This window comes from Bos taurus, chromosome 26, assembly GCF_002263795.3.
Source record: "Bos taurus isolate L1 Dominette 01449 registration number 42190680 breed Hereford chromosome 26, ARS-UCD2.0, whole genome shotgun sequence".
Lineage (NCBI taxonomy): Eukaryota > Metazoa > Chordata > Mammalia > Artiodactyla > Bovidae > Bos > Bos taurus.
The window spans coordinates 24,654,019-24,911,329 of record NC_037353.1 but is presented as its reverse complement, the minus strand read 5'-3'; the positions used below and the strand labels follow the sequence as shown (position 1 = coordinate 24,911,329).

The 257,311-nt window shown below is 41.8% G+C and overlaps 6 protein-coding genes and 1 long non-coding RNA gene across 26 annotated transcripts; 3 read left to right on the top strand and 4 right to left on the bottom strand.

Annotated features, from left to right (window-relative positions):
- Positions 1 to 17,350: 17,350 nt before the first annotated feature.
- ITPRIP (inositol 1,4,5-trisphosphate receptor interacting protein) lies at positions 17,351 to 41,925 on the top strand. Of its 4 annotated transcripts, none has more exons than XM_005225590.5 (2): positions 17,351 to 17,576; positions 38,120 to 41,925. In XM_005225590.5, the coding sequence occupies exon 2, from the start codon at positions 38,133 to 38,135 to the stop codon at positions 39,801 to 39,803; it is 1,671 nt and encodes a 556-aa protein (XP_005225647.1). In that variant the 5' UTR covers positions 17,351 to 17,576; positions 38,120 to 38,132; the 3' UTR covers positions 39,804 to 41,925.
- Positions 41,926 to 53,095: 11,170 nt separating this feature from the next.
- Positions 53,096 to 75,051, bottom strand: GSTO2 (glutathione S-transferase omega 2). Of its 8 annotated transcripts, none has more exons than XM_059881937.1 (8): positions 73,956 to 75,051; positions 73,055 to 73,145; positions 69,314 to 69,535; positions 68,925 to 69,033; positions 66,876 to 67,098; positions 65,833 to 65,934; positions 54,786 to 54,892; positions 53,096 to 53,382 (listed from the first exon to the last, which is right to left on the bottom strand). In XM_059881937.1, the coding sequence occupies exons 3-8, from the start codon at positions 69,345 to 69,347 to the stop codon at positions 53,223 to 53,225; spliced, it is 735 nt and encodes a 244-aa protein (XP_059737920.1). In that variant the 5' UTR covers positions 69,348 to 69,535; positions 73,055 to 73,145; positions 73,956 to 75,051; the 3' UTR covers positions 53,096 to 53,222. The 8 variants fall into 8 exon arrangements, with proteins under 8 accessions (XP_059737920.1, XP_059737916.1, XP_059737918.1 ...); XM_059881933.1 differs by lacking the exon at positions 73,055 to 73,145 and adding an exon at positions 69,627 to 69,661; XM_059881935.1 differs by lacking the exons at positions 73,055 to 73,145; positions 73,956 to 75,051 and adding exons at positions 69,627 to 69,661; positions 73,699 to 73,786.
- On the top strand, positions 73,893 to 111,239 carry LOC112444463 (uncharacterized). The gene is made up of 8 exons (XR_003032743.2): positions 73,893 to 73,976; positions 85,234 to 85,328; positions 87,726 to 87,979; positions 95,344 to 95,435; positions 102,095 to 102,190; positions 107,879 to 108,089; positions 108,176 to 108,229; positions 110,880 to 111,239. It is a non-coding gene; the product is annotated as an uncharacterized lncRNA (long non-coding RNA).
- GSTO1 (glutathione S-transferase omega 1) lies at positions 75,148 to 83,366 on the bottom strand. The gene is given in 6 exon segments (NM_001075214.2): positions 75,148 to 75,376; positions 76,158 to 76,264; positions 78,814 to 78,912; positions 79,518 to 79,740; positions 82,953 to 83,061; positions 83,252 to 83,366. Coding segments are annotated over 6 exon segments (726 nt in total). The 5' UTR covers positions 83,286 to 83,366; the 3' UTR covers positions 75,148 to 75,222.
- On the bottom strand, positions 98,340 to 111,628 carry LOC785216 (glutathione S-transferase omega-1). Of its 2 annotated transcripts, none has more exons than XM_005225691.5 (6): positions 111,559 to 111,628; positions 111,237 to 111,345; positions 107,435 to 107,657; positions 104,644 to 104,742; positions 99,342 to 99,448; positions 98,340 to 98,570 (listed from the first exon to the last, which is right to left on the bottom strand). In XM_005225691.5, exons 1-6 carry the CDS (start codon positions 111,590 to 111,592, stop codon positions 98,417 to 98,419), a joined length of 726 nt encoding a protein of 241 aa, XP_005225748.2. In that variant the 5' UTR covers positions 111,593 to 111,628; the 3' UTR covers positions 98,340 to 98,416. The 2 variants fall into 2 exon arrangements, with proteins under 2 accessions (XP_005225748.2, XP_003587925.1); XM_003587877.6 differs by having other exon boundaries at positions 111,578 to 111,628.
- Positions 111,629 to 116,004: 4,376 nt separating this feature from the next.
- On the top strand, positions 116,005 to 216,339 carry CFAP43 (cilia and flagella associated protein 43). 8 transcript variants are annotated; one of them, XM_010819894.4, is made up of 38 exons: positions 116,005 to 116,202; positions 118,088 to 118,341; positions 127,514 to 127,610; positions 133,844 to 134,011; positions 136,560 to 136,710; positions 141,987 to 142,146; positions 146,595 to 146,662; positions 148,312 to 148,443; positions 153,055 to 153,171; positions 156,276 to 156,356; positions 160,794 to 160,942; positions 162,494 to 162,597; positions 166,099 to 166,239; positions 169,222 to 169,394; positions 170,546 to 170,695; positions 172,501 to 172,631; positions 174,280 to 174,427; positions 176,479 to 176,580; positions 177,319 to 177,396; positions 186,416 to 186,541; positions 188,858 to 188,962; positions 190,015 to 190,131; positions 191,038 to 191,265; positions 193,082 to 193,288; positions 194,214 to 194,303; positions 194,596 to 194,676; positions 195,544 to 195,669; positions 197,804 to 197,923; positions 201,220 to 201,327; positions 202,744 to 202,830; positions 203,749 to 203,837; positions 205,387 to 205,600; positions 206,736 to 206,848; positions 208,106 to 208,265; positions 211,451 to 211,615; positions 213,417 to 213,497; positions 215,186 to 215,339; positions 215,524 to 216,339. In XM_010819894.4, the coding sequence occupies exons 1-38, from the start codon at positions 116,138 to 116,140 to the stop codon at positions 215,688 to 215,690; spliced, it is 5,007 nt and encodes a 1,668-aa protein (XP_010818196.2). In that variant the 5' UTR covers positions 116,005 to 116,137; the 3' UTR covers positions 215,691 to 216,339. The 8 variants fall into 8 exon arrangements, with proteins under 8 accessions (XP_010818196.2, XP_015316152.2, XP_059737843.1 ...); NM_001205849.3 differs by having other exon boundaries at positions 116,138 to 116,202; positions 176,488 to 176,580; positions 215,524 to 215,870; XM_015460666.3 differs by lacking the exon at positions 170,546 to 170,695.
- Positions 216,340 to 219,646: 3,307 nt separating this feature from the next.
- Positions 219,647 to 223,888, bottom strand: SFR1 (SWI5 dependent homologous recombination repair protein 1). Of its 2 annotated transcripts, none has more exons than XM_024985886.2 (4): positions 223,791 to 223,888; positions 222,579 to 222,694; positions 221,304 to 221,714; positions 219,647 to 220,340 (listed from the first exon to the last, which is right to left on the bottom strand). In XM_024985886.2, exons 2-4 carry the CDS (start codon positions 222,672 to 222,674, stop codon positions 220,149 to 220,151), a joined length of 699 nt encoding a protein of 232 aa, XP_024841654.1. In that variant the 5' UTR covers positions 222,675 to 222,694; positions 223,791 to 223,888; the 3' UTR covers positions 219,647 to 220,148. The 2 variants fall into 2 exon arrangements, with proteins under 2 accessions (XP_024841654.1, XP_003587924.2); XM_003587876.6 differs by having other exon boundaries at positions 223,810 to 223,888.
- Between the last annotated feature and the right edge of the window lie 33,423 nt (positions 223,889 to 257,311).

The window sequence follows — 257,311 nt, the reverse complement described above, 5'->3', positions numbered from 1 at the left end:
ACTTCAGGTGCAGGGTTGGAGTAATTAAACTCTTTAATTAAAGACCTTCCTTTTTTTTTTTTTTTTTTTTTCCATTTTCCCCACACCTCAACTTTAGCCTCCATAGGAATTCATGCTACTGTGCTTGGGTATATGGGCTTCCCCGGTGGCTCCCACCTGCAATTCAGGAGACCTAGGAAATGCTGGTTGGATCCCTGGGTGGGAAGGATCTCCTGGGTAAGACCATGGCAACCCACTCCAGTATTTTTGCCTGGAGAATCCCATGGACAGAGGAGCCCAGCAGGCTACAAAGAGTTGGGACACGACTGAAGCGACAGCCCGCATGCACGTGCCTGGGTATATATTTTTGAAAAAATGTATAGCATTTTCATTAGTGCATGTTTTTCATTGTAACAGTGGTATTGGACTTTAAGGATCATCCTGTTTCCTAGTTTTCACTCAGCAATCTTTTTAAGGTTCTGTCCCTGTTTTGTAGGTGTTGTAATCCCAGGTCATTGCTTCTCACTGTGGCACTGCTTTCTGTGTTGGACGTCCTTACCTTTTATGTTCAGCCCCCCAGTGCTGGATACCAAGGCTGGCTCCACCTCTCCAATATCATAAACAGTGCAGCTATGGTCCTTGTCAGTGGTCTTTTATGGACCTATGAACAAACTCCTCTGAAATATATGCCTAGGAGTGCAATTGTTCAAACCAAAGGCGATGCACGAGGCCACCATATTCAACTTGTCCTGCACAGACGCATCCAGCCAGCCAGCCAGTGGGGGCTGAAAAACAGACCCCACCCTCTTGCCCATGTCATGTGCTCTGCTGGAGGAAGACATGTCCTTTCCTTCCCACCAAAGTTTTGTTCCTTAGTCAAGCCATGAACCTATAGGCTGTGATTATCCAGAGGGTATACCCTCTTCAAATTCATACTGTGGTGGACAGTATTTTCCAATGGCACAAAGGTGCCTAGTAGCCTGGTGGAAGCCCTGGGTACTTGACTTCACCAGTACTGCTAGATGGCATACCAGAACTGCTGCCCTACACCACATTCCAGGGTGTCCCCTACTCCATCCTTACCAGCATGCAGTGGTTTACTTATTCATAAACAGTCATATAGTGTTTACTAAGTGTCAGATACTATTCTCAGGGCCTTACCAATACTGATTCATCTAATTAGCCAGGTTCCTAATTTGTGTCAGTATCATGGAATTCATGTCAGCACATTGTTTTAATTTGCATTTCTCTCTGAGTGAAATTGAGCAGTTCTTCGTACATTTATAAGCCACTTGGGGTCCCCTTCTGTGAATTGTCTATTTATAGCCTTTGCCTATTTTTCTATTGCTCTTTTTGATTTGCAAGAGGTCTTTGTAACATCTAGACATTAATCTACTTTCAAAGACTGGCCATGTTGCTTGTGATATCCTTTGTAGAAGAATAATCTTTAATCTTATAGCCCTTCATCCTCTTTATGCTTTTTAGTATAATTTAATAAGTCTCTCTCAATCCCAAGGTTATAAACATATTCTCTATCATCCTCTTCTATTAGCTTACTAATTTTACTTTAACATGTCTAGTTCAATCCATCTGGACCCATTCCCTTCTCCAGGGGATTTTCCCAAGCCAGGGATTGAACCCAGGTCTCCTACATTGCTGGCGGATTCTTTACCAGCTGAGTCACAAGGAAAACCCAAGAATACTGGAGTGGGTAGCCTACCCCTTCTCCAGTGGACCTTCCCGATCCAGGGATCAAACCAGGGTCTCCTGCATTGCAGGTGAATTCTTTACCAGCTGAGCCATCAGGGAAGCCCAATTAGCTTAATAATTTTCCTTTTACACATTTAGTTCTTTAATCCATATGTATATGGTGTGAGATAAGGTTCCAGTTTTATTTTTCTCAATGGAGTGAGTCCTTTTTCCAACATCTTCCCAAATATAGATGGGTCTGTTCTGAACTCTCTGGTTTATTCCCGTGTCAGCACCACAAGGTTTTATTACTATAATTTTGTAGCCAGTCATCATAGTTAAAGGACAGAACATGCCTCCCTGCTCTGTCAAAATTGCATTGGCTATTCATGAATCTTTATTGCCCCATATAAGTTTTCAGGATATTTTTCAAATTCCTCATGACAAGTGTTAATTGGAACTTCATTGAATGTATGAATTAATTTGAGGGAAATTAACATTTGCACAATGATATCTCATTCATGAACAGAGACTGTGTATCTGGTGGACAAATAGAACAAAATATGACTGAGCCATAATGCGCAGGGAAATAGTGAAAGAGGTGGCACATGAAGCTGGAGAAGCAGGTTGAACCAAACTTTAAGCCAAGTTAATAGAAATGAGGTGGAGATGGAGCAGGAAACATGACTCAGGCTGCTCTGTGTTAACAGAAAACTTGATTACAACACTGGGACCAGCTCGTGGGACCACCATAGTCCAGAGAAACTCCATAATAACATTGTTAAAGGTACGCAGCCATAAAGGAAGACCTAGAGGGCCCTGGCCACCCGTATCTCGTACTGGTGTCTCTTGCAGAGCCATGTGTCTTCCCACTGCCTGGGAACTGCCTATGGGACAGTTTCACAAGCAGATGGCCTGCCAAGGTTGCAGCAGTTCAGTGCAGAAAACACTTTGTTTAAGCAACTACTACAGAACAACAGCTCCCAAGGCTGGCCATAGGAGCCACAGCAGTGAGTAAGACAAAGTCACTGCCCTTTGGCTTTAGGGGGAAGAAAGAAAGAAAAACCTACAATTAATTCTAACATGATGTGATGGTGTCATTTACAACAGACTCTGTCAACAGAAAGCACTGTGAGTGCTCGGGGAATCTAGACACTGATACCTGAGCATAGTATTTACCATGTGGGGACAGAAAGGCAGAACACAGACACTCAGGGAACCACTGGAGGTGGACAGGAACATGACATCTTTAATTCGCAGGAAAGAGATGCAGGAGGACATCAAAAAGGATGTATGAGTGAATGAGAGGATGGGTGGCTTGATAAATTAATTTATGCTGATGAAAAAAAAAATGCTTTGTGTTCCAATTTTCCAGATTACAGTCGAAGACTACTCACTACCAGGCTCCCCCTTTGTTGCTGTAATTAAAAGGAGCACTAGGTGGCATCGTACTACCAAAAGTCCTCACCTTCTAGAGCCTTTGGGAGAAACTCTCCAGACTGGGTCAGCCCCTAATTTAGACAAGAGTGCTTCCGTCAATCTCAGGTCTCATTACACCCACTTAATTTGTTTACTGAGCACCTGCTATATCCCTTCACACCATGGAGACTATGAAGGAATAAAGTCTCCCCTCCCTAAAGGAGCAGAAGGGGACGTTAAACATGCAGTGCCCCCCTCCTCCACGCATAAAAATCAGTCCAAGACACGATGCAGTAAGCATTGTCAGGACAGAACATCCTGTGTAATCTGGTCCCGTCAGCTATCTGCTGCCTTCTCCCACCACTCACTTCTTGCTGCAATATCTTCTTTTGATTCCTTGTATATGTCATGTTCTTCCATGCTACCAGTATGGAATAACCGACCTTCCCTCTTCAAACTGGCTGACCGCCACCCATCCTTCCTTCAGCTCTAACTAACTTAGATGACATTCCTGACCTGCCCCCAACACCACACTACCTCTTCAAGTACCTCTTTCTCTGCTTCTTGGACCATCCCATAATGTTAATTAACTATGGATTCAAGGAAATAGTTGTTTCATATCTGTCCTTGTTGTTGAACCCAAGTTCATGTCCCCAATGCACAGTGAGGCCAAACTGAAATATCAGAGTCTCTTTATTTAATGGGCAGACCATGCTCAGAAAGCCAGAACTCCCTGATGATTTGGGGGTCAGGGGCAGGCTACAAAGTGTGTGACCTTTTTTTGATTGGTTGGTGATGAGGTAACAAAGGTGGTATTCCAGGAATCTCAATCATCAACCTTCAGGTTCCAAACAGTCCGGGTTCCTCCTGATTGTGTTTAGAAAGAAGTTACCATCCCCCACAGGTGGATGCCCTAGAAGAGATCAGTTCAGTTCAGTTCAGTCACTCAGTCATGTCCGACTCTTTGCAACCCCATGAATCGCAGCATGCCAGGCCTCCCTGTCCATCACCAACTCCCAGAGTCTACTCAAACTCATGTCCATCGAGTCAGTGATGCCATCCAGCCATCTCATCCTCTGTCATCCCCTTCTCCTCCCGCCCCCAATCCCTCCCAGCATCAGAGTCTTTTCCAATGAGTCAACTCTTCGCATGAGGTGGCCAAAGTACTGGAGTTTTAGCTTTAGCATCATTCCTTCCAAAGAATATCCAGGACTGATCTCCTTTAGAATGGACTGGTTGGATCTCCTTGCAGTCCAAGGGACTCTCAAGAGGAGATACATTATATTATTATGTATACCATCTGAGGAAGAACTAGGACCCTGCTTTATGGCCGTGAAATTGTTTCTCTTTTGTTTCTGCATTCCCTCTGCTCCCCAATTAGTAACTGTTTGAATCTGCCCTTTGGTACTCAGGGAGGATCTAGGAGTTGGAAGCCTTTTTCCTACAATTAAGAAAGGAGAGATAGGCTTTTGTACCCAGGAGGGTACTGCTCAGTTTCATCTTTTCTACCAGGCTGTCAAACAAGAGAACAAGTATCTCTTTCTTTCTTGTTCAGCCTGTCTCTATTGGTGTTATGGGCTAAACTGGATCTCCCTAAAATTCATATGTGGAATCCCTAACCCCCAGTACCTTGGAATGTGACTGTATTTGAGAAATACGGTCTTGGAAGAGGTGAATAAGTTAAAATGAGGCCATTAGGGTGGGCCCTAATGGCCAAATCTGACTCCTGCTCTTATAAGAAAAGGAAATCTGGGCACACAAAGAGACACACAGACGAAAGATACAGCAAGAAAGCGACCATCTGCAAGCCAAGCGGAGAGGTCATAGGAGAAACCAAACCCTCAGACACCTTGATCTGGGATATCCAGCCTCTAGAACTGTGAGCAAATGCCTATTGTCTATTGTAAGCCACCCAGTCTGTGGTTCTTTATTATGGCAGCCCCAATAAACTAATACAAACGGCCATCACGCCTCTCAGTACGTAACTATTAAGTGAATGACTATTGAATGAGTTCTGAAATAAGGAGGACCTGTGAAGGATGGATGGTATTAGTAAGGAAAGGTACATGGTAGATGTGGTTCTTAAACTTGACTGTAAGTGATACATGGAGACGTGGAAAAGAGAAATAATCCCAAGTGTGGAAAATAGCACCCAGCAGATACCAAGGTAAAAAGGCAAAAATCCTCTCAGTTGTTCAAGAAGACTTGAGGTAGGAGAATGGTGGGCTCTGTTCAGCCTGTTATCAGCTAAAAAAAAAAAAAAAAGGCAAAAATCCTGCTCCAGGAAGGGTGGGGTCCATATCAGGGACTCGTGGACATTAACGTTGATATGAGGGTCTGGGTGAATGTGGAGCCTTTGGAAGACTAGCAGAGACATAGCTATAAACTCAAGGACCGGGGACAGCAAAGGACGTACCCATTTGCTCTGCTAAATAATTTAAATGTATGATCATGATCTGTAATACATATGCAAAGCTCCTTGTTTAAACCTGGATATCGTTGTTGAGTCACTCAGTTGTGTCCAACTCTTTGTGACCCCATGGACTGCAGCCCTCCAGGCTCTTCTGTCCTCCATCGTCTCCTAGAGTTTGCTCAAATTCATGTCCATTGAGTTGGTGATACTATCTAACCATCTCATCCTCTGCTGCCCCCTTCTCCTTTTGCCTTCAATCTTTCCCAGCATCAGGGTCTTTTCCAGTGAGTCAGCTCTTCTCATCAAGTGGCCAAAGTATTGGAGCTTCAGCATCAGACCTTCCAATGTGTATTTAGGGTTGATTTCCTTTAGGATTGACAGGTTTGATCTCCTTACAGTCCAAGGGATTCTCAAGAGTCTTCTCTAGCACTATAATTTGAAAGCATCAGTTCTTTGGCACTCAGCCTTCTTTATGGTCCAATTCTCACATCTGTACATGACTACGGGAAACCATAGCTTTGAGACCTGGATATAGCGCCTCTTGTTTAGCTTCCTTGGGACTTGCTATGTGCTATGACTCAGTAATAAAAGCAGCATTTTCTGTACACAGTGCTCACCTCTTCAACAGCATTCCATGAGGCTATGAAGTGAAACTCCAGAAAAGCAGAAAGAAACATGGATATGCGCCTCCACATGGAAATTCCAGCTTGCAATACAAAATGACTGTGTCCTAAAAGAAACCTACTCCTCCAATGGATCAGAGAGCTCCTAGAAGCAATTTGCGGGAAAGGCAATGGCACCCCACTCCAGTACCCTTGCCTGGAAAATCCCATGGATGGAGGAGCCTGGAAGGCTGCAGTCCATGGGGTCGCTGAGGGTCGGACACGACTAAGCAACTTCACTTTCACTTTTCACCTTCATGCATTGGAGAAGGAAATGTCAACCCACTCCAGTATTCTTGCCTAGAGAATCCCAGGGACGGGGGAGCCTGGTGGGCTGCCGTCTATGGGGTCCCACAGAGTCGGACACGACTGAAGTGATTTAGCAGTAGCAGAAGCAATTTGGGGGGAGTCTGTGGAGCCTAGAATCCCCATCCAGAAATATGTTCCTCCCACCTCCCCGCTCCACCTCTGGCCATAGCTGAAAGGGTCAGGAGTGGAGACTTAACCCACGTGACCCATTATCTTTCCTGGGAATTTATAATTAGGACCAAAAGTTGCAAGTCGCTCATTATGGAGCCTGGAACTGAGTACGTGCCACCCAAAAGAGGCAGAGAAGGCAGGCTGCATAGAGGGAAGAATAAATGAACAAGAAGGGGATTCCACAGGCTCAAGAGAGGGAGGAAGAATTGGGGGAGGGGCTCCCTTGGTTGTTGATGCCGTTTCAGATGCTGGGTGCAGTCTCTGAGGGGGCCCAGCACACCTGCTCTCTTGGCTTCTGCCAGATATTTTGCATCCTCCTAACAAATTCACCTTATTTGTTTAAGCACCAAGTTTCCACTATTTATCTGCCCACCCAACCCCACCAAAAGAAAAAGACAAAATAGGACCCACACAGGTCCTGTTTGCACAGGCATGTGATGTCGCTGGATTTAATGTCCATGAAATCTAAACACTGCTTTTGGGGCTGCAAACAACACGGGAAAAACTCCAGTCATCAGAGCTAACACTTTTCCTCCAGGCTTTTGGGAAGATTAAAAGCCCACGTGTGACAGAAAATTATCATTTATCAGATGACCCCATGCTCACCTTAAATGACAAAACAGAGTCCCAGCTGGCTAGTACTCTCCAAAACTGTTTGGGCCATATTTTATTCCTTTAATCTGCTTCTTTTCCACACTGCTGCAGACCTAACTTAACAGAACATTTGCTGAGCATTTGACATCGATTCCCAAAGGGTCTTCATACAAATGCCTCTCTTGATACCCTAGGAGGCAGCAAAGCTCAGGCAGATTTATTAGGAAGATTGAAAGTCGGGCACAAGGTGGAGGCAGCGTGCAATCTCCACTGTCTGGGATCATTTTTACAAGGAGACTGTCACAACCCAGTCATCTTAACTGCCCCGCTCCCACTGGGTCAAGTTCCTTCTGGATGTGACTGGATAGATAAGCTAGCTCACTCAGGGGGTGCTTCTTGCCCAAGAGGCCAGGCCAAGGTTGCAGTTTGACGTCCTACCTAAAACTAGTGAAGATTTACACAGACCAACCAGCTAACCGAACCAGCTTGCTGAAAAAGACTGAATCGATCCACACAACCTGTTCCCACTACAAATAACCAAATACACTAAATGAATGAAGAAGTAAATAAGTAAATAAACAGAATTTTTTAAATCACCTTAAGAGAGAAAACTGTAAGCGAAAAAAAAAAAAAATCAAGGCACAAATCCCTTGATGATGGGCCACTGCTCTTGTTTTCTACTATCCCCTGAAAACATCGTATTTTCAACATACATCTAGTCTTAACGTGTGCTGGTGCCTTGTCTAGAATATCCTATGTCTCCTTTGTCCAGTGAGTTTTTTCAAGAGTCAGCTCTGTGCCACCTCCCCGAGGAAGTCTTCCCCTGTTTGGCACACCTTCTCTGTATTACTAGAAAATCTGAGCATCCCTCCATCAATGTACTGTATTGTAATCATGTGTTTATATCTATGTCTGGAAAGACCAGTCTTTTCTTTAATACATCTATGGTGCTGACCCAAAAGAGACATTCAAAACAGAAAGTTTGTTAAAGGAAGGAAAAATGGAAAGAAGGATGGAATGGAGAGAGGGAGAGAGGAAGGAAGAAAGGAGAAATAGAAGCAGCTTATGCACTCAGGCACACAGCAATCACTTTGGGAGTGATTAGTGACTAGCTAAAAGCTATTGGAACATAAACATTTAAGATTCTAAGGTAATTAAATAAAATCATCTCCAAGTACGCACTAGGCCCTCAAATAGAGATATTAAGTATCTCATTTCTCTTCCCATCTTTGATGCAAGTGTCAAAGAACCAAGGCTTTTCTTTTTATCCACAGGGTTCGATGCACAGTAGGCACTCAACAAAAGTTACAATTTGCTTCTCTTAGCAAAGATAAGCATCTGTAAAGTGAAACTCTTTGCTGTCTTAAAGGAATAAATTCTTTCCACCCTGTAGATAGGTTGCTTTATTTCCAATATCGGCTGCCAAATCTACCTAACAGTTTCACTACCGAAAAATGCCTGCTGAGTTAATCTACTGCGGGCAGGTGTTCTCTGAGGCAGTGCAAGGGAGGCAAAGAACCTCCACACTCCCTCTCCAATGCTGCCAAAGGAACTGGAAACACAGCATAAGCTAAATAGGACAATGCAAACATCCAGGATGGTAGAGACCAGCCTAGAATACCACTGTGTTCTAGAATCTAGCACCATAATCTGCAAACTAGGTCTATAAAGAACCAGATTAAGAAATATTTTGGCCTTCACCAGGCCACACATTTTCTGTAGCAGCTATTTTCACTCTGCCGTAAGCACAGAAGTGGCCCAATATATAAATGAATGGGCTTGGTTGTGATCCAAGAAAACCTTATTTACAGAAACAGTGGTACTCTGGAGTTGGCCTGCCAGCCAGAGTTTGCCAACTCCTGATTTAGCACAATGCCTGGCATATAGTAGGTGCCCACATATTGAATGAACGAATGGATGAGGGAATGAAGATTTTTCTAAGGTAATGGCACGGTGATTTGTCTTAAAGCATTCATGTACCATCATTAGACATTAACTACGAGGAGAGCAATGAATACCTCCTGACCAGAAATACACTTGATAGAAATTATCTGACAGTCTTTCCCACTCCAAGTGGTGTGTATGAATGGAAACTTAACAAGTAAAACCACTAACAGCTTTAGAGATGTGAACCAGAAGATCAGTTTAAAGAGGTATTTTTCCCAAACCATGGATCATGACTCTTGAGTAAGTTGTAGCCTGCGTTTTTTTTTTTTTTTTTTTTCAAAAAAGGATAAGAGATGCAAGGAGAAACAGAACAGGGAATACACCACAGTCTATTACATGTAGTAAGCATAAGGATTGTTTCTAAGGTGACTGTCTTTCATCTGTAAAGTACTTGTATGTGAGAGTATTCACATTCTGGGGTAGAATGTATTTTCAAAAAAGGTTGGGAAAATGTTCTATTATAATCTCATTCTACTATAATCCCATTCTTGAGGAAATTCAGTGTATTTGTACATTTGAAGGGGATTTACTTCTTCATAGCAAAGTAGTTGAAGGCAAAATTCTGGAGCAAATTTCTTGACTCTCACTTGTTAGCTGTGTGATCTTGGATAAGTTAATTAGCTCCTCTGGGCCTCAGTTTCTTTACCTGTGAAATGGGAATGCAAATGATACCTATTATTGTTGTTTAGTTGCTAAGCCATATCTTAATCTTTTGTGATACCTAGAGCCCACCAGGCTTCTCTGTCCTTGGGATTTCCCAGGCAAGGATACTGGAGTAGATTGCCATTTCCCTCTCCACGGGATCTTCTCAACCCAGGAATCAAACCTGAGTCTCCTGTGTTGCAGGTGGATTCTTTATCGCTGAACCACCAAGGCTTTCCAACAATACCTATTACGGTTATTATGAGAATTAAACAAGTTATCAATTGCCAACATCCGCTGGATCATAGAAAAAGCAAGAAAGTTCCAGAAAAACATCTATTTCTGCTTTAGTGACTATGCCAAAGCCTTTGACTGTGTGGATCACAATCAACTGTGGGAAATTCTGAAAGAGATGGGAATACCAGACCACCTGACCTGCCTCTTGAGAAATCTGTATGCAGGTCAGGAAGCAACAGTTAGAACTGGACATGGAACAACAGACTGGTTCCAAATAGGAAAAGGAGTACGTCAAGGCTGTATATTGTCACCCTGCTTATTTAACTTATATGCAGAGTACATCATGAGAAACGCTGGACTGGAAGAAACACAAACTGGAATCAAGATTGCCGGGAGAAATATCAATAACCTCAGATATGCAGATGACACCACCCTTATGGCAGAAAGTGAAGAGGAACTCAAAAGCCTCTTGATGAAAGTGAAAGAGGAGAGTGAAAAAGTTGGCTTAAAGCTCAACATTCAGAAAACGAAGATCATGGCATCTGGTTCCATCACTTCATGGGAAATAGATGGGGAAACAGTGGAAACAGTGTCAGATTTTATTTTTCTGGGCTCCAGGAACACTACAGATGGTGACTGCAGCCATGAAATTAAAAGACGCTTACTCCTTGGAAGGAAAGTTATGACCAACCTAGATAGCATATTCAAAAGCAGAGACATTACTTTGCCAACAAAGCTCCATCTAGTCAAGGCTATGGTTTTTCCTGTGGTCATGTATGGATGTGAGATTTGGACTTTGAAGAAGGCTGAGCGCCAAAGAATTGACGCTTTTGAACTGTGGTGCTGGAGAAGACTCTTGAGAGTCCCTTGGACTGCAAGGAGATCCAACCAGTCCATTCTGAAGGAGATCAGCCCTGGGATTTCTTTGGAAGGAATGAGGCTGAGGCTGAAACTCCAGTACTTTGGCCACCTCATGCGAAGAGTTGACTCATTGGAAAAGACTCTGATGCTGGGAGGGATTGGGGGCAGGAGGAGAAGGGGACGACAGAGGATGAGATGGCTGATGGCATCACTGACTCGATGGACGTGAGTCTCAGTGAACTCCGGGAGTTGGTGATGGACAGGGAGGCCTGGCGTGCTGCGATTCATGGGGTCGCGAAGAGTGGGACACGACTGAGTGACTGATCTGATCTGATCATATGTGAAGTGTTTAGAGCAACATCTAACACAGAGTATAAATTTTAGCTATTATTATGCGGCCTTCCCAGGTGGCCCTAGTGGTAAAGAACCTTCCTGCCAATGCAGGAGACATAAGAGACGCGGGTTCGATCCCTGGGTTGGGAAGATCCCCTGGAGGAGGAAAATGGCAACCTACTCCAGTATTCTTGCCTGGAGAATCCCATGGACTGAAGAGCCTGGAGGGCTACAGTGCGTAGCATCGCAAAGAGTCGGACACAACTGGGGCGACTTAATACGTACACGTGCATGCTGTCACTAACCAATAATGTGACCTTGAGTACGTGACCTAAATTCTCTTGGTTTCATTTTTGTTGGTAAAAAGATCTCCAAAGGCCTTGCTGGCAGCAACATTCCAAGAAGGGATGGGAAGTGGTTTCCCAACACAAACCTTGAGGAAAGCAAATGCAAATCATCTTTCCTGTTCAACGACACTTTTGAGGTCTCAGCAAAGCAGCCTGTTTCAGAGAAAAAACCAATGTAAGCCAATTTGTTATTATCTCTCAAAACTGCATGCACAGGTGAATCAGGATGGTAAGAGACTGACCAAATCAAGGGAAAAGCTCTTCTTTCCGTCCATCCAACCCTGCAGGACCAGCATTGGCCTCCTGTCTCTTCCACTGTCGTGTATTATTCCATACACTGGGATAACCACAGCTGGGGGTGAACAGGAAACCTGTCCCCGTTTGTTTCCAACATTCCTGACTGTGAAGTATAGTGTGAGGCTGCCCTGCAGTTGTTCTGGGGTTGATCACAAGTCACCTTTCACTGTGGAATTTGAAGCCCTGTTTAGCACCAAAGACCATTTAAAAAAAAAAATCCATTTACTTTCACACACACAAAAGAAGTCGACAGAAAAACAGGTGAAGTTATTACTGATTACTCACAAACAAAATGGTCAGTAATAATGTTCTGTTTAGCCCCATTTGTAATTAAAGAAATGCACAGCAAGACACTGAGATATTTTTTACCTATAAAAGAGGCAAACTAATTAAAGTCAAAAAATAGTCAATGCAGAAAAAGATGCAGAGACACAAACATTCTCATGCTTTTATGAGAGTCTAAATTGGTGAAACTTCTTTGGAGGACAACTTTGCGATAAAGAGCAAAACAGTAAATATGCATAACCTTCAACCAGCCCCAAAACTAGGAAGGTATTGAACAAAAGCAGCCTATATACAGACTTCTCCTTTGAGAAAAATAAAGCCCTATTTGTTTAATTTCTTGTCTTAGACACACATAAAATTATAGTCAGGTAATCTATCAGAGATCAAATTGCCAACACCCGATGGATCATGGAAAAAGCAAGAGAGTTCCAGAAAAACATCTATTTCTGCTTTATTGACTATGCCAAAGCCTTTGACTGTGTGGATCACAATAAACTGTGGGAAATTCTGAAAGAGATGGGAATACCAGACCACCTGACCTGCCTCTTGAGAAATCTGTATGCAGGTCAGGAAGCAACAGTTAGAACTGGACATGGAACAGACTGGTTCCAAATAGGAAAAGGAGTACGTCAAAGGCTGTATATTGTCACCCTGCTTATTTAACTTATATGCAGAGTACATCATGAGAAACGCCTGGACTGGAATGAAGCACAAGCTGGAATCAAGATTGCCGGGAGAAATATCAATAACCTCAGATATGCAGATGACACCACCCTTATGGCAGAAAGTGAAGAGGAACTCAAAAGCCTCTTGATGAAAGTGAAAGAGGAGAGTGAAAAAGTTGGCTTAAAGCTCAACATTCAGAAAACGAAGATCATGGCATCCGGTCCCATCACTTCATGGGAAATAGATGGGGAAACAGTGGAAACAGTGTCAGACTTTATTTTTTGGGCTCCAGGATCACTGCAGATGGTGACTGCAGCCATGAAATTAAAAGATGCTTACTCCTTGGAAGGAAAGTTATGACCAACCTAGATAGCATATTCAAAAGCAGAGACATTACTTTGCCAACAAAGCTCCATCTAGTCAAGGCTATGGTTTTTCCTGTGGTCATGTATGGATGTGAGAGTTGGAGTATAAAGAAAGCTGAGTGCTGGAGAGTGGATGCTTTTGAACTGTGGTGTTGGAGAAGACTCTTGAGAGTCCCTTGGACTGCAAGGAGATCCAACCAGTCCATTCTGAAGGAGATCAGCCCTGGGATTTCTTTGGAAGGAATGAGGCTGAGGCTGAAACTCCAGTACTTTGGCCACCTCATGCGAAGAGTTGACTCATTGGAAAAGACTCTGATGCTGGGAGGGATTGGGGGCAGGAGGAGAAGGGGACGACAGAGGATGAGATGGCTGGATGGCATCACTGACTCGATGGACATGAGTTTGAGTAGACTCTGGGAGTTGGTGATGGACAGGGAGGCCTGGCGTGCTGCGATTCATGGGGTCGCAAAGAGTGGGACATGACTGAGCGACTGAACTGAACTGAACTGAATCTAGTCCTTGTAACCTAACACATCCCTAATTGACAAATCTAAAAAAAGTGGAGGGGGGTGGTGAGAGGACATTCTCATCTTGCACTAATTTTAACATTTCCCATTAAGCATAATATTGGCTTTGGAGAAGAATTTCACTCTCTACTTTTTTCATACTACAGAAATGTTTAACTGTGTTTGGATGATGAATTTTTTCAAATGGCTCTTCAGATCTTAGTGATGGTCTTTCAGTTTTTTGTTTTTGATCTATTTGTGATGTAATATTCTTTTGATGTGCTATGGAATTCTGTGTTAATATTCTATTTAGAATTTATAAAACAGTATTCACAAGTGAAATTTGTATGTTACTTTTATTTTCCTCTTTTTAATGAGTTATTTTCATTGGATTTTTGCTGGATATATTACCATTGACTTAAGAAAAAAAAAGAATTCTACCCTTGAGGGTTTTTATGTAAATGACTAAAATTTTATTTCTAAATATTATATTTGTACTTTTCCAAATCTGCCCTGTTTTTTTCATAGTGGTATGTTCTATCCTTCTGTCTCTGTAATTATGTTGAACATAACTATTTTAGTCTTTTTCAAGTTGTTCTACTGCCTCAAGTTCTTAAGGAGCTAATTCTCCTGTTTATCACCGATCCAGGCCCTCATGTGGTTCATTTCCTAGTTGAGTTTATAATTTCTTATTATAAACTCATCTCGAATGGGAGTTTTTTATCTGTCAGAGATCAAGAAAAAAAAATTGTGTTTTGCATTCGCTTCTGACAGGATTGGGGGGATTCATCACTTTGGAATCAGCTTCTATGTTCTTTCTGGACTCCAGGGTTCTCTCAACACATGGGTAATATTGGGACCTCACAACTAATCATGGCAAAGGCAGGCTAGTGGTTTCAGTCTCTATAGCACACATTTTAAAATTCATCCAGAGGCCCCACACAAATCACAAACTTCTTTGGTGTGGTCCTGGATAGTGGGAGACTTTTTTCTCCTAAGATCCTTCCCAGGGTGTCAGCTTTAGGCAGGAGTCTCAAGTCCAGATCTCTGCTTTTCTAGAACCCAAGGTTTGTGTGGGTACCAACCCCAGTCCTTAGCCATTTGTGCTTATATTCATGTCAAATAACCCTATTTGCCTTTGAGTTCCTTCTTCCTGTCTCACACCTAGTGATCCCCCTTTCTTTTTTTCAATTGTTGATTTTTGACCCAGCATTTCTGTATTCAGCAGAGGTTCCCCGAATTCTTGGCCCCTCACATTCCCAAAAGATGAATCTTTGCACATTCCTATCTTTTTAAAACTTTACTTACTTGGCTGTGCCAGGTCTTAGTTGCAGCACACAGGAATCTTCATTGCGACATGCAGGATCTTTTTTTTTTTTTAACCTGTAGGATCTTTTTTTTTTTAACTTGGGCTTTCCCGGTCACTCAGTGGTAAAGAATCTGCCAGCCAATGCAGGAGACACGGGTTTGATCCCTGGGGTTGGGAAGATCCACTGGAGAAGGAAATGGCAACCCACCCCATTCTTGCCTGGGAAATCCCATGGACTGAGGGGCCTAGCAGCAGTCCATGGGGGTAGCAAAAGAGTTGGACCAATTTAGCAACTAAACAACAACTCAGGATCTTTAGTTGTGGCATGCAAACTATTAGCTGTGGCATGTGGGATCTAGTTCCCTGAGGAGGGATCCAACCAGGGCCCCCTGCACCGGGAGCTTGGAGTCTTAGCCACTGGACCACCAGAGAAATCCCTGTACTTTCCTGTCTTTTAAAAACCTTTCTTAGAATAAGCACAACGTGCTATGGAAACTACATGGGGGAGGGGAGTGTCTAACCCAGGCGTGGGGGTTCAAAGAAGACTTCCTAGAGAAGAAATCACCTATTCGGAGACCTTAAGACTAAGCACACATTAGCCATGCAAAAAAAAAAAAATGTGTGTGTGTACATGGGGGATGATAGGTTAGAGGAAAAGGTGGCGTGAAGGTTGCAGACAGAAGATAGAGCCCATGTGAACATCCAAGGGGGGGAAACAAACCTCAGATCACATTCGGAGAAGCACAAGTTCCAAGAACTACAAGAATTTTAGTGTGGAAAATGGAATGAGATATGTGCTTGGTAAGATAAGTATTAAGAGAGGCCAGTTCATGAACGACTCAGGTGCCTAGATAGGAAAGTGGACTTAAGGCTGAGAACAGAGTGGTGCTGAAGGTGACCATGCGGTCGCGGAGAGTGAAATCAACAGGTCTGAAAGGAAAACAAATGTAATAGATTTGTTGCCCCATCAGTAAATAGAAACCACCGTTAGAAAACGCTGAAACAACTTTGCTTATAGGACAATCCCAGAGGGCATTCAAGCACTGTTCTCGGCATTCTACCGTACATAATATAACCCTGAGTTCTACCCCAAGGACTACAAGGCAGGGTAGTGGTGCTCAATCCAGGGTCCCCACCTCCCAGGAATTTCTCCCCCTACTTGGGGGATGGGTGGTGGGTGAATACCTCACCCATCCAACTGGCAGACATTTTCAAAATCACCACCCTTTCAGGAAGGTTTCCACAGATCACCCCATTCCTCACCTCTCCCCGACAGCCCTCCAAAACTCTACTATAACCGTCTCTGATATAAGGAAAGAACTGTGAGCAGCAGCAGAAGCTTGAAAACAAGAGTAACCTGGGCCAAGGGCCAGGGGGTCTATTTTTAGAACTTGTTCTCATTGCCTGTTTATCTTTCAGACTAAGCCTAATGTCTTCCAGGCGACTGTGAAAGCTATTTGGCTGGCTTGCGGAGGAGAGGAAGGTGATCTAAAACCAAACAGCAGTGGCAATGGTGATAATCATTTAGCCAGTGTGTTCTCATAATTTCCCCCAATGTACCCTCAGTGGCCTTTAATTCCTGCAAAGCCACTTACCTAGGATTTATTCAAGCCCTTCCCAGCCACTTCTAATGGCTGTGGAATTTGGGCAAGTCACAAAGTGAAGACAATAGGCTGTGGATTTCATAACCCATCAAGTCTGACCAGGGTACTACAGTCCGTCCTGGCCTCAGCTCCTCCTTCTAAAATAGTGGTCTAACATCCCTACCGTAAACACGCTTTGGACACTAAAGCGCCCTCTACAGATGAAAGTATTTAGTAATAATGTTCCTTTGTGCCTAGTTACTCAGGAAAAGGCAAAGATGCGTTCAATTGATCATAGAATTTGGTGAGCTATTTTAATCCACTTAGAAGTCGAAAAAAAGAACCGGCGTTGTGTCTCGACTTATATTTCCCTCCAAAGGACAAAATAAGTGGCCCCTGGAATTCCACCGCTTGTAAAACGCGCCGCTGAAAACCCAGTGTAGGCGTGCAGGGACTTAACTCCTTCCTTTCCGCCTGCCCAAACACACTTTTAAGGGCGTCCTCTCCTGATTCCCTGTCCATTCGCTCCAGTTTAAATCCAGCAGCCAGATTCCGTCTTGCCCGATCACCCTCCAGTTCTGCTGGCCCCTGTGGAGTTTCTGGGGTGGTCGATGCGCAGATTTCCGCGCCGGACCCTGGGTCAGCCGCCCCCTAACCCTCACGGTCCACCTTAAGGAGCCTCCGCGGCGGGGAGGAGAGGCGGGTGTTTGTTCTTATTTGGAGGAAAAGTTTCTTTGACATCTAGGAAATGAGTAACTCTGAAGTCCTCTAGAGCCCGGCGGATGGGGGCCAGAAGGCGGGAGCCAGCCGAGGTATCGCCGCCCCCGTCCCTCTAATTGTCGGGCGGGAAGCTCAGCCTCAGCGGCGGCCAGACAGCGGATTCCGGGGCCCCCGGGACCCGCGAACGCAGCCGGGACTCGTGCGATCCCTCCCGCCTCGGGGAGCGGAAACCGAAGCCGAAGGTAAGTACCGGGCCCGCGGCCGCGAGGCTCTGCGTCCTCCCGGAGCATTTCGTGGATTGGAAGGAAGAAGAGGGACCAGGGGAGCTGCGCCGGAGATGGAGGCGGATTGGAGGGGCGCGCCCGCTCGGCCCCCCCCCCCCCGGGTTGGGACTGACTTGGGGGACTGGGATACGGCGCCCGAGCACAGCGCGGGTCGGGGAGAGGCTGCCCTCTTCCTCTTCGCGCCGTGCGGGGTCCTGCATCCCAGCCTCGCCTCTGTGGCTTCTTCCCGGCCGCGGAGACCCCAGTGAGCGATGTCCGTTGCAGCCCCGCGCGGCGGCAGCCCCTCCTCCCGGCTCACCGAACCGCGATGCCGGAAGCGGGACCACGTTGTTGTTTCTACCGCCCCGAAGATCCGTTACTTTGGACCGTGTGAGCAGAGCTCTGGAGCTGAAAGAGTAGTCGAGTCGCCCTGCTTCTTAGCCAGCTCCCTTCCATCCTTCCTTCCCCCTCCTGGAAGGAGAGAGTAGGTATGAAGTCTTTGTTTTCTAGGTTTAACGTAGTGAAGCCATGAGGTTGCTGGAGGCGGGATAAAGCCCCCGCCGCTTCCTCTTTCTGGGCTATTAGTGGAGGAGACCCCACGCCGTGCAGAACTTTCTCTTGGGGCTGCTGCTAGTCTCCACCTGACCTCTAGTAGCATCCTAGACCCCTTCCCAGTTTCCAACTTCCTGGCTGCGATTTGGAGGAACTCGGATGCCCCAGGACTGGGCTTCCCATCCAGAACGCTCCTTTTCTTTAAAAACAGAAGTGCTGTGTCCCAGGAAGGGCAAGTATTTTACTGAACCCCTAAGGGACCACATTTTGCCTTTTGCTCCTCTGAAAGCTGTGAGAACCATCCCTCCTTATACTCCCCCCACCCAGCTCCCCAAAACTAGAAGAGTACCAAGTACTGGTGGATCCTGGACCCTGTCCTTTTGAATCTAAATCAGTTCAGAGTCCTATTTTTGGTGGGGAGGAGGGAGTGGGGAGGTTTTTCTTTTGGATTTGACCCAAGGTTCTTCCCTTTCATAAACTAGTTCTACTGCTGAGTGGCTGCCAGGTAAAGCAAACCTGTGCAGGGTGCAGTCCCAGGTCCAAGCCAGCCTTGCAAAAAGGCCTGGTGGGCAGGTAGAATTGCTGCCATTCACCTCTCCTTTATAGCATAATGGGCTGTGCTTTTGAGTCCTCCCTCCAGCCTACGTGCCTGAAGTGGCTTTCACTGTTTGCTAATTCCCTGTGTGCTGCTGCTGCCGCTCCAGGCCGTCCTGCCCTCACATTTTCCACTTGTGGGTAACCGTAAAGTGGTTAGGCTGACTCTCCAATGGAAAGAGTTTTGTGCAAGTGCCATCCTCCAGCTCGGTAATTTTCAAAGACGCAGCAGTTTCAAGCTCCAACTTTCGGGTGGCAAGGATCTGAACTTTTAACCTCGTGCCATCAGCCCAGAAGTTGTCAGCAAGAACACCTCCCAGCTCCTGCAGCACTCATGAGAGGGACAAAGATGAGGGTTTGTGGGTGAACTTTTTATCTGAGGACAAAAAGTGGAGGAACTTCTGGTAGAGGCTTCTAGCAAAATTGCCCACCTGAGAAGGTATTGTCTGGGAGGAACCTGGTCTTGTGTTTTTTTCCTTCTTGGACCCCCTTGGGATCAATAAAGGGAAAAAGATGGAGGATTCTGTCTGGAGGAGACGTATCTCTGGGTGGAGGGCTGGAGTGCACAGCCCTGTTCTCACTTGTCTGCAGGGGAGAGGTGGAATGCCATGGGAGTTGGGAAAGTGTTTCTTGTCAGGGAGAAGGGAATGACTGGCAGTATTTCCTCCAGAGACGAGAAACCTAGGGGAAGGTGGCTCTGGCCTTCAGGAATTTCCCATTTTGTCACTCGAGAGAAGGAGACTTGCTCTGTCTGGCCTTAGAGATTCACAGGGTGGGAGAAGCAGGAGATGGATTTCACTTACTCAGAAATAAGGAGGAACTTGCTGACAACTGGAGCACCTCAGTAGTTAAGGCATTGCCATCACTGGCAGGAGACAGGTGGCCATCAACAATTATGAAGGAGAGGGTCCCTCCAGAGTCCAAGACTCTGTGGCTCCATGTTTGGGGTGCAGAGTCCCTCAATTGGAGGGCAGCCCTGGGGGGCCCTTGGGGAAAGCTTCATCCCACGAGCCTGCTAAGGGAGGGGTAAGTGCTCCAGATGTGCTGGACACCTGAGGAGCAGGACCTTACTTGTGGCTGGGACTAATCTTGTCTTGCTGGGAAAGGGATGTACCCGAGAGAGTGCCAAGAGCTGACAATAATAACCTCCAAGACTGCTGCTAGCCTGTTCCGTCATCTGCATGAATTAGAATAAGGTACTTCCTCTTAACAAGAAGATGGCACCTTGGTATCATTTAGAAAACAGGGGCCTCATCTGGGTGGACAGAGCCAAGGCACATAGCTGTGCAAGCTGGCATCTGAGCTTGATTCATCCTTTCCACTCTCCTAGCCAGGTGTTCTTGAGCAGTATACCACCCATACAACCGTACACAGCAGCCTGATAACCAATTACCGAGGGCTTAACATTTGCCAGGCTTTTTTTTCCCCAAAATCACTTTGCCTGTATTAACTCATTTAATCTTCTCAGTAGCCCGGTGACATAGGTATTGGTATCCCCATTCTATAGTTGAGGAAACTCAATCACAGAGAGGTATAGTGTTCAGAAGCCTGAAAGTCGCTGAGCATTCACAGAGCAAGAAGCAGGTAAAGTTTCAAAAGGTAGTTTAGTTGGGGCCCCTCGTGAGAAAGAGATAAGAGCGATTGGTCTTTTCTTTGTCAGAGGAAGGAAACCCACTGTCAGCTCCGATGGAGGAAGATGGAAAACTTACCTGGCAGCTGAAGGAAAGGAAAGAGAGGCAGGGCTGGCCCAAGCCTCAGATGTCCTTCCTTTTTAATCACTGGGCAGTGTGACATCGCACATCCAGTCTGGGGCCTGTCCTGAGGGTGGTGAGTAAGTGCTGCCTGGGTGTGGTGCAGAGGAAAGGGGCCATGCAGGGTCCCTGACCTGGGCAGAGAATGCCTGAGGGAATGGAGGATGGAAAAAGTATCTGAACACGCTGTCCTGACACTTGCAAGCTCTATAGCCCCATCCCTGTCCAGTGCTGCTCATCTGCAAACGCCCTTCCCAACTCATCCAGAAAGACTTCCAAAACTGCATCTCACAGCTCTGTATATATGGTCACTTTTTTTTCACCCTATACATTACAGCACTTAATTAGCTGGAACGGAGCATTTTACTATCTACTATCTGTAGACAGTATTTTAAACAAAATAGACTTCTCAGCTAATGGGAAATTCATCATCGCCTTGGAAAGGGACGACTGGTGCCTCGCCGATTTCCCAGGCATGTGACCCGCCCCAGAATCTGGCTCTTAGCTGCACGCGTTCAGAAGCCCTGTCTCCACAATTTTCAGAACAGTTTGGACTTGAGCTACTGAGTCATCTACAGAGAGCTCTTGTACACTACAAAGTGTACAAATAAAATTGCTAGCATATTAATTTGCAAGAAGACTTCGTAACCATTGTAGAGCCAGTGATACTGGCTTCTTGAGTTCTGGGCAAGCCACATGGGAAACTAGAAATCAGAAGGCAGCTTGTGGTTGGCAGAGCTGGATTCAGGTCAGGGGAGGCAGAGGGCAGGGGCAGCAGTGGTCCAATAGCATGGACTCCGTTCGCTTCTGTGGCCCCGTCACCAGTGGAGAGATGCCTGCCAGGTAGATCAGCAGTCCTGTATGTTACGTATATCTCCTTAGCCAGTCCCTCAAGGGCAGTGTTTGCCAGTAGGATGTCTCCCTGTCCTCTTTCATAATTTAGCATTTTTTATTTTATTTACTTATTTCATTTAGTGCTTTCTAAATAGTAGCTCCCAGCTACATTAAGTTGTATTTGCATAAGTTAAATAACTACTATAAAATTTCAGGGTTGTAGGTTCAGGCCACAGGGGTAAATGCAAACCAAGGAGATGGTCAGGTGGCCTGGATGGGTCAACAAGAAGTCAAGTACAGAGCAAAGAAACATGGTCCTTAGTCAACACAGAAACTCAACGAACTGGAAGGGCCAGGACTGACCACTTACTGCAGCCCCAGTGTGAACATGAGGGTGATACAGTCCTAAGTCCTTGCTTTGGCTGTCTGAACCACCTGGCCTGCCCAGCTGGCCTCTTTGGATTTAAAAGGTTCTCCCTGGCCTCTGTCCAGGCCCCCTCATGGCTCTTCTTTAAAGCCACAAGCCTCCAGGTGTCCCAGAGCCAAGGAGGTATGACTCACATCGACCTTGACTTAGGGCAGGCTTGGGTTGAGTCCTGGCTCCAGAGCTCAGGAGTTGGGCAACTGCTTTGACTGTTCCAAGCCTTGGCTCTGTCATTAGTAAAATGTGGACAACCCTCACAGGGTCTGCTTATAAGCCACTGTGATGGTGCCTGGTGCAGACCAGTGTCTGGCTGGTATGAGCACTTAAAGATGGGAGGTCAATGGAGGATCATCATTCTCTGCCAGATTGGGACCTCGCTTCCCCACTGCTTCCTCCTCTTAGCTCTGGGCAAAGGGCAAGGCCACAAGGACCCAGACTCTCCCAGATGGTGAAAAGGAGATTGGTGCCCTGGTGTGGGGTTCATTCAGAGTTGAGGGTAAAGCTACCCATCCAGACGTTTCCACCAACACTAGGAGAGGGGAATGAGGCATGGCCTGAACAGGCACCCAGAGGGGAGAGAGGGTGAGGTTTTTCTGGGACAGGAAGAGGATCATTTGGTTGTGCCCACGAGGTATACAGGGTCCACCTGGGCAGTTTGGAACCTGGGATGTCTTCCTGTAGGAAGCTCAAACCCCTTCATCCTCGTGGCCCACCCCGTGACATCAGCAGAATGGAAGCACCTCACCAGTGACATCACTGTTGCCCAAGGCAACAGACACCTCCACCTTAAGTTATACTGGGAGGAACGAGAACCACCCAACTGTAAGACACATGTTGAAAGGAAGGAGCGCTGCAAGTGCTACATCCACAGGTGTGTTCCTCGGGATGGGCTAGGGGAAGAGGGCAAGGCTGCAAGTCCGAGGTCTGGGCTATGAGCCTTTTGGTGAAGGGTCTTTGGGCTTTGGGTTTGCTCCAGGCCTGAAGTACTGACAGCTGCCTTCTTGTTTGGGTCTCTGAGCTGCAACTCACAACAAGAAGGATGCCTCCTGAGGGGCTTCTTGTGGCTTCCATGGCTCTGAGCCTCCCTTCTACAACCTGAATCAGTCCACAAAGGGAGTAGGGCGAGAGCAGCCAGGAGTAGTGAAGGGGAGGTCAGAAAAGGGGCTTTCCCTTCTTCTTCACCTCTTCCCCCTAAAGGAAAGTAAGAAACATGGCCTCCTTCCTGGGGAGGCTGACCTAAGAGAGAACCTTCATTCATTGATGGAACAAGTATGCTCTTACTGTGCACCTACAAAGTGCCCGACACTGTGCTGGGGCTTCAGTAGCCTCACGGGGCCTTGTGATCAGATGCACACAGAGGAAGATTGTGCAGAATCCACTGCCCCATGGGTGGCTACCAACTGGAAGTAGAAACAAGGTCTCTGAGTCTGCCTCTCACCCAGCTCTGGCATGCCCCGGGGAATTCTAAGTGGGTTACATGAGACCTGTGGAATGCTTTCCTCCCCAGCAGTTTATGTAGGAATCTGAGGGTGTCTGAGATATACTGGAGATTTGGTGAGTGGTGTTAGCGAGCACAGCCGTGGGTGTCCATGGTGTCCTGCCTAAGGACAGAATCTGACAAAGTCTGAGTGTCAATGGTGAGGGGACAACAGGCAGACTGCCAACCCCAGGTCCTCTCTTGCTCTATGATATTGACGCACAGGACTCAGTTTCTCTGTCTGTTTAATGGGGACAGTAACAATCAGAAGCAGATAATACTCAGTACACTTGAGATCCTCTGATGGAACTCCTAAGGAAAAAATTGAAAACCCACAGTGTTTAACAGACTCACTTCCAGGTGAATAGCACAGCAGGACCCTTGCTGTGCCCAGGAGGAGGGGCTCCCCTTTGTAGCTCTCCTGGGCTTCCTCCCTCCAGGTCACTTCCCTGCAGCGCGGATGCAGGAGCGTCTCCTACCCCTGCCTCAAACCACAGGGAAGGCGTTGTCCTCATAATTGCCCAGCTGGTTGATGCAAAACCACGTGCTCATAACAAAAAGTTCTCCTGGGAGCTTGTTTCAATAGCCTTCTTAGTAGCAGTCTGGGAACCCGCCTGGAGTTCCTGAAAAGGTCCTTTGTTTGCTGACTTTGTTTCAGAGTCACTGAGGAGGTAGGCATGCCTGGGCCGGAGGGGAAGACAGCGGGGATGCCTGGGCCCCACCCTTGTGTGCCTCCTCTGAATGCCCCCATGCATCCATGCCTTTTCCTCCTACTGCCTCACCCCTAAACGCACTGCCCAGGGTCTCAAGAGACCTCAGTCCTCTTTCCCCATGCACTGCGGAGGAGGCTTCCCCATCCTTTGAACTGAAAAGCCATCTCAGATATCCAGGGTCACACACCCAGAATCTCTGGATGGAAGGAGCATCATAGCTTCATTAAGTCTGACTCCTTGCACCATGCCCACATTTCACCTAAATTGTCACCTGTTTTTCCAACGGACAGAAGAGCCTGGTGGGCTACAGTCCATGGGGTCGCAAAGAGTCAGACACGACTGAGCACATTGAGCAAGAGAGTTTCCCTAAATGGTACAGGGAAGGAAAGCCCATAGGTGCGTGTCTGATGTTTCATAGCTCACTGAGCAGCACGGTATCACGGAAGGACCAGGGGCTTGAACGTTGGACAGTCCTGGGTTCAAATCCCCGCTCCGTGATGCTGGTGTGGGTGGCCGCCCCTCTCTGTGCCTCCTTTAGAGGTTTATTGTGAGGATGATATAGCAAAGTAAAGTGTTTTGCATCATGCTTGAATCTCAATAAATGGAGTGCATCAGTTGCTGTTTACTAAGCCCTGCCCTGGGTATCAGGGCCCTGCAGCTTGTCTGGTGTCCTCCAGAGAGACCAAGCTGCTTGTCACTCTACCAAGGATTGCTCTTCTGCTTCTTCCCTTGCCTGATTTGCATCTCACCCTGTCATCCTTCATTTGTCTTCCTTTTCTCCAAGGCCCTCAAGCGAGGAGGTGGGTGTCAAGGGGAGAGGTAGCTGAGGGTCAGATAACTTGTGTCGGAGTTCATTCTTGGGACGTCATCGTGGTCGGTGGTGGTGGTTAGCCAGCCTGCAGTTAGCAGAAGGCTGTACAGACCTAAAGTGGCTGTGGTCTGTCCCAAGGGGTGTGCTCACATTTCCCAAGGCACTGACCACTGTTAGGGCTTTACTTTGCTTTTCAGATGGCAGGGTGCCTCCCAGGGGGAAAAAAAAACTTAGAATTTACTTTATCCAGGATGCCCCACTCCACTCCCATTTCAAATTCCTCCTCCAGGGAATGCAGTGAGGTTCTTTTCCTAGTCCTGACTTCATTCATTCATTCAGCAAGCATCCATGCAGCACCTTTAATGCCAGGTATCGGAGACCAGCACTGGTTTCTCCTTCTAGGTGCTCAGAAATGGTGGAGGAGCTCTCATTGTTGCTGCCAGATGGGCAGGGCAGGGAGCTGTGAACTTCCCAGGTGCCAGACTTCCTGCTCTCCCTTGGTGGCAGCCCCTGGGGCCTTTAGAAGAAAACAGGAGGTAGAGGTGACAACTTTCCCTGTCCCCAGGCTTCTGGGGTTGCTGCAGGAATGTAGGCCATCTCACCTCTGCCCAGAGGAGTCTCTAAGATGCACCCAGCAGGATTTTACAAATCAAAACGGAGACCTGGCCTCCTCACCAATACCAATGCCAGTAACAATGTCCTTTACGGAGCACGACCATGTGACTGCCATGCCATGAAGTAGGTGCTATTGTTATAGCAAGTGGGAGAGCCAGGATTCAAACCAGGCCTCTGATTCCAGAGTCTGGCCCTTCTCTAGGAAGCCTCTACGAAGTGTTAAGCCCTTCTGAGCTGAACAGCTTTGGGCTATTTCTTTCTGGGTAGCCTTGGGGTTGTAGGATGTCCGGTAAGCTTGGCAGTATCAGTGGCAGTTTGCAGCGTATCCCAGCCAGACCCGTGTGTACCTGAATTGGTTCTGGGACACCTACTGTGTGCCAGGTGTAGCCTGGGGTAGAAGCTCGGACAGAGCGTGGGCATCCTCACAACAATGTCATCCCTCCAACCCTGTGGCTGGAAAACCGTGTGGTTGTAGATTGTGGTTTTGTGTAATTCACAGGGAGGGTGACTGTGTTCCTGGGTAATTCTGGGGGCTGTTTTTCTCACAGTTCCTAGGTCCCCGTGGAGGAGGAGGACTGGTTTGCTCTGACTGGTTTGGCCCTAGTGAGGGAGGTCCCTGCAGCGGAGAGCCCAGCCAAGAGGGCCAACCGCAGCTCTTATGTTTTTTACAGCTGGGTTGGCCTCCTTCTTGCCTTTGAGTCTCTTACTGTTCCCCTTTATTAAGATGAAAGGGGTCTTTAGATCTTTGTAGTCACGGAGCAGCGTGTGTGTGTGGGTGTGTGTGTGTGGGTGTGTGTGTGTGTGTGGTGTGTGTGTGTAGGAGGCCCAGAGCGCTTCCTTTCCTCCCCACCTCTCTCCCCCTCTCCCAGCCCAGCTGGGGCCCGGACCTTGTGTCAGGTACGCCCAAGCCTCAGGGGACCAGGGTGGGAACACCGCCTGAGATTTCACTGTGGTGGGGGCCAGTACCCCTCGAAGCCTGAAGTCAGAGGCAGTGGGGAGGGTGGGGAGAGGGAAGAGGCGGGGAGTGGGGGAACTGGCTGTTCTGTGGCCACAGAAAAGCCCCTGGAGCCCATCACTGTGGGTCCTGCGCTGGGCTCTTTGTTCCAACCCAGGGAAGGTGGGGCACAATCAGCTTAATCCCTCCATCCCCTGCTCAGCTCTGAGAGGGGCCAGTGGGTGGGTGGGAGGGCCTTCCCTTCCCTTCCCTTTGTTGTCCTTTGTATTTACTCTTAGCTTCCTGCTCCACCCCCTTGAGTCCCTCCCCTAAGCCTGTGTGTTTGCTGTGGTCTGGAGCCTGCTTCCCACCCCCTGCTGCAGACTGCCCTCTGTGTCCCAAAAGCGGGGTCTGCCCTGAGCATTTGCTGTTGTGCTTGGAGGCCTGGGGTGTAGAAAACACAGGATGCAGAGAGAGACAGCGGACAGTCTGGGGAGCCCTGGTGTGGCCACCCTAAAGTAAGTGTTCATGTTCCCTCCGGGCAGCTGCTCTTGGGAGTGAGATGGGGCCCAGGGGCAGAGGAGACCCCAGAAACTGCAGTTTAAGCCAAGCCAATGTCTGACAGTCAGAAGGACTGCTTCGCTGTGGAACACGGTTAGTACTGCACTTCTGTTGTTAAAATGCACCCTGTAACTTCAAGTCTAGAAACCTGGTGTGGGAACTGGGTTTCAAGGGAAGCCCCTGGGTACATACCTGCTGTAGGAAATACATGGAGAGTGTTTATAGACGCCTTTAGAAAGCAGTGTCTCCATATGTAGGGTGTAAGCCAGTGGGTCCCCAGGGTCGCCATGTCCTTGGCACAGTGAGCAGGCGGCCCTGCATATAGTCTCTGCCAGGTGCTCTGCAGAATGTCAAGGCATACAGGCCCGCCTTGACCCCAGAGGAGCCCAACCACAGAAGGCAGTGAGATACGACCAGAGCTCAGGCCAACAGCTCCTTGTGATGAAGCAGCAGCCTGGGTCCACTGGGGAGACAGCAGGGTCCAGAACCGCAGGCCTGGCACAGGCCTCTGGCTCCTCTGCTCTCTTCCTACTTGTGTGACCTTGAGCAATGGCTCAACCTCTCGTTGCCTTGGGCTCCTGCCTGGGAAATGGAGCTGCTGCACAGGCAGATGAGCCAAGAACAAAGCCTTGAGGAGCAGGTCTCTATTGGGTCCCTACTTGGGTCACATTTCTGGAGATACCATCTACACTGGTACCAGATGCCCGCCTACACTTGAGAGGTTTAGTAAATAGGCTGTCTCTTCCCCTTGTTCATCCGTCCCCTTCAAGAAAAGGATTTGTCTCGAGTTGGGGGAAGAGATGATCCCGAAGACTTTGCCAAGTGGTTTCTGAAATGGGCTGACTGTGAGCACTGTACGATGGGGTTAGGTGTGGGCGTTGTACGGAATGGTGGGGGAGTAAGTCTAGGAGGTGTTCAGAGGACAGTAGATAATTTGAAGTGGCCCTCGCAGGAGAGAAGGGAACAAAGGGGGTCCCCTGACTGAACTAGAGCTCAGACCTGTGTCTCATGGACACAGGATCTCCCTGAAGTGGGGCAGGGAGACCTCCAGGGCCTGGGCTACCTGAGGTGGCTGGGAATTAGGGGAGAGCTCAGAGGAGCTGATTCCAAAGGATGATACCCGGCCAGGAGGGAGAGTGTGGCATGCCCAGTAGTGTGGCATCCTACACTTGGAATCCCGGGTGATGGCTGGTTTGCTGCTGGTGACCAGCAGAAACGGGAAGCTGGGTGGCCAAGCTGGGATGCGCTGTGAGATTGCATCGGCCACCTAAGGGCTGTTGTAACTAAAGATCACAAACGTGGTGGCTTGAAACAACAGGATTCTGCTCTCTCATAGCTGTGGAGGCCAAAAGTCAAATCAAGGTACTCCAAGGACCACGCGCCCTCCAAATGCCCTATGGAAGAATCCTCTCTTGCCTCTTCCAGCTTCCCATGGCTCCAGACGTTTGTGGGCTATGGAGCATCACTCCAACCTCTGTCTCCATCCTCCACCTTCTCCTCTTTGTCTGTTTTCTCCTTTTCTGTCTCTTTAGAAGGACAGTTGTCTTTGCATTCAGGGTGATCGAGAAGTGTCTCATCTCAAGATGCTTAATTAAATTACATGTGTAAAGACCCTTTGTGCAAATACAGCCCCGTTCACAGGGTCTGGGTATGAGCACATGCACTTGTCCTGTTGAGGTGTGCCATTCAACAGCAGTAACTTGTATTCCAGGAGCCTTGGGAAGGATGAATGAAAGAGGAGGGTGTGGGCCCCAACTCAGGGCTGCCAGGAGAGCCCTTCCTTGTCTCTGTGACTGCAGCCTCCTTGTTATCCCTTAGCCTCTGAGACCCCAGGCCTTAGTCTGTCTGTCTCTCCATCCCAGAAATTTTACTGTGATTTCCCATGATGCCCTGTGGTTCAGGGCCTCGGTGGTGGGGAATCAGGCAGCATGCCTGGACAGGAGGAGGCCCTGTCCTTCTTGGGAGACTGCTGGCTTCCCTGCCTTGTCCATCCCTTGCTGGCCGAGGGACGTGCATGTGGTGCGGTGGAGGAGCAGGAACAGGAGGGATGTGGGCTGTCCCATCCATCTGGGCAGAGTCCAGGCCATTGCACCTGGACTTGCTGCACCCGGGCTGGCCGGCTGCTTGACCCCAGTCCAGAGGATGGGGTTGGCATCCTGGTGGCATTGTGGAAGCGCCTCCCTTTTCTGAGAGTGGGCCTGGTGGAAACTCCACACTCTGGCAGAGTGAGTAGCCTCCCTCAAGGAGTCTGGCCAGTGTAGCCGCGTGCGGCCACAGCAGAGCTCCCATCAGTGGAAAGGCTGCTCCCCCCGCGTGTCCAGTTCCCACGGGCCCATCGGTAGGTAGTCCACCTCCCCGGGCGTGGGGGTGGGGGCTCTGCTCTCTCCCTTGTTCTGCCCTGCTCCCCCACCCCCACCAGGGCCAGGGCCAGTCTTGACCCCTGGCGTTTCCCTGGGTTAGGAAGGGGTGGTGAGGGTGCAGCTCTCGGTCCTGAGAGAACCACAGGCCTTGGACTGAAATCTGAGTGCTGCTCAGTGCCTGCCTATTAGACCGCATGGTCACTCTCTTTCCTTCTCGTCCCTAGAGAGGCCATGGGGAAGGCGCATGCAAGCCCCAGGCACCGGCTGGTTAGGATTAACTGAGGGTGGTTGCTGGGGCCGACGGGAAGACACTGGAATGGGGTCAGCACTGGACTAGGAGTGAGAAGTTGAGGGGGGGTGAGCGGTGGGGGGAGGTATTTCAGGGAGTCCCGGATGCAAAGGCTCTAGCTAGCAGGTGGCGGTGTGGCTGAGGGGGAAAAGTGAGGAGAATCCCGGGGTCACAGGCAGCCTTGAGTGGAATGCTGGGTGGGGAGTGGGGGGCGGCAGTGGGCAGGGAGAGGAGGCATGTGAGGGGCAGCAGACTGGGTGGCCCGCTGATACAGTTTTTTTGGCTCACGTGGATTTCAAAGAATTTTTGAAAGAGTGGACAGCAGAGTAAAATTGAGATGCTGGTCAAATGCAGATTTCTGGCTTCTCTTGGAGGAAACAGGAAAGATCATGCCATTTTGGGTGCAGTGTGGTGGCTTCCCCAGAGAAGGCCTGAGTGGCCCAGCTGTCCAGCACCTGCACTGAGCCATTTACAGTGGGGAAGTGTCCCCTCCCCACTCCATCCCCACATCACCACCACTCCTGCCCCCAGGAAGGCGAAAAAGAGATAAAGGAAGGAGCCCAATGGCCACAAAAGTGGCAGGTCTGAGAAGTGGCAGGCTGAGGCCAAGAAGGAGGTCCTGCCCACCATTGGGAGGAGTTAAAGGTGATGCCGTGGAAGGTAGGGGTGTTGCAAAGACACTGAAAAGAGGAAGCCCTGGGGGCCCAAAACTGCACCCTTTCTACCCACTTTCTCAACTGATTTTGGTCCTCTTCCTTCCCCTTTCCTTGCCCGCCCCTCCCTCTCTGCCCAGGCCTCAGGCCAGCCAGCACCCAGTTCCCACCCCCAGAGCTGTTTACCCTCTCCCTGAAATTCCCCTCCCCCATCCACTTGCGGGGTGCAGGTGAAGAGACCCCAGCCTGAAATGCACTGGTGGAGGCTGTCTGCCTTGCCTAGGGGGATCTCTCCTCTCCAGCAGGGGTCGCGTCCTGAAAGGCGGCAGCCAGCGCCTGCAGCGCTGCCCTTATGGCACCGTCTGTGCTGAGTCTGTCTGTCCCCTGGCCCAGAGTCAGGCGGCGAGGAAGGAATGTGTGGAGACCTATCACTCAACATGGCGGGCCATTCCTCCCAAGTAGGTGATAAGCCAACTCCCCCTAACACATTCACCGCCTGCAGGTGTCCAGCCCCGTGTGTGGTGCCTGGAGGAGGTAGGGGTGGGGATGCAGATGATGTTCAGCTTCGAGCCCTTGCTGGCACTGCAGGTAGAAAGGCAGGGACACAGCGTAAACCCACACAGTAAAGAGCAGGGATGTGGCCTGACCCACGGGGTTTGGAAAAGGGCAGGCTTCCCGGAGGAGGGACCCCTGAGCCGGCCCTGAATGGTGGGTGCTATTGAACAGCAGGGAAGCTGATCAGACACCAGCATGAGACATGGCCTCTGCCAAGAGAGAAGAGTGGAATCGGGCATGAGACAGACAGACCGTACGTCACCAGGGCTCAGACAGCCTGCCCCAGGGGCCCAAACTGCAAACCAAGACTCGGGGTCAAACTCGCACTCTGCATTCCACCTCTCTTTGCTTATAGTCCTGTTTCTCCAAGGCCTAGGAAGCTTGGGGTCAGCCAACCTGATGATTTTGGTGATCACCACTGGCAGGGAACCCAGGGAGGTGTCACCAGGCGGGGGAGGTTTCCTATCAGCCCCTGCGGGGATGGAAGGAGTAAAGCACAGAGAGGAAGGCAGGCTTCATCACAGACTGCAGTCCAGGAAATATTGGAGGCCACCCAGTGAAAGTCCCTGACCACCAGTCTCTTCACAAAATAGGGATGCCGCAACCACCTATCTGGTGTTCTGAAAATTAAATGACAAAACACACGCAGAGTAATTAGCTTCCTGTTAGCTGTTAATGAAAACATCACCTTTCACTAATCCTCTTCTGCCTGCGAGGGTCCACAGTCCACCTGGACCACTTCCACCTTTACCCACTCTCCCAGTCAAGTGTGTTGCCGCATGATGCCTCAGTTTCCCCACCTGTAAAATGGGGCTTAGATGAGTACCGCTCTAAATTCTGACTTTCTTAAATTTGTGGGTTTATTTCCCCCTAACAACATGTATCTCATTGGCCAGGACTGTGAAACTCCAGCACAAGGCCAGGGACACAGGAGGGGTTCAGCCTAAACTTTGGACAGTTTGGGTCTCCTTTAGCCACTTCTTTCTTGGGAGGCCCAGAACCTAAGCAACAGGAAAGGGACTCCAGTAACCCCATAGGACCTGGGCTGTCAGTGCGTTCCCCTGCCATCAGCCCACCTCCCTATTCCATTTTGTAAAGACACATAGGTTCTCCTTTCAGCTCTGAAGATGACGCCAGGGCCTGAGCTACATCTGCCGTGGTAATTAGCAAAGCTAATTGCATCTGAGAGGCTAGGTGTGAGGTAAACCCTTGGCGAGTGCCAGGATCTGGGCTGCAGGGACACTGTGGAGTCCCACCCTCCTCCTCCCTAGAAGCCTGCCTGGCTTGGGAAGGGGTGGGTCTCAGACTGGAGTGGGCATTAGAACCACCTAGAGGTGCTGGCCCCACCCCTGGAATTTCTGATCAGTAGGTCTGGAGCTGCACCTGAAATCTGCTTTTCTAGCACATCTCCAAGTGATGTTAGGGATGCTGAGCCACAACCACATTGGAACCACTGTCCCGGGGAGGCGGAGGCCCTGGCTGCTGGGCTGCTAAGAAAGGCACCCCCACTGCTGAGGCCACAGTCAGCCAGCCCCAGGTGAGGGCAGGTGGGTGACAGAGCCAGGCCGGTGTTGATGAACACGTTTATAGGGCTGGACACAGGCTCCTGCTGTTCTCGATTTGTAGTTGGAATTCTGCCTGGAAGGAAAGGGGCGTGGTGGATATGGAACCAGGTCAATGGGCGCAGAGATTTACAGATAAAGAAGTTCCTACAAAGAACAGCAATGAAACTCCCTCTGAAATGCTGTAGCCTACTGTTCATTCTGTCTGCCTCTTGCATGGATTGTAGTGTTTTCACTACTGAGGATCATGCCATCCTCATCTTTGTGGGCCCTGTAGCACCCAACCTTGCACACTATTAAGTGTGGGAAGATCCCCTGGAGGAGGGCATGGCACCATACTCCAGTATTCCTGCTGGGAGAATTCCAGCACTTTTACTTCACTAGGATGTGCTGGGCACTGCTCACAGCAACCCCTGGAACCTTCTAAGTGGTGGGTTGTTACCCCTGTTTCACGGGTGGGTTAACCAAAGCCCAAGATGAGAAGTAATTTTCCAGCCACACAACTAGAAAAGGCACAGCTAGGCTGAGAAAGCTGCTCTGACTGCCTCCACCAAAGCCCAAGCTGCTTCCACTGTGTTAGGTTTGTGCGTGAGGGCTAAGTTGCTTCAGTCATGTCCGACTCTTTGCGACCCTATGGACTGCAGCCCTCCAGGCTCCTCTGTCCATTGAATTCTCCAGGCAAGAATACTGGAGAGGGTTACCATGCCCTCCTCCAAGGGATCTTTGTGACCCAGGGATTGAACCCAGGTCTTCTGCATTTCAGGCAGATTCTTTACCATCTGAGCCACCAGGGAAGCCCCACATCCTAGTGAGGGCTGGATAAAATGAAGTGTATCACTATTTTGGGGGGGCCATGTGGCATGCAGAACCTTAGTTCCCTGACCAGGGATGGAACCTATGCCCCTGCATTGAGAGTGCAGAGTCTGAACCACTAGATCGCTAGGGAAGTCCCACTATTAACCAACTCGTAGTGGCATTTATTGGATTAAGCTGTGGTGAGGGTGCCTCGGGGGCCTGGGGGATGTGGAAGTGAGGGATCCACAGAAGGAAGGGGAGGTCTTAGATTTCTCCCCCAGGGTCTGGGGCTTGCAGCCAGGCTCAGAGTAAGGGTTTGAGTAGACCATTGGTCCGGGCTAACCACACACAGCGCTCCGCCCCAGCCCCAGTGACCTTGGACATTTGCCAGGCTAAGTTTAGCCGTGACCTGCATGGGCTGCCACGCTCTGTGGGCAGGGGCGGGGGTGGAGAGGAACTCAGCAGGTTTCCTCCCTGCTTCCTGGCAAGCAGACCCACAAAAGCCCTCCAAGTGACCCAGGTTTATATTCAAAACTGAACCCAGCTGGATGTCTCAGACTACTTGTATGGGGCAGCCTTGCAGAGGTAAGAGATTTGGGCCAAGGCAGAGGTGGAATACTTAAGTCTGGGGAAAGGGACCCTTTGGTGAGGAGTGTGTGTGTGTGCGCGTGTGTGTGCATGCATGTATCCACGGTTTTGTGAGAGGTTCTAGCTGCTGTCCTGCCCCTGTGGTCTCCAAAAGTCCCAACATCCAGATTCTCTCCCTTATTCTTCTGACCCCCGAGGACCCTGGGGCAGAGTTCTTGCGACTTGGCTTGGGGAGGGGAAGTAATGGAGGCTTCTAGCCCAGCCCCACCTAGTGCGCACTCAGCAGCTCCGTCCTGTTCCCCATCACCTAGGCGCCACAGGCAAAGCCAGCCTGCACAAAGGGTATCAGGAGCAAGACAACAGCTGGGAGCCCATCCCATCCCCAGAGGGTGGAGGTGGTTTAAACTAGAAGTGAGTCAGAGGGAACTCCACCTCCAGGAGGATCCAAGGCTCGGAAGGCTTTGCCGCCCCACTGCCCCCACCCCCACCCCCTGTTACTGGGGGGCAGGGTGGATGGAGTGGTTTACCGAGGAACAGCAGGCTTAGGGAAGCATTTTGTGCTTTCAGAGCACTTTTGAGCGTGTGTTCCTCCATACCCCTGGGACTTGGGTAGGGTTGGTGTGCTTAACAGGTGAGATAATAAGCCCCTAGAGGCCAAGGGGGAAGGAGCTGGTGTTGTAATGTGCTTACTGTATGCTGGGCACTGCTCAGCACCTGAATTGGATGGTCTTGCTTAACCTGAAGGAGGGCCTGCTGTTAGCTCCATTTCACAGGTAAAGCAGTGGAGCCCTAGAGAAGCTAAGTGACTCACCCACGACCCCTCGGCAAAGGACAGAGTCACGGTTCAAACCTGGGCCTCTCTCTGCAGCCCAGGGTCCTTTGTGATTCCTGCTCCTTTTGAGTCTTGCTGTTAACCTTACTATTGCTAGTGTTCTCTGGCTGCCTACATCTCCTGTAGGGGCATTTGTTTGTCCCACTGCATCTGCAGACCCCTGCAGGCAGGTTCATCTATTACTCCCATCCCATTACAGCTAACCTTTTATATGAAAATTTGCTCAGGGGCAAACATTTTGGACTTCCCTAGTAGCTCAGATGTTAAGCATCCGCCTGCAATGCAGGAGACCTGGATTCGATCCCTGGGTTGGGAAGATCCCCTGGAGAAGGAAATGGCAACCCACTCCTATATCCTTGCCTGGAAAATTCCGTGGACAGAGGAGCCTGGCCGGCTGTAGTCCATGAGGTTGCAAAGAGTTGGACACAACTGAGTGACTAACACACAAGCATTTTGCTGAGTGCTTTTTATGCATTATTTCCTTTACAACAGCAGGTATTATTCCAATTTTACAGATGAAAAGACTGAGATTCTGAAAAGTTGAATGGTTTGTCAAGGTCACATATCTAGTAGTGCACATGCTGGTGCTAACCCAGTCTGTCCCCTCTAGAGTCCATCCTCTCATCACAGTGCCGATTGCTCTAGCTGATTTGGAGTTTTGAAACTTGGCTGCCCTAGTTTAGCACATCATCTTATAGCAGGCATGAGGACATACACAGGGAGCCCTGTGGAAGCTGTTGGATAGAGAAGAGGAGGACTTCCCAGTTATGGGACTTAGTGATAGCACCCCACTCCCCAGCTGGTGGCATCCTACCCTGGAAACTGACCTCAAAAATCAGGTGTTGCCAAAGACTTTGGCTGTGACTTATCAGGGCCTGCCTGTGCCCAAATGTGGCCGTCTGTAGTACAGGCCCTTTAGGGCCTCAAAATGCCCAAATTATCTCCTGACTGACTGCTGCCTGTATGTATGTTGTATGTGTTAATCGCCTGGTCGTGTCTCACTCTTTGCAACCCCATGGACTGTAGCCGGCCAAGCTCCTCTGTCCGTGGGATTTCCCAGACAAGAATACTGGAGTGGGTTGTCATTTCTATTACTAGTACTCCACACCTTTATCCTAAAGTTCTGATCCATGTTTATCAGCCAGCCTTACAATCTCATCCTGGACCACCCTGGTCAAATTTTCCACTGATGTTTCTCTAATGTAGAAACCAGAGCTGGCCTGTTCATGCAATTATCCTGCACGCTGCTCCTTGTCTTGGGGCAGAGAAACTGGCTGGCTGCCCCCTGCCCTTTTTCCTCACCCTACCTCTCTCCCAGCCCAACTTCCTCCACTGTCTCCTGTCCTCCATTGACTTCTCAAGTGGAAATGCATAAGTGTCTCAGAGTTCACCTCTTAGGCCTGAACGTAACTACACTGAATTCTGCTGCTGCTGGACCTCCCCAACCCCAACACTTTTGGTTCCTGCTAATGAGGAGGGGTCACCTCTGAGCAGCAGGTTTTACCCAAGTGTGAAAACTCAGGCTACCTACATCCTGGCACTGCCAGGTAGAACCTGCAGAGGTGTTGTTGTTCAGTCACCCAGTCGTGTCCAACTCTTTGCAACCCCATGGACTGTAGTATGCCAGGCCTCCCTGTCCCTCACCATCTCCTGGAGTTTGCCCAAGTTCAAATTCATTGCACCGGTGATGCCATCCAGAGGTGTTCTTAACCTACTGATAGATACCTGCTTCTTGGTACCATTAGGGTAATAACCAGAACATGTGACTTTCAGGGTGCAAATTCAAGGTCAGAGAATGGGGTTCCTATCAGGTCTGTTGGCATGCACTGGGGCAGAGATGGGGGCTCTTGGTTCTCCAGCAATGACCTCCTTTTTCCATTTGCTTTCCTAGCTGAGGTCCCCAACGGGAAGTGGGTGGGGCAAAAGCCAAAAAGGCCAATTGTTACTTCCCAAGGTTCCAGCCAGGGGAAAGAGAGGGTATAATATAAGGGTTACGATGTGAGATAGTCCTTCGAAGACTTTAATGTAGATGGTATTAAAATGCAGATTCTGGTTCAGTGGGTCTGGGGTGGGGCCAAGATTCTACATTTCTAACGGACTCCCAGGGGATGTTGCAGCTGCTCAGTCTGAATAGCAAGTATTATAAGAGGTTAGTCCTTACCCCAAAGTCACTTGAGACCTAAAAATCCTGGAGGAATGGCACGTCTCCTTTCACAATTAAGAAGTCAGGTTAGAAGTTCAGATGACTAGTGAGAGGAAAGTCAATGACTCAGTCACTCTGGTTGTTCCCTAGATTGGCCAGGGAAAGATCCAGGATCAGCCAGGAGAACAGTGTCTGAATTTAGGGTGGGGTCTTCCGATTGGAGTGAGAGGTTTTCACTGGGGGTATATATAAGGGCTCAAGACTGTTTCAGCTGCTGCTGAGTAAACATGCTGTTCACCATGCTGTGTAGGCTTTGGAACCCAGCCCTTCTGTTCTTAAGCACTAGGCTATACTATACCGAGGAATCAGCCATTGACTGAGGGGGAAGAAAGGATGTCTTATACAGGATTATTTTGGTTTCAAGTGTTAGAAAAGAAACTTGACTTAAACAAAAAGAGAATATATTGAGAATTCCCTGGTTGCCTAGTGGTTAGGATTCTGGGCTTTCACTGCCAGGCCCAGTTTCAATTCCTATTGATCTCAGGGAACTGAGATCCTGCAAGCCATGCGGTGCAGCCAAAATAAAAAAGGAATGTATTGATTTATATGACTACAAAGTCCAGAGGTACTGGCTTCAGGCACTGCTGGGTCCATGTTGGCACCTCTCTCTGGCAGATCTCCCTTTGAGGTAGCTAGAGAGCCAATCGGAGAAGGAAATGGCACCCCACTCCAGTACTTTTGCCTGGAAAATCCCATGGACGGAGGAGCCTGGTGGGCTGCAGTCCCTGGAGTCGCTAGAGTCGGACATGACTGAGCAACTTCACTTTCACCTTTCACTTTGATGCATTGGAGAAGGAAATGGCAACCCACTCCAGGATTCTTGCCTGGAGAATCCTAGGGACGGGGGAGCCTGGTGGGCTGCCGTCTATGGTGCGCACAGAGTCGGACACGACTCAAGCGACTTAGCAGCAGCAGCAGAGAGCCAATAGCAGGTGTAACCCCTCAGGGTTCCCTGAGCTACCCTAGGCAACAGGGTGAGCCTTTCTCCCCATTGGTCCCAATATATCCTACCTCTGTCTCCCACTGGCCAGAGCAGGTCATAAACTCATCCAGAAACAACCACTGCCAGGGTGAGGAGTATGAAGTAGTCAGGCCGGGGTTATATCCTCACCCCTTGACTGGGGGTGGGTTCATCCCCTCATCCCCTCCCAAATCATGAGGACTAGGAGTAGAAAAGATTCGGTTCCCAGGGGAAGTGGGTGCTGCTCCCACAAAGAGGACTGTTTGGACAGACAGAAACAGGTCCACCAGTGTGGTGGTTTAGCCAGGATGCTGGTGTGGGACTTCAGGGTTCCTGTTCCCAACAAGGCTGGGCTGTGGCTTGGGTGGGGCGGAGGTCCGCGGGAGGGAACGACAAGGGAGTGAGCAGTGTTGAGGAAAGCTAGGTGTGACCATCCGTGTCTCTCTCTCTGTTCCCAGGAAAGCTGCCGCCATGGCCCTGGGGCTTTTCCGGGTGTGCCTAGTGGTGGTGACGGCCATCATCAACCACCCACTGCTGTTCCCGCGAGAGAACACCACAGTCCCCGAGAACGAGGAGGAGATCATCCGTCAGATGCAGGCGCACCAGGAGAAGCTGCAGCTGGAGCAGCTGCGCCTGGAGGAGGAGATGGCGCGGCTGGCAGCCGACAAGGAGGCTGAGAAGGAGGCATTGGAGCGGGTGGCGGAGGAGGGCCAGCAGCAGAATGAGAGCCGCACCGCCTGGGACCTATGGAGCACTCTCTGCATGATCCTCTTCCTGGTGATCGAGGTGTGGCGGCAAGACCACCAGGACGCGCCCTCACCCGAGTGCCTGGGCTCGGACGAGGACGAGCTGCCCGACCTGGAGGGCGCCCCGCTCCGGGGCCTCACCCTGCCCAACAGGGCCACGCTCGACCACTTCTACGAGCGCTGCATCCGGGGGGCCACAGCAGATGCCGCCCGCACCCGGGAGTTTGTGGAAGGCTTCGTGGATGACTTACTGGAAGCCCTGAGGAGCCTGTGCAGCCGGGACTCGGACATGGAGGTGGAGGACTTCATCGGCGTGGACAGCATGTACGAGAACTGGCAGGTGAACAAGCCTCTGCTGTGCGATCTCTTCGTACCCTTCATGCCCCCGGAGCCCTACCACTTCCACCCAGAGCTCTGGTGCTCCAGCCGCTCCGTGCCTTTGGATCGCCAGGGCTATGGCCAGATCAAGGTGGTCCGGGCCGATGAGGACACGCTGGGCTGTATCTGCGGCAAGACCAAGCTTGGAGAAGACATGCTGTGTCTCCTCCACGGCAGGAACAACGTGGTGCACCACGGCAGCAAGGCAGCAGACCCGCTGTGCGCCCCCAACTCCCCGTACCTGGACACCATGCGCGTCATGAAGTGGTTCCAGACCGCCCTCACCAGAGCCTGGCACCGCATCGAGCACAAGTACGAGTTCGACCTGGCCTTTGGTCAGCTGGACACCCCAGGGTCCCTCAAGATCAGGTTCCGCTCGGGGAAGTTCATGCCCTTCAACCTGATTCCCGTGATCCAGTGTGACGACTCCGACCTGTACTTCGTCTCCCACCTTGCCCGGGAGCCCGGCGGGGGAACCCGGGCATCCAGCACCGATTGGCTTCTGTCCTTCGCTGTCTATGAGCGCCACTTCCTCAGGGTAACCTCGAAGGCGCTGCCCGAGGGCGCCTGCCACCTCAGCTGCTTGCAGATCGCCTCCTTCCTGCTCTCCAAGCAGAGCCGCCTGACCGGCCCCAGCGGCTTGGGCAGCTACCACCTGAAGACCGCCCTTCTGCACCTCTTGCTCGCCCGGCGGCCTGCCGACTGGAAAGCCGAGCAGCTCGACGCTCGTCTCCACGAACTGCTCTGCTTCCTGGAGAAGAGCCTGCTGGAGAAGAAGCTCCAGCACTTTTTCATCGGCAACCGGAAGGTGCCACAGGCCATGGGGCTCCCTGAGGCCGTGCGCAGGGCGGAGCCTCTCAACCTCTTCCGGCCCTTCGTCCTACAGCGAAGTCTCTACCGGAAGACAGTGGACTCCTTCTATGAGATGCTCAAGAATGCCCCAGCGCTCATTAGCGAGTACTCCCTCCATATCCCCTCAGACCATGCCAGCCTGCCCCCCAAAACTGTCATCTTGTAGAGCATCCATGACCCAGAGGGCCAGGACACAGGGCATCCTGTGCGTTCACACCCCTGGGGGCACCTGCAGGCCCTGTCCTGGGAAGATGGCAGGCTTTATAGGGTGCCATGGCTTAGCCTGCCGGGGAAGCCAGACCCTATAGCACAGAGCAAATGCAATTCCAAGCCAAAGCTGGTTTGCGTTCATGCCCTTGGGATTTGCCAGTTGAAGCTATTGTCTGGGTTTAGGGACTGATCCTTTGCAGCTGACTTGTGGATCACTACCAATGACAAAGATGATGATAGAACTCAATGGATTCTGAGTTGCGGGACAATGCAAACAGCGATTTGGGTGTGATTCTTTTTATATCCCAGGTCCAGTCTTTACTTGAATATCAACAAAGGATCTACAGGAATGCTAACAGGAACCCAAGTTAAGACCCTGCACCCTGATTTTCCAGTAGCAGCCAAACAGTGGACGTCAATATGGGTATTTGCAGCATTCAATCCATAGCCTGCACTATAGGGATCCCCACTGTGGCTGCCATTTTTATACTGTTTGGAGAAAAGACAGATTCGCAGCCCAAGTGGCTAACGGCTCTGTTGTACGGAAGTGGGTACCTGGCAGAGAGAAGTTGAAGTTGGCCGTTGCTTCAGCTCCACATCTCACTCAGGGTGCACCCATTTCTCTCTGCCCCTTCCCCTTGGATGCTGCGTTTTGGACCCAGTAGGGGCCACATACCATGTGGGTACAAGCTCAGTGGCTCCTCACCCTCATTTGTCTCCACAGCTGGTCTCTCCAGCCACCAGTATGTTGGGAGGTGGAGGCACTGAAGGCGGAAGATGAGAGAGAAAGAGGGCACTCACAGGGTGACTGGGGTGAAGGACAGAGCCTGGTACCTGGGGTGCTGGGGTCTGGCCTGAAGTCTGGCCTTCAGAAAAGATGCCCAGTTCAGAGAAGATCATAGAGATGAGGGATGCCATCGCCCTGGGTTTCCCTCAGGGTTCCATCCTTAGGGCAAAGGGTGCCTGCAAGCAACATCTGTTGTGGAATCCCAGCTCCACATGCAGACCCCCACATTCCCTTGGTTGTTCATTCCAGTGGGGTTCCCTCACTGCACAGAACCCCCCTTTCTGGATGGGCTTTGCTGGCCACACAGATGACCAACACCCGAAGAGCGTGACAGAGCCTTGGCTGACTGGGACACATGAAGACAGACTATAGGCACAGCCCACAAGCCTCAGAGAGGGCGCCTTGGCACTACTGGGCCACGGCCCCGGGGCAGGCACAGAGCCTGTGGTCAGCATTGGCCTCCGCCTCCAGGCCTGGCTCAGGGGGCTTGAAGCTGCTCCCTCCTCCGTTTGTGGCTTCACTAGCCCTCTGGGAGCTCCTCTCTTGGCATCGCTTCAGTCACCCTGCAGAGGGCCAAGCAGAAAGCAAGGATGAGTGCTCCTTCTGCAGCACTCTCCCTCCAGGGCTGAAGCTGCCCATACCGCCCAGACTCATGCCTGATTCCTTGGGGGTGTCGGGCTTACCATGAACGAAGAAAAGATCCTGTCTCTGCCCCAGGAGTGCTCTCACCTAGCCTTGGAAATTTCCAGAAGATGGACAGTTTGCCTGACAGGGTTAATTCGCAGTGGTTGGCTCAGCTGTGATGAGGCATTACAGACTGTAGGAAGCTGCAGGAAGCTTTCCATGTGAGCTGGGGTTAGACTGAGCAGCACCTGGGCTTGCCCCTCTCCAGGCCCACGTGGTCTCCAGCAATAACCCTAAGCACCCATTCTGTGGGGATTCATTTCCAGAGTTGGGGTGAATTTCCTTATTTATTGTCACCCATGCCTTTACTTTCTGATCTTCATCCTCATCTGATGTACTTTGAAGAGACCCCAGTGACCAAGAACCAGTCTCCTTAAGCCAAGATCAAGCCTCAGTCTCCCCCAGCTTCCCCTTTGCTTCCAGAAGAAAATTCACCGAAAAATTACCTTCTGGCCTCTTGTTTATACAGAGACAACAACTCAGCGGGGAAATGGGGATCTTGTATGCACCAAAGCTGCTTCTGAAGCAGGAAGCAGCGGGACTCTTGGTGTTTCATGCTGCCTTATTTATATTAAAGGAAGAATTAAATTCTTGCAAGGAGTAGAAACTGGTCACAGTATTTGTTTTTAACTTCAGGAAATCTGTGAGCTTCCCAGGGCAGAGCTGGGGAGAGGGTGGATTTCCTATTAACAAGAGGAAGCTTTCACTCCCTTTTTTATTCTTATGCTTTTGGAAAACTTTTTAAAATTGCAAAATCGAGTATTTCTGGCCCATCTCTGAGGCAGCCTGCAGAGTTTCAGAAAGGGCCTTTGAAAGCCAGCTATAGGCTGGATTTCAACACAAAACCATGTTTCACACAGCTGATTGTGTGCAGACTGTGGGGGCCTGGGAGTAACAAGAAGCTTTTGGCTTGAAGAAAACAGATTGCCTTCTAAACAGAAGAGATCTAGGCCTGTAGGGCCTTTTCACTAAGGACAACTTTCTCCAAGGAATCTCTTTTCTTCCCAAGGATGCTAGACTTTACCCAGCGTCTGCTCACTTGCTATGCCAAATGCCCAGGACTTTTTCTGTGCATCTTGGCAAGTGAAATGAGTAGGGCTGGCCTGAAGCCACAAGGTTGGTTAGGTTGAAGGAGGACCCCTCGTCCCTCCTCAAAACCCCAGCCCCTCTCTCTACCTTGTCAAAGCACAGCTTAAGTTCAGAACCTGCTTTGTAATCAAACCAGCACTGGTTTGTAATCAAGGCTGACATCAGAATAACATGAAGAGCTAGGTCAAATGCCCAGACACCAACTTGAACCTACAGGGCACCCAGGTAAGGCTCCTAAAGCGCCCTCAAGTGACCGATGATACCCCCTAGTTGGCTGAGCATGGCTTTTCACTTCCTTTCCAAAGCTGTTAGAACACAGACCTGGTAGAAGCCAAGGAGCTTGCTTGGGATCTGTGGTCCAAGGGGAATCTGGCATGCCACAGGCTTCTGAGACTACACTAGTATGAGAAGCAGAGAGGATGCGGAAGGCAAAGCTGGTGAGCACTCCTTTCTGGCAGGTCAGGTCTGGGTATCACTGGCAGGCGACTTCCTGGGCCACACAGCAGACTTCAGTGGAGTCTCTTAAGAGTTCAGTGCAGGAATCTGCCTTCTGCCAAGTTCCCCAGGTGATGCTGGAAGTCCAAGAACTCCTGATAACGAGGATTAGGGAAGGCCTCACGGTCAGGCACTGCCGGAGACTGTTTCTCAAAGCTGGGCAGGACTGACCAGGAAAAGCATTTCAGCCAGAACCATGGAGTGAGAGCAGGAAAGCACCTTGTGTGTGTGTGTGTGTGTGTGTGTGTGTGTGTGTGAGAGAGAGAGAGAGAGAGAGAGAGAGTTGCTCAGTCATATCCAACTGTGCCTGCCAGGCTCGTCTGTCCATGGAATTCACCAAGCAAGAATACTGGAGTGGGTTGTCATTTCCTCCTCTCGGGGATCTTGCTGACCCAGGGATCGAACCTGGGTCTCCTGCATTGCAGGCAGTTTCTTTACTTTGTGAGCCCCCAGGAAAGCACCATGGACATAGGCAACATTTAAGCCACCCCTGCTATGCAGCAAGCACCCTTCCAGAGTGGGTTTGGTGGCAGCAGTCAGCAAATGTCCCGGAAGTTCTAACTGAAGTCATTCTGCAGACTGTGATTCAGAGCGTTCTCATGCCCTGTCTGGTCTCTGCCCTATGGGATAGAGCCGGAAGATTGTTTGGTTTGGCCAGTGGATGACAAGCAGAGAAAGCCAAGAACCAGTGACAGAGTGTGGGCCTTCAGTTCACCTCCCCCATCCCCTCCCCTGCCTCACTGCCTCACCCTCTCTCACTACCCTGGAGGGACATCTTTCAGAGTTAACATTTTTCCTTGCCATCCAAAGATAGCTTGTTTTTCTAACTCATGGTTTGTTTTTTTAAACAAAAACAATGTAGTCATTATTAAAAAATCCAGCCACTGACCAAAAAATTAAATAACAGATAAAAGCCCCCACTCTTAACTTCTCAACCCGTTTCCCCCAGTGTTAATGAATAGGAAGTGACTTGTGTATCCTTCCAACATCTTTCCGTGTGGGTGCGTGTTAAGTCACTTCAGATGTGTCTGACTCTTTGCGACTCTTTGGACTATAGCCGTCCCCAGACTCCTCTGTCCGTGGGATTCTCCAGGCAAGAATACTGGAGTGGGTTGCCATGCCCTCCTCCAGGGGAGCGTCCCCACCCAGGGATCTAACTTCTCTTACGTCTCCTGCATTGGCAGGCAGATTCTTTACCACTAGCGCCACTTGGGAAGCACGTTTTTCTGTGTATGTGTCACATGTGTCGATGCATCCCTTTTCTTTTTTTTTTTTGGCCACACTCTTCTGCATACAGCGCCCAGCTCCCCCAAAGCAGGGATCACATCCATGCCCCCTGCATTCAGAGTATGAAATCTTAACCACTGGACCACAGGGGAAGTCTGCCTTTTGTTCTTTTTCACTTAAATTGCACCACAGCATCTTAACTTTTCTTGGACATCTTTTTTGACTGTTTGATCTACCTTAGTCTTTAAAATAGCTGTTGGCTATCACCCTGTGTGATAGATGTACCCTAATTTACCCACCCTCCCCTGAGGAACACTTAAGTATCCTCACTTTTTTTTTTTTTTTTTTTTTGCTGTTTAAACAACACTGCAGTGAACATCTCTGTATTAAACCTGCTTTGAGGTGAACCTCTGCTAATAATTGCTATAATCTGTACTCACCAACTTGTTGCATATGGATTTACCACCAAGCATCTTAAGAATAACCCCTTTATTCTGGGATTGATTTAATCACCATGACTCTGGAGTGAGGAAAGAGCATTTTTTTTTTTTTTTTTTTTTAACCAAGGACTGAGTAACAGCTTGTGTTCCACCCTGGGTCAGATGATCTGTAGGGAACAGAAATATAAAACAAGGGGAGGGCTCTTTCCCCAAGGAACTGGGTCTTTTAGGAAGGTAAGAACAACGTCCACAAAGTAAGCCAGAGAAAAATGAAGTCTGGTAAGTAATTGAAAGTGAAACAATTCGGCTCTGAGGCCTGTGCAGGGAGACAGGAATATGAGCAGCTGGATCAGCTTAGGGTTTGAGCTGTTAAGACAAACACACATCTCTTCATCATTCATCCAGTCATGTGTTCATATATTTGGCTCTTCACAAAACATCGAGTGGCTATCACTGGTATATGCCAGGCCCTGTGCCAGCTGCTAGGAAAACGAAGTGCAAGTGAGACCCTTTGTCCTTTTAAACAGGAAAATGTGAAGAGCCTCCCCAAAGAAAATCAAATCTGTGCGATTGTTGTTCCAGCACCAAATGCCTGTGCTAAATTCATCTAAGCCCCAGGACTGGTTTATTTTCTGCACAATGAGGAACCCTGCTTTAGAGATGACAGTGGTGTTTTCTATCCCTTTGGTGTTTCTCTACAGCCCTACAAAGAGACCAGAAGATAAAACTCAACAACAAATTCTCTCCCACCAAGATGGAACCACATAAATCTCAGTGATGTTCAAAGATACTTCTTTTTTCCTAGATCAGAACAGGTAGGTCTTAGAAGTTGCAAGGTGAGATTTTTCAGGCCGGGGGTGGGGTGGGGATAGGGAGTCAGGAAGAATTCAGTCTCATCTGTCTCTTTAAAACCCACCGATCAGTAATATTTAAGATTTCTCTTAGGGTCAGTTTATTTGAAATAGAAATAGAAAGCAGAGACCCACTTCCTGCCACTTCTTACAAGCTTCCCTTGGGCCTGTCTTCCCGGAGATGACTCACACAGCCCCCAAGCCTCATTTCTCACCTATTTCTGGAGACGACTGAGCTATGGTAGACCAAAGGTCTCTTGGGACATTGGTTGGACCTCCAAAAGCTGAAAATGGCCTTGGATCTCTCCCAAAAGGCATGGCTGGTGCTGACTCATCCCCCAGGAGTTGAACCTCAGGTCCAAGAGGCCCCTGTCAGAGACCAGGAGTTAACCCATACATGCCCCCAATTCCTGATACCCCCAGAATCAGGGCCAGCAGAGGCGACAGCAAAAACTTCAGTGGAGCCAGATTCAAGGCCAGAGAGGTGGGTGGCGTCCAGCCCCCTTGACGACACAGCTCCCACCAGAAGAATTCCTGAGATGCTCTCTCCACACATCTGTCTCCTCACAGTATTTTGTAATCCTTCAGACAGGGAAGCTACTGAAGCCACACCCCTCCAGGACAGGACAAGACCTCAAGCAGTAAGATTGCTTAGCTGAGTGTTCAAGGAACCAGAGAGACAGGAAGGGAGGTCCCCCGGCCCCTTTCCATGTGTCTGCTCAAACTGGAGGACCGCTGTGAGGTTCTGCCCCTGGGAGACCCAGATTTCTGTGACAAAGCCATGCAAGAACCAATAGGACTGAGATTCCAGACAGTGCAGATGGCACAGGGGCTAAGAGCTTGGGCTCTGTGGTCAAGTCCCAGCAGTGCCACGTCCTGCTCAGCAAGTCAACTAATTTCTATGAGCCATGGTTTTGCCTCCATCTCTTCTGCAAATTGGGAATAATGCTGCCCATCTCGTGGAGTCATTGAGAAGGCTGAGTGAACAGGCCACACGGGAAGCACTTAGCTTAGGGCTTGATGAGTAATAAACAACAAAAACAGCAGCGGTTATTACCCTTGCCCTTAGGAGGGCTCCTTACAGCCAAATTCCTACTTCGTGTTTCCCCCACTGATGATGAGGCTGTCCCTAAGTACCCACTCTCCCCACGTGAGTCTGTCTTCCCTGGGTTCCCTCAGCACACAGCACGGGACCTGCAGGACCTGTTTCCTTCACACCTACCTTAGGGCCAGGCGCATGCTCAGAAATTACACTTGCCCGTAGTGTCAGGGCACTGTGCTTGGCTTCTCTGCCTCCTCTGCTTTCTTGGTCCCTTTGCAGAACAACCACAGCTTAGACCAGCAGTTGCAAAGAAACAGTAGAGCCAGAGAGAGGGTACCAGGCAGAGCATCCCTGTTTCTCGGGAGATCAGGTGCTCTTCTGGGCAGCAAAGAGGGGAATCAGCTATGACAGCTGCCTGGAAGCAGCCCCTGGAGGCGGATGCAGGTTTCTATGTCGTCCGTACACCCCTTCATTCTGTCATCCATGCAATCACATCTGCCCTTTTACAAAACACTGAATGGCTATCACTACTATATGCTGGGCACTGTGCTAGCTGCTAGGAAGTCAAAATTTAAGTGAGACACTATTCTTACCTTCAGAGAGCTCCCAGTCTAGAGAGGTAAGCAGAAGGAGAAGTCAAAGGAGGGCAGGAGGCAAGTGGGTATGGGTGAAGGGGGAGCAGAGGCGTGCAGAGGTTAAGAGCATGGCATCTGGAGTCCACTTCTTGCATTCAAACCTGGACTTCGCCTGTTATTGGCCATGTGACATCTGGACATGTTACTTCATCTCAAAGCCTCGGTTTACCCATCTGTAAAATGGGGGTAATTAGCAGTTACCTGAAAGACTGTGAGGTATCACTAGGATATGTAAAGTGCCTGACATATGGCAGGCAAGCACTCAGTAAATGGAAGATTTTCTGTTGTCTGACTCTACCCTGAGCTCCCTCCTCCATACACCCAAAGCCAGTCTTAGATGAGAGCTTCCTCCGCAGAGCCTCAGCTCTCCTCCCCTGGCTTCAGGCTCAGCAGTGCCCCTGTCGCTGCACCTGGGAAGACTGTGTGTACCCACCCCTGCTGCCAGCAGATTACCAGGACAGTGTCCCGGATAAAGACCCCAAGGGCACCTTTCTGTTTAGCACATGAATGGCCAGTACTTATTTCAGGATAGAATTTCTTAACTATCTATCTCCTGCTCTGATCATTTATAAGTTTCCTCAGTATTCATCCTGGTACTTTGCTCCTTTGACAGAGATACCCAGAAACACACACACACACACACACACACACACTTTGAGAGGTTTTCCTAAACCCGTGAAGTATAAATGAAATATTCCACAGCTTTGGAAGTATAAACCCAGATTTAGCAAAGTCTGGGGGCTTCCTGGTGGCACTAGTGGTAAAGAATTCACCTGCCAATGCAAGAGATTCAGGAGACATGGGTTTGATCCGCAGGTTGAGAAGATCCCCTTGGGCAGGACATAGCAATGCACTCCAAGGGGAGCCTTGCAGATCGGGGTCAAAAAAGAGTTGTACCCAACCAAGTGACTTAGCACACACACCCCTGCTAGCAGACATCTACCCTCCTTGCTTCCCAGCCCTCAGTCCTGCGCTGCTGGCGGAGGGGTGCCGCACTCAGTCTCCCCAGGGCAGGCAGCACAGAGCCTGCCTCAGTTGCTTGTCCTGCGTGGCTGACGGATGGGCCTGTGAATGGCTCTTTCCCACTGGCTCCAAGCCAGTGAGCTGACTGCTGCTCTCCCTTTGAGGAGGCTGTCTGCTACTAACAAAGTGGGCTGGGGGACTCTTGCTGCCCGTGAAGGCATTCTTGGTTGTGGTGGATCCTTGGGAGGAAATGATATGGCAGAGTAGCCCACAGTTGTTGCCTGGAGCACGTGATAATCATCCTTTCCATTAACAACACGGTCCCAGCTGCTTTTGTGTTCCATGCAACATCCAAGCTGTCTGGTAGCTGGGCAGGCCTTGCAAACCCCTAACCCTCTCACCCGTGTAAGGTGGTAACATGCTCTAAGAGGGTAGAGAAGCAAGATTCTGAGTACTCCTCCATAACATGGGAGAGAGTATTTATTTTACCATCTTCAGCAACATGGAAAGATTCCAAGAGGCACGATATTAAAACTAGACTTTGGATGCACTGAATGGGAATGGGGGAAGGGAGCATTTGAGATTAAACCTACACACCCAAGTGAAAGTCGCTCAGTTGTGTCGGACTCTTTTCAACCCCATGTACTGTATAGTCCATGGAATTCTCCAGGCCAGAATACTGGAGTGGGTAGTCTTTCCCTTCTCCAGAGATATTCTCAACCCAGGGATTGAACCTAGGTCTCCCACATTGCAGGTGGATTCTTTACCAGCTGAGCCACATGGGAAGCCCAAGGATACTTGAGTGGGTAGCCTATCCCTTCTCCAGGGGATCTTCTCAACCCAGGAATCAAACCATGGTCTCCTGCATTGCAGGCGGATTCTTTACCAACTGAGCCATGAGGTAAGCCCCAAAGCCACCCGAAAACAACTCTAAACCATGGATCAAGCTGTGTGCAATCCTGTTCGGCGAAGTGTTGGGAGAATGAACTCAGAGTTCATGATTGACCATCCGCAGAAGCCTCACTCACCATGGTGTTAGGGTTGTTGTCCATTCACTGAGCATTTCCCTGGCAGATGCTAAGTCCTGACATGGATGATCCCATCATTCTTCAACAACCCTATGGAACAGGTCCTTAGTGGTCCCGTGTTACAGATAAGAAACTAAAGCTCAGAAAGCTGGAGCAACTTGCCCATGGAATTTAATGAGTGGCAGAGTGAGAATTGGAACCCATTCACACAGGCCCCTTCTTATCCTCTATGGTATACCACCTCTTTGCCCAAAGAAGAATTCTTATCTGAACTTTGCAAGAGAAAATCTAGTTGCAGAAAAGCACCAGGAGGCTGCTCTGAGGAAGATTCAAGAATGGAGGAAGCAGCATTTGCAAAGGCTCTAGAGGTCTGACAAGGCGGAGGCAAGCAAAATGTTGGTAAAGACCAGATGCTCAGCCTTCCGGGGACTCACAGATGTGAATGAAAGGGAAATGGGCGGGTGGGGGCTCCCGGGTGGGCCCAGTGCTCACTATGTGTGTGAGGGGAAGAAGGGGCTGAAGGCTAATCGGTGAGAAGACCCTCGGGCTGGATGGTTGACTGTTTGTATAACTTTTGATAACAAACAGAACCAAGCTGACATAAACCACAGAGGAGCCTAAGGCAGAGCGGTGATGTCCCCTTCCATCAGGACCATTGACTCGGACAGAGGAGATGTGGACCAGGTGGTACACGAGGTGAGAACTTAAGGGAGAGAAACACCCCATCCCCACCCCGACCACCAAAGCTCCAACGTGGAGAAATGTGGAGGTACCTGAGGGGAGTCCCTGTGACAGTGAAGATGCTCCACCTTGGACTTGACTGTTTAGATTTAATCCACTCTAACCCAGCCACTCTGCTTGCTGTCCGCCATCAGAAAGGTTTAGAGCTAGAAGGAATCTCAAGTAACCCTTACTCAACATCCCCACCACCCACCCACCACCATAACCACGGCCAGCTATCCTGATCACTCCCCCTACACTGTGTCAGGATGTAACTGGACTCAGCCCAGATGGGCTTCTGTCCAGAACCGCGAAGAAAAGAAGTCCACATGACTCCTCTGATCATCAGCTCTGATATTAACATCATCTATGACAATGAGGCTCTTTCAGTGTGGTGGTTTAAACTACTTTTTTCTAATTTGCTGGACATAGAGAACAGATTTCACCCTAAATCCACAGTTCAACATGCTTTTATAAGATATTCTTCAATTGTCAAAAGTGGTTCTCTCTGGGACATGGGATGATGCACAACCTCCTGTTTCTTTTTCACTGAAGTTTTTTTAACCCTGATGTATTATTTCTACCTCCCCTACCGCACCAATAAAATAAGTGGTTATTTTGAAAGCTCCTCATGGAGCCTTATTTTAATTGTCTCTTTTATCCAGGCTAAATGTGCCTAGTTTCATCCAGAGGTCGATAATTCGGATCCCTCTGTGGTCAGACAGATGACATAAAGGATTGAGAAGGAAGTCATGGAAGGCCCAACCTGCACACTTCCCATGGGCACTCTCCTCCATCCTTTATTTCCTGGTTCTCTAAGCTTTCTAAATTAGCACGTGGAGCCTCAGAAGAGAATATCTTTGGTTTTAGCCATCCAGCGACAGGCCTTTATTTGTTGTCTCAACAGCAGTCTTGGTCCCGTGCCAAATGCTGGCCAGCACACAGGATTTACACCTGCAAAGATGATCAGTCCCTGAGTCCCAGGAGAGCCACGGAAGCCGAGCAAGCATCCCAAGGAAATGTGACTCGAAGACCTCACTCTGCGTTGGCTCAGGTGCCATGGCAACAGAGCACCCCATCCTGAGCAGATGGCACAGCAGACTGCCTGGTCACGTGGTGCCTGCTCTGGCAGACTGGCTACCTCCCCGAGCTGGCTCACTCTGTCCAGCTGGCACGGAGTCACACTGGTAACTATTTACATGAGTCAAAATCCACCAGGCGGCAGCAGATGGCCAGGTCAGGATGAGACATGGGGAGTAATGGGCGGGTTTGGGCTGAGTCAGAGGCAGAAGTAGCACACAGCTCCTCCGTGGGCACTAACAAGTCTGAACATTGCTCCACATCGCTCCTGCCACTGCCTGGTCTCAGCGTGGCTAGAGGCTGGGAAAAGATCCCACGTGAACAAAGCAAATGATCACCGGCTGATCTTGAGACCCTGAGATAAAATGGTGTTGGCCAGGCCTGTCCCACTCCTAAGGCACCTGTCGTCACACCTGGCCATCCTCTGGGGCTCCTTATCATCTTTGGAGGAGGGCACATCTGGACAGAGCCCGCCAAGGTGCCATGCCTGCCCAATGGAAGCATTCCAATACATTGGTGTGGCTTCCCTGGAGAACAAATGAAAATTCCTTTAAAAACTAAAAATAAGAGTTACCATATGATCCTGCAATCCCACTCCTGGGCATATATCTGGGAAACATGAAAACTCTAATTCGAAAAGACACATGCACCCCAATATTCATAGCAGCACTATTTACAATAGCCAAGACATAGAAGAAACTTAAATGTGGACATTTAGAATAAAGAAGATGTGAGATATATATATATATATATATATATATATATATATATATCACATGTTGTTTAGTTGCTAAGTGCTGTCTGACTCTTTGCAGTGCCATGATTGTAGCCTGTCATGTTATTTTGTTATGTTAGATCTGTCCATGGGATTTCCAAGGTAAGAATACAGGAATGGGTTGCCATTTCCTTCTCCACGGGATCTTCCTGACCCAGGGATCGAACTCACGTCTCCAGCATTGGTAGATGGATTTTTTTACCACTGAGCCACCAAGGGAGAGTAATGAGTAATATTACTCAGCCATAAAAAGAATAAAATACTGCCATTTGCAGCACCATGAATGGACCTAGAGATTATCATACTAAGTGAAGTAAGTCAGACAGAGAAAGACAAATACTATATATCACTTATGTATAGAATTAAAAATGCAATACAAATGAACTTAGTTGCAAAAGAAAAAAAGACTCAGAGACATAGAAAACAAGCATGGTTACCAAAGGGGAAATGCGGGAGGGATAAATGAGGAGTATGGGCTTAGCAGATACACACTGCTAAACATAAAATAGATAAACCATAAGGACCCTCCTATATAATACAGGGAACTGTGTTCATTATCTTGTAATAATCTATAATGGAAAAGAATCTGAAAGAGAATCTGTATATGTAACTGAATCACGTTGGTGCATACCTGAAATGAACACAACATTGCAAATCAACTATACTTCGGTTTAAACAACCTTTTTTAAAAAGAGAAACCTTCCCACTACAAGGCAAGCAGCTCCAAAGCTCTAGGTGTAAAATCTCAACCAGGATCAGTGAAGAGATCAGGAGCTCTGGTGTCTTTGTCATCTTGGTCACTCACGTGGCCCAGGCTTGGTACACAACAGGCAGTCAGGGGCATGTGTTGGGGTGAATTGAAAGCATCTGTGACGCAAATCCAACAGAATGACCTTTGCCTGGGACCAGGTTTAGGGTATGTGTAATTTTTTAAGGCAGGATGTCGACTCTAGAACATTTTGTGAGCCATTCTGAGCGCCGAGAGCACCAGTGATATTCTGACGTCGTTAGTCCAGGGTGATCTGGGTGTTTCGTTTCCTGCTTTGGAATTCTTTCTGTCACAAGACCTCGGTGTCTCCCAGGCCCACAGCCAAAAAGCTGGAGCCAGAGAGAGACTCATGCACGCCCACAAGGACTGCAGCTCTCATCTGCCAAATGGAGAGTATGTGGACTTGAAGCGCTTTCTTCCTTCTCATCTCTCTCACCAGGAGGATATGCAGGGTACCAATCTGTAGTGACAGCATCAGCGATGGGGCGGCCTTGAACCTCAGCATCAGCATCGGCACCAATAACCTGGAGGTCAAACTGGGGCAAAGGTCATCAAGCTGGGAGGCACACGGTCTCCCTAAACATCTCTGGATGTTAACACTGAGATTTCTAGAGAATGATTAGATGCTACGGGCTACAGGAGTCATAAAATGATTATCAGAAATGATTCTGTCTCCATGTTTATTTGGAACCTTAAAGAAAATGAAGAGAGACTGACTGCCCCACCAAAAGAAGTGCAGAATCACGACAGGCTTGGGAATTCTGGGTGGTGAAGGGGTGGACTGCAAGGCTCAGCAACTTAGCCCGTAGTCAAAGGCACCGGGGTTGTTCTGAAAATAGAGATTCAAGAAGCCCAAGAAGGTGTTCTTATCTGTGAGAAGAGAACAGACTGTGGGATCCTGCTTCATGGCTGCAATCCAGAGCCGGAGCGCAGGGGTGTGGTTCACACAGCTGCAGGACAGGAGAGAAGCGTTAGCCGGTCTGAAGGTGAAGGGGGACGCAAGTCACTTTTTAGACTACAAGCTACAACGGACGAGTTTATTGGGGCAACAGAGCTATCTTAGTTACCTTCCTATCAACTGAGCACAGTCACTTACTGGAGGAAAATCTGACTTGAAATGGCTATGTGTCTTTAGAATCACCAAAGTTGTTGTTTTTAACCCTGCAGTTAAAACACTTGTGGACTGAGTGCTCTGGGGAAATAAGGTATCTGTTTTTTACTGTTTACCAACAAAAAGATGCATTCTTCAGTCATTCTCAGATTTTACTTTTGGGGGATTGAAAAAAAAAGTTTTCAAAAACACATTTTTAAAGAAATGAGTAAAACAATCATGAAACCTTGAAATAATGGAGCTGACTGGGCCCTTTCAGGGACTGATCAGGACGTGTAGGTCTCGGATCTGTAGTGACTTGCCCAGACAGTAAACTTGTTAATGGAAAATCCAGGAGGAGAAGGTTCCTAATGTGTGGTTCAGCTCTGTCCCCAGAGGAGACAGGTTTTGGCAAGGTTTATGTTCTGACATGGTTTAAAATATCCAAGTCTGTGACATCTGACCTGCCCTAAGTGAGGAGCTTATAAGATGAATCCTGGATAAACGCAAGCATGTGCATTATAAAAGTCTAGATGCAGTTCCACCTCGGCAGGACGGCATTCCCCAACACCAGAATAGTCCGGCACCCGCCATGTGACTGGCTGGTGTGAGAGCAGAGCCAGCTCAAGTTCAGGTTCTCCTGTGAGTGTCGTGGGAACAAAGCACATGTCTGTCCGGGGCCCCTGTGTGGTCTCCCTGAGTCTACAGGAAATTTCTTCTACTTTATCCCTATACTCGTGTGGTGTATATGGCTGGCCTTTTTGTTTCTCTGATATCAAGCATATATTACTTTAAAATCATTTGTTTTTTAAGGGTATGCCTATCTGGAGAAAGATTCCCCCAGTAACTAAGGTGCCCTGTAAGGGATGTGAGGTCCACAGGGTGACACGGCAGGACCAGGCAGAGGGCCACCGACGGAGCTGCAGACAAGCCACCAAAACCCTGTGACTGAGACCGTCCACCTGCTTCTACACTCACCCCCAGCTATGCTGGATGCATGGTGAGGACAGCCAGCGGCTCTGAAACACTGGGGAGGCTCTGGGATGCAGTCTTAGCAGCAGCAACATGGATAAAGTGTGTGTCCGCAGTTAGTGGCACAAGAGCACAGGTGCATTTTGAACAAAGAAGCACACAGTTTAAAGCTCTACGTTCCACATTCACGTGAAACATGTCCAGAGGAGGACAGATGGCACAAAGATCATTTGAAGCACTGCTACCCAGTGCGACCCTCGGAATCTATGACCATACAGCTTAATGTCTTACTCGGCTATTCCATATACTTCCAGCCGCTCAAACCAGGGCCAAAAGAGGTAATCAATCATGGATATACAATCTCCGCCAAAGAAGACGGTGTTCTGATAGCCAAGAATCTGGAAGTTTAAACAGAGCAAAAGCAAGTTAATTAACCCATCTGCTAATGTATTTATAGGCACTAAATACAAATATCAAATTAAGTCCCAAAGAAGGAGACCCAAGGCTTGGCGTCGTCTTCCATTTGGTTAGGTGAATGCTTCTACCCTTTTTCTGAGGTTTCTTCCATTTCCTTTAGGGTCTGTTGTCCAGGCCACACTTAGCCCCGCCCTCCTTTCAACCCTGGAGTATCCCAGCGGCTCATCTGATTGGAGGATTTGGAAGAACAACCCGCCTCTCTCAGCCTAGAACAGGCTACCCCCTGTTCTAAGCTTTCTAGGGCTCAGCCCCTGGAGAGGGGCCCTGCCTCTGACCAGCACTGCCCATTACTGGGAGGGAGGGGCCACATAAGGAACCTCACTTGTTGTGGTCGTGCCCCCCCCCATTCTCCAGGATCCAGTTTATCTGTAATAAAGGGGATACCATAGCCTCCACATGTCTTCCTCTTTAGCCTTATTTTTCAGCCAATTCAAAACTAAGGCAAGGAAGAGCAGGGCTATCTGATGGGCTCTCTCAAATCCCAATACTGTCTTTCTACCATATTTTCCTTTTTTATTTGAGCTTTTTGAACTTCATATGTGTTGGCCACTCAACATTATCAAATTTTTGCATTAAAACAAAAGTTCTCATTCCCAAATGGGACAAATCAACACAGATAGACGAACCATCAAGAAAACAAACTCTTGACAGAGAGCTAGCCAAAGACATTGGTGGCGGGGGAGTGGGGGACGGGGAGGTACTTGAAAATTTAAAAGGCAATAGTATTTAGCAGAGGTTATTGTTGGGCCAGTTCTTCCCATTGAGAAAAGTATGATGCCAATTATCTAGTTAAGTCAAACAAAAGACTCTTTGGACTGACATAATCCAAATGTCATAACTGGACTCTCATAATGGACTGACATAATCATAATCAATTATATACTTCCCTGTAGCAAAATATCTAGATCCCTATATCCTTTATCTAGATTCCTATATCCTTTATCTGGACTTCCCAGGTGGTGCTAGTGGTAAAGAATCCACCTGCCAATGCAGAAGATGAAAGAGACGTGATTTCGATCCCTGAGTCAGGAATATCCCCTGGAGTAGGGAATGGCACGAAGAAGGCAATGGCAATCCACTCCAGTACTCTTGCCTGGAAAATCCCATAGATGGAGGAGCCTGGTGGGCTGCAGTCCATGGGGTCGCTAGGAGTCGGACACGACTGAGTGACTTCACTTTCACTTTTCACTTTCATGCATTGGAGAAGGAAATGGCAACCCACTCCAGCATTCTTGCCTGGAAAATCCCAGGGATGGGGGAGCCTGGTGGGCTGCCGTCTATGGGGTCGCACAGAGTTGGACACGACTGAAGCGACTTAGCAGCAGCAGCAGCAGCAGCAGGGAATGGCAACCCACTTCAGTATTCCTGCCTGGACAGAGGAGCCTAGAGTGCTGAAGTCCATGGGCCACAAAGAGTTAGACACGACTGAGCAACTGAGCACGTCCTTTACCTAGATTTCAAACTTCCTATCTCTCAGGCTTGATTCTTCATCCTTCAGGCCAGCTTGTTGCTTCTATGAGGTAGTCTAGGGGTGGAGTTAAGAATGAACTCTAGGGCTGGCAGATCTGGTCCTCTCCTGGGTTCCGCCTCTCATTCAACATGAAACCCAGACAATTTACTCACCTTCTCCTCCAAGCCTCAGTGCTCTCATTTGTATAATGGTGGTAATGTTATTGCCCACCTTAGAGGTTACGGTAAGGAATGATGGAATCATGCCCAATAAGTGTGAGCTCTCTTGATGAAAAATCACAGAAACCTCTAGAGGTTACATCTACAGAAAGTAAATCCTTCGCCACCACCCTTTTCAGAAGAGAAAGCAAATATTGGTACCCTAATGTCTATGTCTTCATTATCTCCTGGCATGGCATAGAGGAGTTCCCCTGGCTAAGCTGAAATAATGCTGCTGCTGCTGCTGCTGCTGCTAAGTCACTTCAGTCATGTCCGACTCTGTGCGACCCCAGAGATGGCAGCCCACCAGGCTCCCCGTCCCTGGGATTCTCCAAGCAAGAACACTGGAGTGGGTTGCCATTGCCTTCTCTTTGGATCGCTGCTGCTGCTAAGTCACTTCAGTCCTGTCCGACTCTGTGCGACCCCGTAGATGGCAGCCCACCAGGCTCCCCGTCCCTGGGATTCTCCAAGCAAGAACACTGGAGTGGGTTGCCACTTCCTTCTCCAATGCATGAAAGTGAAAAGGGAAAGTGAAGTCATGTCTGACTCTTAGCGACCCCATGGATTGCAGCCCGCTGTTTGAAGAAGACGGTACTGAAACGGCAGAGCCTGGCCAATGAAAATTTAAAAGAGGCTATTTTCAATCATATGTAGTAAGACCTGATTTACAAGGAAGAGGAACCATCCAGTTTTCATGAATTCCAGAAAGCCCTAACCCTTCTTTATATTCAGGATCAGATAATAATTACCCAAACATTTATCACTGGCTTTGAAACGTATATGTCCAGCTTATTATTGGCCTTCATGGCACAAATCAGAACTGAATCTGAACTGACTGACTCTGGAACTTTTATATAACTCTTCTGCTTTACAGAGCAGAGATGCTCTTGAGAAAGTCCTTATCAAAACAGACCATATATGGGTATTTATTAGAACCCATGATAAGTCTTTTGTTAAGGTGATGAAAATATTTTGAAAATGAATAATTGCTTAGTAATTGATGTTTATTTAGTATATTTTAAAACCTTTCATTTACTCAAAGTTAGAGTATGTCTTTGAATACATATCATCATTTGGATGCAATGAATTTTTAACAGAATGGTACACTTATTCATTCAGACATTAGGAACCATCGAAACTGTTTTACTTCTATTTATCAAGGAAGTCTGTCCTCTGTTTTTTAGGAATATCTTTGTAAAACTACCCTCAGCCGTGTAAACACTCATAGGGACTTCCCTGGCTGTCCAGTGATTAGATTCTGCACTTCCACTGTAAGGGGCATGGGTTCAATCCCTGGTCAGGGAACTTAAGATCCTGCATGCCAATGCAGTGTAGTCAAAAAAAAAAAAAAGCCATTCATAATGTAATTCAACCTTTATCAAGGTATTCATTACAATAAAAAGTCAAGACAAGTATATGGATGAGACTGATGTCTTCTGCCAGCCTCTCCCCTGCCCCTGTGATACATTTACACATTCCCTCAGACTTTCTTAAATCCAAGTGTGACATCAAAATTCCTTGGAGTTCTTGATACAGGTGCAGATTCTTGAGCCCTGCCTCAAACAGGCATTTCTCCACCAGATTTCATACAAAGCAAGTCTAAACGTCCCAGTAGAAAAGCAGTCTTCCTATAAACCAAAGTGCCAGCTTCTCTATAGACACATCACAGTGACCCAGGGGCACATTCTGGCTAGGCCTCTTTGGAAGCTCATTACCATCTTTAGGACCTTCAATAGGAGAGCTCCCTTCTCCGCAAACCTGAGACATTCCAGACATGTACAAAGACTTGTTCCCTGAGAATCACAAAACTTCAGTACTGGAAGGGCCCCTGGATTCATCTAGCATAACTCCCCTTCCATTTTTCCATTTATTTATACCATGCTCACTAGACAAAGGATTGGAGGTGCATTGTATAAAAATGTGTACACTAAAATATTAAATATGAAAAATCATGCTAAGAAAGGCAAAAATAAAAGAACATAAGGTCAAAATAAGGAAGGAAAATGGTCTCGAGATATCAAGCCAAGGCTCCTGCAGAGTTCCTTAATAAATAAAGCTTTGAATTTGACTTGAGTTTCCTGGCAATTCAGAGAGGAAAGCATGCTAGTGAGCTGATTCTTGTCTCCTGTGTGGAAGACACTCTTGCTTAGAAAGAAGGAAACTCTGTCCCAGGGAAGTAAGAGGGCTCTCTGGTTCGTGCCAGAGCCAAGACAAAGACACCATTCTCCTAAGTCCCAGCCTAGTGTCAACCCTGTGTCAACGTCAAATATGTATGTATGAGGACTGTAATCACAGAGGCTTTCCCAAGTCTCTTGTGAATTCTTTGTCTGTTCCTTAAATTTAAGTATCAGCAACAAGCTCAGAATCAGCAAACCCCGAAACCCTCTTTCCTTCTGCCAAGGACCGGCCCAGCTTTGAGAGTCCCTGTGAGGACTCCCCCCACCCCCGCCTCACAATCTTCCTCTTTCTCCTTCTCTCTCAGTCAGGCAACTAACTGATGGAGAGGTGAGATACAATCATGGCAAAAGAGCTTTTCAAAATTCTCTCCTTCCTGTCTCATTCCATGGATAAGACGGTCTTCAGGAAACTTGACTTAAAATAGTTCTTCCGTATTCTCAGTTTAAACTAAGTCCCTTTTGTGGTTGTTCTTCAGTCCCTCAGTCGTGTCCAATTGCTTGCGACCCCGTGGACTACAGCATGCCAGGCTTCCCTGTACTTCACTATCTCCTGGAGTTTGTTCAAACTAATGTCCACTGAGTCGATGATGCCACCTAACCATCTCATCCTCTCGCCACCTTCTCCTCTTGCCCTCAATCTTTCCCAGCATCAGAGTCTTTTCCAATGAGTCGGCCCTTTGCATCAGGTAGCCGAAGTATTGGAGCTTCAGCATCAGTCCTTCCGATGGATATTCAGGGCTGATTTCCTTTAGAATTAACTGGTTTTATGTCTTGGGACTCTCAAGAGTCTTCAGCACCACAGTTCTAAAGCATCAATTCTTTGGCACTCAGTCTTCTTTATGGTCCAACTCCCACATCTTGACAAATTTAGGACAGTCAGAAGTAAAATAATATGACAGTGTTAATTTCCTATGTCTTATCTTTCCTAAATGATCTGTCATCAGAACAGGAAGCTGCAGCTTTGCCTCCACCCACTGAGCAGTGGCTATGCTAATAGCCAATGTGTTTAAAAAAAAAAACAACTCTGTTTTGTGGTATTTCTGTCACCTGCCTGTCACATATAGTGATATTGGTCATTCTTAATGTTGAATAACTTTTCTCACAATGGACTCTCTCATTCTCAGAAATACTGCCCTTCAAGATGGCCTTCTTAGAAAAGATACTTTCCACCAAGGCCCTAGGCCACACATGGCCTGGGGAAGAAACTGAGCCTCTAGCTTCAAGCCCTAGGATTTCCTTAATGTATTAACACATCTTCCATTCAGATTAAGATGTGAGCTATTTCAGGAAAAAGCCATTTGACGTTCTGGAATAGTAGAAAACGTTATTTTTTAAATTTCTCTGTTCTCCAGTTCACTGAAAAATGACTACAGATCCTTCTCTTGGTTCTGGATGTGACTCGGAAAAAGGAATGAGCATGCAAATGAAGAGGGAGAGACTGGTTGGTGACACCTGAGTACGCTGTTTTCACCCCTGAACTTGAACCCTGAAGGGCCGCTTATCTGCCTCGAAGGCCTCTCGGGCTCCCCCAGGCGGACAAAAAGAGGTTCCCGCTAGAGCGCACGTAGAAGGAAGAAGCGCGCTGGGCTCCCCCGCGTGGCCATCGTGGTGAGGCGCACTGGCCAAGGCTCCCCAGCTAGGACGTTCACCAAGGAGGAAAAGGAAATCTGCAAAATTTTTTGTGAGGGACAAGATTATAAAGAGAAGCCCAGACTTCCTCAAACCAGACATCCTAAGAATCATCAGTCTACAGTCTTGGGCGCTCAAGTGCAGCGTCAATAACTGCACTTGTGGTCTTAATGCACCACCTGCCCTGCACACAAGAGAAGTCTCCTGGCTCTAACCAGGACAGCATGCTGGCTCTGGCCTGGCTGGAGGAGGAAGGAAGCGGTTTTTCTTGATGGAAACAGTTCTTATGAAGCAGAACCAGTCCCCTCCTATAAAATACACAAAGCCACCTGCTGTTACATCAGCAATGCAGACCCTAACCAGAAGCAGAAATACTCAATCCACTCCAGGGCAGATATCTTTTGAGTTCGTACAAGATAAGGGAAGATTCTCAAGATTTCAAATTTCAGGTGTCTGCTCCACTGACATACTATAGCTGAGGCTGAGCTAATGAAGATTAACGGATTCTCCTTAAAACAAACCAAGGATACAGAACAAACTTAGAGTATACATAAAACCCACTTCTCTGGAAAGAAGCCTGAGAAGCAGGGTCTGTGCCAAACACACCCCTCCTGCTGGTCACCACTTACAACCAGGAGTTTCCTGTGAAGATTCAGAATGCAACCTGTCAACATTTGGCCACCCTGAAAATTCTATCCTGGAATCCCTTTCATAGGTTTAATTCTTTTTGTTGCAATATATTTGTAAGATAATAGTGGAGGGAAGCTAGTGGGACAAGGCTTGACAAGTCAAATATCTTTAAAGTGATGGGTGGTAGATGAAAATATAAAAGCATTTTATCAAATTTCTGAAGGGGGAAAGGATTTCCTATGTACAAAAGCAGTGGAAGAAATCACAACAGGAAAGATCACACAATATTTTTAATGTTAAATTTCTATATGTACAAAGACGACAAAAACTTAAAACAATGTATCTTAAAAGCAGGCCAATGTCCTTTACATATAAAGAACTCTTAAAAAAATTAACAAGGAAAATCAGGAAGATCTTGACAAACAGATGGGTAGCAGACCATCTGCACAAATAAAACACAAAGAAATGGAATACTTTGGGGAAAACATACCATCTCACTATCAAAGAAATATACATTAAAGCAACTATGAGAAACTACTGTTTCTCAAGACAGGCAAGTATCTTTTTAAATGAAATCTCCCAACAGTGAAAAGGGATTGGTTCAAAGGGCATTTTTGACACTCAGAGGGTAGGGGGTATACAGCACAAGTCTTGGGGGAAGCAATTTAGCAACATCCAGCTCTAGCTTCTAAAATGGTCATACCCTTTGATCTGGTAATTCTGTTCCTGGAAGTCTGGCCTAAGGACATATTTTAAAACAGAGAAAGGGCTTTTTATGCAAAGGAGCTGCTGTTTCTGGGAGGCATCATTAATAATGATAAGCAACTGAAACAATCTAAATAACCCTAATGAGTGTGCTGGATACATAATTCTGGCTTATGCATATGGCAAATTATGCAGAATGAAAAGTTATTTTTTTCCATCTTTAATAATTACACATATAATAGAGAAAAATATTCTCATTATTAAAAAAAAGATTCAAACACAGAAAGCAGTATAGAAGGCAAAGGCTCTCCTTTCCTATCCTTGCTCTGAACCACTCTTCTTTCCCACCCCCAGGCTAATCCCCTTCCAGTAGTAGGCACCAGCCAAGTCTGATTTGAGTCTCTCCAGACATTTTTCTAGGAGTTTATTTACATTTGTGCATATAATCTCAGATATGCAGATGATAACACCATCCTAATGGCAGAAAGTGAAGATGAACTAAAGAGCCTCTTGATGAAGGTGAAAAAAGAGAGTGGAAAAGCTGGTTTAAAATTCAACATTAAAAAACTAAGATCATGGCATCCAGTCCCATGACTTCATGGCAAATAGATGGGGGGAAAATGGAAACGGTGACAGACTTTATTTTCTTGGGCCCCGAAATTACTGTGGATGGTGACTGCAGCCATGAACTTAAAAGATGTTTGCTCCTTGGAGGAAACGTTATGACAAACCTAGATAGCATATTAAAAAGCAGAGACATCACTTTGGTGACAAAGGTCCGTCTAGTCAAAGCTATGGTTTTTCCAGTATTCATGTACGGATGTGAGTTGGAACATAAAGAAGGCTGAGCACTGAAGAATTGATGCTTTAGAAATGTGGTGCTGGAGAAGACTCTTGAGAGTCCCTTGGACAGCAAGGAAATAAAACCAGTCAATCTTAAAAGAACTCAACCCTGAATATTCACTGGAAGGATGGTGCCAAAGCTCCAAAACTTTGGTCACCTGATGCGAAGTGCCGACTCATTGGAAAAGACCCTGATGCTGGGAAAGACTGAAGGCAGGAGGAGAAGAGGGTGACAGAGAATGAGATGGTTGGATGGCATCACTGACTTAATGGACATGAGTTTGAGCAAACTCAGGGAGATAGTGAAGGACAGCCTCTGCAGTCCATGGGGTCGCAAAGAGTCGGACACAACTAAGCAATTGAACAACAGAAAAATGTATCTCAAAGACCTATAAAAATAACATGGAAAAATGAGGTTATATAACAAGCACAAATAAACCTTCAATTTTGATGATACTTGTTTGAAAGAAAAATGTAAAAGTCAAACGGCATTTATTTAAAAAGAAGAAAACGTTAGAGTATAAGGCTGCCAACTTAAACTGACCTGTTTGCTTGTGGGTAACATGGACCATTATACACTGGTCTCTTGAGTTGCTTATCACTCAAGACAGTCCATAGATATTTAAAATATTTTCAACTCACAGAAAATCCTGATTGTACAAAACCATGGAGAAAAAATTGTACACATCATCTCTATAATAGAGAGAAAACATCTCTATTAGAATTATTCTGACAAGTTTCAATTTCACTAGAATCTCCTAGAGTCAATATACTGGTATTGAGAGGAATGTATCAAATAATTCAAGCTCAGTGGGCATCTTTCAGATTCTGATATTACCTATGTTGTACTTACAATTCCTACTAACATTCTATGGGACAAAACCCAATTCAAATCTGGAACAATATTGCATATTCAGTGGTCCTTAATTAGCCCTGGCTAGCACCCCACTCCAGTACTTAGCAGCAGCAGCAGCCCTTAACTAGCCAGAATTTCACTGATGCTACTTATTACATCTGAGAGGGTCATTGGCAAGATTAAATAAGAGGAGTATGCAAAGCAACTTTAGCATCATGCCCAGCACGAAAATACAGGCTCACTTCCCTGGAAGAACCCAAACTAAGAAGCTGTGCCTCCATTGTAATATTATACATGTACTTAGCAATCTGTAATTTTCAAAGTTCATCCATCATTCAAATGCAGAGTAGGAAAGAGATGGGTCAACCTATGTTTTCAACTATCTTTGAATTTAAAAGATTTTGTTTCAAGGTTCCTTTCCCTGGCCAAGCATTTAACTTGTAAGAAGGTAACCAGACATGATAAAATCAGTTCAGCTAATCTTTGAAAATAAAGACCATAAAAATTCTCCATGGGCAACAGCTATCAAACTTCTTTTTCAAAGCAAGGTCCCCCTCCCTCTTCAAATTCAAGCTTATTAGATGTCTTGTTAAACACAGTGTCGAAACCAGGGCTGGTCTGGCTGAAGCAGGCTCTAAAACCACCAGCAGACCTCCTCTCACTGGGCCGTCCCTCTGCAAAACTTGTGAACACACCTTTTAAAAGACCCTTTCTTTCTATGAATGTGGAAACGAAGGCACAGAGAGGTCCAGAACTTTGATGAAGGTTCTGGAATCCCATAAAGCCAAGCCCAGGAGCCAAGACTCTTTCTACCTCACCCTACTTGCCTCCTCAGAGTTAAGACCGCAGTCTGAGTTCTCAGGACCAAAGGCTGACACTTCTTACACATGATGCTGAATCCATAAATGCTGAAACTATATAAATCTAAGACAGGCAGCTGTAACTGTAAATAAATTTAACAGCTTCCACTTCACAAAGGTCATATGGAAGAATATTAGTAATCAGCCTTCTTCTAAGGGGATAAAAATAGCATTCCCTGGCTGCCAAAGAATCACAACCCACCCATAGGGGAATTTATCAGTTTCTAGAACAAAGATAATGGAGAAGGCAATGGCACCCCACTCTAGTACTCTTGCCTGGAAAATCCCATGGACGGAGGAGCCTGGTGGGCTGCCGTCCATGGGGTCGCACAGAGTCAGACAGGACTGAAGTGACTTAGCAGCAGCAGTAAAACAAAGATAAAGGAAGTCAAAGGACCACCTTCCAGACTATAAGAGAGTTACAGGGTAAATAGCCCTATTACTGCTAGACACATGGAGGATCTGGTAACAAAGATTACCCATAGACACTCCCCCCTTCTTCCTCTTCTTCTTCTTTTTTTTTTAACATTTATTTATTTGGCTGCTCAGGTCTTGGTTGTGGCATGTGAGATATTTTTAGCTGTGGCATGTGGGACCTAGTTCTCTGACCAGGGATAGAACCTGAGCCCTCTGTATTGGGAGCATGGAGTTTTAGCCCCTGGACCACCAGGGAAGTTTTCCCCCTTCTTTCTTAATTACAGAACTCTGATATATGCAAGGTGGTCCCAGCTAAGAGATTAAATTTCCCAACTTCCCCTGCAGATACTTATAACTCAATGACTACGTTCTGGCCAATGAAACTTAAGTAATCATTGGACAGAACTTCTAGGCTTGTGTGTGTGTGTGTGAAAGAATAAATCCTTATAAGTTTTTAAATCAATGCTATGCTATGCTAAGTCACTTCAGTCGTGTCCGACTCTGTGCGACCCCATAGACGGCAGCCCACCAGGCTCCCCCATCCCTGGGATTCTCCAGGCAAGAACACTGGAGTGGGTTGCCATTTCCTTCTCCAGTGCATGAAAGTGAAAAGTGAAAGTGAAGTCGCTCAGCCGTGTCGGACTTCTAGCGACCCCATGGACTGCAGCCCACCAGGCTCCTCCGTCCATGGGATTTTCCAGGCAAGAGTACTGGAGTGGGGTGCCATTGCCTTCAATACTAGAAGCCAAACACAATCCCTAACCAATATTGACCCTGGACTCCTAAGCAGAAGCTACAGAATCCGTGCAGAGATAGGTCAGGAATGTGGTGATTCTGGGACAGGAACAAGTTCATCACATGCCCTCCCCTACCCCTAGGCATATTTTCAAGAAAAATTCCAGAGGAGGTCAGTGGAGCGCAAGTACCTACAAGTTAGATGACCAGTAGTTGAACTTATCAAAGTCTGACAGGAGAAGTATATAAGTCTGTGAAAGCGGAGGGTGTCAGGGTGACCAGGGTGTGGACCTGCATCACTTTATCCACCACATCTGGCCAGGAGAGGGCCCCGTTTTTACCTCTTCCAGGTTGCAGAACTCCTGACGCAGGGCCAGCTTCAGATCACCGCAGTCTCTCCCGCATCTCAATGCTACCAGACACTCCTTGGTCAAATGTGGGACCTGATCGGAGGACACAGGTTCTGAGCAGAGAAGTCCGAGGGCACTCCGTGCTCCTGCTCTGCCTGACAGTGCAGCCAGAGCTCTGTCACTCTGTCAACAGTGCCACCTGATGGCCATCTCAATGGTTTCAGGAATCCACTTGTCACAGCACTCTGGTAAACAAGGTGCTTTAAAGGGGGCTCTCTGGTACGCCTTACTTGTTCAGCTATTTCCATACTGTACAATCTTAGGTGGGGCATTTTCCTTCTTTAAGCCTCGGTGTTCTCATCTGAAGAATGGACACAAGAATAGTACCCACCTTAAAGGGTGGGACCTGATGAGGGCAGTGATGGGGATCAAACAGATTAACGTTTATAAAATAGTTAGAACCGTGCTTGGCACATGGCTAGGGCTCAGTAGACATCAGTCACTAATATCATTGAGTCATTTTTGTTTCTTTAAAAAAAAAAGCTATCATAAAATTTCTCCATCACATTCTCTCCCAATATCAACAGCTGTCTCCTTTTCTCTCTTCTTCACATTTCCTGGGCAGTCGGCACTCCTGTTCCCCATAAAGGGCAATCTCCTTCTGTGCATTACCTTTTTCACACCCCGATATTTTTTTCACCTGAGACCTTGGAAATAGCTCCTTCAAAGTATCACTAGTTTTCTACTCTTTCAATATTCCTTGTCTCAAGTTACACAGTCATAACTATGCCATAATCATAACTCTTGAGACTGTTCGTTCCACTGGAAAAGTAGTTATTGGCAAAGACTTTAACCTTTAATATCAGAGGTCACAGCTTTACTATAATTCCACACGAGTTATCCTCCTAAGACACACACAGGTATTAAATCAATTTCACCAATGATTTGACTTTTAAAATGGACTGGAGTTTGAGAAAGACATACAAAGTAAAATAGAGTGTTAAGTGTTTTTGTTTTTCTTTAAATGGATATACCTTATAGAATAGCTCCAATAACATCTTTTGGCGAGCTCGCTCGTAAGGGTCATACGGGTACAGCTTCCTTCCAGGGTAAGCGTCATCCAGGTACTCACAAGCGATGACAGACTCATAGATCAGTTGACATTTGCTGTTCTCCAGGACAGGAATTTGGCCAAAAGGATGCTTTGTAAAGTACCACTCAGGCTTGTTTCTCAGGTTAATGTTGATAACTTCATGTCTTATAAAGCAAAGGGAAAACAGGACAGAACAAAAATGAGAGGATTAGGCAGACACTCATCTTTTTTTTTTTTTTCCCCTGAAGTGCACAAAGACCCTCTGTAAGATCTTCGTGTCTAGACCAGGGATCAAACCTGTGCCCCATGCAGCGCAAGTACAGAGTCTTAACCACTGGATTGCCAGGGAAATCCCCAGACACTCATCTTGAAAGCAGAAACAATCAATCTATAAAATTAAAATTTGCAACAAGGTTTTTAAATTGAGGTTTGTACAAAGAAAAATACATAACAACATCATTCTTCAACAGTAGGATGTGTTCAATGTTTTTTATGCCTTATTGCATTCACTCTCCATGATTCCCATGAGATAAACTAGGGAATCATGATGAGGTGCAAACAAAGGAAGGCAAAGAAATCATTTAACACATCCCTTCTGAGAGATAAGGCTCCTTGTGGTTCAATCCCTTGCCCAATATTACCCACCAGGAAGTAGCAGAGCCAAGATGGAAGGCCAGGCAGTCTGACTCAGAGCTCACAAGCTTAACCACGGCACCACAGATTTTAGTACATTTTAAAGTTTGAAAGTACAAATCTGATATCTGGAGACATTTTTTGTTTGCCACAACTGGAGGGAGGGGGATTCTACTGGCACCTAATGGGCAGAGGCCAGGGACGCTGCAAGATATCCAACAACACACAGAACAGCTCCTCCCCCCTCACCAAACACACAAAGCCAGGAATCATCTGCCCCAAATGTCAGCAGTGCCAAGGGTGAGAAACTCTGCCCTAAAGAAGGACTTCCATCAATTCTCAAGCTGCCACTTCATCACTGTGGGTAAAACATCAATCTGTTGTTATTTTTCTTTTTTATTTAAAAAAGTAAACTTTGGGCCAACTAGAATTGAGCAAGAGGGAATAACCTGGAAAAAGCCATAGACACTCCACAGAGCAGAATTATATAATTTTTTTTTAAAGTCTCTGTAACAGTCTCTGCGTCTCTATAACACAAAACTCCAAAGTCATCCCCTAATGATACACACTGGAGGCTGAAGTAACACTTTAGCTTTGAGCTGGCTCCCTGCAGCCTCCCCCGTTCCAGTAAAGTTGCTCTGCCTTCAAAATCCAGACCTGCTTTGCAGGAGCTCGTCTTGCAAAATTACTTCTATGACCAGTGTGCCCCCATTTTTCAGGTGTGTGGGAAACCTCTTGATAGCAGTCCTTTCTATTTCTTTGTTTGAAACTATTTGTTCATTCATTCAAAACGTAGTTTTAAGTGCCTATTATTGGCCAGGTTCTCTTCTAGCCCATGAATAAGAAAAAGTCCCTGCCTTCAAGAACATACATTTGTGTGTGTGTGTGTGTGAGAGAGAGAGACAGTGTGTGTGAGTGTGTGTGTGAGTACAGGTGTGTGGGTGTTGGGGGAGGGGCAATGGAAGTGAGTCTGGGGAGTGTGGAGGAAAAACAGATAAGTAAGGAAACGTTGTTAGTGCAATAAAGGGAACAGAACTAACCTGAATATAGCTGGGGTGGGGTCTGGGCTGCATTTCATAGAGCTGTCAGAGAAGGCCTCAGTAGCCTCCGCGGTCCGCTCTTTCACAAACTTTAGGGAAGAAACCCAGCTCACCAGAGCATCATTCAGTTTACTCCGAGTGGTCCTAACAGTTTCCTGCAGAGACCTGATTCTGCATTTCAGGATGGCCCACTCAAGAACCCACCTGCCCTCTGCTAACCGTTTATTGACTTCGTCTCAGAAGAAAGTGACAGACAGCCTGTGACACCTAAGCGGGGACCCCCGGATGGTGAACCTATGGGGCCTCCCACCGCTCACCTGATGCCTTTGGCCCGGAGGACCAGGCGCGTCCTGTGCGCGTAGGGACAGAACCTCATGCTGTAGAGGCGGATTACGCCTTCAGGGACCGGCCCTGGGGGGATGCTCCCTGCGGGTGGAGGGGGGACGGGGACGCGGATTAGCTCTGTGTGGAGAGGGGCTCACTCGCCTTCCCAGGACCCCACGAGGGCCGCGGTCCTCCGCCTCCCGGGCCCCAGAGAGGACACCTTTTTTTTTTTTTTCCCTGCACGTGTCTTTTTTGCGGAGGAACCGCGATCCTCCTCGCCGCTGCGCTGATCGGCGAGCCAAGGACCGGCAACCGCCTCTCCAGAGCCAACATCCAGCCAGCCGGCACCCCCAGCCCGCGGACAACTGTCAAGAGGACTCACCTTTCCCCAAGGTCCTGGTCGCGTCGTCAGTCATGCTCTCCCGGCGTCTGCGCAACGACCAACGCTCACAGTCTTTGCCGTGAGGCTTGCTGCCGCCGGCGCAGGGTCCAAGGACGGCAACGTTCCGGCGCGCCCCGCTGGCTCCAAATGCAACTTTGGAGCAACAGGGCCGTGTCGGGGTGGTAGGGAAGTGATCCAGGACGGCAGCTAAGATAATTCAACCTGAGGAGACAGAGCCCCAGATTCAGAAGCCAGTGTAGCAGGAGTGGGAAAAACAAACAAACCTGAAAAGTACCCCTTGCTTTGAACTCACAACATCCTGCGCGGTCTTTTCTCTGCATCAAGAATCTGTGAAGAACAGGCATGTGAATTTCACTTACTCCAAGGGAGTTTAATACAAACTGACCAGGGTGACACTAACGTTTTCTTTCTCATTCTAAGCCCTCCCTCCTGTCCATACTCTGTACATGAGTGTACTTTATCTTAAAATAAGGCCAAGGATTTCCCTGGTGGCTCAGTGGGACAGGACTTGGATCTCTGATCAGGGAAGATCCCATATACCCAGAAGCAACTGAGCTCATGTGCCACAACTATTAAGCCTGTGCCATAGAGCCTGGGAACCACAACTACTGAGTCCATGTGCCCTAGAGCCTGTGCTTGGCAAGGAGAGGCCGCATCGATGAGAAGCCCAGGTACAGCAAATAAAGAGTAACCCCCTGCTTGCCATCTATGCAGCAATGAAGACCCAGCCTAAATAAATTATAAAATAAGGCCAAACTTTTTCATTATCTAGCAGATAAGAAGAAAAACTTAGTGTTAAGATCTTGCATGACCCTAAAGTGTCCCCTTTAATTTTATGTCCTCACTACTCTAGTTCCAGCCTTATTTATGAGATTTTACTCAAGTTGTGAAAAACTGGTAATGAATAGGAAACCAGATATCTAGAGGCAGAGACAAATCTGTGCACTCTCTTCAACTCCCAGTATACATTTCAGAGCAGACCCTTTTTAATTACTAAGGACATACTGCCAACAGCCCAGCAATACAGAGGTCACTTGGATAGCTCCTTCATCTACATGAGATAAAGGGGTTAACTAGCCTTTGCTCTGACCCTGAATCACTGCAGATGGTGATTGGAGCCATGACATTAAAAGACGCTTACTCCTTGGAAGGAAAGTTATGACCAACCTAGACAGCATATTAAAAAGCAGAGACATTACTTTGTCAACAAAGGTCTGTCTAATCAAGGCTATGGATTTTCCAGTAGTCATGTATGCACGTGAAAGTTGGACTATAAAGAGACCTGAGCACCGAATAATTGATGCTTTTGAATTGTGGTGTTGCAGAAGACTCTTGAGAGCACCTTGGATTGCAAGGAGATCAAAATAGTCAATCCTAAAGGAAGTCAGTCCTGAATATTCATTGGAAGGACTGATGCTAAACTGCAACTCCAACACTTTGGCCACCTGATGTGAAGAGCTGACTCATTTGAAAAGACCCTGATGCTGGCAAAGATTGAGGGCAGGAGGAGAAGGAGACAACAGAGGATGAGATGGTTGGATGGCATCACCGACTTAATGGACATAAATTTGAGTAAACTCTGGGAGTTGGTGATGGACAGGGAGGCCTGGCATGCTGCAGTTCATGGAGTCGTAAAGAGTTGAGCGACTGAACTAAAATGAACTGACCGGTACATAAAAAAGAAACAGTCAACATACCCATGTCATGTGAGAGCTTCTGGTAGACAAGGAAATTAGTCCTGATCAGGTAAATGTGACACTCACATAAAGGAAGTATAGTATTTCAAATAGTTGACTTTCATATAAACAGATTCTAAAGGGAAAAGCCATATGAGGAATGTGAAACTCTCTAAATTCAAAGTAAATTATACTAACATGTATTTAATGCTTTATGTGTATTAACTCACTAAATCCTTAAAATAATCCTACAAGGATTCTCTTCTTACCTCATTTTAAAAGATAAGTAAACTGAGACTAGCAAGGTTAAGTCACTTGACCAAAGCCTGATAACTAGTAAGAGGTGGAAGGAGGTTTATGAAGCCTGGGAAGTTTGATTTCCAGGGCAAGTCACTCCATCTAGAATCTTAATCTATATCAGAGATGGGCAAACTTTTTCTGTTAAGGTCAAGACAGTAAACATTTTAGGCTTCTCAAGCCATCTTGTCTCAGCTACTAAACTCTACCCTCGTAAGGTGAAAATAGCCGTAGATAATATGTAAATAAATGGGCATGGCTGTGTTCCAATAAACCACTATTTATGAATAGTAAGTTTGAATTTCATATACAGGTATATTTTAACAGACTACTTTTTAGAGCAGGTTCACAGAAAATTTAGCAGAATATAGAGACGTTTCCTACCAACCTATCCCCACACATGCATAGCCTCCCCATCAACATCCTGGATCAGGGTGGTACACTTCTTACAATCAATGGATCTATATTGAAACATCATTATCACCCAAAGTGTAGTTTGCATTAGGACTCACTGTTGGTGAATTTCACGTAGTTTTCACATGTTATAAATTATACTTCTTCACTGAAATGTTTTCCCCTAACTATTCTTAGCTCTTGAACTGCAAAGAAATGAGCAGTGGGCTTGGCTTGACCCTCTGGCTTTAGTTTGCCCATCCCTGGTATACACTGATGATGACTGGATTAGCAACCAAGCTGAGGATTCCATTGGAAAAGTAAAAGGTTCCTGGGTCCATCTTTCTACTATACTAGAAGAGAATGTATTTTCATGTTGTGTCCCCTTATTCCCACCTTTTCAATAAAACCAACTCTGAGAGCTGGTAAATATTGTTTATTAAAAATACAGCTGACCCTTGAACAACTAGAGACTTCAGGGCACTGGTCCTCCACTGTCAGCCCTTCACATCTGTGCTTCTACACCTGCAGATTCAACCAACTGCAGACCATGTAGTACTGTAGCATATATTCAGTGAAAAAAATCCAGGTATCCATGGACCCTTGCAAATCAAACCCATGTTGTGCAAGGGTCAACTGTATACTTGTATTAATATATGGGAAGTCATGGGGTGAAGGTCTATTTGATGTAGTCAGGGGAGAATGGACAAAGAAGTGGAATGTTTTTCCTCTGAAGGGAAGGAATATTGTCAAGGTTCTCACTTGGCACTATATTCAAACCCTGACCTTGGCACTTAGGCAAGCTATCTAACCTCTATGATCTTCATCTTCCTCACCTGTTAAATGAGAACACGAAGTACCTACTCGATGGGTTTTGAGTATCAAATGCAATTGTTCAGGTGGCTATCCTCAGTATAGTAAGAGTTTAGTCTACTTCAAAATTAATGATTAATCCTAGTGAATAAGGACACATTTTTGATAGTATAGTACATTCTGATTTTATATCCAAAAAGATAAAATGCACTGCGATTGAGCTTTGCCTTGCACATCAGAATTAAAGTTCAACTCAGAACGCTTATTTCACCAGTTACCTATTTAACAACAATTGAATGGGCTGAATGCTGCAGGTTACATTTCAGTTTTTAATCTTACCACTGAACAATATGGTTACCCTAGAAAGGTTTTAATTGTGACATTTAAGTTTAACCCTATTTTCTCATTGAGACTCAGTAAGTACCGCTTGGAAATCCTCTTTGTAAATTTCCCTTGTTTGTTATTATATCATGTTTACACCTCTATTATACTGAGTCACTCAAGCAAGGAATAAATGGTAATTGGGCTACATTAAACCTACTCCAAATTGGTTTCCAGAGACTTGAAGTATGATGGAATCTGTTTTGAAAATGTGGAGATCTTCAGTCCTGGGTGAAGATGTCTTAAGCTTTCTAAGAAAAAAAAGTGCCACCACAGAAATAATCTTTTCACTCTATTTACATGAGTCTCTGTTTTGAGGAGAGGAAATGGGGTTTGCATTTTGCAATTTTTCAAAGTTATTTTGTCATACTAATCTCGGATAGTGGAAGAACTTGGAAGACATTCCTCTTAATGTTTCAGAAGCTTGATTTACATGACAGATTATGTTACTGAGAGTTCCACTATTGTTCACCAAGTTCAAAGAGTTAGACAAGTGAGGAAAAAGGCTCTTGTGCAAATGGGCCTAGATTTAGGACTTTTCCCCCCTTTAAGTTAAAGGTATTCGCTTTAAAGACCTGTTTCTTATTCTCAGAGTAGCTTTTTTTTTTTTATGTTAAAATCTTTGATGAAACTTTCGTGAAGACAGTTGGGCTTCCGTAGTTGGGCTTTCGTCTAAAAGTGTTAGGCAAAATTAAAAATCGGCAATCCCATTCTGGGTCCCCAAATTCATGAAAAAATCTCAAGTTTCAGAATTGACCTCAAACCCCTCTCCCCTTCAATGCTACGCAGGGCCAAGCAACCCACCCGGTGCATGCAAAATGATAAGACGCCCCCGAGGCACCTCCCGGCGCGCGGCAAACGGGACCGGATATGGAGCTGGGGGAGGGGGGGGGGGCGGGTCGGAGAGAGAGGCGGGGCACAGGCGGAACCCGCCCCTTAGAACGCGACTCTATCCGCCAATTGGCTGCGGCGCCCGGAGCTTCACCAATCCGCCAAGCCTTTGGAAGCGCTCCGGTGGAAAGCTGAGCTAATGGGCGGCCGCGTTACAGGCTCCTGGGTACCGGAATCTTGGATCCCAACGGGTATGTGGCTGGCCAAAGTGGAAGCCGAATAGTGGCTGGTCGTGGCACCTCAGCGCCCGGGTCTACATCCGACTGAAGTCCGCCCGCAGCGGACCCGGGCTTGTTGGGTGGGGCAGGCGGACGGCAGCAGAGATGAGTCAGCTCGGAGCGTGGGCATTGGTGGCGGCTGAGGTGGGCGGCTGGAGACCTTTTGTGAAGTCAGTCAGTTCGCTGCTGCCTCCTAGGGTGCGGCCCCCAGGTCGCCTGCATCACCATAGGACGAAAGACCCATTTCATATATGTACTCCTGGGCCCACCCGGACCTACCGAATCGGAAATCCAGGGGTGAGCCTTAGGGGATTGCTAGGCGCTCTTTTAAGAGTATGAGGGCAGGTCGAAACCGCTCCCTAGTTCTGATATAAGAGCCCTGTACTGCGTATGTTCTCCAGCACTTTCCTCCAGCATCTTAAGACTTCAGTTAACCTCAGGACTTTAATTGAATCATCTGTAGAATGAAATGATGCTCTCCGGACCTACTTTCTCATGGAGGTGATGTGATGATAGAAAGTGAATAGTAAGAAGCCCAATGAGCTATGGAAGTGTATAAAGACATTAGTATTTCTGAATTACTCATCCAGCTTTAGAATGGATGTGGCCTTCTCAGCATTTAGTTATATACATGGAACACCTTTTGTGCTGGGCAGCATAGGATTTGGTAGGAAGGATTTTGAAAGGGTTAGTGACTGAAGCCTGAGAGAGCCAATAGGAGACCACCTAGTCACTTGGCTTTGAAGTTAATGTGGGTCTGGACTTCAGTGGCAACAGCAGTTATTACTGTTGTATAAAAGGCATGAAACTGAGTCAGACATGGAAATGAAAGAATGAGGAATTGAGAAGTTCTTAACTCAGAACCTAGAAGACAAACTTGAAAGGGCATCTCTTGCAATGACAACACAGTATCTATTTGGAAATGTCCTATGGGCAGTTAAAAATCCAGATTGACTTCCAGCTCTCACTAGAGGTGACTTAGAAATTTTCAGCATGGAGTGTGATAGAACCCTTAGAGTCATATGAACACCCTGAGACAGGAAATGTGTTTATATTGCTGCAGGGGGGCCTTGAGGAAAGCCCACAGTGTGGCCAAATTTGGTGTCAAATCAGAGGTGATTCAGTAAGACATGAGAGCACGTGGTAAAATAAAACCATGGTATTATTCATATTAGTGAAGGAAAGTATCAGCTATGTCTTCATTGCTGACTCGTCCCCATCAGAGTCCATAGTCATAAGCCTCAGGGCTGTTCTGCAAGTAGAGGTTGAAGAAACCTTGAAAGGTCTTCACGTCAGTGAGGAGAGATGATACTGTGGGATCCTTCTTCATGGCTGCCATCCACAGCTTAAGAGTTGGAGCGTGGTCTACACACCTGTGGGAGATGGAAATAATGAAGGGATGAACTAGGCTAAGTAGGAAGGCATTGCAAAGGCTCCTATAACTCTACAGTTTCATATCATTTTCCTCTAATCTTTTCAAAGCATTCTTTAGAAATACTTCTTTAAGATGTGCATAATCATAAAATATGAGATTTGGAAGATATTGTAGAGGTCCTTGTTTTGTGGAAGAGGAATCTAAGACTAGAGTGAAGTGACTTGCTCAGTTAACCTGAGAACTTGTCCAAACTAAGAGACTGATTTTTTTTAAAATGAGAATGTGAAAGACAATCAAGAACATGACATATTTATTACTCTGTGGTCAGACCATGACTAATAGCAACTGAGCAGTTCTAAGCTCTAGGAAATGGGAGTAAGCCAAGGTGGCTGCTAAACTTCAAAACATGGAGTTTGGGAAACAGTGTGGGACTCTTGCTGGTAAATGGAAGGTGGCATTGGTCACACAATCCTGCCTGATGTCCTTACGAAAATGTGCATCCTTATGGGTTTTTAACCAGGAGGGGAGAAGTAAATCACTTTTCAAACATTTTACTACCTGTTACAGAATTCCCCACCCCTGCCCAGCCCAGAGATGGGAGAAAATGGAGGGTGTAGGTATAGGACATGCTCTGGAAAGTCCAAGTCTCCTCCTGTCTGCTTGTTCCCATTCATGTCAGTTGAATGAGATACATTAATTTTTGTCTATTTGAAAGGTTAGTATATATTATTCTGGTTATCACTGTCCTAAATTATGCAAAAAATATTCAAGTGTCTTACTCATTCAACTCCAGAGCTTCCAGACGTTCAAACCAGGGCCAGATGAGGTAATCAATCATAGAAAGAGAATTGCCACCAAAGAAGGTTGTCTTCTTATCAGTCAGAACCTGAATATTAAACAGCATAAGAATACTGTCCATCAGGACTAAAATGGATAAACTGTGCAGTAGTCATATGCTGGAACACTACAAAGAATAGGAATGAACTATACACAACACACACAACCTCAGAAACTTGACCTTGTATGAAAGAAGTCAGACCCCAAAATGTATATTATATGATTCCATTTGTACAAAGTACAGAAATCATCCAAAACTAATATTTACTAACGTTCACTTTGTAAATTCAAGCTGTACTCTTACGCTTTGGGTAAGTCTCTGCATACGATACGTCAATAAAAACTTTACTGAAAATAAACTGGACACAACTAGATTAACTATTAAACAATGCCATGTAAAATTCTTTGAAAACCAAGTACAAAGTATATATCTGAAATTTAAGGAGGTGAATTAATATTATGGTTTTGCAAACAGAAGATTGAGAATATTATCTGGCTAATAAACACCAAAGCATTTTATAAAACATCCATGATTTTTCTCAGGGCCCTTATAACATCCTACATTGTAGATAGATTATATCTACCTGAGTATTTATTTTTGGTCTACTATCAAACCAATTATCTAAACAGTATGGACTGCCTCTCACTTTCTACCTCCCATACTGTTGAGCAGAGTGCCTTGTAGTTACTAGGCACTCAGAATTGTACAATGAACCAATATTGTCTAGGTCTGTCCTTAAATTGTAGGGCCTGGTAATTATATTATGCATAAGTTAAATTAAGTATGATAGTTTCAGTCAGAAGGAAATACTCTCTCAGCAGCCTGAAACATGGAAATAGTACCACTTACTTTTACCGCATGAGTCCTTAACCTGGAGTCTGAAATTAGATGGGAAGAAAATTATATGTCCCCCAACTAACCCCAAATTTAGTAGGTAGTATGTGGATTTTCTACTGCTTGGGGACTTGGCACCTTAAACCTCTACCTTGTTCAAGAGTGAGTTGTAGTTGTACATAGAGATTTTTTTAAATCAGGAAACATGATTCTCTTTCTGTATATATGAGAATATGAAATATGTAACTTTAAAGAAAAATATAAATTACAAAACTGATTCATTACAAATGAATTACAATTCATTACAATCCAATTACAAAACTGGAATACAAAAATCCTAAAAATCAATTAACATTAAGGAAACTGAACTACTGATAAAAACTCTACCCCTATAAAATACACCGGACTCAAATGTTTTACACAAATTGCCAAACCCTATCAAATGGTTTCAGAACTTAGAAAACCAAAGAAAGTAATGGGACTCATTTTATGAGTTGAGAAAATCCCTGATACGAAAAACCAACTAGTGAATTCCCTGGGGGTCCAGTGGTTAGGACTCTGTGCTTTCATTGCCCGGGGCCTCCTGGCATGGCCAAAATAACAAACAACCACAACAACAACAAAAAAAACACAAAGATATGATAAGAACAAAGTAGTCTCTTTTATGAACAAATGTGCAATAATCAAATATCAACTAGTTTTAAAATATATATGAAAATCCATTGAAAGCAAGTGGGTTTTACACAGTAATACTGGCATGGTTCAACACCAGAAAAATCTGTCAGTGCTACCATAACTATTCACCAGATTAAAGGGAACATATTCAGTGAACATTTCAGCAGATGTAATAGATGAAGACAAAACACTCAATAAAATCCAACACTTTCATGACTTTTTAAAAAATATTCGCAAACTAGTAATAGAACTTTCTTAATGGGAAAAAAAGCTTTGAAAAAATCTACAGTAAATGGCAACCCACTCCAGTATTCTTGCCTGGAAAATCCCATGGACAGAGGAGTTTGGTGGTTTATAGTCCATGGGGTCACAAAGAGTTGGACACAACTGAGTGACTTCACTCACTTTACAGTAAACTTCAAACTTACTGATAAAAGGTTAGGATGCATTTCCATATGAGACAAGAACTGTGTCTTCCCTCAGTAAAAACCTAAGGCTGACTGTGAATGGAAGAGAATTCCATATAAAGGTCCAAATAGCATCTCTCCCACAAAGGAGGAAAAAACACACCTGGGTTTCCCCAAGCGTGTCTAATGGCAGACTCTTGTGGGAAATGTTCATTATATAATAAACATTTTTATATAATTTTAAGTTTTAATGTATAAAATAATTTTATTTCCATAAAGTTTATTATATAACATAAGTGGAAAAAACCACAATGACTTATGTTCTGATTATAGTTAACGTTTTAAATATATGTTCAAGGATTGAAAACAAGCATGGAAAAACATAAACAGGTGTAAAGCTGTGGAAATTTGGTTGAAATTTTTCCTTAATATTTTGTGTCAGTGCAATAAAAAGTTTTAAAAGCAGGCCCATGACAAAACATTTTTAGGTATTTTGGTTTGTATCTTAAATACAGCAGCTTACAGCTGCTATCTGTTGTAAATGAAAATTTCCTATTTGATGCTATTTCTAAGTACCTTAAACTCATTTTGGAGATGGGAGTATGAAGAAAAGAGGAGAAATGAGTGTGGGTATAATATATCACTTAATCCAATAAGAATCAAGGAGAAGGGATTGATTACCTCCTCTAGCTTGGTGATTTCTTTATGCAATTCTTCTTTTAGGCCAGAGCAGTCTTCCTTATTTTGTGTTCTAAGAATCTTCAATATCAAAGGTGGTACCTAGACAGAGAATAATGTCTTAGTTTATCAGTGTGAGGCTAACCATACTGACCCTGTCACATAAAGGCAGGATAGAACCCTCACAGTCCGTGTCAGGGTATTCTATACACTTGATATGTGCACGAGTTCCTCTTCACAGAGGTTATATACTGATCCTAGAAACAGTTTTGTTACCAAAGATGCTATACTGTTCAGGATTTTATAAGCTGCAAATAAGCCATTTTGGTGAGTCTGAATCAAATATATCTTAAAAGGACACTGAATGGCATGTACTGTACATGAAAGAGACTTGAAGACAATTTGGCAAAGTGAGAAGGAGAAAGAGTCTTTTAGCAAGAATAGAGAAGAAGGTGGCAAGTTTGGGAAAAATAAAAATATTCAGCATGACATGAATATAAAGTATTAGGAGAACAGTGAAGAGATGTAACTTTGAAAAGTAAACAGGGTCCAGATTATGAAAGAGCTCATTGGACATGTCAGAGCTGGCAAGAGCATAATCCTGTTTGTCTTTCCCTCCCAAATCACTGAACCTAGAGTGACAGCACTGATTCAGCTTTAAAAACAAAGATATTTTCAATAGGAGCTGAAATTTCTTAAACACGCACCTTAGAAAAGGACTCCAAGACCATCTTTTGGCAAGCTTTCTCATAGGGGTCGCCTGGCAACAGCTTCTTCCCTGGATATGCTTCATCCAGGTACTCACAAGTGATGGCAGATTCACAGATCAATTGACCCTGACTGGTTTCCAGAACCGGCACCAGGCCTGAGGGATTCTTCTTGAAGAACCACTCAGGCTTATTTTTCAGGTTGATGTTGATGACTTCATGCCTGAAAAACACAGAAGACAGTGAAGACAGTAACATTTTTCTTGTATTCCTGAATAAAATGTCATTGGTCCCATCACCCACTGAGCTGATCAGACCCCAATTTGGGAGTCAGCGTGGCCTTTATTCCTTCCCCCTGCCCCCTCTTCCTCAAATCACCTGGATCAGCAAGACCTGTCAGCTAGACCGTCAATTCAGTCTGACTTCATCTGCTTCTCAGCTTTAACACTTGCCACCTCGTTCAAGACATCACCTGCCTCCTGAATCTCTATAGCAGTCCCACTGGCCCCTGTGCTTCCCCTGTGACCTCCCTATAGTTCATTCTCCACATCCATTTACAAAAGTAAATTGGAGGAGGCCACCTCCTGCTTGCTTACAGCCCTCAAGTGCTCCTCACTGCAGTGAGGATAAACTCTAAACCTCTTCCCATGCCATGTGATCTGGCCCCTGCTTACCTGTCACATGTTTCCTATGACTTCCGGTTTGGTCATTATGATCTGGCCACAATTACCTTTTTCAATATTTCTTGAATTACTTTCTCCATTGTACTGATGATACATAACAAATTACTTTGCTCACTTAATTACATGTTTGTTATGTCACCTCCCTACAATATAAGCTCCAGTAAAGCAGTGATCTTGTGTGTCTTGGTCATATTCATAAACAAACATGTAAGTCAGCAAAGTTTTAAACAGATTTATATGCTATGAAAAAATATATAAACATTTTCAGATTGGTACTCAGTACACACTGGTTGAATAAATAAGTGGAAATGCTTCAAGACTGTCAATTAGATATTCCATTTGGGACTAAGATGTATCTTAATTGCAAAAATAAATCAGCCTACTAATTGAGTTTGTCCACACCCGCTATATAGAATCAATATGATAAATTCCTTTTGCTAATTTGAATAGAAAGCTAGTCATTTTTTATAAGAATATTAGAGAATCCAAAAAATTCAACCACAAAATAAGCTCCCAGATTAAATCTCCATGCATTGATATTTTTTAAAACTGCCACATGGGTAAACACACTAAGTAAACCCATAAAGAAGAAACAGGTGAAGTCCAGACTATACTAAGATTGTTTTTAGATCTAACTTCTCTCTTGTCTGAGAGATTTTAGGGGAAATAAGCGGAAGGGAAGTTTCATATAATTGCTACAGCCAGATCCATATCATTTCAAAGCTGGATGAGTGTTCAATAGAACAGATTAGTTACTCAGAAATAATATACCCTAACATCTTTTGTTTCCTTTCTCCCCATCCACCTCAGAAGCTACAATAGTATTTAGCTTGAGGTACCATTAAATACACAACCCCACCCTCTCCACCATGGAAACAAAGGAATAGCCAGATTGAATACTGGCATCTGTGTGTATGTATTACAGGGTTCGTCTGCTGACAGATTACTGTATACTCAGACACAAGCCACTGTAAGAACAATGAGGCTCCCTGCCAATCAAGATTTCTGCAATTTCATACTGTGAAAAGAAAGGGTAAATCCTGGGCTTTTGTAATAAGGCTCTCAGAACACATATGCATTTTGGTATCTTGGTAATGATGAGCCAACAGGGCGACATACCTGCTGCAACAAGTTGGAAGATGAGAGAAAACCGTGCTTTAGTAGATTCTGTCATATGGTAAAGTCTACCACCTCTCTAATCAAAGTCTCCTGGGACTTAAAACTAACCCATGAACATAGTATGTCAGTTGCTCAGTCATGTCCGACTCTTTGCAAGCCCATGGACTGTGGTCCACCAGGCTCCTCTGTTGTTTGCACTGTTCGGCAACAGTTACCACCCTTCACTCTCCATACGTGCACTTTTATGATAAGATCACTTTAATTTTCCTTTGGAAAACTGTCCCAGAAAGATAAAGTTTTCAATCTAGAGTTCCAGAGGGGCACTAACCCAGAACTCTGTGCCTCCAAATTCAGCTGTCTTGATCCTGAACTTTTCAGTTGTATGAGCACAAGATATGTCATTTTTCAATCCAATTGAATTGGATATCTGCTATGTATTGATAAATGTTACTAAACGTTAAATATTTTGCTATGTATTTAGAATCAGTTTCATCTAAAGACACAAGAGTTACTGAAGTGATTAATCCAAAAATAATTTGTTTTTTTTTCTTTAGAATATATAGCTTACTTTTTTTAGGGAAAAGTATTGCCTGCTTAATTCTCCCTCTAGCAGGCTAAAGTTAATTTTAAAACTCTAAGCATATAGATGAAAAGTTTCTTTGGAATGGGGGCTATGTTTTAAACTCCCACATCACAGGTATTTGATGTCTGTTCAACAGATCCCAAAGGTCACTGGAAGAGAGGCAGTTCCAATGGCTGTTCAAGTCAGAGAAAAGTCAATGACTTGGATATTTCCTGTAGATAACTAGTTTCTGTGGGGCTTCCCCAAAATCTGAATCTTAAGACAGAGACACTTTATTTTATTCAAAAACTCAAGCTATAAGAAAATGCACCATATAGTTAATTCAGCACTCTACCAGTAGGATAGTCAAGGTCTGGACTCTGTAGTAGGGTAAATTACCCACTGTTCAGGAAAGGGCTATATCCTCAGAATAAATGCAAACAATATATAGATAAATAGGATGTGAATGAAATGGGATGAAGGAGAAGGCAGTACAGAAGGATTTAGGGATGTGCCAGAGCTAAAAGAGCCGTTGCCTGTGATTCCCATTCCAGTGATCTCTGCATACCACCAACTTTACTGGAGCCCCAGCTTTGCTGACCCATAAAACGGTTAGGTTAATCTAAACGAGATGTCCTCAACTGGTGCAGTGGTCTATGGCATTCCTTCCACTCCCCACCAGGGGAACAGAGTTCATAGCTTTCTACGCATGCAATAAGTCGCTTCAGTCCTGTATGACTCTTTGCAACCCCATGGACTGTAGCCCGCCAGGCTCCTCTGTCCATGGGATTCTCCAGGCAAGAATACTGGAGTGGGTTGTCATGCCCGCCTCCAGGGGATCCTCCCAACCCAGGGATCCAACTCGAGTCTCATTGTCTCCTGCACTGGCAGGCGAGTTCTTTACCACTAGGCCTTTATCACCCCGCAGAAGGCTGAGAATAGTGTATTTGGCAGTAAAGAAAGCTGTGGGGACCCTATCAGAGATTCTCATACCCCGCCCACGGGCTGCCCAAGCCTCCCCAAGCCCCTGGTTCCGGGCAGGCTGGGAGTGGCCCCTGCCTCGGTCCTCACCGGATACCCTTGGCCGTCAGGACCAGGCGAGTCCTCTGGGCATACGGGCAGAACCTCATGCTGTAGACACGGATCAGGCCCTCGGGGACGGGCCCCGGGGGGGCGCTTCCTGCGGAGAGAAGCGGACGCGGTTACAGCCTGGACCGCAGTGGGGACATCCAGCATCCGGCTGGTTTCCCGCGAATGTGAAGTCTCCTAGGCCGCTCGGCTCCGGAGCAGAACCACCCCACCGCCCCCACCCTCCCCCACCCCCCCACCCTCCCCCCAGCACGCGTCGGATCACGGTCGGCAGGTCTCACCCTTGCCCAGGCTCCTAGCTGATCCTCCGGACATCTCGCCGCCGCACAGATAAAGCTGGCACCGGGGTTCGTAAGGGTTTGCAGGCCAATTAAAAAGTCGATCGCCCCGCCTTCCCTCTTTCCCTCCCTCCCTTCCTATCAGAAGTAAACCAAACCCGCGCGCAGAAGCCCTCCGGGGCGGCCCTGCCCCGCACTCTGCCGCATTCCCCACCCTCTGCAAGAAGGAACACGCCGCAGCCCGCTCGCCTGGTGGGTGATCACGGCCGGACGCCACCCCGTAAGCCCTGAGGCAGCGCCGGCCTTCCGGGTTTGGTGGGGGTTAAGTCTTAATTAAAACATCTCAGGTGGCGACTGTGCCAGAGTTCATCGTGCTGGCCAAGAGGTGCTGACATATCGAGATGCACAAATGACGCTCAAAATCCTCAGAGCCTTTTCCTGACCCCGAAGGATGGTGGCCTTCACTTTGTAAGTGAGTGGATCCACGCTCCACCCAGACCCTGACCTCCCACGCCAGGCGCCCTGGCGGCGGAAGGCGAGCTCTGGCCGCAGTCACGTGGCTCTGACTTAGTTGCAGCTCTTCCTACCCCAAGGTTTCCAATACTTAAGGGCCTGTGGCCTGGGCTCCAGTGCTTGCTCAAGATTCCAGAACATGCTCTCCCAAGGTTCCTTTCCATAGCCCAGGGCCAGTCGTGGAGCCACCTGGAGAGCCTTTTCCCTTTTTCTGTCTGGACTAACTTAATATGACTACTGGGAGGGTTGCTGTCCCTACTGTTACTCTTAGGACACATCCTTTTAATTTTAACCCAAAGGAAACAGTACAAATTTGGATATTACTAGTATCTGAAGGATAATGCTGCTTTCAAAAATCTACTAACTATGGGGATTTTGAAGCTCTAGAAGGCGTACATGCTCAAAGTCAAGTAGGTTAGTGGATTTAGTCTATAGGTCTATGAAAATTGTCTGGCCAGGTCATCCACTCATTCAGCCCCTCTTAATTAGGAAAGAGGGGCTTCCAGAGCACATAATACAGATACTGGAAAAGAGTACATGCTCAATCGCTCAGTCGTGTCTGACTCTTTGTGACCCCATGGACTGTAGCCTGCCAAGCTCCTCTGTTCATGGAATTTTTCAGGCAAGAATGCTGGAGTGGATTGCTATTTCCTACTCTCTTTGGAAAAGAGTAGTCAGTGTTTTATTTGACTACTGTGCCATTTATTTATTATTATAAAAAAAGCTGAGCGCCGAAGAATTGATGCTTTTAAACTGTGGTATTAGAGAAGACTCTTAAGAGTCCCTTGGACGCCAGGAGATCCAACCAGTCAATCCTAAAAGAAATCAGTCCTGAATATTCATTGGAAGGACTGATGCTGAAGTTGAAACTCCGATACTTTGGCCACCTGATGCAAAAAACAGACTCATTGGAAAAGACCCTGATGCTGGGAAAGATTGAAGGCAGGAGGAGAAGGGGACGACAGAGGATGAGATGGTTGGATGGCATCACCAACTTGATGGACCGAGTTTGAGCAAACTTAGGGATTTGGGGATGGACAGGGAGGCCTGGCGTGCTGTAGTCCATGGGGTCGCAAAGAGTCGGACCCAACTAAGCGACTGAAATGAACTGAACTGTTCCATTTATTTGGGAAGGGAGAGGCATGGTGTGTTTTTATTTTTTATTAGCTCTATTACTGGAGCAGCAGACTGTGGTAATTAATAAACACATCCATCTTGGAGCCTTCCTGCCTGAGTTTGATTATGATTCCATGCCTGTCTTAGTTTGCTGGGGCTGCCATTATCAAAATACCCCAAACTGAGTGACTTAAACACCAGAAATTTATTCTCATAATTCTGGAGGCTAGATGTCCCAGATCAAGGTGTGAGCAGGGTTGGTTGTCTGGTGGAACACAATTCAACTGCTTCTTGAGTCTGTCTCCCAGCCTTTCATCCTCAGTATGGCTTTTTAAAAACCTCTTTTCTATTCCTAGAATAGATTGGTTTATTGAGTACTTCCCTCTACAGTTCCAACTGACTAGCAGAATGCACAGGAGAAACTCAATCAACATTTCTCAACGGAATGAAGGTAAGAATTTGGCAAGACAGGAAGGAGAGCCCTAAAGAAGGGAAGAGGGGAGGATTGGAGGAGAGGGAAGAAAGAAGGGAAGAGAGGGCAAGTAACGGTCTGAGAGGGAAGGTCAGAAGTAAGGCAAATTGCTAACCTGTCTTATCAGTTACTTCCAGAAGCTGTCCTTGAAATAGCCGAGGGTACACCACAAAGTGTACATTAATTGAAAGTTTTGCATATCAGACTTGGCTTTAAAGTCTTTTAAATTAGCTTTGTAATTTGTAAATTACTCAGCTTTGTAATCTTGGGGAAATTGTCTTATCCTCCCTTTCTTTTTCTGTAAAACGGGGCTAATTGGGGATTTGAATAGTGAATGAAATTATGCCTGCACCGGCGCTTGGACGGTCAGCACTCAACGTTAAAGTCGACTGTCGTTATCTACTAACGTAACTATTTGCCCTAGCCTGGGCCACTGCACAACCCACTGGAGGCCCGCCCCCCTCCTTCACTCGCCGCTCTCCCGTTGGTTGAGACAGCTCAGCGCTGCCACCAATCGGCTTGGTTCGAGGGGGAGCAGCCGAGAGGGCGGAACCAATGGGCGCAGGGGGCATGGGAACCTAAACAGTGAAGGCTTCCCGTCTGCAAGCTGGGGGCAGTCCCGGGCCTCAGAGTAACAGTTAGACTCACGGCCCCTGGCCGGGGTGAGAGACACCGGGCCCTTGGGGCAAGGCTTGGAGAGAGGCCTACAGCGTTACGTCTTTGAAGTGCGGCATCCCCGGCCTCGCTGCTCACAGTTTGGTCTTGAGAAAATTCTTCTCTCAGACTACATCCTCTCCCTTCCCTCCACCTCTTCCCGGTCAACCCCCAATGCCTTCCTGCACACTTCCTTTCTCTGTAACTTTTCTCCCGCCCCTCCCCGCTCCCATCCCCAGCGCGTCCAGTTATTCAGTGTTATTCACTTTAATAACAGCTCTTTCCCGCCTTTGGTGATTTTCCCCGTACTTAGGGCCATCAGTCCCTTCTGTCTCCTATCCACTGACTCTGGATTTGTTTGCACTTACAGTGCATGTGAAAAACATAAAACGCTGCACAGGTGTAAGTTGGCATTGCTTTCCTTCCACATTCTAGAGTGTTACTTGTATTCCAAACAGCATCCACCACGGGTCCTGATTGTACTATTCCCTTGAAGTTTATCTCCAAACCAGTGTCCTTCTCTTGTCCTCTCCACCATCTTTAAGCTTATCTTTAACATTTAAATAGAGGTAGACTCCCCCCTCCTCTCAGACTCTCATTTCTCTAGCTTACACTCATCACGAACTCCTTACTTTAAAATATATTCCCTTTGTGTTCTCACCTTTTTCATCCATGTCCTATGATTATTCCTTTTACTTTCTGCATTTATCTCTAAGTTTTAAATCTAAAATATGGCTACACACGCTCCTTTTTTGTAAAGAAGCAAAATTTCCTACTGGGCTTACAACCATAAAGCAGGCTGTCGTATTCGAAGTTGCTTTTTAAAGTTTATTTTTAAAATTAAAACTAATTTTAAAGGTAAGACCCAGAATGCACCCTGTTTTCTTTGAGAATTAAGCTCTTTTCTCTGTCGTTTTCACATTTTCTTTTCCATGTATACAGGACTTCAGAAATCCTTCCAAAATTTTCTTAGGTTTGAACAGAGATTGTGCTTCACTGGAAAAGCTCTCTGAAGAAGGCTTTTGAGACCTAGAGAATTTTCAGTCTGCATTTAAGTTTCTATAGTGCCTGGACTGTAACTGTCCAGTTCAGAACACACAGCAACCTCGTGTGTTCTTTTATCTGAGAGATTGTTTTGGGCAGAAATGGGGTGAAAAGGGAATAGATGAGTTTCAAAGATGTTAATGATCTATTGCTTGTGTTAGGTAGTTAGACTAGGGGAAAGGAGTTCAAAATGGCAGTGGCTAAAATACGAGGAAGGGAAAAACCTGTGAAAATAGAACAAAGGAAGGTCGGAGGACCGGAGTGAAGACCTCAGGTAGAACAAACAGCACTCCTGGCTAAGCCCAATTTGCGTAAGGCAGGCCCAGGGGGAGGAAAAAACATATCAAAGGAGGAGCCAAAGCACTTTCTCTGTCTCTCCCCAGCGTGGGTGTGCTGTTTATCTTGGTATGCCCTCACGTTTTGAGGATGGATTCTCCTGCTAACTTCTAAATAAAACAGAGCTGTAACACTGATTTGTCTAAGAGCTATAACACGGTCTGTGCAAGACCCGAGAGCTGTGACGCACCAAGGGCTTTAATGTCCATCACTCCAAATCTTTGTGACGAGACAGAACCGAGGAGCATACACTCGCCTGACACTTGCATTATTTAAAAAAAAAAAAAAAAATGAAAAGTATTTAAAATGTATTTTATTGATGGCGATTGTATCTTTTCCTAGGGAGGTGCAAGTATTCCCCAAGAAGAATGTTCATTTTGTCAAGAACAGCACCATTTGCCACCCTTGTGGGAATTTCATAGTACTTATTAGTATTGAAATCAAGAAAAAGACTGTACTCCAGTGTATGAATGGAACTGTGGGCATCCTGGCAACTAGTGTTCCTTATGAAGTTGTGGTTTTTCTGACCAGCAGCTCTGTTCCCTCATCTACATATACAACTTCCTCTGAAATGACCAGAAAGATCAAATTAAAAGGTATCTTGCAAAACTCTTTCCTTTACCATGACCAAAGGATTGTATTAAAGATGTGACCAAATCTAGTTCTTATAAATGTAGGGTTTGGGGGTTTTTTTGACTGGTTGGGTTTTTTTTTTTTTTTTGTAATAAGCATTTTTAAGGACCAAATCAGGCTGATCACATAGGATTTAATTAAGTAGGCTAGAGCCTTGCTACTCAAAGTGTGGTCTGCTTACAGTCAACATTGCATCACCTAGGATGGCTGAAACTCTGCTCCCATCACAGACCTATGCATCAGAATCTGCATTTTAACAATATTTCCCCGGTTAATTCATATGCACTTTAAACTTGAGAAGCACTGGACTAGAACACTACTAGAGCACTAACTGCTGTTTAAAACCCTTTTTTAGAACAGTTTTTTTTTTTTCCCTTTTGTTAGGTAGGTAGAATAGGGAAAAGGAGTCCAAAATGGCAGTGGCTAAAAGACAAGGAAGGTCCGAGGACCAGAGAGAAGACTTCAGGCAGAACAAACAGAACAAACAGCACTCCTGGCTAAGCCCAATTTGCATAGGGCAGGCCCAGGTGGAGGAAAAAAAACATATAAAAGGAGGAGCCAAAGCGCTTTCTCTCGGACTCTCTCTCTCTCTCTCTCTCTCTCTCTCTCTCTCTCTCTCTCTCGCGTGCGCGCACTCTCTCTCTTTCTCTCTCTCTCTTTCTCCTTCCCCATGCACTCCTCCACTCTCTTCTCTTCGAGTCTTGGATTCTCCTGCTATCTTATAAATAAAATGGAGCTGTAACACTGATTTGCCTAAGAGCTGTAACACGGTTTGTCCAAGACCCGAGAGCTGTGATGTGCCGAGGGCTTTAATGTCCGTTGCTCCAAATCTTTGTTGTGATGAGACAAAGAACCGAGGAACATACACTTGCGTGACACTTTCCTGATGATTTATTGAAAATCTGGCTGAAGAGATGTGTATAACTTCTAAAGATAAGTCTCTGAGCCTCAATTTCCTTTTCTATGATAAAGATAATGGTATCTACTGTCAAGACTGTGCTGAAAAAATTGAAATTATATATAACATATAACCTTATATGTTATGTATAATTAACATATATGTTAACACATAAATTACATGTATAATATGTCACTTATGTAATACGTCAATCACTGTTGTTGTTGTTCAGTCACTCAGTTGTGCAGAGGGAAGGAAGAGACTTTGATCAGAAAGCCAACTGACAGAGAAGATGGCAGGCTAGAGCCTCACAATAACCATCTTATTGGGGTCTGGATGCCAGACTCTTTTATAGATCAGAGAGAAAGAAGCAATGAGGAACTAAAGTCAAAAGGCAGAATAGAGAGGGTGATGCAGTGGGGAAGTAAAGTTGAAAGGGTGTTCAGTCTTGCAAAACATCTCCAAGGGAATGGCCTGCCTTTGGAAGGGGTGTGTTAATCTCTCCTTTCACAGGTGGGTAGGGACAAAGTTTCTCTCCATGTGCTGAACAAAGGCACTTTAGTTTACAGTCAAGCAGAGGAGCAGGGTCCTCCAGGCACACCACTAAGTATGATAATAATAATAAAAGCAATGAAAAAGCAAGTCAGAGAGACAGTTTCCAACATGGAGTCAGAATTGGCTTCCTCCCTGTAGCAATACAAGGTATGTCTACAGGCATACCTTGTTTTATTGTTTGCAAATATTGCATTTTTTATTTTTTTGTGGCAACCCTGCACTGAGCAAATCTGTTGGCATCGTTTGCTCAATTCGTGATTCTGTCCCATTTGGTAATTCTTATAATATTTCAAACTTTTTATTATTATATTTGTTATGGTGATGAGTGATATTTGATGTTACCATTGTATTCATTTTTGGAGGCAATGAACTATACTCATATAAGAGGGAAAACTTAATCTCTAAATTTTTTGTATGTTCTGACTGTTCCATCAAACAACCATTATCCTGTCTCTCTTTCTTCATGTCTCCCTATTCCTTGGGACCCAACAATGTTGAAATTAGGCCCATTAATAACATGACAGTGGCCTCTAAGTGTTCAAGTCAAAGGAAGAGTTGCATATCTCTCACTTTAAATCAAAAGCTAGAAGTAATTAAGCTTAGTGAGGAAGGCATGTCAAAAGCTGAGACAGACTGGAAGCTAGGCCTCTTATACCAAATAGTTAGGCAGGAATCAACGCAAAAGAAAAATTCTTGAAAGAAATTCAAAGTGTTACTCCAGTGAACACACAAATGATACGAAAGTGAAAAGGTCTGGTTGCTGATATAAGTAAGTAAGTGCAGTCGCTCAGTCGTGTCCAACTCTTTGCGACCCCAGGAGTCTGCCAGGCTCCTCCATCCATGGGATTCTCCAGGCAAGAATACTTGAGTGGGTTGCCATTTCCTTCTCCAGCGGAACTTCCTGACCCAAGGATCAAACCAGGATCTCCCACTTTGCAGGCAGACTCTTTACCATCTGAGCCACCAGGGAAGCCTACATTGCTAATATAGAGAAACTTTATATTTCTTCTGGATAGAAGATCAGACCAGCCTTAACATTCCCTTAAGCCAAAACCCGATACAGAGCAAGTCCCTAACTGTCTTTAATTCTATGAAGGCTGAGAGAGGTGAAGAAGTTGCAAAAGAGAAGTTTGAAGCTACCAGAGGTTGGCTCAAGAGGTTCAAAGAAAGATGCTATCTCCCTACCATAAAAGTACAAGGTGAAGCAAGAAGTGCTGATGTAGAAGCTTCAGCAAGTTATCCATAAGATCTAACTAAGTGGCTACACTAAAAAGATTTTCAGTGTAAACAAAACAGCCTTATATTGGAAGAAGACATCATCTAGGACTTTCCTAGCTAGATAGGAAAAGTCAATTCCTGGCTTCAAAGCTTCAAAGGACAGACTGACTCTCTTGTTAGAGGCTAATGCAGCTCGTGACTTGAAGTTGAAGCCAGTGCTCATTTAACATTCTGAAAGTTCAGGGGCCTTTATAATTATAATAAATCTCCACCTGTGCTCTATACATGTAACGACGTAGCCTGGATGACAACACATCTGTTGACAGCATAGTTTACTATTTTAAGCTCACTATTGAAACCTACTGCTCAGAAAAGAAGATTCCTTTCAAAATACTGCTCATTGACAATGCACCTGGTCACCCAAGAGCTCTGATGGAGATGTACAATGGGATTGATGCTGTTTTCATGTCCTAACACAACATCCTTTCTGCAGCCCATAGATCAAAGAGTAATTTCAACTTTAAAGTCTTATAATTTAGGACGTGTATGTTGTGAGACAATAGCTGCCATAAGTAGTGACTCTTCTACTGCTGCTGCTGCTGCTGCTAAGTTGCTTCAGTCGTGTCCGACTCTGTGCGACCCCATAGACAGCAGCCCACCAGGCTCCCCCGTCCCTGGGATTCTCCAGGCAAGAACACTGGAGTGGGTTGCCGTTTCCTTCTCCAACGCATAAAAGTGAAAAGTGAAAGTGAAGTCTCTCAGTCATGTCCGACTCTAAGCGACCCCATGGACTGCAGCCTACCAGGCTCTTCCGTCCATGAGATTTTCCAGGCAAGAGTACTGGAGTGGGGTGCCATTGCCTTCTCCGGAGACTCTTCTACTAGATCTGGGTAAAGTAGATTGGAAATCTCTGGAAAGGGTTCACTGCTGTAGATGCCATTAAGAACATTCATGACTCACTGGAAGAGGTCAAAATATCAGTATTAACAGGGGTTTGGGAGAAGTTGGTTCTAACTTTGATGGATGACTTTGAGGGGTTCCAGATTTAGTGGAGAAAGTTACAGTACACGTAGTGGAAATAGCAAGAGAACTAAAACTAGAAGTTTAGCCTGAAGATGTGACTGAATTGCTGCAATCTCATGATAAAACTTGAATGGATGCAGAGTTGTTTTTTTATTGCTAAGCATAGGAAGTGCTTTCTTGAGAAGGAAACTACTCCTGGCAAGAACGCTATGACGATTGTTGAAATGGTAACAAAAGGTTTAGAACGTTATATGAGCTTAGTTGACAAAGCAGTGACAGGGTTTAAAAGGATTGACTCCAGTTTTGAAAGAGGTTTTATTGTTGCTAAATGCTGACAAACAGAATTGCATGCTATAGAGAAATCATTCATGAATGGGTGAGTAAATCAAGCAGACTTCATTGTGGTCCTATTTTAATAAATTGCCACAGCCACCCCAAGCGTTAGCAGTCACCAACCCCAGTCAACAGCCATGAACAAGAAGGCAAGACCCTCCATCAGCAAAAAGCTTATGACTCTAAAGGCTCAGCTGATGGTTATTATTTTTAGAGATAAAGTATTTTTTTAATTACGTTGTATAAATGATTTCTTTAAACATATTATTACACATTTAATAAACTATATTATAGTGTAGACATAACTTTTATATGTATTGGGAAACCAAAAAATTTGTGTGATTTACTTTATAGGAATATTTACTTTATTCCTGTGGTCTGGAGCCAAACCTATAATATCTCTGAGATATGCTTCTATATGGACTGTATCTACTCTTCATCTTTAAAATACTCCCAGTTTGGTTACTTGGTATAGTCTTATCAAAGGAATTGATAGTTAATTCAAACTAGTAGCCAACATTCATGTTGAATCATTAAACTCTAAAGGAATCCATAATAAAATTAGGATTAAATCATCAAGGATATACAGTGTTACTACTGTTATTTAATATCAACTTGGAAGTTCTAGTCAATGCAACAAAATATGAACATATAAAACTTATAGCTAGGAGAAAAGAGATAATGGATAATACAATAATCTTCTAGGACTGATAAAAGAATGCTCAGTAAGATGCTGGTTTCAAAATAAATATCCTTGCAATTAGAAGATTTAAATATTTAGGAGTGACTCTAATGAAGAAAATTACAAGAATCACTGACATAATATTTAGACATATAGAGACATACTCCTGCATGGCAAGTCTGGTTATCATACATGTAGTTCTGATATTCTTTACAGAAAGAAATTCATAGTTTTATCAAATGTTTTAGAGACCAGGAGTACATAAATGAATGATTTCAAGGTTCATCTAGAAGAACAGAAAGTAGAGAATGGGGATAATTTGAAAGAGAATATGACAAGGTAGAGGGCCCTCCTTAGCATTATGGTGCTGTCATCATATAGGGTGTGGGATTGGTTCAGGAGTCAATCAGTGAAAGAATTGAAGAGTGAGGACAGGCTCTGGAATACATGAAGCTAAGTATATGAAGAAGACACTCCCAGAATGATACCCATACACAGTAGATGATATGAATTATTAAACAATGGTGTTAAGAAAAATATTAGAACAAAAGTATCAAGTTAAGTCTTTATGTTAGACTGTGTATCAAAACATAAATCAAACAAAAGCAAGAGAGAATATAAACAACAAACCTATTGAAAAATAGATGAAACTGTGGTAGAAAATTGAAATAATTTAAGGTTGAAGAAGGACTTTTTGCACAAAGGAAAAAAGTGGAAATAGAAAGATTGAGATATTTCATTATATACAAATTTTACTCCTATGAATATTGAAAATACCATGAAAAGTTAAAAGGCAAATAATACACTGAAGAAAGTATTTGGGACAAATATGGCAAAATATTTTCAGACCATTTATGAAATAAGAAAAAAGATATCTCATTAGAACAATGGATAAGGAACTCACCTAAACCACAAAACTACTAATGACCAAAAACATAAAAAATGTTTCATTTGAATATTCATTTTATAAAGTGTCATTTAAACAAAGGTGAGGTTTTTCTACTTATCAAAGTCACAATTCTTTTAAAGCTCATATTTGCTAGCACAGACTGCAGTGAAACTGGGAGCGCTCTTTTCCTAATGGTGGGTATATGAATTCATACAAGCTTCCCGATAAGTAAATATCTACTCTATATCCACTTCAAGAACTATTCAGTTTAAAGGAAATAATCAGAAATAGGGCCACACATTTGTGTGCAAACGAATTAAAAGCACTGTCATAATAGCAGAAGATTGGAAGCAACCTAAATTTCCAGTAATCTGTGAATGGTTAAATAAGTTAAAGATCCCATAAAGAGGTACTATGCGAATGTTAAAATTCGTATTTTTGAAAAATTATTAATGATAAAATGCTCAAAGTAAACAAGCAAAAAAAAAACCTCAATAGAAGTCATGGAATATATGATCCAAGTTCCATTTCTAAAATGAATTATTATGTAGGTTATTTATTTAATCCATGATTATTATAGCTATAAAAAGCAAAGTTATATTAACAAAAAAATGTATTTTTATAAGTAAAAACACAAGAAAACACCAAAAACAAATTTATCAAATTTTGTAGTATAATTAAGGAGTGTTTGTTTTTCTTCTCTGGATGGCTAGTGTGTGTGTGTGTTTTCTTCAAAAGTCTTGTGTTTTGTAAAATAAATGTAAAGAAAATATAAAATTAATAATCTTCAATTATGGGAGGAAGTGTCTGTCTAGCAAGGATAGAAAATTATTCCATTAAAGCCCCTGTCCAACAAGAAATTATATTTATTTTTGCACTGGATCCTCAGAAAATATAAGCTGTTTTTATTGATCAGACTATGCTAAATAAACCCAATAAATGATAAAGTTTAGTGGAATAGTAAGTTCAGTTAAAGTGAAAAGTGTAAAAATGCAGAGAACAGGGCCATTAAAAATATGCAGAATGAGCAATAGAGAATTGAATGTAAAGAAGACAGACATAGGAGAAGGCAAAAGTTGTGTCTATGGAACCACAGTGAAGAACAGCAGCTAAAGGAGGGGAAACTAAAGCCTCACACACAAGGAAGCGGAAGCAGACACCTCCCTGCATTAGCATCCTCACTGTGTAGATTTTAAACACATTGTTGCTAAGACTTTAAAGTCAAGTTTCATTTGTTCAACTGTAGGTACAAATGAGAAAATAACTTTTTATAGTTGTTCTAAGGACTGGAAGATATTAAGCTAAGGGCCAGATATGGCCTAAGGGACAGAGACATGCAATTAAGCTAGAATTATTGCAACTGCCCAGTGTATTTCAAGTTGTTTGAATAACTTCTCTAATTACCATGTTTCATATATTTATGGAATATTTTATGGTTCTTGGGCCATTTCAAGGCACACAGGGACATACATAGTGCAGTGTGCTTAATTCAGCACTGAAGTCATGAGACAGTGACCTCATGGCCTTAGTTCACTCAAAAATCTTTTAAACAGAGATCTTAACTTTGCTCATAGCTTTCTGTTAATAGTGTAAGAAACCAGCCTAGACATTGCACGAGGCAAATATATTTGAATTATGTGAAAATTATTAAATAAAAGAAATTAAACTATAAGGCTATAGTTAACCTGAACATAATGATTAAATCCTTGCACTGTATTTTATATTATAGGCAATGTTCTCCTGGACTCTACTTTCCTTCAGTTACTGTGGCACCTACCTGCCTAGTTACTCCTCCCTTCCAGAATTTGAACTGGCCCTCTGGTAAGTTGCAGCCTCCTGCAGAATTCCTTTCATTGGGTCACATTTTAATTTATCTTTCTGGATTTTATCAAAGCACGTCTACATAAGAAATTGGAACAAGGAAAAATGGAAGGAATAAAAGTCCTAATCATAAGGCTTAATATAATCAGTACTTTCAGGCAGCAAATTGGCAGGGCAAAAGCTAACAGATTAATTACTGTCTTTCTCATCAGTGTGTTATAATATTTCCTTTGTCAAGTAAAGAATACATGAATAAGTACATAAAGTTTCATCTTTTCCTAAAAGGGTACCTATGAATTATTTTCATTATTTCTACTAATGCTGAAATTAAGATGGTCTTCATATTAGAGCCCAGTTTGAAGTAACTGTTTTTAGGGACATTAAAACAATTAAATGTTCAGAGACTGGAACATTATACTGCATTTCCCAGCTGTATAGGAAATACTTGTGAATAAGACACACGTCTGGTCTTTGCTGGATCACTTCATGTGGTCACCTTCAAAGATGCATTCACTGTTCTATCCATAATATAAACTCCTTTGGGGGGAAATTTGTCTTATTGAGGGGAAATACTTAATATTCTCAATCCAAGAATGATTGTGAATACTTACATACCAGCATTTTTCATGGAAATATGTAACAATCTTGATTCATAGAATAACATTTAGTTTATGCAGAATTTCTTTACTGTTTGTGCAGAAAAATTTTACTATTTACTGGTGGTCTAGTTGTTAAGGCTCCATGTTCCCACTGTAGTGGACACAGGTTTGATTCCTGTTTCGCAACTATGATCCCTCAATCGGCCAAAAAAAAACCCACAACAACTTTCAGTTCAGTTCAGTTCAGTTGCTCAGTCATGTCCGACTCTTTGCGACCTGGTGAATCGCAGCATGCCAGGCCTCCCTGTCCATCACCAACTCCTGGAGTTTACTCAAACTCATGTCCATCGAGTCGGTGATGCCATCCAACCATCTCATCCTCTGTCATCCCCTTCTCCTTCTGCCCCCAATCCCTCCCAGCATCAGAGTCTTTTCCAATGAGTCAACTCTTCACATGAGGTGGCCAAAGTACTGGAGTTTCAGCTTTAGCATCATTCCTTCCAAAGAACACCCAGGACTGATCTCCTTTAGAATGGACTGGTTGGATCTCCTTGCAGTCCAAGGGACTCTCAAGAGTCTTCTCCAACACCACAGTTCAAAAGCATCAATTCTTCGGTGCTCAGCTTTCTTCACAGTCCAGCTCTCACATCCATACATTACCACTGGAAAAATCATAGCCTTGACTAGATGGACCTTTGTTGGCAAAGTAATGTCCCTGCTTTTGAATATGCTATCTAGGTTGGTCATATCTTTCCTTCCAAGGAGTAAGTGTCTTTTAATTTCATGGCTGCAATCACCATCTACAGTGATTTTGGAGCCCCCAAAAATAAAGTCTGACACTGTTTCCACTGTTTCCCCATCTATTTGCCATGAAGTGATGGGACAAGATGCCATGATCTTTGTTTTCTGAATGTTGAGCTTTAAGCCAACTTTTTCACTCTCCTCTTTCACTTTCATCAAGAGGTTCTTCAGTTCCTCTTCATTTTCTGCCATAAGGGTAGTGTCATCTGCATATCTGAGGTTATTGGTATTTCTCCCGGCAATCTTGATTCCAGCTTGTGCTTCTTCCAGCCCTTTACTGAGATATAATTGATGTATAATTCACTGTATGTATGTATATATATATGTGTGTGTATATATATATATATAAACAACTTTATATGTATATAAACAACTTGATAACTTTTGACTTACCCATAAAAGCATCACTATAATTGGGATAATGAATATATCCATCATCTCCAGAAGTTTTTCTGTGCTCCTTCAGGTCCTTCCTTATTGGCTCTCACCACACATACCCGTACACCACTGAAGCCCTGCCCCTCACTCCCAGGGAATCACTGATGTGCTTATTCACATTCTGGGTTAGTTTGCATTTTCAAGAATTACACATACATTATATACTCTTTCTTTGGGGTCTGGCTTCTTCCATGCAGCACAATTATTTTCTAATTCTCCCATGCTGCTGTGTTTTAGTTGTTGATTCCTTTCTATTCCATGGTATGGATATATATCACAGTTTATTTACCCACTCACCTTTTGATGGCTGTATTAGTTTGCTAGGGTTGCCATTAACAAAGTACCACAAACTGAGTGGCTTAAACACAGAAATTTATTGTCTCAGTTCTGGAGGCCAGAAGTCTGAGATCAAGTGTCAGCAGGATTGATTCCTGCTGAGCTACGATGGAGAATCTGTTCCTGATTGTGAATAACTGTCCTTGTGTTCACATGGTGTTCTCCTTCTGTGTGTATCTGTCTCTTAATTTCCCTTTTTATAAGGATACTAATCATACTGGAGTAGGTCCACATTAAATTACTTCATTTCATTTCATAAAGACCCTACTTCCAAATACAGTCACATTCTGAGATACTGAGAGTGAGGACATCAACCTACAAATTTTGAGGGACAAAATTCAATTCCTAGCAATACTTAAAGGATGAGCTTTGTGATGAGGCAAAGGAAGAGGATTCCAAGCAGAGGAAAGGCATATGCAGAAGCCATGAGGTCAGAAAAATTTGAAGATCTAATTAAGCAATCATAATGATGTGAACAAGAGATCAGCTATGAGAGGCAAGCACAGGAACAGTCTGAGGCCAGCTCATGATCAGCCCTAAGAATAAGTGCACTGCAGTTTATCCTCCAGTCTATCAGCATGGACTGTGATAGCCCTTAGAGTCATTTGAGCATTCTGAGACAGGAAATATGTTTATATTTCTGCAGGAGGGTCTTAAGGAAAGCCCACAGTATAGCCAAATTTGATGTCAAATCAGAGAAGGTGATCCAATAAGACATGAGAACACTTGGTAAAATAAAAGCATGGTATTATTCATGTTAGTGAAGCAAAGTATCAGCTATGTCTTCATTGCTGACTCTTGTCTCCATCAGAGACCATAGTCACAGGCCTCGGGGCTGTTCTGTAAGTAGAGGTTGAAGAAATCTTGAAGGGTCTTCACATCGGTGGGGAGGGATGATACTATGGGATCATTCTTCATGGATGCCATCCAGAGCTTTAGATTTGGAGTGTGGTCTACACACCTGCAGGATTTGGAAAGAATGGAGGGATGAATAAGGCTAAGTAGGAAGGCATTGCAAATGCTCCTGTAACTTGCCAGTTTCATATTGTTTTCCTCTAATCTTTTCAAGTAGTCCTTTAGAAATATTTCTTTAAGATATGCATAACCATAAAATAAGAGATTTGGAAGATATTGTAGAGGTCCTTGTTTTGTGGAAGAGGAATCTAAAACTAGAGTGAAGTGAATTGCTCAGTTAACCTAAGAACTTGTCCAAACTGAGAGACTGATATTTTTTTTAAATGAGAAAGTGAAAGACGACCAAGAACATTACATATTTATTACTCTCTGGTCAGATTGTGACTAATGGTAACTGTAAGCTCTAGGAAGTAGGAGTAAGCTAAGGTGGCTGCTAAACTTCAAAACATGGAGTTTGGATAACAGTGAGGGACTCTTGCTGGTAAATGGGAGGTGGCATTAGTCACACAATCCTGCCTGACGTCATTATGAAAATGTATATCCTTATGGATTTTTAACCAAGAGGGAAGGAGTAAATCATTTTTCAAATATTTTACTACCTGTCACAGAACTCCCCACCCTTGCCCACCCCCAGAGATGGGAGAAAATTGTGAGTATAGGTATAGGACATGCCCTGGAAAGTCAAAGTATCCTTCTGTTGGCTGCTCCCATTAATCTACTTGATGAGATACATTAATTTTGTCCATAAAAAGGTTAGTGTATACAATTCCAGTTATCATTATCTTAAATTATGCAAAAAAATATTCAAATGTCTTACTCATTTAACTCCAAGGCTTCTAGCCATTCAAACCAGGGCCAGATGAGGTAATCAATCATAGAAAGAGAACTGCCACCAAAGAAGGTTGTCTTCTTATTAGTCAGAACCTGAACATTAAACAGCATAAGAATACTTCTTATTTCTGCATCTGGTAAGGCAAGTCAAGTAAGTGACAGTAGCAACTTTTGCCCTGACATAGTCAAGTTGGGGTTTGTCTGATTAGTTTAAGCTTTAGAATCTCTTGGTTTGGGATAACGCAAAACAGTCTATTTTACTGGAAAGGGGAAAAAAGTAAAACAAGCCACAGAATACAAGATCTTTGCAATACACATACCCAACAAAGGACTGGTATTCAGAATATAGAAAGAACTCCTGGGAATCAATAAGAAAGAGGCAAACAATTCATCAGAAAATTGGGCAAGACTTGAATTTCACAAATGAGAAGTTCCAAATGGCCAATAATCATTTGAAAAAGTGCTCAGCTACATGAGTCATTCAGGAAATGCAAATTAAAATGAAAATGTCATACCACTTCACATCCATCAGAATGGCTAAAAGGAATAAGATGAAGTTAGTAACTCTGTAGACCCACTGCTGACAGGAGTATAAATTGGTTTAGCCTTTTTTTTTTTTAACATTGTCTCCTAAAGCGGAGTGCATGCATACTCTATAACCCAGTAATTCTACTTTTTGAAAATGTGAACATATAGTCACTAAACCATAGGTATAAGAATGTTCATCACAGCACTATTTTATAACCCCAAATTGGAAATGTTTACTGTCCATTAGGACTAAAATGAATAAATTGTGCAGTAGTCATACATTGCCTGGAGAATCCCAGGGACAGAGGAGGCCGTCTATGGGGTTGCACAGAGTCGGACACGACTGAAGCGACTTAGCAGCAGCAGCAGCAGCAGCAGCATACATTGGAACACTATACAAAGTATAGGAATGAACTAACTACACGCAATATAGATGAACTTCAGAAACTTGATATTATATGAAAGACGTCAGACCCCAAAGAGTGAATATTATGATTCCATTTGTATGAAGTACAAAAATCATTCAAAACTAATATTCTCTTTCTTGATACGGGTGCCAGTTTCATGGTTGTGTTTACTTTGTAAATTCATCAAGCTATACTCTTACGCTTTGGGTAAATCTCTGCATATAATACTTCAGTAGAAAAGTTTACTTAAAATATATTGGAAATAACTAGATTAATTATTAAACAGATGCCAAGTAAAATTCTTTGAAAACAAAGCACAAAAGTGTATGCCTGAAATTTAAGAAGGTGAATTGGTATTATGGTTTTACAAAGAAAAGAACTGAGATTATTGTCTAGCTAATTAACACCAAACCATTTTGCCATTTACAAGATATCCATAGTTTTTTTTCAGGGCCCTTATAATATTCTGCATTGTAAACAGGTTGTTTATACCTACCTGAGTATGTTTTTGGTCTACCACCAAATTAACCGTCTGCATAGTATGAACTGCCTCTCACTTTCTACCTCCCATACTGTTCAGCAGAGTACCTTGAATTATTAGGTACTTAGAATGCTACAATGAATCAATATTGTTTGGGACTGTCCTTAAAACTGTAGTGACTGGTAATTGTATTGTGCATAATAAAGTAAGTATAGTTTCAGTCAGAAGGAAATAACCTCTCAGCAGCCTGAAACATGGAAATGTATTAGTCCTTAACTGGGAGTCTATAAGCACAGATGGGAAGAAACTTATATGCCTCCCAACTAACCCCAAATTTAGCAGGAAGTGTATGGATTTTCTACTGCTCAAAGGGTCAGCACCCTCAGCCTCCACACTGTTCAGGGCCAACTATAGTTGTACACAGAGATTTTTTGAAATCAGGAAACATGATCATCTTCATGTCCATATATACGAAAACTTAGATGAAATGGACAATTTTCAGTAAAAATAGAAATTACCAAAATTGATTTAAGAAAAAATACAACACCCCCCCAAATTAATCACCATTAAAAATTGAACTCTACCCACATAAAAGACACCAGACTCAAATATTTTACAGAAATAGCCAAAAGATATCAAATGGTTTCAGAGCTTAGACATCCAGAGAAAGTAACAACTCATTTTATGAGGTGAGAATATCCTTGATATATAAAAGCAAATAAAGATACTATTAGAACAAAGTAATCTATTATATAAACAAATACGCAAATATTCTTTAAATATTAACTAATTTTAGAATATATATGAAAACCATTTAAAACAATTAGGTTTTATCCCAGTAATACTAGCATAGTTCAACACCAGAAAAATCTGTTAGTTATACTATACTCTTCAGTTTAAAGGGAAAAATTTTTTATGAACATTTGAAAAAATGTAATAGGAACAGACAAAGCATTCAATAAAATCGAACACTCATTCATGGCTTAAAAAAAAAAAAAAAAACAGCAAACTTCAAGACTCAGTTGGTAAAGAATCTGCCTGCAGTGCAGGAGACCCAGGTTTGATCCCTGGGTTGGGAAGATTCCCTGGAGAAGGAAATGGCAACCCACTCGAGTAGTCTTGCCTGGAGAATCCCATGGACAGAGGAGCCTGGCAGGCTACAGTCCATGGGGTCGCAAGAGTTGGACACAACTTAGTGACTAAAGAGAGAGAGAGTAATAGAACTTTCTTAATGGAAAAAAAAAAAAAAAAAACCGGTTTCTGAAATAATCTACAGCAAAATTCATACTTACTGATAAAAGCCTGCATTTCCATATGAAACAGGAACTGTGTCTTCCCTCAGTAAAAACCTAACGCTCAGTGTGAATGGAAGAGGAATTCTCGTGTAAAGGTCCAAATGGCAGTTCTTCTGCAAAGCAGGTAAACCATATCTGGGTTTCCCCAAGTGTCTGTCTAATTCATGGCATCTCTTTGTGGTGGGGAATGTTTATTATATAATAATAAGTAGAAAAAAGAACATGAATGATTTATGCTCTGATTATGGTTAGGATCTGATAGAGTGCCTGATGAACTATGGAATGAGGTTCGTGACATTGTACAGGAGACAGGGATCAAGACCATCCCCATGAAAAAGAAATGCAAAAAAGCAAAATGGCTGTCTGGGGAGGCCTTACAAATAGCTGTGAAAAGAAAAGAGGCGAAAAGCAAAGGAGAAAAGGAAAGATATAAGCATCTGAATGCAGAGTTCCAAAGAATAGCAAGAAGAGATAAGAAAGCCTTCTTCAGCAATCAATGTAAAGAAATAGAGGAAAACAACAGAACGGGAAAGACTAGAGATCTCTTCAAGAAAACTAGAGATACCAGGGAACATTTCATGCAAAGATGGGCTCGATGAAGGACAGAAATGGTATGGACCTAACAGAAGCAGAAGATATTAAGAAGAGATGGCAAGAATACACAGAAGAACTATACAAAAAAGATCTTCATGACCCAGATAATCACGATGCTGTGATCACTGACCTAGAGCCAGACATCCTGGAATGTGAAGTCAAGTTGGCCTTAGAAAGCATCACTACGAACAAAGCTAGTGGAGGTGATGGAATTCCAGTTGAGCTATTCCAAATCCTGAAAGATGATGCTGTGAAAGTGCTGCACTCAATATGCCAGCAAATTTGGAAAACTCAGCAGTGGCCACGGACTGGAAAAGGTCAGTTTTCATTCCAATCCCAAAGAAAGGCAATGCCAAAGAATGCTCAAACTACCGCACAATTGCACTCATCTCACACGCTAGTAAAGTAATGCTCAAAATTCTCCAAGCCAGGCTTCAGCAATATGTGAACCGTGAACTTCCTGATGTTCAAGCTGGTTTTAGAAAAGGCAGAGGAACCAGAGATCAAATTGCCAACATCCGCTGGATCATGGAAAAGGCAAGAAAGTTCCAGAAAAACATCTATTTCTGCTTTATTGACTATGCCAAAGCCTTTGACTGTGTGGATCACAATAAACTGTGGAAATTCTGAAAGAGATAGGAATACCAGACCACCTGACCTGCCTCTTGAGAAATTTGTATGCAGGTCAGGAAGCAACAGTTAGAATTGGACATGGAACAACAGACTGGTTCCAAATAGGAAAAGGAGTACGTCAAGGCTGTATATTGTCACCCTGTTTATTTAACTTATATGTAGAGTACATCATGAGAAACGCTGGACTGGAAGAAACACAAGCTGGAATCAAGATTGCCGGGAGAAGTATCAATAACCTCAGATATGCAGATGACACCACCCTTATGGCAGAAAGTGAAGAGGAACTAAAAAGCCTCTTGATGAAAGTGAAAGTGGAGAGTGAAAAAGTTGGCTTAAAGCTCAACATTCAGAAAACGAAGATCATGGCAACCGGTCCCATCACTTCATGGGAAATAGATGGGGAAACAGTGGAAACAGTGTCAGACTTTATTTTTCTGGGCTCCAAAATCACTGCAGATGGCGATTGTAGCCATGAAATTAAAAGACACTTACTCCTTGGAAGGAAAGTTATGACCAAACTAGACAGCATATTAAAAAGCAGAGACATTACTTTGCCAAGAAAGGTCCATCTAGTCAAGGCTATGGTTTTTCCAGTGGTCATGTATGGATATGAGAGTTGGACTACAAAGAAAGCTGAGCACTGAAGAATTGATGCTTTTGAACTGTGGTGTTGGAGAAGACTCTTGAGAGTCCCTTGGACTGCAGGGAGATCCAACCAGTCCATTCTGAAGGAGATCAGCCCTGGGATTTCTTTGGAAGGAATGATGCTAAAGCTGAAACTCCAGTACTTCGGCCACCTCATGTGAAGAGCTGACTCATTGGAAAAGACCTGATGCTGGGAGGGATTGGGGGCAGGAGGAGAAGGGGATGACAGAGGACGAGATGGCTGGATGGCATCACTGACTTGATGGACACGAGTCTCAGTGAACTCCGGGAGTTGGTGATGGACAGGGAAGCCTGGCGTGCTGCAATTCATGGGGTTGCAAAGAGTCAGACACAACTGAGCGACTGATCTGATCTGAATGTTTAAAAATATACATAGAACAAGCATAGAAAAATTAAAACAGGTGACAAATTGTGGAAATGTGGGTGACATTTTTCCTTGATATTTTAATGTCAGTGCAATAAAATGTTCTAAAAGCAAGTCCATGACAAAACATTTTTAGGTGTTGTCATTTATATCCTAAACACAGCAGCTTATAGCTATCTGTTGTAAACTAAAATTTCCTTTTTGGTGTTATTGCTAATTACCTTAAAGTGATTTTGGAGATGGGAATATTAAAAAAAAAGAATAGAAGAAAAAATGGATACCATGTATTACTCCCATAAAATCAAGAAGGGGTTGATTACCTCCTCCAGCTTGCTGAATTCTTTATGCAGTTCTTCTTTTAGGCCAGAGCAATCTTCCTTATTTTGCTTTCTAAGAAAGCTTACCATCAAAGATGGTACCTAGACAGAGAAAAATTTCTTAGTTTATCAGTGTGAAGCTAACGATATCAGCCCCTTCATATAAAAGCACCACAGAACCCTTATAGTCCCAGAGTCAGGGTGTTCTGGAAACTTTAGTTTCTGTACTCACAGAGGTCAGGTACTGATCTTAAAAACAGTTTTGTGGCCTAAGATGCTGTAAGAGTCAAGATTTTATAAGGAACTATTAGGAGAAGCCATCTTGTTGAGTTTGAGTCAAACATATCTTGAAAGGACACTGATAGAATTGTTGCTCATTGAATTGTTGAGAGGCGGAACAAACAGGTCTGGAACTGAACTGGACCATTCCAAAATCATGGTGGAAACGGACCTGATGGGAAGCATTCTTTGCCACCAGTGAATTGAGCACTCAGTGCTACAGTTTGTGCCCCTGCCAGATGCTGGACTATAAGGTTAGTGATGCCAGGCTGGAATTGAATCTTGCAATCACCCCAGCTCCTGAAAGCCAGGAGCTCTGCTACCAGCCACTCTCATCAGCAGAACCGGTGCCCCAGCCCATGCCTACTTCTCCACATGTCTCATTTCTGAACTGAACCCTAGCATGTGTGCATGTGAGAGGAAGAGCGTAGATCCCAGGCCTTGGCACGAGCTGCAAAGAGAGCTGGGAAGGAGATTTTCCTGATCTCTACCTTGGGACAAGCATGAGAAGACAGCTCAAAGTGGCTGACAACCTGAAGACTTGACAGGTGTAGCAGCAGATGCTTTAATGCTTGTGGTGGAGGTGTTTGTGTTTTAATGCTCAGTCTTTGGTATTGTCTCACTGCAAGAGACAGAAATCCACTTGTCCCAGTGTAAGTAAACAGGCCCTTGTAAAAGTACAGGAGAATGTCCAGAAAGCCTATCCATGTTGGTACAGCTTGCCTTCATTGGAACTGAAGGTTTGCAGGCAGCCTTTCCTTCCACATTTCCATCTGGGTCTGGATGGTCTTTCATCTCTGCTTCTCCTTGAATGTCTGCTTCATATTATTTGCCAAATGTCAGTTCCCTTTGCAATGTTCTTAACCTCTGCTTTGCTAAAAATTCTTTTTGTGTGTGTCTTTGGTTTGTTAGGTCTCCAGTGATATAAACGTACAGCTCCAAAATCTCAACACCTTTATTGTCTTAGTTTGTGTCTCATTCCCAAGTTCTCAGGAAAATAATTATTGGTCTGGGGTACGGCTGGGGGCGTTTCTGGCTTCCTGAGCTGTGGTCAGGAGGATGGGGTCATGCGGTACTTAAGCCCACCTCTTCTCTGAGTGTGAGCAGGGAAGAAACGGTGGGCGTCTCCAGCTGTTAGCGCCTTTTCTTTCTAGACAGTACAAGGAATCTCAGTATTATGATTCTTTAATTCTCCAATATCTTTCTTGTAAACACCATATCCCCTGTCTATCATCTTCGACAGTGGAAATCTCTAGCATTCTTTCACTGTCATTCTGCTAAGCCAGCCAACTCCCTCTTCCTTCCCCACTGGTTTTTCCCTTTTCAGTGTTTCCTTAGACAATATGTTCTCCCTACAAGTCTCACTTTGTAGATTTTTTTTTCACCATTTCTTTCCCTAGAGACAAGATGTTTCCTATTATGCTGACATATATCCTGATGAACTAACAGAATTATACAGACATTATATAGATATAACCTGATGCGGCTATTCACATTGTCTGCTCTTGGTCATTTCTTTTTTGATACTAACTGTTTGAACTAATCTAACTGTTTGAATTAATACTGATGCTAGTTCAAACACAGGAAGTTCTCTACAGGAATGCCATTACTCAGCCCATAAGGAGCTGTTGCCAACACGCAGGAGATGCCCACAGATAAACACTGAGGCTAGAAGAACAAGAGCCAACACTGAGTATTCACCATGTATTGGACTTCAGGTGTTTTATATTAACCGATTTTTTTCAGTGGCACAGGAACCCTTATTATACTCATTTTATACATGAGCTGAGGTACAGAGGTAAATAATAAATAACTTGCTTAGAGTCACACAGCTAAGGAGTGGCAGGGCTGGTGACAAGCCTAGGCAGTGAGCCAGCAGTAATGGAAACACGGCTCTCATCCTCAGAAGCTCACAGCCCTGGTACAACACACAGGCATACAACTTACGTACAAGTCAGCAGTCCCCACAGACGGAAGTTAGCACATGTGGGAACACAGAGCTGGGTACTAACAAGCTTCTGGAAGACAGCAGTCTCCAGACAGGTACAGTGGTTCCTTAGTGTTTGCTGGGGGTGGCACGGTTGGGGTGGAAGTGGGGGTTGGGTTCCAGGACACCCTGCCCCCAGATAGGAAAATCTGAATGCTCAACCCCCTTATATAAATCGGCATAGTATAGTCAGCCCTCAGCCTCTATGATTCCACTCATACAGGAGTGCAGACTGCACAAAAGAGAACCTGAGACAACCAGGCAAAGTGAGAAGGGGGAAGAGTCTTCTAGAAAGACTAGAGCAGAAGGTAGCAAGTCTGGGAAAAACTTCAGCATGACAAGAATATAAAGTGTTAGGAAAGTAAAAAGGATTCAGATCATGAAAGGGTGCGCGGGACATGTCAGAGCCGGCAAGACCATAATCCTGTTTCTTTCCCTTCCAAATCACTGAACCTAGAGTGATAGCACTGATTCAGCTTTAAAAACAAAGACATTTTCAATAGGAGCTGAAATTGCTTAAACACGCACCTTAGAAAAGGACTCAAAGACCATCTTTTGGCAAGCTTTCTCATAGGGGTCGCCTGGCAACAGCTTCTTCCCTGGATATGCTTCATCCAGGTACTCACAAGTGATGGCAGATTCATAGATCAACTGACCCAGACTGGTTTCCAGAACCGGCACTAGGCCTAAGGGATTCTTCTTGAAAAACCACTCAGGCTTATTTTTCAGGTTGATGTTGATGACTTCATGCCTGAAAAACACATAAAAGACAGTGAAGACAGTAACATTTTTCTTGTATTCCTGAATAAAATGTCAACGGTCTCATCACCCACTTAGCTGATCAGACCCCAAAATTTGGAGTCAGTGTGGCCTTGATTCCTTCCCCCTGCCCCCTCTTCCTCAAATCGCATGGATCAGCAAGACCTGTCAGCTAGACCTTCAAATCACAGTCTGGCTTCATCTGCTTCTCAGCTTTAACACTGCCACCTCGTCCAAGACATCATCTGCCACCTGGACCTCTACGGTAGTCCCACTGGCCCGTCTGCTTCCACTATGGCCTCCCTACAGTCAGTCACTCTACTCGAGTGCCTGTGTACTCAGCTGCTAAGTCGTGTCAAATCTTTGCAACCCCATGGCCATGGACTGTAGCCCACCAGGCTCCACTGTCTATGGGATTTCCCAGGTAAGAATACTGGAGTGGGTTACCTTTTCCTTCTCCAGGGGATCTTCCAGACACAGGGACTGAACCGGTATCTCCTACATTGGCAGGTGAATTCTTTACCACTGAGCCACCTGAGAAGTCCCCACTCTCCATATACAAAGGTAAGTTGAATGAGGCCACCCTCCTGCTTATTTACAATTGCTCCTCACTGCAATGCGGATAAACTCTGAACCCCTTTTTATGCCATGTGATCTGGCCCTAGGTTACCTGTCACATCTGTTTCCTATGACTTTTGCTTTGGTCATTATGATCTGACCACACTGGCCTTTTTTATATCTCTTGAATTACTTTCTTCATTGAACTTAAGATATGCATCTGAAATTACTTTGCTAACTTAATTACATATTTGTTATGTCACCTCCTTAGAATGTAAGCTCCATGAAAGCAGTGATCTGCTTGTGTGTCTTGGTCATATTCATAAACAAACATGTAAATGAGCAAAGTTTTAAATAGATTCAAATGGTATGAAGATATATAAACATTTTTAGATAGGTACTCAACACACATTGGTTGAATAAATAAGTGGAAATTCTTCAAGATTGTCAATTAGATATTCCATTTGGGACTAAAAATATCTGAGCTAACTAATTGAGTTTGTTCAGGTCTCACTACATGAGAATCAACATGGTATTAATAAAATTCAGTTTCTTTTGCTAATCCAAATAGAAAGTTCATCAATTTTTACAAGAATATTAAGGAATCCAAAAAATTCATCCACAAAATAAGCTTTCAGATTAAATTTCCATGCATTGATTTTTTTTTAAATGGCATATGAGTAAATTACACTAAATAAACCCATAAAGAAGAAACAGGTGAAGTCCGAACTATATTGATTGTTTTTAGATCTGATTTCTGTCCTGCCTGAAAGATTTAGGGGAAACAAGAGGAAGGGAAGGTTCATATAATTGTTAAAGTCAGGTCTCAGGTCCATATCATTGTCAAAGCTGGAAAAGTGTTAATAGAACCAATTAGTTACTCAGAAATAATACACCCCAACGTCTTTTGTTCCTTTATCCCCATCCACCTGAGTAGCTACAAAATCATTTAGCTTGAGGATTAAATACACAATCCTACCCTCTCTCCCACAGAAAGAAAGGAATAGCCAGAACGAACAGTGGCGTTTGTGTGTATGTATTAAAGGGTTTGTCTGCTGACAGATTACTGTACACTCATATACAAGCCACTGCAAGAATAATGAGGCTCTCTGCCAAGGAATTATCAAGATTTCTGAAATTTCATACTATGAAAAGAAAAGGTAAATTCTGGGTTTTTGTAATAAACAAGGTTCTCAGAACACATGCATTTTGGTAATCTGGCACGATGAGCCAACAGGGTAACATACCTGCTGCAGCAAGTTGGAAGATGTGCCTTTCAGAGAAAACCAGGCTTTAGTAGATTCTATAATGATCCAACCAGTCAATCCTAAAGGAAATCAGTCCTAAATATTCATTGGAAGGATTGATGGTGAAGCTGAAGCTCCAGTACTTTGGCCACCTGATGTGAAGAACTGACTCATTGGAAAAGACCCTGATACTGGGAAAGATTGAAGGCAGGAGAAGGGGACGACAGTGGATGAGATGGTTGGATGGCATCACTGATGCCACGGACATGAGTTTGAGTAGGCTCTGGGCGTTGGTGATGGATAGGGAAGCCTAGCACGCTGCAGTCCATGGGGTCGCAAAGTTGGACACAACCGAGCGACTGGACTGAACTGCTAATGCTGTACAGTCAGCGTGCATGCATGCTAAGTCGCTTCAGTCATGTCTGACTCTTTGCAAGCCTAAGGACTGTAGCCCGCCAGGCTTCTCTGTCCATAGGGATTCTCCAGGCAAGAATATGGAGTGGGTTGCCGTGCCCTCCTCCAGAGGATCTTCCTGACTAAGGGATCGAATCCGTATCTCTTAAGTTTCCTACATTGGCAGGCAGTTTCTTTATCACTAATGCCACCTGAGAAGCCCCATAGTAAAGTCAGCTACCTCTCTAATCAAAGTCCCCTGGGACTAAAAACTAATCCATGAACATAGTAGACCTCTGTTGTCTGCACTGCCCAGCAGCTGTTACCACCCTTCACCCCCTATCACACATTTTTATAGTAAATCAATCCCGTTTCCCTTTGGAAAACTGTGCCAGTAAGATAGGGTTGTTTTCAACTTAGAAGTCCAGAGGGGCACTCACCCAGGACTTGGTGCCCTCAAATCCAGCTGTGTCTTAATGCTGAATTTTTCTTTTTAAAAAAATTAATTTAATTTTTGGTTGCACTGAGTCTTTGTTGCTGTGCAAAGGCTTTCTCTAGTTGTGGAGAGTGGGAGTTACACTCTAGTTTTGGAGTTACACTCTAGATTCTTCAATTGTATGAGCACAAGATATGTCTTTTTTCAATCCAACTGAATTGGATATCTGTTAATTGCAATAAGAGATTCTAATACAGTAAATATTATGATATTTAGATAAGACAATGTTTTGATAAGTGTTACTAAATGTTGAATATTTTGCTATGTGTTCAGAATCAGTTTCACCCAGAATATGATGGAAATCTTACTGCAGTGATGACTAATTGATAAATAATGTGTTTTTTTTACCCTTTGGAATATATCTTACTTTTTTTAGGGAAAAGGAATTGCCTGCTTAATTCTCCCCCTAGAAGACTAAAAGTAGTTTATACATTCTAAGCATATAGATAGAAAATTTCTTTGGAATGGAAACTATCTCTTAAAACTTCCACACCACATATATCTAATGTTTGTTCAACAGATTCCAAAGGTCACTCTAAGGGAGAAGGTTCCAGTGGCTCTTCAGTGTCAGAGAAAAGCCAATGACTTGCAGATTTCTTGTGGAAAACGCCTATGTCAATAACCTTGCTGTGTGGCTTCCCCAAAGCATGAATTTTTAGGCATAGACACTTTATTTGCTTCAACCAATAACCCAAACTATAGAAATATGCACAGTACAATTAACTCAGTACTCTACCCAGAGTCAAGGCCGGGACTCTGGACTGGGATATAGGGCAATATAGCAAGACTCAGGGATCTGCCAGAGCTCAAATAGCTGGCCTTCCTCAGCAGCTGGTTCATGGCCAAATCGGGGAGCAGCCCCCTCCATGGTCCTCACCGGATTCCCTTGGCCCTCAGGACCAGGAGCGTCCTCTTGGCGTAAGGACAGAACCTCATGCTGTAGACACGGATCAGGCCCTCGGGGACGGGCCCTGGGGGCGCGCTTCCTGCGGGGAGAACCGGACGCAGTTACAACCCAGAGAGTGGCAGGGACCCCCAGCCTCCAGCTGTTCCCCGGACCCAGCGGTGGAGAGGTCCCGCGCGCTGCGGCCCCGGCCTCTTTCCCCGGGCGGGTGCCTTCCCAGGAGGTTCAGCCGCACGCCGACCCGCGGCCGAGGGTCGCCCAGATCCCCGCTGCAGATCGCGGAGGGCAGCCTCACCCTTCCCCAGGCTTCTGACCGTTCCTCCGGACATTGCAGCGCAGCACAGGCCGAGCTCCCAATGGAGTTTAAAGTTCAACCAGGAAGTCGGTCGCGCCTCCCCTATTTTTCTCAGAAGTGCCAGGCTGGGGCAGCCGTCAGCCCGCCCTGGGCTGTGTGCGCAGGGACCCGCGCTGCCCGGGCGCTGAAAGGAAATCTGAGCGCAGAGACCCTTGGGCGACCCGACCCAGCGCGCAGGCGGATTCCCCACCCTCTCCAAGAAGGAAGACCCAACTACCGCAGCCTGGGCGCCTGGAGGGAGATCACAGCCGATATTCCCACTGCAGGCGCCTTTGCAGTACATGTGAAAACTGGAGTCTTAAATTCACCCTCTCTGAGCCTGTTTCTTCTGCAGTATGGTTGTTGGAAGGATTCTATTTTTACTAAGTTCTTAATACATAGTAGGAACTCAATAAATTGAGGTTTATTATGACTACTATAAAACGGATCAATTACAGGAAAATAAGTAGATACTCTCTGTTGCAACTGCTTACCTTTACTGTAAAAACTTTGATTATTTACATCTTTCTATCCAGAGAAATGATGCTCACATGTTGCTTTCTCAATTTTCTTGTACACATTGCCTTTCACAAAAAGCAAATACTTGTCTAATACACAGAAGGTCATTGATACGTGTACTTAATAAATGGAGTAATTTCCAATATGCTGTATAATCTTTTTCCATGTTTAAAGATCCTAGAAAACCTACTTCATGGGTGAATATTTTAGCGAGATGAGAAAAGTCATCTTTCAGATATCACAGAGCTTGGCTACAACCCAAGAAAAGCTGAGAAGCTGGGAGTGAGATGAATTCTTCTTGGAAAATAAATGTCCTTTGTTGTTGTTTTGTTTTCCTGTGGATGGTTCTGGACAGGTTTTGGGTTTTAGAGCTCCATAAACTCGAATAGACCTTTGCTCTTTTGGCCTTTAAGACAAGCTGAGATCTACAAAGGGATAAAACCTCAAGGTGAGGATTAGGCTTAATCTGTCCAGGACTGGTCTAGTGATGATGGGATGGAGATTTGCAAGGAAAGAAAGTTGAAAGAGCTAAAATGGGTTTAGGAGGATTGCAGGCTTCCTAAAAATAGTGAAACACACTGCTTATCATCTTTGGAAGCTCAGGGCTGCTCCTTGCATCACTGATTAGATTAAAAAATTATGGGTCTTAGATTTTATTTCTAATATCAAAAATCATTCACAGTGAGAACTCACCCATTTTCCTCAATTGTCCCTCCAAGTCCATTTTCTGGGATAGTCTGTCTTTCACCTCCAGACTAAGAAAGAAAGAGCACTCCTCTTCCTGTGATCTGCACGGTGTAGAGGTCACGGCATCTCCACCTGAATACCAGCCACAGATATTCCCCAGAAACCCAGTTAGAGACCTCCATTTTCATCTAAAACCCAGTCAGATTGCAGAGAGTAAGACATGCTTTTCCAATGCTTTTTCAATTTGATTTTGTTCAGTTTCTCCTTTGCTCTAGCAAAGGGCAGGTTCGACTTCCCAGGTCATGGCTGATTCCAGCCCAGATCAGTATCTCTTTCCTAGAGTTCACACTTCTTCTCACCTTCTGCCTCACCTACCTGCCATTTACTCTGGGAGCAGTAGCAAGATTTGCCTCTTCACCTTCTTTTCTAATGATGGCTTTAAAATGCTCAAGTTGTAGTTAAAGGAATATTGTGTTTTCTGGGGGTGGCGTGGGGGTGTAGGGAGGGCTTGATGGAACACAAATAAGTCAACTAGTGAGGGAGTGGCAACATAAACTATCCCGAGCTTAAGAAGTACTTGAGAAGAAAGTTTGACTGTTGTCCAAGCCACTTCTCTCTATGGCTCAGCAATGTGGGATTTTGTCAGCCAATCAGTGCAGACCTTTAACACCAAGCACCACCTGTGTTTGGCACTCACATTTCAGCAAAGAAATTCTTCAGAGCAGAAACACATAGCTCCACTCCTTCCTCATCCCACGTCAGCAAAGTGCATCACCATCTCTGATTGTGATAATCAGACTCCCAGGAGCATCCTGGATTCTTCCTTCTCTCTTACCCCTATTTATCAATCCATCACCAAAGCCCATAGCTGTTGTTGTTATTGTTTTTCATATTTATGTATTTGGCTGTGCCAGGTCTCAGTTGCAGCATGTGGGATCTTTGATCTTCACTGTGGCATGTGGGGTCTTCAGTTGTGGCTTACAAACTCTGAGATGCAGCATGTGGGGTTAGTTCCCTGACTAGGGACCAAACCCAGGTCCCCTGCACTAGGAACAGTCTTCTTCACTGGACCACCAGGGAAGTCCTGATATAGGTTTTTACCTTTAAAATATTTTTAACACATTGCCTCCTCAATGGCTTTCAACTGGGGGTGATTTTGCCCCCCCCCTCAACGGAACATTTGACAATATCCACAGACATTTAAAAAAATTATCTTACTTACTTATTTTTGGCTGTGCTGGATCTTTGCTGCTGTGCAAGCTTTTCTCTAGTTGCAACAAGTGGGAGCTGCTCTCTAGTTTCAGTACACGGGTTTCTCATTGAGGTGGCTTCTGTTGCCGAGCTCGTACTCCAAGGTGTTGAGGCTTCAGTAATTGTCACACATGGGCTCAGTAGTTGGTGCTCCCTGGCTTAGTTGCTCTGAAGCATGTGGGATCTTCCCTGATGAGGGATCAAACCCATTTCTCTTGCATTGGCAAGTGGATTCTTTACCACTGAGTCACCAGGGAAGTCCCTATAGACATTTTTGATTGTCACAACAGTAGAGGTGCCCTAACAGGGATGCTGCTAAACATCCTGCAGTGAGACTCACCCCCATATCCAGTCCCAGATGCCAGTAGTGCTCAGCTTGACAACCCTGCTTTGCTTCCCTTGTTAGAATCATGAAATCAACTCCTAACAGATCTTCCTATTTCTATTCTCCTCACTCTCCTACCCAATTGATAATCCTCCAGCCAGAATGATCTTTTATAAACATAAATCTTATCTTGTCATTCCTCTAAATCATTTAATGTCTTCCCCAGAGAAGGCAATGGCACTCCACTCCAGTACTCTTGCCTGGAAAATCCCATGGATGGAGGAGCCTGGTAGGCTGCAGTCCATGGGGTCACGAAGAGTTGGACACAACTGAGCAACTTCCCTTTCACTTTTCACTTTCATGCATTGGAGAAGGAAATGGCAACCCACTCTAGTGTTCTTGCCTGGAGAATCCCAGGGACAGGGGAGCCTGGTGGGCTGCCGTCTATGGGGTCACACAGAGTCAGACACGACTGAAGTGACTTAGCAGCAGCAGCAATGTCTTCCCCTGGCTCTTAGGATAAAGATCAGCATTCACAACTTGGCCTTTACTTGTCCCTTGCTCCTTCTCCAGCCTTCAGTGTTTTCTACTGACCTTCCTCTATTTCAATAACACTGCCCTTCCCAGTGCTTACCATCTGTTGTCCTGCCTTGATACTTTTTAAAAAACTGTCCTCTATTCCTTCCCCATCCCCTGCCCCTCAGCCATCACTCTTTATCCTTTAAATCTCAATGAAAACAGCACATGCACACAGCAATCAGCTCTGACACTGCCCATGCAACCAGGAGAGAATTACACCATAAGCCCTCATAATATCGTTCTTCTTTTCTTCTTAATTCAATCTACCATTCTACCTTTATGTAATGAAATGGATGTCTATTCCTCACTCGCTGGGCCCCACTAAGAAGGAGGTTCTTCTAAGTTCCACAAAGAAAGGAACTGTATCTGGTTTGCTCACTATTTTGTTCCAAGCGACTAGCACAATGCACAGTAATACTCGGTAAATATTAATATGTGCGAGTGAAATGAAGACGAGAAGATGGCAAGATGAGAAGGAGAGACGTAAAGAAGGGAAGAAAGAGGACCAGAAGGGAGGGAAGGAGTGCAGAAGTAAAGGTGGGGAGGGCAAGAGAGGGAAGGGAGGAAGCAAGAACAAACTGCGAATCTTTTGATCCGTTACTTCCAGAAGCTGAATGCCTCCTTGAAATAGTGGAGGGTATATTAGAGTATGTAGTTAGTAATCAAAGGTTTGAAGCTCTAGATTTAGACTCGATCTGGCTTTAAGTCCCTCTCAGTTTTGTAGTCTTGGGCAATTACTTCTCTCACCCTGCTTTTCTTTTCTACAAAATGGGTCTGATAGAGGATTTGAATATTAAATGAAATAATATCTGAACCGCCCTTGGAACAACGTCTGGCACGGTCAGCACTCAATACTAAAGCCTGTTAATGCCATTTATTATTTGTGTAATTACTTGTCCGAGGCTGGATCACTCCAGCACCCACCCGGGGCCAGCCTCTTGTTTTGCCCTCCGCTCTCCCATTGGTTGAGACAGCTCAGCTCTTCCACCAATCCGCTTGGCTTAAGAGAGAGAAGCTTAAAGGGCAGAACCAATGGGCTCAGGAGTTACGGTATCCCGGATACGGTGTAAACAGTGGCGGCTCTGCCAGCCCAGCAGCCAGGGACCTTAGGTAACCGTTGCGGACCCTGGCCTGGGTCAGGTGTTGGCTGCCCCCGGCCGGCTGAGAAATATCTGGGCCATGGCGCAAGGCCGGGAGCGAGATGAAGTCCACAACGTCGCTCTTGGCGCGTCCCTGTCCGTGAGGTGCGGCGTCCCTGCGACTGACTCCTCGCGGAAATTCTTCTCTCAGAACTACAACCTCTCCTTACCCTTTGCTTCATCTTGTCCTGTAGACCTGCCGTCCCACAAATTCGACCTCTTCTTCAGCCACCAACGCCTTCCTTCAGACTTCCTTTCTCTGTGACTTCGCTCCCCTCATTTCCTTATTCAATGACAACAGTTCCATCTCTTTCTACTCCTCCCTGCCCCTCCCCCAAACTCACCCCCCACCCCCGACCCCGCCGCTGTCTTACCCAGTACTGCTCTCCTACACTCTTTATTTCTGCCTCCTCTTTCTGGCTATTACCTTCAATAATCTTTTCCTTTCATGTTCCCCACCGCCCACACGCATCCCGGTGACAGCCCTCTTTCCATCCTAATGGTCTTTGGTGATTTTCTCCGTACTTAGGGCCATCAGTCCCTTCCTTCTCTCTCCTATCCACCGACTCTGGATTTGTTTGCACTTGTAGTGGCTTTTGAAAAACAAAACGCTGCGCAGGAGTAAATTGGTATTGCTTTCCATCCACATTCTAGAGTGTTACTTGCACCGTGTTCCACACAGCATCCTTCACCGGTCCTGGCTGTACTCCCTATTCCCTTGAAGTTTCTCTCCGAACCAATGTCTTTCTCTGGTCCTCTATATCATCTTTGCTGCTGCTGCTAAGTCGCTTCAGTCGTGTCCGACTCTGTGCGACCCCATAGACGGCAGCCCATCAGGCTCCCCCGTCCCTGGGGTTCTCCAGGGAAGAGTACTGGAGTGGGTTACCATTTCCTTCTCCAATGCATGAAAGTGAAAGTGAAGTCGCTCAGTCGTGTCCGACTCTCAGCGACCCCATGGACTGCAACCCACCAGGCTCCTCCATCCATGGGATTTTCCAGGCAAGAGTACTGGAGTGGGGTGCCATTGCCTTCTCCCTACATCATCTTTAAGCTTATCTTTAACATTTAAATAGAGGTAGACTCTCCCCTCATCTCAGACTCTCATCTTTGTCTTCTTCCTCTAGCTTAGCATTCACCACACACTCCTTACTTAAAAATATATTACTTTTGTGTTCTAACCTTTTCATTCATGTCTACTTACTTCTTTTACTTTGTGCATTTATCTGTAGTTTTAGATCTAAAATATAGCTGCACACACTCCATCTTAGTAAAGAAGCAACTTTCCTATTTGGCTCAGAACCACTAAGCAGGCTCTCTCTCTCTTTTTTTAAACTTTTCATTTTATATTGGAGTATAGTGGCAACCCACTTCAGTGCTCTTGCCTGGAGAATGCCAGGGACGGGGGAGCCTGGTGGGCTGCCGTCTATGGGGTCGCACAGAGTCGGACGCCACTGAAGCGACTTAGAAGCAGCAGCAGCATAGCTGACCAACAACCTTGTGATAGTTTCAGGTGGATCCAGGCTATCTTATTTAAAGCTTTTTTAAACATTTATTTTAAAATTAAAATTAGTTTTAAGGGTAAGGCTAAGGATGCACCTGTTTTCTATTAGGATCAAGCTCTTTTTGCTCTCTCTCGTTTTTACTTTTTCTTTTCCATGCATACAAGACCTCAGAAATCCTTCTGAGATTTTCTCAGAGGTTTGAACAGAGGTTGTGCTTCACTAGAAAACTCTCTGAAGAAGATTCTCAAGACCTGTGGAACTTTAGGTTTTCACTTAAGTTTCTTTATTGCCTGAACTGGAACTGGTCTCACAGCAACCTTGTGTGTTCTTTTATCTGAGAGATGGTTTGGGGCAGAAAGGGGGTGAAAAGAGAATAGATGAGTTTCAAAAATGTTCATGATCTATTGTTTGCCTTGTTTAAAACAGAAAGAAAAAGTATTTGAAATATATTCTATTCTACTGATGTGACCTATTTTTTTCCCCCAAAGATGGGTGCAAGGATTCCCCAAGCAGAATGTTCATTTTGTCAACGACAGCACCATTTGCTACCCTTCTGGGAATTTCGTAATATTTATCAATATTGAAACCAAGAAAAGAACTGTACTCCAGTGTATGAATGGAATTGTGGGTGTCGTGGCAACTAACATTCCTTATGAAGTTGTGGCTTTTTCTGATCGACGGCTAAGACCACTCATATACATATACAACTTTCCTGGATTAACCAGAAGGACCAAATTAAAAGGTATCGTACAAGACCCTTCCTCTGACATGACGGAAAGATTTTAAGATGTGACCAGATCTAGCTCTTATACATGAAGGTTTTCTTTCTTTTTTTTTTTTTTTCTTTTGAAAGGTTGTTTTTTCAGTTTTGGTGGTTTTTGTTTTGTTTTTTTGGAATACACATTTATAAGGAAGGAAACAGGGTGATCACTGAGAATTTAATTAAGTAGGCTAGAGCCTTGCTACTCAATATGTGTTCTCCTTACAATCAACATTGCATCACCTCGGATGCTTGTTGTAAATGCAGAAACTCTGCTCTCATCCCGTACCTACTGAATTGTAATCTACATTTTAACCAGATTCCCTAGGTGATTCATATGTACATTAAACTTGAAAGGTGCTGGATTAGAATACTCTATTAGAACAGTAAATGCTGTTTGTAAAACTTTTTCAGAACAATATTTTCTTTCCTTATGATTTATTGAAAATCTAACTGAATGGATATCATATAACTTCTAAAGGATAAGTCTCTGAGTCTCAATTTCCTTATGCATGAAATGAAGATAATGGTATCTACTGTTAACAAATTAAATTATATATAACATATATAATTGAATAATATATAATGTATGTGAAAATATGTGTATATATAATGTGTGTGTGTGTATATATATATATATATATATATATATATATCACATATTGTTTAGTCATGTCTGACTCCTGCAACCCCATGGACAGTACACTAGACTCCTCTGTCCATGCAATTTCCCAGGCAAGAATACTGGAGTGGGTTGCCGCTTCTTTCTCCGTATGTCATATATGCAATATCAATCAATGTTTCCTACCATTTAAGTTATTATTAACTCATTCATAGACACAACTGTCCCAGACTGGCCTACTGCACATCTACTGAAGCCCCAGTGTAACCATTCCCTCATGTAACACATCTTGGGCAGAATCTCAGGAAGGCTTGAGGCTGTAGCGTCTTAATTCAGTAACTTTTGGTGAAAGAAGTGTTTGGATCATGCCAAGAAATTTATCATTTAATATTTTATTTGTGGGAAATCTGTGTTCTCAACAGAGTAAAATAACATTTAAAACATAACCCTGACTCATGCATTGGGAACTATCTACAGTCATATCTTGTTCTATTATGCTTTGCTTTATTGTGCTTTATAGATACTGTATTTTTTAAAGATTGAAGGTTCATTGCAGCCCTGCATTGAGCCAGTCTACTGGCACCATTTTAACAATTAGTATTTGCTCACTTTGTGTCTCTGTGTCACATTTTAGTAGTTATTACAATTTTTCAAGCTTTCTCATTATTATAATATGTGTTATAGTGATCAGTGCCCTATTCAATAGAATACAGTTAGCGTTGTATTTGTTTTGGGGTGCCACAAACTACACCCATATAAGATGGCAGACTTAATCTCTAAATCTTTTGTTATGTGCTGACTGTTCCACTAAACAACCATTCCCCTGTCTCTCTCTCCCTCTTCAAGCCTCTCTATTTCTTGAGACACAACAATATTGAAATTAAGCCCATTAATAACCCTACAATATTGAAATTAGGCCATTAATAACTTCCCTGGTAGCTCGGTGGTAAAGAATCTGTTTGCAATGCAGGAGGCACTGGAGATGCGGGTTGATCCCTGGGTAGGGAAGATCCCCTGGAAGAGGAAACGGCAACCCACTCCAGTATTCTTGCCTGGAGAATCCCATGGACAGAGGAGTCTGGCAGGCTACAGTCCATAGTGTCTCAAAGAGTCAAACACGACTGAAACGTCTGAGCATGTAGCACAATAACCTTACAAAGGCCTCTAAGTGTTCAAGTGAACGGAAGAGTCACACACCTCTCCCTTTAAATCAAAAGCTAGAAATAATTAAGCTCGGTGAAGAAGACATGTCAAAAGCCAAGAGGGGTCAAAAGCTAGGCCTCTTGCACCAAATAGTTAACTAAGTTGTGAATGCAAAGGAAAAGTTCTTAAAGGAAATTCAAAGTGCTGCTCCAGTGAACACAGATATAAGAAAGCAAAATAGCATCATTGCTGATATGGAGAAAGTTTTAATGATCTGTATGATCAAATAGCCTTAAATTCCCTTAAGCCAAAACCTAATCAAAAGCCAGGCCCTAACGCTTCAGTTCTATGAAGACTGAGCGAGCTGAGGAAGCTGCAGAAGAAAAATTCAAAGCTATCAGTCATTGGTTCATGAGGTTTAAAGAAAGAAGTCATCTCCATAATGTAGAAGTGTAAGGTGAAGCAACAAGTGCTGATGAAGAAGCTGTAGGAAGTCATCCGAGAGATCTTGCTAATAAAGGTGGCTAGACTATGGAAACAGATCTTCAGTGTATTTAGATGAATCAGCTTTGTACTGCAAGAAGATGCCTTCTAGGACTTTAATACAGAGAGAAGAGGTCAGTTCAGTTCAGTTCAGTTGCTGTCATGTCCGACTCTTTGCAACCCCATGAACCGCAGCATGCCAGGCCTCCCTGTCCATCACCAACTCCCGGAGTCCACCCAAACCCATGTCCATTGAATCGGTGGTGCCATCCTACCATCTCATCCTCTGTCGTCCCCTTCTCCTCCTGCCCTCAATCTTTCCCAGCATCAGGGTCTTTTCAAGTGAGTCAGCTCTTCGCATCAGGTGACCAAAGTATTGGAGTTTCAGCTTCAACATCAGTCCTACCAATGAACACCCAGGACTGATCTCCTTTAGGATGAACTGTTTGGATCTCCTTGCAGTCCAAGGGACTCTCAAGAGTCTTCTCCAACACCACAGTTCAAAAGCATCAATTCTTCGGCGCTCAGCCTTCTTCACAGTCCAACTGTCACATCCATACTTGACTACTGGAAAAACTATACCCTTGACTAGATGGATCTTTGTGGACAAAGTAATGTCTGTACTTTTTAATATGCTGTCTAGGTTGGTCATAACTTTCCTTCCAAGGAGTAAGCGTCTTTTAATTTCATGGCTGCAATCACCATCTGAAGTGATTTTGGAGCCCAGAAAAATAAAGTCAGCCACTGTTTCCACTGTTTCCCCATCTATTTGCCACGAAGTGATGGGACCAGATGCCATGATCTTAGTTTTCTGAATGTTGAGCTTTAAGCCAACTTTTTCACTCTTCTCTTTCACTTTTATCAAAAGGCTTTTTAGTTCTTCACTTTCACCCATAAGAGTGGTTTCATCTGCATATCTGAGGTTATTGATATTTCTCCCAGCAATCTTCATTCCAGCTTGTGTTTCCTCCAGCCCAGTGTTTCTCATGATGTACTCTGCATAGAAGTTAAATAAGCAGGGTGACAATATAGAGCCTTGACGTACTCCTTTTCCTATTTGGAACCAGTCTGCTGTTCTATGTCCAGTTCTAACTGTTGCTTCCTGACCTGCATACAAGGTTTCTCAAGAGGCAGGTCAGGTGGTCTGGTATTCCCATCTCCTTCAGAATTTCCCACAGTTTATTGTGATCCACACAGTCAAAGGCTTTGGCATAATCAATAAAGCAGAAATAGATGTTTTTCTGGAACTCTCTTGCTTTTTCGATGATCCAGCGGATGTTGGCAATTTGATCTCTGGTTCCTCTGCCTTTTCTAAAACCAGCTTGAACATCTGGAAGTTCATGGTTCATGTATTGCTGAAGCCTGGCTTGGAGAATTTTAAGCATTACTTTATTAGCGTGTGCTGCTCCTGCTAAGTGGCTTCAGTCGTGTCCGACTCTGTGCAACCCCATAGATGGCAGCCCACCAGGTGATGAGTGCAATTGTGCGGTAGTTTGAGCATTCTTTGGCATTGCTTTTCTTGGGATTGGAATGAAAACTGACCTTTTCCAGTCCTGTGGCCACTGCTGAGTTTTCCAAATTTGCTGGCATATTGAGTGCAGCACTTTTGCAGCATCATCTTTCAGGATTTGAAATAGCTCAACTGGAATTCCTTCACCTCCACTAGCTTTGTTTGTAGTGATGCTTCCTAAGGCCCACTTGCCTTCACATTCCAGGATGTCTGGCTCTAGGTGAGTGATCACACCATCATGATTATCTTGGTCATGAAGATCTTTTTTGTACAGTTCTTCTATGTATCCTTGCCACCTCTTCTTAATATCTTCTGCTTCAGTTAGATCCCTACCATTTCTGTCCTGACAGAATGTGGGCCACTGGAGAAGGGAATGGCAAACCACTTCAGTATTCTTGCCTTGAGAACCCCAGGAACAGTATGAAAAGGCAAAAAGATAGGACACTGAAAGATGAACTCCCCAGGTTGGTAGGTGCCCAGTATGCTACTGGAGATCAGTGGAGAAATAACTCCAGAAAGAATGAAGGGATGGAGTGAAAGTGAAAACAACACCCAGTTGTAAATGGGACTGGTGATAGAAGCAAGGTTCGATGCTGTAAAGAGCAATATTACATAGGGACTTGGAATGTTAGGTCCATGAATCAAGGCAAATTGCAAGTGGTCAAACAGGAGATGGCAAGAGAGAACATCGACATTCTAGGAATCAGTGAACTAAGATGGGCTGGAATGAGTGAATTTAACTCAGATGACCATTATATCTACTACTGTGGGCAGGAATCCCTTAGAAGAAATGGAGCAGCCACCACGGTCAACAAAAGAGTCCAAAATGCAGTACTTGGATGCAGTCTCAAAAACAACAGAATGATCTCCGTTCATTTCCAAGGCAAACCATTCAATATCATGGTAATCCAAGTCTATTCCCCAACCAGTAACACTGAAGAAGCTGAAGTTGAACAATTCTATGAAGACCTACAAGACCTTCTAGAACTAACACTCAAAAAAGATGTCCTTTTCATTATAGGGGACTGGAATGCAAAAGTAGGATGTCAAGAAACACCTGGAGTAACAGGCAAATTTGGCCTTGGAGTACAGAATGAAGCAGGGCAAAGGCTAATAGAGTTCTGCCAAGAGAATGCACTGGTCATAACAAACACCCTCTTCCAACAACACAAGGGAAGACTCTACACATGGACATCACCAGATGTCCAAAATCAGATTTATTATATTCTTTGCAGCCAAAGATGGAGAAGCTTTATACAATCAGCAAAAACAAGATCAGGAGCTGACTGTGGCTCAGATCATGAACTCCTTATTGCCAAATTCAGGCTGAAATCGAATAAAGTGGAGAAAACCACTGGACCATTCAGGTATGACCTAAATCAAATCCCTTATGACTATACAGTGGAAATGAAAAATAGATTTAAGGGACTAGATCTGATAGAGTGCCTGATGAACTATGGATGGAGGTTCGTGACATTGTACAGGAGACAGGAATCAAGACCATCCTCAAGAAAAAGAAATGCAAAAAAGCAAAATGGCTGTCTGAGGAGGTCTTACAAATAGCTGTGAAAAGAAGGGATGTGAAAAGCAAAGGAGAAAAGGAAAGATACACCCATTTGAATGCAGAGTTCCAAAGAATATCAAGGAGAGATAAAACCTTCCTCAGTGATAAATGCAAAGAAATAGAGGAAGAGATTCAGTACCTGGTTTCAAAGCTTCAAAGGCAGGCTGACTCTTGTTAGGGATAAATGCAGCTTGTGACTTGAAGTTGAAGCCAATGCTCATTTACCATTTTGAAAATCTAGAGCTCTTAAAAGTTGTGGTAAATCTACTCTGTGTGTACTGTACAAATCCTGTTGTCTCTACACATCCTGGATGAGAGCATATCTATTTACAGAATGTTTTACTAAATATTTTAATATTCAGTAAAATATTTAATGTTTAATAATTTAATATTTCACTATTGAGACCTACTGCTCAGAAAAGAAATTCCTTTCAAAATATTACTGCTCATTGACAGTGCAGCTGGTCACCCAAGGGTTCTGATGAGGATGTACAGTGAGATTAATGTTTTCATGCCTGATAACACAGCATCCCTTCTGCAGCCTGTGGATCAAGAAGTAACTTCTCCTGTCAAGTCCTATTGTTCAAGAAATATATTTTGTAAGACTGTAGGTGCCATAGGGAGTGACTCTTTAGTAGGTCTGGGCAAAGTATTAATAGATTGAAAACCTATAAAAAATATTCACCATTCTAGATGCAATTAAGAACATTTGTAATTCATTGAAAGAGGTCAAAATATCAATACTAATAGGAGTTTGAAAGGAGTGGATTCCCACCCTGATGGATGACTCAGCGGTTCAAGACTTTAGTGGAGGAAGTCATTGCAGATGTGGTGGAAATAGCAGGAGAACTAGAATGAGAAGTGGAGCCTGAAGACGTGACTGAATTGCTGCACTCTCATTGTGAAACTTAAACAGATGAGGAGTTTCTTTTCATGGATGAGCTAAGAAAGTAGTTTATTGAGTTGGAATCTATTTCTGGTGACAATGCTATGAGGTTGTTGAAATGACAAGAAAGGGCTTAGAATATTACATAAACTTGGTTGATAAAGTGATGGTAGAGTTTGAGAAGACTGACTTCAGTTTTGAAAGGAGTTCTACACTGGGTCAAATGCTATCAAACAGCATTGTATGCTATAGAGATATCATTCATGAAAGGAAGAGACTTTGATGTGGCAAACTTCATATTGTCTTCCTGTAATTGCCACAGCCACCTAGCCTTCAGCAATCACTTCCCCAGTCAGACAGCAGCCATCAACATCGAGGAAAGTCCCTCCACCAGCAAAAAGATTGTTATTTACTAAAGGCTCAAATGATGCTTAGCATCTTTTGGTAATCTCTTCTCCAGGGGATCTTTCCAACCCAGGGATTGAACCCAGGTCTCCCGCATTGCAGGCAGATTCTTTACAGTCTGAGTCACCAGGGAAGTCCAGTAATACTGGAGTGGGTAACCTGTACTTTCTCCAGCAGATCTTCCCGACCCAGGAATCGAACCGGAGTCTCCTGAATTCCAGGTAGATTCTTTACCAGCTGAGCTATCAGGGAAGCCCCATCTTTTGGTAATAAAATATTTTAAAATTAAGAAAGGTACATTTTAAAAACATAATTCTATTTCACACTTACTAGACTACAGTATAGTTTAAACATAACTTTTATATGTACTGTGACTTTCTTGTGACTTTCTTTTTGCAGTATTTGGTTTATTGCACTGGTCTGAAGCCAAACCCAGAATCTCCAAAGTATGCCAGTACATGAATGTAACTACCCTTCTTCTTTAAAATTTCCCAAAGCTTTATTATTTGGCTGTTGCCCTGTTCAAGCAATGAAAGTTAATTCAAACCAATAGCCAGCATTCATGTTAAATAGTGAAACTCTAAAAGCATTTACAATTAAGTTAGGACTAAGTCACTGAGGATACCTGTTGTTACCATTAATATTAAGACCAACTTGGAGTTCCCAGCCAATGCAACAAAATATGAAACTGAAAAATTATACCTATGGAAAAGGAGTTAATAGATAATAGTGTAATAAGACTAATAAAATAATGCTCAGTAAGATGCCGATTTCAAAATAAATATCCATGCAATTGGAAGATTTAAACACTTAGGAATGCTTCAAGGAAGAAATGTGACTGATCTCAATGAAGAAAAACATAAAAGTCACTGATACAAAATATTTAAACATAAAAGGTGTATTTCTGCATGAAAATTATAGTTATTATAACTATATTTTCATATTCTTCACAGAATGTAAATCATAAGTTTATCATGTTTTAGAGAGCCAGGAGTACTTAAATAAATGTTATTCCAGAACAAAAAGTAGAGAATGAGAATAATTTGAAAGAGCTTGATGCCAAGGCCAAGGGCCCTCTTAGCATTATGGTGTTGTAGACAGGTAGATTGTGGTATAGGTGTAGAGATCACTCCATCAGTGGAAGAATTGAAGGCTGGGGAGAGGCTCTAGGATCTATAAAGCTAAGTATATGATGAAGATGCTCCCAGACATGCACACACATGCACAATAGATGATCTGAATTATTCAATGATGGTGTTAAGAAAACTTATTAGAACAAAAGTATCAAGTTACGTACTCATTGTTATCATACTGTACACCAAAACTTATATCAAACAAAAATAAGACCTCATTCTAAACAACAAACCCATCGAAAGTTAGAAAATATGTGGTGGAAAATTGAAATAATTTGAGGACGGAGAAGAACTTTTCACATAAAGGATGCAACTTAAAATAGACATATTTTTGATTACATACAAATTTAAAACTTGTGAACATCTAAAATACCATAAAAATTAAAAAGCAAATAACAAACTGAGGGAAATATTTGAACAAATATGACCAAGTATTTTCAGAGAATTTATGAAATAAGGAACAAAGACAGATATTCTGATAGAGCAGTGGAAAAAGAGCTTATCCAAACCACAAGACTAACAATGTCCAAAAGCATAAAGTCTTCTGTCTCAATATTCATTTTATTTATTTTTCAACATTCATTTAAAAGAGTATCTTAAACTGAGATGAAATTTTTCTGCTTATCAAGGTCACAATTTTTTAAAAGCTTATAATTGCTAGGCAGAGTGTTAAATTGATAACATTTTTGTTATTGTTGTTGAAGGTAGAGGTAAAAAGTGATACAAAGACATGAATGTAAAGAAGACAAACATAGAAGGCAAAGCTTGCATCTCTGGGGCCACACTGAGGAGCAGCAGCTAAAGGAGGGGAGACCAGAGCCTCACATATAAGGAAGGCAGAAACAGATACTTCCCTGTATTAGCATCCTCACTGTGCACATTTTAAACATGTTGCTAAGACTTTTAAAGTCATGTTTCATTTCTTCAGCTGCAGGTACAAATGAGAAAAGAACTTTTTTAGTTGTGCTAAAGGCTGAAAGATATCAAGCTAAGGGCCAGATATGACCTACGAGGCAGAGATATGGAAGCAAGCTAGAATTATTGCAGCTGTTCAAGGTTTTTCAAGCTGTTTGCATGAATAACTTTTATAATTACCATGTTTCATGTATTTATTCTTGGGCCATTTCCAGTCACATGGGGACGTGCATGGTGCAGTGTACTCAATTTTGCACTGAAGTCACGAGACAGCAACCCCATGGCTTAATTCACTCTAAAATCTTTTAAAAATGGATCTTCACTTTGCTCATAACTTTCTATCAATAGTGTTAGATGTCAGTCAAGACATGTCTTATTCTAGGGCCCAAAGCTCTTGAATTATGTAAAAATTATTAAATAAGGGAAATTAAACTATAAGACTATAGTTAATCTGCACATGATTAAATCCTTATAACGGGTTTTTATATTATAGGCAACGTTCTCCTAGACTACACTTTACTTTCCTTCAGTTACTGTGGCACCTACCTGGCTAGTTACTCCTCCCTTCCAGAATTTGAACTGGCCCTCTGGTAAGTTGCAGCCTCCTGCAGAATTCTTTTCATTGGGTCACATTTTGATCGTATCCTTCTAGATTGTATCAAAGGACATCTACATGAAAAATCTGGAACAAGGAAAAGTGAAAAAAATAAAAGTCCTAATCATTGGCTTAATCACCACTTTCAGGCAGCAAATTGGCAGGGCAAAAGCTAACAGATTAACTACTGTCTTCTCTTCTTATCAATGTGTTATAATATTCCTTTGTCAGGTAAAGAATACATGGATAATTACATAAAGTTTTATCTTTTCTTAAATCATATGATACCTTTGAATTATTTTATATTTTCCACTAATGTTGAAATTAAGATGTCCCTATATTAGAGCTCAGTTTGAAGTAATTATTTTTAGGGACATTAGAACAATTATATGTACAGAGAGTAGAACATCATACCCCATTTTCCAGCTGTAAAGAAAATACTTGTTAATAAGACTTGTTAATAAGTCTGGTCTTTACTGGGTCACTTCATGTGGCCACCTTCAAAGATGCACTCACTGTTCTATCCATAACATAGACTCCTTCTGGGGGAATTTGTCTTATTAAGGTGAAATATGGAATGTTCCAACGATGATTGAGAATACCCCTTACATACCAGCTTTTCTCGGGGTTTCTGTGGTGACTCAGCTGTTAAAGAAGCCACCTGCCAATGCAGGAGAAGCAAGAAACTTGGATTCAGTCCCTGGGTAGGGAAGATCCCCTGGAGAAGTAAATGGCAACCCACTCCAGTATTCTTGCCTGCAAAGTTCCATGGAAAGGTTCCAAGGAGCCTGGTGGGTGTCAGTCCATGGGGTTGCAAAGAGTTAGACATCACTGAGTGCTCTCACACACACACACACACACACACACACACACACACCAGCATTTCTCTTGGAAGAATGTAATAATCTAGATTCAGAGAACAACATTTAGTTTATATAGAGTAACTTAAAAAAAATAAAACAACTTTACTGAGATATAATTGATGTATAATAAACTATATATATTGGAGAAGGCAATGGCACCCCACTCCAGTACTCTTGCCTGGAAAATCCCATGGATGGAGGAGCCTGGTAGGCTGCAGTCCATGGCGTCACTAGAGTCGGACATGACTGAGCGACTTCACTTTCGCTTTTCACTTTCATGCATTGGAGAAGGAAATGGCAACCCACTCCAGTGTTCTTGCCTGGAGAATCCCAGGGACAGGGAAGCCTGGTGGGGTCGCACAGAGTCGGACACGACTGAAGCGACTTAGCAGCAGCAGCAGCAAACTATATATATACGACTTGATGACTTTTGACTTATTCATGAAACCATCACCATGACCAGGATGATGAATATATCCATCATCTCCGAAAGTTTTCCTGTGCTCCTTCAGATCCTTCCTTCAGATCCAGGTATGCCACACATACATGTGGCTTCCCAGGGTAAAGCACCCACCTGGCAATGCAGGGGATGCAAGAGACTCAAGGTTGATCCCTGTTTTGAGGAGATCCCCTGGAGAAGGAAACAGCAACCCACCCCAGTATTCTTGCCTGGGAAATCCCATGGACAGAGAAGCCTGGTGGGCTACAGTCCGTGGGGCCTCATAGAGTCAGCCGTGACGGAGTGACTGGGCACGCATGCCTGTACACCATTGCTTCCCTGCCTTCACCCCTGGGGAACCAGTGGTGTATTTTCTCTCACTCTGAGTTAGTTTGCGTCTTATAGAATTGCATATACATTATATACTGTTTTTTAAATCTGACTTCTTCCATTTTGCACAGTTATTTTAAATTCTCCCACGCTGCTGTGTGTTTCGAGAGTTCATTCCTTTGTATTCCATGGTATATAGCACAATCTGTTTACTCACTCACCTGTTAATGATTGTTTTAGTTTGCTAGGGCTGCCATTAACAAAGTACCACAACCTGAGTGGTTTAACCACAGAAATTTATTGTCTCAGTTCTGGAGGGCAGAAATCTGAGATCAAGTGTCAGCAGGATTGATTCCTGCTGAGCTGTGACAGAGAATTTGTTCCTGATTGTGAATAACTGTCCTCATGTTCACATGGTGTTCTCCTTGTTTGTATATCTGTCTCTTAATTTCCCCCTTTCTAAGGTCACTAATCATATTGGAGTCGGGCCACACTAAATGACTTCATTTCATTTAGGAAAGACCCTCCTTCCAAATAAGGTCACACTCTGAGATACTGAGGGTGAGGACCTTAACCTATGAATTGTGGGAGACACAAATCCATCCATAACAATGCTTAAAAGATGAGGAGGAATGAGATTTGTGAAGAGGAGAAGGAAGAAGATTCTAAGCAGAGAAAAAGCATGCGCAAAGGCCATGAGGTCAGAAAATATGGCAAATTTGAAGATTTAATTTAATTTAAGAGGTCGTAATGATGTAAACAAGAGACCAGCCATGAGAGGCAAGCCCAAAGGGACAGTGTGTGGCCAGTGTGTGATCATCCTTGTAAACAGTGACCGTGGAGTTTATCATCCAAATCTGGACACTTGTGAGAATGAAAGGGGTATGTTATTAATAATTAATGCAAAAGGATACTCATCCTCTGTGTAAGTCATGCAAGTTGGCACATCCTTTATCATAGAAGCAATGGGAGTCTATTAAGGGCTTTTACCAGGGATGTGAAAATGACATGATCAGTCTGCATATAAAGATCTTCTGGTCACATCAAGGAGGGAACATCAATTAGGAGGCTTTGGTGGTCCAGATGAGAGATAGTCGTGGCATGGACTAGAATAGTGAGCATAGGGATGCAGGAAAGTGGAGATACTTGGGAGGTGTTTAGGAGGCAGCACCATTGGGCTTGGTGACTGACTGAATGTTGGGCATGGTGCTGAGCGAGAGGGACAGTTGAGGGTTTTACCCAGAGCTGTGACTTGGGAAACCTGGGGACATGATGGTGCTTTTCAGAAAGACATAGAAGGCCTGGGTGGAGGGAGGTTGGAAGAGGTGTTTGGGGAAGATGAGTTGGGACAAGCTGAGTTGAGGGTGCCTGAGATAAAGAAATGGTGATGTCTAGTTGGCAGTTGATATATCAGTTAGGATTAAGGTTCAGTTGCTGCTACAGAAACCCAAATCACCCTAAAGAGATGGCATAAACAAGACAGGAGTTTTTTTCTCCCGTGTAGCAGTTTGGGTATGAGCAGCCTGTGGCTGCTCTGGGGGCTTACCGGTGTCTGGGATCTGTCTCCCCTATTCTGTTGTTCTCACACTCCTAGGGTGTTGCCCTCATCTCTAGTCTAAAGTGGGGTACCAGCCATACATTTCTGGGAGCCACATGGAAGAGAAAAGCATAATGGGGAAAGCACAAACCTTTGTTGGACACGTAGCGTAGGAACTGCACGCATCACTACCACTTAGAGCCCACTGGCCAGCTTGGTCACATGCCACGGGGAGCTACAAAGCATGCTGGGAAATATGGTCCTCACTGTGGGTGACCATGTACCTGGTTAAAAACTAGGGGACTCTGTTACTAGCAAGGAGAAATGGAGAATAGATTTTGAGAGACGCAGTTTGCCTCTATCCTAGATAGCTAGGACCAGAGCTCAGGAGAGAGTGCTGGAGGTTAACATTTGGGGGTTGTTAGATTAGTAGTCAGAGTGCTGAAAGTGGATAGGGCACCTACAAGAGAACCTTGAACAGAACCTAGAGGAATGCCAATAAAAGAGGCTGAAAGCGGAAAAGGGCCTCACAGGACATTCAGAAGGAGCAGTCATGGAGCGAGGACGGACAGGGGCATGGAGGTTCCAGAACGCACCTGAGCCTGAATTCTGAAGAAAGCAGAGCCTGAGGCAGAAACTCACATGCCCCTTCTCTAGGAGAGACTACAGTTTCAGGAAGGAGGCAAGCTAGAAAGGGGGAGGGAGGGAAGGAAGAGAGCCGGTGTGAGCGCACATTAATTCACTGGGCACCACTTAGCTGCTCTGCCACAGGTGGTCTTTGGAGAGGCCTTGTGGAATACTGTGAACATGGACAGTCCCTGGGCCGTGACACAAGGGGCTGGGAAGGGGAGAGGAAGATATGGGAACTTGCCCACCACTCCTGTTACCCCATCAATCAAAAGTCCCCTGCACAGGGTATTAACTCCGCCCCACTTTCAGACTTAGTGCAACCTGAGGCTCTTGGCGTGTAGAGCAGGCATGAGATGAGGTGCAAGCAAAGTGGGCCCATGAAGTCAGTTGAAGCCTATGCAGTTAGACAGCCACCAAGTCAGCTAGGCCCATGTGATCCAGGGCCCAGAAACAGCATGGGGCTGACAGTTAGGGGTTTCACGTAAGAGCTTTGTAGACAGAGTCCAAGAGTCATCCCAGAAGGTAGTTGTGGTGAGCAGAGTCCAGTCCTGTAGAAGTTAAGTTAGACAAGGACTGAAAAGAGCCTGCCAGGTTTGGGATGAAGGTGGATGTCAGTGGATTTGGAGACAGACAGATGGGAGACAGATATCTATGTCAGTGGAATGGTGGTGATGGGGTGCAGATATCCTGGGATGAGGGGAGAACAGGAGTGAGGAAGACGATGCGGTGAGTTTAAACAACTCACTCAGGGAGGTTGGCTCCAAGGGAAGACACATTAAAGTGTGAGATTAGGGGAGGGATTTTTTAAAAGATGGTACAGATGAGCACTTCAGGGTTGACAGAGAGGAGTCAGGAGAGAGGGAGAGCCCAAAGGTGCAAAAGAGAAGGAATAATGGGTAAACTAATGTTCTTAAGAAGTCAAGACCTGTAGGGTCCAGAGCACCGGTGGTAAAACTGGCCTTAAGCAGAAGGGAGGATATGTCTTCCATTGTAACAGAAGAGAATAAGGAAAGAATGATACAGAACTTGGCAGGTTGTCACACTTGATCTCAGAAATTTGGAGGAATTGTCAGCTGATAACCTCTGTTTTCTTCATCGAAATCAAGGCCATTTACTGAGAGTAAGAAGGAGCTGGAGGAGTTAGAGCCTTCAGGAAAATGGAGAATATTAAAAATCAGCACTTTAGAGAATAGGAAAGAGAACCAACCAGAGAAACAAAGGAGGGTTGGAGGTTGTATTGAGGGTCCTCGTAGGTGGTAAACATGAATTTATAATATCACCGACACACATAGTCCTGTGATATTTGTTCCTTTGTTTCAGCAGCTCAGGTTTTCAGCCATATCCATCCAAGGTTGATGTGTTTTCCCAGGCATCTGAGGCAGAAAGTAAAAACAATCCAGGGAATCAGTGATACCAGCAAGAGATTAGTTAATATGATGGATGGGACCTCTGTGATGGGGATGGAAGGAGGTGGAAGCAGGAGGGAGCCAAGAGACAGGGTGAACTCCACATAACTTAGTTCTAGTTTGCAATTCGCAACCCTGAGTGGAGTTCTGGCTCCTTGTGAGGGGACAGCTCACATGAATTTTTCTTCTGTTTATCTAGCAAAGGACCTTGCTCATGATAGGCATTCAAGATATTCTTTCAAGTGGGTAAATGAAGTAATCTGTTTTAAAGTACTAGTATTACCGAGCATAACCCTATGGGCTCTTCCAGGGACAGGTGGATGAGTCCCTAAGACGTGTCTGACTCTTTGAGACCCCACGGACTGTAGCCTGCCAGGCTGCTCTGTCCATGGGATTTCCCAGGCAAGAATACTGGACTGGGTTGCCATTTCCTTCTCCAGGGGATCTTCCCCACCCAGGGACTGAACCCGCATCTCCTGCATTGGCAAGTGGATTCTTTAGTGCTGAGCCACCTGGGAAGCCTACTGTGATTTTTAAAACTCAGTAAATGCTCAGCTGGCATCAGTGCATACAGGGCATCTCAACTTATAAGGAGTACTCATCTGTAGTACTAAGCGATTTAGGCACCTACACTTTTCAGCACATGCGATGGTACTTTCCACTTTCTAGATATAAATGGGTCAAATCCAGATTTGATAAGGAGCATGAAACAGCCTTAGTATCACATTGCAAAGTAATATTTTAAAATAATTGTCTTGCTTTCCTAGGAGGGTACACTATAATTATAAGCATAATTATTTTAATCTTGATATTAAGATAATAGATTAATAAATTATATAATAAATTCTCAAGTTATGTAAGTTGTTTTCAAGTTTTGGGAATAGCCAAAAATTCATTCAGGTTTTCATTCTCTCTTATGGAAAAGCCTGAATGAACTTTATGGCCAACCCAATAATTAGATATATGTTCTCAAGACATGAAATTCAAATGAATTATTTTTCACCAAACTCAACTTTGTCTCAGGAACTGGGAATCAGGTGTCATTCTGTGCAGGAAGTCACAACCCGGTGTAGATGTGAGCCAGATGACTTTTAACCCCATGAATTGGCGCCAGCTGTGCTTGTCAAGTCCAAGTGCAGTAACCGTGTGGGCCATCGAAAGAAGTAACCAGGAGCATTATCTCAAAGCAAAGTAAGAGACTTCATTACAACATAGCAAAGTGGGGATTTTTGTTTGCATTCATGTAACGGGATTGGGTCGATTTGGTGAATTAAATGGCTTTATACACACATCTTAAAACATCTTTTCCCATACTTTGGAGTGGTTGGTTGCATTTTGAAGGGACTCTCTTTAACTTGATTTCCCACTGAGTTTAAATATCAACCTTATCACAACATGGTTTAATTTTCCAAAATTGTATTTACTCTTGCCATTTCAAAATATGCCTATTGTATTAAATATATATGTATTTCTAAAAGAGCGTGTTTTTTGTACCTATTATTTTGATACCCAATTGAAATCTCAAAAATAAGAACATTTTAGATATGGGAAATGTATAGATCATATCTTCAGTCACATTGTCTATAAATAAGAGGGTCGTTGCGTGTAGTGAAGTCATGGAATTGCCTATTTCGATAGGATTGGGTCAAAGAGAAGTTAAAAGACCAATGTCCTGGTGATAGCTGATGATCATGGTACCTTTGTTGAAAAGAGTTCAAAGACTTAAGGTGGTCCTGAGCCTACCATTCTCTCCATACTCCCCAAAGTCAAAGACTAAGGGGACGTTGGACATGCACATTCTTGAAGTTGCAGATTTGAAAACCTGCCTTCTTAAAGAGAAATGTAAAGCTAGTTAATAAAGTTTTCAAACTGGAGAACCCTAAGAGAGGCACTTCTTTCTCCTCAGTATTCTTTATGTCTCAATTTCTTTTTTAAGATAATTGATTGAATAGCCAAATCTGTCTCATGGCAGAGTTGACAACACTGTACCTTTTCATAAAGTGGATAATGCCTCTATCAGATCTTTGCCAGGGCAGGCAAGTAATTTATCGCATTTTCTTTTATTTCCCTTGAATATTTTTCTCTAGTTCTGAATGTTGAGTTGTGATTTTTCTATAAGAAAACAAAATGAGAGGTCAAGTAAGTGGATTGTCCTGGATCAGAAAACAAGCAGGATTTGAAAATACTTAGTTAAGCCTTACATTTGAGTGGTAAATACTATTTTTGCATGATGATTTTTCAAAATTATTCAACAGAACCAAGGACGTTTTGAACTTAACACTAAAGCTATGAGTTCTCTAAACTCATCTTTATAACCATGTTATAGTTTAAAAGTAAATATATGGTAAATCTGAAAATAAATTCCTGATACCAGAGGTTGTAAAGGTAGCTGAGTTTAATCTACATATATGTTAATTTTGGTCCATGTGTTTTTATTGGAGTTAGTTACCAATATTTAAAATTTGAGAAATTTCTCATCAATTCCAGATTATGATATTCTCTTGAAATCTTGAAATCAAAATTCTCACAATTCAGCAACCCTCTTGGTTAGAACTGAGTGGCACCTGCCAGCTTTAGGAGGTGTGTACAGAGAAAAAATTCTTAGATTTTCTGTTTCTTTGTGAGAAAAAGCCTAGTTCTTTTTTAAAAAAGCCTGAGTCTCCTTTACTCTCACAATGAACACTTCATTTCTAACATTTGTGGAGGAAGTTTTCCCCTCTACACCAAACAATTCTCCGTGATACCAGCTGGGTGTTTACGATTCGACTCAATTCTGACACTCTACCCAGAGGTAGAACCAGATTCCACAGGCTAAGGGTTCGGTCCTACAAGACTGCTCTCCCCCTTCCACTTCAGATGCTAGCTTCAGACTAGGTTGTTACCTGTACTTCCGACTAACCAGCTACAGATTACAGATTTCAATGACCCACTCCTGGGGTTACATTAATCTGCAAGAACAAGTCACAGAACTCAGGACAGCACTTACTGACATTTACTAGTTTATTGAAGGATATGATGAAGGATGCAGATGAGCAGCCAAGTGGTGATACATGGGGTGAGGTCTTGGAGGGTCTTGAATGAAGGAATTTCTGTCCCATTTCTAGGAGTTGGTTAGACTGCATCACCCTCCCAGTGTATGTGTTCACCAACCTGGAAGCTCTCCAGACTCCCTACCATTACATGATCAATTATTTGCTCCATTTCTAGCTCCTCTGCTCTCTCTGGAAGATGGGAGTAGAAACTGAAACTTCCAAGCCTCTAGTCATGGCTTGGTCTTTCTGGTGAGCAGTACCCATTCAGGAGCCTTTCAGGAGCCCACCCAGAATCGCCTCAATAGAACAAAAGAAGCTCCTAATGCACTTAGGAACTTATAAGAGTTTCAGGAACTCTGTGCCCAGACAGGAGGGAAAATCCTTTCCCATCTGCCACAGTCCCACCTGGTCACACAACACTAGCCTAACCCCTGGCAGCATTCAAGTTTCCAATTTCTGCTTTGGATACTAACTTTTAAAATGTTTGAAAAATCCCTGTGTACTTGATTCATGACTGTGTATTACCTGTCCTTTTATGATAAATAGTTTTAAATCTACTCTTTTACTTTTGAATGGTTTCTGTTAGTTTTTTTTTTTTTTCATGAGTTGTAACACCTCCCACTTTGCTTACCACTTATATGAAGCAGTTCTATCAATGACTAGTTTCTGTTAATCTGATTGTTCTGATGTCTTTTTTCCCCCTACAGGTCAGTAAAACTGCCTTTGGAAGATGGATCCTTTTTTAATGAGACAGATGTCATTTTTCCCCAGTCATTGCCCAAGGATCCTATCTATGGACCTGTGCTCCCTGTGTCAGCCATTGCTGGACTCGTGGGTGAAGAGGCAGAAACTTTCAGGGTAATGACCTGGCCCCTCTCCTTGTGTGCCTGTTGGCTTTCATGACCATCCCATGAGACAGGCAAGATAGAGAGGATCTTCCTGGTTTTTATTACAGATTAACCCTGGAGACCATGAAAGATGAAGGCTCTGGAGTTCTGAGTTTGAGTTTGAGTGACTAGGAAGATGATGGCCCTTGCTAACTGAAGCAGGAGGCCTAGCTGTGATTTCAGAGTTGGACATACTGATTTTGGAGTGCTGGATGGCATCCAGGTGGAGATGCCAGGTGGAATGGGCAATGTGGACCTAGCATCAGAGAGAAGGCAGGGCTGAAGACGAAATAAGTTAGAGTTACTACTGCAGAGAGGATAGTGGGAGCATGGAGCATGAGGTGGGGGAATGGGTAGGGGGTGAGGGAAAGGAAAGAGAGGGTGTCAGGGAAGAGAGCCAGAGAGGAAAATGTCTGCAAAAGACAGGAGGAAGAAGTAGAGTCTGAAGAGGCACAGTCACAGAAATAGGAGAAAATCCAGGAGAGAATGAGGCCCTGGAAAACAGTGGAAGAAAGTTTCATAAGGGAGTTTGCCAACAGTTACTCATTATTTTTTTCATTCAACAGATACTTACCAAGCTCCTTGTGTATAACAGTCACAGTTTTAGACAACAGGGTCATGTGGTGACCAACCAGGCATAGGCCTACCTCTCGGAGCATCCATTGTATTAGGGAGACAGAGACAAGACATCAGTACCAAAAGTAAAGAGAGAGAGTAAATCGTTGCAAAATGTGGCGAGTGTTATAACAGGATAGATGGGAGATGGGGGTGGAGGGGAGGGAGAGATCAACAGGCTGCTCAAGGAAGGCCTCTGGAGGGATGACTGAAGGACGAGGGGGCATTCCTCCTGCTATAAGCAGGGTGAAGAGTGTTCAGGCAGAGGGCACTGCACGGGCGAAAGCCCTGGGGAGAGAAGAGAATTCAGTATTCTTGAGGAGCTGAGAGGAGAATCCTGTGGCTGGAGCACAGTAAACAGGGAGCTGGGGAGTAAGGCACAGTGATGGTCAAGAAGGAGGCCCGGGACAGAGAGTGACACCTGCAGGGTCTTTGGGGTGAAAGTAAGGAGCTGGATTCTGCTGCGGCTCTGGAACCTGCGTGTGTGAACACTTGTGGGAAAGCTCCAAGCCAAGGAGAACGGAAGTAGAGGTTCCCAAATGCTTCTGACCACTGCAGAGCGTTAGGCTACAGATGTTTCAAATAGTTCCGTGTAATAATTAGTTTATGAAAAAGTCTCTGGCAAGCAAAATTTGTATGCCTATAGTATTTCTTCTAAAGGATGACAGTTACTCACTTTTCCTGATTACAGAAGGTAACTAATTCCTGTTAATAGTTCAAGTCTTAGCCTTGGAAATGCAACCACACTCAGCCACAGTGGGGCAGCAAAGTAAAAACAAACGCGTCGGCCTTCACGATTTACAGCTGGAAAATATGTTTCTTTGTTTAGTTTTTGATACCAAAGAAGCCACATTTTCAACTATTTCAACCCCATCATTCACCCTGTGTACCAACTTCATGGATCCTACATAGAGCATTTAAAACTCAGGCAATTATTCTTATCATTTAAAAAATGTCAAGTAAGAGAAAAGATTGTATGCTCTTAGTATTTCCTCTAAAGGATGACAATTATTCACTTTTTCAAATTATAGAAAATAGCTAATTCTTTTAATAGTACAGGAAATGCCTATACTTTTAATAGTACAGAAATGCCTTCTTTAAATACTTAAATATGGAGTTACCGTTTTTTTTAAATGCTCATAATAAACAGACATATTTCTTTCCTAGGACTTTGTAACTCAGTACATTTCAATTTTTTCCTGAAAACAGAAATTTAATATTAAAGTTTGACATCTCTAAATTATACAGAGACTGTTACTAAAGCCATTTATTTTACATTTAAATTAGAAGTCAATTTTGCCACTATTTAATTCTTTCATCTTATAGATAAATAAGGTGGAAAAAAAAATTGCTAACACATTGAGTAATGTCTATAGGAGTGAAAGTGTAACTAAACTTAGATCTCAAATGTCTTGATTCTATTCCTTTGAATGGAATTTCTTGTGGCCCAGTACCAATGGCAAAGAAATTAGTAAGGATTTGACCTATTTAAAGGTCTTAAAAATTGACAAATGTGGATTTTTATAAAATTACAAATATTAAATAGTCCCCTTATCTCTCTTGTAGCTAATGGTAGAATAGCACATAATAGGCCTTTAAATGGGCAGGCATCACATTACACAACTTATTTGGGGCATTAGAAATGGTATCTAGTAGTAGCGTGGGGGAAATCAAAGGCAGATGTTATCTGGGCAGAAATTGTATCCAAGATAGTGAATTTAATCTGAAGTGTCCAGTTTTCTTTTTCCATCGACCTTGAAAAAAAATTGCTAAATAGAAATTCCTCTTAAAGCTCAAGTATTGTGACACATATTCGGATGCTTACATTTTCTGAAGCAATATTAAGTTGGGCTTGAGTATTTTATGTTTGGTCTTCAAGTCATCAAAATGTTTGATTCCAGAGGACTGAGCAAGGATATGGTGTTACCAACAAATACTTTTAAACACTGTCAGCACCTTTTCTTTTAAAATTTTCAATTTCCATAATTGAAAGTTATTCTTTCTGCTTACACCGTGTAATATCACATTCATTTTTAAATGGCACAGAACATATTTATTGATGAAAGAAAATAATAGGAAGACAAGCCCAGGTTTATCTTAAACAAAACTGCACACAGTACTAGTTTAATATACTAAGGCAAGAAAATTCCAAGTTTTAATCCTCACCCTCTGAGGCATATATGTCCACTAACATGATGAGAACCAAATATGTGTGGTTTTTTAAAAAAATTTCAAGCTCATTGCCATACTAGGAAAGAGCCTTTCTTTTTGTGATTTATAGTCAAATGTCATCAAGACAACCAAAGAACTTTTAAATTATGAAGATTACATAATGGTAGTCACTAACTCTTTTCCCTCTGAGTCAAATCTCAGTTAGATACCACAAAAATGTCATTGATCAGCAACAGTTTAATCCTTTTGAGTGATTTTGTCCATTTTTTATGCCCACTGGGTGGCCAAATTGTGGCTCAAGTTTTATTTTCTAAGGATTCAAGGCTATGGAGGCATGAAATAGACCAACCATACATTAAAGATGACAAGATGACCTGGCCTTTAAAAAGCTTATAGTGAGAAGCGCTTCTGTACACGAAGGACTTATGCTTTCATAGTTCATGGTCCATCTCAAATGACAATTCTCTCTCTGTGCATTTCCTTCACTCCATCAGGAAGAACAAAGTGCTTTCTTGTAGGTTCTCTTGTAATATTTAAATACTCTTCTGCTATAAACTACCATGTTTTCTGATTCTGATGTTTGTTGATAACTACTTCTCCTTCAATAGGTGATTGTCCTATTGAGAAGAGGGATAATCTTAGCAATACAAGAGATCTCTCTGGTACAATATATGGTATATAATCAATACCCAGTAAATGTTTGTGGAAATACTAAAATGCAAAAATTTGTATCCATTGGGAATCCAGTAGAATAATTACTTTGGCAGGGCTACCCCTGCTTTACCTTTCCTAAATTAAAGAGCAGTGTATGCTATTTAAATAACTGAGTATTTATTACAATGGTGGCCTGCATTGTCAAGTTTTGAATGGACAAAATGGCTATTTATATGGGTTTACCATATTCCCCAACCATGAGACCTATTCCAACTTCCCCAGCTTTATTTTTCTCTCACAGCACTTTCAACACATAATATTTTATTTATGTATGTATATATAATTCTTTTTCCTTAATTTCTTTTTGCTCTGTTTTCCCTCACCAAGATTAAGTCCCATGAGGGTATATATATATATTTTTGTTTGTTTGTTTGTTTGTTTTGTTTTGTTCATTGCTACATCCCTGTGCTTAGAACAGTGCATGATATGTAAATATTTGGTAGATGAATGAATAAATGAATGAAATAAATATGGATCTCTCAAAGATATAAGAATTCTATTAATTTGGCCATTAGCTTATTTTAAATGTTTTCTGTTCCTATGGCTATAAGGATGCCTAAAGAAAACAAAGCTGTTATGTTGTAGCTAATGCAATTCTAAATAATAGTATAGTATTTAAAAAACCCTCAGATAGTACTAAATGTTTTGTTATAAACAAATATGTAAATAGATAAATAAGAGTAAAGTGTAGGATGTTTGACTTGTTTAAATAGAAAGGAAAGAATGCCATACTATGTTACTTTATAGTACCCTGAATTCAGAATCTTAGTCAGTGCTTTGGGGGGCAGAGGTGAGAGGGCGTGTCCAAAATATTGTACCTCTGGGAAGATAACCAGGTGGTCCAGGACTTTCAAGGAGGCCTGCTCTGTGTGGACAGAAAGGGGGAGTGGCCTCTCCCCTGCTGGACAGAATGTTTAAAGCTACAGGGGGCATAACACTGAGATATTATCATCAAAGGCAGAGATCAGCAAACTATCACCTGCCTTTATGTGACTTCAAGCAAGCTAAGACTGTTCTTTTACATTTTTTTAAAGTGTTTAAAAAAAAAAAGAAAGGGATATAACAGAGACCTATGTGGTCCACAAAGCTTATTTTTCACATAGTCCTTTACAGGAAAAATTTGCCCTACACCCTTAGTTTTAGTTCCCAAAGCCAGTTTTTTTTCTAGGTACATTCCATAGATTTTGTGCATTTCTCTCTGAGTTTTCCATGGAATCAAAGTCAGGTAGGATGTTTCATGAACTACAGAGGCGTTGAGAACCAGACCAGGGGTCCTCTTCTCATCCTCCGTTACAGAGAGCTAAGCAGAGGGTTGGGGCCAACCACTCCATAGAAAAATCACATTCATGCCCCCTGCCATGAACCAGGAGAGAAAAGGTTGACCCAAATCTTCCTCAAATGGGGTGACTTTCGCTAAACAATGGCTTTTTTAGGTCCAAGATATCAAAAAGTTCACCAAGAAACAGCATACAAATTATTACTCAAGACTTCTGCAAAAAAACTATGACACTAGAACTCTCAATGTGTTGGCAAAAACCCCTAATATTTTTCCTAGGGAATTAAAATGTAGAGAGAGAAATGGAGCAGGAAGAAGTTCATTTAGCTCTGGGCAAAGGGCAGGACCAATAAATGCATGTAGACACATATTAATTTGTTTTCATCTTGGAAATTGTTTTTGTTGAGTATTTCTCTGGCTCTTAGGCATGACTGTTGTCTTAACACAAGGTTTTAAATCTTTCCTTGAAGCCTAAAGACGATCTGTATTCTTTGCTTCACCCGACTATGCACTGCTGGACTCCAACAAGTGACCTATACATTGGCTGTGAAGAGGGTCACCTTTTAATGGTTAATGGAGAAACTTTGAAGGTAACTGTGCTTAATAAGATAGAAGACGGATCACCAAGGGGTAAGAAACTGCTTTGCTTCATCTTCCCAGAAGTGTAGCCATTGGTGATGGTTTTCCACCTGACAAAGGATGTTTTGTTCCGTATTTTTCTCTTTTTAGAGACGTCTTTGATTCCTCCTTCTTCTTTATCCTCTAGGTAGTTACCAAGTCCTCTGGATGTTTCTTTTAGCTACCTATATTAAGTGTTCTATGCTCTAGACTTTCTACTCACTCTATATATGTATTTCACATAATCCTTAAAACAAGTTCATAAGGAAATACATTTTTATCTTCATGATATAGATGAAGAAATGGAGGCATTAAGAACTTAAGAAACATGCCCAAATTCACATAACTAGTAAACTATAAAGCTGACACCTGAACCCAGACAATAAGACTTCAGAGTCCAAGTTCTTACTATGCTGTATCCTTCTGCATACATAGGTGCTCAGTTGCTCAGTTCTGTCCGACTTTTTGTGACCCCATGGACTGTAGCCACCAGGCTCCTCAGCCCATGAAATTTCCAGGCAAGAATACTGCAGTGGGCTGCCATTTCTTACTTCAGGGTGTTTTCCCCACCCAGGGATCAGACCTGCATCTCTTGCGTCTCCTGCATTTGCAGGCAGATTCTTTACCACTAGTGCCACCTGGGAAGCCCTCCTCATAATATGCCTGTTTAATCAGCTAATATGCCCTTCCTTGCCTTCCACAGTAACTCTTTCTCCACGAGACCTTCCTTTAGGACCAACTGCCATCTTGAAAATTACTTTCCGTGGGCTCACTAGCATTTCTGAGAGAATCTGATCTGTTCTCCTTAGATCAAGTGTCCACTCCTGGTCCCATCAGAGTTGTCCTGGGTCAGAGAAGCCAATATCACCTTGTGTGAAGCTGCATGTAGACACTTTGAGAAGGGAGTCTCACCAGGGCAAGTTCTCCAACCTGACCAATGCACTTTCCACTCTAATTCTTCTTATTCTTTCACACCCTGATTTCTGCAGCAACCATAGAGCTGACTTCGTTGAGCTCAATCCATAGTCGACCCAAACCAGGCATCCCATCCCTGCCAAACTGCCCTTCTTGAAGACCATTTTCCACATTTAACTCAAGGATGACTATGGCTTAATTTCAAGCCCTCTCTGATCCTTTCTTACCTGCACCATTAATATTATTTTTGACTACTCCCCAGTATGAGTTTTCTGATCTAGCCAGTCATTTCTTCCCATCATTTCACAGACATTTCACAGCCAGCTCATTCCCTTGTCACCTTTCACTCTGAATCCTCCAGTTTGCAGCTCAAACACCACATCCTACAGCAAGTCTTCCCCATCTACACATCTTCATATACTCCCTCTCCTGTTCCCTGACTCACACTCCACTGTGAAAGTAGAGCCATTAGGTTCAGCTTTCCTATCCCAGCCTACCACACTCCCCCTACCTCACTCTTCCCATTACTCTCATCTGTACTCTCCAGGCCTGGGCCACCCTCTGATCTTATGTTCACAATGCCATCCCTCAGCTCTCTAAAAAATAAGTCTCTCTTCTGGCCGGTCATTCCAGTTTCAGCTGTCCCACTTGAGCCTCATAGAAGTTCTCATCATTCCTGTACTCTCTCTAAATACTGCCTCCTGGCATTGGGAGTTAGCTTTGTCTAGGATGCCATGTCTTCCTCTCTACCTAGTGAAATTATCCATTGTAGAGCCTCTGTGTCCTCACTCCAACCTATAGGCAAACTCAGGTGCCCCATCTGGGGTTCCATCAGACTCACATCTTTGTTATAGCCTCATCCTCTATCAAAATATAATGCCTCCTGTGCCTGACGGTCCTTCCCACTCAGTCAATTGATTTGCTCAGTTGTGTGTGATTCTTTGCGACCCCATGAACTGCAGCACACCAGGCCTCCTTGCCCATCACCAACTCCCAGAGCTTGCTCAAACTGATGTCCATCCAGTTGGTGATGCCACCCAAACATCTCATCCTCTGTTATCCCCTTCTCCTCCTGCCTTCAATCTTTCCCAGCATCAGGGTCTTTTCAAATGAGTCAGCTCTTTGCAACAGGTAGCCAAAGTATTGGAGTTTCAGCTTCAGCATCAGTCCTTCCAATGAATATTCAGGACTGATCTCCTTTAGGATGGACTGGTTGGATCTCCTTGCAGTCCAAGGGACTCTCAAGAGTCTTTTCCAACACCGCAGTTCAAAAGCATCAGTTCTTCAGCGCTCAGCTTTCTTTATAGTCCAACTCTCACATCCATACATGACTACTGGGAAAACCATAGCCTTGACTAGATGGATCTTTGTTGGCAAAGTAATGTCTCTGATTTTTAATATGCTCTCTAGGTTGGTCATAGCTTTTCTTCCAAGGAGCAAGCATCTTTTAATTTCATGGCTGCCAGTCACCATCTGCAGTGATTTTGGAGCCCCCCAAAATAAAGTCTTTCACTGTTTCCATTGTTTCCCCATCTATTTGCCATGAAGTGATGGGACTGGATGCCATGATCTTAGTTTTTTGAATGTTGATTTTTAAGCCAGCTCTTTCACTCTCCTCTTTCACTTTCATCAAGAGGCTTTTTAGTTCTTCTTCACTTTCTGCCATAAGGGTGGTTTCTGCATACGTGAGGTTACTAATATTTCTCCTGGCAATCTTAATTCCAGCTTGTGCTTCATCCAGCCCAGCATTTTGCATGATATACTCTGCATATAAGTTAAATAAGACTGTCTTTCCCACTAGTCATCAACTCTGAAGTTAGGAATAGTGAGTTCAACTTTGGCTCTATAGTTTAATCCCAGAGATTGCTAGAGGGTAAATTGGCACCTCTTTGTGTTTGTAAAGTGAATTATAAAACAATATTTCTCATTTCCAAATTCCTATTTTGCGATGTTTTATACAATTTAGGACTTAGTTGTATATAGTCTTTTTTTTAGCTATACTGCACAGCATATGGGATCTTAGTTCCCCAATCAAAGATCGAACCTGCACCCCTTGCAGTGAAAGTTGAGAGTCTTAACTATTGGACCTCCAGGGAAGTCCCTGTACATAGTCTTTTATTGCTCACTAATTCCATCCTATATACTATTTCTTATCATTTTCATGATACATATATATTTTAATAACTTTTGTTTAACTTCCAAACAAATGTTTTCTATCTTCTTTCTATCTTCAGTGTCCTTCAATGTGGAGGACACTGGTGCCTTTGAGTTGATATAAGTGGCAAATATATAATCTCATAATCAACAGCCTCAAGGTATTTATATTTTATTGAAGAGAATAAGACAAGTTGACACATAATTGCAGCCAGAAAAATCAAGATGTGAGGAAAGCGTCATAAAGCTCTATGGGAATTCAGATGAGGGAAAAATGCCAAATTAAGTCATGTTGTAGGTGGCATTTGAAATAGCCCTTAAAGGATAAGTTCACAGGCAGAGGTGAGGGTAGGTGAAATTTTGGACAATGGTTTCTGTGTAAACAAGAAAACATGGGGAAGGCTGGGAAACAAGAAGTTGTCCAGTTGGTCTGGAGCATCAAGTGTTATGCAGAAATAGTGGGAATGAAGGCACATCTAAGTGATACCACATCTGACCTTGAATGTCTGACTAAGGTGTTTATACCTAATCCCTCTGACAGTGGAATGACATCAACTCCTGAGTGGAGATGTACCCCAATTGGAACTGTGCTTGCGGACATAAATTATCCATCGTTTAGGAAAGGAGTAGCTGTAAGCAGCAGGCATCTAGACTAGGCCGGAGTCATAGCAACGGACTTCGGTGGCAGTTGGATTAAAGAGAAGAAGCTACCGGGAGGTGAACAGTCTTTGGAGGAAAGGGCACTATGCTTCTTAGCATCTGGCAAAATGCTGAGCAGGTAGTATGTGATAAATAAAAGTCTGGCAGGTGTCTCTGAGCCTTTGATCTTGTAGTTCTTGCAGCTTATCTACATAAAAGCTAGTGTGCTTTTTGTGATGCTCCCCCAGGACAATATTTTATTAATAACAAAGATCTTATAAATCTTGTTTTATTTTTAAAAATCCACTATGTTTTATTTATTGAGGTACAAATTTGAATGCTATAAAATACGCAAATCTTAAGTATAAAGCTTAAAAATGATATAGTTTTTGTCTTTTTTTCCCCCCTGGCCTCTTAAAATCTCTAATTTGTTTCCTTAAAAAAGGAAATATATTTACTATATAATTCCACAATGTTACTCCCATAGATCTGATGATACAGAACATAAAAAAAAACTTGTGTGATTTATCACTAATCATTAATTAATCATTATCATCAGTAACCATTGCAAAGCAGCTTTTATTCTTTATTGTTTGAGAGGCATCATAGCATATATTCTGATAGAAAGTTGATCTGTAGAAAAAGGAATTACAAGGCAATGAGTAGTCCTAGTAAAGCAAGTGAGACTAATTACTCTGTATGGTACTTTTAATTATGTGTCACCTGTTTTACTTTGTTTTTCTTTCCCAAAGTTGAAAGAAATCTTATCAGTCCAGTCACCATGGTGTATCAGAAGGGAGGCGTGCTTGCTTCTGGAATTGTAATGTATTTTTTTCTTCAAAATTAATTGCTTTCAAGAAAATATATACCTGAAGCTAACACAATGTTGTAAATTAACTATACTTCAATTAAAAATGGTTAAAAAATATGTCAAATGGAAAAAGAAAATACACAAAATTTCTATTTGCTGCCATTTACTATGATGAACCATAATATGTGATACCAAGTTCTGTCAGTTTATTAATTAAAATTCTTTTGTCAGGGGTGCTATTATAAAACTTTTTATTACAAATAATATATATATATATACAAAATTATAGAAAACATTATAGTGAACTATCATATGTCTGTCTTATTGCAAATAAACAAAAATAAAATTTAAAAAATCCACCACCCCAAAACATACACACACACACACACTCAAAGGAGTCAAGTCTTCCAGAGTTCACCAACCAGTAAGTGGAGAAGCTGGAAATGGAACCCAAGCGTGGTAACCTCCAAAGTCCTTTCTCTAATTTTTTAGGGCCCACAGCTTCAGTAAGTAAGAAAAGGGGCCATACCATATTACTTTTCCATGTGGTTGTAATCAATGCTAAGGTTTGAAGCCAACCTACAGTAAAATCTCTGGTCTACTGGTAGCTGTCCCAAAACACTGTTAGCTTCGTCTCTTCTTTTGCCACAGATCACACCTCTAGGAACCTAAGGGCAGCTGCGAAATGCTGTCAGAATGAAAGCTCCACCAACAGCAAGCAGTCTGGAGCTCATAAACCTACATTTAGTTCACAATCTCCTCTCCCCAACCTTGCAATGGACTACCTCCTTCTACATTTAGTCTGCATTTGTCCTTCTCAAGTCACCCTTGGTGGGTTGTTTTTTTTAAATCTAGTTTAAAGGGAAGCCTGGAGCGTCTGCTCTGGTGAGGGATGGAGAGTGATAATGAGCTTGGAAGCACCTTGCATGTTTTTCCCCAGGTCCCAAGTCTGAACCAAGCCATCTCACAAATACCTCTTAGTCATTAGGGGGTCTAATCTAGAAATGACGGCGAGTTTGCCCAAAATTTTTTCATTACTGTAAAAATAACTTAAGTTCTTCTTGAAAGTAGTTAAATTAACCTAAAACTGTTTACAACTTACTGATCAACATTTAACCAACCCATTTTTACTGGATACTTGCCCTGTTTCTAGCACTGTGTGAAAACTAGAAAGGAGAATACAAAGGAAATAAACAGCACACTCCCTACCTTTGAGTCATTTAGAGATTTAAGAATGCACAAAATAATAATTAAAGAACATACATGAAGGCTAAGGTCCTTTGAAGTAAGGAGACTGCTGAATACCAGCCACACGGTAAACTCTGCCTCACCTACCCCACGCCCTTTATCATGAAGAATGTGGCAAGGTGATAAATACTAAAGAAGTTCAAAGAAAGGGGAGATTAGTAAAATTTTAGGTAATTGAAAATGTGTCAGAAAAAAAGATAAAATTAAAAATTGACCAGGAAACATGATTAAAAATTGGCTAAATAAAGGGAAGAAGACAGAGCATTCTAGATAATGTAAATATAGATGATGTTTCCAAAAATGAACAGTAAATGCTAATCAATAAATCTTAGCTGATTTGATGAGGAAAGTATACTATGCATGGACTGAGACTAATTTCCTTCATTTATCTCATTGTTTTTGGTTTCTAGGATGGCTTTGTGTATTCTTTACTTATTAAAGATACAAATTACAAAGTAGAGGATTTTCTTGAGGTTGAAAGGCCGGTGGAACATTTGATGTTTTCTCCTAGTTACAGACTGTTGCTGATTCAGACAGACAAGGTATGCTAGATGGTGATTTCTTGATAAGTTTTCAGATATTATTATTATCATCATTGCATGACAGGAATGAAGGGCAGAATGTGCTGCATAATGATCCATTGCTAGTCAAGACTCTAGCTTGCAAATGAAAAATCAGCCAATTTAAAAGTCCAGGCAACACTTGAGTGTTTGTTTCTTCTTTTTGTGCATATATAACTGAAAGCAAACAGGGAATTGATATAAATCTGGGCACTCCCGTGTTGCTACTAGCCTTGTTTTTCTGCCATATCTTAGCTCTGTTTCCTCTCTACTTCCTCCCTTTCTATGAAGATGGTGTCAAAAGAACCTCCGGAAACTCCAGTTTTATATTTTTATCCTCTTGGTGACCTTAGTAGAAAGATAGCAGCTGGAAAAAAAAGGTCCTGTAACCTGGACTTATTGTACTAGCTTGGGTCACTTTTCTACCCCTGGGTCAATTACTATGTCCAGAGGGATTCTAAATTCTCATTGACCAGGCCTAGGTCACATGTCTAACCTTGGAGCCTAGGCAGAGTCATCTCAGTTTAGTTCAGTTCAGAAGCTTAGTCATGTCCAATTCTTTGCGAGCCCATAGACTGTAGCACACCAGGCCTCCCTGTTCATCACCAACTCGCAGAGTTTACTCAAACTCATGTCCATTGAGTCGGTGATGCCATCCAACCATCTCATCCTCTGTCATCTACTCAAACATAAACTGAGATTGTGGTAATGGGTGGTTCTCTAGGGAGAGTATAGGTTCTGTAAGAGAAGAAGGGAGGGAAATAAATGCAGGATAAAATCAAATGCCCACATGAATTATGCTGTTAGGAAGACTCCTAAGTCAGGAATATCAGTTTATATTGTTGGGCAATGATTTCAGATAAATTACAAGTAAAATTGAATGATTTTTTTGCCTAAAAGAAATTGAAACTGAAATATGGAAAGACTTAAGCTTCTGTAATTACCAGAAGTTAAAGCAACTGTGTTAATGATGTTTTAATAAATGAAAAACTTGAAGTATGTATGGAGGACAGAAAACAATTAAAAATGTAACCTAAGAGAAGGGAGAAAGACACAAATAGAAATCATACAAAAGAAAAATATACTTACAAAGTAAAAATTAAATGAATATGTCTGATAGAAGACTGGGTGCAGCCAAAGAGAGAATAGATGAACTTGAAGATATATTGGAAGAAGTTATTCAGAATGTACCCAAGAGACAAAAGTATACGAAATATAGAAGGGAGGGTAAGAGAAATGAATGATATAGTGAAAAGATCCAACATGTATTTGATTGGAATTCCAAAGAGGAGAGTCAGACAGAAGCAATATTTAAGGAGATATTTTCCAGAACTGATTAAAGACATGAATTTACAGCTTCAGGAGGCGCAGTGAATCCCAAGCAGGATACATAAAAAGATATGTATTTACACCTAGACTTACCAGTGTGAAATTGTTGAAAACTAAAGACAAAGAGAAAAACTTAAAAGTAGTCAGAGAGAAAACCAGATTATTTCAAGGGACTTTCAATTAGGCTAACAGCTGACTTCTTTGGCGATAATATAAGTAAGAAAGAGTGGAATGTTATCTTCCATGTAGCTCAGGGATCAGCAAACTGTGGACCCTTGGGTCAAAACCAGCCTCCTGCTTGTTTCCGTAAATAAAGTTTTACTGGAACACAGTCAGACCCATGTGTTTATGTATTGTCTACGGCTGCTTTCACACTGCAGTGATAGTATTAAGTAGTTGTGAGAGACCACACGGCCTGCAAAGCCTAAAATATTTATTGGTTGTCCCTTTATAGAAAAAGTTTGCTGACCCCTGATTTAGTGAAATAAGGTTGCTATCACTGAATTTTATACCCAGGGAAAATACTTTTCAGTATAGGGATGAAAAATGACATTTTTAGAAATGAGCATTTGTTAGTACGTCATCACTAGAGAAAATTCTAAAGAATGTACTTCAGGCAGAAGGAAAATGATCCCAGATGGAAAGACTATGATGCAAAAAGAATGAAGAGCAGTAGTAAATGTGTGGAGAAATGTAAGTGAAGACTGACTGTGTAAAACAACAGAAATAACATGAAGTTGGAGGGAAAGGAGTGTGCTGTGTGCTTAGTCGCTCAGCTGTGTCTGCCTCTTTGCAACCCTTTGGACTGCAGCTCACCAGTCTCCTCTGTCCATGGGATATTTTAGACAAGAATACTAGAGCAGGTTGCCATTTCCTTCTCCAGGGGATCATCCAGACTCGGGGATCAAAACTGAGTCTCCTGCATTGGCAGGTAGATTCTTTCACCCGCTGAGAGACTAAAGGTTTTAAGTTTTTCTGATGTTTATAAATTAAGTATACGTGTTCTGACCTGTAAGGTAACCATAAAAGAACTGAAACATCAGGTGAAATTTCCACATAATAGAGGGGCAATGTGGAAGTGAGGGATGGTATGGGGAGGGAGGAGGGAGGAGGGTTCAGGATGGGGAACACATGTATACCTGTGGTGGATTCATTTTGATATTTGGCAAAACTAATACAATTATGTAAAGTTTAAAAATAAAATAAAATTAATTAAAAAAAAAAGAAAGAGAATGATACAGCAAATGGGGAAAATAGTATAAATAGTAGTATTAGTATAAATAGTACAAATAGTGATCTGAATAAAGATTAATAGGATTTCTGTGAAAAAAAAAAAAAAAAAGAAAGCAACCCAAAAGAAGGTGAGAAAAGAGAAGGAAAGATACACAAACAACTGAGAAGAAAATAGGAAGCATAAATTAAAGTGTAATGTTTAAGCTCAAATATACTAGTAATTACAATTAAAGCAAAACAATAATTGATGTAGTTAAAAGGCATATTTTAGCATATTTGATTTGAAAAAACCAAACCTAACTATGCACTGTTTTCAAGTGACATATCTAAAGCATAAGATTGAAAGTAAATTTTTAAAACATTGAAAGCAAATTAAAAATTGAAAGTAAATAAAGATAGGAAAAGATATATCATGCAAACATTAACCAAAAGAAAGCCTTTGAAGATATATTAATATTAGACAAAATAGACTTTTGGGCAAAAATCATTCCTAAGGATAAATGAGTTTATTAATATTTTAGAATAGTAAAAGGTTAAATTCACTAGAAGTCTATAAACTTTTAAGATACATGACTACCAAATAAAATAGCTTCAAAATATATAAAGCAAAACATGACAAAATGATAAGGAAAAGTAAAGTCATGATCTCAACAGATTTTAATATACTTTTCTCAGTACTTAATAGAATAAATGTGTGTACTTAACACAGTAGCCAAGGTGAGAAAAGCATCTCTACTACTCAGAGCCCTCCAGTGATTGCCTATGTTATTCTGAGCAAAATCCAAAATCTTCACTATGCTTTACAAGGTTCTTCATGATGTGGACTCCACTCTCCACCCTGGCCTTATCTCCCATGGGTCTTCTTGTTCACCCTGCTTCGGTCATGCTGGCCATCATGTAAGCTTTTTGTACTCACCAGGCTTGCTCCTCCCTCAGAATGCATTGGCTGTTCGCTCTGTCTGGAATGCATTCCCCAGAGTCCAAGTGAATACCTTCCTCATTTCCTTCAAGTCTTTTCCCTAACCTCACCTTCTCAGTAAAGTGTTTCTTGGACACTCAGGTTTGAATTCTACCCTCTTATTTTGCCATGTCATATGCTGTTTCCCTGCTTTATCTTGTTTTCTTTCTACAATTGTTGCTCTTTAACTTATAATACATATTATTTAGATATCTTATGTATTGACTGAATCCCCCAGTAGAATGTGAGCTCCATGAAGACAGGGAATTTTTGCCTGTCCTATCCTCTGATGTAGCCCCCGCATCCAGACCTGTGTCTGGCACAGTGTATCCACTCCGTATTTGTTGAAGGAATGAATGAAAGGTAAAATCAGTAAATACCTACCAAAGTTTAGACTTTACAGAGTTGTGTTTTTTTACATAAACAAGAATAAAAACATTCATGTTTAACTCAAGTAAATGTGAAGAACTTGTGATCAGTTTAAAGCAGACTTCTTATTGCTAGTAACCATACTATAGTATAGTTACTTAGCAGAGATGTATAAGGTACAGGATAGATTTTTTTTTTTTTTTTTTTGGAGAGGTGAATTTGGAACCTGAGAATGATAAACAAGTTTTAAAGTAACAGCTTCAGACACACCTCTACAAGTTTCACAAAAGTTTATTTAAAAGTTTCATTAGTACCCATCATGGTCTAGTATGTGATAGAATTTAGTTCATGTTAACAACTTTTTTGGTTTTCCACATTCTTCAAACTTTCTGCATAAATAAACATAGTTTTTGAAGTCAAGAAAAAGTGCTTCATTATGTTTTGTAATCTAAAAAATAAATGCCTGGAAATGGAGAAAAGAAGTCTTACTTGTTGAATATTTTAATTGATTAGTGAACGCAAGAATCAATAAAACAAGTGTTTAGATTTTAAACTCCTCAAGGTCAGGGCCTTACTGAGTTTATCTCTACTTTCCCATCACATTTTCCCACACAGTGTCTTGTTTACAGTGAACATTTAATAACTATTTGTTCAACAAAACACACAACAATGCATTATTTTTTTCTTTTTTGGTGTATTTACAGGGGTCTATTTTTATTTATACTTTTGGTGAGGAGCCAACCTTTGAGAAAGTCCTAGAGGCTTGTGATGGGAAATTTCAGGCAACAGACTTCATCACACCTGGAAATGAATTCTGCATGGTAAGGAATATTGTCTTTGTTCCACAATAGGATTTAAGGATGAGATTTGGAAATTCATGTGCAACCTGTTGCAAATAGGAAGCAGAGTGTCCTCTTGAAGATGCAGTAGAAATGCCAGCCACTTCCATCATTAGATCTACTCCCCAGTTAAAATGACATCATCACATTGTGACTTCATAATATTAAGTCTCTGAACATGACCAAAGCAATTAAAATCTTAAGAGCCATCCTGTTTGTATTCACCATCCAAGCTTTCCAAGCCATATCTTTAAACACATTCGTTGCTAGTGAGTTGTCAACACTCATTAAACTATAAGTGTTTACCCTTTTTCAGAGTGATCCAGCCCCATCTGAAAATGAAAATGAAATAGTTGCTATGCATAAAACATGTATTCAATCTACTTAAAAAAAAAGCCACCTTACACATTTAGAAAAGAAAAATTTTTTCTGATGATTAACTGCTTACCTTTGGTTGATCTCAAGAAATATAATTCACTTTCCATATGATTCATCAACAAATCCATTAAGATTTTGGGAGTTCTAGCAAATATTAATAAAAAGATACATAAACTATGGAATAGGTAACACTTAAGAGTTCTTCCAGGCTTCCCTGGTGGCTCAGATGGTAAAAGCACCTGTTTGCAATGCAGGAGACCCAGGTTCGATCCCTGGGTCGGGAAGATCCCCTGAGAAGGAAATGGCAACCACTCCAGTACTCTTGCCTGGAAAATTCCATGGATGGAGGAACCTTGTAGGCTACAGTCCATGGGGTCACAAAGAGTCGGACATGACTGGGCAACTTCACTTTCAAGAGTTCTTCCAGTTGTCAGATTCTGATTATATGCTTTTTCTTCCAGATATTCTCTGATAAGAATTAAATTTAAAAATTTAATACAAGATTTTCATGTTTAGAATTTAGATACTTGATCCACAACATCATGTACTCACTCCCTCTTATTCAAGAAACAGAATTTAAACTGTATCACATTGCAGTTACTTTAAAATGCTTTCAGTCTTGATCCTGTGAAAGAAGAAAAATGAACAAGACGAACTTTGGGTTTCCAGTCTAGCATGTAAAGAACCTTACAACAGGGGGAAAGAAAAGCTGAATAAACTTAAAATTAACCATTCCTCTCAGACCCATCAGAGAATTGGGGTCATAGGGGAAACCACTGCCCCCAAAATTATAGAGACAGACAGGCAGATGCAAAGAATCATAGCTTACTGGAGCAGATACCCAGAAGTAGAAACCAGCCCTGGAGCCAGCACCCAGGGGGATTACAATGGGAGAATCTGCACATCTCAGACCAAAAATGAGGACCCTAGAGGCAGTTTTGGTTTCTGACACATTCAGCTACAGCAGACAATAAACACAGTCTAACTCCTAGCCAGATAAACATAAAACCCCATATTACAGCCTACTTAATTCATATACTTTTACACAGTACATCATGTCCAGCTTTTAACAAAAATTATAAGGCATACTAAAAGACAGTAACAGTTAGAAGATACAGAGAAAGCATCAGAACCAGACTCAGATATTGTATCTGCAAATAATTACAAAGATGTTGTAATTTATCAGGCCAGAAATTTAAAACAACTATGATTAATATACTAAGGGGTCTTATGAAAACAGTGGGCAACATGAAAGAATGATTAGAAAATATAAGTAGATTTATGGAAACACTAAGAAAGAAAATAAGAAATATTCAAAATATAAAACACTGTAACAGAAATGAAGAGTGCCTTTGGTGGGCTCATCAATAGACTGAATATTGCAGAGGAAAGAATCAATAAGCTTGAAGAAATGTCAGTAGAACCTTCAACACTGAAATTCAAAAAGAAAAAAGAATCAAAAAGAACAGAATATCCAAGAACATGGGACAATTGCAAAAGGTGTAGCATACATGTAATAGGAATGCCAGAAGGAGAAGAAAGGAAGGAACGAACAGAGGAAATGTTTGAAGTAATGAGGGCTGAGAATTTTCCAAAATTAATGTCAGACACCAAACTACAGATCTGGGAAGCTCAGAGAACACTAGAAGGATAAATGCCAAAAAAATTTATACCAACACATATTAAGCGAAGAAAAACTAAAGAGTCTCTTGAAAGTGGAAGAGGAGAGTGAAAAAGTTGGCTTAAAACTCAACATTCAGAAAATGAAGATCATGGCAGCAGGTCCCATCACTTCATGGCAAGTAGATGGGGAAACAATGGAAACAGTGACAGACTTTATTTTCTTGGGCTCCAAAATCACTGCAGATGGTGACTGCAGCCATGAAATTAAAAGACACTTACTCTTTGGAAGAAAAGTTATGACCAACCTAGGCAGCATATTAAAAAGCAGAGATACTACTTTACATATTAAATACATGTTTAATATGCATTTAATACATATTAAATACATATTTACATATTACTTTACATATTAAAAAAACAGAGACATTACAATAAAGGTCTGTGTAGTTAAAGCTATGGTTTTTCCAGTAGTCATGTATGGATGTGAGAGTTGGACTATAAAGAAAGCTGAATGCCAAAGAATTGATGCTTTTGAACTGTGGTGTTGGAGAAGACTCTTGAGAGTCCCCTGGACTGCAAGGAGATCCAATCAGTCACTCCTGAAGGAAATCAGTCCTGAATATTCATTGGAAGGACTGACGCTGAAGCTGAAACTCCAATACTTTGGCCACCTGATGTGAAGAACTGACTCATTTGAAAAGATCCTGATGCTAGGAAAGTTTGAAGGTGGGAGGAGAAGGGGACGACAGAGGATGAGATGTTTGGATGGCATCACCGACTCAATGGACATGAATCTGAGTAAACTCTGGGAGTTGGTGATGGACAGGGAGACCTGGCGTGCTGCAATCCATGGGGTCGCTGAGTCAGACACAACTGAGCAACTGAACTGAACTGAACTGAAAGGTAATAGTTAATATTTGTTTAAATCAGAAGTATTAACATTGAGATTGCAAAGTAATTTTAATCCACATAAATAAAATGAAATTTTATTTTAAATCATCAGTGATTGATATACTAGAAAGAAATTTAGAACATGCTCCCATAGCAGTCTTGTTTTCCATTTGAGTTTCTTCTTTCTTTTACAGACACTCACACAGTCAGGGGAAGTTTGTGTTTGGGGTATAGAGGATGGTGCTTGTGTCAGCAGGGTTTATCTGAATATCCAAGTAAGTGTGCCTTATAAATGGATTTTTTAAAAATATTTAATTCTAATCCAACTTACCTTTTTGTGTTCACATGTCAACAGTTTGTGGAAATACTTGTTACAGAGACATTAATGTATTTTACCTTGTATGTTTAGAGTAATTCTTGTGTATAAAGTATGTTCCACAGCCCAGAGGGTAGAACATAAGGTATTGTATTGGTATATGGGAAAGAACAAACTTTTCCTTGGTGGCAATTATTTCTGAAACCTACTGATTTATATCTCACTCATGCTGCAAATTCACTGTGGATTGACAGGATCTCTTTTCCCCCGTGGTCTTTCAGGGAACAAAGCCGACAGAGGCTCCACCAATTAAAAGCTCCTCAGTACCACAGGATGGGCTTCCCACGTGGCTCAGTGGTAAAGAATCCGCCTGACAATGCAGAAGATGCAGATGAGCATTCTATCTCTGGGTTGGGAAGATCCCCTGGAGGAGGAAATGGCAACCCACTCCAGTATTCTTGCCTGAAAAATTCCATGCATAAAGGAGCCTGGCAGGCTACAGTCCATGGGGTCACAAAGAGTCAGACACAACCGAGCGACTGATCATGCACGCACACCATGAGATGAGAAGAGTTCTGGAGAGTCTTGAACTAGCAATTAAGTGTTTTTAATAAAAAACAAAACATTCCTTGGCTGTAACTAGTTAAGTGGCCCCATCTAACCTCAAGAAGATCAGTTAGAAATGAAAGAAAGGTGCCTCTCTAACCAGCTTGAGCCAAAAATGAAAAAGTGTGGGCTATTGGCTCAATTAACTATAAAGTATAGAGCTCCTCTGGGCTCAGCTGTGGCTTTATCCAGCAACTCAAATGATATTACCAAGGAGCTCGTCTTTCTTTCTGTCTGTGTACTATGTCTTAATTTCATCTAAGACTTCGTGTGATACCCAAATGCCACGAATACCAACCTCACATCAGATCATCAGGGAAGAAAACCTCCTACAATAGGAGGAGGAAGAGAAAAGTTTCTCCTTTTCAGAGGGCTTAGTAGATATATCCTAATATCTTAATAACACCCCTGAACTAATCACTGTGGACAGGGGCATGAGAAATGCTAGTTGGCTTAAAATCTGCCTTGGAAATGAGACTTAGATCTATTCCACTCAACTGAAAATAGAAGAGAGATGGTTTCTTAAAAGATATTCAAGAAATTTTCCACAAGGAAGGTGTATGTATGCTGGGTGGCAAACTACATTTGTTCACCTAAACCTAAGCATAACCTACCATAAGGTGATACCATTCTTTCCACCATGGTCATGATGCACATAAAATAATATTTTAAAAGTATAAAAAGACCAAGAAACAATGGTAAGGCTATTTTTTCTTAAATTATCATTTTTTCTATATTTCATAATTCTCGATGAGATATGGATCTAGATAGTAGGGAGGAAAGTTATAGTCCTTCTCTATTGTAAATTAAAATCTCAACAATGCAAGATGAAGCATCATACTTCATATAAGAGGATGCAAGATGCAAAAGATATATAATTCAATGAGATAAGTAAACTCATCCTAAAAAGTAAAGATAAAAATTCTTACCTAAAAGAGTATGTGTGGACTCCATAATCAGTGTGGCAAAGGTTTATATGTATTCATTTCTGTTAGAATTACTAGAACTAGAAAAATCTTAAAGTTCATCTGATCACACCTCTTTGTACAGATGAGAGACATACAAACCTAAGGGTTTGTATAATCAGAACTTACCTTGCACTTCCTGGCTAAGGAGGGATAGGAAAGTCGCTCAGTCGTGTCCGACTCTTTGCGAGCCCCTATTAATTGGTGGAGCCTCTGTCAGCTTTGTTCCCTGAAAGACCATGGGGGAAAAGAGATCCTGTCAATCCACAATGAATTTGCAGCATGAGTGAGATATAAATCACTAGGGTTTCAGAAATAATCGCCACCAAGGAAAAGTTTGTTCTTTCCCATATACCAATACAATACCTTGGGCTATACAGTCCTTGGAATTCTCCAGGCCAAAATACTGGAGTGGGTAGTCTTTCCCTTCTCCAGGGGATCTTCCCAACCCAGGGATCGAACCCAGGTCTCCCACATTGCAGGAAGATTCTTTACCAACTGAGCCACAAGGGAAACCCAGGAATACTGGATGTGTAGACTATCCCTTCTCCAGTGGATCTTCCCGACCCAGGAATAAAAAACCAGGGTCTCCTGCATTGCAGGTGGATTCTTTACCAACTGAGCCGCCAGGGAAGCCCAAGGAGGGATATAGTTACCATCAAAAGACCCTCTTTCTGCTTCAGATATCTTCCTTTCCCCTGACCAGAAGGGAGAGATTGGGCAACTGTCACAGTTAAGCAGACATCCCTTCACTGAGCTCAAAACCAAGCATGTACATTCATGTAGATCAGCCTTTGTTGGGGAAAATCAGTGATTTCTCCTTACTGAAGATTACTGCTCCCCTCTGGAGAATTGATAAATGGGTTGATCCAGCAGTACAGAGGCTAGATCGCCCTGCCTATGTCCAGGACTGTATTCTCCATGAACATTTTAGGTAGTGGTCCTCAGAGAACCCTGCTTAGCATCATGATGGCAGGATGCCCAAACACTAATACCTTCACTTGATGTTACCTGCCAGTTTTTAGCCTAGTCAACTATTGCCCTGGAATGGAGGGTAATTTCAACTGATTGTGTTGAGGAAACACAGATACACACACACACACTAAGAGCTCCCATAAAGGTTTTCAGCTAAAAAAACCCCAAACCCTCACCACTTTGTTCCCAGTTTCATACTGAGATACCAATAGACTCAACCTGGTTAAGCCTCAGAAAATTCACTTTAAAAAACAAAATGAAAACCTGCTCAATGGAGAAACTGCATTCTAATGAGGCAGGACACCTGAGTTTTCCTCTGAGCGTTGTTATCAGCTTTGGGATCCTGGGGGTAAATTGCTACATTTTCCTTTGCCTCTGCTTTCTAATCTGCAAAAGGATGACCTCAAGATCTTTTCCATTTCTAACATTCTGTTATTTTATTCAAAACAACCTCCAAAATGTAGTTATGTTACTTACAGGGGTCCCCCTCTCTGGTGTTTCTTGTGCCAATAGAGCAATACTGAGTTCGGTTCAACAACAAAGGAAAATCTTATTTTTTGATCAGAGGGTGGAGAGGTGGGAGCTGTCCTTCTGGAGCACACACTTGTGTCCCAGGGAGAGGCTGAGGCTGCTCTGTAGAGTTCTCCTGGGGGAGGGCGGAGTTGCCATGGGCCGGTCCAGCCGTGCTGCTCCCCTCAGGATCAAATTCTGGGTGCAGCGTCTCTGTGCACAGCCACCCTGCGGCCATCTTAAGTCTTGAACTGAGGTGTTACTGGCAGTACGTCTCTGCACGGCCACGGAACTGAGGTGTTGCAGCGGTCTCACACTAAGAACTCTTGTCTGAAGTGCTGGGTACGAGACTGCTGCACATGTACCCTGTGAGCAGGAGAAATTAGACTAAAGCACAAATGAAGAGCTTAGACCTTATCACCTAGTTTTCATCTGACTTTTCTGGGGGACCCCAGTGGGCTTTGTCAGTGAAAACTATAGAGAAATGAATCTGATTCCTAAAGTATCATGACCACAAATTTGTTCTCTTAGATATCATCTTCTGTAAATGACTGTTGGATAAGCAGGAATCTGTGATGCGTTTCTTTGGTGACAGGCCACGTGTTCCATGATACAGTTATTTTTTGAAGTCTTGCTCAGTTATACCAGCATCCCAGGATCTACTATTATCCAGCAGATGAATGCTGATTTTAAAAAATCACTAACACTCAATAAAGATGTCCAAATGATGCTAGGAATATATTTTAAATTTCCTATTTTATTTTTCATTATTATCAGGTATAATCATTTTCTAATCAATTAAGGATAAAAATGAAGTCATGGTTTAAAGTTCAGGCAATTTTCTCATATTTTTATCATTCCAATTTTAGGATAAAAGAATGTGATATATAGATTCCTATGACTTCTTATGTGATTGATTAGCTGAAGAATGTTGAGTGTATAATTTGTAATACCACATGACACTTGCCACTCTTCTTGTTCTGCGGGTTTTTAAAATAAACTGTAGAACTCTTAAGTGTAGGAAAGCAGGCTTCATTTTTTGGTGCAGTGAAGCTGGGGTTTATTTTATTTTTTGTTGAAGCTAATTGATTTATAGTATTGTGTTAATTTTTCAGGTGAACAGCATAGTGATGCAGTATCTTTGTGGAGTATGCTCAATTATAGCTTATTATAAGACTAGTGGGTGTAATTCCCTGTGCTATACAGTGTACCCTTCTGCTAATGTGTTTTATATCTAGTAGTTTATGTCTGTTAATCCCATACCCCTATTTTGCCCTGCCCCCCTACTCCTTGGTTTTCCATCTGTGAGTCTATTTCTGTTTTGCATCTGTCCTAAACAGGCAACAGTTCTGGCTTGCTCTCCATCATCCCTGTCTGCGGCCGTGGGGACTGAGGACGGCCGTGTCCACTTCCTCGACGTCCGGGACGTCGAATCCCCTCATGAAGTTCATAAGGCCTTTCTCTCTGAATCACCTGTGCAGCACCTCCTGTAAGGACCGCCTGTTTCTCGCAGCAACTTTGTCAGGCCTGTCTATTGAGATTTCCACCGAAGTTTTAACTTTTTTTAGGTTTTACATGTGTTGTTTTGAAAATTAGTATATTGACTCAGTTCTACATTCAAGAAATACAGAGGTGTATATAGTACAATACAGTTTCCCACTGTTATCCCCAAATACCCAGTTCTCCTCCTTGGAGACAGCTTGTTACTAGTTTCTTGTGTCTTTTTACTGGACATATTTTATTCACAAACAAGCAGAAAAATAAGTACTTCCTTTTAATTGCATGAATGTGTATCTAGCACTTAGAGTGTACCAGGAACTTCAGTTGTATTAACCTCGTGAGACAGGTATTCTTATTGTCTCCATTTAAGGAAGATGATACACAAAGAATTTAAATAACAATTAATATCACACATGTTGTAAATGGCAAATGTTGAGATTTGAACCCAGGCAATTGGGCTCCAGAGTCATTGCTTTTGCTCTTATAGGGTAGCAAACTATATATAATGTTCTGCACCACAATTTTTTTCACTTAATGGTATATCTTAGAGAGTCTTCTATCCACACATGAAGACCTTCATTCTTTTTTTATAGCTACATAGTATTCCATCACATGGAATACATTCCATAATTTTTGAGACAGTATATTGATAGACATTTAGATGATTTCAAGTTTTTTGAAACAGTACTTTTTAGAAGACAGCCTAGAGCCACTGAGTTTAGACTTATATTGTTATTATTATATCTTTGATTAATTTATCATAACACTAAGTATTAACAAGAAATGACATTTTTGCCCTGCTTTACAGCTTGATGTGCTGTTACACATTGTAGTTTACTGAATGTGACACTTGTCAAACATTCAGAAAAGTATTATGCTTGTCCCTGTTTCACAAGTGAGATAACTTAGGTTCAAAAAGAAGCATTTGCCAAGATTCGTCAGCTAGCACTGCAAGGAGCTGGGTCTCCACCATCTGTGCTGTCCCTACAAGCTCTGCTGCCTCTGCAGGGAAGGATCTGTAATCTCTCTCCATTTACATTCCACTCCTCTATCGTTTTTTTGGCACCTCTCCTTTTTCAGATGTTTCTCTCTTATCCTAATTTGCATTTCCCACTTTTTCTAATTTGATCAAAGTATAGAAACATTTTGCTACATTCTTCTTCTTTCTGCCAGGACTGGTACTGAGGGGCATTGGAATGCTCCACTCATCTCTAATTTGAGAATTGCTTATGTCCACCTGAAATATCAGAAAGCTTTACTGTCATATTTTGTTCACTTACGATGACACAGTTGCCCGTTTTTAGTGAATCTTCTTGACCATATACTTATAAGTTACAATTCAGAAACAATATTAGCCTAAAATGTAATGATTACATTTTGTATAATCACTTACCTTTTATAAAGTCTGATAATATTAAAAATCATAAACCATAAGAATAATTCGTTTTGGATATATCTCCATGATGTCTTTCAATAAATTTGTTTACCATCTTATGAGTGAAACAAGTAGAATCTGATAATCAGATTTCTTCTTTTCTAGGTATGACCAGAGAGGAATGTATGTATTAGTTGGAACATCAGAAGGACACATCTTTGTTATCAATGCCAAACCCTCAAGTTTATTTGAGATTCTTGGATTCATAGGTACTTACACTGAATTATTTTTTTCCCCAATCTGGGCAGCATGTGGGATCTTAGTTCCTTGATCAGGGATCAAACCCATGCCCCCTACCCTGGGAGCATGGAGTCTTAACCACCGGATCGCCAGGAAAGTTGCCATAGAATGCTTATTAACTTAAGATATTGGTCAATTTATTCTAAAGAATTTAAAGTTGTGGAAATGGGACCATGGTGAAGCAATTACTTGTAGCATGTTTTCTAAAACAGAAACATTTAAATAGCTGTTCAAAGTTACTAAGGAGAATTCCCATATCATATTTAGAGGTTTTGGTACATCTACTTGGTATACAGTTGATGTTAAACAACTCTTCTTGAATCAGGTAATGAATTAATGAAATGGCTGAACGTTTTTAATGTTACTACAAACGGAAGTTGAGTTGGTTTATTCCTGAAATACTTTTTAAAAACATTTATTTATGTATGTGGCTATGCTGGGTCTTAGTTGCCACGCCAGAATCTTTAGTGGTGGCGTGCAGGATCTGTAGTTGCCGCGTGTGGAATCTAGTTCCCCGACCAGAGATTGAACCAGGCCCCCTGCATTGGGAGTGTGGAGTCTTGGCCACTGAACCACCAGGGAAGTCTCGAAATAACTTTTTAAATAGTATTTGATCTCTATTTAATTAAGATATCTAAAGAAAGTTTTGTTACATGCATCTTTACTCTGTGCTTTCACAACCGAGGGCTCACGTTCAATCCCTGGTTGGGGAACTAAGATCCCACAAGCCATGTGGTGTGGCCAAAAATAAATAAATGAATAAAAATTTTTTAAAAAAGACATTCAGCTTTTTCAGTAATGTGTGTCCAAATGCCCAGGTAAACCACAAAACTGACAGGTGAGATAGCACTTTGGTGATAAATAATAAGAACTAATATTTTTATCTCTGGCTTTATATACCAAATATAAATGTAAATTTTCAAATCTATGTACTGATTTTTAAAAATTGAGTGCCTACTAAGTGTAAAATGCTGAACCTAGGCCCTGTGGAAGCATGAAACTGTCAAGGAAGAAATTTAGTGGAGGAAAAATAGCAGAGTGCTGTGTAGGCTCAGGAAAAGAAGTAATTAATTCTCAGGTGTGAAGAAAGGAGTGGAGGTGAAGAGGAGGCACAGAGAATACGGAGGAGGAGAATTTTCCAAGGATTTAAAGTAGTGGAGGATGGGGCTTGTTGGCATTCTAGCTCAGGACAAAAGTTTGAGCAACGGCACTTGGAATGGTAAGAAGTCTGGCATAACAAGTATATGAGTTTACCAGGTTATGATCATGACGACAAGGTTTGAAACAAAGTGGAGGGTCTTGAACATCATCCCAAGGAGTCTGGACTTTGTTCTGTAGCTAATGACACATCATCAGACGTTTTCAAGATGGGACTAGTGTGATTTGATTTGGTTTTTAGAGGAGGACTCTGGAATCAGTGTGAAGGCTGGAGAAGAAAGGCAAGAGAACGGAATAAAAAAATTCAGAAAAACATTATAGTAACTCACACAAGAAATGCTGTTAGTCATAACAAAAGCTAACATTTATTGAAGGAGTCCTTGTCATGTAATATCCAGTATTCTAAGTACTTGGCGTGTGTTAATTCATTTAATTCTTACAGGCAGCTTTTGTGAGGTAGAGACCACTGTTATGCCCAGTTTAAAGATAAGGCAATTGAGGCACAATGAGGTTAAGTATTTGTCCAAAGCCACGCAGGTAGCCAGGACTCAAGCTCAGGAAGTCTGGCTTCAGAGCTTGTGCTCTTATCCACAGTGTACAAGATCCTGCAGCAGTCATGGAAAGGTGAAGGAGTGGACAGCTATGAATGATGGAATTGGTAGAACTTGATAATTGATTGTATGTGAAAGGAAGGGATCAGCAACGACTCTGAAGTTTCTAACCCAGATGGTGGAAGTTTGTGCTGTCATCAGTTGAAGTAAAAACTCAAGGGAAAAGGAAGTTACGGAGGCTGAGGGATAGGGTGAGCTGACAAGCTCTGTAGAGTTGAAGCCAATAAGATCTTCATTTGGAGATATTTACCATTAATTCAGAAATGAAGATTTGTAGTTCAAAGTTTAATGATGGAATTCTGATCTTGAAATCATGGAAGCTCATGAGATGGTTTAAGACAGAGTTGAAGCAAACCCAACTGTGTAATGAGGTCAAACAGGTAACCTAGATATGTAAATTAGATGGCATGGAGTGTGATGAGGACTGATGGCTGACCTCAGAATGGGTACCAGTCCTGCCTAAATGTTCCATTTTTTAACATATCTTGTCATTCAGAGTATAGGATGGGAAAAGCTACTTACGCTGAAGTTGTAGACAGGGAAGACAAGGCAGTGAAGAAAACTAAAGATGGGCGGGAGAACTGGGAGTCACCCGCACCTGGAAGAGCTTGAGAAGGAAGGCTGTATGAATGGTGGACTGTGGCAGAAGTGTCAGGGCATGAGGGCTGGGATGCGGCAGTCACCGTGTGAGCCCAGGGAGAGCTACTCCTTTGGGACAGAGAGACAGAGTTTCAGGTGGGAATGGCAGTCAGAAAAGGAAGTTGGTAAACAGCAATTTCTGCTCTCAGATGTTTGCAGTGGAGAAAAGAGAATTAGTAACTGGTGGGGAAACAGGATTGAAGGAACATTCTAATCTGAAGATAGGGGAGTCTTGAGGCCTCAGTAGGAGAAGACCTAAAAGACCCAAGGAAATCAAAAGAGGTAATTAATAGCACATGGTGTAATGATATATTGGAGGTGTAGGCTCAAAATCACAGATGGAAAGGGTTACATTTTATTCCTAAAAATGTCAAGAAATGAAGAGGGAAGATAACAGAAAATGTGAGATTCAGGATAAGAAAGTTGAAGTCAAGTTTATGTCATATGTTCTCTGTCTTCCTTGTTCAGTAAGAGGAAAGGCTACCCTATATAACACCTGATGGAGGGGCTGAGATGGGGCCCGAGACGGTGGACACACACAGAGCAGTAGCTGTGTGGAGTGGCAGTAGCGGAGCTGGAGAGAATCCAAGCGGCCCCAGGCAAGGCCCCTTGGTGGGATTCGCTGGCTTACTGTAGGACACACTCATAACAGCAAGTGTATTCCTACCATACCTGCGATACCTTGGCTGTGGCAAAAATGTTTATTCAGTATTGGGAATGGGCAGATGGCTGGAGTGGACATTCAAGAGGCCAGAGCTTGTGGGCACTGTTGAGTAGGGTAGAGCCGGCAGACTCTGGAGGCCCCTCTGGCTGAATGGAAGCTGAGTCCCACCCAGCTGGATTGAATCTGCCCACTTAGACATCTCATGAGGAGAATCCCCCATCTGTTTATCAAAAAATGTTTCTATCACTTAGGTTTAAAGATCACTTAAATATCCAATAAGTAGATTTGGATCAAAAGATTTGTTAAGACAGGTCTATAATGTGATATCTTACCTAGAAATATGAAAGCTTCTATAAACATATCAACAATGACTTGTGTTGATTTCCATTTGCTTTCAGAGATGGGCAAAGGTATTTTACAAATATCCACTGTGTCTCCTTTGGAAACAGACATAGTAGAAGTGATGGTGCTTTCCCCACTTCCAGAAACAAGAAGAAGCAGGCTGGAAATATTTTCTCTGCCTAAAATACTACCAGAAGGTAAAGAAAAGTGAGCAAGCAATTCTGTCCTGGGCACCCAGTTGAATAGTTGCTATAGCTTTTTTTTTCTCTTTTCCAGTGATAGCATTTTTTTTTTTTTTCTTTTAACATGTGAAGAGGTTAAAATGGCCAAAACCTTTTCTGTGTCTTACAAAGTAAAGCTGATGTGACTGCTAAATTATGTGAAATGTGGACTTTCCTCTCAGTTCAGTTCAGTCATTCAGTCGTGTTCGACTTTTTGCGATCCCATGGACTGCAGCATGCCAGGTTTCCCTCTCCATCACCAACTCCCGGAGCTTGCTCAAACTCATGTCCATTGAGTCAGTGATGTTATCCAACTATCTGATCCTCTGTTGTCCCCTTCTCCTCCTGCCTTAAATCTTTCCCAGCATCGGGGTCTTTTCCAAGGAGTAAGTTCTTCGCATCAGGTGGCCAAAGTATTGGAGTTTCAGCTTCAGCATCAGTCCTTCCAATGAACATTCAAGACATTTCCTTTAGGATGGACTGATTGGATCTCTTTGCAGTGCAAGGGACTCTCAGGAGTCTTCTCCAACACTGAAGTTCAAAAGCATCAATTCTTCGGAACTCAGCTTTCTTTATAGTCCAACTCTCACATCCATACATGACTACTGGAAAAACCATAGCTTTGACTAGATGGACCTTGGCAAAGTAATGTCTCTGCTTTTTAATATGCTGTCTAGATTGGTCATAGCTTTTCTTCCAAGGAGTACGTGTCTTTTAATTTCATGGCTACAGTCTCCATCTGCAGTGATTTCGGAGCCCCCAAAAATAAAGTCTGTCACTGTTTCCACTGTTTCCCCATCTATTTGCCATAATGTAATGGGACCAGATGCCATGATCTTAGTCTTTTGAATGTTGAGTTTTAAGCCAACTTTTTCACTCTCCTCTTACACTTTCATTAAGAGGCTCTTTAGTTCTTCCCTTTCTGCCGTAAGTGTGGTATCATCTGCATATATGAGGTTATTGATACTTCTCCCGGCAATCTTGATTCCAGCTTGTGCTTCATCCAGTCCAGCGTTTCTCATGATGTACTCTGCATAGAAGTTAAATAAGCAGGGTGACAATGTACAGCCTTGACATACTCCTTTCCCAATTTGGAACCAGTCTGTTGTTCCATGTCCAGTTCTAACTGTTGCTTCTTGACCTGCATACAGATTTCTCAGGAGGAAGGTAAGGTGGTCTGGTATTCCCATCTCTTTCAGAATTTTCTACAGTTTGTGGTGATCCAGACAGTCAAAGGCTTTGGCATAGTCAGTAAAGCAGAAGTAGATGTTTTTCTGGAACTCTCTCACATTTTCTATGATTCAGTGGATGTTGGCAATTTGATCTCTGGTTCCTCTGCCTTTTCTAAATCCAGCTTGAACATCTGGAAATTCACAGTTCATGTACTATTGAAGCCTGGCTTGGAGAATTTTAAGCATTACTTTACTAGCATGTGAGATGAGTGCAATTGTGCAGTCATTTGAGCATTCTTTGGCATTGCCTTTCTTTGGGATTGGAATGAAAACTGACCTTCTCCAGTCCTGTGGCCACTGCTGAGTTTTCCAAATGTGCTGGCATGTTGAGTGTAGCACTTTCACAACATCATCTTTCAGGATTTGAAATAGCTCAACTGGAATTCCATCACCTCCACTAGCTTTGTTCATAGTGATGCTTCCTAAGGCCCACTTGACTTCACATTCCAGGATGTCTGGCTCTAGGTGAGTGATCACACTATTGTGATTATCTGGGTCATGAAGATCTTTTTTGTATAGTTCTTCTGTGTATTCTTGCCACCTCTTCTTAATATCTTCTGCTTCTGTTAGGTCCATACCATTTCTGTCCTTTATTGAGCATGAATGTTCCCCTGGTATCTCTAATTTTCTTGAAAAGATCTCTAGTCTTTCCCATTCTGTTGTTTTCCTCTATTTCTTTGCATTGATCACTGAGGAAGGCTTTATCTCTCTTTGCTATTTTTTGGAACTCTGCGTTCAAATGGGTATATCTTTCCTTTTCTCCTTTGCCTTTCACTTCTCCTCTTTTCACAACTGTTTGTAAGGCCTCCTGAGACAACCATTTTGCCTTTTTGCATTTCTTTTTCTTGGGGATGGTCTTGATCACTGCCTCCTATACAATGTTACAAGCCTCCGTTCATAATTCTTCAGGCACTCTATCAGATCTAATCCCTTGAATCTATTTGTCACTAGATCCTGTCATTCATACAAATCTTACTATCAGAGGAAAAAAAGGATCAACTGTCACTTTTGTAAGTTGATTTGTCACTTTGTGATGTCTCTTTTTGTTGTTGTCGTGTCCGACTCTTGTGACCCCATGGACTGAGTCCACCAGGCTCCTCTGTCCATGGGATTTCCCAGACAAAAATACTAGAGTGGCTTGCTATTTCCTTCTCCACTCTTTTTTGTAGCTTTAAATATACAGAGTCAGATTCATATATGTTACTATGTAGTTACTTTCATTGATAAAATCATAAAGAAAGCTTTCTGGATAAAAAGGTCTGATAAAATAGACACTTTGTTTTAAGTAACAAATATATCTGGGTAGCTATTTTGCAAATATTTAATTATAGAGTATAAGAAAGTCAAAAACCTCAAGGTACTTTTATGTCTTAATTAAGACTGTCAAGAGTTGGTGATAGACAGGGAGGCCTGGCATGCTGCGATTCATGGGGTCGCAAAGAGTTGGACACGACTGAGCGACTGAACTGAACTGAACTGAAACCATAATGAGTTTCATCATGTCTCTACTTAACTGATAAAACATAATTTACTTACTGTTAGTCATGTAATACTCAAGTATTTCTAATGGAGCCAAGTTGTTTTCCAATCATTTTTATCCCCTAATAGTCTCTATATTAACTGAGCATTTAATTTTTTATTTTGCTTTTCATAGTTGTCATACTAATTAAAAAAATAAAATCAATAAATGGTACAAATTATCTATCTTCTTCCCCAAATATTACAGTGTCTGCAAACTTTGCTGATGAACGAGGGAGGCTGAGAGATGAATTCATTCATAAGTTTGTGTATGAGACAGAGCACACTCTGTCCTCTGCGGTCCTGAACTTGTATAGTAACCGAATATATGGCTTCTGTAACCAAGTGCCATACATCTGCAGCTATCTTCTTCCTGAAAAAGTATGCCAAACTTAAGCATTCTGTCTTTTTCTTAGCAGTCAAGATTGGTACATTGTATTCATTAGACCTGATCCACCCTTTAACACTCTAGTCCAGTTAACAAATGTCTTTATTATAGTAAAATAACTTCTTTAAATTAGATATATTAGCATGATTTGTTAATTCATCATAAAATACATTTGAGCAACCTCATACTTGTGGCACATGCATCATACTTGTCAGATAAACACGCGGATGACACAATATTAGTTTAGTGACTTTCAAAACTATTTTAAAAAAATCTATCATTAGAAAATCCATTCTACAGGGGTCAGGAGCTACAGCGTTGATGATTTTCAGTGGAACTTTATACCTGAGTCTTAAAGAAAGTTGCAAACAAAATGCCTCTATGTTTCTAGTATCCTTTCATCATACTCTTCAAACTTCTTCCATATTGCATCATTTCCTGCTACACACACTGACCCAGATTATATCACCCTTCTTTTTCTAAATCCTTCAATCAAAAGCCTTCTCACTCAGAGTAGCCAATTATCAGCAAGGTCTGAAACAAAGACATTCAAAGAAGGAAGGAATGGTTTGTAGTAAGGAGGATTTAAGAAAAGCTTCCTGGTAGAAGTAATAGTTGAACTGGACTGTGAAGAATTGTTCAGATTTAGACATGAGAAGTATTGTGTATAATCTTGGCAGGGAGGTGGGGTTCCTGAAGTAGGGAGGGAAGCCAGATTGGTGGGCATGGGATGGGGAACCACATTCCAGAAAAAAGTCACAACACATGCAGAGGTTTGAAGGTGGGAATATGTGAGAAATGTGGTGGGCAGGGGATGGTGATGGTGGTGGAAATTGACTCATTTATTTTAAGTTGAGGATAGGAGTATTTGAAAAGGATTAGTTAAAAAATCAAGATAGTTGTAGGCTGGGATTTTTAATGGTAGCTGATATAGAGAGGAGACTTTTCTTAGTTGGCTGAAATGAACATTTATTTGCAATCAGAGATTAAAAAATGTGGTGCAAATACAGGTGTCCACTTTATCATGTATCAGTTTATTTCCAATGACAATGCTTTTGGATTTGAATCTGACTATATACGCATAACTGCAAGGTGCCACTCCCCTGATCTTTTCTATAATATGGTCATTTTCTTTGATTGGCAGGAACATAGTGGTGTTCACATTCTTAAGCCATACCAAAAAATACAAAGCAAACAATATGGACCTGGAATGCTCTCTCTGTCTCCACATGGATTGTGGCTCATAACAATAGCTAAATGTGGAATTCTGTGTATCCGAGATATTCATACTTTGGTAAACTCCTTTTTTTATCCCCCAATCATGGGATTTGCATCTTGATCTCATATAAGGAGCAAAAGCTCTTAGGAAAGGAATTGGAACTGTTAAGTAAATTGACTCATAACTTACTTACCACTGATGGTGTTATGTGCCAAGGTTTGAGTCTCTAAGAGAGGAAATGCAGTCTCTAAAGGAGATCTGCAAAGAAGGAACATGGGGCAGTAGATGAGCTCCAGCCCATCTCCATCACCACTTATTGTGTGGCGAGAAAATTCACTGAACTGCTCCTTTGCGATATTAGGAAGGCCTTGCTTATTCTCACCCTGTGAGATTATGGTAAGAGCAAAGGAGAGGGTATATGCAGAACTTCTTTGGAAACAGTGAACTGCTGTGCAAATCTGGGATGATTGCTGCTAGCTCCACGGCCTGGAGGGCTTCTGGCCTGGTTGCTGCCACCCTCCCCCACCCCCAGCCTGCGTCTTCCTGTGGTGTGGAAGAACACACAGGGCGTGGCGCGCACGAGCCCTCCCCCACCGCTGCGGACTTCAGGGTCACCCGTCCTACCACCACTTCTGATTTCCATTGTTCTCAGATCTCTAATTAAATGAAAATAATTTCTTCTTCCCTGGTGGAAGACCCTTTTCTAGGTTTTGAGATCAAGTTGTACTGGTTATCAGTACAATTTAATTCTTTCATATTATATAGGGGAAGACCTTAAATGTCTTACAAATCATTTTTAAATGAACAGTTTGCAAACTGGTACATTTTCTCTTATTCAAATGGTTTGTAAATGTATGCTACAACTGACAGTGGCATGACAGCAAGATGTCAGAGTTTTTCTGGATGATTCTGTGCAACATGCCTCATATGGGTGGTTGTTCATGGCAGTACTGCTTGTAAAAGCAACCTGATGTCCATCAACAGAGGACTGGATAAATAAATAAGCATGCATAAATAAAGTATGGAATATTATGCTGTAATACAGCATGAGGAAGTCTTAATGCAACAATATGGAAAGAATCCCAAGACATATTATTATAATAAGTAAGAAAGGCAAAGTGTGTAATACACATATTTTACCTCAGATTAAAAATTGTTTGTATAAAAATTTATTTATATACATTAAAATCCTCTGAAAGGATAGTTAAGGTATAATTATATTGATTGCCTTTGGGAGGTATTGGGGAAGGGGAAGGAAGGAGATTTCATTGCATACTCTTTTATAGTTTTTTTAAAATTTTGAAACATTTGAATGTATTCCCTATTCAAAAATTTAAAAAAAATTTTTTTAACTCTCATGGTTGATAACTAGTGTGACAAAGAAATCCGTTTTTGGTCAAATAATTTAAACCATTGCACTGTGTACCAACTAATGATGTGTTTGGGTTCTAACTAAACTGATTTAATTGGCCTCCTCCATCATTCTTCACTCAGTGCCCATCGCCTCCTCTCATCACGCTCAGCCTCTTTGCACATGGAGGGGACTTGCTTAATCCTTGAAGACATCTGGATTTGCCTGTACTGTCCATTCTCAGCAAGTCTATTCTCCTTTCCATATCTGATTTCCCTACTGGTGACAATAATTCCTCTTTTTCCATATTACCTAGAAAGGAGATCAAATCAATAGTGATGAATGTATTTTGTATTAGTAATTTTCAGTTCTATGTATTACTAAGAGGCTACTCCATCCCAACTAAAATGCTGTTAACAAATAGGAAAAGGTTTATCCATAAGCAAAAGTGCATGTAACCCCCTTAGAAAAAATCCCTGTGGTAAAGTTGCACTTGTAATTTCTGCACTTTGTTCCTAAAACTATTAAGGAAGCATTTACTCGGTGTCGGAGTCATTCTCACCAGGGGCGCGGGATTCAATCGGTGAGAATTTCAATGGATGGACAGAGCATTCTGGTGAATGGGAGAGATGACAACACACTGGTTAACCTAAGATGGAGGTAAGTACAGGTTGCAGTAAGCAACCTCACATAATATGGTGTTTTAAAACTCAGATGTTATTATTTAGGTAATAGCAGGGCCAGCGTAACTGGAGACAACTGCCATTGAAACAACTGTTGTACTAATGATCCCAAGACCAGGGAAGATGCCATGCTATGCGAGGGCCATATAGGGAGGCACCAGGGAGGGTTAGGAGACAGAGGGAGCAGGGAAAACATGGGCAAGAGTCGTCATTTTGGTTTCCATGGTGAGGAGCAGCCAGGCTTAGGATTGGCTAGTTTGGATAACTTCAGTGGGTTCTGGGCCACAGGAGCTGCTGCTAGTTGTCCACTACGTGACCCAGGGATTACTAGGAGAGGAAAATAGTGGCCCAAGTTTGAAAGACCAATAGAGGATTTGCTTGGGGTCGTGGGCTTGTGGGTCTGCATTTGAAAGGTGAGCTCCAGGTAAGTTGTTTACTATCTCCAAGACTTGCTGGTCCTGGAAGGGACAAGACCCCAGATGTCAAAGCATCAAAATACAAAAAATAAAAGGACACAGTTAAGACCTATGAAGTGATCAGTCCTCCCTATCATAACATCTGTTGGAAGAACACAAGGAATGAGGACAACTCTGAACAGTAGATCATTTTTAAAAGTCCTATTTATCCCTAAAAAACCTGACATAGGTATGTGCGTTTCTGTACATGCATACAGATGTACTTTCCTAATTAGACTTTGCTTTCCTAATCAGACAATGTTAAATTAATTTAGACTTTGCTTAAACTAAAACTAAAATTCTAAATAAACAAATAATCGCCAAGCATACAGATAATGGCCAGGGCATAGAGATCATGCAGGTAATGCCCTGGACTTGAAATGTCACCTTATTTGATCTGCCAGTGGACACCACTTATCAATGTGCAATTTGTTTCCACAAAAATACTATTTCATAGTGCTTCCTGTAAGCAAAACAGTAATAACTTAAGTAAAAACTTACTTAGGCACCTGACAACCCCTCTAAATCATCTACAACCATGTTATTCAAGGTGGGATCTGCAGCACCTGTGAGCTTGTTAGAAATGCATATTCTTGGGCCTCATCGAATTTTTGAGTCAGAATCTTTATGGGTGGAGCCCTGGAATCTGTTTTAACAAGCCCTCCAGGCCATGCTGATATGCTTGAAGTTTGAGATGCTCTGGTGTACTGAGTGGAAGTAATAATGCTTCAGTGTGGGGCAGGGACTATGAGGACTGAACAGGGTAAGGTGATTATATACAGTGTGAGGCAGCACAGCACCTGGTACATTCTGAAGCTTCGACCAGAGCAGTAACTCTTCTGTGCAGTGGCCAGGCTGGGTGAGCAGAGAGGACCTGTAGGATAAGGCATGGGGTCAGCCTGGGGAGAGCTGGCCCCAGGGAGATCAAGAAGCTTGTTGTGTCCTGCAGCCCATGAGAGTGCTGTCCTCTAAGAAGCAGGGTCCTAATAGCTTCAGAGCACTGTGGAGAATTGACCACACATTTCTCTGTGTAGAAATGGATAGGTACCTGTAAGTAACACTGCTAAATGTGTCTTTTTCAAATTGGGGTCGCACAGAGTCGGACACGACTGAAGTGACTTAGCAGCAGCAGCAGCAGCAGCCTATGTGTTTTCCTTTTTATTAATATAGGCGGTTTGGAGGAATCTTAGCCAATGATATTCTTGAATATAGCCAGCAACTTACAACTTACCTGAAGACCATCATGGATGAGGAGAATGATTATTTAAGTATAGCAAGAAGAGAATCCTTGGATTTGGAATCAGAATCTGAACATGCAGTTGAGTTTCAATACAGTTTTCTTTCTCCTTCCTCCCTCCCTCCCTCCTTTCTTGCCTTCCTTCCTAAATTGGTATGTTTTCAGATTATAGTTTTGTTTTAGCAGATATTTTAGTAATATTCCTCTTTATCCAGATATCCCATGATTTTCAAAAACAGCATGCACTACATTTAAGAGAAAAATATTCTACATTTTCTCAAAGCAAAATCACAAATATTACATTTCAGACCTAATTTAAAACCATAGTACAAAGTCTATCTGGAAAAAGAAATCTATTACAATTCTGGTGCTTGTTCAAACTAGTCTCTCTGTACTTTTGGATCATGTGCATTATTTAGAATGTGTCTACCCAGAGGACATTTATTCACTCAGTCATTTAATGTTTGTTGAGGGCCTACAGAGTGCTAAGCCATGGTGATATAGCCAAAAACAGTTGGGAAAATGTCTGCTTTCACGGAGCCTACATTCCAGTTGGGGCTTGGGGGTAAGCAGAGAAAGATACATGAATAATCAAATACATAAGGAAAATTAGATAGTAACAAGATCTATTTACTGAATAAAAAGGAGTTGGTGTGATAGTACTGGCTGGGATAGCCCCTGCAAGGAGAAGGTCTGTGACTTGACTTAAAAAAAAAGTGTGGGGGAGGGCAAGTACTCAGGGCAGAGGGAGAAAGAGCTTAGTACATTTGAAGACCTAAAAATAAAAAAGACCTGTGCAGTTGAAGTGAGCAAGGGAGAGTGGTAGGAGCTGAGGTCCTTGAAATGGGAAAAAGAATAGGCAAAGAAGGGCTTTGTAAACCAGGTAGCATTTGGACATAATTTTACATGTAGTGAGAACCTATTAAAGTGTTCTGAGCAAAGGATTTACAGGGTCTGATTTACACTTTTTTAAAAATGATTGCTTCTGCTGTGTGGAATATGATTCCGCCTGCTTTGACAGGCAGCAGATAGGCATAGGAGTGGAAGCAGACAGAGCAAGGAGTTAGAAAGCTCAGGTAACAGCAATAGAGGTAGAAGAGTGTTGTGGAGAAGGGGTAGACTCCAGGCAGGTTGTAGAGGTAGAGGGGACGGAACTCCTGATGAGTTGGACCTAGAGGGAAAGGGAAAGAAAGGACTCAAGGATGAAGCCTAGATCTTTTACTTGACGGTACCACTCACGGAGAAGGGAGAGACTATGGTAGGGGAGCCACTGTAGGGAGAAAGAAGAAAATCCAAAATCAGTCCCCTGGACTGAGCATGAGAACACTGTTAGAACACTGTTAGCATGAGAACATATCCAAGCGAGATACCAAGTAGGCCACGGTATAGATGTTCTGGGCAGAGTCCAGGATGCGAGATATTGATTTGACAGTCGAGGGTATATGAATGGAATTTAAAGCCATAACACTAGGTGAGATCATCATGGAAGAGTGGATGGTGAGAAATACAAGGGGCACTAAGACAGAGCGACTTCTAGAGACCAGGAGAAGAGTTCAGGGAGGCAAAGGAGATTGAGAAGAACCAGTGAGGAGCGGCCAGTGAAGAGAACCAACAGAGTGTGACATCCCAAACTCTCTCAAGACTTTTTGCCGCAAAGGGGAGGACAGAAATAGTGTGGCAGCTAAAAGGGAATGTGGTGGTCAGTGAAGAGCAGCTTTCCTGGGACAGGAGGTTCCAGAGCATGTTTAGATACTGTTGGGAAAGATTCAGTAGAAGGCAGAAATGGATGATACAGAAGGGTGATGCAGAGGCCTCAAAAAGGAAGAAAAGATTAAGATCCTAAGCACAAATGGTGGGGCAGGCCTTAACAGGCCATAGCATCTGGTCTACAGGAACAGCAAGAAGGCCAAGAGTGATTTGGTGATCATTGTTGCTTTCTCAGTAAGGGGCATGGCTGATATAAGGACAGATTGGAAGGAATAAAATTAAGCATTACATCTTGAGCAGGCAAAATGCTTATTAGTATTTTTTTTAATGCAACAAGTGCAGAGAGATTCAAGCAATGAAATGAAGTAGGGTAGGAGGAGAACTTGATGAATTTTTAATTTAAGAAATATCTGTCTTCTTCTAAGGTAACTGAGAATATGCAGTTAAGCACTGATTCATCACAAGAGGAATTAGTCAAAGTTGGTAATATAGAAGAAATTCCATGGATACAACAGAAAAGCCAAGAGGTATTCATAAAACATAAAAGAGGTTTGAAATAATGCTTTGTAGGTGTGTCAAGTAGATTCATTTCCTATGAAAACCCATTGGAAAGTTAGAAAGTGGAGATACTGGTTGGCAGAGCATTACATTGTATAAGTGTAACTTTCCTGAAAGTAAGCAAGCACACCAAACACAGCTCAGTCTTTCTAGATTAAGTTATATGAGCTTTAAGCACCGTACCTAGGCTAATGTGAAACCAAAGAAAAGTGTCCAGGTGTGCCAAAGCAAAGAATGAACTGTGACACCTCATGTTGCAGTACATTTGAGAGGATGCTGCAAGGTTGGCTTACATGGAAGGGGTGGATAAGGAACCGAGGAAGAGACACTGTGGCTTCAGATGTGCAGAAGGGTGACAGAGGTGGCGGCTGTGTCCGGATTTAGTCTGCTCTCGCTCGATACCCAAGGAAATAGCAGACTCGTTTTCCTTTATCAACTGTTCTGTTTAATTTTTCACTGTTTTCTTACTGTTGGCCTTATCATTGACCTCAGTTCCAAGTTGCTTCAGTGGTCACTTACATAGCAACAGTTTAGACTTAAGCAGAGTATTGCAGTGGTATCATTACTCCTTCATGTACACTTCATATTATTAGTCTTTTTAACTTTTTTCATCATTTTTCTAGAGAAGTGCTATCTGTGTATCTATATACATACATGTGTATCTCTGATCTCTTACTTATCTAAATGATGTACTTGTTCCATTCCAGGCCATCAAAAATGAGGTTAAATTGTTTTCCAACAAAAGGAAAGAGATAAAAAGAGGAATCAAAGCACTCGCTAAAACTGTAAGTGTTGTGATATCACAGCTAAGCTGTGACGACAAACTCCAAAAACATAATGGCATAGGGATGTGAAGCTTCTTTCTTTCCCTGTATCATGGTTCTGGGTGTTCAGGCCAGTGGCTACTCTGTTCCATGCAGTCATTCAGAGACTCTGCTATTTCTAGCACATGGCTTCTAAGGTTGCCTTGCTTGATTTCATCCCACTCAACTGGAAGAGGGAAAGAGCATGGAGGCATGCACTGGGCAAATCTAGAGGTGGCCCTTATTGTTAGATTGAACCACAGAGATTGCTATTTTATGTGGTTCAGCCAAATATACTCCAAATATTTTTCTGTTTTGTCTAAGGCATAGATCTAACTTTTTTTTAAAATAAACATTGCCTTTTACCAATTCATTTTATTGAATGTGGCCTTCCTTTTCCTGCTGATTTGCAGTGCCTCCCTGGATTCCCATGAATATGGAATTGTTTCTAGATACTCTGTATTCTGAAATTGAGCACTCATCTTTTCCTTAGCCAATTCCAAACTATTTTGATTGCTATAGATTTATAAAATGTGGTTATATCTTGAAAGTAATTCTCCCTTTGCTCTTCATTTTCAGAAAATGTTGGCCTCTTTATGCACAATTTTTTATTTGAATTTTTAAATCACTTTGTCAAGCTCTGTAAAAAACTCTGATTTATTTTATTTTATTTTTAATATAAATTTATTTATTTTAATTGGAGGCTAATTACAATATTGTAGTGGTTTTGCCATACATTGACATGAATCCGCCACGGGTGTACATGTGTTCCCCATCTTAATTGAGAATAACTGCTTACAGATTTGGAGAATTTCTTTGCCATCTCTGAAATTTTATACATATGTTTATCTATATTATTTAACATTTATGTTATAAATGTTATAAATCTTTTATATAGTATATAACATATCAATAAGTATATATATATTTTTTCAAATTTTTAACAAGTTATTTAGTGAAGTTTCATAGTCTAAAAGTGACTTTGTGTATGTTTCTTATTAGATCCTTTGTGGGTGGAATATTTTCTATTACATTTTCTAACTGGATACTACTGGATATGAATGTTACTAATTTTGCATATGACCACCTTTCTGAATTCTCTTTTTAGTTGTGTTGCTTTTTCAGTTGAATCTCTTGCATTGTGTAAATGGACTATCAATATCTTCTGAAAGTCATGTGTCTCTTATCAATCTTTATATTTATTTCTTTTTCTTATCTTATGGTAAGGGCTTCTAATGTAATAGTGGTCAGAACGTGCTTGTCTACTAACCTTAATAGGAACATTTCTAACTTTTAAGTGCAATGCCTACTATTTTTCTTAGATATCCTTGTTGTATAGGAGGCTTTATTGTTAATTTTATTGTGAAATTTATCAGATGTTTTGTATTCTTTGTATTCCTCAGATAGACTTTGGTCATTTTAAGTAGTACTCCAGATTCAACTTGCTAATGTTTTATTAGTATTTTTGTATTTCTAGTCATAAATAATATTGGTCTATTTTTCATATACTTTCTTGGTCTAATTATCATATTGGAGTTAGAACAGCATTATCAAGTGATTTGAGTAGCTTTCTACTTTTTTTCCCATTCTCTGGAATAGTTTGTATAAAATGGAAATTCTCCATTTCTTTAAAAAGGATTTGATAAACAACCCCCTTCTCCCCTCCCCCACATACATATAAAACTATCTGGCTCTGATGTCTGTAGCAGAGTTGATTCTTTCCTATTGTTTCAAGTTCTTCTATGGTTATCAGTCTTACCAGGTTTTATATTTCTTTTCAGGTATAGATTTAGTAAATTATATTTTCTTAGAAAACTGTTTGTCTAAATGTATAATATAAAATTATGTAATATTCAACTTTTTAAGTCTCTTCTGATTTTTGCATTATAGTTCTATTTTATTCCTAATGCTGTATGTTTGTGACTTTTATCTTTTTTCTTGATCACCCTATCCAACAGAATTTCTATTTTATTAACATTTCCAAAGAATCAGGTATGGTTTTATTGATTTGACTCTGTTATTTTGAGAGAACGTTATACTTAATTTTATACCTATACATTTTGTAAATTTAGGATTTGATCAATTTAGAATTTTATTCATTCTTCCTTCATTCAGTTTTATTTTTCCTCTCTTTTTTTAGTTGGAAGTGTGGTTTATTTCCTAGTTTTTTCCATTATACTGTGCATGTGACCATAAGTATTCCACTGTGTACCACTTGACTACATTGCATTGATTTTGATATGCAACTTTCTCATCATTGCTTAGTTGTAAATATTTCTAATTCCATTTTGAACATATCAACCAAAGGTTTTCTACAAGCATGTATGTATTTTTCTGTTTTTTATTTCCAGGTTGTTTTGTCTTTTATTTACTTACAGATTGTTTTGCATATCTTTCTGTTGCTAACTTTGGACTTTATTTCACTATGCTCAGTAAATAAAGCTTGTTGAGATTATCTCTGTGACCTTGTACCTGGTCATTTTTTGTGCGTGTTTCATGTGTTAGGAAAGAATATTTTGTTTTCTGGGTTTTGGGGGCAAGGTGGGTAAAGTGTTCTTTAAATTCCTATTAGATCAATCTCATGGTGTTAGTGAAGTTTATGTTTTTGCTGTTTAAACTTATTTCTAGGATGTGATAAGCAGTTTGTCAATTTATCCCTGTATTTCTATCATATTTATGTTAGATGAAAAAACGTGCATGACAGATTGCCTTGATAGATTGCTCCTTTTATCCTTGTGAAATATTTATCTTTGCTTCTTTGGCTGTTTTTAACTGTACACTTTAATTTTTATATTAATATTGTTGCTCTATTTCCTTTTGTTAGCTCTTATTTATATATCTTTTTCAACTGCTTTATTTACAACTTTATTATGTCCCCTAATTAGTATAGAGCTGGACTACTTTCTTTAAATCCTATCTAAGAGTTTTAATGGATGAATTTAGCCACATTGGAGAAGGCAATGGCACCCCATTCCAGTACTCTTGCCTGGAAAATCCAATGGGCGGAGGAGCCTGGTGGGCTGCAGTCCATGGGGTTGCTAAGAGTCGGACACGACTGAGCGACTTCACTTTCACTTTTCACTTTCCTGCATTGGAGAAGGAAATGGCAACCCACTCTAGTGTTCTTGACTGGAGAATCCCAGGGACGGGGGAGCGCAGAGTCGGACACGACTGAGCGACTTAACAGTTAGCCACATTAACTATAATTATTGATATGTTTAAACTTAATCCCTGCCATTTTACTTTGGGTTTTCTGTTAATTTCCAAGTTTTTTCTTTCTCCTTCTTCCCTATCTGTTTGGATTGCTTGTGCATTTTTTGTTATTATTGTTCTTTTCTTTCTTTCTTCTTCTTCTTCTTCTTTTTTTTTTTTTTTTTTACCATTTTGGGACTTTTTTTTTTTTCATAATTCTATTTTTTTTTCATTTCTATGGGACTTCCCTGGTGGTCTAGTTGTTAAAGACTCCTTGCTTCCAATGCAGAGGACAAGGGTTCAATCCCTGGCTGGGGACTAAGATTCCACATGCTGCATTGTGTGGCCAAAAAAAAAATCAAATTCTAGCCCACGTGCTTGACTTACTATTTTTTTTTTTAAACATTACCTGGTGCCTTCCTGCTTAATGGTATAGAGCACAGAGGCATTGACATTGCCTAGAATCTCAACCCCATCCCAGATATCCTGAATAAGAATCTATTTTGACACGATCCCCAGGTGATTCACAAGCACATTAAGTTGGAGAAACTCTGGTTTAGTGTGTGTCATACTATATGCATGCTCAGTCATTGCAGTCGTGTCAAACTCTGTGACCCTGTGAACTGTAGCCCGCCAGGCTCCACTGACCATGGGATTCTGCATGAAAGAATACTGGAGTGGGTTGCCGTGCCACCCTCCAGTCAAATCCATGTCTCTTACATCCCCTGCATTGGCAGGCGGGTCCTTTACCACTAGCACCACCCAGGAAGCCCATGTCATATCATATCTACCCTCCAGATTACAGTCCAGTGTGCTTACTTTGTTCTTACTTTTTACTTTCTCATCTCCTTCTGCTTCTCCCACTTTGTCTCACTGGTATCAGTTAGAATTATAGCTTAAATTGGTATTTTTTTAACTCTTAAAAATGTGTAAATCTTGTTTAGACTTAGTAAGAATTTCCTCTGACTTCAGTATATCCTTAATAATCCTTTCAGAGGGGTAGGTATTAGTGAACTTTCTGGGTCCCTGAATTTTTACAAATTACTCTATTTTGACTTCACACTTGAATGATGGTTTGTTGACTATAGAATTAGAGATTCAAAGTTTTTCTTCCACTTAAAACTTTGATCCAAAGCTATTGATCCGTTGTATTCTTGAATTCAGTGTCACTGATATGGGTTCTTCTCTTGGTCTTATTCTTCTATTTTTGTGATACTCTTTTCCTCTTTGGAAATGTTTAGGATTTGTTTCTTGTTCAACACAGTCTGTTTCTAGTCCTGGGTTATTCATTAAATCTTGACTTTTCATGCTTTATTGTGTCTTTAAAAAATTCTCCCTATTGTTTCTTTAAACATTGTGGCCCCAGTTCTCTTATTCTCTTCTTCTTAAAGTCATATTAGTAACAGGTTCTTCTAGATATATCACACACATTTATTGATTTTCCTTTTACACTTTCATCTTTTTATCCTTTGTTATACACAGGGAGGATTCTTAACTGATTTTTACCAATCAGTGTCTTCAACTGTGTCCATTTCACTATTCAGCCCATCTATTGAATTTTCTGTTTGTTTTGAAGATTAAACTTTTCAGTTCCATGATCTCTTAATTATTTTGATGATACAATATTTTGCATCCCTAGTTACTGTGAAATTCTACTCTTCTTGCTTGATTAACTGTTTTTCTCTGCATAACAAGTTTTCTGCTTATTAAATTTATTGTCTCTCTTCAGTGGTTTTGTTATACCCCAAATATTTGGAGATCTATTTTTTTGATTATTGCATGCTCATCTTTATAATTGAAATTCCCTGTTGTAATTTCACCACAACAGTGCAGCAAGCTTCAGAAGAAGATGTGTAGGAGATCTAACTTCAGCCGATAATCCCAGTCTACCTTTTGCCGGAATACTGTCCCATGGACCCTTGGGCTATGCTGCATCATTCAGATCCAACTGATTTTCATATTTCAGAACCAATTTCCATGCTCTGAAGCATTCTTTCTTCCTCTTTTGATTGCAGTATTGGATTTATTGATTTATTATACACTTCTTTCTCTTGATTTTATGGATTGGGGCAAGAAAGGAAGATTGCAAAGCCCATTCTCAGTCCATTTTGAAACTGAAGTCATTTTTTCCATTATATTGTCTTTGTTGTTTTGGTTGATTTGTAAGGGCTCTTTATATCTTGAAGATATTAATACTTTGTCATATATGTTGTAATATGTGTCCCCAAGAAAAAGAAATGCAAAAAAGCAAAATGGCTGTCTGAGGAAGCCTTACAAATAGCTGTGAAAAGAGGAGAGGAGAAAAGCAAAGGAGAAAAGGAAAGATATACCCATTTGAATGCAGAGTTCCAAAGAATAGCAAGGAGAGATAAGAAAGCCTTCCTCAGCGATCAATGCAAAGAAATAGAGGAAAACAACAGAATGGGAAAGACTAGAGATCTCTTCAAGAAAATTAGAGATACCAAGGGAACATTTCATGCAAAGATGGGCTCAATAAAGGACAGAAATGGTATGGACATAACAGAAGCAGAAGATATTAAGAAGAGGTGGCAAGAATACACAGAAGAACTGTACAAAAAAAGATCTTCATGATCCAGATAATCACGATGGTGTGATCACTCACCTAGAGCCAGACATCCTGGAATGTGAAGTCAAGTGGGCCTTAGGAAGCATCACTACAAACAAAGCTAGTGGAGGTGATGGAATTCCAATTGAGCTATTTCAAATCCTGAAAGATGATGATATGAAAGTGCTGCATCCAACATGCCAGCAAATTTGGAAAACTCAGCAGTGGCCACAGGACTGGAAAAGGTCAGTTTTCATTCCAATCCCAAAGAAAGGCAATGCCAAAGAATGCTCAAACTACTACACAATTGCACTCATCTCACATGATAGTAAAGTAATGCTCAAAATTCTCCAAGCCAGGCTTTAGCAATACGTGAACTGTGAACTTCCAGATGTTCAAGCTGGTTTTAGAAAAGGCAGAGGAACCAGAGATCAAATTGCCAACATCCGCTGGATCATGGAAAAAGCAAGAGAGTTCCAGGAAAATCATCTATTTCTGCTTTATTGACTATACTAAAGCCTTTGACTGTGTGGATCACAATAAACTGGAAAATTTGAAAGAGATGGGCAACCAGACCACCTGACCTGCCTCTTGAGATATCTGTATGCAGGTCAGGAAGCAACAATTATAACTGGGCATGGAACAACAGACTGGTTCCAAATAGGAAAAGGAGTACGTCAAGGCTGTATATTGTCACCCTGCTTATTGAACTTATATGCAGCATACATCATGAGAAATGCTGGGCTAGAAGAAGCACAAGCTGGAATCAAGATTGCCAGGAGAAATATCAATAACCTCAGATATGCAGATGACACCACCCTTATGGCAGAAAGTGAAGAGGAACTAAAAAGCCTCTTGATGAAAGTGAAAGAGGAGAGTGAAAAAGTTGGCTTAAAGTTCAACATCCAGAAAACTATGATCATGGCATCTGGTCCCATTCAGATCAGATCAGATCAGTCGCTCAGTCGTGTCTGACTCTTTGCGACCCCATGAATCGCAGCACACCAGGCCTCCCTGTCCATCACCAACTCCTGGAGTTCACTCAGACTCACATCCATCGAGTCACTGATGCCATCCAGCCATCTCGTCCTCTGTCATCCCCTTCTCCTTTTGCCCCCAATCCCTCTCAGCATCAGAGTCTCTTCCAATGAGTCAACTCTTCGCATGAGGTGGCCAAAGTACTGGAGTTTCAGCTTTAGCATCATTCCTTCCAAAGAAATCCCAGGACTGATCTCCTTCAGAATGGACTGGTTGGGTCTCCTTGCAGTCCAAGGGACTCCCAAGAGTCTTCTCCAACACCACAGTTCAAAAGCATCAATTCTTCGGCGCTCAGCCTTCTTCACAGTCCAACTCTCACATCCATACATGACCACAGGAAAAACCATAGCCTTGACTAGACGAACCTTTGTTGGCAAAGTAATGTCTCTGCTTTTGAATATGCTATCTAGGTTGGTCATAACTTTCCTTCCAAGGAGTAAGCGTCTTTTAATTTCATGGCTGCAGTCACCATCTGCAGTGATTTTGGAGCCCAGAAAAATAAAGTCTGACACTGTTTCCACTGTTTCCCCATCTATTTCCCATGAAGTGATGGGACCGGATGCCATGATCTTCGTTTTCTGAATGTTGAGATTTAAGCCAACTTTTTCACTCTCCTCTGTTTCTCATGATGTACTCTGCATAGAAGTTAAATAAACAGGGTGACAATATACAGCCTTGACGTACTCCTTTTCCTATTTGGAACCAGTCTGTTGTTCCATGTCCAGTTCTAACTGTTGCTTCCTGACCTGCATACAAATTTCTCAAGAGGCAGATCAGGTGGTCTGGTATTCCCATCTCTTTCAGAATTTTCCACAGTTTATTGTGATCCACACAGTCCTATTACTTTATGGCAAATAGATGGGGAAACAGTGGCTGACTTTATTTTTCTGGGCTCCAAAATCACTGCAGATGATGATTGTAGCCATGAAATTAAAAGACGCTTACTCCTTAGAATGTTATAATCAACCTAGACAGCATATTAAAAAGCAGAGACATTATTTTGCCAACAAAGGTCCATCTAGTCAAGGCTATGGTCTTTCCAGTGGTCATGTATGGATGTGAGAGTTGGACTATAAAGAAAGCTGAGCGCCAAAGAATCAATTATTTTGAACTATGGTGCTGGAGAAGACTCTTGAGAGTCCCCTGGACTGCAAGGAAATCCAACCAGTCCATCCTAAAGGAGATCAGTCCTGGGTGTTCATTGGAAGGACTGATGTTGAAGCTGAAACTCCAATACTTTGGCCACCTGATGTGAAGAGCTGACTCATTTGAAAAGACCCTGATGCTGGGAAAGATTGAGGGCAGGAGGAGAAGGGGATGACAGAGGATGAGATGGTTGGATGACATCACCGAGTCAATGGACATGGGTTTGGGTGGACTCCAGGAGTTGGTGATGGACAGGGAGGCCTGGCATGCTGTGGTTCATGGGGTCACAAAGAGTTGGACATGACTGAGCGACTGAACTGAACTGAATTGATGTGTCGTTTGTCTCTGAATCTTTTGAAGCTATAAACTTTTAAAGATATTTTTATTATAGAAATATTCAAATATACATATAAATAGAAGGAATAATAATCTAATAAATCTAATCACTAATAATGTTTCCTATACACCATCCACTAGGGCTTCCCAAGTGGCTCAGTGGTAAAGAATTCGCCTGCTAATGCTGGAGATCAAACCCAAGGAAACTTGGGAAGATCCTCTGGAGAAGAGAATGGCAACCCACTCCAGTATTCTTCCCTGGAGAATCCCATGGACAGAGGAGTCATGGGGTTGCACAGAGTTAGACATGACTAAGTGACTGAGCATGTGCATATACCCATCCTCTCCCATGCACCTCTCGCCATGCACATATACAGTATCCTCCAGGATATTTTTTTGAAAACTATCCTGGATTTCATATCATTTCACCTTTAATTATTTAAGTATATGTATCTAAAAGATAAGAACTCTGAAAATACTTAAGAAGAATACCATTAGCATACCTAAATATCTAATTTCTTAATATCATTACATATTTTTGTTGTTTTTAGATAAGTAAGCTTTTATGAATTAACCCTCTAACCTAATTCTTTGCTTGACAGTTACATTTAGATAAACAGAAAATCTATTTTTTATTGGTTGCTGTCTGAAGAGACTCAAGGAAGCATCTCTTTAAAGTTTAACTGTTTACTCATCTCCAACCTTTCCTACTTGAAAATTCAGGTTCTTGGCATGATGGAAGAAAATGAAGCAGTAGATGATATTGCAAAATTAGAGCAACAAGAATTTGGCCTGGATCTTGAAGAACTGGAAAGGCTGCGTAATGAAAATGAGCAAGAAGTGGAAAAGGTAGGGAAAAACTTTATTTAAGCACCATAAAGATTTAATAAAGAAAGTAAAAAGAAAATGGGAGGGAGAACTTTACCAGAATAATGCAAATAAAATAAAACTTTTCTACCATAATGTGAATAAAGCAAACTTAGTGTATATAATGGAATGAGTCAGAGAAGTTATGGGGAAGAAGAGCATCTAGACCAGCCAGACAACTGTGGTCTCTTCACCATGACTTTATGACAACCATCTTCTGCCATATATTTGAACATTTTTGAAAGTCTCCTCAGCCACCTGAAACCAACTTCAAACATTTTTTGTTTAGTAAGCCCTTTCTTAATTAGAGTTGAAATCATTCTTCCTGTACTCACCGATTCTTCTAATCTTTGAGCACCATCTACACTATAGCCATTGTGAAAGTGGTTGGAGAAGACTAGCAGTGTATCCCCTTTTCTTATTATAACAGATAGGAACCAAGCTAGGGCCTTTTTGAATGTTATTTGATTGTTGTAACAACCCAAAAAGGTAGGTTATTGTTTTCCTCACTTAAGGGAACCAAGTCATAGACACTCAGTCACTTGGTTAAGAGAATACAACTTGAGTCAGAGTCAGGAAGCAGTCCTGGTCTTGCCCACCATGCGTCTGGCTCATCCTCATTGGCCCTGGCCTCACTCGGGCCTGGGATACCACCAGCTTCTCCCAGCCCATTCATCTTGACCACCCTAAAATGAGTTGGCTTAGATGCCTGCTCCCATCCTCATCCTCTCATTGCTTCTTTCTTTAAGCTCATGTCTGACCGCTTGACCCCGTGAACCCGCCCCTCTGGACGCCTGACCACTGATGCAGCCACTGTGCTCACTTGACTCCAACCCATGCCTCTGCCCCAGAGGCCCCACTCCTTGTTTCTTATCAAATTCCTGTGCATCCCTGGAGGAGCTTCCTTGATCCTCTGACTCAGACTTTGGTACACAGATAGGCTCTTCACATGCTCATTTCCCTCATGTTGTTTATTTTTCCTGGACTCTGGGCTTTTGAGGAGATATCAGCCCTACACTGGATGTGATAGTAGAACCCAACAGTCCAGGACAGAACGCTGTTAGCAGATGGCACCATAAATCCACCTGGGAGCAGAATATTTGTCCCTGGGAAGAGCAAGGGATCCCTGTCCTAAAGAGACCAGGCTACTAGCCAGCTCTGGCCAGGATCCCATCAATAAGGAAAAGACCAAAGCCCAATAATGACCACGTGGACATTAATTAATATTAATTAATGCATAATAGTAATACTGTCCAACAGTATTAATATTTTTCTGAAAGGGTTGATCAAGTAGCCTCAGAAGTAGTAAAGGGAAGGCCTGAAAGGGCCCTGGAAATCAGTCAGATTCTGACAACTGATATGCCGAAAGAGCTGTTTATTTAAGAAAAAGTAATTTTAAACTGTTTTAGCCATTACCTCAATGGACAAAATCAAAAACAAAATGCAAATTAAACATGGTATTTGTTCAGACAATGAATAAAATAAAAATAAATCAGTGAATGAATGAATCTGGGAGACACTATTCTCAGCTAGTTTTCTAATAATTCTTCCAACAAAGTGAAATTAAAAAAAAAAGGTCTGCACAACATTGTAAATCAACTACATTTCAGTAAAAAAATTTTTTTGAAAAAATATTCTGAAGAGGACCCTAACAACTAAAGATTGTTGGGTGTCAGTTTCAGGCTAGCTCTTTTGGTAAATTCTATTAAAATAAGAATACTTCATCACTTAAATATTAGGTAATAGAATCAATTAAGGAGATAAAAGCTAATTAAGGTAACATGTTTCTAAATGGGAAAAAGTACATCATACGATCCCCAGGAGTAGTAGAACGTTCATTTCAAGGTGGATGTAAATAAAAGAATTTAGTACAGTAAAGACCCCAAGACAGAGGTCACAAACTGGCCCTTCAGATATGTGTTGACAAGAATTAAGCCAACATTTTTAGCTATTTCAAACTTTCTAATAAAACAAGAATACTTGGCACAGTGGGTTTGCTTCACCGCCTTGCACCAGCCAGCCAGCTCTGGGAAGTGTGTATGGCTATCTAGCTAACACAGCTGTGCAACGGCCCGTACACCTGCCTTGGCTCCTGTGTAGGATCTGCCTGCCCTTAGTGGTGTTCATGTTGACACCCTGGTCCTCAAGGAAGGGAATCCTGAGCCTCCAGACTAAACCTTAGGTTCCCAAAGATAGGGAATACCCCCTCCAGGTACATCTGGTTAAGGAATTTACAGTCAAGCTGTTTTCTTTGAGGTCACATTTTCAACATTGTTTTTCCCTTCTGTGTTCTTTAAGATAAGGAAGGATGTTGAGATGCAAAACCTAGCCAAGAGATATTTGGCTGAAATCATCAAAGAAGAATGCTGGAATTCAATGGCTGTGAAAGGCCGAGCTCTTAAGGTAACAGATGTAACTTCAAGTACATCTTAGCCAATGAAAATTTTCATTGAAAGTCTCATGGCAGAAAATTTTAAAAAGAAAAAGTGCAGGAAAGTCCATACATAGGAAAGCACACCATGCCTTGCCCCTTCCTGTGCTGAATCCGCCTCCGTGTGTCACTTTCTCTGGGTCTTATTCTTCCCTCTCTGCTCGGTCCCCGTGTGCTTCTAAACCAGCATCTCTTAAGATTTGTCTTACACCTCTTTCTCTCTTTCCTCTATGACACCACCTGCATCCAAGTCTCAATATGTCTATTCCGAAGAAGCCACCTCACTCACATTCCACACAGATTGCAAACTAGATCTAGTAATGTTCACATTTCTACCTGTGTCTAGCTTCACATTTTCTAAAGGGCTGTTTTTGTGCCTTTTTATTAAGATTCCTCCCAACGCAGTTTCCCTCTTTGTCTAGGTAACCTAAAGTCCCAGTTTATGCCTGTGATCCTGGAGTAGCTATTAACAGCACCTTTTTCACTTTTTAAATATGCCATCTGTTTAGATCATGAAGTACTGGTCACCCTACATTTATGAGCTCGAGTATTGCTCTAAAACAGGGTTTCTTGAGAACGGCACATTTGGGGCTGGATAATTCTTTGTTATGGGTGCTGTCCTGTGAATTGGAGGATTTTTGCAACCTTCCTAGCCTCTGTCCACTAGGCCCCAGTAGAGTCCACCACACCCATCAGTGACAGTCAAAACTGTCTCCAGACTTTGCCAAACGTCCCTGGGGGCCTGAAGAGGAGGGGACAGGGGCAGGCAAAATCACTTCTAGTTGAGAAGCACTGCTCTAGAAATAGATCTTTCACAAAAGCACAGTATTTTCTCACAAAGGTTACACCAATACTGATGGCGTGCGTTGTTCTTTTTTAAAAACTTCCATCAGCCATTTTGCTTATGCAGGATGGTAACCTATGAATTAGTTTTAATCAGAGAAAACATCTCCCACAGTGCCCCAGATACACATAATTGTACTGAAAATGTATTTTTTTTCATTTTGCTTTTTTCACCCCCAAGTGCTTTCACATCCCCTATGTGGTTGAGAACTTCCCAATGAAAGAACGCACAGATGAGGAGTTGAAAGAATTGAAGAGAGTTTTGCAGCAAAAGAAGATTGAAACAGAGTGTCTTAAAGTACAATTTTAAATATATATATGTGTGTTTATATACGATGTTTTCTATTTGAGTATTTCCTTCATACAGACTTGAGTTGGAATACTACTTAAGATAAGGCTAGATATTGTTTATGTTTGTGTTTGTGGTCCTTGTTCACATGTACAACATATTCTAATGAATACAGGAGCCTATATCTCAATAGTAAGTCTAGAACCTATATCCTAACAACTTTGACCATCCCTCAAATATGATGATATACTTGTAAAAATTATATCTGGGAGTTTGTTCTTGTTCTGGTCATGAATTCTTCATCCACTCATAACTCATTTTTATCATCTCTTATCACTGGGGATTATATTTTAAGATAGTTGGCCAGGGATGAAGTAGAATCTGTTTTGCTGGGATATATGGTTTTCCTAAAGTAGTCCTAGCATTTCCCTCCCAACAATCTCTGTCAAACCACTTAAAAATACTGTCCAATTGGTATAGTTTCATTTCAGCCAGAACTTTGCATTCATTCTTTTTCTGAAACATAAATTGAAGGCATGCTTAATTCTTCTTGCCTACATATAACAGTCCTATGGGAGTAAGTTCCTATAAAACATGAAGAGAAGGTATATTTTTTAATGCTTAAGTACCAAGAAAGACTCAAAATATTTACAAGCAGCTGTCATCCTGACAGAAGAATATGAATATTACACACTATGAAGAACATTTTTTAGTTTCATGATTTATCCACAGTTTATCAGTTTCTGAAGCTTTCTCTTCAGCAGGTTCAAGAACTATCCATCACTTTAAATTCAGTTGCTGGCAAGACAATTAACATTTTTAAATACTTGTTGAAATAATTAAGTTGTCTCAAACTTGCTCTTTAGAGAATTCTTCTTATTGCATAACTCTCATTTCATCTTTTTCTATATTTAGCTACGGAAAGAAATTGTAGAGGTTCAGTCTGCAATTACATTGGTTAAAAAGCATCATGAAGAGGAGGATGAAGAAGAGGAAGAAGATGGGACAGTAAAAGATACCAGCTTGCCGAATTACATGCTTGGCAGTCTGAGTACTGATTTTAGGGTACATGCCTCTTTATTGTCAAGCCAACTGGAACTTCATTCCAGAGAGGAGAAAATCAACCAAATTATATTGCTGAAAGTGGGTGAATTTTTTCTTTATCTTTGAAAACCTCAAACTTTCCATGAAGTGTCCTGCAAAGGCTCAAACTGAAATCAAATGCCAATCAAATGATGTCCTTAAAGTACACAGAGAAACATGCAGATGGCTAGCTCTATTTTCTTTAAACAGGGCTTATGGACAAGAGTTGTTTTCATCAATGTGGAGTGGGTTCTGTGATAGCAGGTTTTGTAAAGAGAACCCTCCACTGGCTAACATCACAAAGCATCTTTCTACAAAGATCTTTGGGAAGCTCAAAGATAAAAGAAATCCTTGAATGCCACCTTCTAGGTAACCCAGATGTCAGTTAGGAACTCCTTGTAAGATCAAGATGTGATTGCTTATCTATCTCCTTAATCTGGGGAAATACCATTTCCTTTCTAAGATTTCTATAATTTCTGGGGCTCAGGGATAAGGTATGGTGTCCTTCAGGCTCTAAGCTCCTCCTCGCTTTCAACCCAACAAGTCAGCTTCAGAACACACCACCTGTACATGCCAACTGAAGGCTTTTGAAAACCCAGTAACTTGAGATTGCACCAATGCAGATGGTTTGATATTTAATGTTTGGTCCTCCCTATTCCTGAAAATCTTTCAGCCCTGTCTGCAATTTGAGTTCTAACTTCCTACTATGTTATTCTGCTGTCTCTTCCTATTTTTTCTCTTCTTCATCTCCTCCAATACCTGAAATTCCTATGTATTTATTCTGAGAACTGTTTAGTTATCTCTTTGGTTGCTTAGCTTCTGCTGACTTATGCCTTCAGTGTCCCACCTTCCTGCCACTTTATTAAAACCTCTTCTCTACAGAAAGTATTTTCAGGCTAGGAGAAATTCTGGTGCCAGCTGCTAAGACCATTTTCCACCCTGCTTTAATGGTTTCATCTTCAGTAGAATAGATACATAGACTGAACTCTGATGATAAAATTAAGTCTACTTTTAGTTTGACCCATAATTCTACTCATCAGTAGAGCTAGGGGCAAAGCAGTTGCCAAACCAGAGATACCTTAGTAATTGGCTGATCCAACTAGCTAGCTTGGGCTCCCTTTCTAGTTAAAAATGACCTGTCCATACAGAGGAAGAATATTGTACATGGTTGTGCTTCTTTGGGAGCTTCTCCAAACAACCTCTACAACCCATCTTCTCTTCACCTCGTCTACCCAAACACGATTCCAAAAAAAAAAGACTTTTCCCAACTTAAATACTGAATGAGAGTGTTAGTAGCTCAATCGTGTCTGGCTCTTTGCAACCCCACGGACTGTAGCCCACCAGGCTCCTCTGTCCATGGAATTCTCCAGGCAAGAATACTGAAGTGGGTAGCTATTCCCATCTCCAGTTGATCTTCCTGACCCAGAGATCAAACCCCGGTTTCCTGCATTGAAGGCAGATTCTTTACCATCTGAGCCACCAGGGAAGCCCAAATACTGAATGTTGCTTTTCAAATGTTCTTATGATGGATTTAAAAAAAAAAAAAAAAGCATACACAAAAGTAGAGAAAATAGTCCAAAGAGCCTCCACATATCCATTATCCACTTCAGCATTTGTTAATATACCTGCACACTGAATTACAATGTACATTTCTGGTATACATTGTGGTGTAACAGTTATGCTGTTGCCTTAATCCTGCTCATGGTCAGATGCCACTATAGATTACTGAACCAAAAAATGACTTAATGCAAACAGTATTTTAGATTAACTTGTGTATAATTTGTAAAATGATTTTGGAGAAAAAGTAAAAATGTGGGCCCATGTTGCCAGTAAGGGTATAATACATGATGTGTTTATAATAACATTGATATTTCAGGATATTATTTACAAGGTAAAAACAGCTTTCAATAGTGAGTTTGATGCCGCATATAAACAAAAAGAGATTGAAATTGCGCGTGTGAAGGAAAAAAATGTAAGGATTAAAGAAATTATTTTAGATCTGCAGTTGGAAGAATCAGTCTGGCAACCAGAATTTGAGGACTGTGAAAAGCCAGAGAGAACACTTGTTGTGGAAAGTAGTGAGGTATGATTATCTGTGTATCATCTCTCGCCTTCTTTCTCACGACATTTTCCAGGCTCTTATTTATTCTTCTTGTTTTTGCTGCTAGAAGCAACTGTATAAGGTAGAAATCTTGGTTATAAGTAACAAAATCAGCTAACATAGCCCCAGAAATAATGAGGATTTCTTTTATGAATCCCATGGAGTCCAGACAAGATTTGGACACCAAGCCTAGAAAGAAGCAGGAACCACATACCAGAGCCTTGTGAGGAGACCAGAGGTGCTCTTTCTTCATCTTTTGATTGACTTCTGTCTGCATTTCAGCGGCCTCTAGTAGTTTCTGTGTTACATCTCCTATATTCTAGAGAGCATCTGGTCCAAATGATAATCTCTTAGTCATAGGTCCAGATTTGCCTGGAAAGAGGCTCTTTGGGCCAACTTGGGTCCAGCACCTATAGCCATAGAGGTTGGGTCACATCATGGGAATGAGACTGATGGAGCTCCAGTAATTATGTAGCCATTACAACAGTGTGGGTTCCAGAGGAAGGGGCTCACTGGACAGCCTTCTTAAAACCTGTTTGGCACTGAGACAGTTACAATTAAATACCTAAAGAGAACATTTCAAATATGACCATATTTCATTTATAAGAAGTGATTCAAAGAGAATACCTTTGCTCACATGAAACAATCTTGATTATTTCAGGGCAAAAGATAAAAGTGTTGCTTAGCGGTAATAGTAGCACTAACAGTCCCTGTTGAAAGTAATCATCTATTTTTCTAACTCTCTCATTTTGGATCTCATCTTCATTCCAAAATAGGAAATTGGTGGCAAAACCTGGGTATTCCCTCTATCCCCCTAATTCCGTCTAACCTCCTCCCAGTGTGTAGAAGGTAACTTTGGTTTGAGTTTTGTAAGAATAACAGCAGGAAACTGCATTTTCTCTTTCAGATTTCAGCTCAAAGACATATTAAACCATGGCAAAAAGCCAAAACAGACTTGCTTGTGACCCGTGAAATGGAGCGATTGCTTCTGACACGGGTATGCAGTTTTTCTCTGGTTGTACCTAAGACCCTTTTTCCTTTCAGGGATACTTGTTCCTCACTTGGTTGAATAGTCTTGTACTTTACTCCACCAGAGAGACACATTAGGGCATTCGTCGTGGTCAGAGGTCACTGGAATCTCAGTGGCTTCTTCTCCCCTCCACGCATGCCACTGCCCACCCTCCCCAGTCCTAAATACAGTCAATCTAACATTGGGGTGGGGCTGTCCCTAGTGCCACTGGAGTGCTCTCTGTCTCAGTGACCCTCTCTGACCCTGGCTCTTTCCCAAGGGCCCTGACTCAAGACGCCGAGCCCTCATGGACATGATGGGAGGAGTTCTGGAAGTCAAGAAGGAAGACATTTTGAGAATGGTGAGATTCCTGGCCATCCTTATGGAAGGTGGAATGGGATGGAGCAAGCTACTTAAACATGACCATTTTTTCCTATGTGAACCTAAATTTTAGAAATTCTACAGCAATAAATACACCACCCCCAGTGCCTCATAAGGGCTTCCCTGGTGGCTCAGACAGTAAAGAATCTGCCTGCAATGCAGGATACCCAGGTTCGATTCCTAAGTCAGGAAGATCCCCTGGAGAAGGGAATGGCAACCCACTCCAGTATTCTTGCCTGGAGAATTCTATGGACAGAGGAGCCTGGCGGGCTATAGTCCATGGGGCAGCATAGAGTTGGACATGACGGAGTGACTAACATTTTCACTTCACTCAGTACCTTATAAACATGTACCAGGCAAATAAGAAGTTTGAAACCACAGGCTTGTCCTCCAATCTGGAAAAAAGCCAACAAATGAACAACTGAAAAAGCAACTACAGTGGTTTTGGTCTCTACAGAAAGCAGGGATAAAAAAAAAAAAAAAAAAGCAGGGATAAAATTTCACCTGTAATTCTCCAGATACACCAAGGAACATGCCCTTTGATACCTGATATAGGTATCCCTGGAGCTCTGACATAGCTCTAGCTATGAGGATATCAACTTGCAAGTCTGAACTTGTCAGCTCAGAATCAGGGTTCATCCCAAACTATTCACCCTGGCTTAAGTCACAGAAAAACAGTTGTAACATTTTTTCATATCCTTTGGTCAAAGCGTTAGGTCATTGTCTCGCCAGTGTAAAGAACTATACCCTTTTAAAGGGCTCTTTTTTAAAACTGTAACAGTAACTGTGAGTTTTACTGTATTGCTACATTTATATTTAACCTAGATGCTTTCCTTTATTTCTTCAGGTGATTCCTCAGCCTCCGTTCATGGTAAAACCTGATGCTTTGTGGTCTGAAGAGGAAAGGAAGCTCTTCAAAGAGTATGAGAAAAAAGTCAAGGAGTTAAATGAAGAAAGAGATAAGTATAGAAAGGTCAGAAGAGCAGAGAATATGGCCTACGTTACCAAGGGTTTTGTTTCAGTATCTTTTCAAATGACATTTCAAAAGGCATTTTCTCAGTGCCTTTAGTAACCTCAGGATGTTGTTTCAGCTTAAACTCTCAAGAGAATGTGAGGAAGTGAATGCAGATAAATTTAAAGACTTAGAACAATTTTAAACAATAAGAACACACAGCAAAATTGAAGGTTCTTATTGATTTCCCATTTTACATCATTTCAATTCATTTGATCCTCCAGTCATTCTTCAGATGTTTAATGAACTCCTATGACAGTATGTTCAAGGCACCGTAAGGTACTTCTGTCTCTTGCCTACATCAATTTAAGCTGTAGGCTCTTGCTGTATTTGCTCTCAATTTCCAAGAAAAGACTTGAAAGAAGAATGACGCAATCAATAGAATTCTAATTTGAGATTTTTGAAATGCAGGTCTCCTACTTTTCTCTTTCCATCATAAAGAAACATTCCAACATTGAAATTGCTTACAATTCTAATAGAGATGTAAAAGGTGATGGTATACAACCAAGTTAATATTTATCCTTCTGTGAAGAAAGTAAAATCATACCGTCATTCAAGGCAGGACAGTTTGTCAGCTTTATAGAGGCCATATTTTATGAACATCTCCTTTGAACCTATTGTTAACTGGTCCCTGTTTTTATTCACTGCAGTCCTCTAACAGTGCCCTTGCGTTTTATCCAAAATAAGTAGTTCTGAGTGCACTAAAGATGTCAAGAAGTTAACGGAATTCAGATGCCTAAAGTGGTGGCATTTGCTCCATGGTCTTGCACTGTAAAATGGTCTCTTGCCTACAGCTTCACCCCCTGCCCCTTGACCATGCTCACCTGGTAAAAAGTCAGCCTTGATTAAACCAGCACTCAACTTTTTCTGCATTCACACCATACAGTGGGTGAAGAAATATAACAAAGTGACTATAAGTTTTGCTTTTGGAGTTGGACAGTTTGCATCCAATGTGGCTCGTGGAAATGTTATTATCTCTCAAAACCTGTCTCCTCATCTGTAAAATGGCCATTCTGGAACCTTTCTTCTGTACTGTTGTGGGAATGCAAGAAGGCAATACCTGTAGTTTTCTTAGCATTGCCCCCAAACTCAGGAAATGACCCCATGTTAGCTATTTTAAAGAATAAAAATAATAGTTCACACTCATAGTATTAAGAAAAATTAAAAAATTAAATCACTGTGAGATCATTAAAAAAAAGAAAAGAAAAAATGCTCCATGGTTTCACTCTGATGACCTTAGTCTTTATTGGGTTCTTAAAGCTGCTCAACGATGCTATCCCCCCCAGCTTTCAGTTTCCCCCTGGTTTAACCTGGTGGATCTTTTTTAAAATACAGATTCAGATTTTTTCATTCTGAGGACAGAGAAGCCCCCTGAGATTCTCCATTTCTGTTGAGCAACCACACGGTTCAGCTGCTGCTGCTGGTCGGTAGTCTACACTTTAAGTGGCAAGATCCTAGAGGACCATGCCGTGTGCTCTCCTCTGTCCTCGGACTTCCGACACCTGACCCTCAACTCTCCCCTTGGTTTCGCTCAGAGAAGAGGAGCAACTAGAAGAGATTTTCCTTACCCTTCTCCCACCACATCTACCACCCACCCGCCTTGAATCCATATATCCTTCCTCCCTTTCTGTTCCTTGTGGGTAAAATGGCCTTGTAGCCACCCACGCCTCGTGTTCCACTCCATGTGCTGGGTCCCGTCCCATCCATCTGCTTAATGCTGTCGCTCCAGCCCTCGCCCCCATTTCCCTGCAGCACCAGTTTGCCCCTCTCTACTGGATTTTCCCGTAGATGCATGCTGTAGTCTTAGGTGTTGTATACATCTCTTATATTTACAAAAGAAAAAAGACTCCTTTGTAGGTTTGTTTAAAAAAAAAAAAAAAAAAACCTTTGTATTATGGAAAATGTCAAACATATGTAAAAGTAGAGAGACAATATAACAGACCCAGGAGTAACATCTGTGGCTGAAGGGGAAGCCCAGAACACCTCACAAGGCCTGCCCTCCACCTGCCCCTTCCTTTTGGCAAAATGTAAACAATCACTCCCTAGGAACATCTGATGTTCCAACATGTTGACTTTGCTGCTGATTTCCTTTTAGTCTTTAGAAACAGAAATGAAGAAACTTCAAAATTCTATTCAAGAAGGCACACAGAATTTTGATGAACATTTGAAAAGACTCTTTGAAAGGAGAGTGAAGGCAGAGATGGTTGTCAACCAGGTAAATAAAAGCCTCACTTATATGACATTCTTTTAAGGAGCCTCCAAGGCCTTTCACTCTTCTTAGGATAAAGACCAGCACCCTGTCTGGCAGGAAGGCCCTGACCTGCTGGCTCTGCATCCTGTTCCAGCCTCATCTGTACCACCCGCCCCCTCACTTGCCATGTTCCACTCTCTGCCACCTGGTTCACACCACCTCCTTGCTCCCAACTCTGCCAATAATACTGTCTTCCAACCTCTTTGCTTCCTGCACTATATTTACGCATCTGTCAGGTCCCAACTAGGTTAGATCTTCCTGTTATATATTCTGTTCTTTTACTTTCTATCACTTAGTACAACTGAATTTTAATTTATTGAGTTACTTTTTAATGCTCCCAAGACTAAGCTCCATGAGGGTAGGGACTGAGTCTCTCTTGTTCATCCTTATATTTCCAGCAACTGGCAAAGGGTTGGGCTCATCCTATATGTGGAATGATCAAATAGTCTACATGCCCCAAAAAATCAGATGAAAAATCTGACTTACTTTGATTCAGCAGTAAGAATGTAAATGAAGTATATAATAACTTAAAAACAAGAAGACAAAGAATGAAGCCTTTAAATTCTGAGGGAAAATTATTCCTAACAGATTCTATGTCAGACCAAACTATTAATTGAATGTAAAAAGAGAGTAATGATATTTTGAGAAATGCAAGGTCTCAAAAATTTTTGAGCACCCATTCTCTGCAAGTTAATGGAAGATGAATCTCACCAAAGCAAAGGGGATCAACCAAGAAAGATGAGAGGAGTTAAGGAAGCTCCTGGACAGTATCTGTATTGTCAGGGTCCCAACAGGAAAAATACCCTGAAAGGGTTACATTTAAGAGAGGGAATGCAGGGACTCCTAACTGAGGTATGGGCAGGGTTAAGGGAAACAGCAAAGAGTGGTGAAACTCCCAGAGACTAGAGGTAATGGGAAGCCAGTATCATGACTAGAGCTAAAGAGGCAAGGGAAGGGCACTATTCCCAGGACCCAGTAAGACCTGTAGCCATGGGAGACGGGCTGTTCCTCAGGAGTTGTGGCCACAGAGAGAAGAACATGGTCACAGGCCCAGGAGGGAGGGAATGGGTGCATATAGTAGTTGGTGGGGGAGATTGAGAATGAGTGCTCCAGCATTAGTCATAGGAGTGCATTAATCATAATGGCCCCAAAGTGGAAATAACCCAAATGTCCAACTGTGAAATGAATAAATAAAATGTTGTTTATTCATGTAATGGCATATTATTCAACAATAAAAAGTACTAATACATTCTACCACATGAATGAACCTGGAAAGCATGCTGAGTGAATGAAGCCAGACACTCTGGGCCACATGTTGAGTGATTCTGTTTATATGAAATGTCCAGAAGAGGCAAATCCATAGAGACAAAGTTAATTAGCAGTTGCCTTGGGGTGGAGGCAGGAAGACCTCTGGAAGGTGTGGGGAGAAATGCGAAATGACTGCTAACGGATTTTTTTTTTAAAGTGCTGAAATACTCTAAAATTGTGGTGTTGGTCGCACAACTGAGAATATAAGTTTAAAAACCACTGAACTACAGACTTTAAAGAACCAAATTGTATGGATTGTGAAAGACATCTTAATAAAGCTGTTATTTTTAAAAGACATATTCAAAACATCCTTTCATATAAGTGAAGTCACTCAGTCGTGTCTGACCCTTTGTGACCCCATGGACTATAGCCTATCAGGCTCCTCCATCCATGGGTTTTTCCAGGCAAAAATACTGGAGTGGGGTGCCATTTCCTTCTCCAGGAGATCTTTCCGACCCAGGAATTGAACCCGGGTCTCCCGCATTCTAGACAGATGCTTTACCATCTGAGCCACCAGGGAAGATTTTCATACAAGACAATGAGGAAATTATTAAAGGCTACTATCAAAAGGAGTCCACTTTAGAAGATCCCCTAAATGGGACAATTTAAGATTCAACAATGATAACAATTGCAATTAATTGAAGCCTATCAAATTTATTAGGTTAATGAATTTGTGATATTTTAAAAATGCCTTCAAAGGATAACAACCAGTTTATTATCTGCTGCTGCTGCTGCTGCTAAGTCGCTTCAGTCGTGGCCGACTCTGTGCGAGCCCATAGACAGCAGCCCACCAGGCTCCTCCGTCCCTGGTACTCTCCAGGCAAAAATACTGGAGTGGGTTGCCATTTCCTTCTCCAATGCATGAAAGTGAAAGTGAAATCGCTCAGTTGTGTCCGACTCTTAGCGACCCCGTGGACTTCAGCCTACCGGGCTCCCCCGTCCATGGGATTTTCCGGCAAGAGTACTGGAGTGGGTTGCCACTGCCTTCTCCAGTTTATTATCTAAAAACTAATAAAGATAAAGCGTCAGGAATTTACTCTGCTTTTCTGTATGAACTACACTGCCAGGTAACCAAATAGCAGATAGGGAGAAGCATGCCTTTATGAAAGGATTTCAATTAATAAGTGAAGAAGGAATGCTAGAAATACAGTATCACCATTTTGCAGCTCTCAAAGGATTAATGAACCTAAGCACTGAGATCTACAGCTGCTAACGTCTCAGAAAGAAAGACAATTTGACACTACCTGTTTCCTGATCAAAAAACACCATGTCCCCTATGGTCTTTTAAGACACAGGTCTGATCTGTCCCCCGACCCAGCTGCAAATTTTCAAGAAACACATGGGGTAAAGGACTCTGTTGAACTCACCATAAGTGAGCAGTGAGCAAAACTCAGACTAGGTGAAACTACAGATAACTACAAATAAATGTGAGGGAAAGAAAGGGCTGAAAGAGAACCTGTGGATAATAATAGGCTTTCAAAATGTGACAGTTTTTCCAACAGACAAGTTATACAGTCATACCCAGAAGATGCGTATTTGGGTAATAATACTGTAAAGAAACACAAGGAAGTGATTACTGCAAAACTCAAGACAATGGTTATTATTGGAGTTGAGATGAGGATGGGGGCACATGGAAGGGCTGTGGCTAAGCTCCAGTTCTTGAATTGAGTGGTGATTACAGTGGTGTTTTGTCTTAATAATAACTCATTAAACTATATATTTGTTTTATGTGTTTTCCTATGTATATGTTTTATCTTGCGATGAAAATTGAACAAAGGTAAAAACAACTGAGTAGTTATTGCAAGTTTATATTCCCTTTTCCTTGAAAAGAATTTTTCTTTCTCGTGTGTCATAAACTTGCTTGGTGAGTGCCAAGTCTGTGACCCTCAATAGAAAATCCTTTCCCAGGTGGGCACATTGATTGTTTTTCCCCTTTTAAAATATTTCTACAGGAGGAATTGAAAATAAACAACCTTATTTTCTCTTTGCTGTTGGATGAAGAAATAAGCTCCAGAGAAACATTCCTGAACAACTACCTTGCAAGGAAGCAGGAGGAGAGGGTAAATACAGTGTCTGATATCTGAGTATCAGCAGTTTCTGACCAATTGCTCCCACTTGACAAGAGTCCACACTCCTGCCTGGCCCCTTCTTTCTTTCTACATTCCTTCTCAAACGTGTGTGTGTTCCTTGGCTGCCTGTCTGGGACTTTTAACCACTGACTGGCTATGGGACCTTGGACAAGACATTTTCAAGCTCTTGTCTAGGGTGTATTGTTCTTTGTGGGCCATTTGGCACTCTGTTTCACTAAATATGTAAGTAATGGGTTAGCTTATAGAATGAAAAGCTGTAATATTTTTAAAAATGCTAATAGATATGTTTCATGAAAGATACAATGAATACAAAATGCTTGTCACATAATTTTCAAAAGATGTCAGGTTTTATTAATAGTATTAATAAATGATATTTATGAATGAATGATTTAAAGTATCATATGACATTCACTTGTGTTTGCCAGACACGCAAAGGCAGGCTGGGGGATGAGAAAGCCATTTAATGAAAATAAGAAAGGGCTTCAGCTGTATCCTGATTAAGACTTGTTGGCATGGGGAAGCCTGGGGCAAGTTAATTAGAACCTGGGCTACCTAAATGTGTTTGGTTTGGGAAGCAGATTTGGCTTTCCCTGGTTGGTCCTCAGTTGAAAGTGATGGCAAAAATTAGGAAAGCTGAAAGTTATTGACCAAGTTCTGACAGTTTAGGGGCCAATCACTGCAGAGGTTGTGGTTTCAATTCCTGGCTGGTTGCAGACTGTGAGTCAGTTCTATTTTTATATATGGCCTGGCCATCCTCCATTTACTAATATGTATCCAGTCTCTCAGAACCCAGGCCCACATGACTCCCAAGCCTGTGCAATTTCATCACCCACACTGCTCTGCCAAGGGTGTAGTATGCTCCCTGGTCACTTACACACTCGTGTACAGAGCTGGCTACACTTTGAAACAGGTGATTGGATGTTTGTCCTTTCAAAGCCTCCAGTGGGTTTACTTTCTACTATGAATGTTATCTGTAATTGATACTTCAATTCACATTAATCTTGTACTAGGGAATTCCCTGGAGAAGGCAATGGCACCCCACTCCAGTACTCTTGCCTGAAAATCCCATGGACAGAGGAGCCTGGTGGGCTGTAGTCCATGGGGTTGCGAAGAGTCAGACACGACTGAGCGGCTTCACTTTCACTTTTCACTTTCATGCATTGGAGAAGGAAATGGCATCCCACTCCAGTGTTCTTGGTTGGAGAATCCCAGGGACGGGGGAGCCTGGTGGGCTGCCGTCTATGGGGTCGCACAGAGTCGGACACAACTGAAGCGACTTAGCAGCAGCAGCAGCAGGGAATTCCTTCTTCTTTTTAGTATGCTCAATATTTGTATTTATCCTGAAAACTCTCCAGTTCCAATCTTCTATTTCTGATGTTATTCTAGAACCAGACCACAGAGGCCATCCGGAAGTCTAGAGAAGACCTGGATACGTACAAGGAACACTATGACAACTTACTGGCGGAAGACAAAGTGAGAGCTGTTGCCTCAGTCACTTCCCAGTGTGATAGCATTGCTGCTGCCTGGATTTGGGGAAGATTAAAAGGGATACAATCTAATCTTCTCATAGAATTTTCTCCTACTGTAATTCTCAGTTATGGGTAAACTCCATTCTATGCCATTGTGTATTTCTAAAAATCATTGTGTAAAATAAATGTTTGTAAACTTCCCTCTGGTTTAAACTTTCTCTTGCACAAAAAAAGAGAGAGCTCATCTAGACTTCAGAGCCTTTCAAACTTCAGGTTGCAATCCCCCTTAGCTGGTTATGAAATCAATTAAGTAGGCTATGACCAGCAGATTTATAAATGGAAAAGACTAGGATAGAAAAGCAAACAGAAGAATAGAATGGAATTAACAAAATAGAGGTACCTTGTCTGTTTTATAAATATTATTTTGTGAAACTTCAGTTCTAAATAAAACCCTAGTGGCTCAGACAGTAAAGAATGTGCCTGCAATGCAGGAGACCTGGGTTCAAACCCTGGGTCAAGAAGATTTCCTAGAGAAGGGAATGGCAACCCACACCGGTATTCTTGCCTGGAGAATCCCAAGGACAGAGGAGCCTGGAAGGCTACAGTCTATAGGGCTGCAAAGAGTTGGACACTACTGAGTGACTAACACTTCACTTTCACTTCACTTCAGTTCTAAGTGGTTTCTAAGACTTCTTATATGAAATAATATTTTTAGTTTACTGAGGTGCTTCTTCTTTAAGGTAAATCTTTGTGAAATCCTTGCACAGTGAGTGGTCACCCTTTAACAAGTCTATGTTATAAACCAAATATTCATGGATTTTTAAAAATCAAAGTGATACAATTAATATTTTAAAGAGTATTTTCACAGATAAAAGCCTTCTGAACAAAGTTGCAATCCTGGGAATGATATGTTTTTCTTTAGGTTCTGGATCGCAGCTTTAAAAAGGAATTTTCTGAAATTCCCAGTCATCAGGTGGATATACTCTACAAACTTTTTAAACGCCGACCAAGGTTTGTTTCTCCTTTGCTATCATGTTTCTGAGAAAAAAAAATTGTTATTAGATTTTAGCTTTTTCTCCAAATTATTTCATAATATTCGGTGTAACATCATTTACATGAAAATGTCGAAGTATTTTTATCTTAACTCAGTTTTTTAAAGATTATTATATCTTAACAGTACAATGAAGACTGATGACTTCATTATTTAGAAATTAAGTGTCTAGGTAATCATAGTGCTATTATAGGTTCTGTTTTATACATGAAAGTCGTTCCTGACAAGATATAGATAGCAGACAGATTTATAAACTGTTTTTCCCAAGATGTGTTCTAACACGTATGCATCCCTTGTGGTGTGAATTGGAATTACACATAAAAGGCTTCCAGGACAAAATAAGTTTAAGGAAATACAGGGTTGAAAAAGATATATAATTTTCTTTGCTGAAGAACATTTCAGAACTTTCTGTAGTCTTTGCATCCCACGTGAGAAATAGAGTAGGAAGTGTTTTCCAGACCCTTTCCTCAGAGCATCTCATGTGATTGTGTTCAAGACAAAGTTTGAAAAATGCCAGTATGAATGCCTGACAATAACCATTATCAACATAGTTCTGAAATATCTGATTTTGATACTTGAGAGTACCAAACAATTAATTTCACAAATTTCCAAATTTTTACCCATACAGATTTCTGTAATTTTTAATCAAACATAATGTAGGAATCACGGAGTTTGTCACAAAGGCTTATCTGTGTCTAAGATACAGACTGATTCTCTCACTTTTGACAGATTATATGCAACCTGAGAAATTCAGCCTAGAACAAACCTTGTATCTTGGTTTCCCTGTTTTTAAAGGAGTGAGTTATATATGCCTATGAAGAAAGAAGTGAGACCTATCGAAAGGCAGTAATGGAAAAAGAATAAGCTGTATTGTCCAGCAGCATTAGCTTTAAATACTAACTCCACACCTTTCAGACCTGTGGCCTTGGTCAGTCACTTCTCTCAGAGACTCACTTCCTTCTAGAAAAGGAGGGTAACTATAGTAACTTCACAGCACATTGTGAGGTGCCTTGAGGGTAAGTGCTGGCACAAGTCTCAGTACCCTTCTCTTCCCAGCTGCAGCCCGGCAAACAAAACCAGTCCATAATGTAGATAAAAAAGAGGCACTTCTCCAGGTGCACGCATAGCTGAACACATTCCAGGCTATTCACCTGCAACAAAGACATCAGTAGAGGACATGTGGGCCAGAACCAGGGAACATCCGCACTTCTCTCAGGCATTTACTTGCCTGCTTAAAATGCCCAGAAGGGAGACATTTTCTTGTGCAGTTAACGCTTCCAGTGCTGATTGCAGTTGGGGGACATCTGTCGTCCACTTACGGTCATGTCTGAGGATCCCAAAGATGTCGAAAGGCCCCAGCAGGTGCTTTTCTCTTTGGAGTAATCCACCCACTAACCACAGGGAAGTGCCATGCAGTGTCACACCTCTGCTAAAGGTTATATTATTTAACAGTGATTGTTTTGTATGTGAAAATATGAAACGTTGATGGGCTTTTATTGATAATACCAGGATTCACAAACACAAAATACATGCAGAAACGACCAGTCTTGTGCCTTTTGGAGAGCGACCAGGATCTGGGAAATTGAATAAGGATGCCTTTGCCCAGTTAATGAAAGCCATGGATGACTTGGACAGTACTAATAATATGCCAGAAGGCTTGGACACCTCTGTCTGGGAACATTTCTGCATGACCAGAAGAGCAAAAGTGGAAAATGAACAGAAAGTATATAACATTTTATCATTCTATTGTATTTCATTTCACTTAGTATCCTAGTATCAAATATATAGTTTCTGGTGGTCAGTCCTTCTAGAAAAGCTAATTATTTAGGTTTCCCATTAAGGTAGCAGTTAGTAATATTAATAATAATTATAAAGAAATAAAATATTAACCCTAGTCCGATTGAGGGCTAAGTACAGGCCTACTTGTAGACCCACTATCCAAAATGACGGCCATTAGCCACACATGGTTATTTTTTATGCGAAATAAATGTGGACAGTTCTAATTGAGACATGCTGTTATTGGAAAATATGGGCAGAGTTAGAAGATTTAGTATGAAAAAAAGAATGGAAAATGTCCCAATATTTTTTATATTCTTTACAGGTTGAAATGATAATGTTTTGGATATATTGTGTTAAATAAAAGAGTAAAGTTAATTTCACCTGTTTCACTTCACTTTTGTAATGTGGCTCCTACAAAATTTAAAATTATGTATGCAGCTGGCATTGATGGCTCACATGACGTTTCTCTAGGACAACACTGTTATAGACACAACTTCTTCTGTCTGCTCTGGTCTTGAGTAGTGTTCATCTCTTTTTGCATAGACTAGAATTATATTTCACCAGAACCAACCAGAACAAACGTTATAGTTTTGCTAGAATGTTTTGTTAATGTAAAAAAACAGTAGCAATTTGAGAGTGTGTTTAATTGGGAAAAGACTCCTTCCTCTTGTTGCTTCTTGACCACATCCTGCCTCCACTCCCCCAGATTCCCTAAATTGGGTGCCACATGTGTGAGGCTGTCATATTTTTGTTGAAGTATCTATGACTGTAAAATTTTGTCTAAGATGATAAGATATAAGAAAAATCCTAGCTGCATGCCTATTGTCTTTCAATGAGAAGCAATTTTGACACTTTTGGGGGATACTTTTCTAATTATTCATGGGATGTGCCATGTAAGTTTCAAGTTTCTTATATTACATAATGGCAGGGATTTAAATTTTTACTAATTTATTAGAAAGTTGGACTTAAGTTTTGTAATAAAGTTAAAAGATGTATATTTCTCAAGTTCTTTAAAATTAGTTTGCTTTTATTTCTAAAGCTCCATATGTTCTGAGATGTTTGTGGTTTGATTTCTTCAGGTAAAGCAGAAAGCTGCTGGCTTAATAGAAATGGTGGCTTTCCTACGGAGAAGAACTGAGGATGATGAGAAGGTGCAACATGAAATTGAAAAAGTGTTCCATGAGCTCATCCTGTAATTTGAACCTTTCATTCACGTTCATGTTTTCAAAATATAAGCTAGGGCTAAATTAAGTTGTGTTATCATGGGGGGAGAGTGCTGACTCACGGGTTTACAGCTGGCACTGACTTTACCTATTCGTGCTTTATAGCTTCTCTTGGAGAAAGTGCATTTTGTTATGTAAGACCTTATTTCAGAATGAAATTTACTTTCATGCTCCCTGTTCTTACTGCAAACCATCAAGTTTTTTTTTTTTTTTTTTTTACTTTTTAATGTTTTTCCTTTTTAGAATTTGAAGTATGATTTACTTATATTAGTTTCAGATGCACCAATAGTGATCTGATATTGCTATACGTTACTCAGTGATCTCCATGATAAGCCTCGTTAGCATTTGTCATCATACAAAATTCTGATAATATTATTGACTATATTTATATTCCCTATGGTATACCTTACATCCCTGTGACTTACTTAACAAACATGTAAGTTTGGGGAAAGGCTTTTATTTTAATCTCCTTCCACATAAAAATACAAAGAATATGTTTCTGCTAGTAAGTACTTTTAGGCTCAAGCCACACAGGCAAAACAGTGTGGAAATTTAGGCAGATATCCAAGAAATTTCCATCTGTATGCCTCATAAGCTAGTATTTTTCTTCAGGGGAGCTTGTTGCATTTTCCTGAGTGACTAAGATACTGTCTTCTGTCCTTACTTCACTTTTGGCCGTATTTATAGCCACATTGATAAATACTTCTCTGATGTCTCCAAGTTCATCATTAAACATCATTTTCAGATCTAGGTGATAAGCAAGTATATGGATTACCTAAAAATAGATTTGATAAGTAGCATGCAGATTAAACATTGTTAATATAATATCAGAGATCAATACATGAAGTCAGAACAAATCTACCTAAAGAGATTTGTTATTTGGTAGTGTCTCTGATTTTTTCCACTTACGTTCAAAAGCATATTAATCTTTTCTTAATCATGAAGTAAAACTTTATGAATGTGTTTCTGTGCATACCATTCTGTAAATAGCCCAAGTGTAATTCCATATCCTCAAGAAAAGAAGTATCACAGAGATCTCTAGGACAGCTTGTCATTGGAAAAATATTTTCCACATTAATCTCCAGTGTGTTTCCTTTCAGCTTAAGGAAAATTAATTTTGAATTTTATATCATACATATTTTATTGAATGTATATATCAAATTATAGGTGAAATTTGAAATATAAATATGTCACAACTACTTATTTTGAAGTCTTTTTCAATTTAGATTACAGGAAGAGAAAGTGAAATTCCAGTTGAATTTGACGATCCAAATCCTCCTTAAACAAGGACAGGTAGAACTGGAGAATTTCCAGTTAATGCTGGATTATTCTGATGCAATCCTCATCAACAAGATCATAATTGAAGACTTGAATTCTGTGATTCGGGTAATTAGCATTTTTTAAAAAGAAAAAAACATGTCACCTGCTGTGCCAAATATTTTTCATGTTCCCCCATTTCTATGGGAAATCATTCAGTTGAGTCAGTAGGTGATTCCTACCCTGAAGAAGTTTACACGTGTGTCCAGGCCCCACATCTAGACATGGATATATTTTCTAAAAGCTTCCCAGATAATTTTAAGGTAAAAAGAAGTTCAAGACCATGGAGTTAAATGTTCATTCTACTATACCATCATTTTGTTAGAGTCAATTTCCTCACCTAATGATGTTTGATAAGCTTAGATAATTAATTTCAGATCTTGCTTGTTTTTTAATATAAACATCTAATGTTAAAAATTTCCTTCTAAGCACTATTTTAGCTACACTCTACACATTTTGATAGTTTGTATTTTTATTTTCTTTCCATTTAAAATATTATCTAATTCCTCATGTAACTTTCTATTAGAAGTTACTATGGATTATTTAGAAGTATGTTATTTAATTTCCAAATATTTGGGAATTTGGGGCTATTTGGAAATTATGTGCTAATGTTGTTACATGTATTACTTGCTCGTAACCCATATTGCATTACTCTTGTTCCTTTAAGCAGTCAGTTGTCTTTTAGAGTGATTAAAAATAAAGAAAAAATGATTTTCTATTTCCCTTCAATTTCACCATTTCAAGAGATCTTTCTTTGTGTGGATTGAAGTTTCTGTTTTGTATTATATACCTTCTGCTTAAAGAACTTTTAACTGAATTGTCTGCTAGTAATGAAATCTGTTTTCCTTTGTCTGAAATTGTCTTTGGTTCACCTCTATTACTGAAAGGTATTTTACTGGTTTCCCTGGATTGACAGACTCTCTCTCTCTCTGTCTTTTCACTTTAAAGTTGTTCATCTTCTTCTGGCTTACAGAACTTCTGATAAGATGCCTACTGTATCTTTTTAATCTTTGTACCTCTTAATATAGTGTGTCTGCCTTTGAGATTTTCTCTTTATCTTTGATTTTCAGAAGTCTGAACATATGTCTAGGGGTGTATGTGTGTGTGTGTGTGTATGATCCTTTTAATGTATTCTTGACTTTGGCTTGCTAATATATTTTGTCCAGGATTCTTGCATCCATATTCATCAAGGATATCGACTTACAATTTTCTCTTATTGTGGTGTCTTTTTCTGGATTTGATAACAGGGAAATATTGCCCTCATAAAATGTTTGAATGTATTCCCTTCTTTTCAATTTTTTTCTTAAGTGTTTGAGAAGGATTTATGTAAGTTCTGGTATGTTCTATTTTCACTTACATTCATTTAAAAGTATTTTCTAATACTGCTTATGATTTCTTCTTTGACCCCATTGAATATTTAATAATATATGATTGAATCTCCACATATTTGCAAATATTCAGGTTTTCTTTCTGTTATTGATTTCTAGTTTCATTCCTTTGTAGTCAGATCAGACACTTTGTATGATTTTCATCTTTTAAAATGTATTTGGATTCATTTTATGGCTAAACATATGGTCTGTATTTGAGAATACAGAATAGTGTATATTCTGCTGGTACTGAGTGAGGCATTCTGTGTATGTCTCTTAGGTCTTGTTCAAATCCTTTATTTCCATATTGATCTTCTATATACTTAAAAACCATGAAATAAACAGTTCCATGGAAGAGGGAACCATGCACTATATCAATTACTTGACAAGAGCATGGTTCTCAACACTCGGAGTGTTGGTTCAGGAGCTCAAATGGCGATGGCTGAAGAAATAATATGAAGTGAGGAAGTTGAGACCAGGACTATTAATAAATCTTATGAAAAAATTGAAAGGAAAGCAGAGAGGAGATGTAGTAGTTTGACAGAAGTGTTTCTCAACCTCAGCACTATTGACTTTTGAGCTGGATGGTTATTTGCTGGAGAGAGCTCATGTGCTGTGTATTGTGTGGAGTTTAGAAGCACCCCTGGCCTCCACCTACTAGATGCTCGTAGCAATGCCTCCCCTTCCAGTTGTGTCAGCCAAAATGCCTCCCAATGTAGTTGAATGTCCGCTGGTGGGGCAATGTTTTGCCCATTTGAGAGATACTGCTGCAGAGAAATGTTTGACCTTAAGATTTGGGATCTGGTGTTGACAAGATCAAGGGTATGTTCATGGGATCTGGGTGGCTGAGCAAACAGAAAATATCATTGAAAGTGAGAAATTCGAGGAATTGAGGCCAAGCAGTGATCAAAAGATAAAAATAATTTTTAAAAAGAGTAGTAGTCTTTTTAAAGACTGCTGCTGCTGCTGCTAAGTCGCTTCAGTCGTGTCCGACTCTGTGCGACCCCACAGACGGCAGCCCAACAGGCTCCCCCGTCCCTGGGATTCTCCAGGCAAGAACACTGGAAGGGGTTGCCATTTCCTTCTCCAATGCATGAAAATGAAAAGTGAAAGTGAAGTCACTCAGTCCTGTCTAACTCTTAGCGACCCCATGGACTGTAGCCTACCAGGATCCTCCGTCCATGGGATTCTCCAGGCAAGAATACTGGAGTGGGTTGCCATTTCCTTCTCCATACTACTTTTTACAAAGAGAAGTAGTCCATAGTCTAATGATCTTGAAAAAGCTAAGTTCCCTAAGGAGAAGAGAGGAAAAATATAAAATGTTAACTGATGAAACTCACATGCAAATTTATTTTAGAATCTTAGTAGTTTCACTGTTAGCAATCTGGGGGAACATGAAAATATGAAAATATTACTGAACTTCATGTAGTCCATTTGAAGTGAAGTATAGAACATCCAAATGATTAAATATTATATTTAACCTATTCAATTCTCTTATTTTCTCACTAGCTACCAACCAGATACTGTTGTGCCTAGTGCATTAAACTACAGTCCTTTATCTTTAGTGTCAAGAAGCAGGGGAGAATAGGGGTACAAACATGTACAGATTGATGATGGCAGAAGGAATTCCTGCCTAATCATTGACATAAAAGTAAACTGGCTATGCCAAATTATCTTATAATCCTTTCTGTTTAGTAACTATTTTGCTTTATATCATGATCAGATTGTGCCTGTGAAGTAATTTTTAATGTCTGCTACATTTTTAAAAGAAGATAGAATTATCTCTGCATTCCAAGTGTTTTCTAAGAAAAGCATTCAGCTTCAACTATTCTGAATGCAGAATGTTAATACGAATGCCAGTTGTGTGTGTGTGATTTTTTTTTTAAGACTCAAGGACAAAAGAAAGTTGCTAGCATGATGGAAAGTAAAGAAGTCCATAAAGGAATATTTCAGATTGAGTGGGAACATAAGAAGATGGAGATGGAAATGGAAGATCTAAATCAGAAGGCTTGGGATATTCAGATGCTGTTTTTTTCAAGAGATCGTCAAAAGGTAAGTTCTCCCTGTGCCCCACTATATAATTTTAATTTCAGTCATTAAAGTATTCACTCATTCAACCAATATTTAATAAGATGCTCTGTGATGTCAAGCATGTCCTATGCATAGTATTTCATAATGTGACTCTGGATTCTGTCTGTTTCTTCTGTAGTTTACATTTGCTGCCTCTGGTTCTTTGTGACCCAGTCAGTAGTATAGTTCTATCTTGCAGTTCACCAGGAATTTCCTAAATGTTAAATCTAGTGATCCCTTTCCCAGTCATCACCATCCCTGTAGTATTTGACATTGACCATCTTCATTCCCTCTGTCTCTTTTTTTTTTTTTCTTTCTGGCCAGGAGCATGTGAGATCTTAATTCCCCAACCAGGGATCATATGTACATTTCCCCACAAACTCCCTCGCACCCCACAGTGGAAGCAGAGTTTTAACCACTGGACTTCCTGGGAGGTCCATCTTCATTTTTAATATTGCCTGTTGTTTTGGCTTTGATCATCCCTCCTTTCTCCTGTATTTCTTCCAACATGTCAAATCACTCTGCCTCTTTTCCTGATTTCTCTTTTGTTTCTACCTCTTAAGTATAGTGATTAAGATTCTGCCCTCAGCTCTGTGTTTCTTTCCGCGTCCTCTCCTTTGATGACTTCTCTTTTTCTAACTTCCATGATCACTCCTAAGACTCATCCAAGCTTTCTGGATTCCAATTCAATTCCAGTCTCACTTCTCTGAACCTGACCTTTCTCAAGCATTATTTCTGTGTGATCTCCCAACAGCACCTCTTCTTCTTTTGCTTATTTCTGTTCTTTCAGCCATTCACTTGGGGTTAAAGTTGCTGTCCTCTGATTCCTCTGCTTCCCTTGTCTTCCAAGCCTTGCCTAGTGTATCCATTTATTCCCTCATTCTTTGGGCCCCTAGCCTTTACCTTGCTTCAGTTCTTCCTTTTCAATGGTTTCTAGTATTTTATAACAATCTTCTAACAAGTCTCTTGACTTTGGGTTTTTCTCTATCTCATCTATAGATTCACATTCCTATTCAGCTCTAACATTCCTACTCTGCTCTATTTTAAACTTCCTCTTCTTACCTGGCCAATGAATTTTCAAGTTCTTAAGTGGTGTTGAGTGTCCTTCAATCTTTCTCAAATTCATTTCCCCTGTTAGTCTTTTACACACCAGTATTTTCAAACCAAACTGATTATATTTTCTAGGATTCTACCTCTGTGCCTTTGCAATACTGGTTCTTCTACCTGGAATATTTTTCCTCAATTTTTTTCACATCCCGAATCTACTTTTGAAGGTCTGGTTTAAATGCCACCTAATCCATAAAGCCTTTTGATTTCCCAAGCTCAGAGAAATCATAGCCCATCTCAAACCACCTTTTAATTTGCATGTCACTTATGTATCTTCTGGCAGTGTATCATATTACTTATTCTCTTCTTCTTGATGTCTAGGTCATGTTATCTATCTTTGTTATCTCCCTCAGTATCTTTAACTATTAGTAGGATATTGTTAATATGGAACTCATGAGACACTGTCAAATAAAACACAGTAAATATCTGGTGAGTTGAATAAATGAATGAATGAGAAAATAAACTAGGCATTGGTAGTTATTAGTATATAGGTGAATGCATCAGTAACTGAACATGAGTAAAGATTATGGCACAAAGTCAAGTCAATCCTCACTTGGATAGATATTTTTTATGAGAAACAGAACTTCCAAAACTAAGATAATCTTTATAAAATTATCTCTTGGAAGAAATATAGAAAAATATACTTACTTTGTGGTTTCTTTTTTTCCTCTCAAAGTACCTAAATGAACCAAACTATGAGACTCTGATTGCCATTCAGATTGGAATAATGGAGCAGACTATTGCTGTTTTAGATAAGGTAGGAATCAAAGATATTGATCATTATATTTCCAGTATTTGTGAATGATATGAACAAAGTAATAGTTTTCAAACCATGAATCCAAATAGAACCTATAAAAACTTGGTCTTTTATAATGATATTCAGGATGTAATTCAGTTCGGTTGCTCATTCATGTCCGACTCTTTGCAACCCCATGGACTGCAGCACGCCAGGCCTCACTATCCATCACCAACTCCCAGAGTTTACTCAAACTCATGTCCATTGAGTCGGTGATGCCATCTAACCATCTCTTCCTCTGTCCTCCCCTTCTCCTCCTGCCTTCAAACTTTCCCAACATCGGGGTCTTTTCAAATGAGTCAGTTCTTTGTATCAGGTAGCCAAAGTATTGGAGTTTCAGCTTCAACATTGGTTCTTCCAGTGAACATTCAGGACTGATTTCCTTTAGGATGGATGTAATTAGAGGTCCCTAAATAGTGTCTTTGCAACCATAACCATTGTGATAGCCTGAAGGACTTTAAAAAATATTTTAATTTTATATTGGAGTATTGTTGATGAATAATGGTGTTAGTTCCAGGTGTACAGCAAAGTGATTCAGTTATACATATACATGTATCCATTCTTTTTCAAGTTCTTTTCCCATTTAGGTTATTACAGAATACTAAGCGAAGTTTCTTGTGCTATACAGTAGGTCCTTGTTGGTTATCCTCTTGCTTTCCTTGGTGGCTCAGATGGTAAAGAGTCTGCCTGCAATGCAGAAGACCTGGGTTCAATCCCTGGGTTGGGAAGATCCCCCGGAGAAGGAAATGGCAACCCACTCCATTATTCTAGTCTGGAAAATTCCATGGACGAAGGAGCCTGGCAGGCTACAGTCCATGGGGTCACAAAGAGTTGGACACAACTGAGCGACTTCACTTGTTGGTTATCTATTTTAAATATAGAACTGTGTATATCTCAATCCCAACCTTCCATTCTGTTTCCCCCCCACCCTTCCCCAGCTCTGTAACCATAAGTTTGTCCTCTAAATCTGTATGTTTCTGTTTTGTAAATAAGTCTATTTGTATCATTTTCTTTAGATTCCAGGTGTAAACAAGATCATATGATATGTCTTTGTCTGACTTACTTCACTTAGTATGATAATCTCCAGGTCTGTTCATATTGCTGCAAATGTCATTATTTCATTCTTTTTAATGACTGAGTAATATTCCATTATATATATGTACCACATCTTCATCCATTCATCTGTTAATGGACATTTAGGTTGTGAAGCACTTCAACATCCTTTGGGGCTACTGGAGTGTAGGTCAATTTCCTGTTTCACATTCGGTTATGATTTTATGTAGTAGAAGTGTTGATAGTTTTTCCTAGCCATTGTAAAGGCTTTGTTTTACCCTAACTGCCTGAGCACTCAGTTTTGAGTGTTTAACATATATAAGATGGAAACAAAGTATTCTCCAGGCTGTGTTCTTAAAATCTCTCATTTCTAAGAATATATAAAGTTTCTTCTAAAATGTGTATTAACAGACCATTCTATCTTTCAACAAATAATTTAAGTACCTACTGTGTGTGGGCATTATGCTAAGCACTAGGGGTATGGTGGTAAGATATCTTAATGATGACAATGTATTTAAATTTTAAGAATAATATCTTTATAAAATATTTTCTTTCAAAATTATTTTTGTGGGATGTCCTGGGAACAAAAATTTCAGACCCACAAAAAAAATGTGGAGAACTGCAAAAAGCTGCTTAAAAAACTGAGAAGGTACAGCAATCAAAAAGATATAGCAAATTATACCCTAAGTTGCAATTTACGAGAAGAGCTGGTGGCTGTCTCAGAGAGAAAAGACATCTGTAATGCAATGGGTAAGATTTTTTTTCTTTAATTAACTGTCAGTTTGTTTAAAAGTAATCAGAATTCCTAAAATCTGTACAGTGGTTATAAAACTACCAGTATTTGTTCCATATGTTTAACTATTTCAGAGTGCTGTTTCTGTATTTTAAACTGTAGATAATAATTCAACTAATTCCTTCTTCATTTTGGGGATAGGGTCTAAACTGACCTGTGAAAAGATTTCCAAAGAACGATACGAAAACATGATGAGACAACAAAAGTTAACAAAAATTTCAAAACAACAAGCTGATCAGATTTCAATACTACAGGCTGAAGTTGAAAGATTAAGAATGAAAACATTTCCTGCTCTTGTTCAAATGTAAAAATACTGTGGAAAATGTAAGATCAAATCAATCATTTTAAAAATAATTTCATTTGGTTAAAATGATTTCTCTTATATCAGAAAATTTAAGTAGAATCTTCTCTTAGTGTCATATTTTTGATAGCAAATTGTTTGATTTTAGTCTTAATCATTATAAAAATGTTTGTCCTGCATGAATAAATGTCTAAAATAACATGAATTATTTTTATTCAAGAATGAATAAGATTTTATCTCAGAATATTCAAGATCTATTTTATTCTTAATTAAAAATATTTTCACAGTAGTAGTATAGACAGTCTTAAAGACAAAAAATTATTCTTAGCCACTACTGCCATTTCTAATTTTATAGAATTACCAGAAACATTATGAGATTATGATTTTTATCTTTTATATTTTTCTGTATTTCCCATTTCCTTCTGTAAGCATTTCTCTATAATTGGAAAAAAAATCATAGAATGTTAAAGATTATTCCCTCTGCTGTCAATGTGAACAAAGTGGTTTACTTTTACCAAGCCCTAAATCATTTGTAAATTACAAGATATTTTCTACGTAAGCATTCTAGACATAATCATCTTTATCTCATATTTATTACAACAGAACTTAACTTTGTGTCCCACCCAACAGTTTAGTAAACAGAAAAAACACGTTTTCTCATTTTGTGATATTGTGATTTATAAGAAATATATATTTGGTCTTCGACCCCATTCCTGGCACAGAGATCCTAACACACTTGGAATTTCCTAAGTGATGAGAGAGGTACAGGTGTCTTGTTAATGAGGTGACTTTTGGACTGCACGTAAGGATGGGGGCTGGTTGCCCGAACCAACGCTGTGTCCCAACCTCCAATCCACCTACCCACCCTCCCACCCACCTCCAGGGAAGGTAAAGGAACTGGAAATTGAATTGATCACCAACGACCAGTCATTTAATCGATCATGCCTATGTAATGGAGGTCTCCATAAAATCCTACAAGGACAGGGTTTGGAGAGAGTGCTGAGAGCAAGTAAGCTCTGAGTCTTTTCCCATACCTTGCCCTATGCATTTCTTCCATCTGGAGGTTCCTGAGTCAGATCCTTTTATATGGTAATTTGGTAAATGTTTCTCTGAGTTTTGTGAGCCATTCTAGCAAATTAGTTGAGCCCAAGGAAGGAGTCTCAGGAACCTATTTACTGCCAGTGGGTCAGAAGCAGAGTTGACAATCTGGGCTTTCAGTTGACATCTAAAGTGGAGGGCAGTCTTATGGGACTGAGACCTTATCTTGTGGAATCCGATGCTATCTCCAGATGTGTCAGAATTGAGTTGAACTGTATTACAGGACATCCACATGGTGTTTGAGAATTGTTTGGTGTGGAGAAACACAGCCACAAGTGAAGGAATTTGGTGATAGGAATTCTTATATTTCCATGAAATAGTTTCTCACTTTATTCATGTAGATGATGATAAGTAATGAGATTAACTGTTCAGAAAACTGCTTTGCCTTTCCATAGCCTATGGACTGCATTCCAAGGTGATAATCAGCGGGATCATTGACCAAAATCTCCAAATGGTATCAATGTCTCATCGTTCTGCAATTCGTAAATTGTTAAGTTTAATCTGCAATACCATATCCAGTGTACACTGGTGTAGGTAAAGCCAAGAGAGCAATTATAAAATATTATATTTAGAAAAAAAATTGTTTAGAAGTTTTAAAAACTGCCAGGATATACCATAATTGATCACCTGTTCAGTGATCACCTGTTTAGTGGCAATAGTAAGAAAAATAAGAGTCAGCATCATTTTGACAGCTCCCCTTCTTAGCCCTAGAATGAGTCCTAGTCAGTTTGGCTGATTAAGCATGGTAGTGTCCATTAGTAACATTTCCATGTCACCTAAATTAACTGTTGGAGCCTCCATTTGCTACTAGTCAAGGCCACAAATATCACTGCACAGTGCTCTGTGGATTGCTGGGTCTTAAACAACCTGTGTGGTTTCTGTTTCTTAATGTCCACCCTGAGTGATCTTGCAATGCTCCTTGCTTAAATGCCTCATCTTTGTGGCATAGATAGAATGGAAATTAACAAGAGTCTCTTGCCCCCAAGATGAATTCTAGTAGCATAGCAGCACTTTCAACAGGAGGCATCTTCTGGTTTGAGGGTGTTGGTAGGTGCTTTGGAAAGTCACATGGGTCATGCAACCCAGTCCCCTCTTGATTCTTCTTAGCTTCTGCTGAACTAACAGCAGTTATATTCATATTTTTATAGCCCTTTAAAATATTATCTATTTTATCAAGTAGTAATATAATTGACTGGGTCAAACATAACATGGTTTTGAGGATAGGACTTATGAGCTCTGTTGCTGGGTTGCTTGGGATAACCACTTGATCTTAAAATTTCCTTGTCTTTAAAACTGGAGTGTTTGGTAATTATAATACTCAAATGAGTTAACATATTTTTAGAAATATGGTCAAAGCAAGTGCTAAGTGTTAGTTTTCATCTTAATGGATAAAAATAGTTCTTATTCACTAGTTCTTTAAAAATATATATCCTATTAAGTGGAGGTGAAATTAACAAATTATTTAAAAGGGGACTGCTTCAAGGGCATCCCTAGGCCCCAAACTCTCCCATTATTCCCATCCATACTCCATGATCTCCCTCCACTTGTAGAAATGCCCACTGAGCTGCTGGAGCCCTCAGCCAATGCCTTAGAAATACCCCTTACTGTACCCCCACCTCCTCCCCAACTCTCCCAAACCAGAGTCTCACTGATGCTGTACTTCTTACAAGTGGACATCTGAGGGTGACTCCAGATGTGCTAATCAGCAGTGGGGCAGCTGCAGTCAAATGCCAGCACCATCACCAGGGAAGCCACTTCCCCAGCCCCACTTAGGACTTCAGGCTGAGCAGTAAGAAGCAGTGGAGGCTGGTCAACATAGCTTCCCAGGGATGCCTATCTGGGAAAACTAGAGCCAGGGAAGGCCCATGTGAGGACTGGGCCAGTCCTCTTGGATTCACAGAAGCCGGTGACAATGGCAATGTCTAGAAGGTAAGAATTGGGGCGGGGGGCGGGGTGGGAAGGGTGAGTTACATGGGCACTAACAGAATGCATACAAGAACAGAGTCCTGATATGCCAACATCAATAGTTTGTTGGCTCATGGGGAAGGACTGGATTGAAAAAAAGGAGCACTTGGGAGTGGAGGGGGAAGCTTAGGGTAATAGCTATTTACCAAGTAGTAGGGAAGTACTTTTTTTTTTTAAGATTTTTTTTTTTTGGTTGGGTGTAGAGGGAAACTAAAACAAAAAAACCCAAGCAAAGCTGTGTTAGCCCTTAAAACGGCCCAAAAACCCCAGAAAGTCCTCAGGAAGACTGAACCAAGAAACCACTGACTCACAGAGTTCTCTCTCTGCCTTTCCCTCTAAGGGCACACTTAAACACACAAGCTTTTCTGCTTCCAAGTTCACATACAACCACTCCAGTCACAAAGAGACAGGCTTTCTTTTCTTTATAGTTTCAGATTCTCAAGGACTGGGCCAGATTGGGTCATATGTCTGTCTATGGCCAGGATAACAGACTAGGTACCGGCGGGTTTCTGGCTGAGTCACTGTTAATGGAGTAAAAGTGAAAGTCACTCAGTAGTGCCTGACTCTTTGCCACCCCATGGACTATACAGTCCCTGGAATTCTCTAGGCCAGAATACTGGAGTGGGTAGCCATTCCCTTCTCCAGGGGATCTTCCCAACCCAGGGATGGAACCCAGGTCTCCAGCATTGCAGGCAGATTCTTTACCAGCTGGGCCACCAGGCAAGCCTATTAATGGAATAGATATGCTAACTTTAACCTTTTTCACAGGTATGATTGTAAAGGCAGATGAATATAAAAGACGCTGTATACCATGCCTTGAAGTGGGAAAATGAGCATATGTGGTTTTATAAAAAATAGATGACCATTTCACTAAATGAGATACAGAATACAAGTGACAAATTTGAAGAGACAGAAATTAATATAATTTTGAACATGAGTTTAAATACCTGCTATACCATCCAGATAAACATGTGATAAATGGGTGAAAACAAGGCAGAGGCATAAACTTACGGGAGGCAAGTATTTTTAGGCAAGTTTACGTTTAGACGTTCACTAGATGGACTAGTGAACATTTAAAATAAAACGTTTTACCACAATAAATAAAATAATGTATTAAAAAACTCGTTTCCACAATTCTCTAAATTATCTTAACATGATTTAATTAAAAAAAATTTTTTTTCACCTTTCTTTAACTGGCAAGTTTTCTTTGGGAAATTTATTCAAAACACTAAATTTTCATTTTTGAACCTTGTTTATATATAACAGAGGCCCTAAATTGATCCAGGTTCACCAGGATACCTTTCTCCAAGCCCTAATGGTTTATATCTTCCCTTTAAAATGTATAAGTATCTTTTAATTAAGTTGTCATTCACAAAGATATTCTGGAGAAAAAAATTATGAATTAAACACCTATAAATTCTTCTTCATTTCTGTTATAGTGTAGCAATTTATCATCTAACCCATAATGGTCTATCAGCTGAGTAAGGCTTAGTTTCTTGTTCTCCTCAGACATAGCTGACTGCAACTCATAAAGCAACTGCTGGCTACAGCTTCTCCACTTCTCTATTAACAATTGTAACTGAGACAGGTCATTCTGAAACAGAAACAAAAAAAAGGCACAAATGTATGTCATCCTATTTTAACTTACTTAATGAAAGTTGTTAAATCAGTCAATGAATAGTAGGTTTAAAGGGTAACACATTTGGACATGAATGGGACGTCTACCCAGGAAAAAAGAAAAATGGTTTTAAGTAAAAATCTTACCCTCAGAGAAAAAAATAAGGCAAAACTATGTAAAGAAGTAACAATATAGGTTAAAAAATATCTACTTTTTCTACTACAGCTATACTTTAAAAATTACATTCAAATTAATATTTTTCAGTGTCACAATTTCATAAAACTCAAGTAGTTGTATTTAGAGAAATCCTAAAAATTCAAAAGAGCAAATAAGATATAGCATTCCATCACTGATTACAAACTGGAAAAGAGCCATTACAATATAAATGAATAATCCAGATAAATAAGGGTCATCTTCCAAGTGCCCAAATTCTATTTACTTCAACCTACCTGGGTCGAGATCTAAAATTTATTATATTTTTGTTGTTTTCTTAAAGAAAATGCTTGAAACATTTTAATAATTGGTTGGTAATAATTTAATAACAAAATCATTACTAAAAATACTTTTTATTGTACTCTGTGGCCCATTTTTAGCCTTTTTCTCTTCACTGTCACTGTTGCTTCTATTCTCATTGCAATTTGCAGCTAACATTTGAAACTTCTAATACTGCTGTGGGATGGAAACGAGAGAGAAAAGCTTCAACTGAATATTAAATGTGGGCCGGAGCTTTCAAAAATGTATACCTGGTGTTTAAGACCTCTTTTCTTAATCTATGACTTATATTTGAGTTAAAGTTGTTGGAAGCCAGGTCTCTTGGTAATTGGCTTATTTCTCAGTATTGTAAAATAAAGTTGTATTTTCTTTTTGAAATACTTTCCTACCATTTATCTAAAAACAAACAAAAAAATTATTAGGCAATGGCTCTGAAATTCTTCTCACCTTTGATCTATACATTTTGACTAGCTTCAGCCTCCGAAGAAGGTCTTCTTTCTCTTGAATCTGCTTCATCAATTTTGCTTTTTCTTTGTTTAGTTCATGTTTGGCAAGATTCTCATTCATAAAGTCATTTTGGAGATCACTGCATGACTCAGTATCAAGTGATTTAGATTCACAAACATTGATATTCTTGAAGGTATCTTTCAAACATGTACTTTCTTCAAATTCACTATCTATGTGTTTAAAATTTTCATGAAATTCCAAACAGCTTTCTTCTGTTGAAGGTGCTGATTTCTCTGAAAAAGTCTGATCATTTTCCTCACTCTCTACTTTAAGCCGTTTTACCACACTGTAACAGGAATTAAATGAAGATCTGGTTTTCCTTAATCGTTCTCTAAGGGTTGCACTCATAGGCTGAAAAAATGCATCAAACGTTAATAATGTCAGTCAAGAAAAACATTCTTGATATAAATAAGTCTACTAGGAATCAAGACTAATTTCTGTGGTAGACACCACTAGATGGCTTTCTGTCTCCATATATCTAAAGTAACCATCACAAAATTTCTTTCAATTTCTGGAAGCACCACTAAGTTTTATTCTCTTTTTAAGCCAGCACCCTTCTAAAATATCATTGAGACACTTATCTCAGTAATCACAAACATTTGTTCAGCAATTAGTCCAAGCCTGATATGGTTAGGTGCTTAGTTACAAATTAAGGAAAAAGATCTTTCCACCAAAGACCTCCATGACATCAAACTTTTTGTTTGGAATGCTGTAATAACCTGAACTGAAAATAAATGAATATAATTGAGTCAGGATGAAAATCTAAGGGGAAGGTCCAATACATTTTCTAAAAGGAAACACCTAAAATGATTTGTTAATAAAAATGGTACCTATTAACCTGCTGCTAAGTCACTTCAGTCGTGTCCGACTCTGTGCGACCCCATAGACGCCAGCCTACCAGGCTCCCCCGTCCCTGGGATTCTCTAGGCAAGAACACTGGAGTGGGTTGCCATTTCCTTCTCCAGTGCATGAAAGTGAAAAGTGAAAATGAAGTCGCTCAGTCCTGTCTGACTCTTAGCGACCCCATGGACTGCAGCCTACTAGGCTCCTCCATCCATGGGATTTTCCAGGCAAGAGTACTGGAGTGGGGTGCCATTGCCTTCTCCAACTTATTAACCTACACACTGTTAATTAACAATGTTCAGTAGACTTAAAACCACCATTACTGCAATACTTAGAAATATACATCCAGTGAAAGAACTAAGATTTTCATACTTGTTTTCTTGAACTACTTGAATTGGGAGATGGTGGATTGGCACCAGCTTGTGGAGTGCTAGGTAACATCAAAGCCGAGTTTGATGGACTTTCCATCTTGAAATCTTGCTTTACTTCTAAAAAACAAAAAATAATCACAAAACATAAATCAAATTCGCCCACACCTCTATATATTCAATTTTAAACAAATTATTGTATATAACAAGCCAGGTAACTTCCTTCTTTCACTTAGCTGTGATTCATTCTTGCTTTTTTGTGTGCAATTTTCTGTTTACTTCTCTAAATTAGATTGTTGGTCATTATGGTGACTACTAGTTTTTTCATGACAAGTTACCCAGCTAGCCTCTCAGATAAGAACTCTCCATTTGTTTTTACTGACTGATAAAATAATGATAAAAGTCTCAAAACCTGCCATTATGGGGCTGGGGGGAGGAGAATAACAGTCAGGAATTCTTTAATCTCATTAAGCCAGTTTCACAATGAAGGAAAATGTAATTGAAATCTTTTAGTGCTTTAAGTGAAAATCGCTCAGTCGTGTCCGACTCTTTGCGACCCCATGGACTATACAGTCTATGGCATTCTCCAGGCCAGAATACTGGAGCGGGTGGCCGGTCCCTTCTCCAGGCGATCTTCCCAACCGAGGGATTGAACCCAGGTCTCCCGCATTGCAGGCGATTCTTTACCAGCTGAGCCACAAGGGAAGCCCAATATTTTCTTTAAAATTTTTTTTAAAAATATTTATAACTTCTTTAAAGTGCTTGTCGGTTAGTTTTTAAATTGAGTTCATCTTATGCCTTTATCTATTGATTACTCTTCCTCTTGATTATGGATCACATTCTATTTCCCACTATTATCCCACTTAAACATAATCAGACCTGTTACATTACCCTAATTCCTAGAAGCTGTGTGCCTAAAACTAACGACCCCCGGGGGTGAGGAATAAGGAGCACAAGCACAGGTAAATTTACTCCTGTCTGCATGGTTTTCAACTAAATAGCGAAGAGACCGTGAAAAGGAATGAAGTTTCTCAAAGGCTACAGGGTAAAATACCAGAGGAGCCCTTCCTCCCCTCCCGCCACTACAGAAGGCCCACACGAGCCCTCGGGACACCCAAAACCTGAGGTGGAGCTGAGAGGTGCAATGACAGCGGAAAGGGAGCAGTATTCAAATCCCCATCCGATCCCCGAAAAAGTTCAACTGTCAGACACCCACTCCAAACCCCGCACGGTACCTCCCTCAGCCATCCCCAGACAGCACCGAGGGCGCGCCAGCCGCGGCGGCGTCTCAGAGGCCGGGCCGCGCGGGAAGAGGAAGAGACGCGCGATTGGCCAGATTGATTGACACGCAGCTCCTCTTCGCCCAGCGCCCGGAGAGGCGGGACTGCGCGCGCGCGCGTTCTCAAGACTCCGCAAGGGGGCGGGAAGAAACGGAAGGGCCGAGACGCGTGATTGGCCCAGTTGACCGAGACGCGCGGCTCTGAGCTGTCCAGCGCCCGAGAGTTGGGGCACTGTGCGCGCGGCCGTTTGTTGGGAAGAGCTTTAAAGCAACTAACGGTTCCCATGAGGGGCGCGCTTTTCTTCGCGGCTTCTCCTCGCTCTCCTTTTTTTAAATACCGCCTTCCTTTGCTGCTTCCTGGTTTTTGTGTTTCTAAAGGACGCCTGAGAATGCCCCTCCTGTTCTGGCTCCCGTCAATCTCTTCGCGCTCCCCACAGCAAAGGCCTTTTTTCAGACTCCACGGGACCCAGAGACTCCGGGCCTGCTGTGTGTTGTATTTCCAGCTTGTAAACTCCAAAGGCAAAGACTACATAAAAAAGGGTCAATGGCCCGTTGACAGTCAGACACATTAGAAATCTAAGAACCCCAGCGGATGCAGTAGAGCTTCTTTTAGACTGCTGCCTCAAAGTCTGCGGTCCCGCCACGGGCGGGTTTTTTTTTGTTTTGTTTTGTTTTTCCTTCTTTTGGCTAATCTACCTGAAAATTTAGATTTCTTAGCTTGGCTCCGAATCTTTTCGTCAAATCTGAAAGAAAATGTAGCCCAAGGAAAGTCGTTGGGGTGCAATACAGGAAGCAGAACAATGACGTAGATTAGGTTGGTCCAAACCCTGGCTGAATACTGGGCAGCGGCATCCTCGGTCTAACCTTCCTTGTTTCCTGTGTAGCGAGGTTCCGTTGCTGTGCAACAACAAAGTGAACTAATTGGGTGGAGCACTGAGTTTGGGAAAAGACAGTTGAGTAATTTCTGAGTCACGTGGGAGTTGGGAATTTTAGCGGGGCAGTGTTTTGAATTCTAAGGAATAGCCATTTTAAACGTTGGCACTGTCTTTTTACTAATATCTGATATAAATGGCTTAGAAGTAGCAAGGACCCAGAAGGAATAACTGAGTGCTAAACAGTGGAATGTATCCACAGAACTTGAAGACCACCTAATGCAGTGATTAAGAACATAAATGTTGGAGTCAAATTACTTAGGTTCAGATCCCAGCGCCTTTATTTTGTGTTGTTTGTAATGGAGTGTGTCTCTGTCTCAGCTTCCTCATCCATAAAGAGGGGATAATAGTATCAATCCTAGGATTTGAAGAATTAAATGAGAATTCAGGACAGGCAGTGAAAAGCAGCAATAGATATCTAGGAAGCACTCAAAAGTTGTTATATAAGGAACTACAGTATAGTCATCATTCTCTAATTGATCTAAAGGAATGCATCATATAATCCTTTCATCCATCCCTTATCTCCCCTCAAAAGGCCACAGATTTTTAAAAGATGGAATGATTTGTAGGACGTAAGCCATAAATAGCAGAAAACTTGGAGCTGCCACATATAGTTAAATAATGTATTATGATTCTTCTAAAATTTTCAAAAATTATATAAATCTCAAGGAATTTACAAAATGAAAGTGAGAAGTTGTGATTTTGGCTTGCTAAGCCACAGATCCAAGTCTGTACATTTATTTCTCCCTTTATGCATCCATTGGCATCAGTTACACTGAAAAAAGCAGAGTGATTTGTCCTGACACTAGAAGCACAATGCACACTCTGCATATTCTTTACACCTTGGGGCATAACATTGGGTTGTTTTTATGATTCCCTAAGATCAGCTGCTCCAAAACCCTTTTATCATTATAACCTAAGCTTAGAACTGTGTTTTTGCTGGCTCCATAAATGAAAACATCTTGCCTAGCAAATGTTCTGACTTGCTTAGTATATGAACCTGTATATTAAATGGATTGTTTTGGCCAGATTTTCAAAGAACTTCAGGAGTACTCAGAAGAACCTGTATTTCAGAAATGTGCATTTGTTGACCTACATCTCTGATTTCCAGTGTTGTTAGAACTGAACAATTTTCCCATGCACAAGTTTGCATTTTACTTACTCCCATTACATACCAAAGTGTAAATAGACCTTTCACTCTCAATTTACTGTAAGGGATCTGGAATATAGCCTCTATAGTTTTCACTGTATCTTTAGATAAGGCCTAGCAATCATTTCCATGTCTTTCAGAGCCTGAAGTTTACTGGCCTGTAAGTAGTTGTTTCCCACACATGACATTGTATGTTTCATAGTATGTTTCAAACATAGTATGTTTCATTGTATTCAAACTTCAGGCAAGGAAAAATCCTGCCCTAGAGAACCAGAAGGCAAGGATCCTACTCCACCATAAATAACAATTTGAGCAATAGAATTCAGTGATGATAGTAATTAATATTAACCTAAGGCAGGCTTTCTCTGTGTGTTTTTAAATTTCATACCCAAGGCTACTGTTCACCACTTTGTTATTCATCAGGGTGTGGTGAAATGCTTCTGTCCATTCTTGTCTATGATTATTGTTGGTGAGATAATGACATAAACCGAAAAACCTTTATGCGGGTTTTTTCTTTTTTAATAGCAAAAAGAGAATAGTGAATAGTCTCTCTGTCTCTCTGTACAGCAAAGCACACATACATACACACACACTCTTTTAAGCTACAATTTAAATTTTTATTATACTAATTTTTTTTTAATTTTTAACATTACTTTAATAATCTTAACAGTCACCTCCGGATGATCTAGATTCCATTCCATTGACTTTTCTTATTGACAACAAAGTTCATATTGTGTAGACACAGTATCCATAGGTATTTTTTAACAATTAATATATAAATACACACTTTTAAAACCAGAATTCAAATTCACTTGGGTGAGATTAAGTTGATTTATAAAGTGCATTAGAACAAGTTAAACTGTATAACACTCACAAGAAGGTCTACTAAATTCTCTCAACTAGCGTTCAATATTTCTTATGACGCTGGTATATAAGTTGAAAGACTCTCCTCTAGGGACTGTCATACAGAGTGAAGTAAGTCATAAAGAGAAAAACAGATATTGTACAATGTTGCTTATATGTGGAATCTAGAAAAATTATAGAGATGAACTTATTTACAAAGCAGAACTAGAGACACAGACATAGAAAACAGACATATAGCTACAAGAGGGGAGGTGAGGGTGGGAAGAACTGGAGGATTGGAATTGACCTATGTACACTACTATGTATAAAATAGATAACTAATGAGAACCTACTGTATAGCACAGGGAGCTCTACCCCTCTACCCAGTGCTCTTTGGTGACCCAAGTGGGAAGGAAATCCAAAAAAGAGGGAATATATGTATACATATAGCTGATTCACTTTGCTATATAGCAGAAACTAATACAACATTGCAAAGCAACTATACTCCAATAAAAATTGATTAAAAAAACTCTAGGTTTCTCCTGCCATGAATTCAAGTCTCATCCTATAGACCTATCCATGATGAAGAAGATGTATTTTAGTGTGCTGTTATCTCATAAATTTTCCTTTGAATAATTGACAAACTAATTCTATTTCTTTTCACTATTGCTTAGATATCTTAAATGGAATTCTGTAATGTTTAATTAATTTGCTTATAGAGACCATTGAAGACTGTTACCAAAGGGTGTTCTTTGAGAGTAAACTCTTTAATATTTTTTCATCAGGTTAAAAAGAGAGGATTTTATTTTCAACTTCAAGAAGGAAGAGCCCTTGAATTAGATATTAGGCATGCCTGAATGGTTGCCTCACTGAGTAGAATGACTACTTCAAGCAAACAGATATGTGGAGGGTCAATGATAAAAACCTGTTCACCACCAGGCAACCATAAAATTGATCTGGTAACTAATGTTGAGGGTAGTATACTGAATAAGAACCTAAAGAGATCCTTTCACATGAAGTTCCTGTCCTTTTATTCTATTAGATCTGGCATTTTGTCAAGTGCATTAGAGACTAGAGAAGTAAGAGTGTCTATGATTCACTGCTATTAGTGGGGTGTGTTCTCTTGGAGAAGAATAGAGTGATTCAGGTTAGATTAATAACTGTGAGGAAGGGGGTAGGGTGTGGGTGAGTGGGAGGGTCGTGGCAGAGGAGCTAGATTGTGGAAAAGTAATGGTAATAAAAGTATTGCTCAAGGCCACATCTTTCTCAGATCCTTTATTAACTCAGAAATGTCACTGCTACATCTATTCAGAGGGGAAAAAAAGGCAATAGATGTCAGCAAATCCTCAAGCAACAAAACATGTCTTATAATCATCTTCAACCACCTGAAGTTTGAGAGATAACAACTCCCAAGATAATTTCACAGTATTGAAATCTGTTTGAAGTGCCGACAAAGAAGTCAACTCAGTTTTCTACTCTCACCTCTTATTACTGTTTTAGTCTTGAAAATATAAAAGATTTCTTTTTGGTGATGCTTTTTTAAGATGAAGGAGTAAGAATGTCCATTGCTCAGTGGCTAAGTTGTATCCAACTCTTTGGGACTCCATGAACTGTAGCCCACCAGGTTCCTTTGTCCACAGGATTTTCCAGGTAAGAGCACTGGAGTGGGTTGCCATTTCCTCCTACAGGGGATCTTCTTGACCCAGGGATTGAATCATATCTTCTGTATCTCCTGCATTGGCAGGTGGATTCTTCACCACTGAGCCTCCTGGGATGCCTTAAGAATGTATATTAGTACCAGGAAAATAAGGAGTTAAGAGACGATTCTACCATGTTCTAGGACACTGTTGACCTTTTTGGCTTCTGCTCTTCCACATCTTGGCAAACTTTGATGGTAATTATGCATGGTAAGTTGCTTCAGCTGTGTCCGACTCTTTGTGACCCTGTGGACTGTAGCCCACTAGGCTCCTCTGTCCATGGGATTCTCCAGGCAAGAATACTGGAATGGGTTGCCATGCCCTCCTCCAGGGGATCTTCCCGACCCAGGGATGGAACCCCTGTCTCCAGCATTGGTAGGCGGGTTCTTTACCACTAGCACCATCTATAGCAGTAGAGTAAATCTGTGAATTATTGTATAACCAGGAATTTTCTGGTCCAGCTCAGGATCTAAGGGCTTCCCTGGTGGCTCAGACAGTAAATAATTTGCCTGCAATGCAGGAGACCCAGGTTCGATCCCTGGGTCAGTAAGATCCCCTGGAGAAGGATGTGGCAATCCACTCCAGTATTTTTGCCTGGAGAACTCCATGGACAGAGGAGCCTGGTGGGCTGCAGTCCATGGGGTCACAAAGAGTCAGACATGACTGAGTGAGTAACACTTTTACTTTCTTTCAGGATCTAAGAGCTAAACCAAAACTTGATCCCTTTGCCACCACTCCCAAAGGCAACATAAGATGTCTTATATTTTCATCATGGACGTTTATGAGCAATAGGAAACCCACTGAATGCCAGAACCTCTGACCATGAGTTCTGACTCCCTAGGGAGGATCCCCTGGAGAAGCATGGTCAAAGGTGAGGAAGACAACTTGACAAAAGCATCTCTTCCTTTCCTTGATCCTCTCCCTTCCACCTCCAAAATCATGGCTAGTGCTCAGTAACCCCACACTGTGTCTAAATTACACTGCTTGCCAGTGATATCAACATTACCCAGCTCTCCACCTCTATCACACTTCTGTGGCTCTCCAAAAAATAATGTATGAAGTTTAATGATGATGTTGATGACCCACATTTAGCAAATGATATCACTATATTTTGTAGTCAAAATATATCCCTCCCATAGATAGGATCTTGGAAAAAGAACATAGAATACAGCCTATATTCACCCTCACACGGTTCTCCAAGACTTCATTCAGCTATTTAAACTTTATTAACAGAAGATTAAGACAGGTAATACTTTTCATTCAACAATGTACACTTTTAGCTCAAACTCTTCCCAAGTTTCCACCTCCCAAAATTTCCCCATATGTCACTATGGTTATTATTATAGCAGCTATCCAGTACATATATCATCTCAGTTATTTTTCACTTTTTGTAAGTTATGAATTCTGAGTCAAATTATCCTTTTCTTTGTAGCCACTTTCCAACTTTTATCTTCTTTTTAATCATTAAGAAAGTTACTTAATTTCTTGTCAATACTCCACAGTACTCTATTGTACTGTTTTTACTCTCTTCCTCATACTTGTTTATAACTTGTGAATCTGTACCTTTTTAATAAATGCTGGATATTGATAACTCAACCTTTATGCTGCCAAAGATGTGCTGAGAGTGAAATTCATACCAAGTGCAGGAATAACACTCACCAGCAAAGATGGTTTTCTTGACAGGCTTTCAAGCCTGTCATTTGGCAGGAAGCATCCCTTGATACCAAAGAACATGGAGCTGGGTTTTGGAGGGTAAGCAACTAATCACGTACATATTTGTTAAGCAAGTTCCTAAGAAATTATAAATTATAAACTGCACAGTTTTAAAGGAAAAACAACAGCAACAACAACATTACTACGGGTTGGCATTCTCTGAAATGCTTTCGTAGCCTGACTCTGGGCCATTGAAACAGGGTATTTTGAACGTGCATGTACAAGTTTAAGATTTTTGTTAAGCTGCCAAATATTTTAATATAACAATAATTAGCATAAAGCTTGTGCAATTAAGCTACCCCAAAAGTAATGAGTTTGAATCTTTGGCAAGATGCTCCTCTTTAAAAAAAAAAAAAAAAAGCAGTTTCCCAGTGCATATTATTTTCACTCAAATCTATTTTCCTGAGGTTTTGAAGGTATGTAAACCTGACTTTATTTCATTCTAATAACTGTCTACAAGGATAGCAGTTTATTTTCAGTCACTAGATTTTAGGATGAATCAATCAACCAGTTTTACCCACCAATACAACCCTATAAATACTTTCCATTTTTATAGTTTGAAAGAATCAGGTTTACTGTTCCCCTCAATCTAGGTAGATTCTTCTGCACTCAGAATGGGATTAAGTCCCCAAAGTAAGCTCTGGGAAGAGAATCCATTTCAGAAAAAGAAGTTCATGGATATCAATGATATGAAAGATGTGGTGAGCCAGTACCTGGAGTCACTTGATTTTAAGGAGTGAAAGTAGCATGTTATCACAGTTGAAAGACTACTGGTAAGAATTACATGTGGACTATTGAGAATACCTCTGAGACTCAAACTGGACATTTACAAGTACTAATTAGCAGTTCTCAAGGCAGACCTTGCAAATGCATCACCTTTCAATCAATACTCAAGCTAATATTACAGGAAGCTCTTCTGGACCACTATGCTGGTAACTGAAGCTGTCCTCAAGAGCTCAAAATTGACTGCCAAGAATTATGTAGGAGGAGAGGGAAGGAGAAAGGGAAGGGAGTGAGATATTTTTACTATGTGTTTCTTGCCCTTAAAAAAAAAGCAAAACAAAACTTCTGTATTTTAAAACACAATTTTTATAACAGATTACCGATTACTAGGCTTGTTTACCCGAGAAGGCAATGGCACCCCACTCCAGTACTCTTGCCTGGAACATCCCACAGGCAGAGGAGCCTGGAAAGCTGCAGTCCATGGGGTCACTAAGAGGCGGACACGACTGAGCGACTTCACTTTCACTTTTCACTTTCATGCATTGGAGAAGGAAATGGCAACCCACTCCAGTGTTCTTGCCTAGAGAATCCCAGGGACGGGGGAGCCTGGTGGGCTGCCGTCTATGGGGTCGCACAGAGTCGGACACGACTAAATCGACTTAGCAGCAGCAGCAGCAGGCTTGTTTCCTCCATACTACAAATTATTCTGCAGATTTAACCTGGGTTTTGAGATCCAAATAGCAGATCAAACACCATGAGAACTGAGCCCACTTAATTAGGGCGAAATTCTGAGAAAATCATGATTTCCTCCTTAACGAGAAATGCATACTTTGTGTTCTTAAGAGCCTTTGATATAACTGACTAAAAAGGATATGGAAGTTCATGATTTTATGATTAACGTTTTATGATGTAAACATGAATTTAGTAGATATACATGTACTTTCTTAGGGCTGATATAGTATTCTAATAATCATGTTAAACTTGATTGTATCTTATAAGCGAGATAAGCCACATTTTACCATAGGTGAAGTTTTAAGTTAGTAAAGCTGTTAAGCCACAGACCTCACCTACTTGATTCTTCTTTGGCCTTCCAAATCTTTTCTTTGCTGATTTTGTTGCTGTATGCAGTGAATTGCAAGTGAAATGGGCTGTGGTCACAAACTGTGAAGGAGAGGTTGCTTGCATCTGTACTAAACATGATATAATCTTGGGTTGTCAGTTTAAATTGGGGAAAATGGGGAAGCATTTGGGATTTTTGTTTGAACACAAGTTTTACTGAATACAAATAACATACGTTGATGTTTACAACTCTTTTCCTCTTACAGGTTTCTCAAGAGGCAGGACAGGGAGTCTGGTATTCCCATCTCTTTCAGAATTTTCCACAGTTTATTGTGATCCTCTTGAGAAACCTGTATGCAGGTCAGAAAGCAACAGTTAGAACTGGACATGGAACAACAGACTGGTTCCAAATAGGAAAAGGAGTACGTCAAGGCTGTATATTGTCACTCTGCTTATTTAACTTCTATGCAGAGTACATCATGAGAAACGCTGGGCTGGAAGAAGCACAAGCTAGAATCAAGATTGCCGGGAGAAATATCAATAACCTCAGATATGCAGATGACACCACCCTTATGGCAGAAAGTGAAGAGGAACTGAAAAGCCTCTTGATGAAAGTGAAAGAGGAGAGTGAAAAGTTGACTTAAAGCTCAACATTCAGAAAATGAAGATCATGGCATCCGGTCCCATCACTTCATGGCAAATAGATGGGGAAACAGTGGAAACAGTGGCTGACTTTATTTTTCTGGGCTCCAAAATCACTGCAGATGGTGACTGCAGCCATGAAATTAAAAGACACTTACTCCTTAGAAGGAAAGTTATGACCAACCTAGATAGCATATTCAAAAGCAGAGACATTACTTTGCCAACAAAGGTTCGTTTGGTCAAGGCTATGGTTTTTCCTGTGGTCATGTATGGATGTGAGAGTTGGACTGTGAAGAAGGCTGAGCGCCGAAGAATTGATGCTTTTGAACTGTGGTGTTGGAGAAGACTCTTGAGAATCCCTTGGACTGCAAGGAGATCCAACCCGTCCATTCTGAAGGAGATCAGCCCTGGGTGTTTTTTGAAAGGACTGATGCTAAAGCTGAAACTCCAATACTTTGGCTACCTCGTGCGAAGAGTTGACTCATTGGAAAAGACTCTGATGCTGGGAGGGATTGGGGGCAGGAGGAGAAGGGGACGACAGAGGATGAGATGGGTGGATGGTATCACCGACTTGATGCACATGAGTCTGGGTGAACTCCGGGAGTTGGTGATAGACAGGGAGGCCTGGCATGCTGCAATTCATGGGGTCACAAAGAGTCGGACATAATTGAATGACTGAACTGAAACGGCACAGTCAAAGGCTTTGGCATAGTCAATAAAGCAGAAATAGATGTTTTTCTGGAACTCTCTTGCTTTTTTAATGATCCAGCGGATGTTGGTAATTTGATCTCTGGTTCCTCTAACTTTTCTAAAACCAGCTTGAACATCTGTAAGTTCACAGTTCATTTTGTATTGCTGAAGCGTGGCCTGGATATATGTTGGGCTGCTTCAGAGAACGCTAATTCTATTCATTCTGCTAACTGAGCTTTTTCGGAGAAGGCAATGGCACCCCACTCCAGTACTCTTGCCTGGAAAATCCCATGGACGGAGGAGCCTGGTAGGCTGCAGTCCATGGGGTCGCTAAGAGTCAGACAGGACTGAGCGACTTCACTTTCACTTTTCACTTTCATGCATTGGAGAAGGAAATGGCAACCCACTCCAGTGTTCTTGCCTGGAGAATCCCAGGGACGGGGAAGTCTGTTGGGCTGCCATCTATGGGCTCGCACAGGGTCGGACACGACTGAAACGACTTAGCAGCAGAGCTTTTTACCAATAGTACAACCTCTGGAAAAAGTAGAGAAATGTGAGTTGTTTCAGGGACAACAGAAGAAGGTAAGTAAGTTTTATTTATCTGAAAAACTGAGATTGCTTTTATTTTGTCCCATTTATTCATTTTATTTGCCTAAATATATTTTGTCTCTCACTCCTCCTCAGCATCAGTAGCACTGCCCAAGCTCCAGCCTGGGTGCCTGCACATCCCCTGACTCCTAGACTTGCACCCTGCTTTCTCTGTGCATCTCACTTACCAGGTCCATCCGTTCTGTACATTACTGCCAGGACGATTGTTCCAAAGATGTTTAAGTTTTCCAGTGACACTCAAACCTCTTCCGGATAAAAATCCAAATTCCTCACTAAATCACTCAAACATACCTTTCCAATTTGAGCTGGTACCATTTCTCAGCACATACCCTGTACACAAGCCTTCTTGAATCACGTGCTTGCAGTTCCCAAAACAGACCAGGCTCCTCTCCTGCTTGTCATCTAACTTGGTTCTTCTGCCTGGAAAACACAGGCACGTGTGTATGCTTGCACACAAGCATGCCTATGAACACATATGCACCTCCTTCTGTTTGATTTCTCCTCACACCTCACTAGGATCAGAGTCGAAATCTCCTTTCTGTCTCACTTCCCATTAACCCATGTTCTCCTCTGCCCAAGTCATCTAGCTAAAGTTAAATGCTTTTCCTCTTTTACAGCACCCAATAGGTTTCATAATACATATTCTGCTTTATTGACTATGCCAAAGCCTTTGATTGTGTGGATCACAATAAACTGTGGAAAATTCTGAAAGAGATGGGAATACCAGACCACCTGATCTGCCTCTTGAGAAATTTGTACGCAGGTCAGGAAGCAACAGTTAGAACTGGACATGGAACAACAGACTGGTTCCAAATAGGAAAAGGAGTACATCAAGCCTGTATATTGTCACCCTGCTTATTTAACTTATATGCAGAGTACATCATGAGAAACTCTGGACTGGAAGAAGCACAAGCTGGAATCAAGATTGCCGGGAGAAATATCAATAACCTCAGATATGCAGGTGACACCACCCTTATGGCAGAAAGTGAAGAGGAACTGAAAAGCCTCTTGATGAAAGTGAAAGAGGAGAGTGAAAAAGTTGGCTTAAAGCTCAACATTCAGAAAATGAAGATCATGGCATCTGGTCCCATCACTTCATGGCAAATAGATGGGGAAACAGTGGAAACAGTGGCTGACTTTATTTTTCTGGGCTCCAAAATCACTGCAGATGGTGACTGCAGCCATGAAATTAAAAGACGCTTACTCCTTAGAAGGAAAGTTATGACCAACCTAGATAGCATATTCAAAAGCAGAGACATTACTTTGCCAACAAAGGTTCGTCTGGTCAAGGCTATGGTTTTTCCTGTGGTCATGTATGGATGTGAGAGTTGGACCGTGAAGAAGGCTGAGCGCCGAAGAATTGATGCTTTTGAACTGTGGTGTTGGAGAAGACTCTTGAGAATCCCTTGGACTGCAAGGAGATCCAACCCGTCCATTCTGAAAGAGATCAGCCCTGGGATTTCTTTGGAAGGAATGATGCTAAAGCTGAAAGTCCAGTACTTTGGCCACCTCATGCAAAGAGTTGACTCATTGGAAAAGACTCTAATGCTGGGAGGGATTGTGGGCAAGAGGAGAAGGGGACGACAGAGGATGAGATGACTGGATGGCATCACTGACTCGATGGACGTGAGTCTCAGTGAACTCCGGGAGCTGGTGATGGACAGGGAGGCCTGGCATGCTGCGATTCATGGGGTTGCAAAGAGTCGGACATGACTGAGCGACTGATCTGATCTAATCTGATATCATCATGAGAATTTGAGATCAAGGACTGTGTCTTTGATCTCTGTATCCCCAGCACCTGCACAAAAGACTTAGCAGACTTTGGGAGGTTCAATTGGGAGATAAAATGCTAAGGGTACAGGGAAAGTGTTTAAGGAGTTCCCAGAAGGTTGAGTCAAGGAAGGCTTCATGGGAAAAAATGATATTTGAGCTATATGTTATTGTCTTCACAACAATCCAGATATAATCTTCCTTCCTACTTTTCAATCAACATCTTTTTTTTGTAACTAATTCTGTTAAATATATTCTGTAAGTATATAAACCCAATTACAGGACACAGAGACACCTTGGGTAATAATATAGTGATAGATTGTGACTGAGAAACTGTTGAACACCTGATGTAAGGGCTTATTGACAGGCTTATAAATACAATGGATTGTTGTTTTCCACCCTTGTTGCCGTATATTGAGTCATGAGGAAGCATAGGTAGCAGTTAAAAAGAGAATGGATAGTAGAGTCAGACATACCAGGGTTTAAATCTCAACTCTGCCTTTATAATCCATGTTAACTCATGCTCTCAGTAAAAGTGTTTCCTCATACTATATAAAATGGGGTAATAATAACTATGCCATTAAATCTAGTGAGGCAGATGAAGTGCTTAGTATGGAATGTGGCAGACAGTAACCCTGAACACAGGGATGGAGGCGGTAGTGCTGGCAGTGGAGGTGGTGATTACCTGAAGTCACCACTTGAAAGCTGAGGATGGAAGCAGGTGGCAGGGGCAGCACAAGAGAGATGCTTGATAAGGGAACTTTTCTCATCCGTTTCATTTAGCCAAAATTTCTCAAATTGTGCTCCAAAAGAACATTAGTGTTCTATGAGCTGGTGTGAGGTGTTTCACAGGTAAAATCAAAATTAGGGTGATCATTTTTAAATATGTAAGAAAAATTAAAACAATTTTTTTTTCTGTATACTCATCTTAAAACTTCAGCATCTGTTAATGGATGACAGATAACAGGATGGATAGGTAGAAAATTCATGTTAAGAAGAAACATCAGTAAATTGATTTGTTTTATGTGTTCCTTCAATATTTAACAAATGATTGTTTCATAAAGTTTTTTAAAGTTTGGTCACTTTCTTGCTGATATTATTGCTCCTAGTGCCAAAATTAAATGTGATTTTATTTCATGCTATTCTGCAAAAAGCATGAAATCCCCAAATCACCATGGCATCCCCCTGCTCCACCACTTGCAGAAGCACATGGTCTGTTATTGCCAGCATCCCTTTGTCTGAAGCTCTAGAGTCCTGGTTTTTAGGGCACAATTTAGACTTTACTAAAGTATCCAAGGAGAACCCAACCCTTCATCTCCTAAGTCTCTTTTATATTAGAGAAACACTGCCTTACAGATACAGAATTTTAAAGAAAAAGATCTGTTACACATTTCTGTTACTTATGGTAGAGGCTGTGAATGAATAAGTACATCTCTACCTCCTGGAGTCACTGTACAGGAGGATATCCCAAGGATTGGGATTAGGAAACGGGAAATGTCAGAGAAGTATGTCCTGTTTTAGCCTGTGCTCTTCACCAGCCATCTTCAAGAGGAGAGAACAGTCAAGCTCACAGTTAATGATTGAATAGGTGGGTGCTCAAATTTGGAAAACATGATGATTAAATCTTGACTCATCTTCCTCTCAGAACTCCTCTGAGTCTCAGAGTAACTTGTCTGTTGCTTACTCTTGACAAGTAGGTGAGTCTTGCACATTTCTAGGCATTGACTGGCATGACTGATTGCTGAGAACTGCAGGAAGCCAGTCTGCTGAGTAGCCTTGAACAGCCCTCATCTTTTGGTGGGGCTGCAGGGTTACTTCTTGCACGTTTATCCTGCTGAGCCTACCATGTTTATCCAGAGGCATAGAAGAAAAGTATTTGAAAATCTTATTATCCAAGGATAAAATGGCTCAAAGAACATGGCGTGAATTTTGGGACCCAAGTCTAGGTTTCTCCACATAGACTCATACTATTGAAGCAAGCCCTGGATAAACACTTCAGTTCAAGTCAAGTTGCATTTTGCAAGTAATGTTTCACATTCAAGGATGTGTCATGATTATAATTTTAATTATTTGTATTTTTGCTAACTGCTTATCTCAAGGGTTGACTTCATTGCTGTGAAGTGGAATCTGAAATGCTAAGAAAAAAATGAGGAATACCAATCTCTCTTACCAAGGTTTCTGTAACCCAGACCTGTTGGATTTATAAGAAAAGCCTAAGTTTTAAGGTAACAAGCACTTCTATGTCTTAGCTACATTTTATATACTATATATATATTTATTTAATTTTTAAAAATCCTTAGTTTTAAGGTAACAAGCACTTCCATACCTTAGCTACATTTTATATACTACATGTGTGTGATAGTCACTCAGTCATGTTTGACTCTTGGCAACCCATGAACTGTAGCCTTCCAGGCTCATCTGTCCATGGGATTTTCCAGGCCAAAATACTAGAGTGGGTTGCCATTTCCTTCTCCAAGGGATCTTCCCGAATCAGGGATTGTACCTGGGTCCCCAGCATTGCAAGCAGATTCTTTACCATCTGAGCCACCAGGGAAGGTATAATATTATATATATATATATATATATATATATATATATATATATATATAATTTTTTAAAATCCTTGTATGAATAGACTTTATTTTTAGAGCACTTTTAGGTTTACAGAGATACTGAGTAAAAATTACAAAGAGATCTCAGATACCTGCTCACTTCCTCTTCCCACCAACAACATAATTTCCTCTATTAGTAGCTAGTGTCATTGGTGTGGTGCATTTGTTACAATTGGTGAAAGAGTATTGAAACATTATTATTAAAGTTGCAGTTTACATGAGGGTTCATTCTTTGGGGTATACATTCCATGAGCTTTGACAAATGTGTAATGAAGTATATCCACCACTACAGTTGAATGGATTTTAAATTTAATTTTAGTTTAAGTTGGTATTTGGTTTCTTAGCTACATGTAGTTTCTGTAATAATTATTCTTTCCCCTTGCTGACTGTTTCCCTTTTAGGATGTAAATTTCTTTTTATGCCATTAGCCATTGGTTTGAATTAAGTAATATCAAGTTAAGGCTTTAGGGTTAAGAACTTGGGCAAAAGAAGTTGCTTCCCAGGCAACTGGGATTAGGGATAGCCAACAGTTTTAGGGATAGCCTACCTTCCACTTGTCCTTGGCAGTTAGATGTGTCAACATTCTGGTGAAAGATTCTATTATAGTGTTTCAAGGAAGACTTGCCATAGGCCATTCTACCCTCAGTCCCCACAGTGAGGTTCACTGAGTCACGCTCTGAATCAACACAAGAGTTGGGACAGGATGTGTACGCTCTTGCTCCTGGCACAGTCATCTCAAAAAGCTTAGTACATGTTACCATATGAATATAAATCATACTCACCTGGAGAGGATCTGGACAGCAGATTTCTTCTCCCTCTACATTCCCCAGGGCAGAGCCTCAGAAATGACTAACATTATGCCAGGAATGGAAGAGAACTGTTCTTTCCTGCCTTAGTTTACTAAGGACAAGCAGTATTGTGGTAGCTTCTAGCAGGTATGCAGGACAACGGGGAAATCTAAAGACTGCATTTTGGCCTTAGAGTGAACTTTGTTGGATATATAATTATGGATACTGGATTAGAGAAACATCCACTTCTTTAGTCATTGAAAAGAACAACATACTAGAAGTGTTGATTATTTCCTGAAAGAAGAGAAAGCAGATGTACTCACAGGTGTTCAGAAACAACCAAAGAACTTGTCACATAAACACAATCCCCAGATAGAAATGAAACCCAAATAGAAATAATGAAAGTCAAAGATCACATCCAAGGCAACTCATTGTTGTTATGAGATGGATGGGTTCACTAACATTTTAAATCAGATAATACAAAAATTACACTGGTACAGTCTCATTATAATACTAATTTTTCTAAATTAGAACTTCAGGAAGGACTGGATTGATATGCAATGACCTGAGGTTTAATGAAATTTTTCTTCATGGGAAATATTAAAATGAGAGAATAATGGGGAATTATTTAGAATTCCCCATAATTTTATTTTTCAATTTATTGAAAAATAAAACCATTTTTCAACACTTTTTTACCTACTTGTATACCTACAAACATGATGATAATTACCTATTCAATAATTTAGTGTCTTCAACCACTACAACCAAGCAGTGTGTTACAGGAATTTGAGGTGCAGCAAAGCAAGGGTGACCTTTTTACATTCGCTCATTTGGATTGTCTCCTATATTGTATAACAAGTATTTGTTTACTTGAAGCTTATGTGAGTTCTCAAAATATCGTGAATTATATGTTTTTCCTCTATTACTCATCTTTGTTGTTTCTATCCACCGGATCATAAATCTTATTTAGAAACAGCAAATATATAGACATCTCTTTCTTTACTGACAAAATTCTTACCTAGTGATACATCATGACCTGTTGGTTCAGGTATGGCTGAGAAAGTCACTGAGATACCAGTAGGCTTCCCCATTCTGAGGTCAAATCTGTCCTCTAGTGAATGCCATTAGCTGCTTTCGGAAGAGCAAGGTTCTCAGATGTATTTCAGTTCAGTCACTTAGTCGTGTCCAACTCATTGCGACCCCATGGACTGCAGCACACCAGGGTTCCCTGTCCATCACCAACTCCGAGAGCCTGCTCAAATTCAAGTCCATTGAGTCGGTCATGCCATCCAACCATCTCATCCTCTGTCTTCCCCTTCTCCCCCTGCCTTCGATTTTTCCCAGCATCAGGGTCTTTTCCAATGAGTCAGTTCATCACAGCAGGTGACCAAAGTATTGGAGTTTCAGCTTCAGCATCAGTCCTTCCAATGAATATTCAGGACTGATTTCCTTCAGGAGTGACTGGTTGGATCTCCTTGCAGTCCAAGGGACTCTCAAGAGTCATCTCCAACACCACAGTTCAAAAACATCAGTTCTTTGGCACTTAGCTTTCTTTATAGTCCAACTCTCACATCCATACATAGCTTTGACTAGACGGAACTTTGTTGGCAAAGTAATGTCTCTGCTTCTTAATATGCTGTCTAGGTTGATCATAGCTTTTCTTCCAAGGAATGTCTTTTAATTTCATGGCTGCAGTCACCATCTGCAGTGATTTTGGAGCCCAGAAAAATAAAGTGTGTCACTGTTTCCCCATCTATTTGCCATGAAGTGGTGGGACCAGATGCCATGATCTTAATTTTCGGAATGTTGAGTTTTAAGCCAACTTTTTCACTCTCTTCTTTCACTTACATCAAGAAGCTCTTTAGTTCTTCACTTTCTGCCATAAGGGTGGTGTCATCTGCATATCTGATGTTATTGATATTTCTCCCGGCAATCTTGATTCTAGCTTGTGCTTCATCCAGCCCAGCATTTTGCATGATGTACTCTGCATGTAAGTTAAACAAACAGGGTGACAATATACAGCCTTGACATACTCCTTTCCCAGTTTGGAACCAGTCCATTGTTCCATGTCCAGTTCTAACTGTTGCTTCTTGACCTGCATACAAATTTCTCAGGAGACAGGTCAGGTGGTCTGGTATTCCCATCTCTTTCAGAATTTTCCACAGTTTGTTGGGATCCACATAGTCAAATGCTTTGGCATAGTCAATAAAGCAGAAGTAGATGTTCTTCTGGAACTCTTTTGCTTTTTTGATGATCCAACAGATGTTGGCAATTTACTGTTGAAGCCTCACTTGGAGAATCTTGAGCATTACTTTGCTAGCATGTGAGATGAATGCAACTGGGGGGGTAGTTTGAGCATTCTTTGGCATTTCCTTTCTTTGGGATTGGAATGAAAACTGACGTTTTCCAGTCCTGTGGCCACTGCTGAGTTTTCCAAATTTGCTGGCATATTGAGTGCAGCACTTTCACAGCATCATCTTTTAGGATTTGAAATAGCTCAACTGGAATTCCATCACCTCCACTAGCATTGCTTGTAAGACCCACTTTACGTCACATTCCAGGATGTCTGGCTCTAGGTAAGTGATCACATCATAATGGTTATCTGGGTCCTGAAGATCTTTTTGTATAGTTCTGTGTATTCTTGCCACCTCTTCTTAATATCTTCTGCTTCTGTTAGGTCCATACCATTTCTGTCCTTTATTGTGCCCATCTTTGCATGATATGTTCCCTTGGTATCTCTGATTTTCTTGAAAAGATCTCTAGTCTTTCCCATTCTATTGTTTTCCTCTATTTCTTTGCACTGATCACTGAGGGAAGCTTTCTTATCTCTCCTTGCTATTCTTTGGAACTCTGCATTCAAATGGGAATATCTTTCCACGTTGTCTTTAGGTGACTAAAACTGCACTAAGGTAAACAGGGTCCATCCACAGAGTTAATGATCTCTGGAATATCACATTCATCTAAAAATAAACTGTGTGCTCATTTCATTTACTGTGTGGTGGATGTCATCTGCCTTAAGAATGAATGCACTGTTCTTCTCAGATGAAAATAATTCTTGGCTCTGAACTCTAAATTTTTAGAACAAAAAATAAATAAATAAATAAATAAATTTTTAGGACAACTTTTTGAGTTGTGTGGGGAGGTACTGAGCCCTAATCAATAATGTTGCCTAATGCCTTGTGAGCAACATACCTGAAGGCAATAGGCTGAATTGTGTTTTCAGTATTCACTGATGTTGGAAACCTACAGAAAATTCTTAATACAGTCTATAACATGTGAATAAGCAACTCTGAGTGCCCATACTGTTTTGTTTAAAAGATTGCAAAAAAGAATATGCTTCAAGTTTCTGGGCCAGGGTCTCACCTGAAAGGGACCACCTTTGATTTTCACATCCTGCTTCATTGCTGACTGAGGGAGTTAGTTCACAACATCTTACCCATTCATATTTTAGTGAAATTCTCTATTCCAATAGAAAAACCTCTGCCAGGGATGCCAAAACTCTGGAGTGTACAGATTGAAACTCAGCATGTAAAGGCAGCTGCCTTAGAAATGTTGTTGTTCAGTTGTCCAATTTCCAACTTTTTGTGACCCTGTGGACTGCAGCATGCCAGGCTTCCCTGTCCCTCACCATCTCCCAAAGTTCACCCGAGTTCATGTCCATTGCTTTGGTGATGCCATCCAGCCATCTCATTCTCTAATGCCCTTTTCTCCTTCTGCCCTCAATCTTTCCCAGCATGAGGGACTTTTCCAATGAATCAGTTGTTCGCATAAAATAACCAAAATACTGGAATTTCAGCTTCAGCATCAGTCTTTCCAATGAGTATTCAGGGTTGATTTCCCTTAAGATTGACTGGTTTGATCCTCTTGCTGTCCAAAAGGACTCTCAGGAGTCTTCTGCAGCACACAGTTCAAAGACATCAATTCTTCAGCGCTCCACCTTTTTTACCAGCTCTCACAACCACATGTGACCGCTGGGAAGACCATAGCCTTGACTACATGGACCTTTGTTGGCAGAGTAATGTCTCTGCTTTTCAGCACACTGTCTAGATTTGTCATGGCTTTCCTGCCAAGAAAGCTATGACAGGTGCTTTCACTGGTTTAAACAAAAAGAAAAATCACAGATGTCCTTTAAGCCTCTTTTTGGAACAACTATTGAAAACAAATAATTTTTCTGGAAAATGCTCTTTTCATAGCTCTAAGCACCCTTCAAAACTACCTGATGTCAGCATGATTTTACCAAGCCCCTTACAATGACGGAATATTTCTTACACATTTCCCTGTAGGCTAGAATGTACCTCCCACAAATAAAATCAAGGAGTGCCTGCATCTTGCCTTTACCTGAAAATGTCTTGGGGTTACAGTTATGACATGTCATCATTCAAAGAGATTAGAGCATCAGACTTAAAATAAGCTGGCAACAGAACCCAAAAAGAAAACACACAAAAAGTTACAAGATTGTAAAAACTCCAGGACCAAAGAGCAAGCAAGATCTTGTCCCTTTACCTACTTAAGGGAAAATAGGGAAGCATTCCCCATGGGAAAAACAAATGAACCCCAACCCCAGAGCTTCATTTCAGAGCTTCATCTTGAGAACTAGGAGGTTAGGAACAAGCTCCTTTTCTATTTTTGTCAGCTGGTATACAGAAACATGCTCCATAGTGGAAAATGGCCCGACCACCCCTATCATCTGCATGTACAGGAATGGCTAAAAGATGGAAACGTGCCCCTCCGTCACTTCTCTCATCACGCTCAGAATGTGTCTCAGAGTCTAACCCAAATTGGAAGCTGTTAATACAGCATTGGAAGGGAAGAGGACTAAGCTGGAAAAGTGTTCTGACTTTTCCGTGGAGGGCTGTAGATGCATCCAATCCCTTCCAATTTGAGGAAAAACAATCTAAAATATACTTATCATCATCCCATCCACTGTCCTCCTCTCCTCTTCCCTCTTTCATTTTCTTTGTTAACTTCATGAACCCCATCTTTATTTTACTACTTTTCCCTCATACTTGTTTTCTGTTCTCTTTTTCCTTGTTTCATTCCTCATTCCATTGTAAATATTTTCTGAATAGTCACAGGGGGCCTGATACAGACCCTGCCCTGTAGACCATCACGACTATGACTGAGGAGAGAGAAGGGGAAGTAACAAGTCTGGTTTTTAACATGGTGAGTTTAAATGCAGCAGGGCATCTGTGGAGGTAAGTAGGAGTCGTTGTGAATACTAATCGGGAGCAAGAGAGGGAGAGAGAGAGAAAGGAGTTTTATTCAATGCCCCTTATACTCCAGGCACTGTGTTCAATATTAGGAATACAGTGAAAAGATAAAACTCGGCCCATTTCTCCAAGGACTTATAAAAAAAAAACAAAGTATTTTAAGAAAATTCAACTGTTACAAGACACAGAGAGAAAAAAAATGGGCAGATGCTGAAGACACACACAGGACAAGTGACCAGAGGTACCCCCCCTCCCTCCCCCCGCAGGGGAACAGGGTCAAGTCAGACTCTCAGTTTCATTAAGCAGAACAGCCAGAATGGTGTCCATAGACATTAAACTTGAGGTTGGCCCTTGAGGCTCAATCGATATCAAATTGTTTTCCCCAGTCTCACCCATGGGATGTTAGCTTTTCTGATTTGTGTTCTTCTTTCTCTAACTGGGTACTGATCTCTGAGTGGCAGAACAGTTTCCACCTTTATATGGGGAGAGGAAATCCATGGCTACCTGTAAGATCTTCTCTCCAAGTAGTTTAAAGAAGCTTAGGTTCTTTAGCTTTATTGTCAGGCTTAACACTATACTGATTTTGCAAAATAGCCAATGATATCTTTACATCTCTTCCCATGAGTTTTCTGGGCCCTAGAACAAGCCTGAGGGTATTCTGGGGTGATAAAGCTGGCAATCTGATGGGCTGTAAGAACTAGGAGTACAAGTAGATCATTACTGTGGAGTTTTTGTGTGGTATGAGATCAAATGAAATTAACTTTCTGTTTCAGACTTTCCAGCTTTTGTGATAAAACCCCCTTTGAGTATTAACTTATCAGATCTTGAAACTAATGCAAGTTCCCTCCCACCCTGAACCACCCCCAGCCCCTTTTGTCTGAGCATCAGAGAAAACTCTCCTCTTTCTTCTGTCTTCCATTCGTGTCTCTCTCCTCACCTAAAAAATCTTCATAGGTAGGTTGAATAAATTAAGTTTCATGTAAACAACTTAACTCACTCAATCCTTTCTCAGATGTCTGAGTTAACCCAGACAAACCAAAAGTGGAAACTCAAAGGTCACATACCTGCTACATTTTTATCCCTTTAAAGGAAAAGTCCCCTTTTGTGCTTTTCCTGTGCCAAGAACCTTACTCTCTACCGACGAGTTATCCCTAAGAAAGCAGACAGCCTTGAATATTGGCAAGGCTTCTATATATAGTAAATGGATATGGCAAGCCATCAACTGGGATATTTCTTTTCAGTCTGGGTTTGTTTCCCCAGGTTTTCAGTTTAGATTGGTGACTTCCTTTCAAAACTACCTATTAAAATGTTATTTTAAAAAAATGGTGTTTAAGTTATGGTAATATATTGTTAACTGATTACTTCTTGAACCTCATAACACTCTTGAAAGTTACATAGGATTATTATGAAATACTTATATTGAAGTTACAGTTGCTTCTTGTTGCTTCTAGGGAAAAAGAAGGACTGCTTCTTGGATCTTTACCTTTTTGCCATTGAAAAGTTTAATTAAGTTCTTTAGCTATTCCAGAGAGGTGGAGTATTTGAGATAATCAGAAATTATTAAATTTTAGTACCCCATTTCAGGTACTCTTCCTGATGCAGTTATTTTAATATAGATGAAATGCATACAGTCTGATAAATGTAAGTGGCAAAAACATTACCTTATACAACATATTTGACTTTATGCCACACTAATTATCCTGCCCTTTCAAATAACCTGTTAGTATGAAGGAGATCTGAGCCCATTTCTTCCAAGAGAAAATAGTGGGTGGAAAAAGTCAGCAAAAGCAGGATTATTCTGTTTAACCTCATAACTGAGAATTGTTAAAACTTTCACAAGATTTTAATAGCATAGATTTGGACCACAATTTTGGGTGTGATTCTTGAAGTTCCTCAGTATTTAGGATAGGTAAAAGCATCTTAAACAACTTTCTCAAATGCCATAGCATGAACAAGCAAACAAAAGATCTGTATCCTAGTCCTGACTCTACCATTAATTACCTTCAGCAACTTATTCAGTCTATTTGATTATCAATTTTCTCACTTGCATCATTGTTGATTGATCTCTAAGACCTCTTTGAGCTCCAAGATTTTATGATATTAATATTAGAACCATGCCCATTTTAAACCAAAATTAGTCTCAGAGTCTAGTGTTCTTCGGAGAATGTTTAATCTCTTCATGGTACTTGTGAAAACTAGGTGTCTGTGTGGTCTTCACAATGAGGGAGGTACATTTGAGCCTTTACATTTGCGTGAGTCACTCTCAACTCTTGAAGATATAAATACCTCTTCTGAAGGTCAAATATTTTGTAGAGTTTTATATCATGATACTTGTACTTTTGGAATCAACTGGTTGGAAAATTAGGCTATGCCAGAGGGCTACGTTGACTCTGATAATGTTAAAAATGAATTTGTATTTTGTTATTCACAATAGCATTTACATATATTTAGAGAATACTATTACTTATTATGTATCTATATATGAAGAAAACTATTATTTATTTTTAGGTATCAGTGAGGATGCTTTCAACACCAATAACCATATTGGCTTAAATGATAAGAAAGTCTATGCTTGCACATGCAAAGGATCCAGAGGTAAGGTGGCCTCAGGACTGTTTATTCAGGTGCTCAAGTATTGGCACCGAGAAGCAAGGATGTTTTCAATTCTTTTCCCCTCGCTGTAGAGATCTGCAGAGAAGGCAATGGCACCCCACTCCAGTACTCTTGCCTGGAAAATCCCATGGACGGAGGAGCCTGGTAGGCTGCAGTCCATGGGGTCGCTGAGGGTTGGACACAACTGAGCGACTTCACTTTCACTTTTCACTTTCATGCAATGGAGAAGGAAATGGCAACCCACTCCAGTGTTCTTGCGTGGAGAATCCCAGGGACGGGGGAGTCTGTTGGGCTGCCGTCTATGGGGTCGCACAGAGTTGGACACGACTGAAGCGACTTAGCAGCAGCAGCAGCAGCAGGCCTTTTCCCAGGACACAGAACACAAGTACTGGTCATCTATAGCAGGGCACACAGAAAGACCCCAGTCACCTTACAATGAGGTTAAGAAAAATTCAGGTAAAAGTTTTAATCAGTTTCAAAGCCTTTTTTTCCCAACTGCATATGAAACATTAATAAAGGAAGACTTTTTTCCAGGGCATAAAACAAACCTCAACAAATTTAAGGGAACTGCAGTCATACCAAGTATGTTCTCTGACCACAATGTAATAAAACTAGAAATTAATAATGGAAAGTATTTGGAAAATCCCCCAAATATTTTAAAATTAAATTACTCTTGTGTCAAAAAGGAAGTCACAAGGGAAATTAAAAGATGTCTCAAATGAAATGAAAACAATACATCAAAATTTGTGGGAGACTGTACATACTTAGAATATTTAGCAGTAATGTTTATATTACACATTATAATGTAATGTGTGGGTATGCTCAGTTGCTTCAGTGGTGTCCAACTCTTTGTGACCCTGGACTATAGCCTGCCAGGCACCTCTGTCCATAGGATTCTCCAGGCAAGAATACTGAAGTGGGTTGCTATACTCTCCTCCAGCGGATCTTCCCAACCCAGGGATCGAACCCATGACTCCTGTATCTCCTGCATTACAGGTGGATTCTTTACCTGCTGAGCCACAGGAGAAACCTGTAAAGGTTATAATAGATGAGAAGAAAGATCTCAAATCAATTATGTAAGCTTCCATCTTAAGAAACAATAAGCAAGGAATGCCCTGGCGGTCCAATGGTTAGGACTCCATGCTTTCACTGCCAAGAGCCCAGGCTCAATTCCTGGTTGAGGAACTAAGATCCCATAAGCCTTGAGGTGTGGCCAGAAAAGAAAAAAAAAAAGACTAGAATCAAGCAGAAGGGAGGAAATAATAAATGAGCAGAAATGAATGAAACTGAGACTATGAAAAAATAGAGACTTCTGGTTTTCCAGTTCTACATGTATGTAGCCAACATTCAGGCCTAACAAGTAAATGTCTGAATACACTGAAAAAGCGACAGGTCTTCTTGGATCCCTAAGAGAGGGGAGAACACAGAGCAAACCACTGCCCCCAAGATTGGAGAGTCAGGTGAACAGAGGGAGTCATGTTTTACTGGAGCAGAGATTCATGAGCAGAAACGACCCCTGAAACAGGTGCTGGTTTAGGAAAACCTCAACTGTAGCCAGCAAACTGCTAAAGACTCTGTGTGGACAACTCAGAGGGTTGAAAACTCCAGAGGGACCCAGTTATAGGTAGCGCCATAATATTGTGAGATTAACTTTCAGGTGTTTGACCTCATTCCCATAGTAAATATTGGAGGAAAAATCCCCTTTTGCTTCTGGCAGGAGGAAAAAGGAATCATGTTGAAAGATACCAAAGAACTCATTCTTAACAAGGCCCACCCTCAGGGAAAACAACTAGAGCCTAACTTGCTGGAGTATTTTCATGAGCCTAACTGACCTGGAGAAGGGAATACTGAGCTCCAGCCAACTCTAGCTATTCTGTCCCACTTACACGGATAGAAAAAAAATCCAAATAGTTGTAAAGTTCGCAGTCCAAAGGCGTAAACTTTAAGATTGAGACCTAATCATAAGACTAAAGAACGCTCCCCTCTCCCACACCTCACCACCATATACCTAGATGTCTATTTACAGCTATTCCTTTTACCTGGTACGTCGTGTCCAGCTTATCAATAAAACATTAGAAGGCACACCAAAAGGCAAAAAACATAATATGAAGAATCAGATATGCATTAGAACCAAATACAGCAGAGATTTTGGAATTATCAGACTGGGAATTTAAAACTACTACAATTAATATGCCATTGGCCCTAATGGATGAAGCAGACAGGATGCAAGAACAGAGGGGCAATGTAGGCAGAGAGATGGAAATATTAAGAAAGAACCAAAAAGAAATCCTAGATAATAGAAAAAAATCATAAAGGAAATTTTAAAATGCCTTCGACAGGCTTATTAATAGACTAGACACAGCTGAGGAAAGTGTCTATGGGCAAGAGGGTATATCAATAGACTTCACAAAAACAGAAAAGCAAAAAGAACAAATGACTGCAAAATATAGGTCTGTGAAACTATTGCAAAAGGTGCAGCACATCTGACATGGATACAAGAAGGATAATAAAGGGAGAAGGATGCAGAAGAAATATTTAAAGCAATAATAATGGCTGAGAATTTCCCCAAATTCATGTCATACACCAAACCCCAGACAGGAGGCTTAGAGAACACCAAGCAGGATAAATGGTAAAAAAAAAAAAAAAAAAAAAAAAACTACCCATCGGCATATTATTTTCAAGCTACAGAAAATAAAAGATTAAAAAAAAATGCTGAAAAGTCAGAAGAATACCTTACCTATGGAAGAACAAAGATAAGAATTATATCTGACTTCTCAGAAACCATACAATGAGTGGATTGAAATATTTAAAGTGTTGAGAGAAAAAAACCCACTACAGACTGGTTCCAAATAGGAAAAGGAGTATGTCAGGGCTGTATATTGTCACCCTGCTTATTTAACTTATATGCAGAGTACATCATGAGAAACGCTGGGCTGGAGGAAGCACAAGCTGGAATCAAGATTGCCGGGAGAAATATCAATAACCTCAGATATGCAGATGACACCACCCTTATGGCAGAAAGAGAAGAAGAACTAAAGAACCTCTTGATGAAAGTGAAAGTGGAGAGTGAAAAAGTTGGCTTAAAGCTCAACATTCAGAAAACTAAGACCATGGCATCTGGTCCCATCACTTCATGGCAAATACATGGGAAAACAGTGGAAACAGTGGCAGACTTTTATTTTGGGGGGCTCCAAAGTCACTGCAGATGGTGACTGCAGCCATGAAATTAAAAGATGCTCCTTGGAAGAAAAGCTATGACCAACCTAGACAGCATATTAAGAAGCAGAGACATTACTTTGCCAACAAAGGTCCATCTAGTCAAGGCTATGGTTTTTCCAGTAGTCATGTATGGATGTGAGAGTTGGACTATAAAGGAAGCAATATTGTAACAAATTCAATAAAGACTTTAAAAATAGTCCATAAAGAAATCTTAATAAATAAATAAATAAATGCACCAATTAAAATAGATTGTCAGAGTGGACCAAACACAAGACCAGCTCTTTGTTGTTTAGAAGAAACCCACTCTCAATATAAAGATGCATGTAGATTAAAAGTACGGATGAAAAATAGAACAACTGAGACTTTGTTTTGTTTTGTTTTTGGCCGCACTGTATGTGAAAATTCCCAACCAAGAATTGAACCAGTGCCCCCTGTGTTAGAAGGACAGAGTTTTAAGCACTGGACTACCAGGGAAACACAACATAACATGCTAACAACTTAAAGAAACCAGAATATTCATTCATTTGGCAGACAAACCAAGGGAAATTATTAGGGGTAAAGAAAAGCATTTCATCATGATAAAGAGGTCAATACTATAAAAAGGTGAAAATGAAAGTTGCTCAGTCCTGTCCAACTCTTTGGACCCCATGGACTGTAGCCTGACAAGCTCCTCTGTCCATGGAATTCTCCAGGCAAGAATACTGGAGTGGGTAGCTCTTCCCAGTTCTTAATGTGTATGCACCTAACAGAGCATCAAACTACATGAAGCAAACATTAACAGAATTTCAAAGAGAAATAGATGAATCAACTATCGTAATTGAAGACATCAACACTCCTCTATCAGAAATAGACAGATTCAGCAGGCAGAAAATAAGTAAGGACAGTATTGAACTCAACATCATTGATCAGCTGAATATAGGTGCTATCTATAAACTACTATTTCATCCAAAAACAACAAAATACACATTTTCTCAAGATTCCATGGAACATTCACCAAAATAAATCACACTCTTGGCAATAAACACACCTAAACAAATTTAAAATAAAAGTTATATAATGTCTGCTCTCAATTACAGTGAAATTAAACTAGAAATCAGTAACAAGTATGGAAGCCTGATACAACATTTAAAAATCAGTTCATGTAATCCATTACATCAGTAGGCTAAAAAAAAAAATCACAATTACATCAATGGGCTAAAAAAAATCATATGAACAATCATATACATAAAAATCGGTTTATGTAATACATTACATCAATAGGCTAAAAAAAAAAATTACATGATCACATCACACCTAAATTTGTTTAGGTGTGTTTAGGCTATAAACACACCTAAACAAATTTAAAATAAAAGTTATATAATGTCTGCTCTCAATTATAATGAAATTAAACTAGAAATCAGTAACAAGTATGGAAGCCTGATACAACATTTAAAAATCAGTTTATGTAATCCATTACATCAATAGGCTAAAAAAAAAATCACATAGACACACAGATCAATGGACTATAACAGAAAGCTCAGAAATAGAACCAGATTTATGAATAGTTGATTTCTGACAAATTTACAAAGGTCACTCAGTGAAGAAAGGGTAATCTTTTCAATGAATAATGTTGGAACAATTGGACATCCTTGTGTTAAAAAATGAATCTTAATCCATACCTCTCACTTGACACAAATTAACTCAAAATGATTCATAGACATAAATGTAAAGCTGAAAATAATAAAACTTCTAGGAAAAAAAATGAGAAAATCCTTGTGAACTTGGATTAACCAAAGATTTCTTACACGTCTCCAATAATATAATAGAAAAAAAAGATAAATTGGACTTCCAAGAAACTCAATAAAATGTCACTTCTAGCCATGAACTAAGATAAAATATTTGGAAAAACACCTATCTGATAAAGACTTGTATCCAGAATATATGAAGAATTCTCAAATTCAATAATAAGAAAACAACCCAATTTGAAAATGGGCAAAGATTTGAACAGACACTTCACCAAAGAAGATATATGAGTAGTAAATAAACCCATCCACATCATGATGGTCCACGTCATCAGTCACCAGAGGAATGCAAAGTAAAACCATAATAAAATCCCACTCCACACTTAATAGAACGGCAAAAATCAAACAAATGGACAATACTCAGAACTAATAAGAATGCAGAACAATGAATTCTCACATGTTATTGGAAGACATGCAAAAAGGTACAAACACTTTTTAAAGCAATTTGCCAGTTTCTTATCCATTATCTGTATTTATCTCAGTCAGTATTCCACTCCTAGATACTTACTCAAGAGAGATGGAAACTTACATTCATATAAAATCTGTACATGAGATGATAGCAACTTTATTCATAATTAAACAAAAATTGGACACAATCCAAATGACCATCAATATGTGAATGTGTGAAAATTGCATATCCAAATAATGGAGTATTAGTTTGTTATAAAAATACAAAGGAATCATGTGCATAATGATATGGATGAATCTCAATTGTTAAGTCGAAGAAGCCAGGACATTTTGGAAAAGGCAGAACTATTGGAACAGAGAGTAGAGGAACAGTCACCAGGAACTGGAAAGTGGGGCTGCAGTGGAGCACAAGGGATTTGGGGGTATGATGGAGCTGTTCTGTATCTTGAATGTGGTGGTGGTTAAACACCTATATGCATTTGACAAAACTCATAGGACACTTAAGGCAAATTTTACTGAATGTAACTTATGTGACTTACATCTGATTCTGGCAGATGGCTATAACACCAGATCCTCCAAAACACAAGATGGGAACCACTGGTGTAACAATAATTCAGAAGCTTTCAAATGCATGTTATAATCAGTGGAATAATGTCAGACAATGAGATCTGATTTTCAGTGTGAGTCTACGTACAGGAGTTAATACCCATGAGGAAAATAGTGGTAATCACAAACCAGATAATAGGGTGTGGTCTTCATCTTAACAAAGATAGTCCTTGTGGGGACATGTTTTGTGAGAACCAAACCCATCTTCTGAATCATGGCCTACAGTACAAAGGAAAGCTCATCACCTGACACAGACCTTGCAAACCTTTGGGCTAAAAGCCAATAGAACGCAGTAATAAAGCCCTCTGTCAGGTGGTTTCCTGCTGTTTTGTTAAATTGTTTTCTCTTGCTTCTCAATAGAGATCAAGCCTAATACAAATTTTAAATAACTGGCTTACTTATATGCACTTTTGAGTGCACATCTTTGTCTGAGCAGCATTGAACTTTTCATCCCCTTGATGCTTCTGACATATCTCCCGTGTCACTTCTGAGCAAATAAAGTGCAAATATCTTGGTTTCCCCAGTTCTTAGAAAGGCTTAACACCACCAGGGTAGGCAGGTCAACACTGCCAAATGTAAGGCTAGAAATCACTTCTCACTCAGACAAGAGGATTTTCATTTCTTCCATGAATGCAGGAAGCTTTTGGATTACAAGCATATTTTTCTCTGATTATGAAAGAATGGCATCTGCTAAGACCCACACGTTACTTATTTTTCTTTGGTCCGTTCCTGACTTTTGGTAAAACTATCTATAAATGTTGAATTATTAGAAACAAGCTGCAGATAACTTAGTAGGGCATGTGTTAGCCATAACACATGGTGGTTTTTCACTTATTAAGTGTATTACCTATTGTTCATAAATTCTAATATTATCCTATTGTCTTAATATCTACATTTTTCAAGACAGAAAAGTAAATCATTTTTTAAAACCTCGTATTTGTAATGTGTTAGGTCATGAACATAGACAAAATGGAGACAGAGAAGAATCCAAACCAAAGAGGGTGACTTTTTTTTTCTGTATCCTTCACTGAAATGTAAGCTCTAACAGGTAGACTTTTGAGGAAGGTAACTTAGTAGGAAAGGGGAGGGAAGGTGCTGTGGTGTGTGTTTGGTTTGGAAAACTCTCAGCGTCTTCCTAGGCCCTGCCCTCTCTCTCATTCAACAGGAATCGCTAGATGTCTTGTCCTAGCCTCACTGATACACCTGGGTTCCTTTCCTTTTTCACCTTTGCCTTGCTAAACTTGAGGCCCTTATTGTCTTTCACCTAAACTATTGCTGCCATAGTCTTCTGATCAGCCCCACTATCCCATCTCTACTCTTATTTTACTCCACACTATCACCAAATCCATCTTTAGCCCAGTTCTCATTTTATTTTTTTTACTTCCCACAACTGTCCTTCACCCACGGAACAACACAGACCCTCGCAGACTGGCATTTCAGATTCCCCATGCTCTGAAGGCCACACCCATGCTTCAGAGCTCTCCCCGCCTACTCCTCTTTCAAAATATGTTTCACCTTCCTCCTCTCCTCTACTCTCTCCTGGGTCTGTGCCTCTCATGATGGACTCTGTACTTGAAATTCCATCCTCACCCCCATTTTCTTAGGACCATTCAGCCTTCAAAGTCCAGCTCAAATAACACCACTTTCATGAAGCTTTTGCCCCCAGCTGGAAGTGGATTTCCATAGTTCTTCACTCTCTTGTGAGTTATTCTTCCCTATATTGTTATTATTTGTCCACGTGGTGAATTTAACCATGTATCTTTCCTTTACATTGTGAGTGCCTCGAGGGCAGGTTTTAGAGCTCATTCTCAATGGTGACTATACACCTAATACCTTGTTCATGGTAGATTCTTGATAGATGTTTCTTTTTTCATTCTACAAATAAGTGTGAGTTTTGAATGGATAAAAGAATCAATAGATCTGAAATTAGAAGAAAGGAAACGAGGGTGCTTTGTTATTATAATAAAGGCAGCAAGGAACAAAATTTGGGAACAATTCAAGAACCATTATAGAAGAAGAGCAGATGGAGACATTAAGCTAATAGTGAAGGGTAGGAGTTGGTACTACTTTTTAGCTGCACCATTCCAAAAGCCAAACCTCTCCATAGACTCTGATATATGTTGCTATCATACTTGTTTACAGGGAAGTCTTATTATCCATGAGCACTTGCTAACCAAAGAGAAAGCTAGTAGGAAATATGATCTTCTAGCCTTAGAAAGGTAGTCTCAAACAGTGGCAAATAATTATTGTGTCATTTTTATTTTAATGTGTAGGAATTCATTTTTTAAATTTAGCAGATTTACTGTCCACAAAAGAGCTGAATCAATGATTATGGATACTGAAATTGTCCACTAAATAGAAAACTTTCTTCTCTCACCTCCTTCTCATGAACTTCACCTCCTTCTCAGTGAACTTCACTTCATGTTGTTTCTTAGAAATGCAAGGCAAGTGTGTCCCAAAGCTTCAGGATCCCCAGATGAAAGTGTCATAAGAACGCCATGTCACTTTCACGTGTTTCTGTTTTATGGGTAGAGGCTCAGAGATTAGGTAGAAATCCATCTATAGGGTTCACTCCTTTTAACCAAACAAATCAAGAGAAAGCTATGATTGGTGAGGTAGTAACTATCCATTTGACAAAAACACCGCCCTGATGACAAAACTTGGATTTACACATCACTTTTCAGAAACTCGTCAGCCATGGAAAATGGGGGCCACCTACACTCTTGTTCACTCAGTGAGGGATGAAAGTGGTCACCAGGTGCCAGTCTGGGCTACACGTGAACAGACATTTTTTCCTCCCCAACCTATTTAAAAGTCAGTAGGTAATCTGGGCAGGGTGAATATTTTTTCAGTTGCCTCTTAAGGAAATTTTCTTTCTGATGCATCAAAAAATTGATTAAATGACTCATCAACATAGCTCCAAATGGAGCAGGAACAAGGAACACCTTTCCGGTGTCTTAGTCACTGCTATCTCCTAAATCTCGTTCTTCACTTTAGCAAGAATTTTGTTGCTTCTTGGTTTAAGTTAAAGCATTTAGAAGACCATTATTTCAGTACCAAGCATATGGTAGGAACATGTTATATGAGTGGTGGGTGAACACAAGGTTTCTTTTACTCCATGTACCAAGATAATGTCTTATTGCAAATGATTTTGCCAAGCGCAATAAACTATGAGCCTAGAGTAACTAGAATATAAGGACTTAATTCTAATTTTCTTCTCCTCAAAGTGCCTAATACAAGACTCTGTAAACAGTATCCACATGCACATATGAATAGATGGGAGCATCCATACACACCACAAACACACATACCTCCATACACACAGCTATTGAGTAAGCTCAGAGGATCCTGGATGAAATACTTTGTGATTTATCTGTTTTAGATCTGACTTTTTCATTGTCCCTGGAGAGTACCCATATTATTACAGAAACCCAAGGGAAGGAAAAAACCCGTCATGCTGATTCCTATGGTTGGTTAGCATGTTTGGTTTTATATAGTAGTTATAGCTGAATAATAGATTCTGTGGGTGTCAAGTCCTAATAGACAGACTTTTATCTAAAGTCATCAATGAATTATACCAGCACCATAATGGTGTCGACTGAAAATATCCCCACAATTCCAATAATTTTAGTTCTTATTTAAGAACTTATTTCACTTGTCCTCAGCCTGACCTGTTCTGATACTGCCTATTTCAATTCAAAGCTATGGGCATACTTATATTTTAAGATACAGTACACAAGGGTTCAAAAGTCAAGTGGAATATAGGCTCTGCCACTGTGTAGAAATCTCCCATCCTCCTCCTGTTTGTCATTACTCTCACACCACTACCATATTCAACACTCCTGACACCACATGCATTTTTATCCCCACACTAGTCAGTGTTGCTACAGTCGGATATCCAACAATTCAATCAGTGAGGATGCTCTCTACCTGAAGACAGCATCAGATCCCATAGGTTAAGGGCTCAGTCCCACAAGATGGTTCCCCAACTTCAGATGCCCATGGCAAGTCATAGGCCCCCAGGTTGCTCACAACTTCTGTCCAACTTGGCTACAGATTGGAGGTTTCCATTACCCTCTTCCCCTTGGATTTGATTATTTGCTAGAACAGCTCACAGAATTCAGGGAAACATTTTTGTTTACCAATCGTTAAAAGATATGATAAAAGATACAGATGAACAGCCAGCTAGGTAAAGAGATGCATAGATAGGATGAGGTCTGGGAGGGTCCTGAGAGCAAAGCCTTCTGTCCCCATGGAGTTGGGGGAGGATGAGGCGTGTCATCCTCCCAGTACGTAGACGTGTTCACCAACATGGAGACTCATTAAATCACATACTATTGGGATTTTATGGAGGCCTCATCATGTAGGTATTATCAATCATTAACTTATCTCC

Coding starts and splice junctions, on each gene's coding strand:
- ITPRIP (XM_024985739.2), top strand. CDS start 22,295: ATGAGGCATGGCCTGAACAGGCACCCAGAGGGGAGAGAGGGTGAGGTT. Junction 22,624..38,119: donor TGCAAGTGCTACATCCACAG/GTGTGTTCCTCG, acceptor CTCTGTTCCCAG/GAAAGCTGCCGCCATGGCCC.
- CFAP43 (XM_010819894.4), top strand. CDS start 116,138: ATGGCGCAAGGCCGGGAGCGAGATGAAGTCCACAACGTCGCTCTTGGC. Junction 134,012..136,559: donor GAGCATTATCTCAAAGCAAA/GTAAGAGACTTC, acceptor TTCCCCCTACAG/GTCAGTAAAACTGCCTTTGG. Junction 194,304..194,595: donor AGCGATTGCTTCTGACACGG/GTATGCAGTTTT, acceptor CTCTTTCCCAAG/GGCCCTGACTCAAGACGCCG.
- SFR1 (XM_003587876.6), bottom strand. Junction 221,715..222,578: donor CAAGTAGTTCAAGAAAACAA/GTATGAAAATCT, acceptor GCATTTTTTCAG/CCTATGAGTGCAACCCTTAG. Junction 220,341..221,303: donor TCAAAATGTATAGATCAAAG/GTGAGAAGAATT, acceptor TTTCTGTTTCAG/AATGACCTGTCTCAGTTACA.
- GSTO2 (XM_059881936.1), bottom strand. CDS start 69,347: ATGACTGACGACGCGACCAGGACCTTGGGGAAAG. Junction 65,935..66,875: donor TATTGGAGCTATTCTATAAG/GTATATCCATTT, acceptor TCCTCCGATCAG/GTCCCACATTTGACCAAGGA. Junction 54,893..65,832: donor AGTTCTGCAACCTGGAAGAG/GTAAAAACGGGG, acceptor TTAAACTTCCAG/ATTCTTGGCTATCAGAACAC.
- LOC785216 (XM_005225691.5), bottom strand. CDS start 111,592: ATGTCCGGAGGAACGGTCAGAAGCCTGGGGAAGG. Junction 107,658..111,236: donor CTGAGGGCCAAGGGAATCCG/GTGAGGACCATG, acceptor TGTGTTTTTCAG/GCATGAAGTCATCAACATCA. Junction 98,571..99,341: donor GAAGCCTTGGAGTTAAATGA/GTAAGACATTTG, acceptor CAAATCCTGCAG/GTGTGTAGACCACACTCCAA.